This window comes from Corythoichthys intestinalis, chromosome 4 (assembly GCF_030265065.1).
Source record: "Corythoichthys intestinalis isolate RoL2023-P3 chromosome 4, ASM3026506v1, whole genome shotgun sequence".
NCBI classification, from domain to species: Eukaryota; Metazoa; Chordata; class Actinopteri; order Syngnathiformes; family Syngnathidae; genus Corythoichthys; species Corythoichthys intestinalis.
In genome coordinates this window covers 58061020-58326622 of record NC_080398.1, presented here as the reverse complement: position 1 = coordinate 58326622, position 265603 = coordinate 58061020, and the positions used below count along the sequence as shown (strand labels likewise).

The 265603-nt window shown below is 39.6% G+C and overlaps 7 protein-coding genes and 1 long non-coding RNA gene across 12 annotated transcripts; 4 read left to right on the top strand and 4 right to left on the bottom strand.

The window, feature by feature from the left end:
• Positions 1-7706: 7706 nt before the first annotated feature.
• Positions 7707-29438, top strand: LOC130915383 (dysbindin-A-like). Of its 2 annotated transcripts, none has more exons than XM_057835363.1 (11): positions 7707-7895; positions 10975-11037; positions 14598-14648; positions 14718-14778; positions 15550-15682; positions 17805-17937; positions 18212-18234; positions 18336-18482; positions 19745-19870; positions 23758-24013; positions 28960-29438. In XM_057835363.1, exons 1-11 carry the CDS (start codon positions 7840-7842, stop codon positions 29162-29164), a joined length of 1254 nt encoding a protein of 417 aa, XP_057691346.1. In that variant the 5' UTR covers positions 7707-7839; the 3' UTR covers positions 29165-29438. The 2 variants fall into 2 exon arrangements, with proteins under 2 accessions (XP_057691346.1, XP_057691347.1); XM_057835364.1 differs by lacking the exon at positions 28960-29438 and adding an exon at positions 27259-28039.
• A 5740-nt stretch (positions 29439-35178) lies between these two features.
• On the bottom strand, positions 35179-118930 carry LOC130915403 (IgGFc-binding protein-like). The gene is made up of 36 exons (XM_057835392.1): positions 118915-118930; positions 108046-108096; positions 107813-107967; positions 105151-105809; positions 103621-104054; positions 103308-103471; positions 101298-101474; positions 97114-97339; positions 95560-95805; positions 95349-95450; positions 94026-94173; positions 85206-85326; positions 84733-85062; positions 83552-83723; positions 81875-81972; positions 77270-77400; positions 77027-77196; positions 76460-76674; positions 72358-72552; positions 72101-72283; positions 71589-72022; positions 68010-68128; positions 66334-66530; positions 65536-65674; positions 60707-60889; positions 57842-57987; positions 56418-56764; positions 56079-56302; positions 53340-53481; positions 47415-47751; positions 47199-47315; positions 47037-47138; positions 43880-44075; positions 39914-40177; positions 35755-35897; positions 35179-35674 (listed from the first exon to the last, which is right to left on the bottom strand). The coding sequence occupies exons 2-36, from the start codon at positions 108092-108094 to the stop codon at positions 35420-35422; spliced, it is 7320 nt and encodes a 2439-aa protein (XP_057691375.1). The 5' UTR covers positions 108095-108096; positions 118915-118930; the 3' UTR covers positions 35179-35419.
• A 13340-nt stretch (positions 118931-132270) lies between these two features.
• Positions 132271-141191, bottom strand: kiaa1143 (KIAA1143 ortholog). The gene is made up of 3 exons (XM_057833233.1): positions 140995-141191; positions 140499-140649; positions 132271-133606 (listed from the first exon to the last, which is right to left on the bottom strand). The coding sequence occupies exons 1-3, from the start codon at positions 141106-141108 to the stop codon at positions 133395-133397; spliced, it is 477 nt and encodes a 158-aa protein (XP_057689216.1). The 5' UTR covers positions 141109-141191; the 3' UTR covers positions 132271-133394.
• Positions 141192-141526: 335 nt separating this feature from the next.
• LOC130914634 (transmembrane protein 42-like) lies at positions 141527-145316 on the top strand. The gene is made up of 3 exons (XM_057834011.1): positions 141527-141730; positions 141953-142099; positions 142796-145316. Exons 1-3 carry the CDS (start codon positions 141566-141568, stop codon positions 142937-142939), a joined length of 456 nt encoding a protein of 151 aa, XP_057689994.1. The 5' UTR covers positions 141527-141565; the 3' UTR covers positions 142940-145316.
• On the bottom strand, positions 144628-199277 carry LOC130914632 (palmitoyltransferase ZDHHC3-like). 2 transcript variants are annotated; one of them, XM_057834009.1, is made up of 7 exons: positions 199075-199277; positions 189922-190328; positions 182194-182318; positions 178803-178899; positions 178587-178668; positions 176477-176607; positions 144628-149712 (listed from the first exon to the last, which is right to left on the bottom strand). In XM_057834009.1, the coding sequence occupies exons 2-7, from the start codon at positions 190255-190257 to the stop codon at positions 149506-149508; spliced, it is 978 nt and encodes a 325-aa protein (XP_057689992.1). In that variant the 5' UTR covers positions 190258-190328; positions 199075-199277; the 3' UTR covers positions 144628-149505. The 2 variants fall into 2 exon arrangements, with proteins under 2 accessions (XP_057689992.1, XP_057689993.1); XM_057834010.1 differs by lacking the exon at positions 144628-149712 and adding an exon at positions 154517-160672.
• On the top strand, positions 147316-153389 carry LOC130914635 (uncharacterized). The gene is made up of 3 exons (XR_009062978.1): positions 147316-148003; positions 148303-149745; positions 151289-153389. It is a non-coding gene; the product is annotated as an uncharacterized LOC130914635 (long non-coding RNA).
• Positions 199278-199769: 492 nt separating the features above from the next.
• Positions 199770-224206, top strand: mc2r (melanocortin 2 receptor). 3 transcript variants are annotated; one of them, XM_057834338.1, is made up of 5 exons: positions 199770-200067; positions 218201-218307; positions 218387-218481; positions 218589-218983; positions 222792-224206. In XM_057834338.1, exons 4-5 carry the CDS (start codon positions 218634-218636, stop codon positions 223336-223338), a joined length of 897 nt encoding a protein of 298 aa, XP_057690321.1. In that variant the 5' UTR covers positions 199770-200067; positions 218201-218307; positions 218387-218481; positions 218589-218633; the 3' UTR covers positions 223339-224206. The 3 variants fall into 3 exon arrangements, with proteins under 3 accessions (XP_057690321.1, XP_057690320.1, XP_057690319.1); XM_057834337.1 differs by lacking the exon at positions 199770-200067 and adding exons at positions 213007-213175; positions 215005-215126 and having other exon boundaries at positions 218201-218481; XM_057834336.1 differs by lacking the exon at positions 199770-200067 and adding an exon at positions 213007-213175 and having other exon boundaries at positions 218201-218481.
• A 12911-nt stretch (positions 224207-237117) lies between these two features.
• Positions 237118-265215, bottom strand: mc5ra (melanocortin 5a receptor). Its single transcript, XM_057833139.1, has 4 exons — positions 265072-265215; positions 264613-264719; positions 249239-249427; positions 237118-237688 (listed from the first exon to the last, which is right to left on the bottom strand). The coding sequence occupies exons 1-4, from the start codon at positions 265213-265215 to the stop codon at positions 237118-237120; spliced, it is 1011 nt and encodes a 336-aa protein (XP_057689122.1).
• Positions 265216-265603: the final 388 nt, after the last annotated feature.

Genomic DNA, 265603 nt, shown 5'->3' with positions numbered 1-265603 from the left:
GCAATCAACTGATTGCACTTACAACACACCTGATTGGTGAAAAGGTGTCCTCTTGATGGGTTGCAGCAAAAACCCGCACCCACAGCGGCCCTTTGTGGAATAGTTTGCCCACCCCTGGACTGTAAGCCATTGCTTCTCTATCATTTTCTGTTATGCCCCCCCAACTCTCTTCCGCCACTGTAAATAGTATAATTTTTCTATAAAACTGTTAAAAGTACACCTCTGCATAACATTGTCTCCTTTTTAATATTACAGGGAAAAATATAGATCAACTTACAATAAAGTATAAATTAACATTGTTTTGTTTGTAACAGAAAAGACTTAAAGCACATCAATTTTCCTGAATTAAAAAAAAAGTCACATCTAAACTGTAAAAATACACTCAATGTACATTTTTTTACCCTTTAATACTGAAAAGTAAAATTTCATAAAATCAATAATTTTTGCTGTAGGCAGTATCAGCTCCTTTGCTATGGTGTAGGGCTATTTTGCACTGAACAACTTGCTATGCCACCTGATATGATGTGAACAGTGCTCGCTGGCTTACTGATGTAACACTGACAAAGCGGGACGATTGTTGGCAATATTCGGCATGTTTTCGCAGAAAAAAAAAATCAAGCGGCTTATTAATGTGATTGGGGTCCAATGTCTTTACCCGACGTCTAAATCGGGCTGTGCGCTGCAAACATTTTTAGACAAATTAAATAGACTGGTCTTTCCTCGTCTACCACCATATTAAAAGTCAAAGCCAAACGCTACATACGCTTTGTCATATTTCCTCGTCTTAGCTCTTCATATCTCCAGTGCACTTTTTTATGAGCTCTTGTTTGGTTACAAAATACTGCGCACTCTGAAAATGAGAGCGCAATTGCCACCCACTGAGTGGATGTGTAATTAGTTTATTCTTGTACAGCAAAAAAAGTATGTTTCCTGAGGTCACATGCGCCACCTCTGGCATCGCCGTGTGCCCCACTATTTGAGAAGTTCTGGTGTAAGCTTTGCTAAGTGCTTAGTTATGCCCCTGGTGTGTTATTTAAGTGTCACTATTAAAATTCTAAATCGACATTGAGCAGTGTATTTCTTCAGTAGTAGGTGGAGATTCGTAAATGTATTATTTTTTTCCCCAAACGTGCCCATAATCAATTTCGTTTTGAGCCAAAAAGCTCAAAGTGGAGCTCTGTGAGACTGCTTGACTGGTGCTAGCCAACCCATGGGGCTGCTCGACACGACCCTTTTGGGGCATTTACGTGTCCATTCGCATTGGTGAACATTTACCACAGACACACTCTCGTACGTGACCAACTAAAGATTCCTTCTGCATGTTGCCCTCGTTTTTAGTTTGATTTTTATTTGTCTTGGTCTGTCTTTGTCTCCGTTTTGCATTGACTAGGACTGTAAAGGCTGAATGATCGAGAGCGCTAGCTGTAGGCCGCTACACCATTTTACATCAACACATTGCGACATGAACAACAATGGCGACTTTTGTACGAATAAAGTTTTTAATATCATATTAAACTGTGAATTATTTTCAAAGATTGTATATAATAGATGAGTTCTTAATGTTAAAACGAAAACAAAAGAAACGACATGTCATTTTACTCTTGAGTTCCCTTTAGGGGCCATCCTCACTGGTATTGACACATCGGAGGTATGTTATTAAATACGTACAGTATTTAAAATCCAAACACATTGTTTTTTTCAACCAATGACTGTCGGATGCTCAGGGCATGGTGACCGGGCAGGTTGTCATAGTGAACGAGCCACACTCTCTCTCCCAAAACTTCTCACTCGCTTCTTTTCACACACTGAAACGCCGCAGGATCTCTTGGTAAACGTGCTCCTTGATTGTCTGGCACAAACTGAAAGTAAAAACTTGTAGGTAGGGTTAGAATTGTAATCTTTATTGACACCTGTCCTGGAATCTTTCTAATACACTCACATTGAGAACTTCCCTTCCATTCCTTACTTCTGTGTGGTATTGCAAGTCACTACGAAAGTATCCGTTACATGATGATGATGTGATGAAAAGATTAAGTAATTGTGAGCAACTATCTTGGGAAAGGCAGCTGGACTACCATCCTGTCTATATAACAGGCTTTTTATTGTCGTACACAATTTCCCTATCCGTTCAGTGGACAACTGTTGTGACGTGTTCATGAATAAAACTGGTCTTTGGAATTTTGTCCTTGCACTCATTGTGGTTTTGTTTTTGTGTGTGTGTGACAATCAATACAAGAACAGTATAAAGTACAAGCAATCTTTCTAAAGGTACGTGAGTTTCACATGCACGATCGCAGAACCCTTTGTAATTACTAATTAGATAATGAAGCAAATTTTCAAATTCAAATGAGGTATATAATTTATTGGCACACAAAATGACTTATAAAAACTATGCAGGAAAAAAAGTATTTGCTCAAAGGAAAATTTCATGTCATTGTCATTGTCGTTGATTGCCGTCAATGGCAACCAGAGTTAAGTTATGTGAGGTCACGAGATTTATAAAACCAAAAAGGGTCACACGAAGTGTATTTGGATCTTTATATCTTATATGTATCTTTCTTCTTTTTCAATTTATTACAAATTGTCTTAATCTTAAAAAAAAAAAAAAAAGTAAATAGAATTCGATTTTTTTATATATATAGAACTCATGAATTTTTTTTAATTGCATTTTTATTATTTTTTACTTATTACTATTTAAATACATTTTCCCAAAAAAGATCCTTCAAATAATTCATTTTATTTAAAATTATTTGTATTGTTTTTTTTAATTGCCTATTTCGAAATACTTATGTGCAACACTAATACACGTACTACTACTGCAACTAACGATTATTTCTTATGATCAATTAATCGGATAAATGTCACTTTTTTCAGTTACCTTCACAATTTAACTTGAGGTTATTTTAGGCATGTTATAAGAAACAATGCAGACAAAATTAAGGATTATTTCTTTCAAAAAAAATAACTGTAGCCTACAACTGTACTGTTTAGGTACATAAAACTCGTTAACATTTTAAATAAAGGTTCTGAGTATAGCACAAAAAGACTTCCACAGTACATAAATAAAACAAAAGTCCTGTTTATTCAAAAAAAAAAAAAAAAAAAAAAAGTGCTGTTGATTGACATTTTTTATTTTGTGGGCAAAGTGCTGATATTAATTGTGTCAATGACTCAAACTAAACAAAATCGAATAAGGAAGAGGCAGACTGTTATATATCAGTTTTCTTTATCAAACAGTTGCTTATAAGTAAAATCGAATTTCAAAGCACTCGCTCTTGTATGACAACTTAGTTTGAATGGGAGCTTGTGTTGAAAGGAGACTGAGCTGTCATATGACTGGGTTTATGTGTGTGGTTTCTTTATAAAATGAAATGGGACAACTTTACTATCTAACAATAACTGAAATCCTAATACACTTCTCCAAAACACAATACAAACGGACACTTAAGACACTGATTAGCATAATCACTATCTTAGCGCTCCGTGCTAAGTAGTAACGTCTGATCAACAAAGAATACAATTCAATTTGCTTCATTTACTCACCTCTGATGGAAGCACACTGGATCTAAGTTATTGATTCAGCAACTCAACCTGAGTGTAGCAGACGAGCAGTGAACTCTCTCTCTCGCTGAAATCACTGGCGCGCGTGCAGCCTCAAATTACACACAACGATGCAAATGGGACTGCTCATAGCTGCCGGCAAAAATCTATTATTGCATTCGTTGGCAAGTAATTTATTAATAGATTTAATCGATTGGAATTGAATGGGGGCTGCAACATACCGTCCAGTTGGCCACATTTTTTGGGGGATATATTTTCATTTAAAAATGCATGATAAAATATAGCATATCCAGGATAATAAAATCATAATTATTTTTTCTGACTGTTAATTTATCATACCTGTCAAGTTGTACGGTTTCGGCGTAATTTTTGAGCACTGATTTTTAAATGTGTACGCTGTACATTCAAAATCTGTACGTGTTTCGTGCATGACGTTTTTTTTTCTCCGTTCGGATTTTGTCACTGTTCTGGCCACAAGACAATGTGCGTTACTATGAGTTACTACGTTGGTTGAATGACGCGAGAAAAGTCAGAGACACGGAGAGAGAAGTGTTTGTTGTGACGCTGGCGCAAACGTGATGCTAGGCTAGGTGGCTCCAATATTTCCTGACTGTAGCCGACAGCCTACAATCTACGCCTAGATATTACATGCATATAGAACTGGATGTGAAATGACAGACTCAGCGTCGTTAGTAAACAGCCGCCATTTTAAAGCAGTAGACTTCTTATTTAAAATACTCCTAAATTGGCAAAATCTTGACTTGACTCTATCTTTAAATGATGAAACAGTTTTCAAACTTTGACATGTCTAAAGTAGACAAAAGGGAACTAATGCAAAAACGGGAGCAAGTTTAACAACTTTAACAGTTGATTCACAACATTAAATGACTTCCAAACATAGCAAAGGTTACTATGTTTTGTTTTGTTTTGTTTTTTTCCAAAAAAGGTAACACCAGTTACTTTGCCAAGTAACTAATTACTCTTACATTCAGGTAACTGAGTTACTAACTCAATTACTTTTTGGGAGAAGTAATTTGTAACTGTAATTTTTAAAAGTAAGATTAACAACACTGGTCATAAAGATGAAGTCTGCAGAATGAAAAGTGACGAAAGTGGAGCTTTTATTCTGCCGATTTGTTGCCGAACACAATTTGCCTGCAACTATTGCTGATCACTTCTCAGAATTAGCGAAAGAAATGTTCCCTGACTCAAAGATTGCATCGGTAAGTTAATTTTATCAATTGCCCTTTTTAATTTATAACTGGACACACTAACAAACTATCTTCAAGTCAAACTGAATGGCGAGCTGAAGTGCAGCCATCAAAAGACATGATAGGAATTGCTAAAAGTGCTACGTACAATTATAACAAAAGTCACTGTTAAATTTTAGTAATCATGATGTAGCTGACGATATTGGTTGTTCTTTGATTGCACCAGGTTGTGTTTCTATAGGGAATGGGACGTACTACGTCATTGTTTGGACGCGCCTCCATGCTGGCAATATGATTCACTTCCGGGTCGGCAGACTCAATGCGGATTGTAACGTGTGGTCGTGCTAAACTAACTCTTTCGGTGTTTTAGAAAGAAATTATGGGTGTGTATTGTTGTGTTAGTGGGTGCAACAGCTTCTCCTACGACTAAAAAAAGGGCGAGGAAAACTGGACTCACTTTTCACCGTTTTCCTGCATGGAGGACCAAATATCAGATCACGAAGGCACGACTGATGGCTGGATTGCAGCGGTTCGTCGGAAAAGCATTTCTTATGATCATATTTCTGCTGGAATGAGAGTATTCCCCTCATCTCTACTCTTGTATGTTGAACGATTTATCCGTTTTGGTTTCAATACGGTTTTTTTTTTACTGTTGTGTAAATCTGCCTCGGTAGCAATGCTAACCTACTCCTCCTCCTCACCTACCTGTTGTGTTACTAGGAAAACCTGCATATGAAATGCTGACAACACATCCCGATTGGTCACCATATCTCTTCTTGGGTTATTCTGAGGTCAAGCGCACCACATCGGAGCGTTATGAGAGGTTGGAAAGGCGAAGAGTGCACGCTGAAACTTGTTTGCTCTGCTCTTACAGACACGATCCCAAGTGTTGTTGTGAAAAGTCAATAAAATATGAATACCAAAACATGACTTGAACAACTTCTTGACAAACTGTAACTGCTTGTTGTTTACTTCAGGTCTTCATAATAAAAAGGTGTAATAATTACAAAGTCAGGTGACTTAATTTTGTTATTCTATTTGGAATATGCATTGACAATTTTTGGACAGTGTTGTAGACAAGAACTGGGACTGATAAATTGCAATAGATTTATTTCAAGTAATGCAATTTCTCCAATACGATATTTGAATTGACAGTTTAAAATCTTTAAATTAGTGCAAACAAGGCCCACCCTCTGACGGTGGCAGCAAATATTATATAATTATAAGTAATACACAAATACAAGATCACAATAAACGTGTCTTTGTCAAAGCAGTTTAAAACACTATTTACTGGCCTTGGGTAAATTGCCAGACAGGATAAATATGTGCTTTAAAGTTCTTGCATTTCCATTTTAAGTATTGCAAGTACTAGTCAACACAGTATTTGAACTGACAGTTTAAAATCCTTTTAGTACAAAATGGCCCACACTCTGGCAGGGGGCAGCAAGTATTATAATACATAATACATTATAAAAAGCTATATACTATATAAATACAAGATCACAACAACACCTGTATTTTTCAAAGCAGTTAAAAAACATCCAGTGGCCTTAGGTAAATAAAGGTGTATAAATATGTACTTTACAGTTCTTGCATTTCTATTTTAGGTATTGCAACTTTTCCAACACTATTTGAATTGACAGTCTAAAGTCTCCGTAAGTGCAAATAAGAATATTATAATTTAAAAATAATAATAGAATATATAAATTCAACATTACAATGAAACGTGTCTTTGTCAAAGTGGTTTAAAAAAATAAAATAATAATAATATGTCACTGGCCATAGTTAAATAGCCAGGCAGAATGAATGTGCATTACAGTTCTTGCATTTTCACAAGTTAAAAGCCCGCAGTTCATCGACGAGAAGGGCAGACCCAGATGGCGTCTGCAGCAGGGGCTTGTTTGAGTCCGACACAGGACAAATGAAACCACTCCATTGAACAAATTTTCTTTGTCAAATGATCCAAGAAGAGAGATGGTGACCAATCGGGATGTGTTGTCAGCAGGTTTACCTAGGAACACAACAGGTAGGGGAGTCGTAGTAGGCGAGCATTGCTACCGAGGCAGATTTACACAACGGTGTAAAAAAAAGAAAAACGTATTGAAACCAAAAGTGGATAAATCGTTCAACTTACAAGAGTAGAGATGACAGGAACACACTCTCATTCCAGCAGAAATATGATCATAAGAAATGCTTTTCCGACGAACCGCTGCAATCCAGCCATCCGTCGTACCTTCGTGATCTGATATTTGGTCCTCCATGCAGGAAAACGGTGAAAAGTGAGTCCATTTTTCCTAACCCCTTTTTTTGTCGTAGGAGACGCTGTTGCACCCGGTAACGCAACAATAAACACCCATATTTTCTTTCTAAAACACCGAAAGAGTTAGCTTAGCACTACCACACGTTACAATCCGCATTGACTCTGCCGAACCGGAAGTAAATCATATTGCCAGCATGGAGGCGCGTCCAAACAGTGACGTAGTACGTCCCATTCCCTATATTACCAATAAATTTGTATTATTTTAAAAAATTGAGTTTAATTTTTGTTTCATAATGCACGCTATATACAACGTTGTAAGATTAGTCACCAATTTGTAAGGGCATACATCACTATTTGTAAGATTGCCAATGGCCTTGGGTTGACAGGTATGATTTATAGACTGAATTTGAATGAAACACACTGGGGAAAATTCCATAACTCCTTTTTACAGATGTAAATTAAATTTTAAAAATAGAATTTAGCAGTCTGCGCTCTTGAATTTTTCATTCATGGTAATTAATGATACACAAAAAAAGTTGAATGCGTTTTTGTCTAACTTTAGAGAAATCTTAATTTATTCACCCTTTATTCAGAGCGACTGATGGAGCATTTACAACAAGCCGTGAAATTGTTACACCAGGTGAGGGCAGTATTCGAATCCAGATGCCTTAAGATTTCCTCAAAAGAAGAAGAGTTAGGGAAGACGTGCTGCAGGCTCCACAACAAGAACCCTACATTACTGTTCGGGGAACCGAGTCCGTTTCAGAGGACAGCATCCTCACCGAGGATAAACCGCTTCGTGGAATCATGTTTGAGAACTTCAGAGAAAAACTTCACATGGTGCAGCAGGATTTAACAACAGGGTTCGTCTAATTTATGTTACATTTCCATTCTTTTCTGTTAAAGTTCCTTTTAATTTAAGGATATTTGATTAGATAACGCATGTATTATTGCAGACAATGTGAAAAACATTACATGAGGTAAGCGAAACAAAATAGGGTCGAAGCAGTCAGTCAAAGCCTTTATGTTGGTTTCCCAACCCTTTTTTCTAACATAAATTTTAACACTTAAACGAATAATTGGGTGCGTTCGCTATTATTTGCGTTTTGCTATAAGGACGCAAGTTACAGCTTATTGTCATTGACGTACAATTGCTGCTTATTGCTCTCAGCTGACAATCATGTGACGTATACCCAAGTAGGTTAAACAGTTAAGCCTGACATAGTTTGCTGGTGAATGCGAACCACTTATTGAACATGAAAGAAATCCAGTTGCCTTAGGTTGTTTTAAGTGGCATTATTGGTAAATGACGTTATAAAGCAGTGTAATATGTCAGGGAGAAAGGGTTTGGTTGCCACAAGGGTTGGTCGTCACGCTTGCTATACCTTTACCACCAGAGGGCGGTGCCACGCAAAATCAGTCTTGCATTTATCAAGTCTTTATTGTAAAGAATGTCTTACAGTATTGTCACAATACTTAAAATGTTTAACTCTGTATCAATGCTCAATAAAATACTAGATCCTTTTTGATTCTGAAAACATTTTTTTCATTAACATTGTAAATGGTAAATGGTGAATAACTTTAAAAATATATATATATAATATGGTCTTGGTCTAAGGAGGCTTACAGGCACTTATTAGGGGTGTAACAGTACACTGAAATTTAACTTTGGTTAAGTTTAGTTTCTTCGAGTGCTTCGTTCAGTTCATTTTCAGTACAAAAAAGGCCAGAAAAAAGACTCAATGCTTTTATTTTTAAAAAGTGTAAACAATAGAGCTATGAAAATTATTAATTGAGCTTCACTGTTGTCTTATTTCGCTTGACAAGAGCACTGAATTTGTGAAATTCAAACGACCCTAATACAGGTAGTCTCGGGTTACGAATGAGTTCCATTCCTACGCTGGCGACGTAACCACCCGAATTTCAGTGTAAATTGGAATTAACCCTTGAATCACCTCTAAATACCCCTTAAATCGCAAAATAACTATCCAAAAACATATATTATGTCATTGTACTGTCCTCGCCAAGATGGCGATCCCTCTCTCTCTCCGCGCCACTTCTTTGTTGGCGCAAATGTGTTCTTCTTCATGTGTACATGCTCTCTTACTCGCGTGCGGCAGTGCTACCTGCTCTATGCTTCCTTAGCCAAAATAATAGCATGCATAACAAAACAAAAGTCAACATTATAATCAAATAAACGTTTCACCAAAGGGCAGAACAGTCATATTTCCCCAAAACAGTAAAAAATAATACACTGTAAGGAAAAATAAGGAACTTTTTACGCGTCTAAAATCAAAAATGAAAAAACTGACTGGATACAAAATGGCAGACGAGACTCCAGCGTCATAAAGTTGAAATCTTGTAAGTCGGGTACATCATAACCCGGGGACTACCTGTATATTAAAGTATGCTATCAAATAATAAATATCACACAAGTGTAAACTACAAAGTATTCATTTGACGAGCAGAGCACAACTTGCAATATAACAATGAAGTTTGTAACGTTACATTACTGCTACGTAAACTAACTGAAACATGTAACAAATGCAGAATATAACTCAAGCGACGCGTCAATAGTTGGAACTGCAGTGATACCATAGCTATCGAAGTTGGCTCGTTTGTTTAGCAATGGGTTTGAACATTATGAACTTAAGACATCCTGTGATGACAGCTGAACAGAACTGAGATTAGTTACATCTAGTGCCGCAATGATTAATCGATTACTTCGGATAATTCAATTAGAAAAAAGCTTTGAATTAATTTTGCTGCTTCGAGTGTTCGTTTATTCAAAGTGGCGTTGCAATGGTTTGTTTTGAAAGTGTGTACATTTATTTTTATTCATTGGGTTAATATACTACCCTATAGCAGCAACAGTGAATATGACATATCTCACTTAAAATGGCTGAATCCAATTGCTCTCTGTTAAGACCAACATCAGGTTGTAAAGTTTTTGTTTGAGCCATTATGTTTTTTAATGCATTCTTAATTTATAGCTATAGTTAGCTGTTTTTTTGTGGGAATATGTTGGAATGATTTGTTAAGTTTAATTTTTTATACCATCTCAGGCTTAGCTCAGGTATTTTAATTTTTTATGTTCCTAATAGTGCTGCAACGATTAATCGATTAACTCGAGTATTCGATTAGAAAAATATTTGAATTAAATTTTGCTGCTTCGAGTATTCGTTTAATTAAAGTGGTATTCTAATGGTTTGTTTCGAAGGTGTTTGCATTTAGTTTTAGTGGATACACTGCCCTCTAGTCTGCCTCATTTCACGTGACTGAATCAATAGGTATTGTTCAGACGAACATAAGCTAAGTTTTTGTTTGAGCTAATGTTTTTTTAATGCATTCGTAAAGTAGTTTATGGGTATATTTAGCCATTTTTTGTAGGAATATGTGTCTGAACTATTTGTTAAGAACATTGTAAAAAAAATTTTTTTTAAAAACGTTAGCATTTTATAGCATTTAAGATAGCGGCCTTTTGCTTTGTAAGTTAGCTAGATGTTCTTTTGTTGTACACAGATCCTCATTCGTTTTTTTTTTTTTTTTGTACTGTTTGAGGCACAGCTCAGGTATTTCAATTTTTTATATTCCATATCCGATTACTCAAACTAACTAGTTCATCGATTAATCGACTACTAAAATAATCAATAGCTGCAGCCCTAGTTCCTAATCAGATTACTCACTAACTAGTTCATGGTTAATCAACTACTAAAATATTCGATAGCTGCAGCCCTAGTTACATTACAACTCCACTAGGGGGCGACCAACCAATTAAATACAAGCAAGCAGAGCATTTATATGCCAAATTTTTCTCGAGCATTGAAGTGTGAAATACTGGATCTGTAGACCGTTTTTTCTTCACTGGGAAGGAAATCACTATAATAAGTTTGTATAATTTGTTTTGTAAAATTCTTGATCATTCACTTTCCCTTCCAATAGCTTGAAAACACTTGGCGACAAATCAAAGGAATCCAAAAGTAGTAGCAGCAGGAGGAAATCCAGGTAAGTTCAATTTACTGTAAAAACTCTTTTCATACAACCTCTCTCTCTATATTTACACTTATACCTAAATGGAACTTTGTGTGTGTGTGTTCGTTCTCTGCAGACTCTGAAACGGCTGAAATTTTACACAGTTGTACTATATGTGCATGGGAGTGTTCTTAGATGGGTTTGGTCTGTGTAGGCCTCCATTTAGTGCAGAAAAATTAATTCAAAACTCCCAAAATTAGCAAAGAAAACGCCAATTTTCACTTCTTCACCTGCCATACTGCTTGATAAATCCATCCAGTATAGGTACATGAAAAAAAAAAAATCACAGGGAAGCCCCGATTTTGAGGTTTCTTATTTGATACAGTGGGGAGAACAAGTATTTGATACACTGCCGATTTTGCTGGTTTTCCCACTTGCAAAGCATGTAGAGGTCTGTAATTTGTATCATAAGTTCTCTTCAACTGTGAGGGACGGAATCTAAATACAAAAAAACAGAAAATCACGTTGTATGATTGTTGGGTCTAAACCTACTATTGTACTAAGAAATTAATAAAGGACCTGAGGGAGGGCGGAGAGAGAATCAGAACGGAGACAGAGATAAGGTTTTACGCTGACGTAAAGGTAGGAAAGTTGATGCGGAGCGAGTGGCTCACAACAAGCTTCTCTAACTTTCCCCCTGAGGAGCGCAGCCTTTTATTGAAAAGTGGGAAAGCATTCATTGCACATGCGTAAGTTTTGTTTTATCGAGAAATAGCTGTTATTGTATCATTTACTGAGAACAGAAACTAGAATGAAACATTATGGTGACGTTTACTTTAAACACAAACTTTACTCTTTTCATTGTGTAAACACTAAAGCACAAGTGAATAGACTGTTACATGACAAAACATAATCATAACACCTAGTTTTAAACACACATAATTGCATTAATTATTGTAAATACTGTTATTGTAAATACTGTTATTGTGCAAAAGCATTAAAGCACATCTTACAATGATTTTTAAATAATAAATTTGCATTTAATTGCATGAAATAAGTATTTGATACATCACAAAAATCGAACTTAATATTTGGTACAGAAACCTTTGTTTGCTATTACAGATACCAAACGTTTCCTGTAGTCCTTGACAAGGTTTGCACACACTGCAGCAGGGATTTTGGCCCACTCCTCCATGCAGATCTTCTCCAGAGCCTTCAGTTTTCAGGGCTGCTGCCGGGCAACACGGACTTTCAGCTCCCTCCATAGATTTTCTATCGGGTTCAGATCTAGTGACTGGCTAGGCCACTCCAGGACCTTAAGATGCTTCTTACGGAGCCACTCTTTAGTTGCCTTGGCTGTGTGCTTTGGGTCGTTGTCATGCTGGAAGACCCAGCCACGACCCATCTTCAGGGCTCTCACTGAAGGGAGGAGGTTGTCAGCCAAGATCTGGTGATACATAGCCGCATCCATCCTCCCCTACGGTGCAGTCGTCCTGTACCCTTGGTAGAGAAGCAGCCCCAAAAAATGATGTTTCCTCCTCCATGTTTCACGGTTGGGATGGTGTTCTTGGGGTTTTACTCATCCTTCTTTTTCCCTCCAAACACGAAAAGCCGAGTTTAGACCAAAAAGTTCAATTTTGGTCTCATCCGACCACATGGCCTTCTCCCATTGCTCCTCTGGATCATCCAGATGGTCAGTGGCAAACTTCAGACGTGTCTGGACATGCACTGGCTTTAGCAGCGGGACCTTGCGTGCACTGTAGGATTTTAATCCATGACGGCGTAATGTGTTTCCGATGGTTTTCTTCGAGACTGTGGTTCCAGCTCTCTTCAGGTCGTTGACCAGGTCCTGCCGTGTAGTTCTGGGCTGATCCCTCACCTTTCTCATGATCAGTGATGCCCCACGAGGTGAGATCTTGCATGGAGCCCCAGAACGAGGCAGATTGACCGTCAACTTGAACTTCTTCCATCTTCTAATAATCCCTCCAACAGTTGTTACCTTCTCACCAAGCTGCTTGCTTATTTTCCTGTAGCCCATCCAGCCTTGTGCAGGTCTATTATTTTATCCCTGATGTCCTTACACAGCTCTTTGGTCTTGGCCATTGTGGAGAGGTTGGAGTTTGTTTGTTTGAGCATGTGAACAGGTGTCTTTTATACAGGTAACAAGTTCAAACAGGTGCAGTTACTTCCGGTAATGAGCGGAGAACAGGAGGGGTTCTTTAAGAACTGAGAGCCGAAATATTTTCTAGTTTGTAATGTATCAAATACTTATTTCATGCAGTTAAATACAAATTTATTATTTAAAAATTATACAATGTGATTTTCTGGATTTTTGTATTAGATTCCGTCCCTCACAGTTGAAGAGAACTTATGATACAAATTACAGACCTCTACATGGCTTGCAAGTGGGAAAACCAGCAAAATCGGCAGTGTATCAAATACTTGTTCTCCCCACTGTATGAAAGAAAGTTCAGGACATGAAAGGCAAAAATACAGTATGGCTGGGACTTGCAGCTCCCTGAATTTACTGAACGTAACATACTTAAAGCTGCTCTGCCACTGGCTATATAGCCTAGCATTACTGGCATCCAATTGGCTAAGCCGGACCTCTACTGAAAGTGTATCCCAGCGTCTTCATCCGCTCCTCGTGTTCTGACAGGTTTACATGAGTATTATCTTTTTTTCATTTCTCAATTTATTTTTTTTTTTTTACATGATGCACAACAAATTTTATGTTTATTCATTTATTGTGCAATCATCTAATTATAACATGTATTTCTTGCATATTTTGATGCATTATAAAATATTTATGTCTGAATTGTGGAGGGCTTGGAACAGATTAGGGCAGGGGTCGGCAACCAAAAATGTTGAAAAAAAGCCTTATAAAAGCATTATAATGAAGGCAACACATGTTGTATGTGTCTATATTAGCCCACTATCAAAATGACATAGTTGGCTATAAATACATAAAGAGCATTCATAATTAAATGTTTATTTTCCATGCATGATGCAATACACTTTTTAAATCTATTTTTGCACTCCTCTTATTTTGTCCAGAAGTAATGCAATCGCACTTACTGGATACTCGGCTGCAAAAGTAGTATGCCTTCCCTGCAAATGTCTTTCCACATTACTCCTTTTGTGATTTGAAAACTTCTCGCTACAGAGCAAACATTCAGAAAATTGATTCGGCCCAAGAAATATTGAATCCTCTATTCCCCTCAGTTTTTTTTCCCCCTCTTTGGAATCCATGTCCCAACATATAGCCGCCGGTGTTGTTTGTTTACAACAGCCACCCTGCTGATAAAAACGTGCGTTGCACGCTTTGACGCAAATCTTCGTTGACAGAAATGTTGAAATGTTATATTATTCAACACATTTTTACAGCATTGGACAACGTTAAGATTGTGTAATGTTTGTCCTCCTACAGAAACCATCTTTTTTCCATTTTCAAACATTTTTGAAACTCTCCTGGGAGCCACTAGGGCAGCGCTAAAGAGCCGCGTGCGGCTCTAAAAACATGTGTTGCCGACCCCTGGATTTGGGCATTTACGTGGAAAACATGTCTATACTTATGGAATTTTCTTGCTCAGGTATGAAGAAAATCTTCATCATTGCAGTGCTGGACTCGACATCCTCAACAGGTACAGACAGGACAAACAGCTAGACTGCATTGTGTGGTTGTGCTAACGGTATAAAATGTGTTTTTGTAGCTATGAAGAGAGTTGGTTCCTGCTCCACAAAAAAACAAAAGACTGTGCTCAGGTAGCGGAGGTATGTTCCATTCTTGTATTTCTTCTACACAGATGACACAATATTCCCTTTTTAGGTCCCATTATGATGCAGTCAAAATGTGTTGAGTGAAGTGTTAAGTCTCATTACACCTTTGATACATACATTATGAAATCCTCGGTGAAGATTTTTGTCCTGAAGTGTTTTATTCTTCTCAGGACATGAAAACTATGTATTAATGGTCATGCCCATGACAGGTTGCTGAAATTCAAATACTGTTCCTTGTCTGAAAAAGCATTATATTCACTATAAAATCAAATTTCTGGAGAAATTGAAAGGCAGGCGATAAATTCCCATGGATTTTGGGTCAGTTCCTGTTCATATTGCGGCAATTCTGCTTTTCTTCTGTTCATTTCGTAGCATTTACGGGTCACTTCCTATTAATTTTAGGTCACTTGGTGTTGATAACCGGAGCAATTGTGCTTCACTTTCTTTTGACTTTGGGGCATTTCTGGTTCACTTCCTCCTGTTTTTGGAGTAATTCTGGGCCGCTTCCTGTTAACTATTTTTATGGCGGCCACAAATAGCTCTTAATGTGGGTCTGAGTTGAACATCTACATGAGTGGAGTGGTTGTTAAGACTGTTCTATTGGGAATGAATTGTTTTTTTGTAGAAAATGAGTTATTAGGGCACTGTGACTTTTGGGCTAATAAAAATACAAACATGCATCGTGTGAATTTTCACAAAATAAGTGCATATTGCAAACAGTGTTCCGCTCTGTCATAGCACTTACTTTCTTTCTGGCTTTGTCAGGCTGTCGACGGGGACGTGGTGATGCTGTCCGCGCACTGGGAGAAGAGACGATCAGCACTGACACAACTACAGGAACAACTACAAAGCTTGCCTGCTTTTATCAGTGAACTTGACGCCATCACTACCTCAATAGGTTTGTCTACACTATAAGAATCCATTTGAGCTTTTAGCCAGTGTTTATAATCCTGTCTTGCAGTCCACAAACTCCTACGCTCAAGTTGTCGTTGTAGTGCGCAGAAATATTTTTTGCCCCCAATGTTTGATTGTTATGTTAATAGGGGTGTGACAGTATATCGAAAAGGTGATATATTGCGATACTTTGTAGCTCAAAAGGTTATCTGTATGCTCCCACCAAGAATAGATACAGTGTATTGTTTTAAAAAGGCGCCACTGTTTTTTTTTTTTTTTTTTTTAAAGGAACCAACAGGTTGCCACCAAAATCTTCCATTAGAATATTGTCAACGTTAGCTCTCTGGCTGCCATTGACGACGCTAGACATCCAATTCATTTTGACTGGATTGGATGTCTAGCGTCGCCAATGGCACTGAAACCAGAGCATTCAGAGCTAGTCTTGTGGGCACTTACAAGTCACTTCCTGTTCATTTTGAGTCACTTCCTATTCATTTGGGGACATTCTTGAGTCACTTTCTTTTCAGTAACCCAAATCAACAGGAAGCGACCCGAAAAGGCCCGTGGAACGCTTGGAATTTGCCGCCACTGACACCCATAGACGTCCAATCCGCATAAAGTGGGAGGGATGGCAGCGGATGAACATTTGTTCACCCTCGCAGTTAAAATGGATTGGACATTGGGGTGTTTAAAAAATCGATTCTGAGATATATTACGTCACGCAATTCTCGCATCGATTAAAAAAAACTATCGATCTTGAAACGCGTGTTTTTTTTTTGGAAATAAACAATTCAGTGACCGCACTTTTATTCCCATCGAGTAGTTGGCAGCGCGCAGCAGCATTGCCTTGCAGTCTGTTGAAGTAACAACACCATTTGACTAATTCGAGTAGAGATTTGTGTACGTTGCCCACTTGTGGTTGGCCGAAATTACTGGGTTTGTGTTTACATGGATATAGCAGCCCAGCCTCGGTCAATGTAAACTGTAAAATTTAAGCTGCTGTTGGCTGTGTGCTTCGGACGGCACACTTTAGCAATGGCGGACCGGGTACTTCCAGTCGTTTTACTCGGATTAGTCATCTGAAATTTCTGCTCATTTTGGCTTTTACAGCAAAAACGGAGGCATGGCGTATTTCGAATCCTACATTTAACCAGGTTTGTACTAAAGCAAATTTGCATTAAAAAAAGAAAAATGTTCAAATGAGTGCCATATGTTGTTCAAACATAAAACAAAAAGCTTTTTACTTAAGTGCTGGATGAGGTTTCAGGAATAAATTGAATAAATGTACTTTCATACATACGCAGCGATTGAAGACTGAGACTGGCAGTGACACCCCCCCCCCCCCCCCACTGACTGAAAAATGTCACTGTCACTTTCCTACACATGTGATTTTTTTTTTTTTTTTTTAAATAAAGACTTGACTGGTAAAATGTTTTCTATAAAAGTTATAAAGGAATCAAACAAACAACAAAAATGAATTAAGAATCCTAAAAAGTATTTCATAATGGGTCAAAATTATTTTTCGAACAGATCATGTGACTAGCACCTTGAAGACTGTCCTTTTGCTTCGCTAAGCCAAAACTATACCAGAGGAAGCAAGATATTTGAAATTTCTTTGTGTCATGTTTTGCCTCCCCCATCCCACAAAGTCAAACTCTGCCTATACTTTTATGTCCGTTTTAATTTTTTTCTAAAGTGATATTCAAATATCGCGGTACTCGTCTTCAAGTGTAGTATCCGAATCGAATCGTGACCTACAAACCGTATTTCCAGATATGAGGCAATACACACCCATAATTGGACTTCTATTAGTGATAAACTCTTTAATTCACAGCACAAGGACGTGTTTTTTTAGCTGCATTGTAGAATATCATAGAATGATTTCCTCACTCGTGTATCAATAATTGTTGTATCGCCACATCGTGAGATAGTTTTTGTGAGCATCGTATCGTTGGGTAACCAGAGGTTCCCACACCTAGTTGTTAATGCAGAGTATTACAAGAGGGAAGTTGATGATGAGTTCACAGGGAAAATTTGCATGAATAGAAATTGTTGTTCTCTGCAAATTAGGATGTAAAGCTAATTTTGTGCATAGCGTCAGTCAAAGAATGTGTTTTCATGTTCAGCTCATCTGGAAGGTGACTTTGAGGAGATGGAGAGCAGGCTGGTCTACTTGGAAACATTGTGCTATCAGTGTGAACAGCAGACACTAAAGCAGCAACACATCGACCAACTAGAAATCTATAAGAAAAAAAAGAGGTGTGTTCTCCATGTCATTTATTCATATGCATATTGCTTTTTCCAGTCTTGATATAAAGTAGGCCTACTATACTTATGAGTAGATGTCAGTAGTTGATAGATGTCAACTCAATTTTTGAAATGCTTATGTATTTGAGTAAGTCTTCTGAGGGCTTTCATGCAAGTTTCAAAATGCCTCACTTAATAGTAAAAAAAAAATTGAAATCCACTCAACCTTTTTCACTTAACACAAGCCATGTTGATTAATGTAATGGGAACTAATTTGTCTTTACAGGAGAGAATTGGAGGCATTAGAAGGCAAGTAGATACTGGCGGTTCACAAAAAGTCTCTTAAATTGATTATGTACATTGGATTATGTTTATAATGTTGACAAAATGGGGTGTTTCCATGTTTGTAGTGGAGCTGAATGCCGAACATGCTCAGAAAGTTTCCAAGCTTGAACAGGCCAGGCAGCAGAAACTGAGGGAACGGCAAAAAGTCTTTGAAGAAGCCTTTAACCAAGACCTGGAAAAATACCGCTCAACTGGATATCTTCAGCACAGAGGTAAACGGGACAGTGAATTTATTGTACAACCCCTAGCAAAAAGTATGGAATTGCCAATCTCGGACGAGCACTCACCTTATCAAGAGTCAAGAATATGCATTGGACAAGGTGTCAAGAATGCAGTGGACAAGGTGATGATGCTGGAACGTTTAGTGCTGTTCCAGTGAGATTTACAAAGATGACTGCCTGAAGAAGACATCAAAATTCCCTCAGTACTTCATGATATGGGGCTGCATGTCAGGCAAAGGCACTGGGGAGATAGCTGTGGTTAAATCGTCAATAAATGCACAAGTTTACATTGAAATTTTAGACGGCTTTCTTATCCCTTCAATTGAAAATATGTTTGTCATTTACCAAGATGACAATGCATCATGCCACAGGGCTAAAGCTGTTAAAGCGTTCCTTATAGAAAGACTCATCCAGTCAATGTCATGGCCTGCAAATTGCCCAGATCTCAACCCTATTGAAAACCTGTGGTGGAAATGGGGGGAAAAATGGTCCACAGCAAGGCTCCGACCTGTAAGGATCATCTGGCAACTGCAATCAAAGAGAGTTGGCACCAAATTGATAAAGAATACTCATCAAATCCATGCCTCATAGACTGCAAGCTGTCATAAAAGCCAGAGGTGGTGCTGCTAAATACTAGAGATGTGTTTTGATTGTTATTTGTTTCTCCAGATTCCATATTTTTTTCCTCAGAATGGAGTAATTTCATATATATTTCCCTGCACTTGCTCTATAAAATTAACATTTACTGACCACCACAATGTTTTTTTTATACTCATTTCTTTCAGTGTTTCTGAATGCTAAAGAGTTGCAGTTTTGAACTAATTCATTAATTTTCAACCTTTTTATCCAAGTTTGTGATAAAATGTCTGGGTGAGTGCTCGTCAGAGACTGGTGATTCCATGCTTTTTGCTAGGGATTGTATATTTAGAACTGTAACTCGCAGGCCTATGCACAGTAGAGTAAATATGGCAGGATTAGAGAACAGTGAAGAATCTAATGTGATTTATGCAGTGGGGAATGTGAAGTGATTTATGGTCAAGAATGTGTTTTGCTTTAGTCAGGACTGAAAAGCTTCTTTATAGTTTACTTTGTTTTACTGTACATGAGCTTTTCTGTTAACCTTATCAAAAATCACTCCAGAATAACTTTTCTACCACATCGATGTGTATATATGTGCCTGAAATGTATTTGGTTTTACTTGAGTTTCGCTCAAATGTTTCATGTATGTTGTCTGTTTGTATACATGACTGAAGAACCGACAGACTCGGATGTGGTGGTTCTAGATCAAGTGACAATAACCAACCTCTCAGACCAGGAGGCTTTGGATGACTTTTTGAACTCTGCTGATGATTTAACCTCTGGTTCATCACTCACCTCAGGCAAGTCACTTACTCTGAACAACTAATAACAGTAATAGACCATGTCTCAAATGATGGCCTTTAAAATGTACTCTATTTTCTGGACTGTAAGTCGCACTTGTTTTTATAGCTTGGTTGGGCCTGCGACCAGTGTTAATAACGGCGTTAAAGTATAACAGTGTTTCTGACGGAGATTTTTTTCAGTAGTGAGTAATCACTTGGTCCATCTTTGCAACGTCGTTACAGTTACTAAGGATGTGAAGGGGCGCGTTACTACAATTTGGTGGAATGAAGCGCAAGTTGTCTGATTTTTCACACACATCACCTGCCTGCCTGGAGAGAGCAGAGTGGGGAGGGAAAGGGGTGATGACACTGTTGGAAATATGATGATGATTGGCTAGGTGGGCAAATCATGCCCTGCTTCACTGCATGCTCTGGCAAGCGCAACAAGACAGTGATAATGGCGAAGGGCCTGGGAATTTCGAAGGTAGAGTTCTGAAACCCGAATTAAATTTAACATTGTTACTTTACAGAATATTTGATAGTGTTCTGCTTGTTGTTCAGTAGGCCTAACATACAGAGTAATGAAAAAGTGAACCTTTTGGAATTTCTCACATTTCTGCAAAAAAATCACCATCAAATGTGATCTGATCTTTGTCAAAATCACACAGATGTAAAAACAGTGTCTGCTTTAACTAAAACCACCCAAACATTTATAGGTTTTCATATTTTAATGAGGATAGCAGGCAAACAATGACAGAAGAGGGAAAAATACGTGAACCCTATGCCTAAGGAGGCGTAAACGGCAAATGAAAACACTTTTTACCAAACAATTTAAGTGAGGTGTGTGCCCAATCAATCACTGATGAGTGGTTTAAAGCTGACTTGCCAACTATAAAATAAACACCTGGTAAGAATTTTCTTTATGAGAAGCATTGTCTGATGTGCATCATGGCTCGGTCAAAAAAGCTGTCTGAAGATCTGCGATCAAGGATTGTTAATTTGTATAAAGCTGGGAAAGGACACAAACCCATCCCTAAAAGTCTAGATATTCATCAATCAACAGTCAGAGAAGTTGCCTACAAATGGAGAGCGTTTGGCACTGTTGCTTCTCTCCCAAGGAGTGGTTGTCTACCAAAGATGACGCCAAGAGTTCAGCGCAGAATACTCAGAGGTAAAAAAAGAACCCTAGAGTGTCTGCTAAAGTCTCACAGAAACCACTGCCACAGTCCAATATCTCTATGCACACATCAACTATATGTAAAATTATGGCAAAGAATGGTGTTCATGGGAGGACTCCACAAAGGAAGCTGTCTTAAAAAAAAAAAAAAAAAAAAGGGGTTGGTCGTTTAATGTTGGCAAAAGGCACTTGGACACTCCACAGAAGTTATGGCAAAATATTTTGTGGACTGATGAAACCAAAGTTGAATTGTTTGAGAGTAACACACAATGTCATGTGTGGAGGAAAAAAGAACAGCTCACCAACATCAACACCTCATTCCCACCGTGAAGCATGGTAGAGGGAGCATCATGATTTGTGGCTGTTTTGCTGCCTCAGGGCCTGGACAACTTGCAATAATTAATGGAAGAATGAATTCAAAAGTTTATCAGGATGTTTTGCAGGAAAACCTGAAGCCATATGTCAGACAGTTGAAGCTAAAAAGAGGATAGATGCTGCAACAAGACAATGATCCAAAACACAAAAGTAAATCAACTTCAGAATGGTTTCAGAAGAACAAAATACACTTTCTGGAGTGGCCAAGTCAAAGTCCAGACTTGGACCCTATTGACATGCTGTGGCATGACCTAAAGACATCGATTCATACCAGACATCCCAGGAATCTCACTGAACTACAGCAGTTTTGTAGAGAAGAATGGGCCAAGATTAGTCCTGATCAATGTGCCAGACTGATCAGCAGCAACAGGAAGCATCTGGTTGAAGTTATTGCTGCCAAATGGGGGGCCTCTAAATATTAAATGTTATGGTTCACTTATTTGCGCCCCCCCCCCCCTCCCCCTTCTGTCATTATTTGCGTACTATCCTCATTGAAATATGAAAACCTATAAATGTTTGGGTGGTTATAGTTAAAGCAGACAGTTTTTTTCATCTGTGTGATTTTGACAAAGATCAGATCACATTTGATGGTAATTTTATGCAGAATGTGTGAAATTCCAAAAGGTTGAGATACTTTTTCATACCACTGTACACTTTACTATTATTACTTTAGCGTATAATGTTTGGTTTTGGTTTCTGCTCAATTATAAATAGCTCCCCCAAAATGCAACTTAGTCTGAAAAATATCATTATATTTAAGTATAAAGTTCCCTTGCAGCAAACATTTCATGGTTTTGAAGACTGTGCTTGTTTGCAGACTACATCAGTTGTTTACATATAATACAAACATTTATACACGTATAGGCAAAAAAATACATTGAACACATTTCCTAATACAATACCAAATACAGTGGGGAGAGAAAGTATTTGATACACTGCCAATGGGTTTTCCCATTGTGAGTGTATCAAATAGTTGTTCTCCCCACTGTACATAGTTCGTACTTGTATCAAGGCAAACTACAAAACATAGAGCCTGTATCTCTATTAAAGAAAAAACTTTATTTTGTGTTTCCCAAATACATTCTTTCCAAGGCAATTTTCCCATCGATAATTTTCTCTAATTTACTCTTACTCAAAATCCACATTGATAAATGATCTTGCATACTATGTAAACAACTATGTCTGTGGCTATATGCAATAAACCAATTAATCACATGGTAAATAAAAATGAGGGTTGTAATTTTCCCAGCTGTGATTTATCGCCGTGAGCGTGCCTGCGTACACTTGGCGCACATGCTTGTTGATTGCATATAAGACTCCGTTCCTTTCATAGATGTTTATTGGTCATCAACACGCCATAGAATTAAAGTTCAGACATGCAAAATAAGGAAATAACAGTTTGAAATGTTAGCATTGAGGCTAATGGAAAAAAGACAATGTACTAACCACTTTAGCATGCTACAAAACATTGGCAGTCTTCTCCAAAATGCGAACTTGCTGTCAAAAGATGACACTTCAAACATGAAAACTCGATGGTTTACAGCATTTGCAAACGATGCGTGAAGAAAAAAAAAATACATTCCTGACACCAATTGCATGACGAAAATTGAATTACTTTTACTGGGTGTTAAGCTACGGTTAGAAACTTAGCGAACGTTCTTCCGCTGCATATTTCAAAATAAATTGTGTCATGTTCAACATGTAAATAAAGATTTTTTGCGTTACTCTCGCATACTTCAGATTTTACACGAAGAATAGCTTTAAAATGACACCCGTTATGAAAAATCTACTTTGCAATGAATTATTTGGCTTCAAATTTGCTAACATGCGCACTTTGCAGGACAGGATAATTCATTTTGAATCAAATCAACTTTTGATGGGCACTAATTGGCAGAAAACAAAAATGGTGTTGGGTTTCTCACCTATTTCATATTCTGCACTAAGATAGCTTTCAAATGACACGTAATACTTTTTTTTTTTTTTTAATTTAAATATTTTTAATTTGTTTTCTTTATTGCAGTTGAATGGGTGATTTATTAGAAAGAATTGTCACTGCATTAGTGGTTAAAAAAAAAAGTTGATTTCTCTCACAAGAAAATTAGCTGTTTCAGTCCTGCAGTAACTCAATGAAATTGCGGCGCTGTCATAAATCGTCGTATTTGGAGCATGTTGTCATATAGTCGAGACAAGTTGCGAGTCAATTTTTATGTCAGATGTCGAAAAGATAGGATGTCAAGGTACCACTGTATTGTAAATACTGCCAATCCCTGCATACATACCATACATACATAGTACATTTATAACAGACCCATCTGGCAACAATATGTACAGCTGTACTTGTCATGCTAAACAGGTCCAGATCTGAAGTCGGGCTCTTGGGAATCCTTGAGCAGTCCACTGAGCCGAGTCCCGGACCTGGAAAACCATTCTTCAGACAAAGTTTCTGAACATGTCCAAGATGAAGACTGCCAGAGTGAGGACAGCGACGAGCCCGTGGTGCAATTAGACGAGGAGGACGTTCAGCTAGACATGACTTTAGTTGGCCTGCAGGATCTTGACAGAGTCCGGGCTTCTGATGACAGTGACTCGCCAGAGGACATACCGTGCGGGTAACTGAACAACCCTGCCCTTTGTATGTCTCAAGGGTTAAACACCATAACCTTTACTGCCCCCCCAACCCGCCAACTTGAACTTTATACAACATGCTTAGCCGACATAAGTTGTGTTTCTAGCCTAAAAACAATGCAATAGACAAATCAAAAATGCATCGAACGAGTGCATGTCATTTATTTATACGGATGTGTCTTTGGTTTCCCTGCAAAATAGATTTCTGTCACGGTTTCTTTCTAAAATGAAAGGTAAGCAAGGACAACACTTAAAGGCCTCTTATGCTTTAAAACAGTGGTCCCCAAACTTTTTTGCACCACGGACCTGAATAATGTGTGACAGAAAGTTACAGTAATTATAAAATGACGGGGCTAAAAACGAAAATTAAGTGCAGGGAAAATAACTCTCCACACACTGAATAGATCTTTTTTTAAAAGTGGCCTCTTCTAAAACTAAAACGGTAAATATCCTTGGTCGAAGGCATAATGAGTTCTTCTCCAGTCGTGAAAGGTTTCTTGGCTTTAGCAATGCGGTCGGCCATGAGGTATTATGTTGTCAGTAGTCAGTACTTTTCGCTTTTGTTGCCGCGTTTGCTAGCTTTTACCCACATATTATGCAGAATGGAGTTGGTTGTAAAGATCGACCAAGAAGAGTATTTCAGGACCGATACTGATTATTAGTTGTTCGAGGGGCCGATAAGATTTTTGGAGCCGATATTCATTTGCAGTTAAAGTGTAATTGAATAATGCAAACACTGAACTTCATTGAAATGCCTAAAATATGTTTATTAAATCGAAAAACAGAGAAAATAAAAGCTCCATAAGTCCCTCAATTTCCTAGACTCAGAAAGGTTCACTCATTCACTCCCAGCCATTTTCACCGGAGCAAGGCCCTTCGCTCCCAGTCGTTTTGCTGGATTTTGACTGATTTTGCAAGGTCCACAGAAAATTCTGTTCTATTTCTATATAAACAGGGAACCCACCAAAAGAAAGATTAGACTCTCTTCTTTCAGCAGGAAAAAAAGTAAGTTCATATCTTTTTCAATTCTTTAGAAATCAGCATTAGAAAATAGCTTAGTTTGAGCAATTTTCCAATTTCTGATGAAAAAAGAGAAGTTGAGCTTTTTGTGAAATCATACATTTTAAACATTGACTTTAACACCGCTATTTTTTGCTTCAGTTACATCCCAAACATCTGAATAATGTTTTGCTTTTGAATAATGTTTTCCTTTTACAAAATAACATAAACAAGACAAATAGAGCTTTTGATAGCAAAGTACCAATTTATTTACACATAACTAACTGAGAGATGACGTTGTTGTCGCCACAACAGCCGGGTAAACTTTTCCTTCATCGCCGCCCGTCTCTTAAATATGGATTTTTCTGAGTCTCTGTGGGGTCTGCTCGGCGAGCGGCACGGACTCAACAACATCGTCCGCTGCACTGGTGGTCCCGGTTGTTCTGCTCGGTCGTCCAGCGCCTGGTATCCTTCCGCCGGGGTGCCGGCCGTTCGTTGCCGTTGAATTGGGTTGCGGGTCTTACTAAATGCGCTACTGTCCTCCAATGGCCAGTTTCATTGCTTTAAAATGGATTTTCAGTTCTGTGCTTTAGATCTCAGTTGAATCAGAACCCAGAGATGTCTCTTATGAAAAAAGACGTATTTATAGGTCTTTGGGACACTGAAACAATTAAAAATAGAACGTATTTCTACGTTTTTGTGAGCAAATGAGTTAAATAAATAGCTCTGAAATTTTTCACAGAAAAGAAAGCCCTGATGACCTCATCTAAGTATCCATGAGCAAGATACTCAGCCCCACGTTGCTCTTGGTGCTGCATCACCAGTAAGTAGATGAGGATATAGTGTGAAGCACTTTGAGGGCCTTAAATAGTGGAACGTCTATATCCAAGTGTAACCTCATTTACCATTACCATTTAACCAATCAGAGGACAGGGTGAATACTAGTGCAGGAGACAGCAGGCAGGAGAGGGAGGAGCAGCAGAATTTTTTTCATTTTCGCTGGTTGGGTTTTAAAAAAAACAAAAAAAGGCCAATACCGATATACGTAAAATTTCCAAATATTGCTTTTCTCTAGCAGGTGGCCTTTTTCCCGTCAAAAAGATGTCACCGCACACAGCCAACAGCAGCTAACATGACTATTTACATTGACTGACGCTGGGCTGCTATAGGTGTGCAGACACCCCAGTAATGACGGTCAACCACTGGAGGAGACGTACGCAAATCTTTGCTCGGATTAGTCAGTAGAGTAGACAGGGATATTGAGGTTTCAAGAGGCACAGCCCAGATTGCGGTTTTAACAAATGATTTATTATTGACCGGTGGTTGGGGATCACTGCTTTAATGTTCTTAGTTAAAGAACCAAATATAACATTATGGACCTCTACGTCCTCAAAACCTAGTTTAATCTTTTTTTTTTGTTTTTTTTTTTTGTCTTCTTCCAATACATTGTTATGTCAGTTTCATCCATTTTTAGACGTGCACACTTTTGTATTGCGTTGACTGAATCGATACAATTTACATTTGCTTTGCTCCAGCTGGTTTGAGGTGGCTGACAATTTACAGAGACAATCCTTGTACTCATGTTCATTATAAATATATATGCAGTATTAACTATCTTTACAAAAGAGTATGGCTTGAGAATTTATGATTAAGTCAGTTATTCATTAAAGCAAACATTTTTTTTGAAGGAATCATGAACATATTAAAAACTATTTTCATTAAAACTACCTGGTGAAAAAGATTTTTGAAAAACATTCTATTTTGTACATGTATCCAACATGTTCAAACTCGGCCAATTATGGTAATTGTTTCAGGGGGAAAACTTGTTTATGCTCCGCAAAAGTATCCTGCATTTATAGCATTTTGGAAATTAACCTCTTCATATTTCGTAATCTGCTTTGCGTTTGTGTGTACGCTGACAATATTTTTGACTTTTGCAGCATGTAGACTAAATTAGCAGCAGTAGCAATATTACCACAGCTAGTATAGTGAGAAGTTGAAGTGCAACTTGTCAAATCAAATAAAAATGATTATTGGACACAATATTAAGACAATTTTAAATAATACTTAAATGTATTTATAACACTTCTCTACATCTAGAATTATGTACCACTGTAACACGTCCTCGGCTCTTTAGGAACATTAATGAATTATATTATTTAGAAACAAATGTTAAAATAATTAGAGAACACTATACTGACAGTGACTCTTCCGGCTATCCCCTTTTCAGACCCACTCCCTCATGACATGCGTTTTCACGTGGGTCGTGGGAAAGCTGGAACATCTACCATTTGACTTTGGACATCAGGCAGTGTACACCGTTTTAGTTGCAGGGCTCATAAGACAGCTACTCACAGTGGCAGACATTTTACCAGTTAAGCTAAACTTTGGATTTGTGGGAGAAAGCACAACAGAGAAAATGCTCACTCTTTTGGAGTTGTGAGGCAATTGTGAACCTTTGCCCTTAATTATGTTGAATCAATTATTGTGTTCAAAATACATATTGGATACAATTTACCAAAGACCCAAAGCACATTTTGGTCCTGGGTGCTTGTCATATATCAAGCTGGATAAATCTGTCTTCCAAACCTATTATATCTTTCTCCATATCTTGCATGTGTGATTATGGTTTGTTTGAGCACTGTGACCAAATTCTGGATGTTGAACTTTATTGAAGATTGTCCTGTATATTTCTACTTGACCTTATGCTGTTTTATTGGAAACTGTGGCAATTTTTTTCCAAGCACACTTTGTATGCCAACTGCTGGTAAGCCAGTATTTAAATAAATTAATCACAAATGTTGAATGGACGATTATTGCTGTCTTAAGTTATAACCTCTGTGAAGTTGTCCCCCCATCAGACACAAATGTATATAAAATGGTGTCAATCATTTGTACTTATTTGTGCTACTATCGTTTCTGATACAGGTAGTCCCCGGGTTACGAACAAGTTCCGTTCCTACGCTCTGCGACGTAACTGAAATTTCCACGGAAGTCTGACTCAACCCCTTTAAGTACCCCTAAATCTTAAAATATCCAAAAACAAAGATGTTGGAGCTAAGTCCTAGCTAGACAGCGAGCTAAGCTCCGAAATGTTGTCAGATGTCCGTGTGGTTTGCTGACTTAATTCAGCTGCTCATGACATCAACACTTGCAGAATGAAACTAAAATAATAATCAGTTTCACCTTCAATAACAGCAATTCAAATTTGCGTTAATAACTATAGTGGTATGAAAAAGTATCTGAACGCTTTGGAATTTCTCACATTTCTGCATGAAATCATCAAATGTGATTTGATCTTTGTCAAAATCACACAGATCAAAAAACATGTCTGCGATTTCCATGTTTTAATAAGGATAGTATGCAAATAATGACGGTGGGGGGAGAGATAAGTAAGTGAACCATCACATTTAATATTTTGTAACCCTCACACCCCTTTGGCAGCAATAACTTCAACCAGACACTTCCTGTAGCTGCAGATCAGTCTGGCACATCGTTCAGGACTAAATCTTGGCCCATTCTTCTCACAAAACTGCTGTAGTTCAGTCAGATTCCTAAGATGTCTGGCATGAATCGCTGTCCATCCTCTTTTTAGCTTAAACTGTCTGACAGGCGGCCTCAGGTTTTCCTTGAAAATATCCTGATAAACTTTTGAATTCATTCTTCCATTAATGATTGCAAGTTGTCCTGGCCCTGACAAAGCAAAACAGCCCCAAATCATGATGGTCCCTACACCATGCTTCACGGTGGGGACGAGGTGTTGATGTTGGCGAGCTGCTCCATTTTTTCCTCCACACGACCTTGTGTGTTACTCCCAAACAATTCAAGTTCGGTTTCATCATTCCATAAAATATTTTGCCAAAATGTCTGTGTAGTGTCCAAGTGCCTTTTTGTGAACATTAAACGAACGTTTTGTTTTTTTTTCTTTTAGACAGCAGTGGCTTCCTCCGTGGAGTCCTCTCATGAGCACCAATCTTGTCCATAGTTTCATATGTGTTGATATGTGCACAGAGATATTGGACTGTGCCAGTGATTTCTGCAAGTCTGTTAGCAGACAATGTAGGATTCATTTTTACCTCTCTGAGTATTCTCCACTGAACTCTTGGTGTCATCTTTGGTGGACGGCCACTCCTTGAGAGAGAAGCAACAATGCCAAACTCTTTCCATTTGCAGACAACTTCTCTGACTGTCGATTGATCATCATCATCGATATCCAAGCTTTTAGAGATGGTTTTGTGTCCTTTCCCAGCTTTATACAAATGAACAATCCTTGATCGCAGGTTTTTGACTGAGCCATGATGCACATCAGACAATGCTTCCCATCAAGACAATTCTTACCAGGTGTGTGTTTTATAGTGGGCAGGGCAGCTTTAAACCACTCATCAGTAATTGGGGACACACCTGACTTACAATGGAGCAAATAAGTATTTAGTCAAACACCAATTGTGCAAGTTCTCCTACTTGGAAAGATTAGAGAGGCCTGTAATTGTCAACATGGGTAAACCTCAACCAAGAGAGACAGAATGTGGAAAAAAATTGAAAATCACATTTTTGGATTTTTAAACAATTTATTTCCAAATTAAGAGTGGAAAATAAGTATTTGGTCACCTACAAACAAGATTTCGGCCTGTCAAAGAGGTCTAACTTCTTCTAACGAGGCTCCACTCGTTACCTGTATTAATGGCACCTGTTTTAACTCATTATCGGTATAAAAGACACCTGTCCGCAACCTCCGTCGGTTACACTCCAAACTCCACTATGGCCAAGACCAAAGAGCTGTCGAAGGACACCAGAGAAAATTGTAGACCTGCACCAGGCTGGGAAGACTGAATCTGCATTAGGTAAAACGCTTGGTGTAAAGAAATCAACTGTGGGAGCAATTGTTAGAAAATGGAAGACCTACAAGACCATTGATAATCTCCCTCGATCTGGGGCTCCATGCAAGATCGCACCCCGTGGCGTCAAACTGATAACAAGAACGGTAAGCAAAAATCCCAGAACCACACGGGGGGAACTAGTGAATGACCTACAGAGAGCTGGGACCACAGTAACAAAGGCTACTACCAGTAACACAATGTGCCGTCAGGGACTCAAATCCTGCACTGCCAGACGTGTCCCCTTGCTGAAGAAAGTACACATCCAGGCCCGTCTGCGGTTCGCTAGAGAGCATTTGGATGATCCAGAATAGGACTGGGAGAATGTGTTATGGTCAGATTGAAACCAAACTAGAACATTTTTGTAGAAACACAGGTTCTCGTGTTTGGAGGAGAAGGAATACTGAATTGCACCATACGTAAAGCATGGGGGTGGAAACCTCATGCTTTGGGGCTGTTTTTCTGCAAAGGGACCAGGACGACTGATCTGTGTAAAGGAAAGAATTAATGGGGCCATGTATCGAGAGATTTTGAGTGAAAATCTCCTTCCATCAGCAAGGGCATTGAAGATGAGACGTGGCTGGGTCTTTCAGTATGACAAGGATCCCAAACACACAGCCAGGGCAACAAAGGAGTGGCTTCGTAAGAAGCATTTCAAGGTCCTGGAGTGGCCTAGCCAGTCTCCAGATCTCAACCCCATCCAAAATCTGTGGAGGGCGTCACTGCAACATCACTGCTCTAAAGGAGATCTGCATGGAGGAATGTGCCAAAATACCAGCAACAGTGTATGAAAAGCTTGTGAAGTTACAGAAAACTTTTGTCCTCCGTTATTGCCAACAAAGGGGACATAACAAAGTATTGAGATGAACTTTTGGTATTGACTAAATACTTATTTTCCACCATGATTTGCAAATAAATTCTTAAAAAGTCAAACAATTTGATGTTCTGTTATTTTCCACATTCTGTCTCTCGTGGTTGAGGTTTACCTATGTTGACAATTACAGGCCTCTCTAATATTTTCAAGTGGGAGAACTTGCACAATTAGTGTTTCACTAAATTCTTATTTGTCCTACTGTAAATTGTTTGGTAAAAATTGGTTACAGTTTGTCTCCTTAGGCAGAAGGTTCACTTTCCCCTCCCCCCCTTCTGTCATTGTTTGCATACTGTGCTCATTAAAATATGGAAACATAAATGTCTGGGTGGTTTTAGTTAAAGCAAACACTGTTTTATCATCTGTCTGGTTTTGACAAAGATCAAATCACATTTTGATGGTGATTTTATGCAGAAATGTTCGAAATTCCTAAAAGTCGATACTTTTTCATACCACTGTAGCTGCTGATACAGCAATAAAATCCACACAAAGGATTAGCATCTATCAGTTAGCGTCCGCATATCATCAAAAACAATCACATAAACTCTCACCAAGTATTCGACCACAATTGAAAAAACACAAACGGTACAAAAGGTGTAATACACAGATGTTGCCTCTGTGGATGCTTCACAAGCAACAATTAATAAGCACGCAGACTGGCAGGTATAATGTTTGCCCTGTCTCGTGGGAGCAAATGTGCATTTCCTCGTTTGTGCGCAAATACGTTCATATGTACATGTGCTCTTATTCATGTGCCATTAGTACTACCTGCTTTACGCTTTCTGCACCAAGATAAAAGCATGCAAAAAAAAAAAAGACTGTGCTGTCGTAAAGTCGGGTACGTCGTAAACTGGGGACTACCTGTATTCTTGTTTTATAGGTCAATCTGAGGTCAACCAGCCCCCACTTTTATGAAAAATGGTGTCAATCGTTTATGATTCGTTTGTGCTGTAAAAAGTTTGTGCTATTGTTTTGGAGATTAATTTTGAGGACCGCAATGGTGCCATTCGTTTGTGGTGTTATCGTTTTATACAGTGCCTTGCAAAAGTATTCGGCCCCCTTGAATCTTGCATCCTTTCGCCACATTTCAGGCTTCAAACATAAAGATATGAAATTTAATTTTTTTTGTCAAGAATCAACAAGTGGGACACAATCGTGAAGAGAACAACATTTATTGGATAATTTAAACTTTTTTAACAAAAAACTGAAAAGTGGGGCGTGCAATATTATTCGGCCCCTTTACTTTCAGTGCAGCAAACTCACTCCAGAAGTTCAGTGAGGATCTCTGAATGATCCAATGTCCTAAATGACCGATGATGATAAATAGAATCCACCTGTGTGTAATCAAGTCTCCGTATAAATGCACCTGCTCTGTGATAGTCTCAGGGTTCTGTTTAAAGTGCAGAGAGCATTATGAAAACCAAGGAACACACCAGGCAGGTCCGAGATACTGTTGTGGAGAAGTATAAAGCCGGATTTGGATACAAAAAGATTTCCCAAGCTTTAAACATCTCAAGGAGCACTGTGCAAGCCATCATATTGAAATAGAAGGAGCATCAGACCACTGTAAATCTACCAAGACCCGGCCGTCCTTCCAAACTTTCTTCTCAAACAAGGAGAAAACTGATCAGAGATGCAGCCAAGAGGCCCATGATCACTCTGGATGAACTCCAGAGATCTACAGCTGAGGTGGGAGAGTGTGTCCATAGGACAACAATCAGTCGTACACTGCACAAATCTGGCCTTTATGGAAGAGTGGCAAGAAGAAAGCCATTTCTCAAAGATATCCATAAAAAGTCTCGTTTAAAGTTTGCCACAAGCCACCTGGGAGACACACCAAACATGTGGAAGAAGGTGCTCTGGTCAGATGAAACCAAAATTGAACTTTTTGGCCACAATGCAAAACGATATGTTTGGCGTAAAAGCAACACAGCTCATCACCCTGAACACACCATCCCCACTGTCAAACATGGTGGTGGCAGCATCATGGTTTGGGCCTGCTTTTCTTCAGCAGGGACAGGGAAGATGGTTAAAATTGACGGGAAGATGGATGCAGCCAAATACAGGAACATTCTGGAAGAAAACCTGTTGGTATCTGCACAAGACCTGAGACTGGGACGGAGATTATCTTCCAACAGGACAGGAATGATCCAAAACATAAAGCCAAATCCACAATGGAATGGTTCAAAAATAAACGTATCCAGGTGTTAGAATGGCCAAGTCAAAGTCCAGACCTGAATCCAATCGAGAATCTGGAAAGAGCTGAAGACTGCTGTTCACAAACACTCTCCATCCAACCTCACTGAGCTCGAGCTGTTTTGCAAGGAAGAATGGGCAAGAATGTCAGTCTCTCGATGTGCAAAACTGATAGAAACATACCCCAAGCGACTTGCAGCTGTAATTGGAGCAAAAAGATGGTGCTACAAAGTATTAACGCAAGGGGGCCAAATAATATTGCACGCCCCACTTTTCAGTTTTTTATTTGTTAAAAAAGTTTAAATTATCCAATAAATTTTGTTCCACTTCACAATTGTGTCCCACTTGTTGTTGATTCTTGACAAAAAATTAACATTTTATATCTTTGTTTGAAGCCTGAAATGTGGCGAAAGGTTGCAAGGTTCAAGGGGGCCGAATACTTTTGCAAGGCACTGTAGATCCTATTTTAAGATATTAATTTTGACGTCAATTGCAGCCTCACTGTCGCAGCTGATTGAGCGTACCAACTCTCTCCATAACAAGGGTGTCCCAACAACTAGCACAAAAGTAGCACAAATAAATGGCACCCATTTGGGTCCATTTTTGAGTATATGGAGGCAGGGGGCTGCGAGTCACGTCATCACTCGAAATAAATATCTCAAACCTAGGTAATCCACCTCGGCAACATAAACCACTTTTAGGTCTCAACCCAACAGTTGAGAAACACTGATTTATTGCATAACAGCAACATTAATATATCCCCATTTCTGTCCAGAGAAAGTAGAGCAGTTGAGTATTGGAAGAGAGAAGGACAGATGGAAGTTGATGAGCAGGAGCAGAGTGAATTGACTATCAACAAGGCTGGCAACGATGGCTGGGGAAAAAAAGGTCACTTTTTTGCAGAAACTTTTATTTTGGTTCAATTATATATACCGTATTGGCCCGAATGTAAGACGGCCCTGATTATAAGACGACCCCCTCTTTTTCAAGACTCAAGTTTGAAAAAACTTTTTGAACACCAAATGAATTTTTATACAGAAAATAATTACAGTACATCCGAAACATGATTATCACAATAAATTTGAGAGAAAAAGCATGTTTTTTTTACCTCATTCAAATCTTAAAATCGGAACATTTAAATATGTAATCTAAAGTGCAATCGCATTCGTAAATGAATGGCTTCTGGTTTTTGAAATGTAAATAAACCGATCAATTGTGATGTGATAAAACAACAAAATTGCAATAAGTGCATTAACCATGAATGTGAAGTCTAACTGTAACTGTAGTCTTGAAACAAATCTGAATAAGGAAAAACATTGCCATAAAATCATGCAAACTGGTAAAACTTGAGAGTAGCTGAGATCTGTCATCACAGAACATCGCTTCAATTATATCTGGCGCCATCTAGCGTCGTGAATGGGGAGAGTAGCTGAGATCTATCATGACAGAACATTGCTTCAATGATATCTGGCTCCATCTAGCGTTGTGAATGGGTATAATGTCTATACTGCGAATATAAGACGACCCCCTCTTTTTCAATCTTATTTCAATGCAAAAAACACCGTCTTATATTCGGGTCAATACGGTAGTTTAAAGCGCTATTTCTGGCTTTTTTATTAAAGGTACATGCTAAAAATGTTTTTGTTTGCTTGCCAGTGCCCCACTATTGTATGTGGTCTTGTGTGGACCCTGCTTTGTCTTGTTCTTTAAGGATTCTAGCCGAGGGCACCTAGCATCCACAGAGACTCGTTAAAACATATAAAAAATGGTTCCTCTTCATCACTTCTCTGGAGCAGTTGACTTAGAATTCTTCAGATCCTACTAAGATGTCGGTGCTACTTGGCTGCCCATATTGGTCGTATTTCCGAGCTGCTAATCCCTAGCCTTCACCAAGGGCAGGATGGTTAAGATTTAGGGAACGAAAGATAAATCACATGTCACAGTTTGCATTGGAGCCAAGAGACCCCATTTACACACATCATGGTACCAGAGCAAGTAGTGACGGGGGGGGGGGGGGGGGTTCTTGGCACGTTCTCAGAAGTGTACCTCAAGATCATTGGGTGTTTCAGGCATTACCACTAGACACCCTCAATCAAGGGAGGCCCATAGGCTTAATCAGGTCCTAGCTTTGTCCAGTAGCCAAAACGACGACAGTCCATTATTAGTGTAAGGAACGTGTATAGACGACTAGCACAAAATGTATGCTGTAGAAATAATTTATTAGTAATGAGACTGGCTGGATCAACAAAAGCAACCTGAATTGACTAGTTTTCACATTACAGTATATTTCCTTATAAAACTGGAAAAAACAGGATTAGTCACTTGGGGCTATGATGCAATAGCTAATAAGAAACAAATTCCCTAGATTAATTATTCACATAGCTGAGATTTTACAAGTAAGGAGTATAATTACGATTGAAAGCTCTTAATTCACCCAGCAGAAAGTGGCCTTACTGTTGGTCTTTGAAGAAGTTTGGTATGGGGCCCACTGGATGACTGACAGACAACTTTTTCATCTCATAGCAGCCCAAGGACCCATTTATAACTCCACATTTATGAGGTTTTTTACATAGCACTCGCTTACAGTACACCATTCCCTCATGACATCCGCATTGCTGATGGCAGTCAGGGTAGTATGCATCTCCTGACTCGATGTAGCGACCTCCCAAGAGGCACCCACATTCGTTCAGCGGCACGCAACGATCCTTTTAGAAAAGTCACAAATGTTAACAGTCAAAAGCACTGAATACAAATGCTATGAAACGTAATCACATATTTGACCTACCTGGTTCAAAAAGTATCCAGGGTTACAGACACAACCCTCACTGGGTGGATTTTTACACTCTACAGGCACCGATAGAGAACTGCAGCTGAGTGGGCAACCAGGAGCTGTGATGCTGTACATACTGTAGGCTGGACAATGCATCCCTGAAAAACACAAAAACATGCCACCCAGTGTTGTTTTTGGCAGCCCTTTTAATGTTTGTCCTAGTCGTAGTCATATTTTAGTCATTTCAAACTTCTTAATAGGACTATCAATCGAACGTTGGAGATATCATCTTGGGTGGGGTGGAAATTTGGCAATGATTACATGGTGCCACCAGCACACCACATCATCAGTTGCTTGCCTCAGACATCATTGGATGTTTCGGCCACTTACAACAAGACACCCTCTGCTGAGGAAGGCCCATCACAGGATGATCGGACCCAGGTGTGTGGCGTGCGGTGTCACCACAGTCATTTGGCATCCCGTGTAGCATCTTTACGTTTCAGCCACAACCAGTGACTGCTCCGTTCTGCTGTAGTGGCAAGTTCTTTGCCTTCCTTTGGGCATGCCCTCTGATCCCTACTTCTATCAGAAGCCCGTGGTGGACCTGGCTACAAAGCCTCTACAACCGACCTCCACTGGACACACCTTCACTTTCCAGTCACTCCTTTTTCCTTCATCTGCTATATCAGCATATCACAATCTCTTCCGTTCAAATGCTTCATCGATGGCATCTTCCCATGGGACGGTCAGTTCAATGATGAAGACACGCCGGGAAGACTTGGACCAGAGGGCTAGGTCCGGGCGCAGGTTAGTCGCTGCGTCAAAATGTATTCTTCTTCATCTAGTTTCAGTCGCCAGTTACTCAATGTTTTCGTCAGTAAAATTCCAAAGTTGTAGTCCAAAAAATAAATGTTTCCCACAGTTTCGAATGAACACAAACAGACGAGCACATACAGTATTGTAGCGTCTACCAATGACTAACGCCCTGTTACCCTCACCCCAATAATTATGAAGTGCTTTGAGAGGTTGGTTCTCCGGCTCATGAAGGACAGGACCCCCCCCCCCCCCACTCGACTCACCAGTTCGGATAAGGGGCGAACATCCACAGAGGACGCCATCACCATAGCTTTGCACACTGTGCTGAGTCACTTGGAACAGCAGCAGATCTATGCCAGGATGCTCTTTGTGGATTATACTGTAGTTCTGCATTTAACACAATCATCCCGGACATCCTGGCCCCCCCACCCTCTCACATGCTTCTGAATTAAGGATTTCTTGTCCAACAGACCCCACATGGTGAGACTTGGCCTGCACCATTCTTCCATCCGCATACTGAGCACCGGCTCACCACAGGGCTGTGTGCTGAGCCCCCTCTTGTACTGCCTCTATACCTACGACTGCAGTCCAATCTTCGGGTGTGACAAAATATCGAAATAGTGATATATCGTGATACTTTGTATCCCAAAAGGTTATCGATATGCTTCTGCCATGAATCGAGATATTGTTTTAAAAAGGTCTCAATGTCTAAAAAAAAATTAAAATCAACCAACAAGTCGCCGCCAAAATCTTCCACCACAATACTGTCTCAGTTAACTCTAGGGCTGGATTGATGGTGATCGACGCCCAAACTATTTAGACTGGGAAGGTTCGTTCATTCGAAACCAGAGCATTCACAGTCATTCTGTCTGATTTTCAGGGCATTTAAAGGTCACTTGCTGTTCATTTTAGGGCATTTACAGGTCACTTCCTGTTCTGTAACTCAAACGGAACAGATAGAGACCCATTAAAAACACCAAAATCAACAGGAAGTAACTGAAAATCAACAGGTAAATGACCTTAAACTGCCCAAAATTACCTCATTGCCTGGCATTGGCTGCCACTACCGGCCATAGACGTTCAATCCGTTTGAAGTAGGAGGGATGCTGTCACCCTCCCAGTTCAAATGGATTGGACGTCTACAAGTGATACTCATTCCAATTCACCGCAGAAGCTTTTTTTCTGTTTGTTAGTTGTTTGTGGAATATCCTAGAATGATTTCCTGACCAATGTATCGATAATCATTGTATCGCCATATCATCAGATCATCGTTATCGTGAGCTTTGTATTGCAAATCAAATCGTAACTTGAGGTACCAAGAGGTTCCCACTCCTAGTCCAATCCACAGGAGCAACACCATCATCAAGTTTGCTGATGACACCACAGTGATTGGACAGATCTCACCAGGAGATGAAGCAGCCTACTGAGAGGAAGTCCAAAAACTCTCAGCCTGGTGCTCAGACAACAACTTGGCCCTCAACACCACCAAAACCAAAGGGGTCATCATGGACTTCAGGAGGAACAGAGCCAATCTGCCACTCCTGTACATCAACGGCGAGTGTGTGGAGAGGGTACCCACCTTCAGGTTCCTGGGAGATCTCAGATGACCTCTCATGGACAGCAAACATAACAGTTATCAGCAGCGTCTGCACTTCTTGCGAGTCCTCAGGAAGAACAAGCTGGATAGGAAGCTGCTGCTGACCTTCTACCACTCATCCATTGAGAGCCTGCTAACATACTGTATTTCCACCTGGTGTGGTAGCTGCACTGCCGCAGACAGGGAGAGGCTTCAGAGGACAGTCATGGCAGCACAGAGGATCATTGGCTGTCCTCCCTTCCCTGATGGACATCTACTCCTCCCGGTCCCTCAGCAGAGCTCTAAACATCCTCAAGGACAGCTCAAATCCTGGTTCCCCCTCTGGGAGACACTATAGGAGTTTAAAAGCTAGAACAAACAGACTGAGGAACTTACTTTGCCAAAGCCATCTCTTCTCTGAACTGCCATATGTAACACCACATCATCCAATGTCCAATATCCATTCACATTCAATATTCCTTGTGCAATACTTACTCACGTGCTTATTAACGTGCAATATTCAACGTCTTTATTGTCAAACTGCTGCTACTTCACTTCTATTCACACATATTCTATGTGCAATACTTACTTACGTGCAACAGTAACGTGCAATGTTAAATGCCTTCACTGTCAAACTGCTGCTACTTCACTTCGATTATTTGCACTTATACTTATTTAAGAATTTATACTCTTATACTTTCAAGTCACTATGAGATTTTAACTTATCCTGCACTGTAAAGGGAGATGCTCCACAATTTCATTGTACAACTGTATAATGACAATAAAGGGCTATTCTATTCTATTCTATTCTATTCTATTCTATTCTATTCTATTCTATTCTATTCTATTCTATTCTACAAGCACAATGCCCACTTGGTGATAATACACACTCATCAGGGAAAGCAGTTATTTTTTATTAAACCCACGTAGAAGCCACAAACTATGTTAAAAAAAAAGTTGTCCGAGTGTTTAACACTGGGAATTGGGAAGTTATTTTTTTTCTTTTTTTTGGCTATGCTCATGGTCTCGTCAGAGCCATTTGGCAAACGCATTCCAAGGTGACCACCAACAATTAGCCTCCATTAGGCGACTATTAAGAGCATCTAATAAATGCAATTTCACCAAAGTATGGGATGAGTTTTAAGAGGATGCTCACCATTCTGAAGCCAATGCGAACGCAAATGCTACGCTTACGGGACAAATTACATTTAACATCTGAGGATCACTCAGCACAGACCTTTAAAGACTATAGCAGCATTGAATATTTGCTCTTGCCAAGATAACGGTGTTGTTTATGACAGCACTTGTAATTTTTGTCTTAGTCTTTTGGACAATAATACTTAGTCATATTTTAGTCATCTCAAAATGTGTCTTCGTCTAGTTTTTGTTAACGAAACCTCAAGACTAGATAAAGATAAACCAGGCCTTTAGCCAATGACTCATCTTGTTTCGCTGTAGTGGAACAATGTACATTCAACTTGGGAGAAGTGGCGCAGTCTGCACTGTGTAAAAGACTGTTAAGCTACGCGAATGAATGAAAAGCAAGCCCCATCGAAACCAGTGCTAAGCTAATTCTGAATAAAAGATGAGTGTGTTGGAGCGCATATTTACAGTAGTTAATGACATGTACACAGAACAGTATACATTTGATCACTTATTTTTTTACTTTGGGCGGAAGCTGAGATTCCCTAGCAGTCTTAGAGCACTTTTACTAAACAATTTCAGATGAAATTGTAATTTATGTTAAATGTATGTATGTATAAAATGTATGTTATTACTTACAGCAGCGTTGCCTGTTTCTCCATGACCTCACACAGCCTCCCTTCACCTGACACTCTTCGACGTAGGCACTGATGATGTCACAGGCGGCTTCCTGTTTGCCATTAGTAAGTATCATGTCATAGATACAGTCTTCACGGTATTGCTTGGAATCCACTCGATCTATACAGTCAGCCAGAGGCCCGTCTTTTTCCGTTATGATGTCACAGATTGACGTAAAGCTTGGAGGTTTTATGCCAGGGGGGAGGGGCTGGGCACAGTCCTTACCTGCACGCAGAAGCACATTGCCATCAATCTGATTTTAATATTTCATGAAATAATTCAAAAACATATGTATGCATATGGTGGAAAACACTCAGGTGACGAAGTTCCGCTCTGACACCCCCAATTTGGCCAACTTTCAAAATTGTCCGATATGAATGTGTGATACGTCATTGGAAAGCTTAAAATCTAAATTTTCTGGGGGAAGAAAAATTTTGAACAGGGAAACCTGATCTGGAGGTGAGAGCATGAAAGAGCAGAATTAAAGACACCATGACTTTAACGAGATATTATCGCGTACTTACCTTCTTTCAATCCAAAAACTCCATGTAGCGTGTATGACCGAGTGTGTAGACACAGCTGTGAATGGCCAATGCCGGATTTTTGGGAGATTTTATGGGGGTAAAGATGATAATATAACAAGTGCCCGATGCCGAAATCGCAGACATCAAGGAGTGGTCGAGATGTTCTTTTTCGTATATTTACCCTTTTAATCATTTCTTTTCTATCTTTCTTTGATTGGATCGAATGTTTATCATCTAACATTTCGGAGAAAATGCGACAGTAACAAAAAAAAAATAGTTATGAGGTAGATATCCGTGACTTTTTAACAGACACCATTTTTTTCATTGTGATGTCATTTGTTTAAAAGTTTAAAATATGCGAGTGAATAATTTTTTCTTTATTTCGTTAAGTCGTTATTTTATTTATTTATTTTTTTTACGAAATATGAGACATCAATTAATGATTCTAAGCTAAAAATGACATAATATAATTACCTTTGTTTTATGGCTGGCGTTTGCGCAATGTCTAAACAGGGGTTTCCAGGGTAAAACGAACAAATTAAAAATAGTTTGGGGGCTCAATGCGCTATGAATCTGCTATGGCAGCATATAGATATATTATTCTATCAAACACAACAGTTGTTTTGGCTTAAAATACAGCAGTTTCTTTTAAAGAGGATTGCAAGAGCAGAAACTGCTTTTTTAGTCTTGTCTGTGTTTTCCCCCATATATATTTGTAAATGAACAGGATAAATATTATAGTTACTGAAATAAAAAGGTGTCGTGTTAATATGTGTTGTCAGGTTCATTTTAATTATTTACAGCTTGTGCGCACAAATATCCTTCCTATCCAGTAGATTAAAAAAAAAAAAATCTTGTACAAGTACAGTAGCTCCTCTTCAATACAAGTTATAGTACAGTAGCACTAAAATGATCAGTGTTCAATGACATGCAAACTGCTGGTTGGTAAGTGAATAAACAGTAATAACAGTCAAGCATGTCGAAATTTAACTTGCAATCAGATGGAATTACCAAATGTTACCATGAATAATTAAGATTAAGCTTGAAGGGTTTCAAGTTTTACGTTGTTCCTCTGAAATTTTTTAACTAGGTTTGCTAGATTCCTCTAGAACTGCTAGGACTGTCTTGGAGTGGTTCTATTTTCTATTATTTCTATTTTCAAATTTTAATATCTAGTTGCCGAGTCACTTCATCACTAGTCACCCGGTGTCGCCTTTCCCCCCTCCCCTCTGGGGAGGGGCTATTTTTCAGCTGCAGCCTTCCTGACTATCCGGACCACTGCCTGGATGGACGCCCTCGTTGCCCCCCCGTCTCATCTGGCTAGATGGACCTCTTCTTGTTCCCTTACTCTATTGCATCTTTACAAACTGTAACTCTGTCTGCTAATTCTCATTAGCAGTCCTGGTGCATCCTGTCTATCTGTCCTGTGAGTGGACCTCTCCTGACTGTGGTACTCCCCAAGGTTTCTCATTTCTCCCGAGGAGTTTTGGAGTTTTTCCTTGCCAACATGGAGGGTCGAAGGATGGGGGATGCCCAGGACTTGACCTTTATTAATTTCATCTCTATTTATTTCATCTGCTGTTTCTAACTGTGTATCACATTGCCTCTGCAAAGCCCTTTGAGACAACCTTGTTGTGATATAGGGCTATACAAATAAAATTGAATTGAATTGAATTGGTTTACATGAAACAACACCAACTTTATCATGTGCACTGTAGCAGAAAGAACCTTGTTTAATAAGTGAAAAAATATAGATTTTTTTTCCTGATATGTAATAGTGGAGAAAAATGTAAGTAAAAGCCAAAATTCCCAGATGTAGATGAAATAGCAGTGGGTAGACATTTTTAAATGCCAGTACCCCAGAATGTTGTGCCTACTCGTCCCATATTAGCTACCCACTATGCTAAACGCAACTATATAAGAAACAAGCTTTAAAAACACAAAAAATGAAGCAGGATTCATTTGAGTCTCAGACTGAGAAAGACAGTGACAGACTCAACAGGTGCAGTAACTATAAAAGTTTTTTTTTTTAAAGATACTTTATTGTTTAAAGTGTATCAGCATTAATGTGCTGTTCAAGTGTTCGTGTATCTGAGGTCACTTATGTCAAACTATGGCTGCGATTGTAAGCGGTGTTATTTTTAGTTTACACAGTATTTGCTCCATTATCAGAGGTCTAAGAAAGGCGCTTGCATTTGTCTCTCCCCATAAATGTGGTCTGCAGAGCCATGTACAGGGGTTGGACAAAATAATGGAAACACCTTAAAGGGATCCTCGGATTTAAAGACTTGTAGGCTCTAATATGCCACAATTGCTCTCTTTTACAAAAATATGTTATTAGAAACACATATATTATTGCCATTGATTTAAAATTGTATAATATTTAGTACATGTTTGACCTACAGAGGGCTCCATGTTTTACGCGCACAATGCACGCTGGGGGTGATGACTCGGTTGGTCTGGACTGGGAGAAAAGCTGTGCTAGCTAGCAAGCGAAGCTAGTATGACCACTGGCATGATTTTGCCACATTCTGCTGCTGGTCAGATTATTTCGCTACATAGATGTGGGATGAGTTCCCAATTTTGTACCTGCATCAAATTCCAGCTCATCAGCAGTGTCTTTAAACCGATCCTAAGCGGCTTGTATTGACTTGCTGCCATTTGACAGTTGTCAGTGGCATCATTGCCGTGTTTTTTTCCATTTGTCTGCCTCTCACTGCGGTTTTCCCTGTTTTCTTTTTTTATTGATCCCGACTTACTGTGACGGACCCTTTTTGTGTCTCTCTTTTTGCGACCGAGTTTTTTGTGTGTGCGTTCAATAAACCCTTTTACGCAATCCCAATGTTCTTGTTGTATGCTTGGTGTCTGAAGTGAGTGGCATTTTTTAAATTCCGTGGTCAAGCCAGCGCATTTTCTTTTCAGTTACATTTTCTTTTCAGGTTTTACCGCACAGGCAATGCATGTGGGTTTTGATTGCTTTCTAAGGAAAATCATGACCCTAACGTCATGTGGAAGTATAGTCCTGTGGTTTACGTACATGTCAGTCGCATGAGAAATGCGTGTTCGAATCCCACTGGGGACTTTCATTGAATTGTTTTTGCTGCTCATTTTGTGAACTACCGACAGTGCTGTCCTGCTCATCACTTTTCCGCTCGGGTTCAAACTGGAAGGGCAGAACCAACAACATGATTGAAACCATCGTTAAAATCTACTAGTTGACATATTGGCCAAATTTGGTGTAAAAACAAAGGGGTCGAGCATTCTTGAAAATGACACAGATGCCAAATATAAAATATGACACAATTTTCAGTTATGTTGAGAAATGTGCTTTGATACAATAAATAAATAAATAAATAAATACATACAGCACAGAATAGAGTGCAAATATTCATAGATATCTTACAGTCTTTGGAGCAACCTGGCCGGTCAGCCACCCATTGGTTCAATCCAAACTCATTGGCATTAGAAGCTGGTGTCCCATTGGGCAGCGTCAAGTCATCGGCAGGATTGCCATTGAAGTTTCCACAAAGACCACACACGGTACCTTGATAACTAGTCGCCAATTCCACTGTGACTGCACTCACAAAGTCAAACGAAACCTAGGCATGAAGCAAGGAAATATTTTAGGGAAGAAATATTGAGCTATTTTATCCTCACAGTAACAATATTAGATTTGTATTATGCTTGTAATTTAAAAGAAATGTCAGCAGCAGCATTTTGTAGGTGTAGTATGTAGTACTTTGATATGATTCATTTTATTTATAGGTCAAATGAGTTGGCACTAGGGGTGGGAACTAGGGATGTGCACGCCTAGTCGTTTAATCATTTAACAGCTTACTCATACTTAAAAGGTTCATATTTTACTAGTCGATTAAACGCAGCATCATGCCGGCATCAACAAGCACAACATTCAGTCGACGGTTAATGAAGGGTTAAAAAATAGCACACCATAGTTTAAGAAGCAGAATAGATACACAATGCCATCTTATCACAGAAGCCCAACGTGTGCGTCACGAGCAAGATTGACGCACCAACTATCGCAATCAGTTCTCCTGGCCACAATAAGGACAAAGAGTAGCGCGCATTGTCCTAAAACAAGTAGAGCCAGCCCAGAAAACAAAGCTGATAGCGGGCGCTTGGGACGTCAGGACCAGCGGTCGGTCGCTGTGGCAACCACGTCCCATCCACGGACAACCTAACTGCCCAAAACCAGCCACAGAGCGATGGTCCCGAAACAACACTCAGCCACACCTTCGGCCCGGCCTACCCCACCACGGACTTAAAAAACACTGGACACTCAGATAACACAGATTTGCTGCTCGGAAACATGTTCTATGTAGCCTTGTTTTGGATCCAGAATTGTCCCTCCGTCGTCTGTTTTTTTGCCTTGTTTTTTGACCGTTGTCGACGAATAAATAGTCATCCTGCTTTCGGTGAGTCTTCTTCAAAATTTTGGAACATGGAGTCAGTACAAAGGGTTAACATAAGAGGTGAACGCGCGGAATATCCGCCCTCCCGGTTGGCACACGGAAGCGTTAAGCAGTGGAGCACCACTTCGTTCAGCTGTTGCCGTTTTCCGTGCGGCTTGGCCGGGGGGGTGAATTCCAACACGCGATATGCAATGAGTCCATTTATCGCACGGTAAATAAAAAATGAGGGCGGTAATTTTCACGGCTGCGTTTTATCGCTACGTGCATGCGTGCTTCCATACATTTGTGCATGCGTGTTGACGGCATATGAGACTCCAGTTCCTTTCACAGATATTTATTTGTCATCAACATGACGTAGAATTAAAATTTTGACACACAAAATACGGAAACACATCTATACTAAACACTGTAAAGGTTAGCATTGGTACATTGAGGCTCATGGGCGGAAAAAAGACAACCTACTCTAGCCTGCTATAAAACATTGGCAGTCTTCTCCAAAATGCAAACTTGCGGTTAAAAGGTGACACTTCAAACATTAAAAATCACTGTTTAACAGCATTTGCAAACGAAAATATGAAGAAAAAAGAATCTATTACTGACACCACATGCAATGACGAAAGGTGCTTTTATGAGGCGTGTAAAGCTTACGGTTAACAGTTTAGCAAACATTTAAAAAATAAAAGCACGCTGTGTTCGTTATATAAATAACGATTTTTGGAGTTAATCCCAAATACTTCAGAAATCAGATTCTACACTAAGGATAGCTTTAAAATGACTCCCTTTATGAAAAATCTGATTGACAATTATTATAATACCATTATACATTGTAGTATAATATAAAATTATGCTAGATTTTTTTTTTTTTTTAAAGAAATGTATTGAATCATTTTGGAAAGGCGAAGTCAGTGCTCTGAATCTGTTTACATTCCATTCTTTTGCACTAGTAATTGCTATCAGCATTTGACCTCATTGTTTGTTTGTGATTTATTATTATTTACGTGTTTATTTGTAAATTGAAAATTGAAGTTGAAAAATTTCATTTCTAAATTACCGAAATTTCCCATATATAACGCGCACTTTTTTTCCCCCAAAATCAACTTGTAAAAGCATGGTGCGCATTATAAACGGGTACATGAATGGAGACAGAAAACCGATTTTTTTTTAATTGACAAGGTCACGTTGTGTTGAAGAAACGTATGCGGCGACCCGTTGCTGACAATTACGGTACGTGACGTCACCATTTTGTTTCGGTAATACTTCACTCTAATTGGCCGAATGATTTCGTCTGTGTTAAATTGTGCTTTTTCACTCTTCATAAAGCACAGAATTTAGTTTCTTGAACTCATTTGAGTCAACGTTTATTGCAGCTCTGCAACTCGGACCATAACAAACGTAAGCACACAGACTTCCTGTGTCCGTCAACTATATCTGTCCCTCGGGAAACTCAAACCCAAATAACAATAGTTTCTATTGTTAATATCGTGTCGACAGCGATAAGCTCTTACGGATTTCCGACTTACGTTCTCACTTTCATTTTACCGTATCAATCAATGGAAGAAACATTTATTCATCATGATGAAACGAGCAAGTTATACAGCAGCCTTAAAAAGAAAAGTCACATCTGTTTTGTTTTCTCCTAGATTTTGGTAAGTTGGAGAAGTTGTCAAATCATATTATTACCAGATTACATTTCTGTATCTGTACACGAGCTCTGTTTTCTTGTATTCTTCTATTTATTGGTGCTAAAATTAGGATGGCGTTATAAACGGGTACAATAATTTTCCCTAGATTTTACAAGTAAATTTTGGGTTCGCATTATACACGGGTGCGCCTTATATTCGGGAAATTACGGTAGTAAAAAAAAGAAAATTAGATCAGTCGACTAATCATAAAAATAGTGGGCTGACAAATCGGGAGAAAATTAGTTGTTTGGGACAGCCCTAAATTGGATATGAGCTAACGTATACACTATTCAAATGGAAATATTTTGGTAACGACCTGTTGTCTCTCCCCATATCGATACCTGTTTAGGGTACAGAGTATCACGAAGTATCACCTAGTTTTCGATATATTGTCCCACCCCTAGTTGGCACTGTAACTACTGTAACTGCTTTAGAAGGTGTTTCATACCTTTAAAAAGGTAGTTTCGAGGACAGCCAGTCTGTACCTGCGATAAACCTTAACCAGCGATTCCTCGGATGTGAATGGTAGAGTATTTTTCATATTGTCCACCTGCAGACAAGAATACATAAATAACATACGTTTGTGTGTGTGAGTGTGTGTGTTTCTTACCAGTACTTTATGTGGGTAGTCCACTGAGAATGTGTATGTGTTTCCAAAGACTTTTACAGTTACCACCTTGGCATAGGAAACTCTTTTGTTCCCACGGTTGTTATTTTCCAGGTTTATCTACATTTCACCAAACATATAGAAACAGAATAGGGCAAAAACAGAGTGAAAAGGTTTGGGGGAAAAAAACGTTTTGCAAAACCAATTAAAATACAGTACCTCAAAGTGTTGAAGACCTTCAGCGTTTTTACACACTTTGGCCAGTCGGTAGACACAGTTGCCTTGGAAATCGAACTTTAATCCATCAAACGTGTAGAAGTGAGGATCTCCCCGGGCAGAGCAAGTCTTAAAGCTGATTGGATAACAGTCTTGGACTCCTTCTACAACTTTGCACTGTTCTCCGGTTCGACACCCCTTCGGCTTACAATGTACTGTTTGTGTCGCAGCATCACACACACATTGTTCTTTACACTTGGAGTCAGCCCAGAACACCTCATCCGGTAGATAATAATGGCCATCATGGTTACAGCCACAGCCCTTCTCCTTTTCAACACACCTGACAAAAATTTGAACGGATATCAGAAGACATTCATAGTGCCAGAGTTACAGTGGGGTAAATAAGTATTTAGTCGTCCACTACTTAAGCAAGTTCTCCCACTTGAAAATATTAGAGAGGCCTGTAATTGTCAACATGGATAAACCTCAACCATGAGAGACAGAATGTGGAAAACCCCCCAGAAAATCACATTGTTTGATTTTTAAAGAATTTATTTGCAAATCATGGTGGAAAATAAGTATTTTGTCAATACCAATAGTTCATCTCAATACTTTGTTATGTACCATTTGTTGGCAATAACAGAGGTCAAACGTTTTCTGTAACTCTTCACAAGCTTTTCACACACTGTTGCTGGTATTTTGGCCCATTCCTCCATGCAGATCTCCTCTAGAGCAGTGATGTTTTGGGGCTGTCGTTGGGCAACACGGACTTTCAACTGGCGTGGCGTCAAAATTATAACAAGAACGGGGAGCAAAAATCCCAGAACCACACAGGGGGAACCTACAGAATGACCTACAGAGAGGTGGGACCACAGTAACAAAGGCTACTATCAGTAACACAATGCGCCGCCAGGGACTCAAATCCTGCACTGCCAGACGTGTCCCCCTGCTGAAGAAAGTACAGGTCCGTCTGCGGTTCGCTATAGAGCATATAAGTATAACACCATTTACCATTTGGATGATCCAGAAGAGGACTGGGAGAATGTGTTATGGTCAGATGAAACCAAAATAGAACTTTTTGGTAGAAACACAGGTCCTCGTGTTTGGAGGAAAAAGAATACTGAATTGCACCATACCCACTGTGAAGCATGGGGGTTGAAGCATCGTGCTTTGGGGCTGTTTTTCTACAAAGGGACCAGGACGACGGATCTGTGTAAAGGAAAGAATGAATGGGGCCACATATCGAGAGATTTTGAGTGAAAATCTCATTCCATCAGCAAGGGGATTGAAGATGAGACGTGGCTGGGTCTTTCAGCATGACAATGATCCCAAACACAGCCAGGGTAACGAAGGAGTAGCTTCATAAGAAGCATTTTAAGGTCCTGGAGTGGCCTTGCCAGTCTCCAGATCTCAACCCCATAGAAAATCTGTGGAGGGAGTTAAAAGTCCGTGTTGCCCAACGACAGCCCCAAAACATCACTGCTCTAAAGGAGATCAGCATGGAGGAATGGGCCAAAATACCAGTAACAGTGTGTAAAAAGCTTGTGAAGAGTTACACAAAACGTTTGGCCTCCGTTATTGCCAACAAAGGGTACATAACAAAGTATTGAGATGAACTTTTGGTATTGACCAAATATTTATTTTCCACCATGATTTGCAAATAAATTATTTAAAAATCAAACAATGTGATTTTCTGTTTTTTTTTTTTCACATTGTGTCTCTCATGGTTGAGGTTTACCCATGTTGACAATTACAGGCATCTCTAATATTTTCAAGTGGGAGAATTTGCACAATTAGTGGTTGACTAAATACTTATTTGCCCCACTGTATGTACAGACTGGCTCCCACTTTTACAGAGGTGGGTAGAACAGCCAAAATGTCTACACAATTAAGGGTAGCGTTACTTCATAGTAATATTACTTGTTGGAATCAAAATAAAATTGCGTCTGATTTTGATTATTTTTCTATATATACATGAGCAGAATTATTATTAATATGAACATGGATATCATGATAACACTTTGATTTAAAATTTACTCGATATTCTATTAATCAGCATTAATTACATGATCACATTTTTAGTAGACGTCCACTCAGCAGAACGTACCAGTCAGTCACATGCACGCTGTCTGACAAAACGTTGTCCACTTGATATGATTTTATATTTTACTCAGAATAAACTCTTAAAGGGAACCTCGGACTTAAAGACTTGTACGCTCTACTAAACCACAATTGTTCTCTTTTACTAAAATATGTTATTAGAAACACATAAAATACTGCCATTGATTTAAAAATCTATATTTAGTCATGTTTTGACCTATGGAGGGTGCCATTTTTTATGTATGCGCAATGGACGCTCGGGGTGATGACGTAGTTTGTCACTGTCACTAGACGAATACTAGCGGTGTACTGCAATTTCTTCTACGCGGCGAGACGTCCAACACATGCGCACATTGGTTAAAAGCGGCGAGTACTTACTATTTGTTTTTATTGAGTCTTATTTCCTTTTCATTGCCTCAAAATACTTTTTTGCATGCGTTTCCCTCTCATACCTTTGCGCATTGTGTTTTCTTGTGGTAGTTTTAAAGTGCCTGTGACAGCATAAAAAAAATCTTAAATAGCATTATTAAGTGAAATAAGAATTATATTTTGGGACGATTTGATTAAATACAACAATTTGGCAAAGCCCAGATGATGAGAAATTAGTATTTTAATCTGCCGTTTAGAGCCGCCTGTCATTATAGCCCTCTAGCGTCCCCAGCTGGATGATGACGTCGGCAGGGTGACAATTTCATCTGAATTAGAATTCAGCCCATTGAGGGGGAAGATTCAGAACGAGGAAAATACGACAGTGAGCAGCAAAATGTCATGATTGTACGCGACAGGCACGCGAATAGGACCGAGGGGGTGGAAGTGACCATGACAAGCCACTGGTTGTCGACTGAGTGGCCTTCTCGGTGGACAAAGAGCATAGTCACCCACAAAATGCAAGCCACCTCCTTATTAAAGCATGTGCCATGATCCTAGTATTTGACATAATATAAAACACGTAGCTTACACACCTCACAATAATCCCACAGTTGTGGGACTTGTTTTGGTCATTATACACGGTAAAAAGGAACTTTCTGAAACCCAAAAAGGCTCACACACCTCTCCCTGGTGCAGCAACAAAAGCCTGCAGCACACTGGGCTGGCGTGATGTGAAAAATAAAACAAAATAATCTGCAAAAAAGCTGAATCTGCAGTCGTTCTGCATACTGTATTATTGGCTGTATAGTGAAGATGTTTATATTAAAAAAATTGAATAAATATATCGATAACTTCCACTCACATCCAAGCGGTCCATTTCATTCAGGAGCATAAAATACCGCGTGAAATACGAAATAAACATGCTTTCTGCTGTCATAGGCATTATAAAACAGATTGTTGATCTGTTGACCACATTAGTCATGTAGAGTAGAGTAACATGACATGAAGAGTAACCACCGTTATTTGATATTGCTACGTTTAAGTATTTTCTTAAGGCATCTTTAGTATGTTCTGTCTGTATGCATCTGAACAAAACAAGCTGAAATCGCACGGTAGTGCTTTGGGTGTCAAATTCAGCTCTTATAAGACGTTTCGCCGGTGCAGCACATTTTGGCAGGATACCTGTTTTGTCATACTCTCGTCTCGTCTCATCCTGTCTTTCCTGTTCATTTTGCTTTTGCTGCTCATTTTGTGAAATAACTACAGTGCTGTCATGCTCTTTCATGTTTCCTTCAAATTGAAAGGCTTGAACAGATGACATGTTTATGTCGCTGGAGTCACTGCCCTGCAACATCAACAACAATGGCGACCTACTACTTAAAACTAATTTTACAAATCGTTCAAAAAACGAAAACATCAAGAGGCGTTTTCATATCAAGTTATTTTAATTCATAATAACGTTTATCTTTTAACAACTACAAGTCTTTCTATCCGTGGATCTCTTTCAGGGTTTAACTTCTGTCAGGGTCTGGGACTTATCACTCAGAGTCGAGGTACAATATATCGTTAAGCTCAGCAAACAGGTCACAACGCCTACAGACGGGACAGGGGAGAACAGGAACTGGGATAACGCCGACGTCTCCACAAGACCAGCAAGAGACATCACTTCATCTGTGACTGGAAATAGAATGCTAATGTTTTCACGCACTAGCTGGGGGACTTTACTGATACTTCAGCAATCACGGGCACTCTCGGGGTAAGAGAACTATCGGCCAGAAGTCTGTACTTGTCATTTACAATATCTCTGGAATCAATACACTCGGATCAAATTACTGCATCAGGTCTGTGAGTCTATTTTTTAAAATCTAGTATTTAATTAGTAACTACTCCCGCTGTCGGTAATTTCAAGTATTCTGTGAATGAATTCTCTAGTAATGAGTAGACTGCTTACAATGTAGTAAGGCACTTCTATATAAATTGGTATCGTTTTCTGTACTCTAACCTACTGCATGACATTATTAGGCCCAAAATATACAGAAAACTCAACGAAGTCCGACTAGAAAAATCTACACAAATGAGACATCATCCATCCAAAGAGCATGAGTCCCCTCTAGTGGAGAAAATATATCCTACTAGGAAATTAAAACCTTCATATCGCCAGGTTTTCCATGGTATATTGGTGCCAAATACAGTGAGGAAAATAAGTATTTAAACACCCTGCAATTTCTCAAGTTCTCCCTTTTCGAAATGATGGGCGGGTTTGAAATGTTCATGGTAGGTGCTTGTCCACTGTGAGAGACAATTTAAAGAAAAAAAATAAAGAAATCACAGTATATGATTTTATAACAATTTATTTGCGTTATACTGCTGCAAATAAGTATTTGAACACTTGTCATTTAGCTAGAATTGTTACCCTCAAAGACCTGTTAGTCCAACGAATAATTGAAATGGAGGTGGACTTTTTGAGTCTGACTTTTTGACCTGTTTGAAGCAGGTAGCTGCATATCAGCACCTGTCCACCCCATACAATCAGGAAGACTCCAATTCCTATTATGGTCAAGACCAAAGAGCTGTCCAAAGACACCAGAGACATAATTGTAGAACTAATTAAATCAGCACATGTCCAGGCCCATTTTAACTTTGCCAATGACCATTTGGAAGAGCCAGAGTAGTCATTGGAGAAAGTCATGCAGTCATATGAGATCAGAATTGAACTTTTTGGTCCTAATTCCACTCATAGTGTTTGGTGGAAGAAGAATGATGAGTACCATTTTAAAAACACAATCCCTACTGTGAAGCATAAGGGTGGTAGCATCATGCTTTGGGGGTATTTTTCTGCAGGAGAGGATGACCAGGGCCATGTATTGTGAGATTTCAGGGAATAACCCCCTTCCCTCAAGTTAGAGCATTAAAAATTGGTCTTCTAACATGACAAAGACAATGACTTTTTAGATTGCTTCTCACAGTGTAGAAGCACCTACTAAGAAAATTTCAAACCCGCCCATCATTCCTAAATTTTAGTATTTAAACTGTGGAGGGCCGCACAATTTGTATTTTCAACGACGAAAACAATTTGGAAGACTATTTGAATCCTTTGATCAAGTAACTGAAGTTTGATTCTGCTGAATTATGGTCACTTCCTGTAAATATTGAGACAATGCAGGCTGATTTGCTATTGATTTTGTGTCACTTCTTATCGATTATGATAGGTTACATCCTATTGCTTTTGGATTACTTTTTGTCAAGTCGCCGTTTTAAGTCGAGTGTGTCATTGGAAATAAACCATTTTTTCGTTGAGTTTAGGGAGGAACTTGCAACTTTTTGGCTCATGAAATTGCAACGGAACATTGGAGGAGATTGGTGCCAAAGTCACAATCAAAATTAGTGTAAACATTTAAAATTATTTGATGTTTATCAAATGGAGATTTAAAAACAAAACAGGACAATTTTATCATTCACCCATTTCGGCTGAGGACATATCCCTGGTCACAGAAACAGCCCTCTGCGCACGCTTTGTGGCACACATCAGGCAGACCACCACAGCTGGCTGTACAGGCTGGCCCACACACCTCATAATGGCTGTTGGCTGGACATTCCATAGCTTAGGTAGGAAAGATGTGCAAAGACACATGTTAATGCTTTTTTCTGATTCCGTCATTTCTCTATACGTGTATTTTTCAGTAGTGGATGAATATATACGTATATATATGAATATACTGTATATTTAATCCTTATGTTGTCCTCGGCTTAAAACGACCCGCCACTGTGTTTTGTTTCTGTAAGTATTTACACATATTGTGGCGAAGGACAAGATGTTGGTTCAAGCAATATGAAATTTGGTGTTTAAAATTAAATTGCTTGAATTGGGGTTTAGTGAAGACGGGTCAATTTAAACTAGAGGACAAAGAATATACAGTGGTACCTCGACATACGATCGCTTCGACACACAATCTTTTCAACATTCGATGTAAAATTTGACTCGTCATTTGTTTTTACCTCCGACGACATGCTCAAAATATGGCAATCTATGACAGCGCGGCAGTTTCTTTGTTTTCCTGCAACAGCATATTTTTTTGTGAGAGAAATCAACATGGGTTCAACAAAGTTAGTGCAGGTGGTGAATAAAGGTAAAAGGTAGGGCTTACCATTGAAATTAAGATAGATGATAGAAAACGATGAGCGTGGGATGCGCATCCGTGAACTGGCTAAACATTACGGGCATAGATGAGCTATGATCTCGGCGGTCCTCCTCCGTTCGCCAGTTTTTATAAATTAAGGTGACATTTATTATTATTGTAACATTGCCATAGAAATCGCCAGCTTCCTTAGGTTTTTGATCATTTATTTCAGAACTTGTAAAACACAACATGCCTATCGTCTGTCGCAGCTGATCAAGTGAAGTGAAAATAAAAAGTCCTCCCTCACTCTGACATCTCAACCACGCGGTGCTTTCAGGTACACCATCAAAAAATACATCTGCCACATTAGAACCCGATTAGTCACATTATTACGGGTATTTATTACTATAATATTATTATTCCGATTTGTATTCATAATTTATTTGTTTTGCTATGTGTAATTGCTATTTGCAATAGTACCAGCAGTATTTATGAAGGATTTAGTGTAGGTTTTTGGGCTGTCGAACAAATTCATGAAATTATAATGTATTCTTATGTGAAAATCCTGCTCGACATACGACCATTTCAACTTACAAACAAGGTCCTGGAACGAATTAATTTCATATGTAGAGGTAACACTGTATACAGAAAACGAGGGCAACAGGAGGGTTAGTATACATACATACATACATAGTAAAGTAAAGTACCACTTTATATTTGTACTCAAGTAAAGTACAAATAAGCAACAGATACTGTAGATACTTACGTACAGATACTTCAGTACAGTTCAGTACATTCCACCACTGGTATTTTTCCAATGCAAGAGAAATTTTATTCAATTAATTCTCTATTCATATTTAAAATACTGTAATCCTCAGGGTAAAATAACTCCCCACGAAAGATGATTATTACCAGAGACTCCAAGATCAAAATCTAAGAAAGAATCCTATATGATCCTATTGTTTGGCCATGAGTTTGGACATAAAAAATGTGACATGAAAAATATGTCCCACTTAAAAATGAATATTTTTTGAGCATGTAAACATGTGAGCCACACGGAAACATTTATGTTGATGTGGATACTGGGAAAGTCTTCACCTCTTTCATGGGAAACAGAATAATTGTTTCCTGAGTTCGCCATTCAAAAATCCCAAACTTACAGTGCTGGCCAAAAGTACTGGCACCCCTGCAATTCTGTCAGATAATGCTCAATTTTTCCCAGAAAATGATTGCAATTACAAATGCTTTGGTAGTAATATCTTCATTGATTTTGCTTGCAATGAAAAAACATCAAAGGGAATGGGAAAAAAAAATCATTATAACTTTACACAAAACTCCAAAAATGGACCGGACAAAAGTATTGGCAGTCTTTGAAAAATCATGTGATGCTTCTCTAATTTGTGTAATTAACAGCACCGGTTACTTACCTGTGGCACATAATAGGTGGTGGCAATAACTAAATCACACTTGCAGCCAATTACAATGGATTAAAGTTGACTCAACCTCTGTCCTGTGTCCTTGTGTGTACCACATTGAGCATGTATAAAAGAAAGAAGACCAAAGAACTGTCCGAGGACTTGAGAAGCAAAATAGTGAGGATGTATTGGCAATCTCAAGGCTACAATTGCATTTCCAAAGACCTGAATGTTCCTGTGTCTATTGTGGGCAGTGTCATCAATAAGTGTAAAGCCCATGGCACTGTGGCTAACCTCCCTAGATGTGGACGAAAAAGAAAAATTGACAAGAGATTTCAACAAAAGATTGTGCCGATGGTGGATAAAGAACCTTGACTAACATCCAAGCAAGTTCAAGTTATATCCATAATATATATAATATAAAATATATAATATATAATATATAATATCCATTTATGGTGTATTTTTCTTGAATTTAAAACCACAAAGTACTTTTGTCGGCCTTAAGATCAAAGTTTTCAATCCAGTCCTGAATTTGGCATCACGAATTTAACTAATGCTGTCTTCAGTTGTTTGGTGTCTACTTTGATTTTTGACTCCTTTTGTCCCACTCTTGTACACCAGTATTAGAAACATACTGTACACATAAGTAAAAAATATCTCACTGCAATTGGCCTGTTGTCTCCATGGTAGAACAAGGGCACCAGCTTCCTGGCACTCAGCAAGGTAATCGCTCAAGGACTCGCACAATACTTCGCGTCGTCCTGCATTGACACAGACATCGTACAAGCAGTCTGACTCAGCCACCTTGACTGGGACACTACCATGGCATTTAGAGAACGGTCCCATTTTATTGCTCAGGATCCCACAGTATTCCGGACCAGCGTATCTGAAGTATGAATAAAGAGACATTTGTTCTAAAAAAAGCCAATCGATTTCCTTGTTATATTTAAAACCAACTTACAGCAAATCGACAATATCTGCAGTTATTAGCTTTATATTACCGTGTGCGGTCCTCTTCCGAACATTGAGGGCACAACCCATCGCAGTAATGGTAACAGAATAAGTCTCCATCAGGAACGCTCCACGTTCCTGCCCACTCTGTTACATTGACCGCAGTCTTGCCTCCAGGAGTCGTCATCTCATCACCCTTCTTGCCGTTGTAGTTGCCACAGAGCCCTACCACATTGCCATAATAGCTGCTGCTAAGGGAAACCATGACCAGTGTAGCCCAATCAAAGGTGACAGTGACTCCGATATCGCTCTGGAGGATTCCTCTTACTCCAGACTCTGTGATTGAAATGCTCTCTCCTTCTAGGAAGACCGGAAGACCAGTCTTGATGCCATCCACCTGAAGAGGGACAATTGAGAGAAATGTGGTACTTAATTTATGACAATGGGGAAAGTCTGATACTATTGGATGACGATACACATGAAAATGTGAACATAACTACTTTCAATCTTATTTGTTCTCCTCTAAACTCAAGAACTAAATTCAAACTACGCCTTCAAGCAGGACTGAATGGGCCCTTGCCATGGACTATGATTTTTGCAGATGACGTTGTGATCTGTCGTGAGAGCAGGGAAGAGGTGGAGGAGAAACAAAGGGTGTGGATGTCTGCCTTGGAAAGGAGAAGAATGATGGTTAGCAGTGGCAAAATGCAGGATCTGTGTGTAAATGAGAGGGACCTGAGCTGAAGAGTGAGGCAACAGGGGAAAGAGACCAAATAGGTGGAGGAGTTAAAGTATTTAGGCTCAACAATCCAGAGCAATGTGGAAAAGAAGTAAAGAAGCGTGTCAGGGCAGGCTGGAAAGGGTGGAGAAAAGTGTCAGGTGTGATGTGTGATAGAAGGGTTTCAGCTAAAATGAAAGGTTTATAAAACTGCGGTGAGATCAGCGATGTTGTATGGTTGTGGGACAGCCCCACTGAGGAAAAGACACGCGGCAGAGCTGGAGGTGGCAGAGATGAAGAGGTTCTCTTCTGTAGTGACCAGGATGGATAGAATAAGGAATGAACATATCAGAGGGACAGCGCATGTTAGAGGATTTGGAGATAAAGTCAGAGTGGCCAGACTGAGATGGTTTGGGCATGTTCAGAGGAGAGATGGTTAGTATATTGGCAAAAGGATGCTGGATTTCCATATACCAGGCAGGAGGTCTAGAAGACGACTTAAGAGGAGGTTTATGGATGTAGTTAAGAGTACGTGAAGCTAGTTGGTGTAAAAGCAGAGGATGCAGAAGTCAGGGTAAGATGGAGACAACTGATTCGCTGTGGCGACCCCTGAAGGGAAAAGCCGAAAGGAAAAGAAGAAGATACTTGATCAATGCACTGTATGGGATTTAAAAAAATATATTGTTTGAACTCACAGGGGGTTCTCATAAAACACTTTGAGAAGTGCTTACCTAGTGTATAGTATATGATACCCACCAATACAAAGCCTCTTTTATCTCTTGGAATGAAGATGGTATGGCCCAGCATTTCCACAGTGGCTGAACGCACAAAAGAGCCTTCAGAGTTCCCACGGAGCTCATTTTTGGTTGTTACAGTTACCTCTGGCAAGGAGGAATCCTCACCTGGGGAGGTTAAAATTATGGGTTCAATATTAACATGCATCTCATAGATCAATTATCTCAGAGTTGTGATCAGTTTGGTCAGGTCAAGGCAACACACCGACAGACAACACCCTTATTATGTGCATCCCAGTGGAATGAATGAATGAATGAATGAATGAATGAATGAATGAATGAATGAATGAATCCATCCATCCATCCATCCATCCATCCATCCATCCATCCTCTACTGCTTAGTCCAGGGTCGGGTCGCAGAGGCAGCAGCTTTAGCAGGGAAGCTTAGACTTCCCTCTCCCCAACCACTTCAACCAGCGCCTCCAGCGGGGTCCCAAGGTGTTCCCATGCCAGCCGAGAGACATAGTGTCTCCAGTGTGTTCTGGGTCATCCCCAGGGCCTTCCGCCGGTGGGACATACCCGGAACACCTCTCCAGGGAGGTGTCCAGGAGGCATCCGAACCAGATGCCCGAGTCACCTCAACTGGATTCTCTTAACACGGAGCAGCTTCTCACTCTATCTCTAAGGGAGAGCCGGACACCCTGCAGAGACAGCTTAATTCGGCCACTTGTATCCAGAATCTTGTCCTTTCGGTAATGACCCACAGCTCGTGACGATAGGTGAGGGTAGTGAAGGAGGCACCGTCTAGCTGTTTGCATTACTCTAACACAGGGGTTCCCAACCTATTCCACTAAGGCACACTGTGGGTGCAGGATTTCATTCTTACCAAACAAGATGACAACACTTTTTCCCCAATCTGGTGTTTTACAAGTGCAATCAGTTGATTGCAGTCAGGTGTGGCTTGTTTTAGCAGAAGCCTCATTGGTTCAACTGTCTCTGCTGGATCGGCTGGAACAAAAACCAGGACCCACAGTGTGCCTTGAGGACTGGGTTGAAAACCCCTGCTCTAACACACTTAATATAATTAATCAGGGAATAGTATTGTTTCTGGTATTTACTTTTTGACTATTTGTATTACTCTAACACACCCAATATAAAATAAATAGCACTTATACCATAGTTTAAGGAAAACAAGCATAATATAGGGCATAAAAGATACAGTACACAATGCCTTCTTATCACGGAAGCCCAACATGTGCGTCATGAGCAAGATTGACGCACCAACTCTTGCAATCAGTTCTCCCGGGCAGTCCAGAACAAATGGCGGGACGCTCTGTCCCAACACTTGGAGCACCAGAGAACGCCCAATAGCCAACTGATAACACGACTGACAAGTCTCCAAGAGCCCCTTTGACGCTGCGGTGGCAAAATCCAAAACCGTCGTTGCCCGGACAACAGTAACTCCCGAATCCTCCTGTCCAATCCACAAACAGACAACTATCCCAAACACACCTTTCTTCTTGCCCATGGCCAGCCCTGCGAGACCCTTCAAAAGACTGAATGTTTAACTAAGCATTGTCATTTTTTCTCGGGAAACTTTTGTTGACTTCTGATACGGTGACCTTGGTACGAGTTTGCCTCCTCGCTTGAGTCTGTTTCGCCTTTCTGTTTGATCGCTGTCGATCCGAACAAATTGTCAACTTGTTCTCGGTGAGCCTTCTTTAAACCTTTCAAAATGGAGTCAGTACAAAGGGTTAAAACTAAGGTGAACGCGCAGAGTTTGGCCCTTCTGGCCGGATTGCCAGGGTCTCGCCGGCCCAGATCTTTGGAGCTGCGCCAGCGCGGGTTGGCGGTTTGGTTGGCGTGATCCTGGCAGTCTGGCTAAAAGGTCAGATTCCTTCAGTAGAAACGCAGATTGACTGGTAAATCGAGAGCTTTGCCTTTTGGCTCAGCTTCGTCTTCACCACTACGGACCGGTGCAGAGTCCACATCACTCCAAAAGCTGCACCGATCCCACATAATTTTTCATTGTACTAGTACAATATAACTGATGTTGGAAAATGGCCGTGCTACTGTGTGCTAGGTGTTGTCTATAAGTACATTGCTACTAGAGTTGTGACAATCAAAAACAAATTGAATTTTTTGAACGGCTACCTATTATAATGGATCAGAGTAGAGTCATGTTGGTTGGGAGTTGTTCTTCCACTAAATGAGACGTAGAGTGTATTGGGGGCTTACTCCATATGCATTGCAACCTAGAGTCTTACTACTAATTTATCCTATTGTCAGAGGCGGAGGGGCTGGCAATGTGGCTGGACCTAGGTGTTAAGGGGTCTTGGGTGGGCGAGGGGCAAAAAAACATGTATGATGATGTGTGGGACTGTAGTTTAGGCAGGTTTACATATCACAGCTGACATCTAACTCAATTCAATTATCATTCATTCATTCATTCATTGTCGTCGCGAGGGTGCTGGAGCTTAAACGCTGTTGTTTTTTTCTCATTGTATGCCATTGAAAGCGACAGACATCCAAGTCATTTAAACCAGGAGTGGCTGTGAATGCTCATCCTTCATTGCCATTGACAGAATTAGACGTCCAATCCATTTTGACTGTGAGCAAACAAACTTTTTTTTTCGCACCTCCCAGTCAAAATGGATTGAACGTCAAGGGTCATCAATGATAGCCAAGGAGTTAAATGATTGCTCTGTGAGGGTTTAAAAAAAAAACAAAAATCAAAATCATGCATTTACGCATGAAATGGTACATCTTCATTTTAATTGTATAGCACATAGAGGTTTATGGCTATGCTGCATAATGAAAATGAACCAAACACTTATGGTTGGAAGCTTTATCCTAGAAAATCTGATGAACTGATTTACTGACAAACCTGTGGTATTAACAAGAACATAAGTGCAGGTTCCTTGGAAAGAGTAACTCCAGCCATCAAACGTAGTGTAGTGTGGGTCGCCAAAAGCCCAGCAGAGAACATTGGTATCAGGCACGCACACTCCTTCACCTTCTGATACTTCGCAATGCTCTTTTGCCCTGCACTTAAAATCAGCACATGGGTCTGGAAATAAGCAAATGTCAACACATCAGTGAAGATACATAATATGGTTTAGTCATTATTTCATGACACTTAGGGAGAGGTGGGTAGAGTAGCAAGTGTTTTATTCAAGTGAGAATAGCGTTACTTCATAAAATGATTACTCAAGTAAAAGTAATCGCCCCAAAAATTTACTCAAGTACAAGTAAATAAGTATTCAGTCAAAAGAATACCCAATTAATGAGTAACTGGTTACAATGTCTGATTTTCTTTTTAAACAATGGTATGTGTTTTGGGGCAGCAGCTATCGATTTTTTTTAGCAGTTGATTAATCTATCAACTAGTTAATTCGAATAATCCAGTAATCGGATTAGGAACATTAAATGCGTTGCAGAATAAATTTTAGGGATGTGAAACAAAGACTTGTTAAGATTGCACTTTCAAAATAAAATTCCCGAGTGTTTCTTCAAACTATGCAGAATTGCACTTTCATTTGACAATAAATTCAAATACCTGAGCTTAGCCTCAAAGGATATAAAAAAATAAACAAATGGGGATCTAACTACAACAAAAGGGCAACTTGCATAGCAAAAGTGAGCTATCTTAAAAATGCTTTTTATTTTTATTTTTATTTTTTACTATGCTTTCAACAGATCGTTACAACACAACTCAACAAAAAACAGTTAAATATTAGGGCTGTCAAAATTATCGCATTAACGGGCGGTAATTAATTTTTTTAATTAATCACGTTAAAATATTTGACGCAATTAACGCACAGGCCCCGCTCAAACAGATTAAAATGACAGTACAATGTCATGTCAGCTAGTTACTTGTTTTTTGGTGTTTGGCGCCCTCTGCTGGCGCTTGGGTCAAACTGATTTTATGGGTTAGTACCATGAGTGAGCATGGTGTAATTATTGACATTAACAATGGCGAGCTACTCGTTTATTTTTTTGATTGAAAATTTTACAAATTTTAATCAAACGAAAACATTAAGAGGGGGTTTTAATATAAAATTTCTATAACTTGTACTAACATTTATCTTTTAGAACTACAAGTCTTTCTATCCATGGATCGCTTTAAGAGAATGTTAATAATGTTAATGCCATCTTGTTGATTTTATTGTTATAATAAACAAATACAGTACTTATGTACCGTATGTTGAATGTATATATCCGTCTTGTGTCGTATCTTTCCATTCCAACAGTAATTTACAGAAAAATATGGCATATTTTATACATCGTTTGAATTGCGATGAATTACGATGAATTAATTTTTAAGCTGTAATTAACTCGAAATTTTTAATCGTTTGACAGCCCTACAAAATATACTTATAAAGTAAATTGAGAATGCATTAAAAAGCATATTAGCTCAAACAAAAACTTACCTTATGTTGGTTTTAACAGGGAGCAGCAGGTTTTAGCCAAGTTATATCATTTATGTCATATTCACGGCCATATCAATAAAACTAAACGCAAGCACTTTCAAAACTAACCATTACAACACCACTCTAACTAAATAAATACTTGAAGCAGCAAAAATTGATTCGAAGCTTTTTTCTAATCGAATTACTCGAGTTAATCGATTAATCGTTGCAGCACAATTTTTTTTTTTTTTAATTAGCACAACATTATCTATTGTTGTTAGACCATACAAATACAAAAATATTACTGAATTCAGACTAGAAAAATATACAGAAAAGGATGACCCGTCCAAAGCCCTACAGTACAAAAAAACACTTCCAACTGTGGATTTAAAACTGGGAGAGAGGTTAAAATCCACGCTTTCGTGTTATGTTGACGGCAGTCCTCTATGTCAAATAGTATTTGTTTTTTGTTTTTTTTACAGTGCTTTAAAGATGCTACGTGAATGAACAGTGATCACAGGACTTCCGACTTGCAAGCTTGTGTGTGGTATTGTGATTGTATTGTATTGTACGTCTGATTGGTATAATCTAGTCATGTGATAATTGTTGCAACGTCTCATTGGTGAAACTGGTAGAGCAAGTGTGGGCATCTCTGGCAAATCTAATATGTGGAGTAAAGAGGAAAAATGTAATGATTAGTGTAGCCCAAAGTAGTGGAGTAAGAGTACCGGTTCTATTTCACAAATCTCAAGTAAGAGTAAAAGGTATAGTGTTGTAAAACTACAGTGGTATGAAAAAGTATATGAACCTTTTGGAATTTCTCGCATTTCGGCATAAAATCACCATCAAATGTGATCTGATCTTTGTCAAAATCACACAGATGGAAAAATTGCTTTAACTAAAACCACCCAAACATTTATAGGTTTTCATATTTTAATGAGGATGGTATGCAAACATTGAAAGAAGGGGGGAAAATAAGTAAGTGAACCAGCCCGTTTAATATTTTGTGCCCCCCCTTTGGCAGGAATAATTTCAACCAGACGCTTCCTTTAGCTGCAGATCAGTCTTGGCCCATTCTTCTGGGATGGCTGGTATGAATTGCTGTCTTTAGGTCATGCCACAGCATCTCAATGGGGTTCAAGTCTGGACTTTGACATGACCACTCCAGAACATGTATTTTGTTCTTCTGAAACCATTCTGAAGTTGATTTACTTCTGTGTTTTGGATTATTCTCTTGTTGCAGCATCCATCCTCTTTTTACTTCAACTGTCTGACAGACAGCCTCAGGTTTTCCTGCAAAACATCCTGCTAAACTTTCGAATTAATTCTTCCATTAATGATTTCAAGTTGTCCCGGCCCTGAGGCAGCAAAACAGCCCCAAATCATGATGCTCCCTCCACCATGCTTTACGGTGGGGGTGAGATATTGATGTTGGGGAGCTGTTCCATTTTTCCTCCACACATGACGTTGTGTGTTACTCCCAACTAAACTTAACTTTGGTTTCATTAGTCCACAAAATATTTTGCCAAAACTTCTGTGGAGTGTCCAAGCTCCTTTTTGTGAACATTAAACGTGCAGCGATGTTTTTTTTAGACAGCAGTGGCTTCCTCCGTGGAGTCCTCCCATGAACAGCATTCTTGGCCATAGCTTTACATATAGATGATGTGTGCACAGAGAAATTGGACTGTGCCAATGATTTCCGTAAGTATTTAGCAGACACCCTAGGGTTCTTTTTTCACCTTTCTGAGTATTCTGCGCTGAACTCTTCGGATCATCTTTGGTGGACGGCCACTCCTTGGGAGAGAAGCAACAGTGCTGAACTCTCTCCATTTGTGGACAACTTCGCTGACTGTCCATTGATGAACATCCAGACTTTTAGGCTAGGTTCATACTACAGGTCTTAATGCATAAATCTGATTTTTGGTCATATGTGTTTTTTTGGCGTGCCCGTTCAGACTGCCTTTGTCCACTGAGACCATTCAAGTATTACACATGCGCACTAATTCGCAGTCCGACACGCGCTGAGCAAGAGGACCCGCATACGCAGAAGCATCAAAACAAATGACCACACATGCTGGCTGTCATCCGTCATTCCAGGGATATCATATTTTGCATTTTAAAAAGAGGACACAAATAACAGACATAAATGATCCCAGTTTAGGCTTATATTCAAAGTATATGGATCGATAGCATGAACGCACTGTCCGTGCATGTTACACACACATACGGGCAGTTTACCCCGACTCTCGGCCGTGTAAGCAATGTTGAAATATTGCTTATATGGAGCAGACAGAAAACCGATCATTCTCAGGCTTATCTTCAACCCATTTAAATTTTTTTATGACTGTTGTCAAGTCCGACCCATCCTAAAAAGCCGTGTTCAAGGCAAGCTAGGCGCTAATAACGCCCAGCTGCAACGCTACCGTAGGATCTCTCTCGCTTTTTGATGACGTAATTGCTGCATGAATTCCGATTTGAGAGACTGGACAGTACAGACCGCCGCGACAGTCTGGAAAAATTTGGCCCAGATTGGATTTGAACCATATACGAAAGTGACCCAGATCGGATTTGAAATGGTCCAGTTCTATGCGACTTGTCACGTTCAGACCGTCAAGTTAATTCCTCACTCGAGTCGGAAAAACACGAAAAAATCGGATTCTTGCATTAAGACCTGTAGTATGAACGTAGCCTATGAGATGGTTTTGTATCCTTTCCCAGCTTTATAAAATTCAATAATCCTTGATCGCAGGTCTTCAGACAGCTCTTTTGACCGAGCCATGATGCACATCAGACAATGCATCAAGACAATTCTTACCAGGTGTGTGTTTTATACTGGTCTGGGCAGCTTTAAACCACTTATCAGTGATTGGGCACACACCTGACTTAAACTGTTTGGTAAAAATTGGTTTCAATTGCTCTTTAAGTCTCCTTAGGCAGAGGGTTCACTAACATATTTTTCCTCCTGTCATTGTTTGCATGCTATCGTCATTAAAATATGAAAACCTATAAATGTTAGGGTGATTTTGACAAAGACCAGATCACATTTGATGGTGATTTTAAGCAGAAATGTGAGAAATTCCAAAAGGTTCAGATACTTTTTCATACCACTGTACACTTAGAAGTACATTTCCGCCTAAAGTTACTCAAGTAAATGTCACAAAGTAAATGTTAGCTACCCACCTCTGGTTATAAGTATGATCAGTGGACAACATTTTGAGATATACGTATATGAGTCACCATTTTATAAAGTGTGAACATTTTTCAAGTAGTGTAGATCTAATGTTTCAGTTGCCTGACCACTAACCTGTGGAGACACAGCCCATTATTCCATTCTTGGTAGTGCATTCTTCCCCTGCCTTGCAATTTGTGGGCTTACAGATAAACTGCCCAGAGTGGCACTCGCAGAGCTCAGAACAGTCTTCCTTGAACACAGATGTACCTGACTGTAAAATGAGGGAAGGGTGTTAATGGCAAGTGCGGGGAAAAAAATGTAGATTACACATAATAATAATTCCAATATTTCATGACAGGATGTTGCATGTTGACTCAGTATTTTTGTCTTGTTATGTGCTTACACGCATGTCTCTTTGTTAAGTCTTCATAATGTCATTCTGGCGGAATCTTAAAGTGAAGGAATGCACTCGTGTTTTTATGTCCTATGTGTATATTAGTGAATGCTATTTGAGGAAATGAACATTTACCTGTGAAAAATGACCCTTTTTGGTTGTTTAAGTTATTTAACCTTCATTCCAAATGGCTTCTTAACTTCTACACCACTTGTGTCAAACTCAAGGCCTGGGAGCCTGATCCGGCTTGCTACATCATTTTGTGTGGGTTATGATTTTTTTTAACCCTTACAGGGGATTCATTGAACTCACTAGCTGCCATTGAAAGTGCTAGATGTCAAATTTATTTTGACAGGTAAGGGTTATTTGCCCTTCTCTGTCAAAATGGATTGGACGGCTAGCACTGTCAATGGCACTGAAACAGAGCATTGGAGATCATAACATTCTGGCTCTGTTTCTATCTTATGTTTGGATAACAACAGTTAGAAATGTGTCTAGCGTTAAGGGAGAGGATGCGATTTAGAGCTAACAATGACCTTATAATAATATCCATCCACTACGCAGCCACATTTCTCCACAGGCACACAACGGTCACCATCTGACACCAGTCCATCGTCACACTGGCAGCCCTCTTGGCACATTGGGCAAGGATCTGACCTCTCCAGAGAGGCACAGGTGGACGAACAGGAGGAAGAGCACAGCTCGTAATGGCTTCCTGATGGGCATGTCAGAGCTACAATGATAGATTAGGAGATTTTCATTTGCGTTATAGCTACTGGTATAATAACATGTCAGAAATAATAATCAAACATTTGGGAAGATAGAAGAACACTTTTATAAAATGCATGTTTAGGGAAATCAAACTTGCAACAACAAAAAACTATGAATCTATGAATTCTGAATTCAAAGCACTTCTATTGTACTGACGAAAATAATATAAATAAATAAAAATATAAACAAACTCAGATAAAAAGCTTGACAAAAATAATGAATTAGTTCAAAAGTGCAACTCTAGCATTCAGAAACACTAAAACAAATGAATATAAAACATTGTGGTGGTCAGTAAATGTTACTTTTATAGAGCATGTGTAGGGAAATATACTGTATATGGAATCACTCCACTCTGAGGAAAAAAAAAAATGGAATCATGAGAAACGAAGAAATAACATTTAAAACACATCTCTAGTATTTAGTAGCACCACCTCTGGCTTTTATTATAGCTTGCAGTCTCTGAGGCATGGACTTGATGACTACTCTTCATCAATTTGGTGCCAACTCTCTTTGATTGCAGTTGCCAGATCATCCTTGCTGGTCGGAGCCTTGCTGTGGACCATTTTTTTCTATTTCCACCACGGGTTTTCAATAGGGTTGGGATCTGGGCTATTTGCAGGCCACGACATCGACTGGATGAGTCTTTCTCCAAGGAATGCTTTAACAGTTTTAACTCTGTGGCATGATGCATTGTCATCTTAGAAAATGACAAACATATTTTCAATTGAAGGGATAAGAAAGCTGTCTAAAATTTCAATGTAAACTTGTGCATTTATTGAAGATTTAACCACAGCTATCTCTCCCCAGTGCCTTTGCCTGACATGCAGCCCCATATCATGAAGGACTGAGGGAATTTTGATGTTTTCTTCAGGCAATCATCTTTGTAAATCTCACTGGAACAGCACCACACCAAAGTTCCAGCATCATCACCTTGTCAAGAGTCAAGAATCTGCATTGGACAAGAGCCAAATTGGACAAGTTTGTGCCAAATTGATGAAGAATACTCATCAAGTCCATGCTCCAGAGACTGCAAGCTGTCATAAAAGCCAGAGGTGGTGCTACTAAATACTAGAGATGTGTTTTGATTGTTATTTCTCTGTTTGTTTCTCATGATTCCATATTTTTTCCTCAGAATAGAGTGATTCCATATATATTTCCCTGCACTTGCTCTATAAAAGTAACATTTACTGACCACCACAATGTTTTTTATTCATTTCCTTTAGTGTTTCTGAATGCTACAGAGTTGCACTTTTGAACTAATTCATTATTTTTTCAAGCTTTTTATCTGAGTTTATTCTACAAGATAAAATGTCTGAGTGAGTGCTCGTCTGAGACTGGTGATTCCATACTTTTTGCTAGGGGTTGCAGACTGAAACCAGAGTTGAAATTAAACATACACATGTAGTACCAATAATATTTCAATAGTTCACTTTAGACTCACGACAGAAGGCGTCACTCCTCCATTTGCTAATCTGGATGCCAGCTAGTTGGCAGGCGAGGACATAATTTTGAATGTGACGACACAGAACCTCCTGGTCTTTTTCTTCTGAGGACATTTCCCTTGAAATAAAAAGGTGTTTTTGATGTTTAGCGATAATATTTGAAGAAAAGCATGAATATAATAAACACTGAATAAATATATCAAATAAACACTGATTGGGGGGGTTTCAACCCTTTCACTTGCGATGGTATAAGTGTTAAAGTGAAGGCCCGTGGACCAAATCTGGCCCGCCACATCATTTTGTGTGGCTCATGCTGTGGCACAGGGGCCAAGAAGGGGCCACATGCAACCCTCAGGGGCCAAGTGTCGCTGCCATCTTTGTTCAGTGTTTGTTTTGGTCACCAAGGCAATACGCAGATTACCCTGCATGTGGCGGTAAATAACATCTTTGCTTGACACTGTCAAGCAGAGATGAACCAGTAAAGTTTGTAACAATTGGTATTTACCAGACTGTGTAAGGATACAAAACATGCAACAATAATTTTAATTGCTTTTTTGAAAAGCCGTTATAAACACAAACAGCAGCATTAATATCTAGCATACTCTTGAATGGGCCTAAACAATATTAGAAAAAATTAACATTGCGATATAGTACGAGGGGCATTCAAAAAGTAATGCACTCAAGTGCATTGCTCGTACAGGATTTTACCAATTTTGTTTGTATTTGGCACAAACATGATAGGACACACCTTTTTGGGATTGTTATATGTGTTTTACGTATTTTCAGATTTTTTAAGCTTAAACAAGCTTCCAAAATGGCTGCCCCTCTTGAAGCTCGTCAGAGGTGGATGGGCGACCACTGCGGGGCTTATCAGCTATGCTGGCTTTACCCACCTCTTCGTGGTCTTCAGTACTATTTTTAAATCACTGTACCCATCTTTTTACATTACTATAATCTATGGTATCATCCTTGTCGACATTTTCCAGCCGGTTGTGAATCCTCAGAGGGGTTTCTCCCTCTGCAACAAGGAATTTGATTATAGCTCTTTGTTTCTGATGAGCTTCAAGAGGGGCAGCCATTTTGGAAGCCAGTTTAAGCTTTAAAAATCTGAAAATAAGTAAACACACATAAACATCGCAAAAAGGTGTGTCCTATCATGTTTGTGCCAAATATAAACAAGATTGGTAAAATCCTGTACTAGCAATGCACTTGAGTGCATTACTTTTTGAATGCCCTCGTATATTGCCAAGGCTCCACTCTTACTTTTGCCATTGGTTGCCTTAATCTTCGAGTTAGCTGCGGTTTAATAAGTTGATGGAGTTGATTTCAACAAATTGCGCGCAGTTTGTAAGGCATTTGTTAGTTTCAGGGCTCCGGAGTGGCTAAGCTAGCACGAGTCAATGGGGCCAATTTAGCATGCCAGCAAAAAAACGATACAGATCTACGAACAGATCCAACAAAGTCAAATAAATTCAAAATGCAGACCATTGTTCTAAAACACCCATGCTGCCAAAACATTGTCACAAAAAAGCTGACGGTATTCATTTCATTCTGCAGAGCCCCTTTCACACACACCGAAATACCGTGAAAATCGCGGAATTTAAACAGGTAGCCCTTATGTGTCAAAACAATTTCCCGGGTCGACTGACACGGAGATTACGTGGACATTTCACGGGTAGTGTCTTAGTATAATGTCCGGGACTTTCCCGGGAAGCAGTGTGCGTAAAAGCAGCCGTTAAATTCCCGGGGTCACAGAACGATGGCTGACGATGTAAATATAATGGCTGGCCGACCGTCACTTCCTCTTTTTTCGCAGTAAGACGAAAACCGGTAAAACAAACATCGCAATTATCAATATAGCAAGCTGGAAATGGCTAAGTTAAACTGAAAACATAACGAATTTAAATTACTACGAGATCATAGCGCCGAGGAAGAGAGTCCATCGTCCATTTTTGGAAATGTGTGGTTTATTTTGTTGCCGATGTCAGGGTCCGCTACTGCAGAAACAAGGTTGTACTTCAAAGCAGAGAACAACGGAGGGAAGCGTTCAAGGGTTTATTCAATGCAAACAAAAATACACGCGATCATGGAAAAGGGGGAATAACTCAATGGGCCTGTGACATTAGGTCGACGGGGATAAATAATACTAACCTAAGCGGTAGGCAGAGAGCCGATAAGACAACATAACAAATACAGTACACTCAAATACCAGCACAACCTGCGCTTAAATACAGTCTTGATGAGCTTAAATTGGCTGCAGTTACGATGTCAGGAACGTTCACTCTAGAAAAAAACATGATTTGACCTACATTGTGACAGCCGATGCGGACCAAAATGTCCGGGTTATAAAATCGCGCCAGCAGCCCTCCCCGCACAGAGATTGCCAGTGAGCAACACGGGACAAGTCTGTGAAAGTGTCCAACCCGCGTCATTCTCGGGACATCCATACATGCGTGAAAGCAATAACGCGAGTAAATCCCGCGTCACTTTACACGGGAATTTTGCTGGATATGTGTATGAAAAGGCTCAGGACAATTTTTTTAGATGCTATCTCGAAGATTAAGCCTGATGTCAAAAATTCTGAACTCCCCCTCTATGTAAGGTGCACCAGCACAAAATGGAGGCGCACCCACATTTCTAAATTGCATCACCTGTAATGGCATACTTTCAGTCACTCTCCATAACATTCATATATTTCATTCACTCATCTTCTGAACTGTTTATCCGATTGAGGTTTATCCTGTTGAGAGTCGCGGGGGTGCTGGAGTCTATCACAGCTAACTCCAGGCAGAAGGCGCGGTACACCCTAAAGTGGTTGCCAGCCAGTCTCAGGGCACATATAAACACACAACCATTCACACACACCTTAAACCCACGTAGGCACAGGAAAAACATGCAAACTCCACAAAGGAAGGCCAGAGATTGAACCCACATTCCCAGAACTGTAAGGTAAACATGCTATTCACTGTCTCACCGTGCCACCTTCATAATGTGTATTATTTTTAAACAAGAATAACATACAAAAATGCTTGTCTTTATTAAATGCTTCATTGAGTGAGTCCACTCAAATTCATTCACGTTTTGACGCTCGTGCTAAGAACAGCTTCTGGACAACGAAGATTGACTAAAGAGCCTTTCCTCGCTAGATTAAAGCAACAAACCTGTCAATAACCTGTCGATAACTTTAAGTACACCACACGCCAGCTGCACTGGTGACCCAAAAAAAAGCAGCAGGAGGGAGGGTGAGGTGCTGTACGAGCATGAAGCAGAAAAATTAAAAACCCGATCTTTTTCACCCAATTCTGATCCCCTGAAAAATTGCGTGATCGGCCCGATTTCCAATCACGTGATCGGATCGGGACATCCCTTGTTTTAACACTTGAAACTGGTCTTGGTCTCGAAAGGGGTGCAACGTAAATATGAAAATAAGCAAGGAGTGACATCTGCTAAATCAAAGAAACACCATTTTAAGTGTTCAATCTAATAATTGTTTTTCAATTTTATCTATGTAGTCTCGATGAGTTGTTGTTTTGAGCACAACACAGACTGAAAATCAAAAGTTAAAATGATTTCCTGACCTGACACAGGCATCAAAATTGGGTACTGGCGACACTGTTACGTGGCATCCTGCAAACGGCCCGTGCTCATCTCTGATGACATCACAAGCCTTTTCGCCTTCGGGGGTCGTTTGCCCATCGGGGTCAGGACAGGAAGAACTTCCACAGCCCGTCTCACAGGTGACATCATCCTTTTCTACTACCAGAGCTGAGAGATTTGCCAGCTTTCCTCCCTCTGATGCTGGGTCATCCGACAACTTGCAATTGTAGTTGCCACAGAGACCGAAAGGTAAGCCTTTATAGGTGGATGGGATTTGCAATCTGATGCCAGCTTTGGTGTCATAGGTTAGCTTTAGACCAAAGTCAGTTTCAATGATGATGTTGATGCCATTCTGATATGCTTGAATCTGTCCATCTGCCAGTGATGCAGGTAGTGAGACTCTGATTCCATCAACCTGACTCAGACAAACACACAGGTGATGTGACAATATGTGACTGTAGCACCTTGTCCGGCATGTTTTGTGAAATCATACCTCGATCTCCCAAACAATCCCCGTCTCCATAGTGATCTCCACATTGTACACTTGCATCTCCACACTACGAGTGACATAGCCATCTTTTCTGTTCTGCTCAACCAACACAGAATAAGATGCCACATGTTCGCCTTCTCCCACCTCTGACAAGATGAACAAGCAATTTCCCAACAGAGGATATGCCTATAAAACAAAATTTAGAAACATCAGTTTTAGAATAGTGTGCAGCGACTCTTTGAGAGGAAGAGACTTCTTACCTTCCCATCAAAAGAGTGGACCGATCTGACTCCGTGAACGGAACAAGAAGCCACACTTTTGGGAGAACAAGAGGCCACGCCGTCTGTCACAACACACTTCTCATGATGCGAACAACGGAATTCAGGATTACATTCCACTTGTCTGTTGTCTCCACAAACACACTGAGTGTTACACGACTCTCCGAGATAAAAAACCTAAGAACGACAGTTGAAAGAAACATGGGCAACAATACAATGTTGTATCAGCTCCCGTATATACTCGCGTTTAGGTCGCTCAGGCAGATAGGTAAAAAAGTATGTATTTTAGCTTGACACTCGATCGCACCACAATATTGGACATTTTGGGGCCAATTTTTGATACCAATATGATACCAATATTTAAAGATCACACTCCTCAGCCTGCCTGGTAAAGTCTATTCAGGGGTGCTTGTTTTTGTCCTGGCCAAGGAACAGTGGACCAGCTATACACCATCGGCAGGGTCCTCGAGGGTGCATGCAGGTTCGCCCAACCAGTCTACATGTGTTTTGTGGATTTGGAGAAGGCGTTTGACCGTGTCCCGTGGGGAGTTGTGTGGCGGGTGCTTTGGGAGTACGGGGTATCAAGCCCCTTGATAAGGGCTGTTCGGCCCCTGTATGACCAGTGTCAGAGTTTGGTCCGCATTTCCGGCGGTAAGTCGGATTCGTTCCCGGTGAGGGTTTGACTTTGTCAAGGTTGCACTTTGTCAACGATTCTGTTCGAAATTCCTAGGCGCAATCGAAGTGTTGAGGGGTTCGGTTTGGTGGCCTCAGCATTGCATCTCTGCTTTTTGTAGAAGATGTGGTGCTGTTGGCTTCATTAAGCCGTGATCTCCAACTCTCACTGAGTGGTTCGCAGCCGAACGTGAAGCAGTTAGAATGAAGCTCAGCACCTCCAAGTCAGAGACCATGTCTTCAGTAGGAAAAGGGTGGCGGGCCCTCTCCGGGTTGCGGATGACATCGGGCCCCAAGTGGACGAGTTCAAGTTTTTTTGGGTCTTGTTAACGAGTAAGGGCAGGAGGTAGCGGGAGATCGACAGGCGGATTGGTAGCCTGAACTCCAGACTCATCGCTGTTCCACCTATAGACCCTACTCACATGACGTCACAACCACGCCCCCGCGCCATATTGTCCGTCAACCCGTCGTTGTTGATGCATTACCGCTCCGTAAATTCCTCCTATTATGGCGTGTTTTCTGCTCGTTAACATTAATAATCAAAATGGTGAAGGCGTGTGTGGCGGTCGGTTGCAATAACAGAGAAGATAGACGGAGAGACTTGAGGTTCTATCGTATTCCGAGAGACCCGGAGAGGAGAGCGAGATGGACTGCTGCCATTCGACGAGAAAACTGGGCTCCAAACGATTACCACAGATTATGTAGCAGTCATTTTATATCTGGTAAGATGCATTTAATATATATTTAGAGGGTTTTGGGCTGACAACCACAATTAAGATCATTGCTTGGCTAATCGCCGACAACATACCGTTTCAAATTCAAGATGCTTATTTCTTCCACCATCTTTATTTTTTGAATAATATTTAGCTGGTAACAAGTGAAATAAGCTGGCCTCGTCTACGGATCATCGGTTAAACAGGGATGTCCAAACTTTTTGCAAAGGGGGCCAGATTTGGTGTGGTAAAAATGTTACCTGGGCTGATTTACGTAGAACAATACATTTAAAGAAATCTTAGCAAGCCCTTCTGTGTGTCACATTTGCTTTGTTATTATTTTTTTTAATTCATAATTTCAACAATCTCGCCTTTGTGGTGTTCTCTTTCGACCCTCGGGCTCTTGCGAAATACTGCTGCTGGGAAATTAAATTAACTTCAAGTTGCTATAATTTCTCGCTGCGTATCTTCCCTGTAATGTCGTAGGCTACATGTCAGCGTGTCTTGTTCGGTAATATTATCGCGTCACATCGAACTCTTTAAAAACAGCGACTGTCTCTTTGCAAATTAGGCAGACACAGTTGTTGCATGTTTTATTGAAGAAATAGTCCAATATCCACTTATCCTTGAAGTGTTGGCCATCGCAGTCAACTTTTTTTTTTTTTTATTGATTGTCGCCATTTTAGAAAATTGGGTCACACGGGGTAATGTTGCTTAGAGTGCTGCTCTTAAAGTTTTTCAAACTTTCGTGAGAATAGGCTGATTTTGTGTGGACAAGATAGTTGTAGATATCAGGGTAGCAGATGTCAGGCAGAGAGGGCGAAGACAGCGGGTCGAAAAATATCGATTTAGGCATCAAATATGGATCTGGTGAATGGATTGACTGAAGCTTTTCCACATAACGCCTTTTATGCAACGCATCCAATGAGTTTACAATGTCTGAAAGCACCGGGGCTTCCATGAATTGCTCTATGAACTGAACGACTAATTGAAACCATTGAGAATAGGGCTAAACAGAGACGGACAATATGACGGCCGGATACAGCGACACGTCATTCTGTGACGTTGGTGAGTAGGGTCTATAGAGTCTGGGACCCCGCTCCTTATTGGCCTCTCGAGCACGAACAAAATCGTCCGTGTAATCAAATTTGTTTATTTGCGTGACGTGTTCTTAATGAGCAACGTAATTTTTGCGCGTAGGAAGTCGTCTCCACAACAACATGGATGGCGAACGGGAGAGCCGAGAATATGTTCCTATCTGCCATAAATTCAGTTTTTCATGACCAAAACACATTGAGTCGCTAAAACCAACAGTCTGTCTCGCGCTAGCCATGTTGAATAAACTTTTCCGTTCTCCGCTCTCCTCGTATGTTTACGTCCTCGAGCTAGAGTTTCTTGTCACTTTACCAAACGTCCGCCCGTCGCTGATTGGTCCACTCCGCTGTCTGTTTGCTGTGGCTTGCTCCACCCTGGGAATTTGATCCATGGAACAGTCGCCACACTCTATAGCTGGAACAGGGATGAGTCTGGAGTTCCAGGCTAGTGGATTGGTGTAGCGTCTGCAGTGATGTGGACTCTGCACTGGTCCATTGTGGTGAAGAAGGAGCTGAGCCAAAAGGCGAAGCTAACGATTTACCAGTTGATCTACATTCCTACCATCACCTATGGTCACGAGCTGTGGGTCATGACCAAAAGAACAAGATCCCGTAATCAAGCGGCCAAATTGAGTTTCCTCCGGAGGGTGTCCGGGCTGTCTCTCAGAGATAGGATGAAAAGGTCGGTCATCCGGGAGGGACTCATGGTCGAGCTGCTACTCCTCCACATTGAGCTGAGCACAGCTGAGGTGGCTCGGGCATCTGGTTCGGATGCTTCCTGGACACCTCCTTGGAGAGATGTTCAGGTCATGTCCCACCGGCAGAAGGCCCCGGAGACAACCCAGGACACTTGGAGAAACTATGTCTCATGGCTGCCATGGGATCCCGCCTGGAGTGGCTTGGTATAGGGAAATCTGGGCTTCCCTGATAAAGCTGCTGCCCCCACAACCCGACCTAAGATTAAGCGGTAGATAATGGATGGTTGGAAGACTTTTTTTCCCCAATACTTGACTGTATTTTTATTTAGTAACAACTTACATATATAGTAACAACTATAAGTACGCTACATAAAGAATACCAATGTGGTAAATTTAATAAGTTACTAGTTTTTGTTTCTTAACAGTCTTAACGCTGTCCCATTATCATGGGTGTTCCGGCATTGGTAATGTTCAGAAATTTTTTTGCACTCTCTGAGAGCACCCTCTTGAGGTTGCTTGATGACATTGTTGTGAAAGCCAAGATGGCGTAGACAGTTGCAGATTCAGCTGTGATGTTTGTCTTTATTCCTTCCTTGGGTAAGTTTTGTTCATAAGTACTGTTTGTCTGAATTACAGTGCATATTTTTGTTGTTGTATGAGATGTTGTATTTTTATATCAGAAACTTGTAGATTATTTTGAGCGTAACATGTCCGTATATGTAGCGTACGTAGCTAATGCTAAGTTGTATGCTTTTTTTTTTTTAGTTTTATGAGAGTCAAAATTTGGCAGTTTGGATCATATTGACTATAGGTCACACCCGCATTTTTGGGTGAAAATTTTGGTAAAAAAATTGCAACCTATAAGCGAGTATATTCGGTAATTTCAAAGTCGTTAGAGTTGCCCTACCTCCCCGTGTTTATAATACTGTCCTTCATACTGACAGCCACACTCTGTTAGAGGAACACACTTGTCATGGCTGAGCATGAATCCATCGTCACACACACAACCCTCAGTGCAGGGGGCGCTCTCATCACATCCTTCAGGGGGTGTTAGACCACTGCAAGTAAACTGGCAAGTCGGGGCACATACTTCATAGTGACTGTTTTGACCACAGGTTGGAGCTAGGAGAGAGACAGTAAAATCGTAGGAATTACTCAAACATTCTAACCAGCAGAATTCTTAGTAACTATCTGGAAATATTAGACATATAGAATTGGGTAGAGTAGCCAAACATTTTACTCACATAAGAGTAGTGTTATTTCAAAATAGTAAAAGCAAAATTTGGCATCCAGAAAATTTACTCAAGTACAAGTAAAAAAATATTCGGTTTAAAGTTGGGTAACATTACAGCCTAAACTCATAACATTACGATTTTTTTTCTTGTAATATTGTGATTTCAAGCAAATCTGCTCGGAACTGATACCCTCAACCAATGAAGAAATAAGCCTTTTTTTGTGTGAGTGCAGGCCATACGGCAAAAGTCCTCCCTTCTCCAAGTCTCCACAGTGGCTCCTGCTTCCTGGCAAGAAGTACTGAAAGTTGAAACACTGCTGCATAGGGCTGAGGCGTGGCCTTTGTACATGCACAAATCAAACAAGCAGTCTTTGAGGAAGCCAGAGTGATCAAGTTTCTTGTGACACTCGCTGTACAGACAGAGGGAAAAACAGCATTCAAGTTGTACTTTCAGAATTGTACTGCTGTTTAAGAAGCATTTACCTGAAAGGACCAGATTTGTCAGAGATTATACCACAGTATTGCCTCTGCTGGTAACGTAGTAGCAGTGCAGGCTCACACTCAGGACATTTATTACCAGGACAGTCACTAGTGCAGCCGAGGTCTCCCCCAGCCTGCATGTAAAAGAAAGACTTATCAGAAGAAAAATTAGAAACTATTTGTAGAAATATTGAACGATAAATATCTTTTCTTTGTCGTGCTTTCAATTGTATACAGGTTGAAAAGGTGTGTGAACTGTGTGTGACATGAGTTGGGGTAGTTTTGTGTGATTTTTCGTTTTCGTTAGTTGAGAAAAAGACTCTGAGAAGCCGCTCGGTTCGGGTTAGCACGTCGGCTGAAATCGTTACCTTGCCGACGTCATCATCCAGCTGGGTACGCTAGAGCAGTGTTTTTCAACCGGTGTGCCGCGGCACACTAGTGTGCGGTGAGAGCTCGTCAGCTGTGCCGCGAGAAATTATCTAATGTCGCATTTATATATGGTGGAAAACACTCAGGTGACTTGAAGTTCCGCTCTGAGACCCTCAATTTAACCAACTTTCAAAACTGTCCGATATGCATGTGTGATACATCATTGGAAAGTTTAAAATCTCAATTTTCTGGGGGAAGAAACATTTTGAACAGGAGGGGATTTAAAAAAAAAAAAAAAAGTTTTTTAAACAGCAAAACCCTATCTGGAGGTGAGAGCACGCGAGAACAGAATTAAAGACGCCATGACTTTAACGAGATATTATCGCGTACTTACCTTGTTTCGATCCAAAAACTCCATGTAGCATGTATCACTGAGTGTCAAGACACAGCTGTGAATGGCCACAGCTGGATTTTGGGGGGATTTTATGGGTGAAACATGGTAATATAACAAGGGTCGTGATGCAGAAATCGCAGACATCAATGAGTGGTCGAGATGTTCTTTTTCATATAGTTACCCTTTTAAACGTTTTTTTTTTTTTTTCAAATTTTCTTTGTTTGGATCGATTATTTATCATCTAACATGCGATAATGCGAAAGTAACAAAAAACATACAATTAAGCGATAGTTATGAGGTAGATATCAGTGACTTTTTTACAGACGCCATTTTTTTCCATTGTGACATATTTTGTTCAAAATTTTATAATTTGTGAGAAAATAATTTTTTAAAGTCGCTTTTTTTTTTTAAAAAAAAAAGCGTGAGGCATCAATTAATGATTCCAAGCTAAAAACGACAGACATTTTGAATAATAAATATAATGAATTACCTTCGTTTTATGGCTGTGTTGAAACAAAAGCGGTTGCGCGACATCTGTAAACGGGGGTTTTCAAGGTAAAACGGACAAATTAAAAATAGGTGGGGGGCTTAATGCACCCTGAATCTGCTATGACAGCATATAGACATACAGTGGGGAGGACAAGTATTTGATACACTGCCGATTTTGCTGGTTTTCCCACTTGCAAGCCATGTAGAGGTCTGTAATTTGTATCATAAATTCTCTTCAACTGTGAGGGACGGAATCTAATACAAAAATCCAGAAAATCACATTGTATAGTTTTCAAATAATAAATTTGTATTTAACTGCATGAAATAAGTATTTGATACATTACCAACCACTAAATATTTCGGCTCTTAGTTCTTTTTTAAGAACCCCTCCTGTTCTCCACTCATTACCGGAAGTAACTGCACCTGTTTCAACTTGTTACCTGTATAAAAGACACCATTTCACATGCTCAAACAAACAAACTCCAACCTCTCCACTATGGCCATGACCAAAGAGCTGTGTAAGGACATCAGGGATAAAATAATTGACCTGCACAAGGCTGGGATGGGCTGCAGGAAAATAAGCAAGCAGCTTGGTCAGAAGGTAACAACTGTTGGAGCGATTATTAGAAAATGGAAGAAGTTCAAGTTGACGGTCAATCTGCCTCGTTCTGGGGCTCCATGCAAGATCTCACCTCGTGGGGCATCACTGATCATGAGGAAGGTGAGGGATCAGCAGGACCTGGTCAATGACCTGAAGAGAGCTGGAACCACAGTCTCGAAGAAAACCATCGAAAACACATTACGCCGTCATGGATTAAAATCCTACAGCGCACGCAAGGTCCCGCTGCTGAAGCCAGTGCATGTCCAGACACGTCTGAAGTTTGCCACTGACCATCTGGATGATCCAGAAGAGCAATGGGATAAGGTCATGTGGTCGGATGAGACCAAAATTGAACTTTTTGGTCTAAACTTGGCTCGTCGTGTTTGGAGGAAAAAGAAGGATGAGTGCAACCCCAAGATCACCATCCCAACCGTGAAACATGGAGGAGGAAACATTTTTTGGGGCTGCTTCTCTGCCAAGGGTACAGGACGACTGCACCGTATTGAGGGGAGGATGGATGGGGCTATGTATCGCCAGATCTTGGCTGACAACCTCCTTCCTTCAGTGAGAGCCCTGAAGATGGGTCGTGGCTGGGTCTTCCAGCATGACAACGGCCCAAAGCACACAGCCAAGGCAACTAAAGAGTAGCTCCGTAAGAAGCATCTTAAGGTCCTGGAGTGGCCTAGCCAGTCACCAGATCTGAACCCGATAGAAAATCTATGGAGGGAGCTAAAAGTCCGTGTTCCCCGGCAGCAGCCCCGAAACCTGAAGGCTCTGGAGAAGATTTGCATGGAGGATTGGGCCAAAATCCCTGCTGCAGTGTGTGCAAACCTTGTCAAGGACTACAGGACACGTTTGGTATCTGGAATAGCAAACAAAGGTTTCTGTACCAAATATTAAGTTCGATTTTAGTGATGTATCAAATACTTATTTCATGCAATTAAATGCAAATGTATTATTTAAAAATCATACAACGTGATTTTCTGGTCTTTTGTATTAGATTCTGTCCCTCACAGTTGAAGAGAACTTATGATACAAATTACAGACCTCTACATGCTTTGCAAGTGGGAAAACCAGCAAAATCAGCAGTGTATCAAATACTTGTTCTCCCCTATTGTTCTATCAAACACAACAGTTGTTTCCGCTTAAAATACAGCAGTTTCTTTGTTTATTATTTTCCGTTGTTGCCACAATAAAGTGGGAAAGTCATCACCGACTCCTCTCCTTTCTATTTCCCCATTGGGGGCTATTACAATATTTTTTTATGTCTTCGGGCGGAGTTGCAGTAGGAAGGAAGGAAGGAAGGAGTAGGTAGAAAGTTCTCGGTCGTGTGCAGATGATTGAAGTTTGCTCGTGTCGCGTTCAAAAACTGCTCGGATGTTTAGCCATCAAAGACCTTGCTGTCTGCGACAATGTGGACCCCCAACATGTCTACTGCACATTATTTAGTTAGACTCATCATGTGTCGATATACTCAAAAGTGTCCTTTCTATTTTATCCATATGCGATGACCGTCAATCCTCCCCCTGTGTTATATTACAACACATTGTTGAGAACAGCAAGTTGGCTAATGGCTAAATATCCGAGCAGTTCTTGAACGTTACACGAGCAGCACAGCGCCATGGTGACAAGCAATTTTAAACGTCATCGCCAAACAAAACACCCGTCGCTTCAAAACAAGTCGATGGACTATTTTGTTTGCCTTCGTGAAAACACAGAGAAACAGGCAACTTTTTTTAGTAATATAAAAACTAAGAAGAAAAATGAGAAAGCCCTCAAAGCCAGTTACCTTGTTGCTAAATACAAAAAGTCCGACACCGTAACAGAGACATTAATACTACCTGCCTACAAAGCCATTGTCTGCGAGATGCTAGGCCCTGATGTGGTTTAAGACATTGCTCAAGTTCCCCTGTCTGATAATTCTGAGCTTTTTCAAGCCTAACTGCTATGAAGAATAAATTAATAAATAAAAACAAAGGCTGAGAGCTGTTAGAGAATAAGGATATCGACTTTGTGTTCATCTAAACAGGTTCAAGTTTCACACTGAGTAAGTATACATACTGAGAAATTATTTTATAATTGAATATACTGTACAGAAAATAATTTTGGAAGATTTTTGGTTTGTGGTATGCCGCGAGATTTTTTCTAATGTAAAAACGTGCCGTGAGTCAAAAAAGGTTGAAAAACACTGCGCTAGAGTGCTATAATGACAGGCGGGGCTAAACGCCAGATTAAAGACTAATTTCTCATCAAATGCGCTTTGCCAAATTGTTGTATATAGTCCGGTCATCTCAAAATATGGTTTTACAGTAATTCACATAATAATGCTAATTAAGATTTTTGTCATGTTGTCACAGGCACTTTAATATACATACTACAGAGTTTCAGTTGCTTGTCTATTTTAAGTGATTATATTTGAATGAGAGGGTTTGTGGTTGTTCTTCCTTAAGTGTGTCTGACAGTATAAAAATTACCTTAAATTATCTGGCAATGTTGACTGGAAAATCCAAAGTAATATAATACATAAAAAGAAGGGCGATACAGTATACAAATACTTTAATAATTTAATTCAACTATAATAGCTAATTCACTCCTAAGGACCACTGTTCCTTGTGCGAAATGTAAATTGTGTGTACGCGCATTTCTTTTGTTTTGTTGTTTTTCTTTTCAAATTAAATGTACATTTCTCAAACTATAACCAATGTTTGAGGAAACTCATTTTTGATATAAGGTGTAAGGTCCTTCTAATACTCACTTTCCAGCTATGGCCGAATTCATTAATATGTTTAGCCTGCGTGCCATCAGGTTGCAGCAAATCATCACCAGGGTTCCCATTGTAATTTCCACATAATCCTGATAAGAGAGCAGACAATTAAATAACTAATCAGCCATTTATAACCGTTTGTGTTCTTTGACATTTTTTGCAGAGAAAAACTGATAATAAATGATAAAAGTATTTAGCTTTTATTGTAAAAAGATCATTTCACAGCATACAAATGCCCACAACAGCTGGGCTGACAAGCTTCAGCACCACTGAGCTAAACTATCTTCAAGTCCATCTGTCACAGGTAACTCCTGCTTGATGAGTATTCTTGTTTTTGGATTATGCTGTAAAGGCAGCTAATTATCGGTTCTCTATCCTATTCTGTGAATGGTGGATTAAGGTAACAAGATTTGACAACTCTTCAACTGTACCAGTGGAATGTAGAATTTTACAAGACTTTGTCTGGCTAGAATTCTAAAGGGCCTGTTACCCTGGATTCCAGAATCCTTAAATACATTTCCCACCATAAGATCAGTGTTTGGGATTGGAACCGTGAACATCCGCACCTTGTGTCACCTGAAGGTAGGCACCGTCTAACTGTTTGTATTTCTCTAACACACCCAATACACACCCCTAACACACCCAAAATAGAATAAATAGCACTTTAACCATAGTTTATGGAAAAGAATCAGAATATAGGGCATAAAAGATAAACGACGCCTTCTTATCACGGAAGCCCAACATGTGTGTCATGAGCAAGATTGACGCACCAACTCTCACGATCAGTTCTCCCGGCGGGACGCTCTGTCCCAACACAAGGAGCACCGGAAAACCCCTATATTCAACTGATAACACAACTGACAAGACTCCCAGAGCCCCTTTGACGCTGAGGTGGCTAAATCCACAACTTTCATTGCCCGGACAACCATAACTCCCGAATCCTCCTGTCCAATCCACAAACAGACAATAATCCCAAACACACCCTTCTTCCTGCCCACGGCCCGCCCTGCGAGAGCCTTCAAAAGACTGAGTGTTTAACTAAGCGTTGTAATTTTTTCGGGAACCTTTTGTTGACTTCTGATATGGTGACTTTCGAACGAGTTTGCCTCCTCGCCTGAGTTGGTGTCTGTTTCGCTGTCGACCCGAATAAATTGTCAACCTGTTCTCGGTGAAACTTCTTTAAACCTTTCAAAATGGAGTCAGTACAAAGGGTTAAGACTAAGGTGAACACGCAGAGTTTGGCCTTCTGGCCGGGTCATGCCGGTTTGGGCCGTTGGAGCTACACCAGCGAGGGTCCGGCGGTTCGGCTGGCGCGATCCTGGGGTCTGGCTAGAAGGTTAGATTCCTTCACGCCGTTAAATAGAAGAGAAGAATAATGTACCAAGCCAACAACAAAAAAGTAGGGTACATGGCCCCTACAAATAATAATCTGGGGGCAGCCCCCTGACCCACACCCTCCCAAGCTCCACTCTGGCCAAACAATAATAATGAAACATGTTGGAGCGTCATTATATTAATGTAATAAAGTTAAATCATGAAAAAACGCACATGGGCTATTTCAAGAATTTACACAAACATTCCATTGTCATAATGTGGTTAAAAAAACAAAATCCGTGTGCAAAAAGAGTCAAATTCAGCTTCAAAGGGAAGCTGATTCAAGGTTCTTACCAGATGTGGTAGAGGAGTACGAACTGGGAAGGGTCAAGCTAACATGGCTATTCCAGTTGAATTTGAGAGTCAAACCAAAGTTTGTTTTCACAATGCCAAAGTAACCTTGACGGAAGATAGAAAGCTTGCCATCCTCTGTGGTGTATGGTAAATTGATGGACCGGCTGTTGACCTGCATGTCGAATAAGATGAGATCATAACATTACTGTAAATGTATTTTTAACTAGACAGGTAATGATTCTAGAATATTTATTAGGGCTGTCAAAATTATCGCGTTAACGGGCGGTCATTAATTCTTTTAATTAATCACGTTAAAATATTTGACGCAATTAATGCACATGCCCAGCTCAAACAGATTAAAATGACAGCACAGTGCAATGTCCACTTGTTACTTGTGTTTTTTGGAGTTTTGTCGCCCTCTGCTGGCGCTTGGGTGCGACTGATTTTATGGGCTTCAGCACCCATGAGCATTGTGTAATTATTGACATTAACAATGGCGGGCTACTAGTTTATTTTTTGACTGAAAATTTTACAAATTTTATTAAAACAAAAACATTAAGAGGGGTTTTAATATAAAATTTCTATAACTTGTATGAACATTTATCTTTTAAGAACTACAAGTCTTTCTATCCATGGATCGCTTTAACAGAATGTTAATAATGTTAATGCCATCTTGTTGATTTATTGTTATGATAAACAAATACAGTACTTATGTACCGTATGTTGAATATATACTGTATATCCATCTTGTGTCTTATCTTTCCATTCCAACAATAATTTACAGAAAAATATGGCTTATATTATAGATGGTTTGACTTGCAATTAATTACGATTAATTAATTTTTAAGCTGTAATTAACTCGATTAAAAATTTTAATTGTTTGACAGCCCTAATTATTTATTTATTTATTATCATTTTTTATTTATGTATTTATTTATTTATTATTATTAAATAATATTGTTTGTATTTATACTTATTACATTGTTTCCTGCTCTAGGCAGCTGTGGCTCCAACAGTAGCTTACCACCATTTAGTGTGGAGTGAAAGAATAATGCAATGTAAAGTGTTTTTGAGTGTCCTGAAAAGCACTATATAAATCCAGTGCAGTATTAGAATAAATATTATTAATTATACTCCACTTTCATGGAGAAGTGACAAATACATGTAATGATCAGACTTACCAGTATTTCCCCCTTGTTGGCACGACTCATGCTGACTGTATAGCCAAGTACCGTAAGGGAAACAGACTTGGTATACGACACTCGCTTATTACGTCCTCTGTTCTCATTTTGGACGAGAACCTTGAAAGGTACCAGGCAATGTTTTGAGTCCTCTTTGTGTTGAGCCAAAACATAAGTACAAGTGCCCTGGAAATCAAACCGGCGATTGTCAAAGCTTCTGTAGTGGGGGTCTCCGGAAGCCTGGCATGTGGCATAAGAAACTGGGTAGCAATCTCTTATGCCCCCTTTCAAGGCACAGTGCTCATTCTTCTTGCAGGTAACCGATTTGCACTTCAGCAGCAAGAAACAAAACAGAACAAGGATTACATTAAAAAACAAGATACACAATAACAAAATTCCATCATGTCTTAACATTTTTTAAATCATAAAGTCTTTCGCTATATTTCAACATTCAGTACCAGAAACAGCAGTACCTTGGCTTTGCCATTTTGGCATTGACACTTGGTAGTACAAGTGTTATCTGCCCAGAAAGTGACGTCTGCTGGATAATATTTGCCCTGGTGCTGGCATCCACAGCGAGACTGAGGAATACACCTTAAGGAAACACAAAGAAACAATGAGTATTACCATTTCTGTTACCTTGCCTGGTAACTTGAAGTCGTTCCATGATCAAGCTTTAAAAAATGTATTTGCTGGCAAAGGTAGGCAGAGTAACCAAAAGTGTAGCGTTACTTCAAAATAACAATACTCAAGTATTCACTGAAAAGAATACTCAAGTAATGAGTAACCGCTTACAATGTCAGATTTTTTTTTTTTTTTAAACATTTTTTTTTTCAGTACAACGTCATCTATATGAACTGTTAATAATATACTGTGCAGTTTCTGACAAAAGCCTTTTTTTAAAGTCAAATAAACAGTACCTTATTGTACCCCACAGTATCTTATTTTTTACTTTACTTTATTAATATGACGTGTTCTGTCTTCACTAAACGTAGTTTAGGAAGTTGTTCAGCTTAACGGACAGCAAACAAGGCAATTGTGCTTTTTGAAGCATTTTAGTTCCCTCAGTATGTACTGTATGTACACAAAAACAAAACAAAACTGCACACATTTTGACAATAAAGCACTTAACACAAAACGATTGGTGTTCAAACGTCCATCGAGTCTGATCAATATGTAAATTAAGGAGATTAATTTAGTCCAATTTGCCAAACAAAAGTCTGTTAGCTTAAATGCTACGAAAGCTAACGTATTTACAATTCTCATAGCAAATTGCTCACACGTAACTCAACAAAATGTAGCTTTAAACTTAATTACAAATACATACACAAACATATATTGGCTGAAACAACTTACAGTCTTTTGTGGGCCAAACAAGAGCGCAGCTATCCTTTATCCATGTCAGACGTCTAAGTACAAGGCGACAGTCCAGGCAGACCCAATGCCGCCATCAGAGGGCAGAGTATCCTCCATCATTAAAAAAAAAATACAATACCTTTGGACTTTTGGATAGTTATTTTGAAATTTTACTTAAAGTGTTCATTCCAATTTACGCGGAAATCCAGGCTGTGTCGATAGCGCAGGAACGGAACTCGTTCGTAACCCAGAGACTACCTGTATATAACTTTATTTCTAATCATGTCATTCTTACAATAAAAGGTTAATTCTAATGTTAAGGGCCTTCACATTAAAAACTGGGTGCATAATGACACCGTCAAAAAGTTGCATGACGTTCAGAGCTTGGTAAAGTCCATAACAGCTGATTTTGCAAGGACAAAAGTCTTGTGGCATACAAAAATAAAGTATCATTTCTATCATACATTATTTTGAAAACACAAATATGCTACAACAAGATAAGAACATAAAGTCAAGGTGTCTTGGAGAAAAATAATAATTTCGTGTGTGACTCCCATGAGTTTGGAGGACTGCATCCATGCGTCTTGGCAATGACTCAAATAACTTATGAAGTTGTTTGGAATGGCAAAGAAAGCAGTCCTTCAGGACTCCCAGACAACATTAAGATTCTTTGGTTTTAGCTTCAAAGCCTCCTCTTTCATTTTACCACAGACATGCTCAATAGTGTTCATGTCTGATGATTGAGATGACCAGTCCTGGAGCGCCTTAACCTTCTTCGCCTTCGGGAACTTTGATGTAGAGGCTGACGTTTGAGAGGCAGCACCATCATGCTGAAGAATTTGCCTTGTCTTGTGGTTTAGAATGTAATGGGCAGCAAGAATTTCTTGATACTACAAACTGTTGATGTTGCTGTCCAATCTGCAGATCTCTCGCACACCCACCCTCTGCCAAGGCCCACAAATAGACTTCACTGTCAGTTTACGGGAAACTCCACAGGGGGCCTATTTTCAAAACCTTAAATTCAAATCTTTTCAAAACCAAAGCCGCTAGTGACATAAAACTAAAACAAAAAACAGCCAACAAAAAGTTTAAAGTCGTTCCCTAATAAAATCCAGATAAATTATTTTTATATAGGTATAACAAAACTTAAAATGGCTATAAAATTCTGAGATTTTATGCTAGATGCACAGAAATCACCAAAATGCAGAGATAATCGCCTATATTTTCAGGATCAATAGCAATATTTAACATATCATATACGTTTCTGGCCAAAGTAGCGCCTTTCTTTTGTTTTTGTTTTTAACAGCTAATAACATCACTCAATTTTTACATCTGAAACTTGATACTTGAGGAAAGCATACAGAATAATCTTGATTTTACTCAACAAGAGCAAAACTTGCGTCTTTCTATATACAATCACAACTTATTTAGGTTGAATTCCGCTATTGTGTTGAGATACAAAATCCAAGATGGCAGCCGTCACAAAAACAAAACAAAACGCTTTTTAAGTTGAAATGCTTGTAAATAAATGCTTAAATCTCGGAATTTCTATAGATATTAAGGTAAAACAGTCTAGATCAGGGGTCCCCAAACTACGGCCCACGGGCCGGATGCGGCCCGCCACCACATTTGGTCCGGTCCCCTGAACACGACCAGAGAGCATTTTGATTTTTTTTTTTTCCCCAATAGTGTTATTTATTTCCTGGATTTTTTTTCTGTGAAGAACCCAGAGAGGGTTATTTGGTTATTATCTATTTAATTAATAGTGTTATTATTATATTAATTATATTATATTATATTATATTATTATTTTTATTTTATTTACTTTTGTTCCGTGAAGAATCCAGAAAGGGTTATTTGTTTGTGGCTTTCTGAAAAACAATACATTTTTACATTTACGCCGGTAACACACTAGAAACGTCAACGACGCGTCAACGATCCCGCCGCGATAACGCACCAGTGACGCTCGGCGTCAATTTCCATAGGACGCGTTTCACGAGCAGCGTGTCTGTGGAGCGTCTCGATTAGTTCACGCGAGGATTGCAAGATCGCGCGAGAATAGCGGGTATTTAAAGGTAATAAAACAACAACACTTTGCTTTTCAGACCGCGCGTATTGGCCAGCTTTGTTTTTGAAAGAAAGAAGAAAAGAGAAGTCATGTGCTAAAGCAAAAAGCAATCCCAATGACAAAGATTTTAACATGTCCCCCTACGGGGAGCCGTGGCGCAATGTCTGTAGGAGCTGTCTAGTCAGCTGATAGTGAAGTTTATGGCCCACATCTTGCAGAAACGATGGACAGTGGAAAAGTGGCAGAAAGTTGATTTTTCTGATGAATACACCGCAAATACTGCAGAAGACCTGTTGGAACCTGCATGGACCCAAGATTCACCCAGTAAACATTCAAGTTTGGTGTAGGAAAAATCACGGGTGGGGTTACATCCAGTATGGGGGTGTGCGAGAGATCTGCAGAGTGGGCAGCAACATCAACAGCCTAATCTATCAAGAAATTCTTGCTGCCCATTACATTTCAAACGACACACACACCCTCCTGGACTGGCCAGCCCAGTCATCAGACATGAACATTATTGACCATGTCTGGGGAAAGATAAAGGAGGACCTTTTATATATGAAACCAAAGAATCTTGATGAACTCGTCTTGCAATACTTTCCGTGCCGTTCCAAACGACTTCATCAATACGTTATTTGAGTCATTGCCAAGACGCATAGATGCAGTCTTCCAAGCTCATGGGAGTCAAACACAATATTAGTTTTTTTCCCCCAAGACACCTCGACTTTATGTTCTGATCTTATTGTAGCATATTAGTGTTTTCAAAATAATTTATGGTAGAAATTATACTTTATTTTTGTATGCGACAAAACTTTTGTCCTTGCAAAAACAAATGTCATGGGCTTCACCAAACAGTGAACATCAGACCACATTTTCACGGTTTCATTTTGCCCCCGGTTATTAATATGAAGGACCTCGAATTTAAAATTAACCTTTTGTTGTAAGAATGAAATACAATTATATGCCATTTTAAGTAGAGGTGGGAATCTTTGGGCACCCAACGATTTGATTACGATTCAGAGGCGACGATTCTATTCAAACTCGATTATTGATCCCCACCCCCCCTTGCTTTTAATGTTTCGTACATCAGTTCCAAAATTGTTCAAAAATCCTCTCAGGCTAAACCAAACTACTACTATTTCAGTATCAAGTTAACAGTTCAAAACAGTAGATAAAATAATCAAGGACCCATTCTATATCAGCAGCTTTAAACTACATTCAATTAATTAAATGCTCTAAATCAACCGTTAAAGTTGTTAAAATTGCTCCCGTTATTCCATAATTTCCCTCCTGTCTACTTTAAACATGTGAAAGTTGTAAAACTGTTTGTTTTAAAGAGATTAAAGTCAAGATTTTGCTGATTTAGGAGTATTTTGGATAAAAAGCTAATTAGGTTAGCTACAGCGGAGCCTTCCAGAGAAGTCTACTGCTTTAAGATGGCGGCTGTTTACTGACGCCGGCAAAACTGTCATTTCACATCTCGTTCTTTGTACATGTTCTAACACCGCTGTCATCTGTCATTTGGCATTTAGTTCTATATACTGTATATGTGGTATCCCGTAGCATTATGCGTCCGTATGTTTGTAGCAACTAGCAACTGGGCGTTGTATGTAGTGGCTGTCGGCCGCAGTCAGGCATTATAGTTTTTTTTTTTTTTTAAATCTGGCGGCATAAATTGAACATGATATTTACTCTTGTTCCATTCCTCATTGCATCCTGAAGACCGCGCTGACTGTGTTTTAGTTCAACTTTAATTGGCATATTTCAATAATCGGAATTTGGATGTTTGTGAATCGTTCTCGAATCTTCCACGCCCGAATCGCGACTAATCTAAGAGTCAGAAATTTCGCACGCCTCTAATTTTAAGTCACTGTCTTTATACGACAAGACTTTTGTCAGGGACTGTACTATAACCGATTACATGACCATATTAGGCCAAAAAAATACACAAAAATCATCATCAGATTCCGACTAGAAAATACTACAAAATTGAAACATCTACCGTCCGAAGACCAGGAGTGCCCTCTAGCGGAGAAAACATACTTCCTACCATCAGAGGTGGGTAAAGTAGCAAAAAATTTTACTCAAGTAAGAGTAGCGTTACTTCAAAATAATATTACTCAAGTAAAATAAAAGTAGTTGTCCAAAAAATTTACTCAAGTACATGTAAAAAAAGTATTCAGTGAAAAGAATACTCAAGTAATGAGTAACATTGTGAGGAACTGCTTATGTTTGTTGGATTTTTTTTTAATAGGGGCATTATTTTTCTGAGCAAAGTTATCCTATTGTTATAATGATACTGTACAATAACCCATTACAAAACCACATTAGGCCAAAGAAATAAAAATAAAATAATATAAAATCATTGAATTCCGATGACAGAAAAAAATTACATAGATGATGCATTATTCCTCCAAAGAGCATTAGTGATCTCTGGTGGGGAAAATAGTTCCTAGTTTGAATAGTGAAGAGTTCCTTTATAATTATTATTTTGAAATTAAAAGGATAATATCTCCAGTTTTCCGTGTTCAATCGGTGCCAAATAAAAATTGGGTGAGAGGCTAAAATCCGCACTTTCGAGTCATGTTAAGGGCAGCGCTCTATATCAAATACTTCATTTGTTACAGTTTTGAAGACACCACATGATTGAACAGGCCAGTGTGAAGATAGAATGGCAAGCTTGCGTCTGATTGGTGTAATGGAGTCATGTGATTAGTAGAGCTACTTGCTACTCCTACAGCTGCTACAGCTACTTGGCATCGTTGGCAAAAAAAAAAAAAAAAAATCCAATATGTAGAATAAAGAGGAAAAATGTAACGACTCTTGTGTAGCCCAAAGTAACGGAGTAAGAGTAGTGTTTTTTCTTCACAAATCTACTCAAATAAAAAGTATAGCTTAGTAAAACTAGTCTTAGAAGTAAATTTTTTTTCAAAAGTTACTTAAGTAAATGTAACGGAGTACATGTAATGCGTTACTACCCACCTCTGCCTACCATGAAATTAAAACGATATCGTCGGTTATCCGTGGTCTGTTGGTGCCAAATAAAAACTGGGAGAGAGGTTGATATCCGTGCTTTTGAGTAATGTTAACGGCAGCGCTCTATATGAAATAGTTTAATATTTACGGTGCTTTAAAGACGCCACTTGATTGAACAGCCAGTCGTGAACGTAGGACTTCTGACTGCAACGTTGTGCATGGTCATGTGACTGCACTGTTGCGTCTAATTGGTACAATGGAGTCATGTGATTATTGTTGTGACGTCTCATTGATGAAACTGGTGGAGCCACTGAGGCACTACTTTCTAGCAAAAATAAAGTCTAAAAGTTTATGTAGAATAAAGAGGAATAATGTGAAGCCTGATGTAGCAAAGTGAGAGTGGCGTTTCTTCTTTATATGTTAAATCAAATCAAAGTAAAAGTATGATGTGACTAAGAAATAAATTTGTCTCAAAAAGTTACTCAAGTAAATGTAACGGCGTAAATGTAACTCATCACTACCCAATTCTGTTTACTTGTATATCAAATCATTCCGAAGTCAAGATACCAATCTATAACTTTCAGTGTTGTTAATGTTATTTTAAAAAGGAATTAATTACAGTTACAAATGACTTCTCCCAATAAGTAATTGAGTTAGTAACTCAGTTACCTGAATGTAACAGTAATTAGTTACTTGGCATGTTTTTTTTTTTTATTTCATTCACCCCCCAAAAAACAAAACAAAAAACTATAGTAACCTTTGCTATGTTTGGAAGTTATGTAATGTTGTGAATCAACCATTAAAGTTGTTAAATTTGCTCCCATGATTGCATTAGTTTCCTTCTGTCTACTGTCGACATGTGAAAGTTTTAAAACGATTTCATCATTTAACTCATTTGCTCCAGAAACCTATAAATACGTTCTATTTTTAATTGTTTCAGTGTCCCAAAAATGTATTTATACGTCTTTTACGTTTTTTTTTTTTTTTTTTTTTACAAGAGACATCGCTAGGTTCTGATGCAACTTTGCCCCAAAGCACAATGCTGAAAATCCATTTTAAAGCAATAAAACTGGCCACTGGAGGGGAGTAGCACATTTGGTAAGACCCGCAACCCGATTCAACGGAACGAACGGCCAGGCTGCATGGCCGGGGCGCCGGCGTAAGACGACCGAATGGACGACCAGGACTCCAGGGGCGGGAAGTCCGAGCAAGACAACCGGGAGGATGTCCGGGACGCCAGGCAACGAACGACCAAGTGCGATGACCAGGAGGACGTCCAGGATGCCAGGCGGCGGACGACCGAGCAGAACAACTGGGAGGACGCCTGGGATGCCAGGCGCAGGACGACCGAGCAGAACGACCGGTACCACCAGTGCAGCGGACGATGCCGTTGAGTCCGTTTTTGTCGAAGGAAAACATTATTCAGATGTTTGGGATGTCACAAAAGCCAAAAATAGCTGTGTTAAAGTCTAAGTTATGTTTGAAATGTATGCTTTTACAAAAAGCTCAATTTCTCAGTTTTTTAATCAGAAATTGGAAAATTGCTCACACCAAGCTATTTTCTAATGCTGATTTGTAAAGAATTGAAAAAGAGAGAAAACAGTCTAATCTTTCTTTTGGTGGGTTCCATGTTAATATAGCAATCGAACAGAATTTTCTGTGGGCCTTGCAAAATCAGTCAAAATCGGGTAAAATGGCCGGGACCGAAGAGGGCTGCACCTGTGAAAATGGCTGGGAGCGAATGAGTTAAAGATGGATTCAAGTCAAGATTTTGCCGATTTAGGAGTATTTTGGATAAAAAGTTACCTTGGTTCGCTAGGAAGGTTCTCTACAACAGAGCATTCCTGAGAAGTCTACTGCTTTAAGGTGGCGGCTGTTTACTAATGCCGGCGAGTCGATCATTTGGCATCTAGATCTATACATGTGCTAACGCTGCTGTGTCTGTCATTTCGCATTTAGTTCTATATACATGTGATATTTACCGTAGCATCATGTGGGCGTAGTTTGTAGGCTATCGGCTACTATGGAGGTAGATTTGTGTCTTTATTATTCTATAAAACAAAAAGTTGCTTCAAACAAATATTTTCAAAAGAAAAATTTCAATCATAGAAAAACAGTTTTTGACTGCGAAAAAAATATTTGAAACTCAAAAATTTGCAATTGTACACTTAATTTTACATTGAAAATGTTTTCTTTTGATTGAAGGATTGAAGCAATCCTTTTTGTGTTTGGGCCAACGCGATGCTAGGTGGCTCCAATAATACCTGACTGTACCTATGGAGGTAGATTTGTGTCTTTATTATTCAATCAACAAAAACATTTACTTGAATTTAAAAAAAAAAAAAAAAAAAATGCATTCGAAAACTATTTTTTGTGATCAATTTTTGGGGGGATTGAAGTCGTTTTTTTTTATCGAAACAACTTTTTTGATTGAAGTAATGTTGTTTTGCGTTTGGGCCACATTTAGGCTAGGACATTTGTGTCGTCATTATAAAAAAATCAAAAGACACAAATCTACCTCCATAGCTACAGTCAGGAATTATTTGAGCCACCTAGCATCGCGTTTGCAATGGCGTCACAACTCCCTTCCCTCCTCCCCACTCACGCTCTGTTCTCTCGTCTCCGTGAGGTCCTGTCTCTCACAGACTTTTCTCGCGTCATTCAACCAACGCAGTAATGCATAGTAACACACGACTTTACATCCTCAGTAACGGTAACGGCGTTGCCAAAATGAGAAAAGTAATTCGATTACTCACTATTGAAAAAAATAACACTGTTAGTAACTCTATTATACTCTAACGCCGTTATTAACAACACTGATAACTTTACTGAATGGGATTGACGATGTGAAGGCTTTGATGCCTCAGGAGTCTGCACAGTATTCTGATTCTACCTGTCTCCACTGAGCACGAGTCCTGCATCACACTGGCACCCCTCCACACAGGGCGCAGCACACTGCTTTTCACTGTCTGTGGTTCCACAAGAAGCAGGGCATGCTGAACCGCATGCCTCATAATGGCTCCCTGCAGGACATGGAAGAGCTGCGAAGGGAGGAATGCACATCATTGAAAAGAAAAGGTTTAGAGCTTTTTCAATCAAAATGGGAAAAAAAACCTTCACAAGACATACAAATTGAAGTTCAACCATCTATTCCTAAACAGATGCATAGTACAAGGGGTGAAAGTGGGCCGGAAAGGTCCGGAACACCGTTCCGATATGAAATTCTGAGGCAGAGCGGTGCTTTGATCCTGAAAATTAGACCGCAACTGTCAAACCTCCATGTTAAAAAAGAAAAAAAACTGCCAGGCTGCGACACACGCATCTCCAAGAAGAAAACAAGAGAGATAGTTCGTTGCTCCTTGTCTTTCAGTTGTCCAGCAGTAGGTTCAAGTCGTGTTAATTGGAAAAAGTTCCTAGTGTCCGTCTATCAGAGGTGAGCACACGAACCCTCTTGTACTGTTTAGCTTTTATTATTTTCTTCGCCTTTGTTAAAACACAGAGAAACGGGCAACTTTTTTGAGAAAAGCTACAAAGGTAAATGAGAAAGCCCCCAAAGCCAGTTATCTTGTTGCTGAACTTGTTGCTAAATCCAAAGTCCCACACTGTGGCAGAGACCATAATACTACCTGCCTGCAAAGCTATTGTCAGCAAGCTGCTCGGCTCTGATGTGATTAAAGACATTGCTAAAGTCCTCCTGTCTGATAATTCTGAACTTTTCAAGCCTAACTGCTATGAAAAATAAAAACAGAGACTGAGAGCTGTTGATGAAGATTCTTGCCAGGATATCAGCTTTGGGTTCATCTAAACAGGTTTCACACTGAGTAAGTATAAATATTGAGAAACTATTTTATAAATAAATATACTGTACAGAAAGTAATTTTGGAACATTTTTGGGTTTGTGGTGTGCCGTGAGATTTTTTCGAAATTTATAAACGTGCCGTGACTCAGAAAAGGTTGAAAAACACTGCCCTAATGTATGTGTAAAACCTGTTGTGTCTTATTGTGTGTTATAGGTATAACTGCTAAAAGTAGTTTTCTTTGCATTTCTGTGGTTTTCGGAGGTTTAAAAGAGAGACAGAAAAAAAAATATATATATATATATATATTCTGGCTCCGTGGAGACGTTCATGTCAGGGAGTTACGGCACAAAATTCTAGCCACTTTCACCCCTAGATAGTATTCAGACTTTAATGTTCAACTTCACTCAATGACTTACGGCATTTAGTGACCATTCTCCACTCGGGATTGACCTTCACTCTCTCTGATAGACAAGCATCACTGTAGCTCTTCAGGTTATCACAGAGAAGCTGTCTTGCACCTGAAAGGCCACAAAAATATAATTTAGATGCATGTGCATAGACATGAAATCAAATGAAAAGTGCTGTCTCATTTTTTAAAAAAACCCAATTGTCATTTTTTTTGCTTACCCTTATTGATACAGACATCATAGACACAGTTGTCAAGATAAAAAGAGGGGTTGACCACTTTGTGGCAGAATGAAAATGGTCCATCTGCCTGTGTTATTATCCCACATTGTTTGGGGCGGCGGAAGTGGGCTTGCTTGTCTGGTGAACATGTGGGACAGCGTCCACCACAATTATCATGACAGAACAGATCTGGATCTTTTATTTTCCACTGCTGGATCATCGTCAATACAGCCGAAAGGGAAGACCCTATAAATTTGAAATCACAGACAAGTTGTTTTGCTGAAAAATGGTTAAATAATCTCATGTAACATAAAGCTTTTTGAATAATCTGTCATTTAGCACAGTAATCCCCAAACTATGGCCTGCGGGCCGGTTACGGCCCGTCTCTACATTTGGTCCGGCCCCCTAAACAAAAATTATTATTTTTTTGGTCCAATAGTGTTATTTATTTCCTGGCTTTTTTTCTGCAAAGAACCCAGAGAGGGTTATTTGGTTATTATCTATTTAATTAATAGTGTTATTATTATATTATATTATATTATATTATATTATATTATATTATATTATTTATTTTTGTTCCGTGAAGAATCCAGAAAGGGTTATTTGATTGTGGCTTTCTGGAAAAACAATACATTTTTATGGCCCCTCATCAGAGAAGAGAAAAGTTATGTGGCCATCACAGGAAAAAATTTGGGGACCCCTGATTTAGAAATTCTGGTCAATTAAAAGTACCGTATTGGCCCAAATATAAGACGTTTTTTTTTGCATTGAAATAACACTGAAAAACAGGGGGTCGTCTTATTATACCCTTTATATACATTATACCCATTCATGACGCTAGATGGCGGGCGCCAGATATCATTGAAGCAGTGTTCTGTCATGACAAGTCTCAGCTACTCTCCCCATTTACGACGCTAGATGGCGCCAGATATCATTGAAGCGATGTTCGGTCATGACAGATCTCAGCTACTCTTTTTAGTTTAACCAGTTTGCATTATTTTATTGCAATGTTTTTCCTTATTCAGATTTGTTTCAAGACGACAGTTACAGTTAGACTTCACTTTGATTGTTAATGCAGTTGTTGCAATTTTGTTGTTTTGTCACAATAGATTGGTTTATTTACATTTCAAAAACCAGAAGCCACCCATTTACGAATGTGAAAATGGGTGGCTTTACTTACCATTGCAGCACATTGACATTGAACTGGCACCCAAATCAGGCTATGCCATTGACGGATATGCACGTCCAAATTTCCCCAAAAATGCCACATGCCAAAATCCATTTTTCCACATACCAAAAAAAAAAAGCCACATGCCAGAAGCCATTTTGCCACATACCAAACACCACATTTTGTCCTCACTGTCTCCCCAAAACCTTATGAATTTTACAGACGAAAACATTATGAGTAACTGTCGACTAACACTACACTTAATTTGAGATTTCGCCGACAAAAACTAGACGAAGACGAACACATTTATGAAATGACTAAAATATGACTGAGACAAATAACGCAGAGTTGTTAGTTGCCACCATTCTTGTGACAAAGGTGCTTACCTCTTGGCTCAGGCAGATCATCTGTTTTGTCTCCATTGTAGTTTCCACAGAGACCTCCTACATGTTTATAATATGAGGATGGTACTGTGATGTAAAGCCTCATGTTCCAGTCATACTTCACAGTCAGACCGAAGTCAGTTGTGAGGACAGCATAGATCCCACTGCGCCTCACAGTGATCTGCCCGTCTAATAAGTTTACTGGTAAGTACTGAAGTTCACCATTTACCTGAAAATAATCATGAAAACATGGATAGATGGATAGACGGACGGACGGACGGACAGATAGATAGATAGAGTCATATGAAAAAATTAGGACACCCAATGGAAGCCTGTGTTCTCTAACATATTTGGTCAAATGGATATTTAATATCAATTCTAACAACCTTGAGAGATTCAAGTAATAGAACTATACAAATTAAAGTGAAAAAAGATTTTCATAACCTTCGTAAAGTGTAATTTTAAATGCACTTTCTGTTGAGGAATAAATTAGGAAACCCCACATTTGATCCCGCTTAAAATGGCTAAAATCACTCACAGGTGTATCACATCAGGTGCACATGATTAGAACATCATTACCCAGTGTTTTGAAGGAGGCGTGCCTTATTTAAACCTCACATTTAGTTTGGTGTGCCCTTGACTGTTGAAGTGAGAGAAAATACCTTGGTGAGATCAAAGAAGCTGTCTGAGGCCTTCAGAAAGAAGATTGTAGACGCTTATGAGTCTGGTAAGGGATTTCAAAAGATCTCAAAAGAATATAAAATCAGACATTCCACTGTCCGGAAAATAGTCTACAAGTGGAGGACATTCAAAACAACTGCCAGAATACCCAGGTCTGGCTGTCCAAGCAAGTTCACCCCGGGAGCAGATCGCAAGATGCTAAAAGAAGTCTCCAAAAACCCCAAAATGTCATCACCGGACCTACAGCAGGCTCTTGCAACTGTTGATGTGAAGGTGTATTAATTTCATTTCATTTCATTCGTTTATTTCAGGCCATTGCAACTACATGCCTGAAAAGGAGTGGGAAGAAGAAAACTTATTTAATCCCACCCCTATTCTCGTCTACTTAAGAACAAAAAATTCTTGCTACTTCCTTCCAAAAATGTAGGCCAACAAAAAATCAGTCCAAACAGTTTTGCACATGTACATTTTTGTAACAAATTTTGTCCCTTGTGATGAAGTTACCACAGGTAACACCCAAACCAAAAACAATTTCATACCAACTTGGTAAATGAAAGTAAAACCATACCAACAATGGTAAAGGCCACACACACAGGACAACAAATTATAAATAGCAACAATAACTATACGTCACGGACAATATACTAGCAATGGTAAGAAACAACCAGCACTCATACCAAGACAATTTATTGATGTAAGACCTTATATCAGTATACTGTGACCAGACCATAAGTTTGTACAACCTTTTAAATCTGTAGATAGTTTAGCATTGCTTGTGTTGCATTCCCAGATTATTCCAAAATTTCACTCCACACACAGACACACAAAAACTTTTACGAGTTGTTAGAATTTTTGGTATTAAGAAGTCTCCATATCCTCTTAAGTTATGACTTATCTCTTTCATTGTAAAAAAGTTTTGCAATTTAATTGGTAATACTTTGTTGAATGCTTTATAGAGGATTATTGATGTGTTATACTTTACAAGATCGTTAAATTTTAGCGGCTTTGATTGAATAAACAAATTATGTGTGTGCTCCAAAAACGCGACCTTATGGAAGATCCGCACGGCCCGTTTCTGTAAGGTGACTAAAGGATTTATCGTGCTCTGATAAGTGTTTCCCTAGACTTCAACACAATATGAGAAGTATGGGAGAACCAGAGAGCAGTATAAAGTGTGGAGTACGTTCTCATTAAGGAACTGTTTAACTTTATTTATAATTGAGAGACTCTTGGAAATTTTTGTTTTTATATGTCTGATGTGGGGTTTCCATGTCAGTTTACTGTCAATTGTGACACCCAAAAATGTATTCACATCTAGGTTTTCAATGTGGATACCATCAATAATTACATGCAAATCAAGATTAGTTTTAAAGCTACCAAACATCATAGCTTTGGTTTTACTTAAATTTAATGATAATTTATTTATATCCATCCATTTTTTCATTTTAATTAGCTCCTTGTTCATTACCTTTACCAACTCATTATAATTATTACTACTATAGAATACATTGGTGTCATCTGCAAAAAGAATACGTTTTAGAGATTGAGATTCATTAAAAATATCATTTATATATAGATTAAACAGTTTTGGCCCCAACACTGACCCTTGAGGAACACCACAAGCAATACCAAGTTGTTTTGATGTATACTGTCCCATTTTGACATACTGCACCCTTTTGCTTAAATAATCTTTTAACCAATTCCCTGCAACCCCACGAATTCCATATTTTTCCAGTTTATGAATCAGAATTTGGTGATTGATTGTATCAAATGCTTTTTTTTAGATCACAAAAATACCAATTGCATATTTTTTCTTATCTAACGCATTAGTGATTTCTTCAGTTGCTTCAATCATAGCCATTGAGGTTGTTCTTCCAGTTCTAAAACCATACTGGCCTTCATTTATTATTTTATGTTTCTCCAGAAATTTTTCTAGTCGAGAATTAAAAAGTTTTTCAAGAATTTTAGAAAACTGGGGCAACTGAGAAATTGGTCTGTAATTGTTAAAACTATATTTATCGCCACTTTTAAATAGTGGTATTATTTTTGCAATTTTCATTTCTTCAGGAAAACACCCAGATTGAAATGATTAATTGAAGATATAAGTTGATGGTTTTGCAATGTTAAAGATGACTCCCTTAACCAATGTCATGTCAAGGTCATGGCAATCGCTTACTTTAGGTAGAGTGAGTGTGGATTTGGTTCAATTCTTACACATCCTTCGCCACCTCCATGGTCCGTGTATGCCTCTACAATCAGAAAGAGACTTCATAAGTTTAACCTTCATGGGACGTGTGCATGGAGGAAACCTTTGCTCTCTAAGAAGAACATGAAGGCCAGACTGAAGTTTGCCTGAGTGAATGTAGACAAAGACCAGGATTTCTGGAATAATGTTCTTTGGGCAGATTAATCTAAAATCGAATTATTTGGACATCAGAACAGAAGACACATTTGGTGTAAACCCAATACAGCATTCCAGGAAATAACCTCATACCAACTGTGAAGCATGAAGGTGGAAGTGTCATGGTTTGGGGATGCTTTGCTGCAGCAGGACCTGGCCAGCTCACATCATAGAATCCACCATGAATTCTATCGTGTATCAGAGTGTGCTTGAGGAACATGTGAGATTATCTGTGAAAAAATTAAAGCGAAACTGGACCCTGCAACATGACAATGACCCAAAACATACCAGTAAATCCACCAAGGACTGGCTGAAAAGGAGGAAATGGAGAGTCCTGGAATGGCCAAGTCTTAATCTCATTGAGATGCTGTGGGGTGACTTGAAACGGGCTGTACATGCAAGAAACCCCTCAAACATCTCACAGCTGAAAGTATTCTGAGTTGAGGAGTGGAGCAAACTTTCTTCAGACCAATGTCAAATACTGGTAGATGGCTACAAAAAGCGTCTCAGAGAAGTTATTTCAGCCAAAGGGGGTAAGACTAGCTATTAGGAGGTAGGGTGTCATAACTTTTTCCTCGGTTAGAATATGCATTTTTGTTGATATATTTGGTTTAATGAGTAAAACAGTGTTAATTTTTGTTGTTTACCTGCAATTAAATCACTTTTTCCCCAGAGATTAAGAAAAAGATGATCAGACATTGAACATTTCTTCATATAGAACTGAATATTTCATGGGGTGTCCTAATTTTTTCACATGACTGTATATTATACACATGAAAAGGCATTTATTGTATCTTCTGCTTTGAGACAACTGGTATCATTTAATCATGTCATGTTTCGTCGAATATGTGATACTAAAGCATCAGAGGAGGGTAAAATTAGACAGGAGCACTCCATTTCTGCTGCAATTAGAATACATGCATTTTTTTTTTTTAATCTTTGGATTTGACCTTATTCTAATGAAAAAAGGTAGCTATACTATAGTTGAAATGACATATTTATTGAATATCCTTTTATTGGATTTGACAAACTCCAGTACAGATATTAGTTTTATTTTGTAGTGATGGTTTTATATTTGATTGTATTTATTAAGGCAGTGTATTACCTGAACTTTGTTTCTGTGTCTGTCAATGATAATAGTCTGCTTGTGGACTGTGATGGTTACTGTCCTCACAAAGGAGACCCGACGGTTACCTCGGTGGTCATTTTTGGTGGTCACAGTGAAAGGCAAAAGGCCAGGCACCTTCTTGGCAACTGTTGCCATAATGTAAGTGCAGGAACCCTAGAAGAAATATCAGCCACACTTAAATTAATTCGACCGTTGTTATTGGAATCCCCACAAAGGGTTTTTAAGAGCTAATGTTGAGAGGGACAAACATACCCAATACAACCCCTAGCTAAAAGTACGGAATCACCGGTATCGGACGAGCACTCACTCAGACATTTTATTATGTAGAACAAACTCAGATAAAAAGCTTGAAAAAATAATTAATTAGTTCAAAAGTGCAACTCCTTAGCATTCAGAAACATTAAAAGAAATTAATAAAAAACATTGTGGTTGTGAGTAAATGTTACTTTTATAGAGCAAGTGCAAGGAAGAAATATAGAATCACTCCATTCTGAAGAAAAAAATATATACAATCACTCCATTTTGAATAGAAAATACAGACACACCCGGTCAATTTCCTTTCCTTAATTTGGCCCCTGCCTCAGATTAGATCTCGTTAGTCAGCAGTTAAAAACAGTGCAGTTATCACACCTTGGAGGGCTGCTGGACCAAGTGGATTCACAAGAATTGTGGCTCCAACAAGAGAGAAGTCTCTTAAGACCAAGGAGAGGATTATCAATCTTCTTGAAGAAGGTAACACTACACGTATGGTTGCCAAAGTTGTGGGCTGTTCACAGTCAGCTGTATCAAAAACCTGGACCAAGTACAAACAGCATGGCAAGGTTGTTAAAGTTAAGCGTACTGGTAGACCAAGGAAGACATACAAACGTCATGACAAACAACTAAAGGCCATATGTCTTGAAAACAGAAGATGTACAACAAGACAAATGAAGAAATGGGAGTCAAGGTATGTGACAGAATTGTGCAAAATCACCTAAAGGAAATTGGATTTTCATACAGGAAAGCTAAAAGGAAATCATCATTGACACAAACAGAAAAGGACAAGACTGTAATGGGCTAAGGATAGGCAATCGTGGACTGTGAATGACTGGATGAAGGTTATTTCCAGTGATGAGTCAAGAATCTGCATTGGACAAGGAGATGATGCTGGAACTTTTGTTTGGTGCCGTTCTAGTGAGATTTACAAAGATGACTGCCTGAAGAAAACATCAAAATTCCCTCAGACCTTGATGATATGGGGCTGCGTATCAGGCAAAGGCACTGGGGAAATGGCTGTGGTTTAATCTTCAATAAATGCACACGTTCACATTGAAATTTTAGACAGCTTTCTTATCCCTTCAATTGAAAATATGTCATTTTCCAAGATGACAGTGCATCATGCCACAGAGCTAAAACTGTCAAAGAATTCATTGGAGAAAGACTTATCCAGCCAATGTCATGGCCTGCAAATAGCCCAGATCTCAACCCTATTGAAAACCTGTGGTGGAAATTGAAAAAAAAAAAAAGGTCCACAGCAAGGCTCCGACCTGCAAGGATGATCTGGCAACTGCAATCAAAGAGAGTTCGCACCAAATTGATGAAGAATACTGTTTGTCACTCATCAAGTCCATGCCTGAGAGACTGCAAGCTGTCATAAAAGCCAGAGGTAGTGCAACTAAATACTAAAGATGTGTTTTGTTATTTCTTTCTTTGTTTCTCGTCATTCCATATATTTTTCCTCAGAATGGAGTGATTCTATATTTATTTCCCTGCCCTTGCTCAATAAAAGTAACATTTACTGACAACCACAATGTATTCATTTCTTTTAGTGTTTCTGAATGCTAAAGAGGTACACTTTTGAACTAATTCATTATTTTTTTCAAGCTTTTTATCCGAGTTTGTTCTACATAATAAAATGTCTGAGTGAGTGCTCCTCCGAGACTGGTGATTCCATACTTTTTGCTAGATGTCGTATATTCTAGCAGTCAACTGCTGATGTAAGTTTACCTGGAAATCATAACGTCGCCCATCAAATGTCAAGTAGTGGGGGTCACCGAGAGCATGACACGTTGCAGTGGACGTGTGCACACATCTTCCGGCCACACAGTGTTCCTTTTCTCGGCATTTGACATCATCACAGGGATCTTTCGGTGGTGGAGGGTAAGAGGTCCCTGAAAGATAGACAAAGCTTAAGCTACAGCACATAAAAAGCCTATACAAAACCACTGGATATATTGGGATTTTATATATTTTGGGTTTGCCTTTGCATGAATCTGTTTTTGTTTGTGATTGGGAAACGTGAATCAATTTGCCTGTCTACCTGCAGAGCAAATGCCAGCAGTTCCATAACCATGCCGATTTTGGCCTCCATAGACGTAGACAGCCATACGTGCGTCACCTTCCACTGTCACATGACTCTGCTTTGTGCCCACCGCAACATTAGACCACACCCACTGTTTATCTGAATTAAAGCTATTCCAATGAGGGGACAAGCACCGTCCTTTCAGACACACTTTGACACTGGACGAGCCCTCCTTCTCTGACAAAATGGCCACAGTGCTGGCGAGCCCATCCACTGTCTCAACAGCCCAATCAGTGGATAGCTTGCAGGTGGGGGTCACTGTCATCAAAAATGGGTCATGTGGTTTATTGTTGCTAAGGAGGAGCACCATAACTTTCTTGTTGCTTTTGACAACCAGAGGATGTTTGTTGATTAGTTTCTGGCGGATGACAAATCCAGCTGTCTTCAGTATCCTGTTGGTGTACAAGACACACACTTTTAAAATGAAGAGGTATTTTCACAGTAAGAAAAGAACATACACAAAATTCATCTGTTTGTTGCCAATCCACTGTAAATAAATTGGATTTGAAGTATGTCTTTTTCAAAACTGTTGTTGCAATTCCTAAGTCTTCAATTGCGACAAACAACTAGCAGCCCTCTGGCTATATATGAACTTCTGCCAAATTCATCCTGCCCCCTTATATCAGTGATCCCCAACCACCGGGTCTGGTACCGGTCCGTGGCGCATTTGCTTCCGGGCCGCAGAGAAATAATAAATAATTTGTTAACGACCACAATCTGGCCTGTGCCTGTTGACTAATCCGAGTACAGATTTGTGTACGTCCCTCTCTAGTGGTTGGCCACCATTACTGGGGTGTTTGAACACCTGTAGCAGCCCAGCGTCAGTCAATGTAAACAGTAACGTTAGCTGCTGTTGACTGTGTGCTGCAGGTGGCTTTTTTACGGAGAAAAGGCCACCTCCTAAGCCAGAAGAGGAGCCTTGAACCAAGTCCATTCTGCATAATATGTGGCTAAAAACTAGCAAGCGAGGCAACAAAAGCAAATGCACTGAGAGCATCATACCTCATGGCGAACCGTATTGCTAGAGATAGACCGATTATCGGCCGGGCTGATTATCAATATTTGGGAATTTGACGTATATCAGGATCGGCCTTCTTTTTAAATTCGACTGGCCGATATGAAAAAATCAATGTAAAACTGGGTTATTTGCGCACAAATTTTGAGTGGCTTATGAAATGACACTTTAAAAAGCTTGTTAGCTTAGCTATATCAGTTTTGAATTAAAAAAAAATTCCTTTATTATCTAATTCTGAAGGGTTTGGTGATTGCACATATGAAACCCGTTGGTTAGGAACCACTGGTCTAACAGTTTGAAATTTGCCGGCTTTCATAGCCATCTCCTTCTGTAAACTCTGATGTAAATGACGGAAGAAGGGTTCTTTTGGTAGAAAAAGCAGGGTTTGTCTGATAAAAATGTATTTTTGGCTGCTTTGGTATACATAGCATAATCTAAATGACATTAAAAAAAATGGCAAAATGTAACTCAACTGTTTGTTTGGTGAACGATGACCCTTGTGCAGTGTCAACTCAGTGTTGTCTTCAGCCGCTACAATCACGGCCCAGTTTGTGGCCCTGGAGCTTCCCGTCCTGGGCACCATGTAGCTCTTACCCAGATTGGTCACAGGAGGAAGCTGTTCATAGATATGTTCACATCCCGAACCCATGGCTAGACACTGGTGACCCGCTAGAACAGCCACAGGCAATTTGGATTGAATGAGGCCCGTCCAAGACTTGCGACTACGCACGAGATAGGATGCATAAGGTGCAAGGGTAAAGGTCACTGGCTTCCCACTTTCCCAACTTCCCTGACCTCGTAGCAACACTTTACTACTAGGTAAAATGGTGATGTGATTCAAGCTGTTGCCATTAACAATAGCCACGAGCTTGTCCATACAACTTGCACCTCCCTGTGGTGTGAACACTACATATTCTGTACCGAGTGCTGCTATTGGAGGCACCACGGTTCCGTCTCCTGTCCTTTGGCGTCGGTTGAAAGAAACCACTGAGATTTCTGCACTCGATGAAATACGAACTGCTGACTTTTCAGTAATAAAGTGCTTCTGCAATTCTGCTCCGACAGGCAGACTAACCCAGCGGCTTTCACCAGCAGAGAGGGTCAGCTTCATGGAGAAGTCCACAGAAGCCACCTGAAAGTTAACATACATTGTTAAACTTTGCGAAAGATGGAGGCTTAAGGCTTAAGTGACTGTCAAATTATACCTACTTATTTAAACCAAAGAGCAAAACTATCATGTTGGTCAACAGACATTTAAAATGTCACACATACACACAGGATCACACAGCCTCCCTGGTAAAGTCTATTCAGGGGCGCTTGAGAGGAGCGTCCTTCAGGAAGTCGAATCTCAGATTCAGGAGGAGCAGTGTGGTTTTCGACCTGGCTTCGGAACAGTGGACCATCTCTACACCGTCAGCAGGGTCCTTGACGATGCATGGGAGCTCGGCCAACCGCTCAACATGTGTTTTGGAGAAGGCGTTCGACTGTGTCCCCTCGTGTGGAGGGTGCTTTGGGAGTACGGGGTACCGAGCCCTCTGGTAAGGGCTGTTCGGTCTCTGTACAGCCTTTGGCAGAGTTTGGTTCACATTGCCGGCAGTAAGTCGGATTCGTTTATAGTGAGGGTTGGAGGGTTGCCCTTTGTCACCGATTCCGTTCATAACTTTTATGGACAGAATTTCTTAGGGCAGCCGAAACGTTGAGTGGGTCCGGTGTGGTGGCCTCAGCATTGCATCTCTGCTTTTTGCAGATGATGTGGTGCTGTTGGCTTCATCAAGTCGTGATCTCCAACTCTCACTGGAGCGGTTCACAAGCGAGTGTGAAGCAATTGGGATGAAGATTAGCACCTCCAAATCCAAGACTATGGTCCTCAGTCTGAAAAGGGTGGTGTGGCCTCTTCAGGTCAAGGATGAGATTCTGCCCCAAGTGGAGGAGTTCAAGTACAGTATCTTGGGGTCTTGTTAAAGAGTGCGGGTGAGAGGGAGCTGGAGAACGACAGGCGGATTGGTGCAGCATCTGCAGTGCTGAGGACTCTGTACCGGTCCGTTGTGATGAAGAAGGAGCTGAGCCAAAAGGCTAAGCTCTCAGTCTGCCAGTAGATCTACGTTCCTACCCACACCTATGGTCACGAGCTGTGGGTCGTGACCGAAAAAACAAGATCTCTGATACACGCGGCCAAAATGAGTTTCCTCTGCAGGCTGTCCGGGCTGTCCCTTAGATATAGGGTGAGAAGCTCGGTCATCCGGGAGGGACTCAGGGTCGAGCCGCTACTCCTCCACATTGAGAGAAGCCAGCTGAATTGGCTTGGGCATCTGTAGACTGATGTGCTTTTCTTTTTGTAAACATTATTTTTTTTTGGGAAGAGATAGGAATATTATTTTTGTTGTGCTTTCACGAAACGATACTTATGTTTGTTGTGAAGGAGTTGCTGAAGCTTATGCCAATAAACGGCACGGTCCAAAGAACGCCTGTGTCCATTCGCCTTTACTGTATAACATATATCTGTACTTTTCTTACCCAAAATACAACAAGAGACACATAATTGCCACTAAAAGAAAGAAAACTTACCGAAATATGTGTGGAGCACAAATAGCAATTTGCATTACATTGTGAATACAGCATAAACGTCTCACAACTACTAATTCTCCCACGTTTAGAAGAAATAACATGAGTATGGAACGGCGCTGCCCCCAAGCGGCCGGTGGCATTCTCTTCACTCTTAATGTCCATAAATGGCCTCATTGTAATCTGTTTGAGGCAATATGCGAGCGGGTCATTCAGTGTATGCGTTAATTGCGTCAAATATTTTAACGTGATTAATTTTTAAAAAATTAATTAACGCCCGGTAACGCTATAATTTTGACAGCCCTAATTTAAAGTTAAGAAATGTATAAACCTGAACCAGACTAAAGTGCTCTACATTATAAACAAGACTGTTAATTCAATTATTCTAAATATCACAAATGAATAACACCTTCTCACTTAGACTTTTGGGGTCAAAACTGAGTGAATTGAATACGATTGGTTGCTTACTTGTCCGCATCCAATAATACTTTATTCACATACAGCTTTAACAAAACACTGACTGAATCAAGCTATAAGATATATCAACAAGCACGATTGCGAGGTGTTTCTTACCTGAATATGAACATTGGCGGAAGAGCCCATAGCTGTGAGAACCAGTTGAAGGTTATGATCATTTCCAGAGAAGAGTCTCTGCCAGAAGCCACCGTTCTTGTAGTTAGGAAGAAATGTCGTGATGAACTCCTTTCCTGTCGAACAACCGTGACATACTGGAAAGGCACATGAGCATTATTATAATTGGGTTTTTATGACAACCATTGATTTTACTTGCGGCCCCTTATTAATACCTGACATCAGTGTAGCCACAGCCAAACAAAAGAGAAAATTCATTTCCATGGCTGAGAAATGAAAAACGGAAATTGTCAACATGTAAACAACAAGAACGACTTTTAATACATATAAGTAACATATTTTGCTAAAAAAAAATGTAAATAGGCCTATCTTTTAGAATGTTGTTAAGCTAAGGCAATGAATAATGTCTATTAATTGGGGGACATATGACATTTGAAATATTAAATAACCTGGGAATAATCACAGACCCAATCCCAACCTCAATCGCTCATGTGGCCCTCTTCAAATTCACGAACAGGTGCGTTATAAAGGTTGCACACATTATGACGCTTGAGCACAATGATGCCTTGCATGCAAGTAGAGCCCTGAATGCTTGTGTAAAATGTCAATAATTTACTTAATAGGGGTCTATTAATTCTAATATCCTGGATAATACCGGTAATTGCTTGCTGATCGTGATGCAGTTTTTCATACAGTAGTCCGACTGGTGAGTAACTGAAGTAAATATAATAAAGCTTTTAAAAAATAAAACAACTTATCTTTAGGAATGCTGATATATCGCTTACCGCCAACTAGCTGCTGTTGAATGATGAAAGTGCTGTACAGGTTGGCATCGTGTTTATCATTAATACTCGAGGGCAACTTTTCAGTATGCTAGAATTGTCCTCACCAACTTTTAAGCTTATTTGCATTATATAATGACTTCAATTCTATAGGTAATTCAGATAGTCTGCCCATATATTGACCCTACCATTATTAAGTGTTTTATTTTCATTATGTTCAGACTTACATTTATACTTTTTCACTTGCTGAATGTGCTGGTTCATTTCCCCCCCTCAAATGCACATTCAATTGGCTGATGACTAGATCCCCCCAGTCCGCCTCCACACACGCACAATCACACAACCCCGACAGAAATACATGTCAACATGACGCCTCCTATGCCCCATTTGAAGAGGAGGGGTATTACAAGTTTTTTTTTTTTTTTTTTTTTTCGGCCAGCAGCTGCAGCAACAGCCACTGTAAATAATGTAAAAAGACATCAATGTTGTGCAGGTGGGGAACACACCACTAATTTTGCTACTAAAAGTGTGACCTGCATCAGAGTCAGCATAACATTAAACTGTGTGAATTTCCTAGCCTGCAAAACTCGAGTAGGAAGCTAATTAGAGAGAAATGTCCTCCTGTACGTATGTTTTCTACTGTTGACGTTAATTAAACTGTGAGAAATGTAGTGAACTCTGCTGGAAACTATAGAATAGGGCTGGGCGATATGGCCCTAAGCACTTATCGTGTTAAATTGAGCAGATTTACCTCGATAACTATAAATGACAATAAATTCGCCCAAGCGGACTACATCATTTTAAAATCCAATAAAATGCATGAAACAGAAATTAACTTTTTCTCAATGATTTATTTATACACTTTCAAATTAACATGTTCAACAATTATACATACACAAAGAAGCATTTAGGCAAAAAGATTTAAAACGGCTAAACAATGTCAGTTAAACTGGATGGAAAAAAACTTATTTGGTGCAAATACTGCAAAGGTTGCCAACTGAAAAGGCCTATCAGGCCTTTTAAGGCACTTATGGCAGTTAGTCTTTTTCGAGGTAATGTCACTTGTAAACAACTAATAATAAATAAGTGATAATCTGGCCAGAACAACAAAACAAACACAATTTACAACAATCAACAACACTTCCATGTGAAAGGTAGAAAATGCTTGGTAATTATTTTACAAACATAGTAAATATTCCAAAAATTGTGCAAAAGTGTCATTGTAATGACAGCAAGAGGGGCTCTAATAGTGCTCTTCAAACAGAGGACCAAGTATCAGGTTACTCAATACAGTGGTTACATCAATTCAAGTTCTTACTGAGAAACACCAGCATATTAACCGTTTCTGGTTTCAGGCAGGATCGGAAGCATGTTACAATTAAGCTATACTGCTCTAACTCATCTTCTATCAATGAAACATTTAAGATTTTAATACGGCAGTAATGACACAGACTAAAGTAAGCACATACAGAAAAATAGCTGTATCCATAAAACGGTCAATCATGTTGGATTATAATTCAGACTACACTGTTGGATTATACTGTATGTTGAATTTTAAACGGATTATTTGTAAATTTTACTATCATACAAACCCAAGCAAAAAGCATGGAATCACCAGTCTCGGACGACCGCCCACTCAGACATTTTATCATGTAGAACAAACTCAGATAAAAAGCTTGTAAAATAATGAATTAGTTCAAAAGTGCAACTCTTTAGCATTCAGAAACACCAAAATAAATGAATAAAAACATTGTGGTGGTCAGTAATGTTACTTTTATAGAGCAAGTGCAGGGAAATATATATGGAATCATTCCATTATGAGGGAAAAAATATGGAATCATGAGAAATAACAAGAAGAAATGCCAATCAAAACACATCTCTAGTATTTAGTAGCACCACCTCTGGCTTTTATGACAGCTTGCAATGTCTGAGGCATGGACTTGATGAGTATTCTTCATCAATTTGATGCCAACTCTCTTTGATTGCAGTTGCCAGATCATCCTTGCAGGTTGGAGCTTTGCTGTGGACCATTTTTTCCCCAATTTCCACCACAGGTTATCAATAGGGTTGAGATCTGGGCTATTCACAGGCCATGACATTGACTGCATGAGTCTTTCGCCAAGGAATGCTTTAACCCTTGAGAGTCGAAGGACGCGCCGGCGCGTCCTCAGCGCACGTCGTCTTTGAAGCGCCCTCACGTTTTAATTACGTCACCCACATGCCGTTGGTTGGTCTCGTTTTAAAGTGCGGAAGTTGCGGTTTACTCTCGTTATTATTTGAAGTCAATCGACCAACTAGAACGTGAGATATTGTCATTTAAGTTTTATAGTTTTATTGTCCTCTCAAAAAAACATTAAAACGCTGCATGGATCATTTGTTTATGTCTATATTTCCATCATTTCTAGTCCTTTTTCAAAACGGAAGCTCCATGAAAAAAACACAAATCAAACGAACCCTTTCGAAGTCACAGTGGAAGCACAAAATGCGTTTTTTTAAATTTTTTTTTTTTTTATAAATATAACTGCGGTGCGAGGTTCAACCGAACGAGAGGGAGGAGGAGTGTTCTGAAGCAGCGAGGTGGCGAGCGACGGCCAGTTGGATACTGCTGGATCGAGCAGCGACTTTGTGTGACTTTGACAATGAACGGAAAACTAAATTTAGCGCAAGCAATTGTGCTTCTGATCAACTTGAGGAAGAGGATGGTCCAAATTCGTCATCATCGTCTTCTTCGGAAGAGTCCTCGAGTGAAGATAGTGACGGATTTGAACACGTGGGTGACGCCATCGACGAGCAGAGGTAAACCAACTCACTCTTTTTTTTCATGCTGAAAACGTTTCTTTTGAAAGTTTCTTTTGATATTGCAAGACAAAGTTAATTTTGATGCAATATAAGTGTGTGTTTGTGTATATAATAATAAAATGTGCATATCAGATCAAAGTCGTACGTGCACTGTGGGTATCCCAGGCAGGAATTTATAATTTGTGGTGTTCTTCTTTCTATATGAAGATTAGGGATGTAGCACATATTCAGCTATGGTATTCTTTCTATTGTCATACATATAGATTTCCATTATTATTTATTGCTGTATATATTTTTATTTTATACTTTATTATTTTCATAAATACTGACTTATTTTCATGTACATTTATAGTGACAATGAAAGCAAAGTGAAATGAAAATGGAAGGGTGGAAAGAGGACCGACACCCCATGGAAGTGTGAGCTGTGTGATGTAGCCGTGTCTAATTCCAGGACGAAACTGCTTTTCGGAGTGGCATGACTGAAAAAAATTTAACTTGTTTATTGTAAATATTTTTGAAAATGCTTTTTTCCCCCCAATGTTATATATATATATTTTTTCCACATCAATCTTCTCAATTTGTGTATATAAATGTGTGTTCAAGAAGCTTGATTGTGTGTACATAGTTTTCATCAGGTGATTGGCCGCAATACCTAAACTCATAAAGAGATGGCCTCTAAACACTTTTTGTGTTAGATGGTATATATTTTTTCACTGTTCTTCACTGTTAGGTCTGCTGTATATAACCTGTTTTGACTGGAGCATGTATAAAGGCAAAAAACGCCTATGGCTATACCTGTTGTTTATGTTGAATTGTCAAATATAAGACTATTTATTCTAAATTTTTTTGGTTGAATGTTCATCCTAACATGTTGAATAAATATTACAAAGTTTCAAAACGGTTCGTTACGCATGTTTGGTTGTCAATTGGACATCAATATTAAAAATTTTGACAAAACGATTTTGGAATTTTTGGTCTTTTTGGGCCCAAAATGATGATTTATAATTGATCAGTGAAGGAAACAACAATTTGGACATGAAGTTCAAGGTGTCACAAAAAAAGGGACCAAACCAGGCCATCGTAAACAATTCTTTCTTTGAAATATAAAGGCAACTTCAAAGGCATGCAAAATCAGACAAAATAGGCCCAGACCTTAAAGGGTTAACAGTTTTAGTACTGTGGCATGATGCATTGTCATCTTGGAAAATGACAAACATATTTTCAGTTGAAGGGATAAGAAAGGTGTCTCACTGGAACAGCACCAAACAAAAGTTCCAGCATCATCACCTTGTCCAATGCAGATTTTTGAAAAGAGACTCTTGACAAGAGTGAGATTTACAAAGATGACTGCCTGAAGAAGACATCAAAATTTCCTCAGTCCTTGATGATGTGGGGCTGCATGTCAGGCAAAGGCAAATGGGAGATGGCTGTGGTTAAATCTTCAATAAATGCACACGTTTACATTGAAATTTTAGATAGCTTAATGTCTGAGTGAGTGCTCGTCCTAGACTGGTGATTCCATACTTTTTGCTAGGGGTTGGAGAAGCCATCAGGGAAGTCAGAGAGACACACACAGATATAAAATAGGGTGACTTGAACAGCATACGACAGGAGAAAAAAAGTCTTAAATAGCTTTATTATGTGAATTAGAATCATATTTTGAGACGATTTGACTATATACAACAATTTAGCAAAGCGCAGATGACGAGAAATTCGTTTTTTAATCTGCCGGTTAGCCACGCTTACCATTATAGGGCTCAAGCGTCCCCAACAGGTGGATGACGTCAGCGGGAGACTGGGCTTATCGGTTTTACTATACAGCCCATTGAGGGGGAATTATTCAGAACGAGGAAAACGCAACGAAGAGAGCCGCAAAATGTCATTGTTTCAGTCTCTCTACTCCAATATTTTTACAGGATATTCTTTTTATCCAAGTATTTTTCCCAAATAGCTATATAAATGGCTTGAGAAGGACCAGTTAGCCCGTCGAGGGGGAACTATTCACAACGAGGAAAACGCGACGAAGTGATCCACAAAATGTCATTGTTTCTGTCTCTTTACTTCAATATTTTTACAGGATATTCTTTTTATCCAAGTATTTTCCCCAATTGCTAAATAAATGGCATGGTCATGACAAATAAGTCTTGTGCTACATGGAATATGAAATTATAAAAATGCACTTATTCAGGACGACATGGCAAAATTACTCCATAATGGTCAAAACTGTCGACTTTACCTTTACTGTCGCACTTCCTGAACAATATTTTATGACACCAAAATCGGGCATATGTCATTTCCCTTCCCCGGCTTCGGAGAATGTAAACAAACCAAGAGGCGTGACAGCTAGCCGACATGCTAACCCGAACCGAGTGATGTTTCAAATCTTCGAAGCGGAAAATCACACATAACTTGCCCGGATTATTTGACATGACAATTGGGTTGTCGATTGTCTACGCGGATCGGCAAACCGCCCGGCGGAGAGCAATCTACAGCTCGTTCCCCGGAGGAGGGCAGTTGCAGTTGTTGTGCAGCTAACGTGCAGCTAATGTGCATGAGGAGAGCTTTTTACATGCCTATCAATGATCAAACGTAGTGTAAGTAGTCCTTTATTTAAAGAAAGTTTGTAGTGTTTACTTTGTAATCGCTGTATTCGTATTTGACATAATACAAAACAAGATGTTTACTCACTTCCTCGTAAGTCCAATGGTCCCACATTAGTAGGGCTTGTTTTGGCCAATATCCACGGTGAATGGGAACCTTTTGAAACTCCAAAAAGGCGCACACGCCTCTCCCTCATACAGCAAGATTTTTCTGCAGCCGTTTGACTGGCGTGATGCGAAAAATAAACATATTAATCCGAAAAATCAGCTGAATCCTTAGTCCTCATACACAACAGTAGGCTGTATAGTGAAGAGGAGTCCTTCTCCCGTACACGTCACAGCGCCCTCCTCCTCAATGCAAGACTGAAGCCGGAAGTCACTCATTTTCATGGCGCGGGATTAAAAAAACTAAATAAATATAGCGATCGCTTCCACACACATCCAAGCGGTCCATATCATTCAGTAGCATAAAATACCGCGTGTATTATGAAATAAACATGCTTTTTCGTGTCACATGCACTTTAACAATTGCCAGGTGCAGTCTGTGCCCAAAGCACTGCTCATGCATCCACTCATTTAGTTCAGCTGCTTTGACAATGTTAGAGCCGCTGTCAGTGGTGATGGTGACCAAATTCTCCTTCTTCAGGTCCCAAGCAGAGAGTCTTAGTTTGAGGGCCTAAGCTATCATTTCACCCGTGTGGTCGTTGGGCAAATAGGCCATTTCCAGCACCCGGGGCAAACTGATGTAGGGCTCTGTCGATCAAGTGGACCACTGGTCCGACGTAGCAGCGAAGAATTTAACATATCGGTGTTCAGCCAAAACTTTCTCCCTCTCCGTATTCTACATCTTCGAGATGACGGTTTTGGAAAAGTACTTTCTAGATGGGATGTTGTCTGCTACGTGCATCAAGCGTTTGAACCCCAGTTGTTCCACTGTTGCTATCGGTGCCATGTCTCTGGCAATGTGGTACGCTATGGCATAGGTTATTTCTAACCACCTTTTAGTAGTACTATGCTGGGCTGCAGCTGTTTGGAAGTGGCACGGGCAATAACGTTTCTCACATTGTCGCCCTGATTCTTCGCCAGTTTAACTGCTTCGAACTCCGTATTGTGGTTGTGCTCTAGGTGGTGGAACAGGTTCGAAGTGTTTTCCGGCACAGTTTGCACTGCGTGTGCTTTTGATCCATGTTGTCCTTCTGGTATCCACAATACCTCCATACAACTGACGTTGGTATTTTTTTTTTTTTTTTGCACCCACGCGTTGAGAAATGCTATATTGTGGCTTGGCTACTGGTAGCCGTTTTACTTTTCTGGGCCTCCATCACATTTGAGGTAGTGTTAGCATTCTGGATGGCAACGTGCTTCTGTTTGTAGTTTCTGATAGCCACATTAGGTTAATTCACACATGAGCACAGTGGCTGGAGCTCCTTAAAGGGGAGGAGCTTTAGCCTAACAACACACATGGTCAAAGTGGGGAGAAGAGAGTATATTTTCTTGTTTTATTAAATTACCAAATTTACTGACATGGTCAAAATTGTGTCGGTCATCACGAAGAATTTTGATAACGGTAAATTTTCGATATACCGCCCGGCTCTACTATGGAACCAGAAAAACATGAGGAAGAAGCTGTCTAGAGAGAAAAGTCCCAGTCTGTGGTTTACAGGAAAGTGTTCACAGTCTAAAAAAAACACATGCTGCTCCTTTTTTTTCTTGTAAACCAGTGTTTTTCAACCGGTGTGCCGAGGCACAGAAATGACCCAGTATCGCATTTTTTTTTTTTTTTTTACATCGTTGGGCGGAGTTGCAGTAGGAAGGAAGGAGTAGGTAGAAGGTTCTCTGTCGTGTGCAGATGACCGAGGTATCGCTCGTGTTGCGTTAAAAAACTGCTCAGATTTCTAGTCGTCAGCCACCTTGCTGTCCGCGACAAAGTGGAACCCAGCACGTCTACTGTACAGTATTTTTCGGACTATACGTCGCACCAGCCAAAAAATGCGCAATGAAAAGGAAAAAAACATATATAAGTCACACCGGAGGATAAGTCGCATTTTTTGGGGGGAAATTTATTTGATAGAATGCAGCACCAAGAACAGACATGTCATCTTGAAAGGCAACTTAAAATACAATAGAGAACAACAGGCTGAATAGGTGAGCGGTATGCTAACATTACATGACGCTAGAAGTGACGCTAGAAGAAGATCGGGCCTAAGAAATCCAGCCTGCACAGCGCCTTCTCAGTTTTATCCAAATTATTTATTTTATTTAACATCCATACATGGTTTTAGTATAAATATATGAATATATATTTATCAAAAAAAAAAAAGTTAGCAAGAGAGAAGTCGGCCCGACCCGACCGTAAATAATCACACATAAGTCGCTCCAGGGTATAAAACGCACACTCTGCCAAGCTATGAAAAAAACTGCGACTTATAGTCCGAAAAATACGGTGCATCATTTGATTAGACTTGTCAAGTGTCGATATACACAAAAGTGTCCTTTCTAATTTCTCCATATGTGACGACCGTCAATCCTCCCCCTGTGTTTTATTCCAACACATTGTCAAGGACAGCAAGGTGGCTGATGGCTAGCATGTCATTGTATATTACTTTCCTGCTTATTATTTATCTTGAGCCATGTTTTTGTTGTAAAGCACTTTGAGGGCCGTTCGGGTTTTTTAAAGGGCTATATAAATACATTTGATTGATTGATTGAAATCTGAGCAGTTTTTGAACACAACACGAGCAGACAGCTCCATGGTGCAAAGCAAGCTTAACCATCATCTCCAAAAGAAACAAAAGCTTCAAACTATGGACTATTTTGTTCGCCTTTGAGAGAAACAGGCAACTTTTTTTTAGAAGAACTACAGAGGTAAATGAGAAAGCCTTCAAAACCAGTTAGCTTGTTGCTGAACTTGTTGCTAAATCCAATAGGTCCCACACTGTGGCAGGGACATTAATCCTACCTGTCTGCAAAGTCATTGCCAGCGAGATGCTCGGCCCTGATGTGGTTGATGACATTGCTAAAGTCCTCCTGTCTGATAATTCTGAGCTTGTCAAGCCTAACTGCTATAAAAAACAGAGACTGAGAGCTGTTGAAGAAGATTCCTGCCAGGATATCGGCTTTGTATTAATCTAAACAGACTTAAGTTTCACACTGAGTAAGTATAAATACTGAGAAATTATTTTATAATTAAATATACTGTACAGACAGTAATTTTCGAAATTTTTGGCTCGTGGAATGCCGCGAGATTTTTTTTTTTATGTAAAAACGTGCCGTGAGTCAGAAAAGGTTGAAAAACACTGTTGTAAACGACCTGGTTTAGAAGCAAAGAAGGCTATGCATATTGTGGCTTTACCTTTTTGAAACCAAATACCTATTAGTGCATTTATTCATTAATTAAGATGTAGTCATTTATTTTCTACATTTTATTTAAAAATATTTTTATTTGTAGCCTATGCATTTTTTTAGATTAATCATAATCGAGGCCAAAATTTTAATTAATCCCTTTTTAGGTCCCCCCCCCCCCCCATCTGACTTAAGAGATGAAAATAAGGTAGAAAAAGATGAAAGAGACAACCAATTAAAGCAATGTCTTTCTCTTGTGGTGCACGACAATGTAGGCTAACATGCCCTCCTAGACCACCTGAGAGCCCCGCAGAGAGTGGATGCATTTAAAAAAGGACTAAAAACTTACCTTTTTCAAAAAGCTTACTCTAGCTAATTTTTTTAAACTATCTTATTTTTATCTGATTTGTATCTGATTTTATCTGTGTTTCTGTTTGTTTTTAATCTTTTTAGTATTATTTTTTTCATGGTAACGTGCACTTTGATATTTGTTTTTCAAATGTAAAGTGCGATAAAAATAAAATTATTATTATTATTATTATAACATGTAAAAATACACACAAAAAACAACCAGAGAAAATTTCCTTTGTATGAAGCAAGGGGGAAGAAAAATAACTTCCTCCCATGAAAATAAAAACTTTTTTCCATTTTTACATAGGAAACACATCAGCATATTCGTGAGAAATATAGCGTTGACCCCCGTTCACCTAATCTGATTGGTCCCCAGCAAAAAAGTGTACATGCAGGTTATGCTGGTATAGTGTCCCTACCAATGTTGAGACCAAACCTACGCCCTTGCTAATAGTATTTTCATAGGATGCTTCCTAATGTACCCATATATTTCATATTGGAATATATCTGCAGGGACCATAATTATTAAATAACACACAAAATAATACTGTTTTTTTAGGTATAACTTCATATAATGACAGTAACAACCACTACAACAACAAAATAATAACCGTAAATAAGTCATTTGTGTGCTAATACCATAGGTACTTGGTACAAGTGTGTACAGGTAAGCTAAGCTTTTTCAGTGCGTAGAAAATGCATCATTGCATCAAATGAGCCATAATTTGTTGTTAAAAAAAGTGTGTTTTTATAAAACAAATGTAAAATTATTTATAAAATAAATGATTTTACATTTCCCACCAGCATTTACTAAAAAAAAAAAATGCATCGAACATTTGTTGATAATTTGGAAACAAGCAATCTAGCACATAGTTCTACTCTATTTTCTATGAGAAAAAATAAAACACTATTGCACTTAATGACATTAGGATAGAAATCAATTATACATGTTTCTTTTTTTAAATGCAATAATCCAGTTTAGACAACTGACTGGCTCCGTTTGAACTGGCTCAACCAAACAATAAGCTGTCTGACACTATGATCTGACATGGTAAGAGCGATCTTCAAATGTTAAACATTCAGTTTTGGAAAAACACCTCTTCTACAATATGTTTGAATAGAGAATAATAGGAATACTATGGTATGTTCAGAAATTGAAATCTTAAGATAAATATCACCGTAATTAGGAAAAGATGCAAAATTACTCTACCTGAAAGTGGCCATGTATTGGGTATCAGGAGAAGTAGAGGAGGGACATTTATACAAGAGACATCCCGAAAAAAAAAATACAGATGTGTAAACATAAATCGATATGCTGTCATGGCTGGATGAAAAGTACATAGAATAATACGATGTCATTATTGCACTGTGGTAAGGGATAAAACAAAAAGGTGGAGTTCATTCAAAATCACTTCCGAGGAAAAGTCATGCAGTCACCATGAACTTGATGACCACAATCCCTACATTACATGTAAGGGTAAACAATTAGAAAAAACACAACTGGGAGAATCAGGACAAATTGACGATGTGATGGGAGTTTACATCCTGTAAGTAAAGGCAAGCAAAACGACATAGACTCACAACTGAGCGGTCTAATATACTCAGTTTATTTAACTATTATTTAATCAGTCAAGTTTGGCTGGCAGTAATACCCTTCCAAATAATGGAAGGTTGTCAATCATACCCTTGTCACATCGATTTTTAACCATTCATGCCCACAAACGTTAACTCAACACATACATTTAAAAGAACTACAACGCTGTATTCCAGGTGCAGTATTAGGGATAATTCAGTATTTACGTGTGAAAGTTAAAAAATTTAAACTGGTAAGTTTGTAAGTTTGAGGTTCCTCCATGCAACAGGCATATGACGTATGACCATAAGCGGAGTTTAGGGGGGGGGGGGGGGGGGGTTAAGGGGCCAGGCCCCCCCCGGTGGCCGAAAAGTGTCATTGTATGTAATTGACTTTCCTATATATGATTTTAAAATTAAGAGTTTTCCAGTGAAATATTGTCTATAAAAGTTGTAAAGCAATAAAACAACAAGAATGAATGAACAAAAAAAGATATTTTTATAGTGGGTCAAAGTTATTTTTCGAACAGGTATGTGACTAGCACCTTAGACGGTCATTTGCTTTGCTTTGCCATAACCACCCGAGGACCGAAAAGGCAAGGTGGATATACGTAATGTTTTTTTCAAACCTAAGCTTTCAACAAGCGACAACACCTACTGAGCAACAACCAAGGATTGAAAATGTGGACCATGAAACGCTAGAGACCTCCATGCCGTATTCAATGGATGAAAAGTATAGCTGTCCTAAGCAGCCTGATTTAGAATTCCCCTCAACAATGATGGGAAACAAACAAACAAAACAAAAAAACACTCATTTTCCAAGTAATATTTTTATAGATATTGTTGCATAGACTTCATAGTATTTTGACGGGACACGGGGCGCTGACACTGCGCCATGCCTTTGGGTAGGGGGCCTGCCCACACCTAGCATAAAGAAGAGTTATTCTCAAACACACACACGCAGTGATCTAACGCTGGATTTAGGTTGAAAAGGTACGAAAGCTGTACCGTATACAAACAGGAAGGATTGTCTCAGGAGTGATTTGTTCGAGGATTCAAGGTAATTATTATATTTTTCGTACCATGCATGCATTTTGAAACGTTGTGAAAGAAATCAATGGGAGAACCGCTATGGCAGTTGCGTCCTAATTCGCGATATTTACATAAAATAAATGCTAACTGCCCGTTTTTTGCTTTTACCCAAGAATCGAGACTGTTTTACATCCATATCTATTAAGAATTCAGGAATGTAAGCATTTATTCACAAGAATTTTTTATTGTCAAAGGTTTTGTTGTGATAAGGCGGTGCCACATTGGCTAAGAGACTAGCATCACATTCGACATATTTACGTAAAATAAATGCTAACTGCTCGGTTTTTTGCTTTTAACCAAGAATAGAGACTGTTTTACGTTCGCAGCTATATAAAATTAATGGAATTAAAGCATTTATCCAAAAGAATTTACAACGTAAAAAAGCTCCTTATCTGTGTTTCCACTCGGTCAGCTTTGACAGAGACAGGCCCCCTATGAATCGGCCCCGCGTCCCGTCAATATATTATGAAGTCCACGATTCTTGTAAGTTACTTTGATTGTTGACACTGCATTTCGGGGTCATCAATATGTTGTGCCCCCGCTGCCCCAAAAGTCAAACTCCGCCTATGAGTATGACAACACAACACTTACCCCGACCTAATGAAAAGGGTGCATTAAGTAGAACAATTGCAGAATAGCCTTTGAATAAGAAATATTCAGTCAAAAACAAACAACAACAAGGTTTAAATCTCAAGATAAGTAATATTTTTGGACCTTTTTTTCCCCGGTAATATGCAGTGGATGACAATATACTGATTTCTATTGTAAAGCAACATAATCATAGACTTCATAATGTATTGACGGGACACGGGGCCGATTCATTGGGGGCCTATCTCCGTCAAAGCTGACTGTGGAAACACAGACAAAGAGCTTTTTCTGTTGAAATTTCTTGTGAATAAATGCTTAAATCCCTGAAATCTTTATAGATATTGACGTAAAACAGTCTCGATTCTTGGTTAAAAGCAGAAAAAAAAAAAAAAAAACGTGCAGGTAGCATTTATTTTACGTAAATGTTGCGAACAATGAGGCTAGTCAGTAAGGAAATTAGCGGCCACCATATGTAAACGAGCTTTTTCTGTTGAAAATTCTTTTGAATAAATGCTCAAATCCCTGAATTCTTTATAGATGTGGACATAAACCAGCCTCGAATCTTGCTTAAAAGCCCAAAAAACGTGCAGGGAGCACTTATTTTACGTAAATATAGCGAAGTATAATGCCAATGCTGCGGCGGCTAATTTCAACGTTTCAAAATGCATGCATGGTACCAAAAATATAATAATTACCTTGAACCCTCGAACAAATCACTCCTGAGACAATCCTTCCTTTTTGTATGCAGAACAGCTTTCGTACTTTTTCAACCTAAATCCGGCGTTAGATCGCTGCATGTGATCGACTGCTACTAAATGAAGCGGAGTGTTGGACGGCCCCTTCGGGAAGGCGTGACGCAATGAATGGGGAATGTGTCACGTCAATACATTATGAAGTCTATGACATGACATAAAAGGGTCTAAACCGCATCGCTTAACTTGCTTTACACTAATGAAACTCAACTAATTCGGAAAGAGTTGAAGATTGCGGGTTGGTAAAGCCAGCAGAAATAGTCTGGAAAAAAATGGTGATGCAATACTGAGGTGACCAAGTAGGACTAAAGCAACAGCTCGTCTGGGACCAGAGATTCTGCCTCTAAAGGTTTTGAGCAGAATCAGCGACAAATTGGTGGAGTCCAACCCTCTTTGGTAACATCTACCAAACCCTAATCAACTCACGGAGGGCCACAGTCAAACACCTTTAGGGTGTAGAGCTGAGAAGCACCTTGCTCTTCCTGAGAGTTTCAAATTCCCAATAGACCCTTCACTCTCCAAAAGAGAACCTAATGTAATCACATACTGTGCTTGTAATTGCAACATACACTTCGATCCCGCTTGTTCAACATAACCACAACCCTGCCAAGAGGTACAGTCTTGATGTTGCAGAGAAAATGTCAACCAAGACAGCCCCTCAACATCCAAAGGACTTTGGACCTCCAGAATTCATCCATGCACCCATGGTTCCATGCCACAGTGAAGCTATTTAACCACCTCTGAAACTTTAACCATAAACACAGGAGAGTACATCGTCCTCCAATGGACTCACAACTGGAATGAGAACAGTTGTCAATGGGACTAGAGTTGAGGTCAGACAAATATCCCTTATGTGCACTGACCATGCATTGGTCAAATGCATAGCCTAACCCAGGGGTAGGCAACTCGCGGCTCCTTGAACTCTCTGATCCATCTCAGTTTTAGATTAAATAAATGAAAATTTGATTAAAATTTATTCTGATGCTTACGAGATTTAACAAAGAAGTTCAACTTTCCATTATAGTAGGCAGATCAAGTCAGGCTCAGTGTGAAAGGAACACTCATGAATTAATCAACTATGTAAAGCCACGATTGCCCCTCGGAAGATGTGCCCACAAGTAGGCATGTGCCGGTATGTGATTCTTACGGTATGGTAACCTTACGCCAAAATATCACGGTTTCACGATATTGCAATTACAACTCTAAAATGTGTGACTTTGAGATATCTGGGTTAAAAAATAAAATCCATTAAACAAGATTTCTATTTTTCAAAACTTGGAAAATAAGTATAATGTTAATTTGAAATAAAAAAAGAATAATTATAACAGAAATACTCCCCCCAAAAATTAATTAATTAAAAATTTAAAAACATTCAAATAAATGCAGTCCTTTAGGGGAGCCAAAACCCACAGCCATAGCTCAACATTATTCCCGTCAGAACAAAAATAATTGTTTTCCATAAAAAGCATGTGTGTATGACTCGTATCATGTTTACATTATACACACACTCCCTTTCTTTACACAGACAGTTGCCAGAGAGACAAAAACACCACGTTTTACCACCGCCAGACACACTAAACACGCTGGAGTTAACACTTGTAGCTGTTGGGAAATATTCATGACAGTGTTTCCTAACCTTTAATTTTGTATAAATGAAAAATCATATTGGAGGTATTACCTCATTGGCAGCCACCCTCCGCAAACATGTTTTACAGGCCTCATCCGTCTGTGACTTTTCTGTAGTTGAAGTATTCACATATCAGCGATTTTGTTTTTTTTGATGGGGGGAAAAAGTTCAGGAGTTTCTCCCCCTCTAGCCATCATGTTGCACAGCTGACTCACTAACACTGAGCAGCAACCGGTAGGGGAGGTTTGAGCCTTGCAGCTGCAAGTGAAGGATTTCTACCTGCATTTTTGAGACGTAAAAAATAGTATATACTTTAGGGACGGCATGACAGAGAATTTTTTGCGGTTTTGAAACCGTGTCATTTTCATACCAAGGTATACAATAGAAAGCAGTAATTGGCACATGTCTATCCACAAGTCTTTGAGCCATTCACGGGCAAAATGGCCAAAATGTGACGACGCCCAGTCCCAATGGCTATCATCGCATATCAGACATTTTTTTTTTTTAATATAGATTCATCATTTTGAGAGTGTCACTCACTACCTGCGTCCAGTGGCTTCGCACTAACGGTTTAGGGAGTTGCCTCCATAATACTTAGGTATCAACCACCTTAAGACCACACCTTTGAGGATAAACAGTTGGATTTCCACATCAAGGCCTTGGCTATTGCTTTCCTAACATAAACTGATGAAATATCGAAGACAACCAAAAAAGTATTTTTGCAAACCATTTAATGTCATGAGAATCCAAAGATTTAGATAACTAAGAAGATGCCAAAATTGGCATACAGACCATCATGCAATTAATTTTAGCAGTTACCCTTCATACCGACAAGGCTACACTATCATATTATGTACAGTATATTTGAACAAGGCTGTATAGAAAAGCACAATATGGCCTATTGTGGCATATTGAATATGCACACATGAAAAGTATGTAATTTCAGAGAACGATTCTGTTCATTCAGAAGTACTAGGAAAATAATGGCAGTAAACTAAACTTTTAATCCCCCAGTGATACATACAAATATTTTATTAAAACTTAAGCACTATCGACAATGTAAAATGAATGAGAATAAAGCAACACTGTACAGGGTATTGCAATAAAACCAAACAGACTGCGTTCTCAACGTGGCAGTTGCAATGAAGCTACTTATAACAATATGTACTAAAGGTGGCGATGGGTGAGCCCAATTTTAGTGTACACAAGGATAGTCGTTCTGCTTTAACACACAGCTAAAAACAACATTTTGTAACGTATGTTTATATATCATGACAGTAGAACAGTATTATGATAACCATTAAAAACTCAAACTACAGTATTATACTGTATGCATCTATTATTTTTTATTTTAAAACTTACTCAGAATAGGGACAACTAGCAAGTCGGAAACAGTTGTTGCACTGTACGACATCGTCTTGCGTTGCAGAGCTCGGAACACCAGATCAATAACTTTTCCCTTCACGTTCTCCATTCTGTTTTCAATGTACGATTCTGCAACAATCTCAAGCTGTTGTCATTTTGAAATCATTTTTCCCATCCAGAAGCGTAGCAAGGGTCCCCGAGGCGCCAGGCAACAAGCAACATGGGGCCCTTCGAGCGTGTGCAAGTAAGGGGGACAGTTGGACTTGGAGCAATAGCATATTCAATAAAAGTATAATAACGCCTCGGTCTCATAGAGCGCTTTTTTTTTTAAAGTGCCCAGCTTCTACTACATTACGACAGAAAACTACAGTAACATAGTACACCCACCGCTGTCTTGCTTCCTTTTCTCCTCTTCTGCTTTTTTTTTTTTCTTTCGTCACTTCTAAAAGGATAGCTTTTCTTGATTTTGGATATACGTCAGTTAACTCATTCACTCCCAGCCATTTTCACCGGTGCAACCCCCTTCGCTCCCGGCTGTTTTACTGGATTTTGACTGATTTTGCAAGCCCCACAGAAAATTTTGTTCTATTGCTATATAAACATGGGACCCACCAAAAGAAAGATTAGACTCTCTTCTTTCAGCAGTCAAAAAAGTTAGTTCATATCTTTTTCCATTCTTTAGAAATCAGCATTAAAAAATAGCTTAGTTTGAGCAATTTTCCAATTTCAGATGAAAAAACTGATAAATTGAGCTTTTTGTGAAAGCATACATTTCAAACATAACTTTAACACAGCTATTTTTTTGCTTTAGTTACATCCCAAACATCTGAATAATGTTTTCCTTTTACAAAATAACAAAAACAACAAGACAAATAGAGCTTTTGACATCAAAGTACCAATTTATTTACACATAACTAACTGAGAGATGACGCTGTTGTGGCCGCGCCAGCCGGGTAAACATTTCCCTCATCGCCGCCTGTCTCATAAAGATGGATGGTTGTCCAGCGCCTGGCATCCCGGGCATCCTCTAGGTTGTTCTCCATTCGGTCGTCTTCCGCCGTCACCCCGGCTAGTCATTGCCGTTGAATCGGGTTGCGGGTCTTACCAAATGCGCTACTGCCCTCCAGTGGCCAGTTTTATTGCTTTAAAATGGATTTTCAGCTTTGTGGTTTGGAGCTAAATTGAATCAGAACCCAGAGATGTGTCTTGTAAAAAAAAAAAAAAAATTTTTAAATGTAAAGACGTATAAACGCCTTTGAGACACTGAAACAATTAAAAATAGAATGTATTTATACGTTTTTGGGAGAAAATGAGTTAAAAAAAAAAAAAGCCAAATCGCCGCTCACTCTCACTCTGAGTCACGTGTGTGTGGAGGAGGGGTGTAGAGCGAGTGAAGGGGTCCCTTCAGGGAACGCAGACACAAGGCTTTCACTGGCACTGTCGCACTTGTCGCTGCGACAGTGCAGTAAAGCTGCGTGTGCTGAATCTGTTGGCCCTCTGGGTGCTCTAGGCAATTGCCTGGTTTGCCTAATGGGATGCGATACCTCTGTTCCCACCAAATTTCCTTATGAATAAACAGAAATACACTGTACTGCTGCTTGACCTCAACATTTTTTAATCCGGACATGCCAGCTACTGCACCTCGCATGCTGGCAGCTGCTGTACAACCATAACAGAACATGTATAACACTGGTCTACAATCAAAAGTAGTGAGACTAAATTTGAGTCACTACAAAAGGACAATGAGGTCAAAAGTATTAATTGGCTATAGTTTTAAAGATACACTAAGTGACCAAAATGTTCAAATGCAAACAATTCAGGCAAAAATGGTAATTAATTGAAATAGTTTTCTGTGTAAACATATCCACCTATAAAATTGTCTACTATTTCAGAATATAATCGTGTAGGCAAGAGCTTTGACATAATACAGTATGCGGTTTTCAATGTATTGCATAAATTGTGGTGTTTTGGAATTGGACAAAATGCATTAATGTAGACACATTTCATTAGCGGTTGCACACACTGATGTATCCATCGCATGTCAATTGTAGCAACTTGTAAAACTAATATTCTATAACTACTCCAATGTAACTTTGTAATCAAACTAACATTAACCCTTAAATACCTGCAAAATGAAGCAATTATCAGAGAATCCCCAAATTTGAAAAATATTATCCAAATGAAATCTTTTTATCAGATTTGTAAAAAGAAAAGTCAAAATGAATATGTGAAATAAGCGCTGTAATATCCATGACCCTTGCTAAATCCTGTTTTTTCCCCCCTCATGGAACCTGACAGAAAATGCTTAAAGCACATCAATTTGCCTAAATTAAAAAAAAGTCAACTCCAAACCTTAAAAACACTCAAAGGTACATTTTTTTTGACCATTTGATACTGAAAAATAAAAAAGTCAATAAATAATACCAAATTCAAATTTATTAGCAACATTAACTCATGAGGACAATATGCCAAACAATCGAAAAAATAAAAATTAATAGAACAAAAAGGACAGTGTCATTGGACAGAGGGACAGTTTTTATTGTTGCTGCAGGCAGTATAAGCTCCTTTGCTACGGTTTTGCACTGAGCAACTTGGTATGCCACCTTATATGATGCGAACAGTGCTCGCTGGTAACCTGATGTAACACTGACAAAGCGGAACGATTGTTGACAATATTCAGCACGTTTTCGCAGGAAAAAAAAAATCAAGCGGCTTATCAGTGTGATTGCACTCTAATGTAATGAAGTGACGTCTTAACTGATTTGGCTTGCTGCTGTTCCCTGCAAACATTTTTAGGAACATTAAAAAGACTGGTCTTTCCCTGCCTCCCAGTGTCTTAAAAGTCAAAGCCAAAAGCTATACAGTGATCCCTCTTCTAAATGGGGACCAGAACCCGCCGCGATAAATGAAAAACCACAACCCCCCAAAAAAGTGTTCAATGTATTGGAAACAGATACATATAAGAAATGTTTTTTCACTCCCCCCACCTAAAGTATAATAAAAAAACAAAAACTTCTATATACTGTATATGTTTTAATAAATGGTTTTTAATCATTTCAAATGTAATAACTATGATAAGTTTTAAACACTGTCCCACCTAATTAATCTTAAACAAGAATAAAGTAGAAAAATACTTATATTTATTAAATGCTTCATTGAGTCCACTCAAATCCGCTCAAGCTACTCACTCACACACAATGAGTTGCCACAGCAACAGTTTGACAAGTTAAACGATGATTGACACATGCGGCGCTTTGAAGTTTGCATCTCTGGCAAGATCAAACATCTGTCAATCATCGTTAACTTTAATCAGGCATGCAAACTGGTTAGGGGTGAAAAAGGTGACAAAGTATCATGGACACACGGCATGCATGGAAAAGTGCATTTCATAGTGCAACCAGAGACATCTCGAATTAAACACAGTACATAATAATTTAACATACAAGTCTAAATCTCTCATCCTGAAATCAAAACATATAAGACACATTAAGTAGCAAATTATACAAAATCTAAATTACAAAATATACAGTATGTCCCATTTCCCTTAAGCAGAGAACAGCTGTACAGCATAAAATATGAATTTACAGGTACAGTATAAATTCCATTTACTTAACTTATGTGTTAGATAGGATAGACAGAATAAAAAAGTCTTCAAAAGCATTAACAGTAGTGATCATAACTATTAGTCCCATGGTCCTTAACTTCCATTGATAAGGCATCATACTTGATAAAAAGAAGTACACCTGTAGGCTGTTTTATGAACGGGGGTGTGTACGAACAGCTCGGGAATGGGGGTACTTTGAAATGCGACCTGTAGCGGAGCTCTCCAGTTTGATAAACTCTCGATGGCTAAACAAATGAAACGACCTTCACAAGTTAAAACTCTTCCCTTTCTGTAATTATCGGAAAGTATAGAGTGGCCTCAAATAACTCGTTGCCAAAAATAACTGGTGACCATTCAGAACTTTACTAACAAAGCCCTGAACATGACTTGTATGGAAGGCACTAGTTCATCACTCTAGTTACCTCACTGCTCATGATTTATTTTTTATCGTTAACAAGCGCTTCACAAAGGGGCCTTAAATAACTCGTCACAACGCCAACTGGCGACAATTCAGATCCCAACTGACGTTCGCTAACTTTACTAGCAAAGCCCTGTGTGAAAGGCGCTGGTTAGCCCCTCCGCAGTTAGAGCTACATCGAGTAACTGCGTTCTACGAGGCGGTGAAATATTGAGGACTATCTGAAGTCAGTTATCAAGAAATTAAGCGAATACTTGTGTTATAGACACCATTACAAGCGCAGGAATTGAGCGAACGACACGATTGAATGATTTATGAAGACTATTATAGGCCATCACTCAAACTTTTTGCTTGAAGAAGTTAACAATTTTTGACATTATTCCCTTATTTTACTGCAATTTCCAACGGGTCCGGGTGAGAAGCTGGGATGGAGAGGGGTTCGGCCTCCTCATTGCTGATTGGTGACAACTGCGCTCCCGTCTCTCACTAATTGTCAGTCATTTATGTCACGAGAAGAGAGCGGCGGTGATAGTCGGACTAGAGTCAGGCATGAAAATGGGTCAGGGGTTAAAAAGGTGAGAAGGGTGTGGAGGAAATATGTTCCAGTACACTGTATTGTACACCCCAACAAAATATTGAGCTCTGTCGACCCACACTGTGTTTCAGCAGGGCCATGCAGAGACCGGTGGAGGGGTGGGTGCTCGTAGATCAAAAGGGGCACATGAACAAGTATTTAATACACCTTAAAACAACATAACTTCAATTTTAACCAGCTTTAGATAATAATTGGCTGCGACTGTGACATACTTTAATTGGGAGGGGGCAACAGTGAATAGAAATCAAAACTGTCATCAACACTTTATGGCTGTGACTCAGTCAGTCTGCCTCTTTTCTTCCTTCAACCTCTGCATCAAAACTTCCTTCCTCAACTTGTTCATCTGAGAACAAACCACATCATATGATCACTGAGCCACCAACAGCACAGTTTTCTTAAAACTATTATTTCATTATTATCCATACTTAACAACTCTAGCACCTAATGATTAATAAAGCAATGACATAAAAATCTTATAGAAATTAACATTGTAATTGTGTTTATAATTGGATTTAATACCCGACTATCCTTGCAAACTTGTTCTTACCAGGTCTGCTATTCACCCAGCTGATGAGGTATTCACTGCCTTTAGCAGCCTCATCTAACTCCTTTTTTTATCCCTCAATCTCCCTTCCCTACGACGCATGTCTATGTAATGAAATATAAATATTTAAAAAAACAAACAGACTCCCCGGTGGCTTTTAGTTTGAAAGCTTTCTTAATTTCTTTCTCACTCAATAACGATGGAGTTAGATTTGTGTTTTTATTATCCAATCAAAAAACAAAGTTACTTCTATCAAAAACAAAGTTGCTTCAATCAAAATACAGTATATACTTTTAATCCCAAAAAGTAGCTTCAATAAAAAAAAAAAGTTTTTGATTGCAATAATAAATTTGAGACAAAAAAAGCATTTGAAAACTATTTTTCTTGATTGAAACAAATTTTTCCATTTAAGTAATGTTTTGCGTTTGGGCCACATTTTGGCTAGGACATTTGTGTCTTTATTATTCAATCAAATAAGTTGCTTCAAACAAAAAAAAATATATAAAAAGAAAAACTTTGCACATGTGCCAATCACCGTTTACCAAAGCCTGAGAGGGTTTGAGTAGACTCACTATGAAGCTTTTAATAAAGCCAAGCATTTTCTAACTGCTTTATTCTTGTTTAAAAATAATTCGGTGGGGCAGTAACATGTTTAAAACTTATCATAATTCTTACATTTTGAAGTGCTTGAAAGCCATTTATAAATGATACTTTGGTGAAAAAAGTGAAAAAACATGTCTTATATATATGTATCTTTTTTCCAATGTAAAATCTGAATAAATGCATTGAACACGCACAAAAAAATGTGGGGGGGGATGGGGGGTTGGGGCGCTACTTCGCCGTTTTCACTTATTGCGGCGGGTTCTGGTCCCCATTAACCGCGAAAAACGAGGGATCCCTGTATTTCTGAAAAGCTTTAAGAAGCAGGACTCATTCCCACCACTCGTCGGGTCGCTGTTGTGCCGACACCGGCCGTCAGCTCAAATCCAAGCCGAAAATAACGCGTCTCCGGCGGACGACGGGAGCGATGTGAGGCGCCCCCTCCATCCGAGAGAATGCCGCTTAATTTGACTCAACAGTGTGTTTCTTCGTTTATATTACCGCTAAATACACAAGCTTGACGCCAATTTAACGGGAGCTATTTTTTTTCATGGGAGATTTGGCTAGCTCTGGCAGTGTTCAACGCAAGCTGCAACGAATGGCAGTAACTTTTTTATATAGCAAAGCGTGAAAACGATTGAAACTATTACTCACCAAATTCAATCTGCTGGCAAATACAGGCAGGTGTGTATGCTGCGCTCTGGTGTGCCCCGATGTGGATAAGGCCTGCTTTTTGTTTTCGCTGCTTTGCAATGCAACCGAAGGCTCTCCGAGCACTCCATGTACACGCGTAAAAGGAGTGCGCGTGTTTGGAATAATGGAACGCAGCTTGGGCCGATGATTGGTTCTCGTCAGCGAAGCATCTAGAAGGATTTGCTGTGTTCTTAAGTGCTCAGTTTACGTACTAAGTTAATCACATGATGATAATAATAATAATTAAATAAAACCTCCCGACTCCCCCCCCCCCCAAAAAGAATTTCTCCTCGGATCTACGCAATTCACTTAGGTCGCCCTTTTTGACTTCAAAACGGTGAATTTCGCCGAAAGGTGAGAGATTTTCATGCCTGTAAGAGTGTAGTTTTGAGCATGGACTATGGTTTTGAAATTAACGGTTTCACTCGCTCGTTGACAGCCCCCCGCCCCATTTTTTTCTCCTCGGATCTACGTGATTCAGAAGAATGATCCATTTTGATTTCAAAACGGCGAAACTTCGCCGAAAGGTGACAAGTTTGCATGCCTGTTAATAAGTAACTCCTAACTAGTAACAGACGGAGGGAGAGTGAGACTACACGATCGGCTCGGGACAGCTCATGTTTTTGTTTTTTTTTGTTTTACTGAAAAGAAAAAAAAAATCTGCGATGGACTGAGCGCGAAGTAGCAAGGGATCACTGTATACGTTTTGTCATATTTCGTCTTAGCTCTTCGCGTCTCCATCGGTGTTTTTCTGTGTGCTCATTCGATTAAAAAACACTGCGCACACTGAAAATGAGAGCGCCACTGCCACTCACTGAGGGAATGTGCAATTACACTTTATCCTAGTAAGGCAAAAAAGTATGTTCCCGAGGCCACATGCGCCACACCCGGCATCGCTCTGCGCGCCCCTATATTTTAAGTAGTAGTAGTAGTGCTTTATCTAACCAGCACTAAAATTTTCAAATCCATGTAACCACAGCAAGTATGATTTAGTCTTTTATCTTTTTTTTTTTTTTTTTTAAAAATAAATCTCTGAAGCAGATATTTTCCAAAATTCTGTACATCAGTGTAAGTGACAGGTTGGTAAAAGGCTTAAAATTAATAAAAAGACCAAACAATAGTTGACATTTTTAATGTTTACATGATGCATAAAAATGAAATCATACATAAAAATATACACTTGCATTAAAACTAATGCACTGATAAGCTTCCCTTTGAAGCCAGAAAATATTCTTACATTTAATACATTAAATGTATTAAGATTCCACCACAGTGACATTTTACTATGACAATACAACAAATATATAACTACTATACTGTGGGAAAAAGTTCATTTCTTTCTATAGTAAATAAACTTTTCCATGATATTCTAATTTTGTTTACAAGGGGTTGTCCATGCAGGAACAAACTTAGGGAAAAAATTCTAAAAGTTTTACATAAACATAAAAAAGTAACACTACATCAATACAGATGATCGGATTAAAATGAGTAACAAGGCATAAACTGATTTCAAACATGACGACCGAGTACAAATATTGCTGGTAACTCTTTCATACAGGTCTCCAGACTGCTCCTAAATGGGGGCATTCCACCCCTAAAATTTGACACAACGCAAGTAGATTTTTCATCTAATTGCACCTGTGCAAGTAGGACTTTTGCAGATTAAATTTTTTTATTATTAGTCTTTTTTTTTGTTGTTGAGCTAATAAAATCCTAATCTACACTAAAGCCTAACTTTTGGCGGCAAAGCACAAATAAGTTAAGGCATTGCATTTATCAGCAATCTAGTAAAAATGAGGGGAAATGAAAATATTGACAGGTTATTCCAGCTCATGGAAAGGTAAATTCAAGACTTCTTAATGTTGTTTGAGACTGGACTGAAACTTTGCATACTGTTGCTTTTTTAGTCATGTCCCGGGAATCATGCCGTGAGGGATCTTAAACTGTGTAGTAAAAATGTCTCGTAAAATTCTTTAGTCTGGAGCCCTGTCATACAGTTATATTCTCTAAGATTTTACAATTAGTTTTGAACAGGAACTGTCTTACACAATGGAGTGACAATTACAGAGAATTAAAAAAATATATAGTTTAAAAGGTTGGCTTAAACACAAAAAAATACAAGTAGTTTGCCACCATGAATTTAAAAACAAAAAAAAGTCCCCTTATGCTCTCCTTTACACAGAACACACTCATTTTTAATTTATTTTGATATGATTAATTAAGCAAAACTGAGTATAGTACTAGTCTTCCTCTTCTTCCTCATCACCACCAAATGACAATAGGCTGCTATTTTTCACCTTTTTCCCAGGATTCACATCCTTCTTCTCTTCTTTCTCGACTACATTTCGTGGCTTCTTGCTGGAGCTGGCAGTTATGCCTTGAAATTTATCAGTGGAGGAGCGCTTTGCTGGTTTCTTGAAGATGATTTTACCATCAGCGGGCGCCTCGTCACCTGTGAGGAATAAAGAAGTCTGAGTCATAACGGCAAATCTTTCGAAATCATCCATCAGAATTCAAAGCAGTTTACCGTAGAATGCATAAAAATTAGTCAACTTTTCTGGAATTCAACATATCGCAATCACCAAGTTCTTACAGTAAAAATGTTTCTCAAAAGAAGCACAAAAAGGTCACAACTGTCCATCATGCATCATAATATGGAAAATGTAGAAGACTTATGTTGCACATTATCGACATTACAGTGACCAAAACACTTTATGAAGGGTCAGCTACTCGTAAAAGGGATTTTCTCAATAACTAAAAAACAAAACAAAAATATTGATCATAACCCGAAAATTGACGGTCGGAATATTGTGTACAGTGTTATGAAAAATTATCCGAACCTTTTGGAATTCCTCACATTTTTGCATAAAATCCCCACCAAATGTGATCTGATCTTTGTCAAAATCACACAGATGAAAAATCTGTCTTAATGAGGATTGTATCCAAACAATGATAGAAGGGGGGAAATAAGTAAATGAACCATCACATTTAATATTTTGTGCCCCCCCCCCCTCCCCCTTAAAAGCAATTAACTTCAACCAGACGTTTCTTGTAGCTGCAGATCAGTCTGGCACACCGATCAACACTAAACTTGCCCTATTCTTCTCTACAAAACTGTTGTAGTTCAGTCAGATTTCTGGGATGTCTAGCATGAATCGCTGTGTTTAGGTCATGCCACAGCATCTCAATGGGGTTCAAGTCTGGACTGTGACTTGGCCACTCCAGAATGTGTATTTGTTCTTCTGAAACCATTCTGAAGTTGAATATTTCTGTGTTTTGGATCATTGTCTTGTTGCAGCATCAGTCCTCTTTTTACAGACGGCCTAAGGTTTTCCTGCAAAACATCCTGATAAACTTTTGAAGTCATTCTGCCATAAATGACTGCAAGTCGTCCAGGCCCTGAGGCAGCAAAACAGCCCTAAATCACGATACTCCCTCCACCATGCTTCACGGTGGGAATGAGGTGTTTATGTTGGTGAGCAGTTCTAATTTTCCCTCCACACATGACATTGTGTGTTACTCCCAAACAACTTCAACTTTGGTTTCATCAGTCCCAAAAAAATTTTGCCAAAACTTCTGTGGCGTGCCCAAGTGCCTTTTTACGAACATTAAACGAGCAACATTTTTTTTTTTTTTTAAAAAGACAGCAGTGGCTTCCTCCATGGAGTCCTCTCATGAACTCCATTCTTGGCCATAGTTATACATAATGGATGTGTGCACAGAGATATTGGACTGTGCCAGTGATTTCTGAAAGTCTTTAGAGGACATTCTAGGACTCTTTTTTACCTCTCTGTGTATTCTGTGCTGAACTCTTGGCGTCATCTTATGTGGATGGCCACTCCTTGGGAGAGAAGCAACAGTACCAAACTCTCTCCATTTGTAGACAACTTCTCTGTCCACTGATGAACATCCAGACTTTTAGAGATGGTTTTGTATTTTTTCCCAGCTTTATACAAATCAACAATCCTTGATTGCAGGTCTTCAGAAAGCTCTTTTGACAGAGCCATAATGCAAGGCAAGGCAAGGCAAGGCAAATTTATTTATATAGCACAATTCAACACAAGGCAATTCAAAGTGCTTTACATCACATGAAAACCATAAAAATCACATTTAAATCAACACAACGTAAAAACCAAGACAAAAGATCGCATTTAATCACAGAATAAAAATAAATAAATAAAAATAAAACAAAAATAGAAATAAAGCAAAAACTACTACTACTAATAATGATTGAAATCAGCAATGGAGATAAGCACAAGAGGAATAGAAGGCAGGTAGATTGAAATATATAGACAGTTATGGATATGCAGTGCTAAACAAAAGCGTTTTTAGCCCTGATTTAAAGGAGCTAACAGTTTGAGCATACTTCAGACGTTCGGGTAACTTGTTCCAGAGGTGAGGAGCATAATAACTAAATGCTGCCTCACCCTGCTTGGTTCTTGTTCTTGGAACATGCAGAAGACCCGTTCCAGACGACCTTAGGGGTCTAGATGTCTCATAGGAATCTATCAAGTCAAGCATGTATTTTGGTCCAAGGCCATTAAGTGTTTTGTAGACGAGCAGTAGTATTTTATAGTCTATCCTTTGACTCACTGGAAGCCAGTGTAGCGATTTCAAAACCGGTGTAATGTGGTCCAGCTTCCTTGTATTTGTGAGGACTCTGGCTGCAGCATTCTGTACTAGCTGCAGCTTCCTGACTGATTTTTTATCAAGACCTGTAAATATACCGTTGCAGTAGTCCAATCTGCTGAAAACGAATGCATGCATAAGTTTTTCCATGTCTTGTTGAGTCAGAAGCCCCTTAATTCTGGTTATATTTTTTAGGTGGTAATAAGCGGATTTAGTGACGGACTTTAGATGGCTATCAAATTTTAGGTCTGAGTCAATAATTACGCCAAGGTTTCTGACTTGATTTGTAGCTGTAAGTGACATTGTGCTAAGTTGGCTGCTTATCTTTGACCTTTCCTTTTTTGGCCCAAAAATGATCACCTCTGTTTTCTCCACATTTAACTGGAGAAAATTCTGGCACATCCATTCATTGATTTGATGAATGCATTTACTCAGGGAGACTAAGGGACTATAATCATGTGGGGACACAGAAATGTACAGTTGTGTGTCATCTGCATAGGCGTGATAGGAGATGTCATACTGTTCCATTATCTGAGCTAACGGAAGCATATAGATGTTAAATAAGAGCAGTCCAAGAATTGACCCTTGAGGGACTCCACAAGTGAATTTGGTTCGTTCTGACTGATAATTTCCGATTGACACAAAGAAATCCCTATCATGTAAATAGGATGTGAACCACTGAAGAATAGTGTCAGTAAGCCCTACCCACTGTTCCAATCTGCTGAGTAGTATGTTGTGATCAACCGTGTCAAATGCGGCGCTGAGATCCAATAGTAGCAGAACAGATGATTTGCCTGCATTGGTATTCCGACGAATATCATTTAGGACTTTGATAAGCACAGTCTCGGTGCTGTGTTGTGGCCGAAATCCAGACTGAAATGAGTTAAAAAGATTGTTTTGGATCATAAAAGTCTGGATCTGTTCAAACACAACCCTTTCGATAATTTTCCCCAGGAATGTCAGATTTGATATTGGCCTGTAATTACTAATGGTTGAGGCATCCAGATTAGGTTTTTTTAGGAGAGGTTTTATTACTGCAGTTTTTAAAGTCTGAGGAAACTCTCCTGTTTGGAGGGAAGTATTTATAATCTGAAGTATGTCTGGGGCTATGCAATGAAAAACAGTTTTGAAAAAGTTTGAAGGAAGGATGTCAAGGCAGCATGTTGTGGGCTTTAATTTCGACACAATTTCTGTTAAAGTGGCATAGTCCAAGAGGCTAAACTGTCTAAGATTGACGTGGGGGACATGTTGGGAGGCATTTAGTGTAACATTTGTTAATCCGGAGTTGCACACAGTCTGTCTAATCTTTAGTACTTTGTGTGTAAAGAATGCTGCGAAATTATTACAGGACACCTCAGATGCCAATTCTTGAGGTATTGATGCTTGTGGGTTTGTCAGTTTGTCAACAACAGAAAATAGTGTGCGAGTATTGTTGGTGTTTCTACTAATGATCTCTGAAAAATATGATTGTCTAGCATTTTTCAGTTCCTGGTTGTATTTGCGAAGACTCTCTTTGTAGATATCATAAAAAACTAGGAGTTTGTTTTTTCGCCATCTCTGTTCTGCTCGTCTACAAACTTGCTTTTGTTTTATAGCTAGTATGGCATTTCTCCAGGGTGACCTCTTCTTTCTTGACAAAGTTTTTGTCTTAATCGGGGCAATAGTGTCCATTACAGTCATCACACCGGAAATGAAACTATTTACAAGTTCTTCCACTGGAGCTATTGTAGGGGTTAATAATGAGGCATAGGCCTGTGTGAATAACGAACATGTGTTATCACTTATGTAACGCTTCCTAATAAACTCTGTTTCCCTTTTCAGAGGATGGACAGGGGTGGTCATTTTAAACATAATGCAGTAGTGATCAGACAGAGCAACATCATTCACTGTGACCTCAGAGATGTTAAGACCTTTGGATATTATTAAGTCCAGTATGTGCCCTCTGTTATGTGTTGGAACTGTGACATGCTGAGATAAACCAAATGTATCCAAAATATTTAAAAGCTCTCTAGCACATCCTTCTTCAGGATTATCAACATGAATGTTAAAGTCACCCACTAAAACAACACAATCAAAGTCCATGCACACGGAAGACAGTATTTTGGTAAACTCATCAAAAAACATTGTGTTATACTTCGGTGGTCTGTAAATTGTTACCAAGGCAGCTCTGCAAGGGCTTTTTAGCTGAATGACAATATACTCAAAGGAATCAAACTGACCACATGAAATATTCGTGCATTGAAAACTGTCCCTGATCAGACTGGCAACCCCACCTCCTTTCTTATGGGTTCTTGGCACACTAAAGAAATTGAAGTTTGCGGGGGTTGCCTCGATCAGAACTGTCGAACTCTTATCTTGATCTAACCAAGTTTCTGTTAGGAACAACATGTCAAGGTTATGTTTGCTGATAAAATCATTAATTAAGAAAGATTTGCCAGCTAAAGATCTAATATTTAGCAGAGCCAATTGGAGATGCCAGACTGGATTCACTGGTGAGTTTTGGGAATGACATACTACGGTTAACAGGTTGGCAGAGTTGATTGAACGTTTTTTATTTCTCACCAGTCTAGCCCTTTTTTTGTTGTTTATCACCACTGGGATTGTTGAGCATACATACTGTACTCCATAAGGCCCCGGCTTTGCACATCAGACAATGCTTCTCATCAAGACAATTCTTACCAGGTGTGTGTTTTATAGTGGGCAGGGCAGCTTTAAACCACTCATCAGTGATTGGGCACACACCTGACTTAAATTGTTTGGTAAAAATGAGTTTCAATTAGGCCTGAACGATATATCGTTTAAACATCGCCATCGCGATGTGCGCATGTGCAATAGTCCCATCGCAAGGACGTGCGATAGTTTTTTAATTTCATTTTTTTTAATCCACAAACGTTTGTTTTGAGGAAGGAGAGGGGAAAAAAAGCGCACAGCTTCTCTTTCTCTCCAGCAAGTCATCGGCTCCTCCCCCTCCCCCTGCAACAGCGGAGTGGAGGGAGGAGGGGCCGAACAGCAGAGCGGAGGGAGGAGGGCCCGTTCTCAAAGTGAAAGCAAGCAATCAACACGTTGGAGGAGCAAGGAAGACTGTATCCAAAAGGAGTTTTGGAAGTATTTTGGCAAGAACAAGACTATAAGGGACAAAAAACAGCCCTGTCGACAGTGCCTCGCCATGGTTGCCTCAACAAGAAGTAATCTGTCAAACATGTGGGACCATTTAAAACGCAGGTATCTATGCATTCCTGCTACGAGCTCCCCATCAGAGGCTTTTTAGCACAGGTGGGAACATTGTTACGTGCCAACGTTCTTGTCTCAAGCCTGCTATAGTGGATAAACTAATAGTCTTGGCCAAAAACCTATGAGACCCAGTTGAGAATTGCTGAGCAAGGAAGGTGGACGATATGCAGACAAATACATAACACAGCTGAAGGAATGTCTTTTCTTCTTTTTATTCATGTGACAGCTATCAGGAAGGCAGGAAATTTGGGAGTTAAAATGGTTGTTATTCATCACAGTTATTTGCAGTTATTCAGTTCAATTATTTACAAGTTCAATTGAGTTTGTTTCTTTTATATTTAAATTTATTGTAAACCGTATTTTTCAAATAACTATATATAGTACAGCTGCACATAAAGTTTTGATACTTAATATTTTTGTTGAAATATTTTTACAACTTTGTTGCCGTTTTGCAGTTTTATATTGTTATATTTTGTGTAAACAACTCAGGGGACTAATGCACTTGCACTTTTATTAGTCAGATTTAATATTTAAGTTCAAATATGTTGACAACTTTGTTGTTTAACTGAGGTTTTTATGTATTGTTATAGTTTGTGAACTCTTTTGTCATATTTAATATTTTTGTTCAAATATGTTGACAACTTTGTTGTTTTACTGAGGTTTTTATTTATTGTTATAGTTTGTGAACAACTCTTTTATTTGTCATATTTAATATTTTTGTTCAAATATGTTGACAACTTTGTTGTTATTTTACAGAAGTTTTTATTTATTGTTATATTTTGTCAAAAACTTAGGGGACTAATGCACCTGCTCTTTTATTTATCATTTAATGTATTTGCTGCTGTTGAAGTGTAAAATATTGTATTCAATAAATGATCTATTTTGTGCAGACATGACTTCCTGGATACCTTCATACAGAAATCTTCATCATTCACAAATTAAACGGTATTATATGAATACACTGTGGTCACGGTGTGTTATGTAAAGTATTTCCAAACAGCTATTCAAGTCATTTAGTGAAAATTTCTTTAAAAAAGATAGATCTTTTTTTTTTTAATATCGCAATATAATATCGCAATATATTGCAAACCTAAAAAAAATCGCAACAATAGTTTTTTCCAATATCGTTCAGGCCTAGTTTCAATTGCTCTTTAAGTGTCCTTAGGCAGAAGGTCCACTTACTTTTTCCCCCCGCCTTCTGTCATTGTTTGCATGCTATCCTCATTAAAATATGATAACTTTTTTTCCTGCCTTCTGTCACTGTTTGCATGCTATCCGAATTAAAATATGACACCTATAAATGTTTGGGTGGTTTTAGTTAAAGCAGACACTGTTTATACATCTGTGTGATTTTGACAAAGATCAGACCACATTTGATAGTGATTTTATGCAGAAATGTGAGAAATTCCAAAAGGTTCAGATACTTTTTCATACCGGTGTATGATCTACCCGCGTTTCTAAAAGTATTAGTTAAAAATCTTTACTTTTCTCTTGTTTGCCTTTAGATTTTGATTCTTCCTTGAGATCTTTCACTTCCTCTGAAGTCAGGTCTCCGTCTTGAAGGACAACAACTTGAGGTAATTCATCCTCTCGATCACTTCCACTGTCATCGTCCAGTGATGGCATCTCCTGCCGCTGCATGGATGATAAAAACAAATGAAATAATAACTAGTGCTGCGTCACCAGTAGGTGAATGGCGAGATAGTGTAAAGCGCTTTGAGCGCCTTGAAAGGTGGAAAAGCGCTATATAAGTATAACACCAACACCAACAATGTACATAACTACTATGAAATAATTGAAGTCTGTCAGAACCACCTTGATTGTGAAGGTGTTCAATGGCTTCCTCCTCGTGACCAAAATGGACGAATAATTACATTTAAATATTTATTAGCAGGTTGGTTTCTATTACATATGTGTGTTTCAATGTTTCAAATGATTAAACATTTTCGTGACTGCTACCTCGCAGTGTGTACAACAAACCTTAGTGTCAACAGTCGGGCCTTCTTTGTAGCCAACATCAGTTTTAAACTTCGTGAGAAAGGAGGGCTCCGCTGGTTTCACCCAGGAAACACCACTGCCTTTGCTCTTATTCATCACGGCAAACTAAAAGACAATTAAAGCTGGCAAATCAGGTAAAATTTTGGTAAACCGCAAACAGGCGCAAATAAATACGTCATTAAAATGCGCCCACCATATCACATGACCATTGGGGGCTTCTGCGATTGGTAGAAGTGCGGCGAAGCATGTATAAAGTTTGAGAGGACGTGATCCAGATAACGTACAATTCCTCCAAAATAATACACTGGAATGTCAACTTTTATTCTATATTCGTCGATGTAATTGTTCAAAGATTAATTTATTCATATGAAATATACAAATATATTTAATTAAAAAAACCCAACAAACCACATTATTCTTTATTGTGTCACATTTACGCACAAGCTGCTTTTGTTTTGAAAATCATGTATTGGTTTATAATTTTTTGACTCTAACAAATATTCTAATACTGTGAATGACAGAAGGCAACTAAGGCGCTCCACCTGACTCAGGGATGATATCTGGTTCTTTTTACGCATTTCTTGCTGGTTGTTTGGGTGCTGCCGCCTCTTTATCGGCGAAACTCACCCTTGGCGCAGACTACCTGATGGAAATATGCCAAGCTACAGTAAGCGGCACATCCGGAGCGCAACACGATGGACCTACTGTTTGTTCTTGGGTAAGAATTCAAACTTCAAACAAAACTCTTGTGGATGTGTTCTACTCTGACTCATTGATGCCTCTTTTCACGTGGGGAGAACTGCAACCTTCCAAGAATAATGAAAAACAACAGTAGAAAATCTTGCTTGAGGATGCTTCCTGATCATCATGTACTTGTTGGTGAAATTGTTTCACTTTTGCTGCTGTCATACGTAATGACATTTAATGGAAATGTTTGCAGCTGCATATCCCTCTGCGGTTGATGTGCATGGGCTTGATGTTCCTCTGCAACGCTGTCATGTGGACCTTCTTCTCCAAAGCTCTTCGCTACAGCTCTTCTTCAGCCATGGCCACTGCGACCACGAGCGCGGGCAACTTTATCTTTTCAGTAAGTCGTCCTAAACACTACACTGCTGGCCAAACGCACCCTTGCAATTCTGTCAAATAATGCTCAATTTCTCCCAGAAAATTTTTAGTTGAAATCTCTCGTCATTTTTTCCCCCCGTCCACATCTAGGGAGGTTAGCCACAGTGCCATGGGCTTTACACTTATTGATGACACTGCACACAGTAGACACAGGAACACGAACTCACAATTCTGCTTCTCAAGTCCTCAGACAGTTCTTTGGTCTTCTTTCTTTTCTCCATGCTCAATGTGGTACGCACAAAGACACAGGACAGAGTTTGAGTCAACTTTAATCCATTTTAACTGGCTGCAAGTGTGAGTTATACCATCACCTGTTATGTGCCAAAGGTAAGTAACAGGTGCTGTTAATTACACAAATTAGAGAAGCATCACATGATTTTTCAAAGGGTGCCAATACTTTTGTCCGGCTCATTTTTTGGAATTTTGTGTAAAATAATTATTTTATTTTTTTTCCCCCCCATTCTCTTTTGTGTTTTTTAATTGCAAGCAAGCTAAATGAAGATATTACTACCAAAGTATTTGTAATTGTAATCATTTTCTGGGAAAAATTGAGCAATAGCTGACAGAATTGCAGGGGTGCCAATACTTTTGACCAGCAGTGTATGTGGATGTGAGATGTAAAAGTGCATTCTGACATCACTCTTATGTATGCATTTAGGCCATACTGGGGAAGCTCATTTTTGGAGAGAGTCAAGCAGGTCTGTACTGGTTGGGAATCTTTCTGACGCTGTGTGGGATGGTGGTGCTTCATGGATCCAGGCCAAAGGAGGACCTGCCACAGGAAGAGGGCAAAACCGACTAGTATTGTCTTATAATATTATTTTTTATTGTTAATCATTGTGTGTAAATACGAATTATTTACCAAAGATTTTAGACTTAAATTGATGTGGAAGGAGTGTTTACTGTATGTACCGATCGAATCGGGCCATTTTTCAGACGATCGGGATTGAGTGAAAAGAATCTGGTTTGTATTTAAAAAAATATACTGTATTTATGTTTTTCTGCTTCATGCTCGTACAGCGCCACAGCCTCTCACCCTCCCTCCTGCTAAGTAGTGCGGCTAAACTTTCCAGCTTGCGCTTGGTACTTAAAGTTAACGATGACTGACAGGTTTGTAGCTTTGATCTTGCCAGAGAAGCTTGGTAGCTCTACGATCAAATCCACAAATCTGTCATTTTTTGTTAAACTTGCATGTGTGCTGTGGTAACACATTGAGTAACTGAGAGGCTTTTCTCTGCAGCGTGAGAGTCCAAATGTGACGTTACTCACTCAATGAAGCATTTAATAAAGACAAGCATTTTTCTGTTATTCTTGTTAAAAAATCATTCACATTCTGAAGGTGGCACGGTGGGACAGTAACATGTTTGGAACTTTTGTTCGGTATTGGATCGAGACTCAGTATCTGCAGGTTCTCAAAATAAGGTGACTGACTCTGGTACAAAAATATGCGATCGGGACATCCCCAAATTAAGTATTAGAATTATGAGACTGAAGAACGACAAGAGAGATATGGATTAAAAGCCATATCCCGATATATTTAGGCTGAATATCAATATGCGACCTATATCCTGATATCTTCCTTGCTATGAGAGAGCAAATGGTTAGTCCAAGTCATAGCCAAATATGACATTACCATTTTTATTGAAAACGGCTATTTTAGTAAAGTGATTTAGTGCTGCACCGGTTAATCGATCAACTTAAGTAATTCGATTACAAAAAAAGATTTGAATTAAATTTTGCTGCTTCGAGTATTCGTTTAAAGTGCCGTTTAAATGGTTTGTTTTGAAAGTGTTGCATTTAGTTTTATTGATTCGGGTGGATACACTTTGCCTGGCATGGCCAGACTGTTCTCCCTGTATTTTTTTCAAACACTGTGAGAACAGCCTGGGACCCACCTCATTAATGGCCTCACGAGCCGAACGAAGTCCGTGCAATCAGATTTGATTATTTCCGTGACGTGTTCTTAACAAGCAAGGTCACTCTTGCGCGTCGGAAGTCGTCACCACAAAAACACAGGAGGCGAAAGGGAGAGCTGAGAATATGTTCCAATCCACGGTAAAATCAGTTTTAAATGACCAAAAACACATTGACACAAGTTATTGACATCAGTCTGACTCGCGCTAGCCATGTTAAATAAACGTCTCTGTTCTCCACTTGTGCCGCGCTAGAGTTGTCGCTTTACCAACGTCACGTCTGCCCGTCGCTGATGTGTCCAATCCGCTTGTCTGTTTGCTGTGGTTTGCTCCGCCATGGGAATTTGATCCACGGGAAGGTCGCCAGAATCAATCGCTCGAATAGCGGTGAATCTGGAGTTCCAGGCTAGGATACACTGCCTTCTAGTTGCAACAGTGAATATAACATTCAATTCACATGGCTGAATCCAGCTACTACCTGTTAAGAGCAACATAAGCAAAGTTTTGTTTTGAGCTAACGTTTTTTTTAATGCATTTGTAATCTAAGTTATAGGTATATTTCACCATTTTTTGTGGGAATATGTATTAAACCATTTGTTAAGAGCATTGAAAAAAAAAAAAAATTACCATTTTACAGCATTTAAGCTAGCGGACATTTGCTACTTAAGTTAGCCAATTGTTCTTGTTCTTTTTTTGAAAATATTTTTTATACTGTTTGAGGCTCAGCTCAGGTATTTTCATTTTTTATGTTCCTTATCCGAACATAAAAAATAATCGATAGCTGCAGCCCTAAAGTGATTAAATGAAAACAGAAATACTATGTAATAACAGGAGTGCCTTATTTGAAAATTAAAGCATTGTAATGTGCACATTTAAACTATATGTACGACAATCTGATTTCATATCACATTAAAAAATATCATTTTTATACCAAATCATTATCCCTTGTTTAAAGTTATAAACTTGCCATTCTTTTAGATCTATTATTCCCTGGTGTAAAAGTACGCAAATCATTTAGTTTCATTCTGGTTTTAGTGTGATTGCAGGATTTACAAAGTTAATGATTAACATCTTTATTGTAACATTAAAAGTTTGGGTCATTATACGTTCTTGTGTTGCTATAAATACTTTTCAACTGAGAGTTAAGTGCTTAGTAACGTAGCTGGAACTACAGAAAACATGCTATAAGGGCTGTTCTAATATGTATATACTTGTGCGAAACTATTGAATATTGAACAGAGTAAAAGATCTGTGGAATAAAATGTTTTTAACCAATCCCTTGATTTTTTTTTTTTTTTAATTAAAAAATGAAACCCACAACAATCACATACAATTGAATTCCAGAACCCGTTTAATGAGTTAAGAGTTGTCATTCTGCAACCTCAACTTATAGGAAGAACACAGAGAGGCACACATAAGACACAAATAGGGTTAAACATATGACAAAACATTTTAGCACACATCAGGAAAGATAAGGCACAATGGTTAAGATAAGAGGAGATACAATGTGCTTCGGAGTATCGGTGCTACAGTTGGTGTTCATCTCAGGCTGCTTTGTCACGCACTTCAATAAGGCCAACTGGCAGTAGTGGACGGAACCCGCCACAGTAACTCCCTTCAAGTGTATATGGGAAATCCTTGAAAATAAACTACTTCGGAATGGGCACAATCCTTTGAACTGAGGTTGACTTTGGAAAATCGCCAAATACCGTATCATTGTGCAAAGAATCGATATTGTATCAAAAATTGTGTTACACTAACTTTGCTGCTGCATTTGCATAATTTCAAAGACTACATTGCATTTTAATATTGACACTTAATTTGTAAATTAAACCGGTTTGCTACTTATGTCTATTTACATTCTTGTATTTACACTTAGAAATGCATTTCTTTGACATAAATATAGTACATTCATTCAAAAATATCCAAAACAAAACGCTGTATTTATGTGGTTCAGTCAAGACAATGAACATGATCACACTTTTTCAGTGAGTTTATATTAATTATTGAATTTTGGTGTTTTGTCTACAAAAATACAAAGACAAAAAATAATAATTTTCTTGCACAAACCATTTACAACAATACAGAAGGTAATTTACAAGTGTGAAAAATGAAGCAGCAAGTTAGTATAACGAAACATTTGAGTTTCCAATAACTTCACAGGTTCTTTGTTATTAAAAGACTTAATAGCATCAGTTATTTACAACAAAGCAATATTAGTATTGGTGCGCCAAGGACCCATGAGGTGGTTTGAGGAACGTAATTTAAGACAAAAGTAGTGCTTTGTTACCCTCTTATGGCATATGTGCTCACGTAGGTTTGCTGTACTGATGAAAACTTTGGTCACAACTGTATAAGTACTGCATACAGTACTTTGCCCTGAATGGAACTGTAAACATGCATCGAGTCTAGGGGTGTCCAAGTTATTCCACAAAGGGCCGCAGTGGGTGCACTTCTTCATTACAACTGATCAAGAGGGCACATATTCACAAATCTGTTGTCTTATGTAGCTATATTTATTCCCACATAATTGTTCATTTTACCCTGGTCTATTCATTTCCATATTTGTGTTACTCACTACGTGTTTGGAAGAAGTGGGAGCTTTTCTTCTAAGGTTATTGTAAGCCAATAACAACATACAGCAACTGCCTTGTAACTTTCCACTGTTTTGTGAGCCACTTAGGGGCGAGACACATTGGAGGCGACTGTGTGATGAAGTCAGTGAAAGGTGGCGGAGGAAGTGTCATGATTTGGGGCATTTTTTTTCTGCATTCGGCCTCTCATACAGCTACATGGCAGAATGAATGCAATTGTTCATCAGAGCCTCCTTGAGCTGTCACGATGACATCGATTCAGAAAAAATTAAGTTGTTTATAATTTGTTCTATTATTTTGATCTCCAGTGTACAGGGGTTGGACAAAATAATGGAAACACCTAAAATTTTGACATTATAATCATTGAACATAATTGTTAAAGAATGGCATGAGGAACATTCTAATGAAGTTAAGCATCTCGTATGGCCGGCACAATCCCCAGACCTCAACATTATTGAGCATTTATGGTCAGTTTTAGAGATTCAATTAAGACATCAATTTCCACCGCCATTGTCTCTAAAAGAGGTAGAGGGTATTCTAACTAAAGAATGGCTTAAAATTCCTTTGGAAACAATTCACAAGTTGAATGACTCAACACCTCGGGGAATAGCGTACCGCATGAATGCTATTTTTAGACCGGACGTCGCCATCTTAACCTGGAAGTGGGTCAAGATAGTCACGCCCTCGCATACAATTAATGTTATTACTGCTTGTTTTCTGCCAGTAATCTTTCAGAAATGAAAATGCCGAGTAAACACTGCTGCTATGGAACTTGAAGAAACGACTCTAGACATTACGACATATGAAGGGTGTTTTCTTCTTTTCCCGAAGCCAAAAACTCAGAGGAAAAAAATGTGAAGAATGGATCAACTTGTGCGGACGGCAAAAGACAAGTTTAATGCCAGCAAGGTGAAGCCATTCACCTTCATATGCAGTAAACATTTTGTTGGGGGCCATGGTCCCACAGAGGACGAAGAGGTAAGCCATTTTGATATTTTTACTTATTTTTTAGGGTGGCGTTTTGCCGCGCTGCTTCTGACTGACAAAGCAGAAAAAAATTAAAATGGTATCTGTCTGCCACTGTTGTGCCGTTACCACTGTTAAAAATGTTAAAATGACTTTTACTTTACATGTGAATTGTCTTGTTTTGTATTGTGTTACTGTCACTTTAAATGAAGACAGGTTGTAGTACCAGAAATGGCCTCTGACTTGCCATGTGACCACAAAGTCAGGAAGTTAAGTGTCATGTGACCAGAAAAAGTCAGGAAGTATAACAAGCATGGCAGCAGGACTTGTTATTGTCTCCTCTGTCAATCTAGTTGAATCTGCAACCATCTTATGCTTTTGATAGCATCGTCGGTACGTATTTGATTTCTAAGATGTCATTTTGCATATATAGATCATTATTTGTGGTAAATTTAGTTATTGTGGAATATTATGTTTGAATTTATTTTGTCATTGTGCCTGATGGTTGTAGCGTTCGAATTAGCCAGTTAAAGAGAATAAATACAAGTGATAATAATTAACAAAGACAATTAATAGTATAAATACATGTTTAAATAGCAGTTAAAAAGCAGGTTGGTTTATTTCATTCACAAATTCAGTGCATTTACATTGTATGGGAAAAAGATATTCATTTCATTTATTGTGTGTTTCAGTTTTACTCTTTACACGATGTCAATAAACCTGTGGACAATGGACAGCTGTCTTCAGAGTCGTGATGTCACTAAAGAGTTATCTAACTGCCGAGTAGTATCCAGCGTTCATATACCGAGGGCAGTACAACTGTCGTTACCTTTTCTGTTTAAAAAAAAAAAAAAAACTTGTGTGTAAATAAATTATATAATTAAGATTTGTTACTGAAAAAATTAAAAAGTTAAAAAATTAAAAGTATTCATTGGCTGTCACTGAGTAGCATTTGCGATCGCTACACAAAAATAGCAATGTAAATTGCCCCCAAGAACGGACAGAGACGTAAGACAACCAGAGGATATAATATATAGGAAAGACAGGGCATATGGTGGTAAAGGATAGATTGTTGAAACAAGAGAATATCACTGTCAGTGGCATAAGGCAATGCACACAATAAAAAGGTGTTGATAAAAGCTACCTCTGGATCAGGTCGGCTCTTTTTCCCGTCTTTTTCAGCCCTCGACACTCAAGCCATCTCTTTAACTGAACATTTGTATGTTCTTCCACATCTTTACCAATGAATTTGGCACCAGGGACATAATTTTCGGACAGAATTGGTAGGTTTAGCTCAGTTCGTAAACTATTTCCATGCATTTACTATTAGGGACAAATGGGAGGTTTACCTGCCTAGCAACAATTGCTAACATCATGACTTTTAATGAGCAAAAGTGACGCTTTGCTTGCAGTACGCCATTGAGGCTGTACTTGCCACAAAAGGTGCACCTACACCATATTAAATTAGTTTTTGTTGATTTTTAAAAAGAGGTTTCCATTATTTTTGTCCAACCACTTGTCTGTGTGTGTACATTGTATGTATATTATATATTTTTTTTAAGGTGGCACGGCTGGATACAGATATTCAAGGTGAGGCATTTCTCAAGTGTAATTAAAATATATAAATATATATATTCCCTTTGCTAGTTTCAGATAGTCAAACTGATTTAATATTTCACAAAAGACACCCGAAAGGAGTATGAAACGTATTTGTATAAACTTTGGTTGTCAGATAATAAATACGCCCCAAAACATATAAAATCAGAAAAGGGCCAAATCTTTTTTCAATACGCTGTAGATGAAGGTATAAAATGTATAGTATATTTAATAGGACTTTCAGAATTGTGTTAGAAAAAAAAGATGGTACCCCTGCATCTAGCTGTCTGTAGACAGTCTTAGTTGAGTGGGATCTCTATGATGTCCTCCTCAATGATTTCTCCCTGCACAGTGGGGACGAGCTCGCTGGGGGTCTTCTTGCAGCTCATCCCTGAGAAGGGGCTGCACCAGGTTAGGGAAAACGGACCGCCGAAAGCCATCTTCATGGCCTCCCAGCATGGCGCCTTCTCCCACTTGCCCGTCTCTCCTTTCAAGCGTTCGATGCCCTGCAGAAGACAGCGTTAAGGATTTCAGCAAAGGTTGATGTATATTTACTGTTAATCATTGCACGAATGGGACTCAGTGTATGACACAGTGGTGGTCTTTGGGTTATGGAGATGGAAAGCGTATTTATAGAATATTAACTCTTAATACAATACTCGTTTTAGGCAGTTTATATTAATTCTATTATTACATCTTAACACATATTGAAAGTAAATTACATGACTGGAGTTCATATCCTGGAGATGCTACTAGAATCATTGTTTAAACAAGCCTGCAGTTCTGAGCCACTTGGTGGCGCTTAAGAAAAACCAAGGGGATAATTGCCCGTTTGAGGGATAAACTTTTCATTGTGGGAGAGTATTGTATTAAAAGATGACATGACTTTTTTCGAAACATGCCCAGGATTCACTGAAACTATCATCATGCACAGAGAAAAGGGGGGAAAAACAATAATGACGGAAGCAAAGACATCTCTGACTAGTGTATTGTACTGTGGTGTTTTATTTGAATGTTTAATTAAGACCAACATGCATGCTTAAGATGTATGCATGTGAGACAGAGCAGCTTACCTCTGACACCATAAAGAGATATCTGCTCCAGAGAGCGTCATTTAACACTCAAGGCAAATGCATAAGTGTGGAGAGAACATTGAAGGGAAGGTGGTGCACATACAGTTGAAAACACAAGTTTCAATAAAATATGTAAAATCACGCAAAACCTTTCCTCTTTCAAATCAGTTAAGACCAAAAGTATTTGTATTTGTTAAATGTCCGGAATGCTAAATCTAGGTAACGCCATGACTATGGAAAATCAAAGGAAATCATATTATAATTCACTGAAGTCTGTTTATATTCGGAGACTATGAATTGCACTGTCATCAAACTTGCTAGGAGGGTGCATCTTGGCCAGAGGAACAACAAGTCTAAATGTTTTAATTGATTCATTCACAAATGGCCGTAAAATCAGTGAAAATGTTTAACTCCATTTGACAAAAATAATTGTTTCTATCTCAACCACCAGGCCTCGCCATTCCCACAGGGACCAACCGGTCCCCGTTAATTGAAACAGACAAATGCTAATTGATTTAAAGGTGCGATGAAATGCTACAAGTGACTTTAAAATTATTACGGACCTTATTTTTGCCACAAAAAAGGCTTAATAATGAAAATAGATACTAATTAGTCTTCCTATCTCAACTCCCTTTGCCCCTCCCACTAAAAATATCTCCAAACAGAAGATGTCACGCCCAGAATCAGCTGCAAATTTTTGTAGTATGCTAGTACGCTATCAATAGGCTTTCTATTCTTTTGCCATGTGACCGTTCTTTCATTCTGTCCATTAGGTCAACATGTACTAGCTAGCACAGCACTAGAAAGCAAGGAATGATCATCAAATGTTGATCAAGTATTTCCTTACTGTACATAAGTACATTTTTGTGTATCGGTACTTTACTTGAGTACAAATACTAAGTGGTACCTTTTACTTCACTACATTTTAGAGCACGTATCTGTACTTTTTACTCCACTACTTTTCAAATTGTCGCCTGGTTTAAACTTTACTTTTGTTCTTCTCTTATAGATAGTTTCGTTGTCATGCCTCCAGTGCAACCAAGAAGCCCTGTGCAACTATACCATTATTGAGCACTAGAGGGAGCAACACGAGTACAAGCAAGATTAGGCGAGTGAACAAGATATTGACCAATAAAAAAAACAACAACAGTGAGAGCAGCTCGCTTTCAAATGCACACTCTTGTACAGTAGGTGGGGGTAGGCATGTGCCGGTATGAGATTCTGACAGTATGATAACTTCAAGCAAAAATATCACGGTTTCACGGTATTGCAAATACAGCTCTAAAATATATCTTTTTTCTTTTTTTTTATTTTTCCATTGAACAGGATTTTTAAAAACAACATATTCGCAAATTGGAATATAAGTATAATGTTAAGCTAAAAAAAAAAATATATATATATATATATATATTCTAAATAAAATTAAATTGGCATTCTAATTATCCATGTTGTCTCCCTTGTCAACAAGCTTACATTACAGTAGGTTTTACCACTGCTAAACGAAGTACATACGCTGGAGTTAACTCTCGTAGCATGTGGGAAACGTTCATGACAGCGTTTACTAACCTTTAATTTTGTATAAATGCGAAATCATATGGGAGATATTGCCTTCTCTGGTAGCCACCACCCGCAAAAGTGTTTTACATGTCGGTTGGCCGGCTTAAGCCGCGGCTGTCTGTAATTTTCCTGAACCTGAAGTATTCCCATACCAGCGACTTCGTTTTCTTCAAAAGGGAACAATTTCAGGTGTTTCATGTCCTCCAGCCAACATGCAACACAACTGATTCACTGACACTGAGCAACAACTTGAGGTGGAGGGGGAGCTCAGCATTTTTGATACGCAAAAAATAGCTAATACCGTAGGGACGGTATGACGGAAAATTTTAGCAGTTTTGAAACCTTGACACTTTCATACCACGGTATCCCTTGAAACCGGCAACAGGCACATGTCTAGGTGTGGGTATGCACCTCATAGTTGCTTGCAATCCACCATTAAGAAAAGTTTTGGATTTTTTTTTTAGCTTGTTAAACTTCTAATTACAGCGCAGTCAATTTTATTACTTTTTTCCATTCTGCAAGGTTATATATTTATATTTAAAATATAATATATATATATATCACATTTTTTTGCATCGGAAGAAAATACTTTTTACTTGTAAATTTTAAAGCAAATCCTTTTGAACTTTTACTTGAGAAAATGTTTTGTTAGATACTTGTACTTTCGCTGAAGTATTTTTTGCCCCTGTATCTGTACATTTACTTAATTTAATAATTAAATAAAAATAGATAAAAAATAAAAATTGAGTACTTCATCCACTTCTGGTTGTGATGTCACACCCAGGATTCTGGAAAAAAGTGGGCATCTCTGATGCATTGTTTTGGATGGAATAACTATAAAATGGTAACACGCGGATTCAATTTGAGTGCCAAATTTGTTTTCTACATGTAAAATTACATTATTGCAGTCATTTGTTGACATGGTCACCATTTCTTAGGATCTGTAAACAACTTCATATTTTGGAGTAGCAATTGCCAGAGAAAGAAATGTCCTCTAATTTATCAATGTCCGTAAGCCATCAGACTAACGATGCTGTATGCATTTTGCAGGGGATAAGTGACCCTCCTGCCGTGAACTGTGTCAGTGCTTTTCAGATACATGTTATTTATTTTACAGGCCTCTGGGCGATAAAGAATATTGTGCGTTTCCACACTGTTGTGGTCAAAGAGGCGGGGCTGAGCACACAGCGAGGGTGGGTACTCTAGTAATCTTTGATTTATTGATTCCCTTGGTGATGTCTGACAGAAATAAAAAAACAAAAAACAAAAAAACTCTTTGATTATTGTTAAGTTTTTAGGAAAAAAAGGAAAGCTTGCGAACCGGAGACCCAGTACTGACAGCACCATGCTGTGGGGGGACTGGTGCATTTCTCAAAATAGATGGCTTCAAGAGGAAAGAATATTATGTGGAAAGATTTAAACAAGTCATAATTACTTTTCTAATCTTTGTAATGCCGTTACCGTTACTCAGGATATAAAGGCGTGCATTACTATGCGTTAGTACGTTGGTTGAATGACGTGAGAAATGTCTGCGAGACACGGAGAGAGCAGAGTTGGAGAGGGTAGGAGGGGAAGGGGGTTGTGACGCTGTTACAAATGCAATGCTAGGTGGCTCGGAGCGTTAGCATAGCATTCGCGTTCTCGTTAGCATTAGCTTTTAGCCTGGTGAGTGTCATGTTAAACGCTCGGGAAACTTTTCACATACAGTTCATGGCGTTCAGGTGGGTACAATTAACTGAAAACAATGGACTGTATTCCTGTTCAGTGTGCATTATCTTCAAGTGGGCGTTGTCCTTAGATGTTACAATATAATAATTCGTTTTTGTTTTTTATTACCAAAAATAGTCACTTGCCCTAAACTTTTCTTGAATGACGTATCCATAAACCGTGTGCGATTTTTATTTTATTTTTTTAATCAAAACGACTAGAGCAAAGATAGAAGAGGGAAGAGATTCAAGCCTCACCTGCATATTGAAAAATAAATCAACATATATTCGGTGGGTGACACACAAGTCACGGTTCAGTACAACAGGAAAAAGGTTTTTTTTCTCACAGAATTTGAAAGTTAAAGTTTGTATACCATTACACTCTTATATAGCTGAAATTTTGAAAATGTAAAAAGGGTGCCCTATGTTTTTTTTGGAATGAAAAACAGTTCAATCAGTTACTATAAACATATTTGATGTGAAGGACGTTATAGAATGGATCATGTAATAACTAGGGCTGTCAAACGATTAAAATTTTTAATCGAGTTAATTACAGCTTAAAAATTAATTAATCGTAATTAATCGCAATTCAAACCGTCTATAAAATATGCCATATTTTTCTGTAAATTATAAATATATTCTGTAAAATAAATTGTTGGAATGGAAAGGTAAGACACAAGATGGATATATACATTCAACATACGGTACATAAGGACTGTAGTGGGCATTTCACTCTACTGTCACTATGCTGTCCTCACTCCGAAGCGTCTATTTTTCCAAAGCTAGACAGCTAGTGAACGACGCCTTAATAATTCTTCTTCCTTTTTCATCTGATTTATTAATAAAATGGCCTCAAACCATTGTCCTCTTTAGACCGTCGTAAAACTACATAATAAAAGTACACAAGCATTGCATTAGCAACAACGTTAGCTTAGCACGCTATACAGGTTCACTAAATATAAACAAAAAGTGTCTCATACAAAAAATATAACGCGATAATTTTGACAGCCCTAGTAATAACGTGTAGAATATGAAAAGTAACGTCAGTTAATTTGCCAAGTAACTAATTACTCTTACATTGAGGTAACTGAGTTACTAACTCTATTACTTTTTGGGAGAAGTAATTTGTAACTGTAACTAATTACTTTTTTAAAGTAAGATTAACAACACTGCCCATAGCATACTGTAGTTACAACAACTGCTTAAGGCTAACAAGCTCAATGTTTTGCTTGGCCACAAAGCTTTAATTTCAATCCTTAAAGTTTTCGCGGCATTTTTGAAAAGTTAAGTGTGAGTAAGGTGGCCCCTAAAACCAAGCTGGGTTTTACCATTTCTGTAATAAGAAATGGACCCAAATTCCTGACATCTACAGTAAAAATCTTGTGGAAGGACATTCAACATACATTTTCAAATTTTTGTGGAAGAATAGAACAAAAATATTTTGATAATCCTAATTGACATGAGTAAGAAAGGTTTAGATGGATTTCATGTCAGACAGTGAGAACATTTATACAGAGGTACCTCTACTTACGAAATTGGTTCTGGAAGTAGTTTCGTAATTTGAAAATTTTGTAAGTAGGGACTCGTTTTTCATGTAAATGCCCAAATCCGTTCCAAGCCGCCTAAAATTTAGACATAAATCTAATCTAATGCATAAAAATGTATCAAAACAAATGCATCTTACGATTATTGCACAAGAAACATAAAATCAGAGTTGTGCATAATGTAAAAAACAAGAATAAAGAATAAAAGTAAATATACTAATGCAAAGCCGTCGTAACATGAGGGGCGAATGAAAAGGATGCTGCAATACACATACAGTAGAAGTCCCTCTTAGCCATCTGGATGCCAATAATGCTATGCAATAGCCAATGGCAGAGCAACTATAATAAGTATGTTAAGTTCAGTAAACTCTGGGAGATGCAAGTACCATCCATACTATATTTTTGCCTTTCGTATCCTGAAATTTCTTTAGTAACAAAAGGCAATATTTTCCCGTTGAGTAGTCTCTTAACCTGAAAAGTCTGTATGTACAGATATTTGTAAGTAGAGGTACCACTGCATAGTGAACGAAGACCTCTAGTTTTAACTGTAACAATTGTATTGAATAAGCAGGAAAATCAGGCACAGGAACTAATCCTAAAAGTGGCGAAAAAGTATTGGGAGAATCAAAAAAGTGGAGGAAAAAAAAATGATAGGCACCCTTTGAGGAGAAGCATGTTATAAAGAAATAACTTCTGCATTGCAAATGATTAGTTTATTCCCTGCCTGTGTGTTGAAATTACTTAAGGATGTTTAACAATGAAATTCCTACATTATCAGCAACAGCTGTTTTCTATTGTAGCTTTTGTCAATATCATGCCTTCACACGCTTTCAGATCTACAATACAAAGTAAAGATAGAATAAATGAATAATTAAAGCAAAATTTACAACAGAGCTTGAAATCTGTGTTACCAAAGTCGTGTTTTAATTGTGCAAAGGAGGTTATACCTTTACCTGTTTGTTTCAATGCATATTTGTTACAACCAAACCAACCAAAAAAAAAAAACAAAAAAAACGAGTGAGCAGATTTTCTTATTTTGACTAATTGAGATAAAATCTGGATCGCGATCATGAATATGTTTGAATCGTGCTTTGATCAAATATTGTTATCTCTACAGTATCTTTCATGGAAAACCTTCTATCAGGTTTTTCCCACGTTTCAATGAATAATCTGGATCAAAATCTCTACCCAATGATAATCAATTTGTCTGTGGGTCATTCTGAAGCCTCACATTAAATTGAATCGTGTCTGTTCACAACACGATTGAGTTAAACTGGTAAAAGACAACAACAGGCAAAACCATATCCTCCTTTCCCTTCAAATGTGATCATCACAATGAAGATGTACCCAGCTTCCTGAAATGCCAGTTGGTATTTATACACTGCTAGCCAAAAGTATTGGCACCCCTGCAATTCTGTCAGATAATGCTCAATTTCTCCCAGAAAATGATTGCAATTACAAATGCTTTGGTAGTAATATCTTCATTTATTTTGCTTGCTGTGAAGCAACAAAAAAGAACGGGGAAAAAAAAAGAATCCTCATTTTACACAAAACTCCAAAAATGGGCCGGACAAAAGTATTGGCACCCTTTGAAAAATCATGTGATGCTTCTCTAATTTGTGCAATTAACAGCACCTGTTACTTAAGGCCGAGTAATGCTTCCACGTCAGACCTGCGCCGTCAAGGAAGACCCGACTAACGACCCTCCGCCGTAGCCTCTTGTTCCTTCCCAATTTTTCTGACTTCGCGTCGCGTCAACGCATGTGACGTGGTGGAACTGGACTGTGATTGGTCCGCTCAGACTGTTGTTTCTGGTTCAGCGCAAAATCACCGCCATTGTCAATCATTATTTTGTTACACGCAAAAATGGACGAAGCCGACAAGAGTATCAACGAAGAGCAAGTACGACAACTTCTACAATGTCTCGTCAAGCCATTATGAAGATTGCCAAATGGCAAGCAATCTGTGGGAGGAGATTGCTGAAAATACAGGGCTGGCGATTGAATACAAAAAAATGGAAGACCCACCGAAACAAGTTATGTGTGTGTTCGGAATCGAATGGCCACCCGAAGGGGTGACCCAGTCAGCTTTTTATCCCTTTATGTCGTATTTTTAGTTGGTCCACTTCATCATTTATTGTGTACATATGTTTGCTGTGAGTCTGTGACTTATTTACGTGACACACTTCAACTATATGAAGAATAAAGCTATATGAAGAATAAAGCACAGGTTTGGTGTCAAGAGTTGTTTTGATGTTTAATTTTCCACTAGACAGTTCACACACTTGATACATCACTGATTGAGAGTGCCTCGGTGCTTTTTATGATAACCTTAAAATCAAGCCTCCCAACGCAGTTTGGGAAGTTCCATAGCCGCCAGAAATCTGCTATGGCTTCCCACTGGCTGGTTGTAGGACACGGCAAAAAAAATCGGGCTGGAGGGCAATCCACAATTCTTTGCAGACCACGGACAAAAACGCTGGACACAGTGCTCGACGCCAGTTTGAAGCAAGCCGCCACAGCTTGCTGGCTTCCACCCGAGTCTAGAATTCGTAATGTGACTGCATCAAGCCATCAAAAGTCCAACAGACCGCCTCCGAAACAGTCTTTTGCGTCGCCTGTGCCTCAACATTTGTATGATCAACATTTGTTGTTCAATGTTGATGAGCTGAAGTTCCAATTCAAACGTTTTATCTCCGTTAGCTTTTTAGCATAGCAGTGTAACCGGAAGAAAACTAGAAGTCGTCAAGAGTCCCCCCATAAAACCTACAAACACAACGCCATACCCCTCTAGTGGCTTGGCGGGGAATTACAGAGCAATGCCGCAGAACTATCGAATGCTCATTCACGACGTAGTCGCTTCGCCGTCACTGCAACGCATTAGCATAATTCAGGCTCTACCTGTAGCACATAAGAGTGGTGGCAATAACTAAATCACACTTGCAGCCAGTTAAAATGGATTAAAGTTGACTCAACCTCCGTCTTGTGTCATTGTGTGTACCACATTGAGCATGGACAAAAAAAAGAAGACCTTTCTGAGGACTTGAGAAGCAAAATTGTGAAGAAGCATGGGCAATCTCAAGGCTACAAGTCCATCTCCAAAGACCTGAATGTTCCTGTGTCTACCATGTGGTGTCATCAATAAGTGTAAAGCCCACGGCGCTGTGGCTAACCTCCCTAGATGTGGATGGAAAAGAAAAATTGACGAGAAATTTCAGCGAAAGATTGTGCGGATGGTGGATAATGAACCTCAACTAACATCCAAACAGGTTCAAGCTGTCCTGCAGTCTGATGGTACAACAGTGTCAACTCCTACTATCCGTTGGCGTCTGAATGAAAAGGGACTCTATGGTAGGATACCCAGGAAGACCCCACTTCTGACCCAGAGACATAAAAAAGCCAGGCTGGAGTTTGCCAAAACTTAACTGAGAAAGACAAAAACATTTTGGAAAAATGTTTTCTGGTCAGATGAGACACAAGTAGACCTTTTTGGGAAAAGGCATCAACATAGAGTTCACAGGAAAAAACACAAGGCCTTCAAAGAAAACACGGTCCCCACAGTCAAACATGGCGGAGGTGTCCTGATGTTTTGGGGTTGCTTTGATGCCTCTGGCACTGGACTGCTTGACCGTGCTCATGGCATTATGAAGTCTGACGACTACCAACAAATTTAGGTTATAATGTAGGGTCCCAGTGTGACGTAGCTGGGTATCCCTCAAATGGTCATGGGTCTTCCAGCAGGACAATGACCCAAAACACACTTCAAAAAGCACAAGAAAATTGTTTGAGAGAAAACACTGAAAACTTCTAAAGTCGCTAGCAATGAGTCCAGACCTGAACCCTATGGAACACCTGTGAAGAGATCTGAAGATGGCAGTTTGGAGAAGGCACCCTTCAAATCTCAGTGACCTGGAGCAGTTGGCCAAAGATGAATGGTCTAGAATTCCAGCAGAGCATTGTAGGAAACTCATTGATGGATACCAGAAGCGATTGTTTGCAGTTATTTTGCTTAAAGGTTTTGCTACCAGGTATTAGGCTGAGGGTGCCAATATTATTGTCCGGCCCATTTTTGGAGTTTTTGGTAAAAAAAAAAAACAATGATTTTTTTCATTCTCTTTTGTGTTTTTTCATTGCAAGCAAAAATAAATTAAGATATTACAACAAAAGCATTTGTAATTGCAATCTTTTTCTCTGAGAAATTGAGCATTATCTGACAGAATTGCAGGGGTGCCAATACTTTTGGCCAGCAGTGTACCACAATCGGGGAATGTTACACTGTTCAACTTTTTTAACATAAAAGCTGACCAGTCAGGGTGTAAGTATATGCTTTTGAAGAATTTAGGGTGAACTGTGAAAAATACAAGTGAACCAAACATGTAATTCAAAAGACACTGAGTGCTTTGACTCAAAACAGAGCACTGAACAAGTGAACACCATCAAAGTGTGTGAGGTCGAGTCTTTAAAGGCATTGGAATGGCAGAAAAACCATAGAAATAGTCCACTCAATGTCCTTCATAAAAAGCAGAAAAATCATAGATATACTTAATTTAAAAGTCCTCTCACAAGAGAAACACAATTGAGTTTGAAAGCAGAGCAGTTGTATTTCTAGCATGCACATACATGGGATTGGTGGGGAAGTTGAGCCTGCCTTGACACGTGCACATATTCTTTTAGAAAATTAGCTTTTATCTTCCGGATTCAGCCAAGTGAAGCTATCTCACTTCCCCTCTGAGCATAACCAGAGTAAATCAGAATTGTCACAGTTCGACACGCGGGTGAAATTCAGTTCCAGTAATACAATAAATAGAATTCACTTGTAACCCACCAATGGCAGCTTTGCTGAGCAAATGTCACGCAACAATCGTTGTTTTGCGCTTACACAACTGTGCAAGTTACAAAACCGCTCTTATATTCGTTATTCATTTTTTAATAAACCTAGGTCTTTTTTGCCAAAATTGTGATTTTGAAATATTTTAACTTCATCAAACCATAAGTGTTCACTCACTGTGAATATATTCAGTTTAATTAATCTGTGCAGCGTAATCAAGTCAGGTTACTCATTTCACTCTTTGGATTTGTCCTGCCACAAGCGGTTTTGCCTTCTCCTCGAGCATGTCAAAAACCGATGAGTAACTAGTTGACATCGAACTAGCGAACGAGTCGACAAACCGATTAGTGTATACAACCTCTCCTTAATTTTACGATGGGCTTGCTATATGGTTTCCAGGTAACGGGGATAATCAGGGTGCCTTTGAAGAGAAGCAACTTCTCAGAAAATTAACAGATTTGTCAGTGTTTGCAAATTCACAAATGAACAGTGTTTGAAGGCAAGCATGGAGTAAGCCCGCAGAGCACATGTGATGGTGTCCATAACCACTAGTGCTTAGTGGGGCTCACGTTGGCCTGATCTTCCCTTCTTCTTCCCTTTTCACACCACATATTGGTATGTTTCAGCCTTCCCGTGGTCAGGAGTGGAGAAAGGGCTAAACCAAAGTAAGGAGAAAGGGTGTCCGAACACTGCCCTCAAGTTCATCCACTTAGTTTTTTTAGCCCATCTTCTCTCTTCCTTTTTCAACTGCTCTATGCCCTAAAAACAAAAAAAATAACCATACTTCAGTTGGTGTGTTTTGTGTCCCGGTGCGTAATTTCAAGGTATAATTAAAAATATGATGGCTTTCTTTACAATTACAAGGGATAACCAAGTGATGTGTTACAGTAAAACCTAAAAAACTCGCAATCTGATTCGATTAATTATGTCAAAATCGCAGTTAGGAAGAATGTTTGGATGGGAAAAACATTGGATCCTTAAAGTCAGATTAAATTAGGGTTCTTGAGGTGAACAAACAGAAATGTTACCTGAAAGATTTGAAGACGATACATGCAAATATGTTGGCAAGAACATGGAATATGTACCTAGCGCCCCACCCACCTCCTCTGCCTATAGCGTTATATGCGGGCAACAATGGATTTTGAACACACCTCCAGCTCTTCCTCAATTTCTCGATTCCTGCGCTCGTCGTTTTTTTTCTCTGCGCACTCACCACTTCAGCACATGCTACTAACGTGTCACGAAGCCAACCAATCAAAGAGCTGGCGGAAGTACACTGTGTTACCAATCTGCACTTTTTGGTAATTGCCGTGCTTTCAACTCCGCGCTGTAGTATGGAGTGGACTGGCGATTAACGTGGCTCGTTGTCATCGATTCGTCCGGTGCTTACTTTGGAGAGGTGGCGATGTGTGTAAAAACACAGTGACGCGTTGGATGGCGTTTTGCTGGAGAATTTTATGAACAAAACAAAAACCACCCTTTCTGTCGCCCAGACGCCCACATCTTCTATGCTTAACTAGTAAGCCGGTCATATTGGAGGGGACAGCGGCCCCTAGGGGATGCCCGTAACAACTGGTTGGCTGGTTACTTCCGCTAGCTCTGTTTGTGCATTATGCCTCGAGAGCGTTGTGTGTCGCACAACAAGTGTCAAACGCCACTACGAGACCAAATATGAAAATTCAAGGAAAACAGGGCCAGGGATCACATTATGGTAGGCGTGTTTTATATTTGTAATATAAAATCTAAAATTGTGCATAGAATTCACTGTTTAAGTTGCTAGTGAAAAAGACAAAATGTAAGAGTCGACTGTTCTGACTTTGAAGGTTAAAACAGCCCGCGCTGTACTGTGAGACACCTGCACTGAGAATCACACCTGTTCCCCTTTTCTTGCGGGGGTGTGTGGGTGTGGGTGTGTGTGATATGTTTACATAGTATGATGCTGCTGTACAGCTGTTATTACTGTTGCACTTATTTTCAAGTTTTGATATTTTCTACAATATAATTTTTTTTTTAGTTAATTGATAAGGAAGAATGGTAGTTATAAGAATTCAATGTATGTCCATGTATTTTTCTTTGGAGTAAAATTACAGCTCTGAAGGATATAAGAATTCGGATGTGTGTCATTAATCTTGTTGTGGCACAACGATTGACAAAAAAATTTGAAAGTGGCACTCCACACCAAAAAAGGTTGCTGACCCTGCTCTACCGTGTACAGTACACATAGCAGTAGTGATGTACTAAGTACCTCGGCATTAAAAGTAGTTCGGTACAAGCTTTTTTTGGTACCGGTATTTTAAAGTCCCACTCTCTTTTTTTTATGTGAATGGAATGATTGAATCTCGTTAAAATGTATTTAAAAATGAATATTAAAGACAAACGAAGATCCATGACTATTGAAATTGTGTATACATTTTTTATGGCAGATTTACTCAGCAGAATGATGTTACGTGAAGTATGGAAACTAACAGGCAATTTGCAGCCATATTGAAAACATTGCGTTTCTAGTTAATTACCATCAAGACGTGTTGATTTTATCATGTAATGAATCGGAACACGAAGTAGAAAGGTGGTTCGAAGAGGAATAAATTCTTGAAGCAGATGCATTTGTTTTATAAGCAACTCCAGAGTGTGTGTGTTGAAGCAATTTCAAGTACAAAGCACTTATTAACCATTATTTTGGTACAAAACAGGTAAAATGCTTACAAAAATAAAAAGGGTCCAGCTGCGGCCCGCAATACTCGCCAACCGCGCCCGCTGCCCCTGCTTTCAACAACCAATCAGATCAAGCGTTCGTCATCCTCCAACCGCGTTCCCTGCTTTCAATGACCCTAAACCTTAACCTAACCCCTACCCCTTTTTTGTGTCATGGACAAACCATCTCTAAAAGTCTGGATGTTCATCAGTCGACAGTCAGAGATGTTTTCTACAAATGGAGAGAGTTTGGGATTGTTGCTTCTCTTCCACCAAACATGAAGCCAAGAGTTCAGCGCAGAATACTCAAAGAGGTAAAAACAAACCCTAGAGTGTCTGCTAAAGACTTACACATATCACTGCCACAGTTCAATATCTCTGTGCAAGCATCAACTGTATGTAAAACTATGGCCAAGAATGGTGTTCATGGGAGGACTCCACAGAGGAAGCCACTGCTGTTTAAAAAAACCCCATTTTTGCTAGTTTAATTTTCACAAAAAGGCACTCATACACTTCACAAAAGCTTTGGCAAAATATTTTGTGGACTGATGAAACCAAAAGTTGAATTGTTTGGGAGTAACACACAACGTCATGTGTGGAGGTAAAATGGAACAGCTCACCAATATCAACAGCTCATCCCCACCGTGAAGCATGGTGAGGGAGGATCATGATTTGGGGCTGTTTTTCTGCCCCAGGGCCTGGACAACTTGCAATCATTAATGTAAGAATTAAAGAGAATTATAATACTAAGGGGCTGTGAGATATCAATAGAACCGTTATGTGGCAAGATAATATTAATAAAGTTAACAAAAAAACAAATCACATTCATGAGCAATTATCAAAAATAGATAAAAAATTATGAACATTTCCGAAAGTATTCCGGAAACAGCCGAATGGGGCTTTAACGTCAGAGCCAGGAAACAAAAGGTTGAGGCAGGTGCCATCGTTGTTTATCGACGAGAGAGTTGCGTTCGTGTTTTATCAAAAAATCGCTAAAATGGTTCAAACCTGTCATGCTATGTGGTGTACAAATAGCCATTTGTCGCAATGTAGTACCCATGAGTTCCCGAACACGAGAAAAAGAGCTGGACTACGCAGACAATGAGTGAAGTTCGTTCGTGCAAAGAGAGCTAATTTTGCAGACCCAGCCTCCGGCACGGTTTTGTGTGGTGCGCATTTTACACCTGAAAGCTATTCAAACTATGGACAAATGAAATCAGGTTTTGCTAAGAAATTGCTGCTGAAAGCAGATGCGGTGCCCACCATACACGTGCAGCCACCTAAATATCCCGAGATATCAAGAAAGAGGACGATGACTGGCACTGATGAGACCACCCCACCACCCCAGGCTAAGCAAAGGAGGGGAGCAGCCAAGCTCGAAATGGCGAGAGTGAGTACTCTTTTACAATATAAAACATATCACGCATTGGATATATGACTGGACACATGTATAAATTATCGCTCGTACAATATATACAACAAATCCTCTAATCCCATTCATATTTGTGTCTGTTGGCAGAGCGAAAACCTATGATAGCAGAATAAATGATAATTATTCTATACATTATTTTGCGGTCACGGTGTATCAGCTTCACAAAAAGAAATGCAAAACAAACCATTCGGTTTTTCCCACACATTCTGTTGGCGGTGTTTCATCAGTGTGATTGCTCTCCTCAATGATCGTTTCCTTAGGCTGCATTGGCTTTCGTTTGGGCTCAAATTGATAACCCAAGACACCAAAGAAAGGTTCATAACTCCCCTCATCACCATTACAAGAAAGTTCGTTACGTCGGATTTGTCGCTGCAACTACAAATAAAATTGTCCGCTATCACCGCCGCCATTCAGTACTAAGCACTGTGTTTCCTCGTTGTGACGTCACGCACACAATATGCTAGATTTCCGGGATCTTGGGCGCCGGTCGTTTTAGCTTGACTACTATTCTCATTAAAATATGAAAACCTAAAAATGCTTGGGTGATTTTAGTTAAAGTAGACATTGTTTTTTCATCTGTAGGATTTTGACAAAGATCAGATCACATTTGATGGTTATTTTTTGCAGAAATCTGAGAAATTCCAAAAGGTTCAGATACTTTTTCATACCACTGTAATACTAATCCTGTGCGAATCAACTAATGGACTGTATAAAAGAACCCGACATTCCCTTGGTTATGTCACCTATTAAATTTACCCGTCTCTATTTGCTTCCCAATTTTCCCTGTTCAGGACAGCGCCATAACAGTGCGATGTGTTCCGTACACATACAGTGGGGCAAATAAGTATTTCGTCAACCACCAATTGTGCAAATTCTCCTACTTGAAAAGATTAGAGAGGCCGGTAATTGTCAACATGGGTAAATCTCAACTATGTGAGACAGAATGTGGAAAAAAAAAACTGAAAATCACATTGTTTGATTTTTAAAGAATTTATTTCCAAATTAGAGTGGAAAATAAGTATTTGCTCACCAACAAACAGGCAAGATTTCTGGTTGTTAAAGAGGTTTAACTTCATCTAACGAGGCTCCACTCGTTACCTGTATTAATGGCACCTGTTTTAACTCATTATCAGTATAAAAGACACCTGTCCACAATCTCAGTCAGTCACACTCCAAACTCCACTATGGCCAAAACCAAAGGGCTGTCGAAGGACACCAGAGACAAAATTGTAGATCTGCACCAGAAAATGGAAGACATACAAGACCACTGATAATCTCCCTCGAACTGGGGCTCCATGCAAGATCTCACCCAGTGGCGTCAAAATGATAACAAGAACGGTGAGCAAAAATCCCAGAACCACACAGGGGGGCCTAGTAAATGACCCACAGAGAGCTGGGACCACAGTAACAAAGGCTACTATCGCTAACACAATGCGCCTCCAGGGACTCAAATCCTGCACTGCCAGACGTGTCCCCCTGCTGAAGAAAGTACACGTCCAGGCCCGTCTGTGGTTCGCTAGAGAGCATTTGGATGATCCAGAAGAGGACTGGGAGAATGTGTTATGGTCAGATGAAACCAAAATAGAACTTTTTGGTAGAAACACATGTTCTCGTGTTTGGAGGAGAAAGAATACTGAATTGCATCTGAAGAACACCATACCCACTGTGAAGCATGGGGGTGGAAACATCATGCTTTGTTTTTCTGCAAAGGGACCAGGACGGCTGATCTGTGTAAAGGAAAGAATGTATGGGGCAATGTATCGAGAGATTTTGAGTGAAAATGTCCTTCCATCAGCAAGGGCATTGAAGATGAGACGTGGCTGGGTCTTTCAGCATGACAATGATCCCGAACACATAGCCAGGGCAAAAAAGGAGTGGCTTCTTAAAAAACATTTCAAGGTCCTGGAGTAGCCTAGCCAGTCTCCAGATCTCAACCCCATAGAAAATCTGTGGAGGGAGTTGAAAGTCCGTGTTGCCCAACAACAGCCCCAAAAACATCACTGCTCTAGAGGAGATCTGCATGGAGAAATGGGCCAAAATACCAGCAACAGCGTGTGAAAAGCTTGTGAAGAGTTACAGAAAACGTTTAGCCTCCATTATTGCCAACAAAGGGTACATAACAAAGTATTGAGTTGAACTTTTGGTATTGACCAAATACTCATTTTCCACCATGATTTGCAAATAATTTCTTTAAAAATCAAACAATGTGATTTTCTGTTTTGTTTTTTGTCCACATTCTGTCTCATGGTTGAGGTTTACCCATATTGACAATTACAGGCCTCTGTAATATTTTCAAGTGGGAGAACTTGCACAATTAGTGGTTGACTAAATACTTTTTTGCCCCACTGTATGTAAAGCCACTATATAGTGTAGTCTTTGGGTGCTGCGCAAGACATCTAAATGTGCACATTGTTTTCAATCGATGGCTGGTGTAGGAAGCCAACAAATCTCGGCAGCTTAAAGTTTTGACCAATCGTGTGTATCTGATAAGATTAAAAACGTATCACCCATGTTTAAGACAAACTGTGTGCATGCATGCTAAAATCTCTGATTTGTAGTCACAAGAATAGCGTTGTGCAAGCAAAGATACTGCCAATTTAAACAGAAGCATATAATAATATGGCAAGGCAAACCTAAAAACCAGATTGCCAAAAATTTTCCTACACAGCCATTATGTTGTAATTAACATTGGGGGAACTGTTGATCCTCTACTCTACCTATCTTGGCTTCTGAGAGACACTGCCACTCTGAGAAGCTCATTTTGTACTCAGTCAGCTTCACAATGGACCTCATTAGTGGAAAATGGTCGTGCAGCTGTTCAGTACATATGCAATTGACTTTATCAGCCTCTTATTGCTACTTGTCCCAACTTTTTTGCAATTTGTTAACACAATGAAATTTAAAATCAACAGTTTCAGCATTTGTCAGCATTTCAAATGAGAACATGTTCTAAATGTCCTAATCTGGTAAAATAAAGAATTAAAATAAACTTTCCAACTACTTAGCAAAATAAAGAAATCCAAGAACCCTTTTAAGAGCTCTTAGTACATTCAACTGAAAAGGAAGGCTGCAACAACTAATCAATTAAATTGTAAAAATAGTTAAATAAATTTGTTTCCCACGAATTTGACTATTGGTTTTTGCGGGCACCCAATTGCGGGTATATGCCATGTCCACGGTTATGTGAGTAAATGAAGCTAAATGTATTGTTTATATTCTCTGGTGATTTGATGTTTTTACTTGGCACAGAGTGCTAAGCTAGTTAGCAAATATGCTAATCAGTGTCTCAGTGTCTCTTTGTATTGTGTTTTAGTGAAGCATATTAGCAATTGAGTTATTGTTGGCTAGTACCGTATTTTTCGGACTATAAGTCAGTTTTTTTTCATATAGTTTGGCTAGGGGTGCAACTTATACTCTGGCGCGTCTTATGTGTGAAATTATTAACACATCATTATATCATTTCACGTGACATTTTGTGTTTTGGAGTGACACTGATGGTTTGGTAAACTTGTTGCAAGTTCTTTATGCTATAGTTATCTGAATAACTCTTAATAGCTATGTTACGTTAACATACCGGCCACGTTCGCATTTCGTTGTTGATGCGTCGTGTAACATTATCATACTGTACACTTATTCAGCATGTTGTTCTCTATTGTATTTTTATTTTAAATTGCCTTAAAATATGACATATCTGTTCTATGTGTTGGATTTTATCAAGTAAATTTCCCCCCAAAAATGCGACTTATATTCCGGTGCGATTTATATGTTTTTTTTCCTCTTCGTTGGGCATTTTATGGCTGGTGCGACTTATACTCAGGTGCGACTTATAGTCCGAAAAATACGGTAGTCTCATTTTTCTAAATAAAGAAACCACACACAAACCATTAATATAACAGCTTAGAGCAGACATGTCCAAAGTGCGGCCCGTGGTCAAATTTCATCCGGCCCCCAGCCTCTGTCATAAAATCAACACACGCACTTTATAAAATAATCAGCAGTACTGCTACCAGCATATGAAGTAGTTTACACACTAAATGCTGCTCCTCATTTATCCACTAAAAGGCAGCAGCACTCTAAGCAACATTACCCCGTGTGACCCTTTACTTCCAATTTTCTAAAATGGCGACAATCAACAAAAAAAAGTTGACTGTGACGGCCAACGCTTCAAGGATTAGCGGAAATTGTACTATTTCTTTATAAAAATACGCAACACCTGTGTCTGCCTCATTTGCAAAGAGACAGTCGCTGTTTATAAAAAGTTCAATGTGAGGCGATATTACCGAACAAGACACGCTGACATGTACGACAAGATTACAGGGAAGACACGCAGCAAGAAATTGAAGCAACTTGAAGCTAGTTAAATTTCACAGCAGTATTTTGCAAGAGCTCGTGAGTCGAAAGACAGCGCCACAAAGGCTAGTTGCGAGATTGTTGAAATTATTAATAAAAAAAAAAAAAAAAAAAAAAAAAAAGAAAATTTGACACACAGGATGGGTTGCTAAAATTTGCTTAAATATATTCTTCTTTGTAAAAGACGTCAGCCAAGGTCGGCCCCCCACATTTTTACCAGACCAAATCCGGCCCCCTTTGCAAAACGTTTGGACACCCCTGGCTTAGTCTTCTTTCAACAAAAATCCCATTCAAACTGTAAATGGACATACAACAGAGTAGACTCTGAAATTGGATTTGAATTGGATTTATAAAATAAATGAGTCACTGACAATTTTGTCAGCACTGCCTACAGGGAAAAAATGTCAATGCCTTTTTTTATTTGAATGAACAGGACTTTGTCTGATTTGCGTACTGAAGAATTCATTTAAAGTTTTATACTCTAAATCTTTAATTCCACACTTTAACATGTTTAATATACTTAAAACAGAGCTGTACTGTTAAGTCAGGAAGCTGTAATAAAACATTATTTTTGAAGGAAATAAGTCCTCCATTTTTTCTTCATTGTTAGTTAACACAACCTCAAGTTAAATTGTGAAGGTAATTTTCATCGATTAGTTGATTACGAAAATAATTGTTAGTTGCAGCCCTACTGCACAGGAAGACACATTTGTATAGGCTAGATTTTACAATAAAATAATTTAATCATCGGTACAGTAAAACAAGGCTTTTCTTTGGGTAAACTACAGCTGATATGCTGCTATCGTCCTTTTTATCCTTTGGTTACTAGGGGTGTGAACCTCTTTGTACCTCACGATACAATACGATTTGCGATACAAACCTCATGATAACAATCTCACGATATCGCAATACAATGATTATTGATACATTGGTCAGTAAATCATTCCAGGATATTCTACAAAACAACTAATAAACAGAAAAACAAGCTATTTTCATCCTTCTGCTGTAAGTTTATCTCTAGTAGACGTCCAATCCATTTGAACTGGGAAGGTGGCAGCAAATAAACCCCTCCCACTTCAAACGGGCCCCTCCCACATCTATTGCCATCAGTGGCAGCCAGGCAACTAGGTAATTTTGGGACATATCAGGCCATTGCATGTTGATTTTCAGTCACTTCCTGTTGATGTTGGGGCATTTTATGGAGCCCTTCCAGTTGATTTTGGGTTACAGAACAGGAAGTGACCCTGGAATGAATAGGCAGTGACTCCAACTTAACAGTGAAGTGACCTGTAAATGCTCCAAAATGAACAGAAAGTGATCTGTAAATGGCCCGAAAATCGGAAAGAGTGAATGTGAATGCTCTGGTTTCGAATGAACGAACAATATTTCGCCCTTCCCAGTCCTAATGGATTGAGCGTCGAGCGCCGTCAGTGGCTGCTATAGAGTTAACTGAGACACAATTATTGTGGAAGATTTTGGTAACAACTTGTTTGCTCCCTTTTTTCTTTTTAAAACCATTGACACCTTTTTGACACAATATCTCGATTCTTGGCATAAGCGTATCGATAACCTTTTGGAATGTAAAGTATCACGATATATACCATTTCGATATTTTGTACCACCCCTATTGGTTACTAGGTGCCCCCGCACAGTGTCCTCTGATAAAATGGTAAATGGTGTTATACTTATATAGCGCTTTTCCACCTTTCAAGATAGTCATGTCACGATAGCACCGCTACTTACACAAAGTACCATGTTTATTTAATGATGTATTTTGTTATCTTTAAAAAACAAAACCCTTTCTAGGATTAATTTCCCTGCACCGGAGGTTGTCCCCTGGACTCAGTACAGAGAACCAACTTTCAGACATCTCCTCATCTGATAATTCTTTCAATTCTTGCCAAAATAAACAAAAATATGTTTTTTACTCTACAACACTCCCGGAAAACGCAAGAGGAAGTACTGTAAACAGTACAGTACTGTAACATGTTTGGAACTTTTGTTCCAATAAAGAAAAAACAATTTTTTCCCACCCCGCATCGGATCGGGACTCGGTATCGTCAAATTCTCAGAATCAGGTGACTCGGGTGCAAAAACGTGATTGGGACATCAGTATTTAATAGATTTTAACAAAACATTTCAAATATTCAAAGATATACATGATATTCCAAATATTTCCTTTAGAATACATTTTTATACTTTTTGGTTGTTTGGAAGAATGGGTACCGTAATTATTTTAATTTTTTTTCTCCAAATGCGACCATTTAAGGGCAGTCAGAAGTCAAACGCACAGTTGGCTCTACCCAGCTTGCTGTCGAATCCTTCCTGGCTAATCGATATGATATTTTTTCAGGCGCCATTAAATTGAGGTTTAACTGTGTTTTTCACATCCCTCTATGGTTACACAAATTTTGATTATTTCCTTGAACCTACATATAATACACACAAATGATTTTTTGGCCAATAAATATATATACAAGAATCTAAATAAATACATATAAGATAATGTAATTTTCTGCTCAAATTAATCATAAAATAGCAATCTTATACTGGCCCATGTCTACAATGATACAATTCAAGGGGTTCGAAAAAAGATGTGCCCAACGAAGAAAAGTGTGAGATTTTTAATTAACCAGCTTGTCATCAATTAAAAAGAAAAGAGTCAATGATCATTATGCATGGCATCACAAGGCCCCATCCCATGATGCAAGAATGACTATCTGTCACCATAGACAACAGCAAATATTGTGTTACTTTTTTGGTTTGTATCTGGCATAGGCATTTGGTTCCGTTAATCATTCCATTATACTTGAAAGAAAAAGGAATATTGGCTTCCCTGAGAATATGTGTCTTTTGGTTTAACAGTCACTGCTCTGGGCACAAGCAGCCAGTGTGTCCTACACGGCTCTAAGGGTGTCAACAATAATCGATGCGGCGATGCATCCCGATGCGGGGCAGGGACGATTCGATCCGATGCGGGCAACACGCTGAATCGATTCAGCGCATTTTAAAATATATAAGTACGTTCAAAAATCTTCCCTGCGCAATTCCGGTGATGCAATGGATTTGGTTTCCCCATTTGTAATGTTATTCTCATGTTTACCTGTAGAGAGAGCTACTTTACATTCAAAGCAAGCCTGTAGAGGTTAGATCGGGCCTAAAAAATTCCAGCCCAACCCGACACGGCCCGTTGGTATTGAAGCCCGACCGTCCAGATCAATTAACTATAGATTTGCATGCCCGAGCCGAGTGATGCGGAAAAAAAAAACGCAGCAGCAGCAGCAATTTATTTTCATTTCTTCAAGTTTTCTTACTGTTTAAATAGTCTACATATTTTTATAAGAGTTATAAAAGCCTTCACACAACGAAATAACGCTGGGAAAGTTTAATATAAAAAAAACACGGTTTTGCAGACACACAGAAGAGAAGATTCGAAAGGATCACATTTGCCTTTGTGTGCATAAATAAAAGTGTCTTTCCTAACAAATTCTCAGTTGGCAGACAAAAAATGCAAGTTTACTCAATATTTAAGTAGTCTACATATTTTTATGAAATTTATAGAAGCATTTATACAACGAAATAACGCTGGGAAAGTTTGATTAAAAAAAAAAAAAAAACGGTTTTACAGACACACAGAGGAGAAGATTCAAAAGGATCACATTTGCCTTTGTGTGCGTAAATAAAAGTGTCTTTCGTAACGAATTCTCAGTTGGCAGGAAAAAAACGCAAGTTTACTCAATATTTAAATAGTCTACATATATTTATGAGAATTATAAAAGCATTCACACAACGAAATAACGGGAGAAGAAAAAGAGGGCTGCGCCACAGCCCTCTGCGCATTTTTTTTTTTTTTTTAAATACTTTATTAGTCCAGCGCGGCGGCCCGACCTGACCCACCGAAACGTGAATGCTTAACATTTCGGGTCGGGTCGGGTTCGGGCACAAGATCTAACCTCTATGCAGGGGGGACGAGGAACCCAAATCCGCTTCCATACCGGAGTAACGTCACAGACAAGCGCAGTTGTAATCGAGAGAGCAGAGAGATAGGACATAACATAACAATTGCTGAAACGGAGAAAGAGGGAGCGAGAAATATTATAGATATAAGATTGGCTAGGCCTACATTTTACTTTTGTTCTACATTGCAATTTAGTTGATGTTTTGTTTGCAACTGAACTGATCCCTGGATTGATATTGCGATAAAGATGCTGCTGCACTACAATATTTTCTTTGTCGTTTTCTTTAATATTTACTTGAATATTTTTATTGATGGGTCGTTGTGACTAAAATACAGTGACTGTTATTACTGATTTTGCACAGGAGTTCAGATGTTGCACTGTGTGAAAGGCTGCTACTGTGTGTAAAAAAAAAAAAAAAAAAAAAGAGAAAGCCCTGGTCTCATTATAAGCACTAATTAAATGCTGTGATCTGATTTTTTTTTTTTTTAAAGATATATATGAAAGTATACTATTTTCATTTGACTTCGACCAGGAGTGACACAAGAGCCAATAAAAAGTTGTTTAATGTCTGTCCGCTTGTGTTGGCTCATGATTCACAAAAAATATGCTTTGCTTTAGAATTTTAATGCATCCCAGGCTTTAATGCATCGCAATACATTGCCGAATCGAACCGAATCGAATCGTGACCCTCTGAATCGAATCGAATCGAATCGTGGCCTTCCGAATCGTAATCGAATCGAATCGTGAGGGCGGTGTCGATGCACACCTCTACACGGCTCTATATGTTGTTCAACATTTTTCAGTATTCACCTCAAAAAAATAATATGCTACTGGTTTCGACGGACTGGTTTCACATTTGTCTCTATGAAACATATGTATAGTAAATATAACCTGCCAATTGCAATGATATTTGGTAGGTACAGTGAGGAGCAGTATTTGCACCGCTTGTAATTTTGCAAGTTGACCCACTTAGAAAATAGTAGGGGTCTGACATTTCAATCATAGATGGATTTCAACTCATAGAGACATAATCTTAAAAAAATCCAGAAATTAAATTGTATGATTGTATGACCTTCGTTAATATTGTTCTAATAATTTTATAAATTATTTATTGACCTCTTTTGCATATGCACTAATTATTTTAAATAAAACAAGAAATGGAATCATACATGTGCGATGAGCTCATAATACTATAAATATAACCTAACTAGTTGAATATTACCCTAAATTATTTCCTTGTAACAACAAAATCCGTGTCAGCTCTTCTCCATTCGGCAGCTGTAATATTTCTAATTTCGCCTCACTTTGGTCACTCAGGTGGCCGGCGTATCAATCTACACTCCATGTTAACACAGGCTGCACAGATTGTTAGAATTTTGTCAACGAACGATCAACGAAGTGAAAAGAACAAACATACAATATTTTAGGTTAGCGAGCCACATCCTGTAGCTGGTCAAAACATTTCACTTCCAACCATACATATAGGCGCTTCCAGGAGTTCACACAACCGCACACAGCACAGAAAGTCGTGGAGCCCCATCTACGTCGTGCTGAATCCAATTTTAGGGATTTTGTGGGTTCTTCTGGTTTGATTTTGCAGTTTTAACTTTGTCTACACACTCCTAACTTCAACCGCACTTCATGTTGTTCTGTCTAAACCGGAAGTCTGTAGCAGAAGATGTCAAAGATGGCGCCACCAATGTTTCGCTCAGGAAACTTGTCAATACCAAAGGTACACACACTGTATATTTAAAAAATATAGCATACATTCATAACTTCCTTTTTATTGGGTTAGCAAGATCCTTTTATAAGTGCCTGTCATAATGATTACTGGAGGGCATACAATTGGAAAAGTTAACACAGAGGTAACTGTTTTATAGCAGTCGACTGTTTGGAGCTTGCTCCAATTCTTAAATGTATCTGCTCCCTCTATGTATCCTAAACGCACATCATTTGTATACATTTTGGCAAGAGATACCGCTAGCTATTTTACCCACTGATACTTATGAAATTACAAATGTTTCATGTAGGTTTTGTTGTTGTAAAATACAACTTTATGCTGCATTTGAGTGCTTTGTGGCGGGACGAGATTCTCGCTTGCTTAAAACTGAGACATTTAGGCTAGGTTCATACCGCAGGTCATAATGCACGAATCAGATTGTTTCATGTTTTTCCCACTCGAGTCAGGCATTAACTTGATGGTCTGATCAGGACAGGTCGCATAAAAGTGGACCATTTCAAATCTGATCTAGGTCACAATTACGTCAGCAAAGAGCGAGAGAGACAGGGCACTACATTAGCGACGGAGCTGTGCATTAGCGTTAGCGCCTTGCTTGTATGTAGCTTTAGGGAAAAAGCGAGCTTAACAACAGTCATTAAAAAATGGAGGGGAGGGGGGCTAAGCCTGAGAATCCTCGATTTTCTTTCTGTGCTCCAAATCAGCAATATTTGAAGATTGCTTACACGGCCGAAAGTCGGGGCAAACTGTCCGTATATGTTTGCATCATGCACGTACAGTGCGTGCATGTTATTAATCCATATAAACTTTGAATATAAGACTAAACGGGGATTATTATGTCTGTTATTTGTGTCCTCTTTTCAGAACTCAAAATATGGTCACCCTAGCCTAGAATGACGTTGAGCCCGCATTTGTTTTAATGCTCCTGCGCATGCGGGTCAGTTTGCCCAGTACATCTCGCACTGTGAATTAGTGCACATGCATGATATTTGAATGCGCTCAATGGACAAATGCAGAATGGGCATGCCAAAAAACATACGACAAAAAAATCTGAATTGTGCATTAAGACCTTTCTTATGCACCTAGCCTTATTTGCACGACAGTTGACTCTCATAGGACTTAAGTGGGTTTGTACTAAGCCTGAACGATACATCGCTTAAACATCGCCATCGCGAGCACGTGCGATAGTTTTTTGTTTTTTTTTAATCCACATACGCCCTGCTTTCTGCTCTGCGCAGAGCCTCACACACTCTTTGAACCTCACAGTCACTGCAGCACTTGCTTATTAAAGTTAACGATGCTGGTATCTTTGATCTTGCCAAAGGAGCGGACATCACAGCACAGAAGCTGTCAATCATCGTTTAACTGGGTAAACATTTTCTGCAAGGAAGCTGCTTTGGAATGAATGTGTGTGCGTGTGGAGACGTTTGAGACATAAATTAAATGCCAGAAGTGATCATGAGGAGTTTGTAATTTCTACATGTCCACCACGAGTCTCAGCTAAGATAAACAGAAGTATTTAATAAAGCCAAGCATTTTTCTACTACAGTACTATATTCTTGTTCAAAAATGATTTGGTTGGACAGTTATGTTTAAAACTGATCATAATTATTACATTTGAAGTGCTTAAAACCATTTATTAATATGTATATACATTTTTTAAAATCATACTTTGGGGAAAAAGTGAGAAAAAAACATGCCTGATATGTATCTCTTTCCAATGCAAAATCTGAATAAATACATTGAGCACACACACAAAAAAATAAAAATTTGGGGGGCGGGGTACGCAACTTCGCAGTTTTTCACTTATTGCGGCGGGTTCTGGTCCCCATTAACCATGAAAAACGAGGGATCACTGTACACTGGTCATTGTGAGTCATCCAAAGTCTTTCCAAACAGCTATTCAAGTCATCTAGTGAAAATTTCTTAAAAAAAAAAAATAAAAAAAATAAATAAATAAAATAAAATAAAATTTTAATATCGCAATATAATATCGCAAACCCCCCCAAAAAATCGCAGCAATAGTTTTTTCCAATATCGTTCAGGCCAATCGATAAGTGAGCAGATATTTGAATTAATTTTTTTTCTCAATGTAAAAAACTGCCGCCAAATTCAAATCTACTTAATTTGCGAGCGGTTAGCCTTTCAAGTGCTTTTGCAACCCATCAACCAGCCACGAACATATTAATGTTAAACCAAGTGACAAGGCTCATTTTGACTCAATAGGGAAAATGGATTTCAATGATTTTTAAATCTCAAGGTGTAGGGATCAGGTTTGCTTTGGTGGTGAAAGGGCAAAATTTCAAGCTGTAAAGAGAAATGCTTGTTGTCAAGCCAGATGCAGCAAAGGAAAGAAGGAAGGAGGATTACCGGTAACAAAAAGGGTTACTTACAGTTTCATCAGTACAGATGGAATTGACTTGGGTACCAAACATCACAGAGGTGAAGATGAGGAAGAGGAGACCCTCAAAGCACAGGAGTATGAGGAGGATGACTGTTGCTGGTGGAGAGAAGGAACTGCACTCTGGGAAATGAGGACATGAAGGAAGAAAAGGACAAGGGCAAAGAAGAGGCTCATATGAGGTTCTACTAAACTCTAGGATGATGTGCTAGGGCATCAATTCCAGACCTACATGTATTAGAGAAGATCCACAACCAGCTATGTTAGGGAAGCACTAACCAGTACAACAGGACTACATACTACAGTATGGGAAAAACATGATTAACTAATTTGCTGTTATTGACAGAGGTCAATCCCTTTTACTAGCAAGGTTGGCAGTGAATGATCACGTTTCAGTACCACTGATGGCAGAAGACATCCAATAAATTTCAACTAGGAGGACTGACCGTGAATTATCACTGCTAGACCTCCAAATTTTAATGGATTGGATGTCCAACGCCATTAATGGCAGCCAATGAGTTAAGCCATTCGAAATGAATACAAATTTTCCCCAACTGTGAAAAATATACACAAATGGGACAACTTTGAAGTACATACCAAACACAAGAGTGCTATCTACTATCAGTCTTTATGCTGTGGCCGACAAGTTGGAACTATTAAGAAATATCACCTTTCTATTCGATTAAAAATGTAGGGTTCAGAAAAAAAACCTGGTCTATCATTTGCCAGCATTGAAGTAATGATTAGTCTAGCTAGCTAGCCTGCTGCAACTGCAGATTCACAGGCTGACTGCATCGACATGGTTGAAGCTAGTTTGAAAGTGAGAAAGACTTGAGGACATCATCAAAACAAAGATGTTTGCAATTTTTTTCCCCCTTTATGGTTTCTAGGTCTCTCTCTGTAAAATTCAAGATGATGCAAGTATTCTTTTTTTAATAAAGAAAACATCTAAGGCTGGTGAAGTAAGTATGTAAAAGGAAATGTCTTACCAAAAGAACTACACACCATTGGTAGAGCATGCTCCATGCTTTGGATAAGATCTGTAAAATGGGCTTCAGCCATAGTACTATAGCACATTATGAGCTGTGCAAAATAAATTCGGTTTCACACAAAAAATTCCGAAAGATTTCCACTAGAAACCTCAGAAATTTTAGCTTCCAGCAGAGCTGAGCGCATACATAAAAAGATGCCCTGAAAATCTGACAGACTAATTTTAATTTTCATAGATGAGTAGCATGATATACCATGCACATACCAGGGGTTTGAATCTCCAAATTCATGACGATACGATATTTGCCGGTATTACAAAGTCAGTCATTTGATTTGATTCAAGGGCCACTCCTTTTCTTTGAGGTAGTCTGAAACATTAAAAAATGCTTAAAACAGGTCACCACATTTACAAAGAGGACAAAATAAAATCCTCTTTATCTTGCCTTCTAAGCTTTCAGTGGACAAAGTCCTCTTAAAAATCCCCTCAATAACGCGATATGTTCAAGCCTAAGGTAATACAGCAGTTTTGTTGTTTTAACACGCTGTGGTAATATCTCCTCTTTTAATCAAAATAAAGTTTAAAAAAAACACCACTAGTCTTAAACGGTTGCTCTGTAAAGAGATCAAGTATTGGATGGAGACCTTCTGGGCGGTAAAGTCCTCTGAGTGCTGATTGAAAATGGCTAATAGGCTCTAACATAGCATCCTCTTGTTGTGGCAAACAGTGGATATCCAATTTTATAAGGGAATGACTTTGAATTTTTCGATGCCGCTGCTCATGAAGAATCATATACGGCTAAGGTAAGGTGCCTGTTTTGGTTTTAGGTCGGTAGCAGCTTTGGTTTTGAAAATATTTGAATTTTAAGTTTTTGAAAATAGGCCCCCTACGGAACGGCCCTGCGCCCCGTGCCATGTCAATATATTAAGAATTCCACGATCAAATCATTAATGTATTTGAAATACAACAGTATCACCACATTCTTAAATTGTTCCAAGCATTAGATAAACATTTTTCTTTCAAATTTAACTTCTAGGATTCAATCCTAATGCTCCATATGACTGTGAAACCACCCCTAATGTAAATATTCACCAGAGACAAAGCACGTACTTACTTGTCCAATCATCTTCAAAGCAGTAGAGAAAATGGAAAACCACCATGAATAATGCGTGAAGAGAGACAAGCGCAATGTACATCTGAAAACGAGAATCAAGTAACTGAAATACATCACAAAATGTATCATACACTGTAGAATACTACATCATTGAAGAAGGAAAAGAAGCAACTTATTAAAAAACATGAATGTGATTTGGCATTGTAGTAAACTTACAGTAAAGAGCACAAAGTACTTTTGATTGTTCTCTCCAACACAGTTGTTGACCCAGGGGCAATGGTGGTCCATCTTACGTATGCAGCGTTTGCAAACACTAGGGAAGTGGGATAGAAATGTAAGGAAGAAACATTTCAACAGTGCTCATTTCAGATATGGTAGCAGTGACGTGCTTATTATTTCATAACTAAGCAAATACTTGTACATCCTCTGCAAAAATCAAGTTGGATACTGAAATGACTTCAGAAAAAAGCAGCTGCTAACGATTATTTTAAAAACAGTTTAAACTGACAGTTTTTTCCAATTACCGTATTGGCCCGAATATAAGACGGTGTTTTTTGCATTGAAATAAGATTGAAAAAGAGGGTGTCGTCTTATATTCGCGGTCTAGACATTATACCCATTCACGACGCTAGATGACGCCAGATATCATTGAAACGATGTTCTGTTATGACAGATCTCAGCTACTCTCCCCATTCACGATGTCAGGGTCCGCGAACGCGGAAACAAGGTTGGACTCACAACAGACACAAAAGGACTGAGGGAAGCGTACAAGGGTTTATTAAATACAAAACAAAAACACACGCGATCGCGGTAAAAGGGAATAACAAAAGGGGTCCGTGACAAATAGGTCGACGGGGATCAAACACGCGAAAACCTAGCGGAGGGCAGAGAGCCAAAAAGACAAACAAAAATACACTCAATACCTGCACGAGGTAGAGGATCACTTAACTAAGACGTCCGACAAACTCGAAGGCAATTACAAAGCGACTCGAAAGCAGTACGTGTTAATGGCGACCAGCAAGGGAAATATCTCGGCGTCCTTCCAGTGGATCGCCTACGTCTTTATACTGTTGTTGATGAGCAGTGATTAGCTGCAGGTGCGACGTCGGGAACGCCCCACAGCTGGCTCTGCAACAACTCAAAATCTGACCAGGAGCAGAACATGACACACGACGCTAGATGGCCCCAGATATCATTGAAGCGATGTTCTGTCATGACAGATCTCAGCTAGTAGTTCAACCAGTTTGCATTATCTTATTGCAATGTTTTTCCTTATTCAGATTTGTCTGAAGACTACAGTTACAGTTAGACTTCACTTTGATAGTTAATGCAGTTATTGTAATTTTGTTGTTTTATCACAATAGATTGGTTTTTTTACATTTCAAAAACCAGAAACCATTCATTTACGAATGTGATTGCACTTTAGTTTACAAATTTAAATGTTCAGATATTATGATTTGAATGAGGGTTGCCCCACTGTCTCTCAAATACAGTGGGGCAAATAAGTATTTAGTCAACCACTAATTGTGCAAGTTCTCCCACTTGAAAATATTAGCGAGGCCTGTAATTGTCAACATGGTTAAACCTCAACCATGAGAGACAGAATGTGGAAAAAAAACCCAGAAAATCACATTGTTTGATTTTTAAAGAATCTATTTGTAAATCATGGTGGGAAAAAAGTATTTGGTCAATACCAAAAGTTCATCTCAATACTTTGCTATGTACCCTTTGTTGGCAATAACGGAGGCCAAATGTTTTCTGTAACTCTTCAAAAGCTTTTCACACACTGTCGCTGGTATTTCGGCCCATTCCTCCATGTAGATTGTAACGCGTGGCAGGGCAGGATGAGTGCATAAAAGGTAAAAAAGGGAGTAGACGTCCACTTATGCACTTTTAATAGACAAAAATAAATAAATCCAGCTCAACCACTCGTCACTTGGGAGTACAACGGACCACGCACACATGGTCACACTTGACTCCCCAAAAAGTAGGTAGCAACTGAAGAAGAAAGTGAACATACAACATAAAGAGGCGCCACCGTGTGGTGGATGTCCTAAGGAACAAAGAGGATCACAGAAGTGACCGTTACAAGATCACCTCTAGAGCAGTGATGTTTTCCAGTGATGTCGCCCTGGTCCCTTTGCAGAAAAACAGCCCCAAAGCATGATGTTTATACCCCCATGCTTCACAGTGGGTATGGTGTTCTTCGTCAGTATTCTTTCTCCTCCAAACACGAGAACCTGTGTTTCTACCAAAAAGTTCTATTTTGGTTTCATCTGACCATAACACATTCTCCCAGTCCTCTTCTGGATCATCCAAATGCTCTCTAGCGAACCGCAGACGGGCCTGGATGTGTACTGGCTTCAGCAGGGGGACACGTGTGGCAGTGCAGGATTTGAGTCCCTGGCGGCGCATTGTGTTGCTGACAGTAGCCTTTGTTACTGAGGTCCCAACTCTCTGTAGGTCATTCACTAGGTCCCCCCGTGTGGTTCTGGGATTTTTGCTCACCGTTCTTGTTATCATTTTGACGCCACTGGGTGAAATCTTGCATGGAGCCCCAGATCGAGGGAGATTATCAGTGGTCTTGTATGTCTTCCATATTCTAATAATTGTTCCCAAAGTTGATTTCTTTACACCAAGCGTTTTACCTATTGCAGATTCAGTCTTCCCAGCCTAGTGCAGGTCTACAATTTTGTTTCTGGTGTCCTTCGACAGCTCTTGGTGTTGGCCATAGTGGAGCTTGGAGTGTGACTGACTGAGGTTGTGGACAGGTGTCTTTTATACCGATAATGAGTTAAAACAGGTGCCATTAATACAGGTAACGAGTGGAGCCTCGTTAGATGAAGTTAGACCTCTTTGACAGCCAGAAATCTTGCTTGTTTGTAGGTGACCAAATATTTATTTTCCACTCTAATTCGGAAATAAATTCTTTAAAAATCAAACAATGTGATTTTCTGTTTTTTTCCACATTCTGTCTCACATAGTTGGTTGAGGTTTACCCATGTTGACAATTACAGGCCTCTTTAATCTTTTCAAGTAGGAGAACTTGCACAATTGGTGGTTGACTAAATACTTATTTGCCCCACTGTATATTATTATAATTATTTGTTTCAGATGTACTGTAATTATTTTCTGTATAAACATTAAATTGGTGTTCAAAAAGTCGTTTTTCAAACTTGTCTTGAAAAAGAGGGGGTCGTCTTATAATCTGGGCCGTGTTATATTCGGGCCAGTACGGTAATCGGAGCCTTTGGTAGAAATAATAATAATTTCCATTCTTCCTCAAAATCAGTTCACTATTTGAAGCCGGCAGAGCAGAACATGCACAAACAAATTGATTCTGTTTAAGATACTGTTTGTAGTTCCTAACGTCAGACAATTTGAGAATCAAATTTTCAGTATAAAAGCATGTTTTCAAATGTCTTATTTTGGTTAACCAAAGATAATCAGTTAAAATTTCATGCAGGATGACAGAAACATTCAGGATGTTTCCTGTTAAGATGTTGACGATCAGAGGTTTTGGACAATTTTAGATCATAGCTGCACCTCAACCTAAACATGTATTGTAATGTACAGTATCTAACTTGAGCCTGTGAAAATCTTTTACCTGCAGTGGTGTGCTCGGTCAGGCTTAATGCTACAGCACTTGGGACATTTGTAGACCACCTGTCCTGGTTTCAGCTGAAGGCTTTCAATATATTCCTTGGTCGCATTGCCTTTCGGCACTGCCCCCTGTAAAAACCATTGAAGATACTTTAAAGACCATTCTACAAAAAGTGCCTCACACACCTCTTATATCGATATTGAATAAGCGAAACTACTAATCAGTTTGAATCCAGAATCCATCTCACTGAAAGCTTTGTCATTTGAAGTTCGTTAGTCCAACTATGGTGACCTCTTTTCAGGGAGACGCAAACTCTCAGCTACGAAATGAACAGTCATCTATCATCTGTCACTATTTGGTGCAGGCAGGCAATGTTTTCTGTAGTGGTCGCTGTTGCTTGCTGTCCAGACCTCAGGTCATCTTCAGTGCTCTCTAACACTATTGAATAAACTGCCGAACCTTTTCACTGTCGCAAAAGATGGAGCATTTTCCCTTCTGTTCATCCCATATCACCATTAATCTGTGTTGGAGTTTAATCTTTCGAAGTCAGTTACTTGATACTCCACTTTTCCACAACAGCTGATTTCAAAGTCCTGTCTCAGCAACAAAAAAACCTTGCATTTCAAAAATGCTGTTGCAGTTAGCCGTCATACGCATGCAATGAATGCAAATTTCAAGGACTTGCATTAATACTTCATAGTTAGGCTCAGGACATTTTATACGACCCTTGTATGTCTGTGACATGCTTTTGTCAAAATGCCCAAAGGATATATATATATTAGGGCTGTCAAAATTATCGCATTAACGGGCGTTAATTTTTTAAATTAATCCCGTTAAAATATTTGACGCAATTAACGCATGCAATGAATGACCCGCTCGCATATTGCCTCAAACAGATTACAATGAGGCCGTTTATGGACATTAAGAGTGAAGAGAATGCCACCGGCCGCTTGGGGGCAGCGCCGTTCCATACTCATGTTATTTCTTCTAAACGTGGGAGAATTAGTAGATGTGAGACGTTTATGCTGTATTCACAATGCAATGCAAATTGCTATTTGTGCTCCACACATATTTCGGTAGGTTTTCTTTCTTTTAGTGGCAATTATGTGTGTCTTGTTGTATTTTGGGTAAGATATGTACAGATACAGTATATGTCATACAGTAAAGGCGAGTGGACACAGGCGTTCTTTGGACCGCGCCGTTTATTGGCATAAGCTTCGGCAACTCCTTCACAACAAACATAAGTATCGTTTAGTGAAAGCACAACAAAAATAATATTCCTATCTCTCAAAAAAAAAAAAATGTTCACAAAAAGAAAAGCACTTCAGTCTATAGTAATGAGGCCCTATTCTGACACACAGTTAAATTACAATGCAAAATGAACTGGCATTCCATATCAAAATAGCTATGCAAAATACACGTAAAATTTTTATTATTGTTATTTTTATTCTTCTTATTATTATATTAACTATTTCTGATTGAAAATTTTACAAATTTTATTAAAACGAAAACATGAAGAGGGGTTTTAATAAAAAATTGCTATAACTTGTAACTATAACATTTATCGTTTAAGAACTACAAGTCTTTCTATCCGTGGATCACTTTAACAGAAAGAATGTTAATAATGCCATTTGTGGATTTATTGTTACAATAAACAAATACAGTACTGATGTACAGTATGTTATATATATATATATATATACATATATATATATATTCGTCGTGTGTCTTATCTTTTCCATTCCAACAATAATTTACATAAAAATATGGCATATTTTAGAGATGGTTTGAATTGCGATTAATTGCGATTAATTCATTTTTAAGCTGTAATTAACTCGATTAAAAATTTTAATCGTTTGAAAGCCCTTATATATATATACACACACACACACACACACACACACACACACACACACACACACACACACACACACACACACACACACACATATATACATATTAGAGCTGAAACGAGTACTCCAGCAACTCGAGTTTAAAAACTGATCCGAGTAATTTTATTCACCTCGAGTAATCGTTTGACAGCTCTCAGCATCACGTTTTGCTCGGACTACTTTTAATGGGGGACAACGCGCTGTCACGTGCGGAGAGGAAGAAGGGAAAGAAAAAAAAAACTTACTGCAGCCGACAGCCGCCACAAACGACGCCGACGTTGCTAAATACTAGCCCGCACAATGCTACGTTGGTAACAGGTAGCGTCTGATGCGTCTCATAGAGATCACATGTATGGTAACTAGATGCGAAATGACAGACTCGGCCGCGTCTGGGCAGCGTTAGTAAACAGCTGCCATCTTAAAGCAGTAGAGCGCTAAGCACTAATAAAGAGCGCGAAGTGCTAATAAATAAGATTAACGTTAACTGTCGCTACTAGCTCACGTAACGTTAGCCCTGCGGAGTGCTAGGTTTCAATTAATTATGACCACTGTCGATGCGTGGCTAATGTGTCTTACATACAGGCTTTAACATAACATAGCATTGTGGAGTGATGAGGGTGTAAAATAAAAACTTAATCATGCTAACTATCAATTTTAGCTCAGTAGTCATTGCTGGATAAAACACCAAGTAGCACTGGTCCCTAATGTGCTCCAATACAGCCTGTATCATACATTTATTTTGAACACTGCAAAAACTCAAAATCCTATCAGGACTTACAGTTTAGACTAACTTAAAACTTACCTAGAACTTAAATATGGCTTGACACAAAGAGAAATTCAATTGAAACACGTGGGAAAAAAATCCTAACTTTTAAGTGATGTGTGTTATCAAGCGTAACGGCATTTTTAGGTAAGATATATTTTTTTTTAATAAGATCTAAAAGTTTTTTGAGTGAAAGCAGTGAATTAGTCTTTTTTAAAAATTCTAGTTAATCTGAGATGCAATTGTTGGCTGTTTTCAACAATATACATCGAAAATAAAGACATAGATTGACTGAAAATGGTTCAAGATTAGATGAAATGTCTTGTTTTCTCATGTATATTTATAATTGCTCTTCACCTAAAAATATTACTCGATTAATCGATAGAATTTTCAGTCGATTACTCGATTACTAAAATATTCGATAGCTGCAGCCCTAATACATACATATATGTATATATATATATATATACATTTATATATACATATGTACATACCGTTCAAAAGTTTGGGGTCACCCAGACAATTTTGTGTTTTGCATGAAAAGTCACATTTTTATATATCAAATGAGTTGCAAAATAAATAGAAAGTATACTTATGACATTGAGAAGGTTGGAAATATTGATTTCTTTTTGAAAAAAAAATATTTTTATCCTTCAAAAACTTTGCTTTCATCAAAGAAGGCTCCATTTGCAGAAACTAAAGCATTGCTGACCTTTGGCATTCTAGCTGTTAATTTGTTGAGGTATTCTGGAAAAATTTCACCCCACGCTTCCAGAAGCCCCTCCCACAAGTTGGATTGGCTTGATGGGCACTTCTTGTGTACCATACGGTCCAGCTGCTCCCACAACAGCTCAATGGGGTTGAGATCTGGTGACTGCGTTGACTACTCCATTACAGACAGAATACCGGCTGCCTGCTTTTTCCCTAAATAGTTCTTGCATAATTTGAAGGTGTGCATTGGGTCATTGTCCTGTTGTAGGATGAAATTGGATCCAATCAAGCGCTGTCCACAGGGTATGGCATGGCGTTGCAAAATGGAGTGATAGCCTTCCTTATTCAAAGTCCCTTTGACCTTGTACAAATCCCCTACTTTACCAGCACCAAAGCAACCCCAGACTATAACATTACCTCCACCATGCTTGACAGATGGCATCAGGCACTCTTCCAGCATCTTTTCAGTTGTTCAGAGTCTCAAAAATGTTCTTCTGTGTGAAACAAAATGTTCTTCTGTGTGATCCAAACACCTCAAACTTCAATTCATCCCTTCCATAACACTTTTTCCAATATTCCTTTGTCCAATGTTTGTGTTCTTTTGCCCATATTAATCTCTTCCTTTTGTTGGCCAGTCTCAGATATGGCTTTTTCGTTGCCACTCTGCCCTGAAGGTCAGCATCTTGGACTTGCCTTTTCACTGTAGATGTTGACACTGGTGTTTTGCGGGTACTATTTAACGAAGCTGCAAGTTGAGGACCTGTATGGCGTCTCTTTCTCAAACTAGCGAGTCTAATGTACTTGTCCTCTTGCTCGGTTGTGCAGCGGGGCCTCCCACTTCTCTTTCTACTCTGGTTAGAGCGTTTGTACTGTTCTCTGAAGGGAGTAGTACACACCATTGTAGGAGATCTTCATTTTCTTGGCAATTTCTCTCATGGAATAGCCTTCATTTCTTAGAACAAGAATAGACTGTTGAGTTTCACATGAAAGTTCTCTTTTTCTGGCCATTCTGAAAGTTTATTCACACACACAAATGTGATGTTCCAGATACTCGACTAGCTTAAAGGAAGGTCAGTTTTCTAGCTTCTTTAACCACCTAAACTGTTTTCAGCTGTGCTAAAATAATTGCACAAGGGTTTTCTAATCCTCCATTAGCCTTCTCACGCAATTAGCAAACACAATGTACTTTTAGAACATTGGAGTGCTGGTTGCTGGAAATGGGCCTCTATACACCTATGTAGATATTGCATTGAAAACAAAGACATTTGCAGCTAAAATAGTCATTTACCACGTTAACAATGTATGGGGTGTATTTCTGATTAGTTTAATGTTATCTTCATTGAAAAAAAAAAAGTGTTTTTCCTTCAAAAATAAGGAAATTTCTAAGCGACCCCAAACTTTTGAACAGTAGTGTGTATATATATTAAGATTCTTTTTAGTAAAGATGCACCGATACCGATACTAGTATCGGCAGGGGGCGCCGATCCGGCCCAAAATGGTGGTATCGGTATCGGCGAGTACCAACAAAGACGGCGCTGATACCATTTACCGGTCCATTATTATAACATTTGACCGCAGCCTTTTTTCTTTCTCCTGGCGCTCACTACACTTTGTCTCTGTGTTGTGTGATGACACGTGAACACCAAACAGCTATCACTATTGGCCTGCTCCAGACCAATGAGAACGGGCCAATAGCCACTTCTGACCAATGACATGGCCGACATGGCGACATGGCCGACATGGCGGCGGTCGGGAAATATTTCAAAATAGAAATCCCGTCAATTAAAATCAATGGCTGCGTGCAAGATTTGCGGCCTGAAAGTTTCGAGATGTGGAGTTAAATCGGCCAGTTTCAATACCTCGAACCTTATAAAACATGTGAAGATGAAACGTGAACGAACACGAGTTTGAGCCTGCAAGAGCAGGACTGCTATCCAGAGGAAGGGCGCTGGACAGGTGCAACAATCTCTGGTCAGTTCACTACGTCTACTTTACTTTTATTGTCTTTTACTGAGAGAAATGCTGCAGTAATTTGGGAACTGTTTCCAAAGTAGGGTTGCCACCTTTCAGAAATAGAAATAAGGGACCCACCCCCTCCCGAAAAAATGAGGCTAATAGAGAGACGGGATGCTGTGGTCAATTATTATTACTTATAATTGTGAGCGTCCGCAAATGCGAAAACACGGTTGGACCTCGAAGCGGACAACAAGCGGGGGATAAGTAAAAGGGTTTAATGATTGCAAACAAAAAATAACACGTGATCGCGGGATAGTAGAAATAACAAAAGGAGTCCGTGACAGCAGGTCGATGGAGCTCAATACTAAAAACTCGAAGATTAACTAAGACGATAGGCAGCGAGCCAAAAAGCCAAAATAAAAACACTCAAATATCTGCACAGGGTAGAGGTTACAAACGAGTGCAGCACACTAACAGAAAAAACCCAATGCAGGGGCATAACAAGCAAATGTAGCGAGACTATAGTGCAAGATGTCAAATGGCGATCAGCAAAGCAAATATCTCGGCAGCCTTCTCTGAGCTCACCCGTGCTTAAATGCTGCGTTGATGAGCCCGCATTGGATTCAGGTGCGACGTCAGGAACGCCCCCACTAACAGCCCAGCAACAAAACACAATCTAACCAGCAGCAGAATGTGACAATAATTTCATTAAAGTTGCACTGTTTGGCCTTTGAGAGGTTTAAAAAAAGTTTACTCAGTTCATTCAGAGTTTATTATTATGAACTTATTTTTACTTTCTTACTGTTGGGCTAGTATTATACTTTGTACTCGTCTTTTTCCTATTTTGCAAAGGTAGGCAACAGCCTGACAAAGCCTTGATAGCAATGATTTCACATCCAATTATGTAGCTCTTTGGGAAGGAAAAAAAAAAAAAGTATACATACATATATATATATATATATATATATATATATATAATCGGGGTGGTGTCCGTATGGTATCGGCCGATACTGCACAGCCAGGTATCGGTATCGGGGCCCAAAAATGGTATCGGTGCAACACTACTTTTTAGTATCCTCAGTATTAAGAATGCTGGGTCCCATTCCATGAAAACGAGCTACTGCTCATCCTGTCTCTACTCTAGGCTACATTATGCTAGCATCAATTATGAATTTCATTCATGATGCTGAGGGGGCAAGACTACGCTGCGCTTATTACTGGGCATTACTAATTTTACTAACGATGTATCAGGTGTACTTTTGCTGCAGGTAGAGCTGGATGTACCCAACTGAATTCATGACTGCCCAAAATGTTTTTGCATCACATTACATTATCAACTGTATTATCCCTCTTGAACACGAAACGAACAGAAACGCACTGAAAAATCCTAGACTGGGATCAGACAGCACAAGTATACTGTATGTACTCTATTGTATGTAGCTTCTTTTTCAAAACATTCCAAATTGTTGTAGTGACTATGCCCAATGTTTGTGCAATAGCTGTGATTTATTTTCCCTCTTCTCTGTTTTATAAATGGTTTGCTTTTCTCTCATAGACGGCTCGCTGGTCTTTACATTTGCTTAACAGAAGATGCAGTTTTCACAGGTGAACCCCAAAGAAAAAAACAGGAACTAATTAATATCTCTGTGATCCATCTAAAAGGCAACACATGGACTACTAAACAACACCCATCAGACACATGTTCCAATACTTTTGCTCACTTGAAAGGTGGCTGGGTTCAAAGTAAAGGTAATCTTTCCTGGGGTTGTTTAAAACATCTTGATGTAACAACCACAAAATGGAAGGTGGAATTCTGAACTTCAATGACATATCGATCTTTTTATATACAGTATATATGTATATATGTCAAAGGGAGGTGGCTGTTTTGGTTTTATGTCGCTAGCGGATTTGGTTTTGAAAATATTTGAATTTTAAGATTTGAAAATAGGCCCCCAACGGATCGGGCCCGAGCCCCGTCAACTGATAGTGGAGTCTACAGTATGTGTAAACAATATTGTGGGGTTGCGAAAGTATGTAAATACCCAAAACGTGTACTTACAAGGCAATATTAATGACCATGAATGTCCCTGACCAAATGCTAGCAGGGTAATGTGATTAACTAAGAAACAGGTTCCACAGGCAAGATCGGTTTTGTTTTTAGTGATTGACCAATCACTGATCCCCAAAATTCATGAGAAATTGGCCTCAATCAATTAGCGAACCATTCGATCAGTGCACCTTTAGTATCAATCATTTTAAAGATCATCAGTCAATCATTTTAGTAGCACCTGGTTATTAGCTAGGGCATGATATCTATAATTATCTGTGGCTGGGGCCAGTAGCCACAAAAAATAAGAAATGACAAAATGTTGAAAGCATACAATTAAAGCATTTTAGTAAGACACTTACTGGATCAGTGCACATGGCTCGGATGTGTGAGGCAAGGGCTAGAAAGGCCAGAACATTGAACAGAGACCCGTTGACAATGCTGTATGTCAGATTTTTGGAGGGCAGCAGCATTACAAACAGCACCACAAACTCGGCATAAAAAACCAGCAGCCATGTGATGATAGCGCAAATGATGCCACAGGCGTCCTTGATGAACCACATAGCAGAAGCAGATGTTGAAGTGATGACGTCCTTGGAGATGGGGATACGATGCTCTGCCTTTAAGTATCTGTTTCCTGTCCATGTTTGCCCACGGTTCTGCTCCATGTCCCTGCATCTGTGCACTGGGCTCTTCATGCTTCATGTAGGCTAAAAACCTTGCTGCTGTTCCCACTCCACCTTTCTGCTCCAGTCCTGCTCACCACATGCTGGAAAGAAGCAAGAGGATCAAAACTTCTGGCATTTATTTAAAACGTAATTGTTTGGTTTGAATGTGGGTTTCAGGCATTGTCCAACAAAAATAACTGTAGTTGAACATATTCAAGGTATACTCAAGTAGTAGAGAACATTACAGGTAAAAAGATATGCATGTGTCCTGGACAAAAAAGTGTAATTGGCAAAAAGAAAAATATGTTTGCTTTGATTAATGGCTATGTTAGTTTTTCCAATGACCTCTAATTCCTTTACCATTCAACTGATGTAAATACCTTAAATTAAAGGTCAAAGTCTGCACATCTTGTTGTATTTAAAAGTTATTGTGGTGAGGTCAGAGCTAGAGTGGACCAGACTGTACTTCACAATACAACAGCAATCCCACTAACACAGGGGTCCCCAAACTTTTTCTTGTGAGGGCCACATAACTTTTCCCTTCTCTGATGAGGGGCCGGGGTCAGTTTGTAACAGAAAAAGTGTGACGATTGCAGGAGTGCCTAAATGTAAAAAATTATTGTTTTTCAGAAAGTCACAGTCAAATAACCCTTTCTGGATTCTTCACTAAAGTAAATAAAATAATAATAATATAATAATAACACTATTAATTAAATAGATAATAACCAAATAACTCTCTGAGTTCCTCACATAAAAAGGCCAGGAAACAAATAACACTATTGAGTAAAAAAAAAAAAAAAATTCAAAATGCTCTCTGGTTTTGTTCAGAGGGACGGACCAAATGTGGAGGCGGGCCGTAGTTTGGGGATCCATGCACTAACAGGTTGCCTCGCCAAAACAAATGCTCCCCCTTTTTGAGATACAATATAACACTGGACAGGGCCCCCAACAAAATTATTATTTTTAAACCTGCTCTGTTAAGCTGCTTACATTACAGAGAATGGTACATCTGAATGTCTTTAAAGGCTGAGAAAGTTGAATGTGCTAGAAGGATAGTTAGCCCCTAAACTCAAATTTTGGCGGCAGCGTGTGAAGCAGATTTTCAGTTTAAAAATTATAAGAATAATGATTAAAAAAAAAAAAAAATATATATATATATATATATATGTATATGTATATATATTAGGGTTGTTCCGATCATGTTTTTTTGCTCCCGATCCGATCCCGATCGTTTTAGTTTGAGTATCTGCCGATCCCGATATTTCCCGATCCGATTGCTTTTTTTTGCTCCCGATTCAATTCTAATCATTCCCGATAATTTTTCTCGATCATATACATTTTGGCACTGCATTAAGAAAAAAATGAATAAAACTCGGACGAATATATACATTCAACATACAGTACATAAGTACTGTATTTGTTTATTATGACAATAAATCCTCAAGATGGCATTTACATTATTAACATTCTTTCTGTGAGAGGGATCCACGGATAGAAAGACTTGTAATTCTTAAAGGAAAAATCTTACTTTGTGTATTGTGACTAAATATTTCCATCTAGTGTATTTGTTGAGCTTTCAGTAAATGATACTGTAGCCATTTAACTGTTCTGCCCAAATGCATGATGGGAAGTGCAACCATGACTGTGCGTAGTGGCACCGATTGATATATCTTCTCTGCGTTGGGAGATAACATAGGGTGTTAAGAAAAACATCAACTACTACCTTTCTTCCCCACGTTGCTTCCCATGATATTTCTAATTGTTGAGAGAGGGAATGTAAGGCTTTTGCCATTTAAAAAAAAAGGCTCCAAAGACTGACAAAATTCACTCTACTTATTTTACGCTGCCTTTTAGCTCTATATATAGGTAAAACGGCGCCATTATAGATTGAACGCGACAATGCGTGAGTGGGTCGTGCAGCGCATGCGTTAATTGCGTTAAATATTTTAACGTGATTAATAAAAAAGAAATCAATTACCGCCGTTAACGCGATAAATTTGATAGCCCTACTTTAAGCCAAAACTAATGACTCTGGATGAGTGTAAGACATTTTGTCTGTAACATTAAATACAATTAGAAAACGATTTAATTAAAAAACATATATAAATTAAAAAAAGGCATGTCCAATATTTTTTTGCCGATTCCGATACTTTGAAAATGACGTGATCCGATCGGAACATCTTTAATATATTTATATATATATATACATCAGAGGTTGCGCTAAACTTTTTCATTGTCTGTCATTTTGACTGACAGGGTCATAAAAATCCGGTCATAATCTATTTTTACCCGTCACTTAAATTTTTAAAATGACTATCTTTATGCAGTCACTATATGTATATACACAATAATACAATAATACTTTATAATATAAATTAACTAACATTAGTGCATTCATGGATTACAGTAAGCAGGCCAGTACTGTTTCCATATATATTTTTGTTATATTATGTATATACAGTATATATATATATATATCCCCCCAAGTGGGACCTTCCATGATCCTAATACATTTAATAATAATAAAATATTATATAATTCCATTACATATATATATATATATATATATATATTTTTTTTAAATTTATTATTATTATTAAATAAAAATGCACGTTGATACGACGCAAATAAAGGCAACTTCCAATTTTTTAAAAAATCGTTAGAAAGTTGTATGGACTTACAATACGCTAGCTTGTTGTTTCCTGTTGTTTTCCGAAATACACCTGCGCGACGGCGCGTCAAGTGTTCGTTCATAGCCGACGTGCTACCGTGGTATGCAAGCTCAGCTTAGCAAAAAGAGTACACACAGTGGTGGCACCCCCCATATTTTCCTTGAAATAATTTCAGGCTCTGGCTAGTCTGGTCCGCTTTTTTGGCTTTATGCCGCTTTCACCGTGTTACCAATTCTGCCCTTCTTGGTAATTGGCGGCGTTTTCAACTGCTCGCTGCAGTGAGGAGTGAACCGGCGATTCACTTGATTCGTTGTCATCCTTCACTGCATCCGTCCCTCTTTTTTCACCTCTTTTATCAACACCATCGTCGTTTTGAGGCTTTTTGAAGAAACTTCGGACACTCAGTTGCCTTGACATTTTTCCGAGTAAGGCCAACGACGTCATGCATTAAGAGAGACAATAGCTAATTAATATGCTCACTCGCCACCCTGTGGTCTGGGGTGTTAATTGCAACCTGTCAAAATGACAGATGGACTTCAGTTTTTTCCGTCACCGTTGTAAAAAAACGGTCAATGACGGAAAATATTTGGTTAACGCGACCCCTGATATATATATATATATATATATATATATATATATATATATAAACTTATGTGTCAGATTTTAAGTGTAAAATTCAAGAATTTGGGGGCATTCCGAAACTTTGCAATTAGCACTGCTAACTGCTTAAACACTAATAATAACCCATAAGATGCATGGAGTATGCAGGGGTAGACAATAAGGGAAATCAATATATTAGAGATGTGACACAGTTCAGCCAGTGGAGTGCCGTCATCCCACACAGATTTTGAGTGCACTGGTCACGTGACATGACCAGGCAGTTTTTGCGCTAAAATGATATCTCTAACTTTTATTATTTGTTTAACAAACTGACGTGTGTAGGAGAGGTGTGAATCTTGGGGCATCTCACGATTCGATTACGATTCAGAGGCTACGATTCAATTATAAATCGATTATTGGTGCACCCCCCCCCCCAGCTATTAGCTGCTTTCAATGTTTTGTACATTAGTTACAAAAATAGTACAATCCTCTCAGGCTTAAATAAACTACTATTTCAGTATCAAGTGAGCAGTTCAAAAGAGTAAATAAAATACTCAAGTCACATTCTGTATCAGCAGCTTTAAACTACATTCAATTACTTTAATGTTAGGAATCAACCGTTGAAGTTGTTAAAATTGCTCCAGTTATTTCATAATTTCCCTTCTGTCTACTTTCGACATGTGAAAGTTTTAAAAACTGTTTCATCCTTTAAAGATGGATTCAAGTCAAGATTTTGCCGATTTAGGAGTATTTTCCTAAAAAGTTAATTAGGTTCGCTCGGAAGATTCACTACAACAGAGCCTTCCTGAGAAGTCTATTGCTTTAAGATGGCGGCTGTTTACCAACTCTGGCGAGTTCGTCATTTCGCATCTAGTTCTATATACGTGTGACATCTACCCAGAGGTTGCGCTAGACTTTTTCGTTGTCTGTCATTTTGACTGACAGGGTCATAAAGATCCGGTCATAATCTATTTTTACCCATCACTTAAATTTTTAAAATGATAATATTGACATATTCAATAGCAGTGTTGGTCAAAAGTGGTGCGTTACTTACTCAACTCTGAATAAATTGAAGAAACTACCAGCCATGTTGTGTCTACTCTCTGCTATGTTGATTTGTCATCCAAGACTCGGGGTGTGTTCAGGTTTGAGAATAGCGCACGTACTTCTGACTCCAAGCTGTTTGTCCCTGCTCATTCAATTAGGCTACATTCGTACTACAGGTCTTAATGCACAAATCCGATTTTTTGGTCATATCCGTTTTTTTTGGGCGTGCCCGTTCAGACTGCCTTTGTCCATTGAGACCATTCAAGTATTACGCATGGGCTCTAATTCGCAGTCCGACATGCGCCGGTGCGCAGAAGCATCAAAACAAATGACAAGTCATCCGTCATTCCAGGGCTATCATATTTTGCTTTTCAAAAGGAGGACACAAATAAACCCCGTTTAGGCTTATATGCACAGTTTATATGGATCGATAGCATGCTCGCACTGTCCGTGCATGTCACACACACATACGGGCAGTTTGCCCCGACTCTCCAAGACGGGCTGCAGCCAGACCCCTCTCCCGACTCTTGGCCGTGTAGGAAATGTTGAAATATAGCTCACATAGAGCAGAGAGAAAACCAATCACTCTCATGCTTATCCTCAACCCATTATTATTTTTTTATGACTGTTGTCAAGCCCGCCCCTTCCCCAAAAGCCGTGTTCACTGCAAGCTAGGCGCTAATAACGCACAACTGAAATCGGATTTGGGACACTGGACGGTACAGACCGCCGCGACAGTCTGGAAAAATGTGGCCCAGATCGGATTTGAACCACATAAAAAAATGACCCAGATCGGATTTGAAATGGTCCATTTCTATGAGACTTGTCCCGTTCAGACCGTCAAGTTAATGCCTGACTCGAGTCGGAAAAACACGAAAAAATTGGATTCGTGCATTAAGACCTGTAGAATGAATGTAGCCTTAGACAATGCTCTCCAAAGCTTCCTAACGTTTCCGTGTTTGCTACACCTGAATGCTAGTTCGGACATTTTTCCGAGTAAGGCCAGCGACGTCATGCATCAAGAGAGACAATAGCTTACTAATATGCTCACTCGCCATCCTGTGGTCTGGGGTGTGAATTGCAACCTGTCAAAATGACGGATGGACTTCAGTTTTTTCCGTCACCGTTTTAAAAAACCGGTCAACGACGGAAAATATTCGGTTAACGCGACCCCTGCATCTACCGTAGCATTATGTGGGTGAGGTTTGTAGCAACTGGGCGTTGTTTGTAGTGGCTGTTGGCGGTTTTTTTATCTAGCGGTATGAGTTGTGGAATGTGGATGTCTACTCTCTGTCCGTTCCTCATTGCGTCCCGAAGACCGCGCTGACTGTGTTTTAGTTCAGCTTTACTTAGCATATTTAAATAATCGGAATATGGATGCTTGTGAATCGTTCTCGAATCTTCAGCGGCCGAATTGCGAATAATCCAAGAATCGGAAATTTCACACACCTTTATTAGTGTGGAGTCAGCATTCACCCGTTTTCAACAATACGGCGTGCATCAAACCGGAACACTAATGACTAGAGGTGTGCAAAGTTCCCAATTTTTAGATTATTCGCGATTCGGCCGTGGAAGATTCGAGAACGATTCACAAACATCCAAATTCCGATTATTGAAATATGCCAAGTAAACCGGAAGTACAACACACTTAGCGCGCCGCGCAGTCAATGAGGAACGGAGCGAGAGTAGCTAAACATCATGCTTTTCATTACCCGGCCCCTCGGGTAATGCCAATGCTCAACTCACAGCTCTAGCTCAACTCATGCCACGAGATAAAAAAAAACACAACAACATACCTGACTGCTGCCGAAAAGCTGCTACAAAGTACATCCACATAACGTTACGGTAGATATCATTTATATAAGACTAGATGCAATATAGACTCGGTAGCGTTAGCAGCACACCTACAAAAGCTAGATGCGGGCGTTAGTAAACGGCCGCCATCTTAAAGCAGTACACTTCCCCGCAAGGCTGTTGTAGCAAACCTTCCAAGCAAACCTAATTAACTTTTTATCTAAAATACTCCTAAATCGGTAAAATATTGACTTGAATCTATCTTTAAAATAGTTTTAAAACTTTCACATGTCGAAAGTACACAAAAGGGAAATTATGGAATAACGGGAGCAATTTTAACAACTTTAACGGTTGATTCACAACATTAAATGAATTGAATGTAGTTTAAAGCTGCTGATACAGAATGGGGACTGGAGTTTTTTATTTACTGTTATTTTTGTATATTTGTTTACTGTTATATGTTAACTTGATACTGAAATAGTAGTTTGGTTTAGCCTGAGAGTATTTTTGAACAATTTTGGAACTAATGTACAAAACATTTTTAAAAAATTTAAAAAATTAAAAAAAAAAAAAAAAAAAAAAAAAAAAAAAAGGAGGGGGGGTGCATAAATTAATCGTTTTATAATCGAATCAGAGCCTCTAAATCGTAATCGTAATCGAATCGTTAGGTGCCCAAAGATTCCCAGCTCTACTAATGACCTAACAAGAAATATGAATGAACCCAAATTGACTACACTAACCACTCACACATATTTTAATGTTTTCTGGAAACAAACACAGATTTTTTTTATTGGGAGCTCCAGGGGGAGGCGGGCCCGGGGGAGAGCCCCGTGCCTGGGCGAAGCTTTCGTGTCTTCAATTTACAACCCTCTGGAAGTCTCCCCCAGCTGGGTTGCTGTGGCAACAATTTAGAACTCAAAGAGATAACTAAAGCAAACATGGCTAACGATTTTCAAGCTAACCCGTAGTAATGATGGTTATTTTCTCCGCAGTCACGTGGATGAATTATCATGTTATGTTCATACCAAAGGTTTAACACTCGTTAACTTTCTCAAATTTACTTGTCTAAATACGTGGGCAATGATTTGCACACCTCACAGTAATCCTCATTTTTTGTCTCATCATAGCTTAGCCAATTCCAGCGGTCTCGCCACTGGGGCTGAAACTTTCCCTCCCTTTTCTTTTCATATTGGATTTTGCGTTCCCTCAACTCCTCCGGTGACTTTCTCTTTCTTGAGTGGTCTTTTTCCCTGATGCTTGGCCAGGTGCTGGGGGATTCGGAAACATGTTGTCTTGTAGTATAACGTTAGGTGGGTTCTGAGATACTGACAATCAATCAGCTGCAGTAATCAGGTTGTGTGCGTTTACATAGGAGCGAGCGAGTGAACGATGTGTGTTTACGCCCCACGGAGAGCAACGGCTGCTGTATAGTCTTTAAAGGTTGTCTTTTATTGGGATAGCGTAACGTCATGAAAACACGGAACCACTGGGAATGAATGTGAAGTAAGATTTTTTTTCTTTTTTAATCGGCACATTATTTTTACTTGCCCCACCGTGCCAGTGGTGGGAGCATTCTGGTGGCCCTGGCAGTTTTAGAAGAACGTCCGGGCCACCGGGCCCTTTATATTGCAGGGTTTCCCCTATATATCCCCTATCCCCCATATTCCCCTACAGGAGATTGTGGCGCACCACCACACCCAAATAAAAGCCGCCACGCCTTGCAAATGAGATTTTTTTTAAGGTCGTTTCAAACTAGTGGCAACCGAGTGTGAAGAGTATGTGGCGCCCTAAGAGACGATCGGACTGGGGAGCTGTGATGCACGGGTAAGCGAGTAGGAAGAATGAGAGACCAGGCGAGATAGCGAGAGATAGCGGTCGAATGTCGCGGCAGCCCGGTGTTATTTTTTTAATTCTTTATTATTGGTACTACAATAAAATAGATAAGCCAATACAGACTCCTCTCCTTCTTCCCCATATCCGGGGCATTACAGTAGTTTGGATCGGACTTTTCGGCGAAAGTGAGCGGTGGACTGCCGTCTTGGATGGTAGGCCAAGTTTGAATGAATTTGCGCTGAGAGCGCGGCCAAAATAGAGCCTTGCTTTATTTTCAGAGCGCCGCCGCGCTATCGTCAAAAACGCAGAGGGGCAGGCATACTTATATCTGTGCTATCAGGCTGTCTCGGCAGAGAACTCTTTTTAGACGAGTTAAAATGTCCCCCTTGTGAAATTTTATTGCGTGAAACACCAAGTAAACCACTTTTTTTTAAATTACAGAAAACTTTTTTTAAAGTGAAGCGTTTCCCACGATGAATGGTTTTACAGATCCTCGTAAATGTCAGTTCTATGCACATTCCACACTAGTTCATAACACAAGCATCTCTGGTTAGGCAGGACTTGACCAAAACCCACTTTTTATGAGAGATCTTGTGCCCATCTGCAACGTTTTAACAAATGAACACGAATCCGAATAATACTGCATGGTCACCTAACACCCGATACCACATTTCACACAAATAAGGCCAAATTTGACGATGGAACATATTTTGAATAATTTATAGTTGTGTCATTTCCAGTGTGCTAATAGAAGTGTTGCTTTTTCATAGCTAACACAACTTGCCAACAGCGGGTTTCTCGTTGTTATGTTGATAAAAGACGCTCTTATTTCATATTTGATACAACAAAATAATGGACGTTTTTAGCCTAGCTGCTAACATTAACGAGCGAGTGTACTTACATATTACTTCTCTATTTTGTGTCTGTCGTGATGGCTTCAGGTGACAAGCGACGGACGCCCGGAAACATCTGACTGCTCTCATATTACATTAGCTCATTTGTGTATTTTTGTCTTTTTTTTTTCAAAAAATTAAGCATCGTTTGCACCACTGTTGGTTATACCGGAAGCTTAGCCGTCTCGGTAGTCGGTTCGGTTGTACTTCTTCTTCGTTGGTGTGCAGTAACTGCGAGAGGAAGCCAGTTCAACCACATTTTACCGCCCCAATTGAATTGGAGTGTAAACATGACGTGCTTTTTATGATTAGGATTGGGAATCTCCGGCATGAAGCCGATTCGATATGTATCTAGATCAGTGCTTCTCAATTATTTTCTGTTACGCCCCCCCAAGCAAGACGTAAATGTTTCGCGCACCCCCAAACTCTCTGCCGCCACTGTAAATAGTATTATTTGTCTATAAAATTACTATTATAAATACGCATCTGTCTAACATTGTGTCCTTTTTTTCTAAAAAAGAAAAGTAACATAGATCAACTTATAATAAAGTATAACTTTATTAACATTGTTTTGTTTGTAACAGAGAAGACTTGACGTGCATCAATTTGCCTGAATTAAAAAAAAAAAAAGTCACATTCACACCATTTGATTAGGCTCGAGCGTATGACGTGGCACTCGCGAGGTTTCTGCCGCTATCGCCATTGTGGAAGCGAGAAACATAAACTGAGGCATTTCAACACAGGTCGCTCTTTAAAAATGGTTGGAAATTATTGTGCGGTAAAGAATTGCAACAACCGATCGAATAGAAAGGAGAATGTACAGCTCGACGGAACACCATTGAGTTTCTTCCGGATCCCTACATGGAGAAAAGGCGAGGGAAAGCTCATATCTGAACTTACCAAACGTCGAAGAATGGCATGGGTGGCCTCGATCAGAAGGAAGGGCATAACGTTTGATTCTCCAGTTACACACTGAGTTTGCTCTATGCACGTCCACTCCGGTAAGTTAATTTCGTTTGTTTACGCAAATTTCAGTAACTTTACGCCCTAAGTCGCCCTGTTGTTAGCTATTGCTACAGCTAAACAACTAGCATGCATACATGTGCATTGTCTTGATAAGACATCATTCCTGTCGTTGCTAAATGAAAAAGCTGTAATATTTTGACGTGAGAGAGTGGCAAAGAATTTGTACACAGGCTACATTTTATGCAGCAAAAGATTTGTACATCCGTGGTCACAGACTAATGTAAACACACATTGCCTACCTTTGCTAGAAAGATGGTGTTGCCGTTTGCTATGGCCATAAAGTGAAGATCCTGCACCCATCCGCATCAAAACTGTTCGTAGCTTTGTAGCGATTTGTATTTTCGGAATTGCTGATGAGTGTAGTAACATATACCAAACACTAAATACAGCGTGATGTCCATTTCGCGTAGTGGTGGAAGCTTGTCAACATCTTTATTCCATTTGTGTTCGGCTTGCTCGTGAGGGTCAACATTGTTCACATCCTTAAAATTGCTCACATATCTGTCCTTTGCCGTGGTAACAAGTTTGTCTCTGTTTCGAACTGGCAAGTTTTCCTTACATTTTTCCATCTTTGGCACTCGTAGTTGAATTGTATTTGCCGTTAAGTTTAAATGTCCCGTGATGCAGACGTGCTTCCGCAATGGATGCGTTGTCGCAAATCTCGCACGATCCCGTGCTGCTGTGACGTAAACGCTCGAGCCTAATACAGAAAAATAAAATGTAATAAAATCCGTAAATAATAACAAATTAAAATTCATTAGAAACATTCACTCATGAGGACAATATGCCAAAAAATATGACCGAAAAAACAAAAATGAATAAAGGAAAAAAAGAGTGTCCTTGGACAGAGGGACAGTTTTTATTTTTGCTGCTCACACTCAGTATTACCTCCTTTGAAATGGTGTGGAGTCATTTTGCAATGAGCATGCTAACAATGCTCACTGGTTTACTGATATAACACTGACAAAGCAGGACGATTGATGGCAATATTCGGCACGTTTTCGCTGAAAAACAATCAAGCGGCTTATCAATGAGATTGGGGTCGAATGTCTTTAAGTGGCGTCTTAATTGATTTGGCTTCTGGCAGTCCGCTATAATTATTTTTAGACACAGTAAACAGTGGTCTTTCCTCATCACCTATTGTATTAAAAGTCAAAGCTAAAAGACAAACGGCACGAAAAAAGCGCATTCTCGGCGGCTGAGGTAGAACCGTAGGTGAGGGCGGTCGTCGTGACAATCCCAAGCCGAAAATAGCACTTCTCGGGCGGCGACGTGAGAACCGGACAAGACAGTGGGTCGCTGCGTGAGTGAGTCCGGTTGGAAAACGGCGGCGGCGCACTGCTCTTCATATCTGTTTTCTGTGTGCTGAGTGCTCTTCCTTAGTTCAAAAATACTGCACGCACTCTGAAAATGAGAGCGCCACTGCCACCCACTGAGTGGATGTGCAAGTACACTTTATTCCAGTCCGGCAAAAAAAAGAAAAAAGCATGTTCCCCGAGGACACATGCGCCCCCCTGGCATCGCTCTGCGCCCCCCCCAGGGGGGCGCGCCCCACTATTTGAGAAGTACTGATCTAGATACACAGGTTACGATTCGATTAAAAAACGATACATTTTTTGGCCAAGCGATTTGATACGGTTCGATACAGAGTGAAAACGATACGATAGTAAACATTTGTTGTGTGTGTTCGTACCGTATTTTAAAAATATAAAAAAGACCACATTTTTAATAGCAAAATTGAACAACAAAATTTCATACCAATGTTGTTTTATTTTTTTATGAGAAAAAAAATAAGGCTTACTATATGACCGTCATTTTGTTGGATGGGATTGATAATACTATAAAACTCCAGTGACAGACAACAATAAAGTGCAGTAATTTAATTACTGTATTTCCTGGTGTTTTGAACACAATAGGTAAGTAATTTAAGTGCAAACTTTCAACGAAAACATCTTACAAGCAAAAAATATTATATGCAGCAGCTCTTGAAAAAAATTAAACCTGTTAGTGTTATCATAAATAAATAATAAATTATGCTTTACCACTGGTATAACTGGGGGAATAAAAACATGGCATTTTAGACAGACAGGTCTATAATCATTACTTTAACCTTATACACAGCAAAGTCATTCACTTATGCCTGTGCTTCCACATTTTTTTTATTCATCATCACTGTCTATATCTCTTTTGAAGGGCAGACTTTTCTTGAGGAAGGTCAACTGATCCACATGTGCATGTTTAAGTAGACTGCGTTTCGTGGAAACAATATCTCCAGCAGATCGTGCTGCCCTTTCCACCATTGTAGTGGGTTATTTTTCAGGGTTAAAAACTCACGATCTCTGTACCGCTTCACACTTCACACTAGCTCTGTCCCATGCGAACAGATCTGGCTGCCTTCGTCACTTCAAAGTCCGACTTTTGTTTTCCTGGGTGCGTTGAAAATCAATCGCTGCACGTCGCTGGCATGGTGCGCAAACTGTCCATTGTTTTAGGATGTTGCTTCGTTGCCACTACTAGTTTCGGTTTGGGTTGTGAAGAAAACATTTCGGAGCGTGCGTTACAGTGGTTTTGTTAGCTCTCGCGTTGTTATGACACGTCCGTGACGATCGGGTAATGACGGCGACTACTAGCGGTTCTGCTGAAATGAATGGGAAGTTGAGGCAACCACGACGGCAGTCACAATCTAAGTGCACTGTGTGGTGAATGACACAAGCGCAGCATGTGAGGTAAAAGCTAAATGATTATCATATTAAGCAATGGATTGAACTAGGCATTAGAAGCCGATTCTTGTGTTCGCGATAGCCGAATTCTATCTCTGCTATCGGTTCATTGAATATTTAATGGCTAATTACTGTCAAATGGTAACTTTACTATCGATACAGCTGGATCTCTCACCTGTAAAACCAAAAATACGGTCGTATCGGTTTATCGTTCTCAAGCTTACTTATGATGATCCAACTCTTGAACGATACAGTATTATCATAAAAAAAAAAAAAAAAAAAAAAAAAAACAATACCAGAATAAAGTACAACTACAGTTACACTACTAAATAAAACTAAATAATAATAATAAAATGAATAAATATTAATAAATAAATAAATAACCTACAATTAATAGGCAGTTGGACAAAAATTTAGAAGGCATATTTTTCACAAATTTTTTGCTTGAATTCTACAACACTCACGGACACAATGATGTCCCTTTTAATTTCATTTAAAAATTACATGGGGTAAAGTGAACTGATATTTGGTCCACTGACACAATGATAAAGCCCATTACTTTTGTGATTCAAATAAGGTTGAGCAATAGTGTATTTTGTATGGTTCAAGCAAAGGCGGCGATTGAGGGGCAAATGAGGGGCAGAATTCATTCATTATTCCATTAATGATTGCAAGTTGTCCAGATCCTGAGGCAGCAAAACAGCCCCAAATCACGATGCTCCCTCCACCATGCTTCATGGTGGGGCTGAGGTGTTAATGTTGGTAAGCTGCTCCATTTTTCCTCCACACATGACATTGTGTGTTACTCCCAAACAATTCAACTCCAGTTTCATCGGTCCACAAAACGTCTGAGAAGTGTCCAAGTGCCTTTTTGGGAACATTAAACGAGCAACAATGTTTTTTTTTTTAAAGACAGCAATGGTTTTCTCCATGGAGTCCTCCCGTGTACACCATTCTTGGCCATAGTTTTACATATAGTGTGTGCAGAGATATTGGACTGTGCCAGTGATTTCTCTCAGTCTTTAACAGACACTCTTGGGTTCTTTTTTACCTCTTTGAGTATTCTGCGCTGAGGTCTTGGCATCATATTTGGTGGACGGCCACTCCTTGGGAGAGAAGTAACAGTGCCAAACCCTCTCCATTTGTAGACAACCTCTCTGACTGTTGATTGATGAACATCCAGACTTTTGGTTTGTATCTTTCCCAGCTTGATACAACTCAACAATCCTTGATCGCAGGTCTTCAGACAGCTCTTTTGACTGAGCCATGATACACATCAGACAATGCTTCTCATCAAGATATTTCTTACCAGGTGTGTGTTTTATAGTGGACAGGGCAGCTTTAAACCACTCATCAGTGATTGGGCACGCACCTGACTTTTTTTTTTTTGGTAGAAACTGATTTCAATTGCTCTTTAAGTCTTCTTAGGCAGATGGTTCACTTACTTATTTTATCCCCTTCCTTATTGTTTGCATGCTATCCTCATTGAAATATGAAAACCTATAAATGTTTGAGTGGTTTTACTTAAAGCAGACACTATTTTTACATCTTTGTGATTTTGACAATAATCAGATCACATTTGATGGTGATTTTAAGCAGAGAAATGTGAGAAATTCCTTTTCAGATACTTTTTCCTCCCACTGTACACCTAAGGAGACAGGATGGATATTTAGAATTTCTTTAAACCCAAGTTTCAAAAACTTCAACAACAACTGAGCTTGAAGAGAGGAACAGTGTCAAACTGTGTATGTACATATATATATATATACACGAGGGGTATTAAAAAAGTAATGCACCCAACTTTATTATGTACAAACAAATTATAATAGCAACATGTATTATACATCAAAAGAAAGGTACAAGTGTGAGGATTACATTTTTACTTCTCCACATAGTCTCCACCTCTCTCAAGAGCTACAGTCCACCTATGAACGAGGGCATGTATACCAGTGTTGTAGAACTCAGCCGGTTGATCTCTCAGTCAATTCTTGACAGTTTTCACTTCGTCGTCATTGCCATATTGGTTGCCCCGGAGTCCTTCTTTCATTGGACAAAAGAGGTGGTAGTCTGACGGTGCCAAATCAGGAGAATATGGTGGATGTGGTATGACAGTTCATCCAAATGAAGTGATGACCTCCATGGTCCTGATGCTTGTGTGAGGACGTGCATTGTCATGCTGGAGGAGCACATTTGCCATGTCCAAGTTGGGCCGAACACATCGAATTCTTGCTTTGAGCTTCCCAAGAGTGTCAATGTATACCTCAGGGTTAATGGTGTCCCCATTCGGCAAAAAATCCACAAGGATTACACCTTGAGAATCCCAAAAAACGGTGTATTTATATATATATATATATATACATACATATATACACACAGACGTCACGCAACCGCCTTTGTTTCAACCCAGCCATAAAACGAAGGTAATTAATTATATTTATTATTCAAAATGTCTGTCATTTTTAGCTTAGAATCATTAATTGATGTGTAATATTTTGTTTAAAAAAAAAAAAAGAATGACTTAAAAAAAATATTCATTTAAAACTTTTAAATAAATTACGTCACAATGAAAAAAATGGTGTCTGTAAAAAAGTCACGGATATCTACCTCATAACTATCGCTTAATTGTATTTTTTTGTTACTGTCACATTTTCTCCGATATGATAGATGATAAATAATCAATCCAAATGAAAGAAAATGGGAAAAACAAAATTCAAAAGGGTAAATATATAAAAAAGAAAATCTCGACCACTCCTTGATGTCTGCGATTTCTGCATTGCTACCCTTGTTATATTATCATGTTTCACCAATAAAATCCCCCCAAATCCGGCAGCATGTATCACTCAGCGGGGGGAGGGGTGGGTGGATGCAGGCGCGCTGGGGGTCGTCTGGGGCGGGGGTTAATCGGGGCCCTGGCGTTTCCCCCGTTCTGGCGGATGGGGCGGCGCCTGCAGTGGCCTGCCTCTTAATACATGCACTCCTCACTTTGTGGGGGTTGGTAGTGCGTCCCCTCTTCCCATCCCTGAAGGCCAGTTGATGGGGGTGCGGGTGGCCCGAGGGACCACCCTGGATCCCCAGGGGGGTGACGATGACCCCTTTGCTGGGCTACGGGAGGAGGCATGGCCCCCCATGATGTCCCCCTGGTTGGCTGGGGGGGGCTGTGGCCCTGGGGTGGCGCCTGTGCGGCGTCTACGTTAGTCTGCGGGGCTATCGCATGTTTAATGGGATTCGCGCATGACTGGATGTGATTGGGTGCACTTGGGTGGGGGACCTTGGTGCCGTGATTAGCGGTGGGGCGGCGTAGGGTGGGTTGCCACCGGGCTCACACTCACAAGGGATTCACATGATTACTGGGTTCTATATCACAGGGCTAATTTGTGTACACTCCACCCCTCCCAATCACTTCTCTTCTTGACCCCCCCCCCCCCCCCCCTTTCTTTCCCTGGTTAACAGGCCCCCCACATGGTGTCAACCGGAAATACATCTAGCATAACACCAACATATTCATAGTGAAGGCATTTAATGTATTTCTTGCTGTTGTTTGTATTTCTTCTGTCTCTCTCTCTTTCTTTTCTTCTGTTCCTCCTTAACCCCTTCCTGTTCGCCTCTTTGTCTGAATGAATGAGATATGTTGAATGATCACAATGGGAATAGGTCATTCTCCAATGTGAAACATTAAAACTGTTCGGACTAACCGAACACTCAGACTTCCATTGTCCGTGTCAAACAGCTGAACAGGAAAGGTTAAAAAAAATTAAAAAAAATAAAATAAAAGCTGAAAAGTTACCCAGTGTTGCTTTAACCTCAGTGTCCTTGAAATTTGCTTCCTGAAAAGCAGGCAGGCATGGACCTAAGATAATGTGCCTCAAAGATTTTGTCTCGACCTTCCGATGCACACCCTTTTTGTTATTCCAAATGTGAATGAGAAGGCTGATGCCAGCCAATATGTTAACCCTTTAAGTGACTCACAAGAACATTACTAGCAGCTGTATGTACAGTGGGGCAAATAAGTATTTAGTCAACCAGTAATTGTGCAAATTCTCCCACTTGAAAATATTAGAGAGACCTGTAATTGTCAACATGGGTAAACCTCAACCATGAGATACAGAATGTGGAAATAAAACAGAAAATCACATTGTTTGACTTTTAAAGAATTTATTTGCAAATCATGGTGGAAAATAAGTATTTGGTCAATACCAAAAGTTCATCTCAATACTTTGTCATGTACCCTTTGTTGGCAATAACGTAGGCCAAACGTTTTCTGTAACTCTTTACAAACTTTTCACACACTGTTGCTGGTATTTTGGCCCATTCCTCCATGCACATCTCCTCTTGAGCAGTGATGTTTTGGGGCTGTCGTTGGGCAACACGGAATTTCAACTCCCTCCACAGATTTTCTATGGGGTTGAGATCTGGAGATTGGCTAGGCCACTCCAGGACCTTGAAATGCTTCTTACGAAGCCACTCCTTTGTTGCCATGGCTGTGTGTTTGGGATCATTGTCATGCTGAAAGACCCAGCTACGTCTCATCTTCAATGCCCTTGCTGATGGAAGGAGATTTTCACTCAAAATCTCTCGATACATGGCCCCATTCATTCTTTCCTTTACACAGATCAGTCGCCCTGGTCCCTTTACAGAAAAACAGCCCCAAAGCTTGATGTTTCCACCCCCATGCTTCACAGTGGGTATGGCGTTTCGGATGCAATTCAGTATTCTTTCTCCTCCAAACACAAGAACCTGTGTTTCTACCAAAAAGTTCTATTTTGGTTTCATCTGACCATAAAACATTCTTCCAGTTCTCTTCTGGATCATCCAAATGCTCTCTAGCAAACCGCAGACAGGCCTGGACGTGTCGTGGCTTCAGCAGGGGGACACGTCTGGCAGTGCAGGATTTGAGTCCCTGGCGGCGCATTGTGTTACTGATAGTAGCCTTTGTTACTGTGGTCCCAGCTCTCTGTAGGTCATTCACTAAGTCCCCCCATGTGGTTCTGGGATTTTTGCTCACCGTTCTTGTTATCATTTAGACGCCACGGGGTAAGATCTTGCATGGAGCCCCAGATCGAGGGAGATTATCAGTGGTCTTGTATAGTGATGTGCCCTACTATGCCGAGGCACGGATGCGTGTGCCGAGTAAACCGGTAAAAAAATCTGCAAAGCGCGCATCGAGGCATGTGTTGATTACGCTTGTGGCCACGCCCGAAGCCTCGGAAGGCACGTTGATACGTCCGAAGCCTCACGAGGCGGGCTTCCTACGTCATCGCCAACACATAGTTTCGCCGGTGATTCGAAATGAAATGGCGCACCGAGACAACAATGAGCTGACAGGTGACAATGACACACCCAACTCGCATCTTCAAACGTAAATTCAATCGGATTCGTTTTGGAATGGACGCACTGTCCAACATCGAAAAAGAAGAGAACATCCCCTGTCTGGAATCATTTTGAGCAGTTCTCTCCTAAAAAAGGTACAAATTATAATAACCAGTGTGAATATATATTGTAAATTATTGTGACAACACAGTGTATCCCTCGTTTTAATGTCTTTCTTCTACTTGCTGATTTTTCAAAAGGTGAAGTGCAAACTTTGTTCAAAAGCAGGAGAAATCCTATCTAAAAAAAAAATTAAACCGTTTAAAGCCAAAAACTTTGGAAATTAGGAAAGTTTTCCTCAATAAAATTTAATGAAAGGTGTGTCTTGTTCCTTGTTTATATGTCAGTGTCTAAAATAAAGCAATCATTCTTTCAAGTACAGCCTTGATCTTGTGCTCGGGTCGGGCCCAAAATGTCATTTATTTACGTTCGGGTCGGGTCGGGTCGGGCCGGGTCGGATGACTTCTCTCGCTAACTTTTTTTTAGAATAAATGTATATTTGTATATGGATGTTAAACTAAGGAATACTTGTTATAAAATAAATAAATTGGATAAAACAGAGAAAGGGCGCTGTGGTAATCCCAAACATGAGCCGCAGTAGAGCCAGTGCATTGTTTGCGCACATGAAGGCTCTGGGGCTCTCCGCGAGTCTGCAACTCTGCATCCTGATATTTCTTTTTCGAATCTCGATATGGATATGATATTAGTCAAACATCTTTGTTATCATTTGTTTCGAGGGCCGCACCTCTTCGTGCAAAGCAGGACTTCGTGGTGTTCTTTAAAATGTTCTTATTTTGTTTCAGTGCTCCTTAAGGCAGGTTGATCTTTTGTTTGTTCTGATGCGAGTCATTAAAATAAAGAATGTTATTTAAAAGTATTTTAGTTTGTTTTTGTATATGCTGCTGTTCCTCTCCTTTTAGAGAGGTGCGTCCATGAGAGCACAATATCCCACACAGAAATATATTTAACAAACCTATCCAGCGTTATTTCGTTGTGTACATGCATTTATTATGATCATAAAAATATGTAGACTATTAAACATTAAGAAAAATTGCATTCTTTTCTGCCAACTTGAAGAAATTAAAATAAATGTCTGTTGCTGCATTTTGCCAAGGAAATGACGCATGAACTATCCACCTGACAGAACAAACACACAAATATGAAAGATATAAATATTTATTGAATATGCATTTTACAGTCTTGTTCAGCTGGGAGAATTTGTTACAAAAGAGGCTTTAATTTGTTATCATTATGCACATAGGTGTTGTCACGAATGTGATTACACAAAATGCAACCATTTTCCATGTAGTGCTCTGTCCAGGTCTGACTGACGCATTGCATCCCTGCATTTCCTCCTTCTGGGTCCTCACAAATAAAAAATAAAATTCTGGCTTTTTTTCGGGCTCGGGGATACACATAAAAAAATACAATTTCGGGTTTTTTCGGGCTCGGACCTGAAAGTTAAGTTAATTGCTCGGGCCGGGTCTGGCTGGATTTCTTAGGCCCAATCTAGGCAGTACTTTCAAGTAACACACGCACATTCATTCACATAACAACTCCCTGCCCTTTTGACCCCATCAAATCCAGGGTATCATTTTAATCACTCTGTCTGTCGTGACATTTATTTTCCAAATGAAGGCGCAATAGAACAAATAAAGCCTCATGATGCTTCGGCCCAAGAGCGAACCAGTTTGATGGAAAGCCTCATTGGTTCATGATGCTTCAGTTTGCCATCACTGGTCTTGTATGTCTTCCATTTTCTAATAATTGCTCCCACAGTTGATTTCTTTACACCAAGTGTTTTACCTATTGCAGATTCAGTCTTCCCAGCCTGGTGCAGGTCTACAATTTTGTCTCTGGTGTCCATCGACAGCTCTTTGGTCCTGGCTATAGTAGAGTTTGGAGTGTGACTGACTGAGTTTGTGAACAGGTGTCTTTTATGCCGATTATGAGTTAAAACAGGTGCCATTAATACAGGTAACGAGTGGAGCCTCGTTAGAAGAAGTTAGACCTCTTTGAAAGCCGGAAATCTTGTTGTTTGTAGGTGACCAAATACTGTTTTCCCCACTCTAATTTGGAAATAAATTCTTTAAAAATCAAACAATGTGATTTTCTGTTTTTTTTTCTACATTCTGTCTCTCATGGTTGAGGTTTACGCATGTTGACAATTACAGGCCTCTCTAATCTTTTCAAGTAGGAGAACTGCACAATTGTTGGTTGACTAAATACTTATTTGTCCCACTACTGTATGTTATCTGCTTACACCAAATAGTAAGGGCATTGATAAAATGTCTGCTCGCACTAAGGACGGCCGCTTCCTGGAAATACTGGCGTTTTGCAACACACTTAAATGTCATAAAAATAAGATATTGTGTTTTCTCATTTCAATAAACAAGATTCATTCCCCTGGGATACAAATGATAAAGGTGTTATCTGTAACTTTAACTTTCTGAGTACATGCCTCTCTTTAAAAAGAGATACTGTTTATTCTTGAATGGAATCTATTATGATCAGTACAACTTGTCACAAAAGAAAACAAAATATGACAGTCAAATCAGGGATGCATCAGGGATTACAAATGTGAAGGAATCATTGTAATCATCACTGTACAGCATCCTCTGTTTTTAATAAAAGACTATTTTATCGTGTTCTAAGCAAAAAATGGTGATGTGTAGGTGCTCTTTAGTTTCTCTTTGCTTGTGTTCATGAATTTTAGGGTTAGGGTAAATTGATGTCATCATCAGTCCATTCATTTTTCGTCCTTCTCATTCTGTTTAAGACCTATAGACACACAGCAATCTGCCTCATAGTCAAGAAATTCTGAGTTCTAACTCAGAACTTCCCGTGTGTGGCTTTGTCTAACAAACATGTATAGTCTCAAAGTTACTTCTGGTGTGAATAGCTTCCCTTGTATGTGCCTTGTGCGTTGCTAAAAACCCAAAGTCATCTGGCATACGCAAAGGTTTATTTATACAGTCAAGGCTTTTAATGTAAACACATACAGTAAAAGAAGAAAACAAACAAACTCGAACGTGTTGCAGCCTTGGTCAGGTAGGGTTCCAAGGCTACAACAACAGTTGTGTACGTCCATTATGTAAAACAAATTCACTCCCTCACTTAGCATTCATCCTTTGCCTGAAATATACTGTACAGTCAATGACAAGTCTTTTCTGATAGCACCTTTGAAGCTGTGTTTTCCAATGACTGTTGGAAAACTGTGAATCAAGGTAGGCTTTTAAAGCAATACTTACCATTCAATTGAAGTTTTCCTTTCACATTTTAGTTTCAAGACTTGATTTAAATGCTAATGTTACAAATATAACTGATGATTGAGAACAATTTTATTTTACACAATTTGAAATCAAATCTAATTTAATTAAACTTTCAATTTGACTTGAAAAAAAATATTTTGATCCATATATTGCAATATAATTATAGTGGATGATGATGATGATGATGAATGAAACTGTTTTTTTGTGACTTGAGTCACAGTCAAGTTTTTGCAGGATAAATCATTGTGGTTTTCAACTTTATGGTGTTGTGTGACTACAGTACTTTTTATAGAAGTATTTTTCATTATTAAATGGTTTTCACACTCTGGGTGCTTCTCTGGTCGATGTTTATATAGTGCTGTTTCTAATTAGCAAACATAGTAAACTTATGTTCTTTGCAGTATCCCAATTTTTTTTTTTTTAAACTTCAGGCATACAAGCAAAGCAATATTACCACCTACTGATTGGTCTGAATAGTTGAGATAATAAATCTTGATACATAATAATAATAAATAATCTGTGTTCGTGTGGTCTGTGGACTACTATTTTGATGAGCAATGAATCATTTAGAGACCTTATTTGAATTCAAATCGTCCAAATCCTCAATTTCAATAGGAAGTTGTAACATTTTTCTTTCTTTCAAGGGTGTAGGTTTGCATAGGGGATGTAGGGACAAAACACTACCAATGTTTCAGGATACTTAAATTGTCCTCACCAACTTTGAAGAAACCTTATTTGCATTATATAATGAGTTCAGATATAGGTAAATTAGATTGTCTTCCCATATGTTGTAAGGATAGAATCGACCCTACCATTATTTAGCAAATTTTTTTCATGATGTTCAGACTTACATTTACCCATTTTCACTTGCTGAACGTGTCGGTCCATTTTCCCCCCTCAAATGCACTTTTTATTGGCTGATGACTTGCACTTATTTCAAATGCATTTTTTCCCCACATTATTTCTTTATAATATTTTTATTTGCAGCCCATGCAGAGATTCTTTTTCAGGTAATCATAGATTATTGACAGTCGAGGTAAAAAGCTTTCTTTTTTTTTTTGCTGCATTTAGCTGTGCTTTTGGACAAAAGCATTCGCGTTTTACCTGAAAGAAGGCTACATTTTAATTTATTTATTTTTTTTCCATCCCCTTATAAAGAAGTTTTTTTCAGTTATATTTCTTATTGAGACGGATAATGTTGAGTGGTCTTAAGACAAATGTTTATTTTTTGCATTCCTGGATATTTAAGAGATGATTAACAAGTGTGTGTTTAATATAATTTAAGTTATGTTCAAATATTGCAATTTAAAGTGCCTGTGACACGAAAAAGCATGTTTATTTCATAATACACGCGGTATTTTATGCTCCTGAATGATATGGACCGCTTGGATGTGTGTGGAAGCGATCGCTATATTTATTTAGTTTTTTGAATCCCGCGCCAGGAAAATGAGTGACTTCCGGCTTCGGTCTTGCATTGAGGAGGAGGGTGCTGTGACGTGTACAGTAGAAGACGTCCTCTTCACGCTACAGTGTACTGTTGTGTATGAGGACGAAGGATTCAGCTGATTTTGCGGATTAATACGTTTATTTTTCGCATCACGCCAGCCAAACGGCTGCAGAAAAATCATTCTGTATGAGGGAGAGGCGTATGCGCCTTTTTGGAGTTTCAAAAGGTTCCCATTCACCGTGGATATTTACTGTGGGACCATTGGACTTACGAGGAAGTGAGTAAACATCTTGTTTTGTATTATGTCAAATACGAATACAGCGATTACAAAGTAAACACTACAAACTTCCTTTAAATGAAGGACTACTTACGTTTGATCATTGATAGGCATGTAAAAAGCTCTCCTAATGCATTAGCAGCAGCACGTGAGCTGCGTTAGCTCCAGCCACCCTCCTCCGGGGAACGAACTGTAAATTGCTCTCCGCCGGGCGGTTTGCCGATCCGCTAAGACATTCGACAACCGGGTCGTCATGTCAAATAATCCAGGATAGCTTTGTGTGATTTTCCGCTTTGAAGACTTTGAAACATCACTCGGTTCGGGTTAGCATGTCGGCTAGCTGTCACTCCTTCTGGTTTGTTTACATTCTCCGAAGCCGGGGAAGGGAAATGACATATGTCCGATTTAGGTGTCATAAAATATCGTTCGGGAGGTGCGACAGTAAAGGTGAAGTCGACAGTTTTGACCATTATGTAGTAATTTGCCATGTCGTCTTGAATAAATGGATTTTTATTATTTCATATTCCATTTAGCACAAGATTGTTATTTGTCTTGACCATGCCATTTATTTAGCAATTGGGGAAAATACTTGGATAAAAAGAATATCCTGTAAAAATATGGAAGTAAAGAGACAGAAACAATGACATTTTGCCGCTCTCTTCGTCGCGTTTTCCTCATTTTGAATAGTTCCCCCTCGACGGGCTGACTGGTCCTTCTCAAGCCATTTATATAGCTATTGGGGAAAAATACTTGGATAAAAAGAATATCCTGTAAAAATATGGAAGTAAAGAGACAGAAACAATGACATTTTGCCGCTCTCTTTGTCGCGTTTTCCTCATTGTGAATAGTTCCCCCTCGACGGGGCTGACTGGTCCTTCTCAAGCCATTTATATAGCTATTGGGGAAAAATACTTGCATAAAAAGAATATCCTGTAAAAATATTGGAGTAGAGAGACTGAAACAATGACATTTTGCGGCTCTCTTCGTCGCGTTTTCCTCGTTCTGAACAATTCCCCCTCAATGGGCTGAATAGTAAAACCGATGAGCCCAGTCTACCGCTGACGTCATCCACCTGTTGGGGACGCTAAAGCCCTATAATGGTAGGCGTGGCTAACCGGCAGATTAAAAGACTAATTTCTCGTCATCTGCGCTTTGCTAAATTGTTGTATATAGTCGAATCGTCTCAAAATATGATTCTAATTCACATAATAATGCCATTTAAGACTTTTTTTCTGGTGTCATATGCTCTTTAAGTTTGCTACTAAGACTCAAGCATTTTGGAAATTTTCAAAATGTTTCTGTAATAGTTTTTGAAAACAAATGTTTGTATTGAATGGTGTATAACCTTAACTAATACACATGAAAGTTAGTACATGTCAATACAGATTTAGGCTACGTCTACACTAGAACAGATAATTTTCTCCAGGGTATTTTGCCGACGGTTTTTATACCTGTCCACACTTACGTCAATGCCAGCGTGGTTTACTTCTGAACTGGAAACTCGTTACTCGCCAGCGGCAAATTTCGAAGTTACTACACCTTCTGCATAAGCGGATTTTGCAGGGGGGCCAGGGCCCCCCTTGGTGACAGAAAAGTGTCATTGCATGTAATTGACTTTCCTATATATGATTTTAAAATTAAGAATTTTTCGGTAAAAATATTATCTATAAAAGTTGTAAAGCAATAAAACAAACAGCAAAAATGAATGAAATGAACAAAATAAAAATTATAACTGGTCAAAATTATTTTTCAAACAGATCATGTGACGATTGTAATGATATGAGCAGATCGTATCTGCATGTTCGATTAGTAATGTCTGCTCGTCACAGCACACGGAGGTCAGAGATACGCGAGCTCGAGACCGCTGATAAACAGCCCGCCAATGGACAGTTAATGCTGATGATGCCTCTCAGCTGTTCTCTAACTAAAGAACTGTCAGTCACACCTTTCAGTAAGTTGTCTTATACAAGAAACCCACAAAGTAACAAAACTAGCACCTTAGACGGTCTTGCTTTGCTTAGCTAAAACCACCTGACGAATGAAGAGGCAAGATGGATATAGCCAACGTAATTTTTTCAAACCTAAGCTTTCAAAAGCGACAACAACTACTGAGCAAGAACCAAGGATTGAAAATGTGGACCATAAAAAGCCAGAGAGCACCGCCAAAATGGTGAGCGGAGTTTCAATTTGCCCCACTAAAGACGCTAGTTGTACAACACATTTTGCACCCTTATAAAATTCTGCTCCCACAGCTGTGGTGGGGGTGAATAAGCCCTCGGTCACATTCAATTGGAATCTCAATGTTATCCACGGGTGCTAAGTAAACAAGTAACATCGTAAACATACATGTTCCACACGAATATGGCGTAAATTGATGCTTAATTACATGGCGAAGACATAAACAGGGATAGAGCGGCATGCAGTTGTCATGTACAGCCAACATGGCAGAATGTGTCTGAGAACTTTTCTACATGTCAGTCCATGATCAAACGTAAGTAAATATTCCTTTATTTAAAGAACACTTGTAGTGTTTACTTTGTAACCGCTGTATTTGCGGCCATTTATAATACACAGATGCAATTTCTGATGGGGTGCAAAATTTGACAGTACACCTGTTGACACCGGCGGGCGTAGCATATTCAATGGATGACGATCTTGGGGAAAAGTATAGCTGTCTTAAGCAGCCTGATTTAGAATCCCCTCAAAAATGATGGGAAACAAAAAAAAAAAAAAAACACTAATTTTAATGTATTATTATATTATTCTTGGAAGTTAATTTTATTGCTGAAACTGTGTTTCGGGTCGTACATCAACATTTTGTGCCCCCCCTACCCCAAAAGTCAAACTCCACCTATGCTTCTGGACCAGTGGTCGGGAACATTTTAGACAGAGAGAGCCAAATCCCAACATTTGTTAAAATGTGATTCCACGAGAGCCATACAGTGTGTGTCTATGTGTATGTATGAATAAAAACACACTGTATATTCTATGTTCTTTTGCCAGCTTGTCCGAGTCCGTTTTGTAAGCACTGTTTCTTCTGTGAACACATTTGAATGCATTACACGGAAGGCAAAGGGAGGTCACGCTCTTCTTTTATGAGCAGTCACCGAGTTGCGATTGAAATAAATCTTGAGAAAACGACAAGGAAAGTTGTTACTTGGGTTGTTACAATCGTTGCGTAGTTGTGCATTCACCACAAGGAAAATAACAAATAGAAACATGGTGTGGAGCCGGTATATTACCTGGAAATGGAAACCACAATCGGGGACGACCAGGGGGACGTGTACGTAACAGTGGCTGAGACAGGCAGAGCCTCTATGGGTGGTCGTTTCGTGAGTCTCGCTCAATTTGACAGTCCAAAAAGTCCCGAAAGTGTGCCTGTGCGACTTGGAGTACCATGCGGTTCCCTTTGGAGGTTTAATTTTCCCCCATGCATTTTTTTATATACTCCAGTTCACTCAGTATCGAGTCGGGAGGGGCCGACTGATCTCTCCCATCTCCGCGCGACCCGATTTGAAGCATATTATTGCGACGCACATCTGAAGTGTACAAGATTAATGTGTGAATACACCATCAGCTCATTGTAGCTGGTTCATGTCAAGCAAGCTGGCGGGTTCAACATTTAAGATGACAGGTTGGCAGAGACCCATATGCGCTCATCAAAAGTGTCAGTTATGGCTCACGAGACATAGGTTCCCGATCCCTGTTCTAGACTGTCATTGTTTTGTGATCACTGTTTTTCTCATGAGAGTGAAGGAAGAGCACGCTTGGCTTTTACGAGCAATCACCGAGTTGTGATTGAAATGAATATTTGGAAAACAACGAAAGCCTGACATCGTCACTTGGGATGTTACAATCGATGCTCAGTTGCGCTTTCGCCACTTGGAAAATAACCAATGGAAGCATATTATGTGGTGCTGCGTATATTTCCTGGAAGCCACAACCAGGAGTGCTTGTGCATAACAGTGGCGATCCTGGAAGTGGCGACAGTTTTGACAGGCAGAAATGTCATGGAAAAAAACTGATCGCACACCTCTTTGACTGGGGGTACCATGCAGGTCACTTTTCGGGGTTTCATTTTCCTCTGCGCATTTTTATGAGTTGGGAGGTGCCAGCCCCGCAGCTGGCTGATGGGAAATAACAGTGGAGACAAGCTTCAAGAAAAATGTGTGGAAAAGAAAAGAGGAGCAGGAATGCCACGTCTTGATCGTCTGCCTCCATTGTTTACGATGCCGTCATGGCGACGGCATGATGTCACTTCCTTAGCATCCGATTGGTGTATAGAGATATTAGTCCATATTAAGCGGCGGGTAATATTACCCGCCGACATTTTCCGTCTAACAACTAATCAACTAATAGCCATACTAGTGTAGCTGACATGCCGTATAGTCCAACTAATTACACATTCAAGGCCATTATCCGTCCATGTGTAGACGTAGCCTTATTTTGTTTGATCATTTAGTCTATCAATTAACTCATTAAATCATATTTTTGACAAATGTAGGCCTGACCCCCGTTCACCCAGTTTGTAAATGTCCCAGCCCAAGCAAAATGTGTAGATGAAGGTTACGCTGATATATTGTCCCTACTAACGTTAAGACCAAACCTACGCCCTTGCCGTCATCCTCCATAAAAATAAACTGATTATGTTTGTACAATCAAAACTATACACTTGAAAACATGTGCTTTTAAAGTGACAACACAATGATCAGCATCTTTTTTATTTGTATTTTCTGACACGTTACGCAACAAACTAGTAACTCAAATGGAATAAACTTGTTTGAACATTTTTTGCAGTCACCATTGACACTTCAATTTAAAAAAACAAAAACAGATTAATTGATTCTTAAAACAATTTTTACTGCCAGCTCTAGAATAATTGTTTTTTTATCTGTTGCAACTGAATAGTCACCAGTCCAGAATCTATGCTGCCACTTCCTTAGCCAGCTGGGATAGAGTCCAATGGATGGGTGGATGGATATTTGGAAAGTGCACTCTGTTCTGAACACACTTATTTTTTTGCAGGTGACAGGAGAGGACAAATTTGGAAACGTCCAATGTCACACTTAAACAATCTCGGCAAATAAACCATCTGGCCAGAGAACACAGTCTTCATCAAAAATCACAGGACCGTAAGGAAAAGATTAGATGGAAGTCTTCTTGTGATAAGTGCCTCGTGGACAGAGACTGAGTCACCCATAATATTCATAGGTTCTCTGATGTTTCCTACGTTTTGAGTGGCTGCCATTTCCAGAGGAGGGTTTAAAGAGCCCAACCATCCTTAACTGCTCACCAGGCTAGAAACTGTAAAGAGATATTGGCAGCAAAACCTTCAACAAGGCTTTACTGTTTGTTGAAAGACTAACCAACCAAAAACACATTTTTTTTCTCTTTATCCCCTCTATCTTCACAGGACAAGAAAAATATTTGTTTATCTCAGACACTTTACAAAGAGCCCATGAACACCACAACAAACACATCAGACTGCCCAGAGTTGAGCGTTCCTCTCTATGTCTTCTTCACCATCGGGTTATTCAGTCTGATGGAGAATCTCTTAGTTGTGGTGGCCGTCATATATAACAGAAACCTCCACTCTCCCATGTACTTCTTCATGTGTAGCCTGGCAGGCTTCAACACCATAGCCAGCATCACCAAGACCTGTGAGAACATCCTACTTGTATTTGCGGATGTGGGACATCTGGAGAAAGAAGGTTCCTCTGAGACCAAGCTTGATGATGTGATAGACTCGTTGCTCTGTATGTCCTTTGTGGGTTCAATTTTCAGCTTCCTGGCCATTGCTGTGGACCGGTATGTACACTGATACCATGATATACACAAAAATTAAAATGATATTTTTTATTTCAACTTGACAGCTTAGGCCATATATGTGGCTATAGCAAATCCAATCCAATTGTATTTATATTAAACTTTTCATACAAATACAGTGGTATGAAAAAGTATCTGAACCTTTTGGAATTTCTCACATTTCTGCATAAAATCACCATCAAATGTGATCTGATCTTTGTCAAAATCACACAGATGTAAAACAGTGTCTAACTAAACCAACACAAACATTTATAGGGTTTTATATTTTAATGATTGTAGCATGCAAACAATGACAGAAGGGGGAAAATAAGTAAGTGAACCCTCTGCCAAAGGAGACTTAAAGAGCAATTGAAACCAAATTTTACCAAACATTTTAAGTCAGGTGTGAGCCCAGTCACTGATGAATGGTGTAAAAATGCCCTCCCCACTATAAAACATGCACTGGGTAAGAATTGTCTTGATGAGAAGCATTGTCTGATGTGCATCATGACTCGGTTAAAAGAGCTGTCTGAAGACCTGCGATTAATGATTGTTGATTTGTAAAGAGTTGTGAAAGGATACAAAACCATCTGTAAAAGTCTGGATGTTCATCAATCGACATTCAAAGAAGTTGTCTACAAATGGAGAGTTTGGCACTGTTGCTTCTCTCCCAAGGAGTGGCCATCCACGAAAGATGATGCCAAGAGTTCAGCGCAGAATACTCAGAGAGGTAAAAAAAGAACCCTAGAGTGTCTGCTAAAGACTTACAGAAATCGCTGGAACAGTCCAGTATCTCTGTGCACACATCAACTATATGTAAAACAATGGTCAAGAATGGTGTTCATGGGAGGACTCCATGAAGGAAGCCACTGCTCTCTAAAAATACCATTGTTGCTCGTTTAATGTTCGCAAAAAGGCACTTGGACACTCCCCAGAGGTTTTGGCAAAATATTTTGTACACTGTTGAAACCAAAGTTGAATTGTTTGCGAGTATCACACAATGTAAGGGAACAGCACACCAATATCAACACCTCATCCCCACCGTGAAGCATGGTGGAGGGAGCATCATGATTTCGGGCTCTTTTGCTGCCTCAGGGCCTGGACAACTTGCTATCATTAATGGAAGAATGAATTCAAGAGTTTATCAGGATGTTTTTCAGACAGTTAAACACTTACTTATTTTCCCCCCTTCTGTCATTGTGATATGCTGAAATGTGAGCAATTCCAAAACGTTTAGATCATTTTTCATACCACTGTATCTCAACACATTACCTAATGCTTTACAGATATAAACAAGGAAATGGAAATAACCAAGCCACGAAGTCCTCAAGTTATGAATTTCTGCGTAAGTCAGTTTCACCATTAAAGCGGAGGTTCAGAATTTTTAACATTAAGCTTAACCTGCGAGTTAGTGGGGCTTTGATTAGTCGGTGGAGTTATTTTCAACAAATGGCTAAGCTAGCGCGGCTAGCGCCTGTCACTGGGGTTTGCTAGCATGCCAATAAAAAAACTATATTAACAGAGCTAGCATAGTCATATAATTTCAAAATTCAGATCATTGTTTGAAATATCCATGCAGCCAAAACAATGTCACACTGCCGTAATTCATTTAATTCTTCCGGACTATTTTATAGATGCATATTGTGACCACAATTAGAGAGGAGAGCTTCGGCCACTCCTCATCATGATGCATTAGAGGAAGGTGGGAAGTCGGATTTATCCCACTCAGATGGTACCAGTTGCGACCTAGAAGCATTCCAAGCAAATAAAATCAGCAAGATGGCCGATTGTGACAAGTTGTTTTTTATTTTGGCCATCAAAAGAAATGTTGCCCTCCAGCAAACCTGCCTTCTTGTGAGTGATCAAATAGTTGAGGAAAAACGACGGCTAATGTAAATAGCACACACTGTAAACTGCCTTCTCTAGTTTTACTATTGATGGTCTGCTTTTCGACGGCCAGCGCCATTTTGCCGAGTGACGTCAGATTGAAGCTTCTCATGAAGTCGGCTTAGCATTAGCCTAATGCGCACACGAATGCTATGTTAACGCTAAGAGTTATATTAAGTGTGTAATGATCACTCATCACAGACCTTAAAAGCTAAATTGCATATTCTCTCTGAGATAAGAAAACAAATCTTACATGTATGCATGTGCCTGCATGGAGACTGGAGAAGACACACTGGTGAGTTGGGGATGGCGGTAAAGCACGTAACATGAGTGACCCAACCACACACTGCTACGATGCAGGCTAACTACAAATAAAAATGTCAAACATTGTGAACGAGTGAGGGAAACTAATGCGCATTTTCGTCTCGTTTTCTTCTCGTCAGACGAAAACTGGCATTCGTATTGTTATGTTTTAGTATCCCAAAAGCCGTTTTTAGCTGGTCTCGTCATCATCATGAAAAACAGAGTTCTTTGATGAAATATTTTCGTTATCATCATTGTTGACGAAAACAACACTGGTTCCAAAATGTCAGCACCTCGGAGTATGTCATCTTCTGTGTGATTAAACATTATTTTATCCATGATAATAGTTCTAGGAAAATAATGATTTATTCTCATTCTTGAGTAACCTTCTTTCACATGAAGGTCATTCATACTAAAAGATACCGTAATTTTTGGACTATAAGGCGCACCTAACTAAGCCGCCATCCACCAAATTTTACACGAAAACAACATTTGTTCATAGATAAGCCGCACCGGACTATAAGCCGCAGCTGTCCTCACTGTATTATGGGATATTTACACCAAAAGATATTAATCGGTAATAGATTATTTGACAGCGGCATCGGAAGACTGTCAGAAGATCAAATGAACCACTGTGAAGCTTTGAACAAATTAGCTGCAAAGCTTCATTGCTTAAAGAAGCTTCATTTGGCCATCACTGCTCCCCTGGGGGAGACAGTTAACCTCTCCTGCCACCTGCTGTCAACACTGTTGTCATCCAACAGATATAAATAACAATCAAAATTCATGTTCTGTGCTAATTATTTCTTCATCCACTGTTCCAGTTGTTTCATTATTGCTATTTATGGTATATGGTAGCACTTTATTTGACAATGGCGCGATAACACTGTCGAAAGGAAATCATAATAAGGACATGACACTGCCATGAGCCATAGACTTCATTATATAGAGACGGGACATAGGGCGCAAGGCCGATTTATAGGGGGCCTATCTTTGTCAAAGCTGACTGAGTGGAAACAGAGAAAGAGCTTTTTACGTTGAAAATTCTTGTGAATAAAAGCTTAAATCCCTGAATTCTTTATAGATATGAACGTAAAACAGTCTCGATTCTTGGTTCAAAGCAAAAAAAAAAAAAAAAACCTGCAGTGAGCATTTATTTTACGTAAATATTGCAAACTATGATGCCAGTCAGTAAGCAAATTAGCAGATGTTATTTAATGTCATCCGGCAAATTATCTCAATTTTGATGTAAAAGATCCAAGCTGAACATAAATGGAGTTCGTGCCATAATTTGGCAGTTGACACCTAATGACATCTGTGATAAGCATTCAGTAGTGCCCATGATACTATCTTGTCATTATTTTGATGGTCTTTGCCGCTGTCAAATAAAGTGTTATCAGTTTACCCAAATAAATCAACAAATAAGTCCTCACTGGATCCAAAATTAGGGAAAAAAATACTAGCTTATTGTCTAAAAATTACAGTGATTATTGCTTTAAATTTTTGAATGGGTCACTTACTTGTAGTAGAGTTTATATCAGGTATTAATTCAGTAGTTAAGTAATTGGTAGCAGTACTGCAGTAGAGGTGGTAAAATAACCATTTTTGCCTGTTGTTGCAGATTCGTCTCTATATTCCATGCGCTTAGATACCACAACATCATGACTATACGGCGCACAGGGACCAGTTTAGGCATCATCTGGACAACATGTGTGGTTTCAGCCATATTCCTAGTCAACTTCTTTCACTTCAAGTTCATCATGATCTGCTTTGTTGCCCTTTTTATCATCGCCTTTGTCACCACCTGCTTCCTCTATGCTCACATATTCATGTTGGCACGTATCCATGCTAAAAAAATTGGTACTCTTAACTCAGGTGGCGCAGAAAAATCTCATCAGAGGTCATTGGGTAGCAGTATGAGAGGAGCCCTAACACTCACTACCCTATTTGGGACGTTTGTTGTGTGTTGGGTACCTTTTATCCTCCATCTTGTCATCTTGACAGTGTGCCCGAAGAACCCCTATTGCGAATGTTTCAGATCACTCTTCCAGCTCCATGTAATTCTGCTTATGAGCCACGCCCTTATCGATCCCGCTATCTATGCCTTTCGCAGCACTGAGCTGAGGCACACGTTCAGGAAAATGTTTCTTTGTTTTAAAGAGATGTAGCCACAGATGATCCACAAATGTGTTTTATTTTAATTACTAGAGGAAAAATAACATGTTTTCAGTACTGAATTAAAGATACAATGACAAGGATAGGTAGAACAGGTTCTACAGTACAGTTAGATCTTATTGACATGTTTTCTGTCCATAATACATATTCTCACACTTCAACAATAATTTCTTTCATGAGCATTCAGGGTTCTCAACTTATGAAAATTGTTTAGAGTGAGACTATGAGTGTTGTTACTGTGTGTGTGGGTTTTCACAGTGTTTGTACAATAAAGGAGATAATACCTTTTCTCGTAGGCACCATCTAACTGTTTAGATTAACACGCTTAATATAATCAATCAGGGAATATAATCGTTTCTCGTATTTACTGTTCGACTGTTTGTATTACTATAACACACCCAATATAGAATAAATAGCATTTATACCATAGTTTAAGGAAAACAGGCAGAATATAGGGCATAAAAGATACACGACGCCCTCTTATCACGGAAGCCCAACGTGTGCGTCATGAGCAAGATTGACGCACCAACTCTTGCAATCAGTTCTCCCGGACACTCCAGAACAAATGACGGGACAGTCTGTCCCAACACAAGGAGCACCGGAGAACGCCCGATATCCAACTGATAACACGATTGACAAGACTCCAAGAGCCCCTTTGACGCTAAGGTGGAAAAATCCACAACCCTCATTGCCCGGACAACAGTAATTCCTGAATCCTCCTGTCCAATCCACAAATAGACAATAATCCCAAACACAACCTTCTCCCTGCCCATGGCACACCCCGCGAGAGCCTTCAAAAGACTGAATGTTCACCTAAGCGTTGTCATTTTTTCTCGGGAACCTTTTGTTGACTTCTGATATGGTGACCTTGGAAGGAGTTTTCCTCCTCGCCTGAGTCTGTTTCGCCTTTCTGTTTGATCCCCGAATAAATTGTCAACTTGTTCTCGGTAAGCCTTCTTTAAAATTTTCAGAATGGAGTCAGTACAAAGGGTTAAGACTAAGGTGAACACGTGGAGTTTACCCTTCTGGCCGGGTTGCCAGGGTCCCGCTGGCCTGGCTCGTTGGATCTGCGCCAGCGCGGGTCCCGCTGTTCAGCTGGCGCGATTCCGGCAGTCTGGCTAGAAGGTCAGAGTCCTTCAACAGTGCTTCCTCTCGGATGTTTTGCAGCAGTTCAGACAGAAATAAGTTTAAAAAAAATGAAAAAAATCTTTGTCCCTACCTATGTTGAGACCGAACCTACAACTTTGCTTCACCCTTATGTACTGATAGGCCACCTTCCCACGACCCTGAACAGAATAAGTGGTGTTGAAATGGATAGAAGGCTGTAAAGTTCATCAAAGTGTGAATGACGTATGCGAGGAGTTGTCAATCATTAACACTCAAAGAGCCACGCCGACCTAGCTTCACCAGAAAAGACCACATTCATATTTATACTTGAAATGATTGCATCAGTTCAACTATACCTATTCATACACAAACATAGAGTACAGTGGTACCTCGATATACGATTGCTTCAACGTATGATCTTTTCTACATCCAACGTAAAATTTGACTCGCCATATGTTTCTACATCCCACGACCCGCTTGAAATACTACGATTTATGACAGCGCCGCAGTTTCTTTTTTTTCCTGCAAGATGGACACACGGCAGATTCTCTTGTGAGGGAAACATAAGTTCCAACAATGTTAGTGCAGGTGTTGAAAAAAGGAAAAAGGTGACGCTTATCATTGAAATGAAGATAGAAATGATAGAAAAGTATGAGCGTGGCGTGCGCGTCCGTGAACTGGCTCGACAATACGGACGTAGAATGTCTACGATCTCGACGGTCCTCCTTCGACCTCCATTTCCCAGTCTTTATAGGTTAAGGTGACAATTATTATTGTGGTAACATCGCCAGAAAGTTGCAGGTTCATCAGGTTTTTAATCAGTTATTTTCGAACTTGTGCAATAAAACATGCCAACTGTCTGCTGCAAATAAACAAAGTGAAAGTAAAAAGTCGTCCCTCACTCTGTCAAGTCAGCCACACGGTGCGTTCAGGTACACCACGCAAAACACATCCACAACATTAGATCCCGATTCGTTACATTATTACAGGTATTATTATTATTACTATTATAAATCCTGCTCGACATACGACCATTTCAACTTACAAACAAGGTCCTGGAATGAATTAAATTGGTATGAAGAGGTACCACTGTATATATATTGAATATTTAATATTAAGTTTGTGAGTTTTTGTTTTTTTACTCGCAACTGCCATGTCTGTTCTAAAATGAAACTGCAGTCTGTGTTAAACTCATGCATGGCGTGCCTGCTTGAACGAGCACGAACACAAAGCAATGAGTGTTTGGCCCATCAGATCAGTACTAGAAATGTAAAAACAGCAAACGTGATTGTTTACTCTTAGTATCAAGTCTTCAGAGGTTTAGAAAAGTGTTTTTGCCAAGTGGAGACTTGGTTAAACAGCAAATGTCATAGTTTACTGTTAGTAAGAAGTCTTCACTGGTTTAGAAATGTGTTTTTGCTAAGTGGAGACTAAGTGAAACAGCACTGCTCCTGTTGCTGCTGGGACACTCGTGGATGTGCACAGGCATGTGTTCACCCAGACTGTTCGACCTGAACACTCTCGATTGAGGGGAAGAAAAAGGGCTTTTTGGGGCAGTCCATGTGAAAAAAGGTCAGGGCTCTGTGTGTAGTCATCAGAGCATTGATGGAGCATGGATGCAAGTACAACCCCTACCAAAAAGTATGGAATCACCAGTCTCGGACGAGCACTCACTCAGACATTTTGTTACGTAGAACAAACTCAGATAAAAATTTGCAAAAATAATGAATTAGTTCAAAAGTGCAACTCCTTGGTATTCGGAAACACTAAAAGATATGAACAAAAACATTGTGGTGGTCAGTAAATGTTACTTTTATCGAGCAAGTGCAGGGAAATAAATATAAAATCACTCCATTCTGAAGAAAAATATATGGAATCACTCCATTTTGAGTAGAAAACATAGACACACCCAGTCAATTTCCTTTCCTTAATTGGGCCCCTGCCTCAGATTAGATCTGCTCGTTAGTCAGCAGTTAAAAACAGTGCAGTTATCACACCATGGAGGGCTGCTGGACCAAGTGGATTCACAAGAATCATGGCTCCAATAAGACAGATGTCTCTTGAGACCAAGGAAAGGATTATCAAACTTCTTGAAGATGGTAACGCTACAGGTATGGTTGCCAAAGATGTCGGCTGTTCACACTCAGCTGTATCATAAATCTGGACCAGGTACAAATAGCATGGCAAGGTTGTTAAAGTTAAGCGTACTGGTAGACCGAGGAAGGCATCCAAACGTCATGACAAACAACTAAAATGTCTTCAAAACAGAAATGAACAAGACAAATGAAGAAGAAACGGGAGGAAGCTGGAGTCAAACTTTGTAACAGAACTGTGCAAAATCGCCTAAAGGAAATAGGATTTTAATACAGGAAAGCTAAAAGGAAACCATCATTGACACTTAAACAGAAAAGAACAAGACTGCAATGGGCTAAGGAGAGCCAATCATGGACTGTGAATGACTGGATAAAGGTTATTTTCAGTGATGAGTCAAGAATCTGCATTGGACAAGGTGATGATGCTGTAAGTTTTGTTTGGTGCCGTTCCAGTGAGATTTACAAAGATGACTGCCTGAAGAAAACATCAAAATTCCCTCAGTCCTTGATGATATGGGGCTGCATGTCAGGCAAAGGCACTGGGGAGATGGCTGGGGTTAAATTGTCAATAAATGCACAAGTTTACATTGAAATTTTAGATAGCTTTCTTATCCCTTCAATTGAAAATATGTTTGGGGATAATGATATCATTTTCCAAGATGACAATGCATCATGCCACAGAGCTAAAACTATTAAAGCATTCCTTTGAGAAAGACTCATCCAGTCAATGTCATGGCCTGCAAATAGCCCAGATCTCAACCCTATTGAAAACCTGTGGTGGAAATTGGAAAAGAAATGGTCCACAGCAAGGCTCCGACCTGCAAGGATGATCTGGCAACTGCAATCAAAGAGAGTTTGCACCAAATTCATGAAGAATACTCATCAAGTCCATGCCTCGGAGACTGCAAGCTGTCATAAAAGCCAGAGGTGGTGCTACTAAATACTACAGATGTGTTTTGATTGTTATTTCTTTGTTTGTCATGATTCAATTTCCTCTGAATGGAGTGATTCTATATTTATTTCTCCCCGCTTGCTCTTTTAAAGTAACATTTTCTGACCACCACAAGGTTCTTTATTAATTTCTTTTAGTGTTTTTGAATGCTAAAGAGTTGCACTTTTGAACTAATTTATTATTTTTTCAAGCTTTTTATCTGAGTTTGTTCTACATAGTAAAATGTATGAGTGAGTGTTCGTCCAAGACTGGTGATCCCATACTTTTTGCTAGAGGTTGTAGATAAGTATTTTAAATTTACACTGTAAATTCTATATACAGTAGTACCTTTAAACAAAGTTTCACCACCTTTTAGTAAGCAAAAGATGTGCTCACTTTTCACACACTTTTATTCATAAAACACTCACAACAGTCATGAATCCACCAACTATGTCAAGTCACGGTTGCCACTCGGAAGGTGTACCCACAAGTTTTTGCACCATTCAGAAGTGTAAATGCAACCAATTAGGAAGCAAGATCAACAGTAAAACCGACAGGTTAGGCAATAGTCCAACATATTTCTTCCATTCCCGAGGAAAACCAAAAACACAACCACAAGATAAACCATGACAGAAAATATAGTCAAGATGATCTGTTCCACATTCATGTGACCACAGCACAAATCAGTTTTATACTTATACAGAAAAAGCTCGTGATTTTGTCGTTGCATTTTAACCAGACAAATGAAAATAAAATCCATAGTTAACATGATCTATTTCTGCTATATAAAAATTTATATGGACCGTACCAATTATAAAATAGGCAATAAAAACTGAACTGAACTGAAATGCCTGGTTTGGTTTTGATTTTGCAAAACATATTTATCATATTTCCATACAGTATTGTTTCCTGTTATCCATTATTCACACAGATAAAATCACATACAATAACATACACTTTTTAAAATACAGTATTACATTTACATTTTTAGACATAACCATCAATCCAGGATGATTAGCGGTGTTTTAATGAAAAGGAAGGCTGCAATAGTAAAAAATTAAGTGGAATGTAAGTTTTTTTTTACCATTCAGATTAGAGGCAGAGCATGTTGAATTTATTCAAGACTAGATAGAGTACTAATTTTTAATGCATGCCAAGGAAGCCAAGGACGTTGCATTATTAACAATCAGATTCTGTAGTTTTTAAACCCTGGTAAATGCTTCACGTTTTAGTAATTGATTAAGATTCTGCAATACTGTTTCAGAATTTGGTAAGTCCACACTGAGGACCCAGCTACCAAATGTATTACCCGTGAAAATTCTAATTTTGGAAACACGGCACATTAAATTTCAGATTAAAACATAAAGATGAATTATATTTACTTGAAAAGGAACATTTGTATGGGCAATGTTTTAAAGCATTTATCTTCAATAACACTCGGGTTATTGTGGAATGTAATGTCGGCCGACATGCAACACATATGTTTTGAACCAATTTTATTATTGACATGAATGCAAAATTTGATTTGTACCGTATTTTCCGCACTATAAGGCGCACTGGCGTATAAGGCGCACCATCAATGAGTGGCCATAGACTTCATAATATATTGACGCGACACATTCCCCATTCACTGCCTCACGCCTTCCCGAACTGCGCTTTATTTATTAGCAGTCGGTGAAATGCAGCAATCTAACGCCGGATTTAGGTTGAAAAAGTACAAAAGCTGTACCGCGTACAAACAGGAAGGATTGTCTCAGGAGGGATTTGTTCGAGAATTCAAGGTAATTATTATATTTTTCGTACCATGCATGCATCTTGAAATGTTGTGAAAAAAAAAAATCAATGGGAGAAATTAGCCGCTACAGCAGGGATCCCCAAACTTTTTCCTGTGAGGGCCACATAACCCTTCTCTTCTCTGATGAGGGGCCGGGGTCAGTTTGTAACAGAAAAAGTGTGACGATTGCAGGAGTGCCTAAATGTAAAAATGTATTGTTTTTCAGAAAGCCACAATCAAATAACCCTTTCTGGATTCTTCACGGAACCAAAGTAAATAAAATAAAAATGATATAATATAATATAGTATAATATAATATAATATAATTAGGGCTGTCAAACGATTAAAATTTTTAAGCGAGTTAATCACAGCTTAAAAATTAATCGTAATTAATCGCAATTAAAACATCTCTAAAATATGCCTTATTTTTCTGTAAATTATTGTTGGAATGGAAAGATAAGACACAAGACGGATATATACATTCAACATACTGTACATAAGTACTGTATTTGTTTATTATAACAATAAATCAACAAGATGGCATTAACATTAATATTCTGTCAAAGCAATCCCTGGATAGAAAGACTTGTAGTTCTTAAAAGATAGATTTTAGTACAAATTGTAGAAATTTTATGTTAAAACCCCTCTTAATGTTTTCGTTTTAATAAAATTGGTAAAATTTTCAATCAAAAAAATTAACTAGTAGCTCACCATTGTTGATGTCAAGAATTACACAATGCTCATGGTGCATAAAATCAGTCGCACCCAAGCGCCAGCAGAGGGAGACAAAAAACACAAGTAACAAGTGGACATGACACTGCTGTCATTTTAATCTGTTTGAGCGGGGCATATGCGTTAATTGCGTCAAATATTTTAACGTGATTAATGAAAAAAATTAATTACCGCCCGTTAACGCGATAACTTTGACAGCCCTTAATATAATATAATATAATATAATATAATATAATATAATATAATATCATATAATATCATATAATATCATATAATATCATATAATATAATATAATATAATATAATATAATATAATATAATATAATCAAGGGTGCACATAATTTTTTTGCCCAGGTTCTCAGAGGAGGACCTGGAGATGTGACTTGGTCCTCATTGAGCTTGAGAGCCGACCCACCTGATGCGATAAATTTATGACAAGCTTTACTTAGAGCCAATTAACTTTGATTAATTATATTAACAGTTAATGCTTGATTAACATCAACTGGCACAACAAAATTGCCATTACGTTGAAGTGAAATGTAAAGAAATAAACATAAAAGCACCAATTCAAAATAAAGGGCATTATGCGGCTCCCACATTAACTCCAAGCCTTTTTAAAAGTGGGATGTCCTCCTCATAAGACCTCATTGAACGTGCATGTTTAGCTTTGTAAAATGCGAGCAAAAACACGTTTGTCAGTGCATGTCGCTGTTCATTACCTTTATTCCGCCGCATGTCCATAGGGCGAGTGGGTCCTGTTTGACATCGATAGTTTGCTTAATTGCCACATGCTCTCTGTTTTTTTCGTGCTTTTCAAAGTTTGGATGGCTGAAATTCTTTGACCCTACATAAAATGCGTTGCTCTAATCGGCGACATTGGGATTCTCACGGCACATTTTGTACCGCATTTCCGTGCGAGCATCATTCGCTTCTAGCCATGGTACCTCCTGTAGCCACTTTTCAGCAAAAGTCCTTTTTTTCGGTAGCTCCGGTGACGTCTCTGTCGTCTGTCTGTCTTTTGACGGGGGTGGGGGAACACGGAAGTAATTACTCAGTGTGGCCTGCCTCATCGACATTTTGAGAAGTTATTTTCTCGTGTCCGCCGCAAATAGAGTGGTCAGCCATCGGTACGCAAAAGCGTATGGAAGCCGTTGAGGGCCAGCGCATTTGTCTACGTCCAGTACGCATGTGCGGACCACTTATGTGCACCCCTGAAAATAATATAATATAATATAATATAATATAATATCATGTAATATAATATAATATAATAATACTGTATTAATTAAATAGATAATAACCAAATAACCATTGCTCAGTTCTTCACAGAAAAAAGCCAGGACATAAATAACTCTATTGAAAAAAAAAAAAAAAAAAAAATTTTTTTTTTTTTTACAATTTTTTTTTTTTTTTGTTCAGAGGGCCGGACCAAATGTGGCTGCGGGCCGTATCCGGCCCGCGGGCCGTAGTTTGGGGACCCCTGCGCTACAGTATTGGCATTATATTTCGCGATATTTACGTAAAATAACTGCTAACCACCTGTTTTTTTTTTTTTTTTTTTTTTTTATTTTAACCAAGAACAAAGACTGATTTACGTCCATATCTATAAAGAATTTAGGGATTTAAGCATTTATTCACAAGAATTTTCAACGAAAAAAGCTCTTTGTTTACATTAGCGGCCTCTAATTTACTTACTGACTGGCATCATAGTTCGCAATATTTATGTAAAATAAATGCTAGCTGCACATTTTTTTTTTTTTTTTTGCTTTTAACCAATAATCGAGCTGTTTTATGTCTATATAAAGAATTCAGGGATTTAAGCATTTATTCAGAAGAATTTTCAACGGAAAAAGCTATTTGTTTACATATGGCGGCTGCTAATTTGCTTACTGACTAGCATCATAGTTTGCAATATTACGTAAAATAAATGCTAACTGCACTTTTTTTTTTTGCTTTTAACCAAGAATCAAGACTGTTTTAATGTCTATATCTATAAAGAATTCAGGGATTTACGTATTTATTCACAAAAATTTTCAACGAAAAAAGCTCTTTGTTTACATATGGCGGCCACTAATTTCTTTACTGACTAGCCTCATAGTTCGCAATATTTATGTAAAAAAAAAAAGATAAATGCACGTTTTTTTCTTTTGCTTTTAACCAAAAATCAAGACTGTTTTACGTCAATATGTATCAATAATACAATGATTTATGCATTTATTCACAAGAATTTTCAACTGAAAAATCTCTTTGTCAGTGATATGGCGGCCACTAATTTCATGACTGACTAGCATCATAGTTTGCATTATTTACGTAAAATAAATGCTAACTGCACTTTTTTTGCTTTTAACCAAAAATCAAGACTGTTTTACGTCGATATGTATCAAGAATACAGGGATTTAAGCATTTATTCACAAGAATTTTCAACGAAAAAAGCTCTTTGTTTACATATGGCGGCCGCTCATTTGCCTACTGACTAGCATAATAGTTTGCAATATTTACGTAAAATAAATGCTAACTGAACGTTTTTTTTCTGCTTTCAAACAAGAATCGAGACTATTTTACATCCATATCTATAATGAATTCAGGGATTTAGGCATTTAATCACAATTTTTCTTAACGAAAAAGCTCTTTGTCTATGATTCCTCTCGGTCAGCTTTGACGGCCAAGCCAACAATGCAGGTCCCCTATTTATCAGCCCCGCGATCCGTCAGTATATTATGAAGTCTATGGAATGGCTTATTTTAAAACTTTTCTTATACAGTGGGGCAAATAAGTAACCAACCACTAATTGAGCAAGTTCTCCCACTTGAAAGTATTAGAGGCCTGTAATTGTCAACATGGTTAAACTTCAACCATGAGAGACAGAATTTGGAAAAAAAAAAAAAAAACAGAAAATCACATTGTTTGATTTTAAAATAATTCATTTGTAAATCATGGTGGAAAATAAGTATTTGGTCAATACCAAAAGTTCATCTCAATACTTTGTTATGTACCCTTTGTTGGCAATAACAGAGGCCAAACGTTTTCTGTAACTCTTCACAAGCTTTTCACACACTGTTGCTGGTATTGTGGCCCCATTCCTCCATGCAGTGATGTTTTGGGGCTGTTGTTGGGCAACGCGGACTTTCAACTTTCTCTGCAGATTTTCTATAGGGTTGAGATCTGGAGACTGGCTAGGCCACTACAGGACCTTGAAATGCTTCTTACGAAGCGACTTCTTTGTTGCCCTGGCTGTGTGTTTTGGATCATTGTCATGCTGAAAGACCCAGCAACATCTCATCTTCAATGCCCTTGCTGATGGAAGGAGATTTTCACTCAAAATCTCTCGATACATGGCCCCATTCATTCTTTCCTTTACACAGATCGGTCGTCCTGGTCCCTTTGCAGAAAAACAGCCCCAAAGCATGAGGTTTCCACCCCCATGCTTCACGGTGGGTATGGTGCAATTCAGTATTCTTTTTCCTCCAAACAAGAGAACCTGTGTTTTTACCAACAATTTCTATTTTGGTTTCATCTGACCATAGCAAATTCTCCCAGTCCTCTTCTGGATCATCCAAATGCTCTCTAGCGAACCACAGACGGGCCCGGACGTGTACCTTCTTCAGCAGGGGGGCACGTCTGACAATGCAGGATTTGAGTCTCTGGCGGCGCATTGTGTTACTGATAGTAGCCTTTCTTACTGTGGTCCCAGCTCTCTGTAGGTCATTCACTAGGTCCCCCCGTGTGGTTCTGGGATTTTTGCTCCCTGTTCTTGTTATCATTTGACGCCACAGGGTGAGGAGGGAGTTGAAAGTCCGTGTTGCCCAACGACAGCCCCAAAACATCACTGTTCTAGAGGAGGTCTACATGGAGGAATGTGCCAAAATACCAGCAACAGTGTGTGAAAAGCTTGTGAAGAGTTACAGAAAATGTTTGACCTCTGTTATTGCCGACAAAGGGTACATAACAAAGTATTGAGATGAACTTTTGGTATAGACCAAATACTTATTTTCCACCATGATTTGCAAATAAATTCTTCAAAAATCAAACAATGTGATTTTCTGTATTTTTTTCCACATTCTGTCTCTCATGGTTGAGGTTTACCCATGTTGACAATTACAGGCCTCTCTAATATTTTCAAGTGTGAGAACTTGCACAATTAGTGGTTGACTAAATACTTATTTGCCCCACTGTATAGGGCACACCGCATTATAAGGCGCAGTAGTAGTCGTAGCAGTGGTTGGGGTTGCGTTATACATCCACTAGATGGTGCTGCGATAAAGGGAATGTCATATTATTAACCAATATTGATCCATATATGTAAGACGCATCGGATTATAAGTCGCACTGTTTGCTTTTGAGAAATTTGAAGGCTGTTAGGTGCGCCCTTTAGTACGGAAAATACGGTAATTTAAATGTGCTTTGTGAAGAACATTTGTGTAAGAATATATAAATAGATTTTACCCTTTACTGATATTTAAACACACTTCTATTAACTGTTCATACAATGTTCTCATTCCTTACCAGATGAAATCTGTTACCTTTTACAGCAACATTCATGGTGGTTCTTTAACAGTGCTCTACTTTGTCTCAGTATTTATCCTTACCACTGTGAACATTGGGAACTAATTCAGTTAACATTCCAGTAGCTCTTTGGTAATTACAGTGCATTATACATGCATCTTGACTGTTTTTACTTCAGTGACTCTTCATAGTTAACATATTATTGAACGGTTTATTTCAATATCTGAAATACAGAAGTTAATATTTTTATTGAAGCATTCTATCTCCAAACCACGGATCAATCCCTGGGAAAGGAGATGTTTATTCTCAGTGCTGTAGTCAACACATGCACAGGTTATTGCATTTTTGCCCTCCTCCTTTGCGGATAAAGAATAAATAATAAGTACATTATGCAGCTTCTTTTTTAACAACAGCTGTTTTGCATACATTGAAATACGCTGCTATATTTCTATGAGACCATTTAAATGTTATTTCATACATGTGTAGATACAAACATTAATATACAGTACATCTTTACATTGTTTGTGTTCTATCCTTGGTTCAAGCTAAGTTGTTGTTTGACGCTTTTGAAAGCTTTGTTGTTTGTTTTATTGCTTTCTAATTTTTATAGATAACATTTTATCGGCTACCGGCTAGGTCGTTATTTTGAAGGGGAAGTTCAGAATTTTTACATTAGGTTTAATCTACAAGTTAGTTGACTCGCGCTAGCTTAGCCACTCCGGAGCCCTGAAACTAACAAATAAATAAAAAACTGCACGGAATTTGTTGAAATCAACTCCACCTACTAATTAAACCACCACTAACTCGAAGATTAAGCCTTATGTCAAAAATTCTGAACTACCCCTTTAAAGTGCATGTGACACCAAAAAGCATGTTTATTTCATATTTCACGCGGTGTTTTATCCTCCTGGATGAAATGGACCGCTTGGATGTGTGATTGTTGTATATATTCAATTTTTTAATCCCGCGCCATGAAAATGAATAACTTCCTGTTTTGAGGAGGATTGCGAATGTGACGTCACCGGGGTCAGCGTCTTACAGTACAGCATTGCTTTATAGCATGTAGATGGACTTCAGATTCAGCTGATTTTGCGGATTAATTTGTTCATTTTTCGCATCACGCCAGCCAAACGGCCGCAGAACAATGTTGTTGCACCGGGGAGAGGCGTGAGAGCCTTTTTGGGGTTTCAAAATGTTCCCGTTCACCGGCAGATATGGGCCAAAACAAGCCTTACTACTGTGGGACCATTGGACTTACGAGGAAGTGAGTAAACATCGGGTTTTGTATTATGTCAAATACTGGGATCATTTAAATACGGAGGTGGCTTGCATTTTGTGGCTGACATGCTCCTTGTCCACTCGGCCGACGACCGGCGGCTTGTCTTACATCCCCCCGCCGGGAGGTCACTATACTCGGCTTATTGCCCTCTTGGTGTGCCCAGTGTTCTGTCAAATTTTCCACCCGATCAGAAATTGCAACTTTGTGTTAAAAATGGCCGCGAATACAGCGATTACAAAGTAAACACTACAAACTCTCTTTAAATAAAGGACTATTTACTTACGTTGATCATGGATGGGCATGTAGAAAAGCTCGCCTAGGCTCAGACACATTCTGCCATGTTAGCTGCACAACAACTGCAGCCGCTTTTCTATGACTCTCTCGCTGTTTATGTCTTCTCCGAGTAGTAAAGCATTGTTTTGCCATATTTGTGTTGACCATGTGGCAGCTACGCGCTCCTCCGGCGTCGGCTGGTTTGTCCGGCAGTCATTGTCCAGCTGCTTCCCCTCAAACGAGCCCTCTGCCCTCAGCAGGGAACGGCGAGCTCTAACTTGCTCGCCGCCGGGCGGGTTGCTGATCGGCGAAGTCAATCCACAACGCCACTGCCGTGTGAAATGTCCGGGCTAGGTATGAGTAATTTTTCGCTTCGAAGACTTTGAAACATTACTCGGTTTGGGTTAGCATGTCGGCTAGCTGTCACGCCTCATGGGTTTTTTACATTCTCCGAAGCCGGGGCAGTGAAATGACAAAAGCCCGAGTAACTACGGTGGCATAAAATATCGTTCGGGAGGTGCGAAAGTAAAGGTGAGGTCGACAGTTTTGACCATTATGGAGTAATTTTGCCATGTCGTACTGAATAAATGCATTTTTATTATTTCATATTCCATTTAGCTCAAGACTTATTTGTCATGACCATACCATTTATTTGACTGAAACAATGACATTTTGCGGCTCTCTTCGTTGCATTTTCCTCATTCTGAATAATTCCCCTTCAATGGGCTGAATAGTAAAACAAATGCCGACGTCATCCTCCTGTTGGGGATGCTAGAGCCCTATAATGGTAGGCGTAGCTAACCGGCAGATTAAAAGACTAATATCTCGGCATCTGCGCTTTGCCAAATTGTTGTATATAATCGAATTGTCTCAAAATATGATTCTAATTTACATAATAATGCTATTTAAGACTTTTTTTTAATCCTGTTGTCTATCTTGTCAGCCACCGGGAGACATTGCCGCCCTAACCCCCCCAATCTCCACCTATGGTTTAATAAATTTCCCAAATTCACTATTAGACTGTTGTTGTTTCGATAAATTTCGAGTGTCATATTTAATTTCACTGTTTGCCTGTATCATTCAGCACTTATCAGTCAGAGCACATATGCTGGTGTAGAAATTCTTTAGGTTGAAACAACAGAAAATTTCCTTAAAGGTTTTCCTCATTTCCTGACTCCTGAAGGCATAGATCAGCGGGTCAATGACAGAATTGCACATGATGAGGATTAGATACACGTTAAAGCGCGACATGTAGCACACGCAGTAAACACTCTTTGGGCAGGATATCCTGATGATGAGATGGAGGAAGAAGGGAGCCCAGCAGACAATGAAGATCCCTAGGAGGATAGTGAGTGTGATGGCACCCTTCATGCTGGTCCGCTGATGGATGGTGTTGTAACCAGACAGTGCTGCAATGCGCTTGACGTGTGAGCGGGCCAGCATGAACATGTGGCTGTAAAGTGATGCCATAATAAGCAGCATGATGAAGAACATGGCCACCAGGCAGATGATCACAGAGGTGGTGTCGGAGTAGATGATAAAAATAATTCCACAGCTGGTGCAGAAGGTCCAGATTCCCCCGATGATGAAGCCAGCACGCCTCACTGTCATGATGTTATGGTATCTCAGTGCATAGAAGATAGTAATATACCTGCAGAAAACAAACATTCTGTTTAGGTTACCACTCATTTGTGAAGTGAGATAATGTATCTCTTATTGTATGTATTTAGTTTGTTCCCAGGGGTGAAAGTTCTTGCTGGAACTCCCTGACATAAATGTTGCCACACAGCCAGAATTTTATTTTGTAGTTTATTTTATTAGGGCCCGAGCACTAAGCGTGCGAGAGCCCTATTGTAATGCAAAGGATTTTTTTTTTTCTCGGCAAATGAAACTGGCCAATTTGGAGGCCTGAACATGCCCAAAAACCCACCAAAATTTGCACGTACATGTGGCTTTGCGTAAATTTTGATAATTTTGCATCGTTGCGAAAAGCGTAACAGAATGGCTCAGTGGCGCATCCTTAAATTTAAAAAAAAAAAGGCCTCTCCATTATGTTTTTTCGACGTAGAGCGATAAAATTTGGGGAGTCGATACCTTGTGCAAAACTGCTCCAAAAAGTCTCTTGCACCCATACTCCAAACCCAACAGGGAATCAGATATTTTTGATTGAATGTGAAATTTTTATCGATTTACAGGGTGCACATCTGAGACCTTGGTGCCTAGGGAATTAGTTGGATCCTCCTCAAAATTGGTGAGAATGTAATGAGACATATGAGATTTTAAGTTCTCAAAATGGTGAATTTTCATTCACGGGCCTGACCTGGGTGGGGTGCCAAAGTCAGCCATTTTTTTGGGCAAAACACCAAATTCAAAAAATGACTAATAACTCTCTGATACAATGTTCAATCTTTTTCATATCTGGCATGTATGAGAGGTATCCCAGCCTGAAGCCGACTGCATTGAAATATTATCCCTTCGGCCTGGCGCCTCCTAGTGGTATCTCTTTGTCAAGGAGAAAACTGGGACCCTCAAAGCACCCATAAGGGAACTAGAGGAGCACCTGAGAAAGACCTACTCGGACAAAGAGAGGCATGTGCCAATCAGCATTCAGGATGACATGCCACCAATCCAGCCACCTGAGCACCAGATGGAAACAAGGCCCCCTACATGGAGTGAAGTTGAGAGCACAGTGAAGCGGGCAAGAACAGCCTCAGCCCCTGGGCCCAACGGCATTCCATATAGGCTCTATAAGAACACGCCGAGTGTCTTGAAGTACCTCTGGAAGCTGATGAAAGTGGCATGGGAGAAAGGAAGCATTCCAAAGGCATGGCGAAGGGCAGGAGGGATCCTGATTCCTAAAGAGAAGAACTCCTCAACCATCGACCAATTCCGCCAGATCAGTCTTCTGAATGTGGAAGGAAAGATTTTCTTCAGTGTTGTGGCCCAGAGGCTCTCAGCATTCCTGCAGAAGAACAACTTTGTTGACACCTCAGTGCAGAAGGCAGGGATAAGTGGTTTCTCAGGATGTATGGAACATGCAAATGTCATCTGGCACCAAGTACAGACGGCCAAGAAGGAGAAGAAAGATCTGCATGTGGTTTTTTTAGATCTTGCCAATGCCTTCGGGTCGGTACCTCATGAGTTTTTGTGGACCGCGTTCAACTTCTTCCAAGTCCCAGAGGACATCACCAGGCTGGTCAAAGCCTACTTCCAGGACCTCCAGTTCTGTGTCACAACACAGGCTAGTACAACTGCCTGGCAGCACCTGGAGACAGGCATAATGGCGGGCTGCACCATCTCCCCACTGGCGTTTACCATGGCAATGGAGCTTATCATTCGCGCATCGCGATGGGTGGTTGGAGGGGAGCGTTTGAAGAGCGGGCTGCGCCTTCCTCCAATCAGGGCGTACATGGACGACATGACGACAATTACAACAACAAGCGCATGCACCAAGCGACTGCTGGATAAACTCCAAGGAAACATCAAATGGGCACGAATGGAGATAAAACCCAGCAAATCTCGCAGTATCTCCATTGTCAAAGGTCAGCTTGCAAATGAGAGGTTCCACGTCAACGGCGAGCCAATACCAACAGTTCTGGAGAAGCCAATCAAAAGCCTTGGCCGCTGGTATAGTGCAGAACTTAAAGACTCGAAGCAGGTGGAACAACTCAGGCAGGATACCATCACGGGCCTCAAGCAGATTAACAACACTGCTCTCCCGGGGAAATTAAAGCTGTGGTGCTTTCAGTTTGGACTGCTGCCCCGTCTTATGTGTCCAATCTCCGTCTATGAGGTCACCTTATCCCACGCCAATCGACTAGAGAGACTGGTGAATGCACAGGTGAGGAAGTAGCTTGGACTGCCAAAATGCCTTAGTAGCATTGGCCTGTATGGCAACGGAGCCCTCTCCCTACCAATCTCAAGCATGGTGGAGGAGTACAAATGTGCCAAAACAAGGCTGGAGATGACCCTCACAGAATCCCGAGATCCATTCGTCAGAGGTGCTGCTCCAACCCTAGCAACGGGGAGAAAATGGAAGCCATATGCAGCAGTCGCATTTGCAAAGACCGCCCTCAGACACCGGGATATAGTGGGGCACGTCCAACATGGCAGAGGGGGCCTTGGATTGGAAGCAGCAACACCCACATGGCAAAGGCTACTCCAACCGAACGGCGGCACATGGTAGTGGAGGAGGTGCGCCACCAGGAGGAAGCAGCTAGGTGTGCCAAAGCAGTCTCCCAAGCTCAGCAAGGCCGCTGGATGAAGTGGGAGGGTGTGGAGAGGAGGAAAATCACCTGGAACGAGCTGTGGAGCATGGAGTCTAACAGGTTGAGTTTCATCATAAGAGCCACCTATGATGTCCTGCCTTCTCCAACCAACCTTCATCTTTGGTATGGAGAGGACCCAGCATGTCACCAATGTGCAGCCTCAGCAACCCTCAAACACATCTTGGTGGGTTGCAAAGTCAGCCTGACCCAAGGAAGATACACCTGGCGCCACAACCAGGTCTTAAAGTGTTTGGCTGCCGAACTTGAGAACAAGAGGGTATCCACCAATGCCATGCCTCTAAACGCCCAGTTTACCGTCCCACAGAAAATGTTTGTCCGGGAAGGGGAGAAACGGCGGACCAAGTCATCTCCCCCGGAATCTGGCCCATTGAGCGCAGCCCGGGATTGGGAAATGCGAGTGGACCTCAACCAGAGGCTCACCTTTCCACCCGAAATTGCAGCAACCAATCTGCGACCAGACCTGGTCCTCTGGTCCAAATCCTGCCGGCATGTTTTCATCGTTGAGCTGACTGTCCCGTGGGAGGATGCCATTGATGAGGCATTCGAATGGAAGAGGCTGCGGTATGCCAACTTAGCAGCTGAAGCAGAGGGGCGGGGCTGGAACGTGATGGTGTGGCCAGTGGAGGTCGGCTGCAGAGGCTTTGTAGCAAGGTCCACCACAAGGCTCCTGAAGGAGGTGGGGATCAGAGGGCAGGCCCAACGGAAGGCAATCAAAGAACTTGCCACTGCAGCAGAGCGGAGCAGTCACTGGCTGTGGCTGAAACGCAGGGACGCAACATGGTCTGCCAAGTGAATGTGCGGTGCCACCGCTTGACAAGCACCCAGGTCTGATCAGCCTGTGGTGGGCCAACCCCAGCAGAGGGTGTATTGTGTTAAGTGGCCGAAACACCTGATGAAGCTGGGGCACACAACTGATGATGTGTCGAGCTGGTGGCACCGCTCGATCAGTGACTAAGTCCACCCCACCCAAGAGGACCTCAACTGCTGTGCTGATTAATTTACTTTGGGATCTATAACAACTAGTCCTATTAAGAGGTCTGATACAAAGTTCAATCTTTTTCATATCTGGCATGTATGAGAGGTATCCCAGCCTGAAGCCGACTGCATTGAAATATTATCCCTTCGGCCTGGCGCCTCCTAGTGGTATGAGGAAATGCCCTTTTTTACGAGACAGGCTCTTCCTCCAAGCGAAAAAAATCTATTGACCTTAAACCTGCATTACGGGAGCCTTAAGACATGTTTTCGGGTGCCTGATGAAAAATATTGAGGTTTTATTGAAGCGGAGGGTTCCAAACAGGAAAGTGAAAATGACTGTAGCCATTTTGTCTCACCACAAGATGTGAACAGTCATAACTTGGCAAATATACAAGATATCTGCACCAAACTTCCCATACTTCGTCAGAGTCTTACCCTGAAGAGTCCTGTAGTGGTCATTTGCATCAACTCTGTAGCACCAACTAGTGGCAGAAGAATTTGAGTCCTTTACATGCTCAAAAACGCACCAAAATTTGCACATATGCGCGACTTTGTGTGAATTTAGATAATTTTGCAACGTTGTGAAAAAACCATACCAAATTGCTCAGTGGTGCCCCCTTCAATTTTTCAAAAAGGCCTCTCCTATTAGGTTTTTTCAATATATAGCAATGAAATTCGGCCAGTCGATACGTTGTGCAAAACTGCTCCAAAAAGTCTCTTGCACCAATATTTCAAACCCAACGAAATTGGGTATTTTGGATTAAATGTGAATGTTTTATTTAAGGGGTGCACATTTGAGAACTTGGCGCCTAGGGAATTAGTTGGATCCTCCTCAAAATTGGCGAGGCTGTTCATGAGACATATGAAATCTTAAGTTGTCAAAATGGTGTGTTTTGATTCATGGACCTGACCTGGGCGGGGTGCCAAAGTCAGCCATTTTTTCGGCAAAACACCAAATTCAGAAAATGACTAATAACTCCTTCATACAATGTTCAATCTATTTCATATCTGGTGTGTATTTGAGGTATTTCACATTGAACACGACTGCATTGAAATATGACCAAATATGCCTGGCGCCCCCTAGTGGGAACAGGAGATACCCTTTTTTACGAGACCGGCTCCTCCTCCAAAGGAAAAAAAAATCTGTTGACCTCAAACCTGCATCAGGGGAGCCTTAAGACATGTTTTCAGGTGCCTGATGAAAAATGTTGAGGTTTCGTTGAAGCAGAGGGTCCAACAGGAAAGTGAAAATGACCGTCGCTATTTCGTCTCGCCACAAATTCTGAATAGTCATAGCTTGGCAGATATACAACATATCTGCGCCAAACCTCCCGTGTTTGGTGAGAGTCGTACCCTGAAGGGCCCTGTAGGGGTCATTTGCATCAACCCTACACCGCCAACTAGTGATAAAAGAAAGTCACTCATTTTACTGATACATGTCCAGTTCTTGTCAGGTCGGTCATTGTAGTAACAAGACCTTTTGTAAGACTGCAATTTTTAGACCGATGTCCACATGTCTCTGATTGTTGCCGTGACAACCCTTTGTTCACCAGTAAAAGCAAGTATATTTTTTTCAGGGACTCGAGCAGCTTATAGAGCCATGGAATTTGGCACACTTGGTCGAATTGGCCCAATTAGAAGATTCATTTTGGTTTTGAATAAGGGCATGGCTGCACAGCTCAGTAGCACCTACTTTTTTGTAGTACTTTCCCCAATTGGGTTTTTTTGTCTCCTAAGTGTGTAAATGTATTTCTAATCCTAAATTAAAGAGGCAAGTTTCGAGCATGTTAGCTTCTCATGAGTTGATTAGAGGTGGGCAATCTGTCACCACGCTGACCTGCGTGCCGTTCGAGTCGCGTGACTTCCGAGTTGCGCCTAGCTGCCTAGTTTGCATATTGCTCTTTTTTCCCACACAGATGCGTAGGTAGCAGAGATGGTTAGTAATGCGTTACATTTGATCTGTTACATTAACTTGAGTAATTTTTTGAGAACAATGTACTTCCTACTTAGTAGTTTTACCTTACAATACTTTTTACTTTTACTTCAGTAGATTTGTGAAGAAACACTACTCTTACTCCGCTACGTTAGGCTACACTAGTCGTTATATTTTTCCTCTATATTCTACATATTGATTATATTTATGCCTGAGATGCCAACAGTACCTCTACCAGTTTCACCACTAAGATGTCGCAACATAACTCCATTGTAACATTCAGGGCTAACAATGTTTTTTTTCTCCACGTGAGGGCACTCATGCTCTTTGGACGGGTAATGGCTCATAGTGGTCTGGTTTTAGTTTGATGATTTTTTTTCATCTTTTTGCCATAATACGATCATGTAATAGGCTCAGCCAGGGATCCCCAACCACCGGGCCGGGGACCAGTACAGGTCCGTAGCACATTTGTTACCGGGCCACAAAAAAAAAAAAAAAAAAAAAATTGTTAACGACTGCAATCTGGCCTGTGCCTCTTGACTAATCTGAGTAGAGATTTGCGTACATCGCCCTCGAGTGGTTGGCCGCCATTACTGGGGTGTTTGCACACCTATAGCAGCACAGCGTCAGTATGTAAACTGTAACATTAGCTGCTTTTGACTGTGTGCAGCAAAAAGGTCACCAGTTGAGCCAGAAGAGGAACCTACCACCAAGTCCATTGTGGCTACAGTGATGGCCAAAAGTATTGGCATCCCTACAATTCTGTCAGATAATGCTCAATTCCTCTAAGAAAATGATTGCAATTACAAATGCTTTGGGAGTAATATCTTCATTTATTTTGCTTGCCATGAAAAAACACAAAAGAGAATGAAAAAAGAAATTAAATTATTATCATTTTACACAAAACTCCATAAATGGGGCGGATAAATGTATTGGCACCCTCTGCCTAATACTAGGTTGCACAACCTTTAGACAAAATAACTGCGGTTCCGGTATCCATCAATGAGTTTCTTACAATGCTCTGCTGGAATTTTAGACCATTCTTCTTTGGCCAACTACTCCAGGTCTCTGAGATTTGAAGGGTTCTCCAAACTACCATTTTCAGATCTCAGATCTCTCCACAGGTGTTCTATGGAATTCAGGTCTGGACTCATTGCTGGCCACTTTAGAAGTCACCAGTGTTTTCTCTAAAACCATTTTCTAGTGCTTTTGAAGTGTGTTTTGGGTCATTGTCCTGCTGGAAGACCCATGACCTCTGAGGAAAACCCAGCTTTCTCACACTGGGCCCTACATAATGCTGCAAAATTTATTGGTAGTCTTCAGACTTCATAATGCCATGCACACGGTAAAGCAGTCCAGTGCTAGAGGCAGCAAAGCAACCCCAAAACATCAGGGAACCTCTGGCCTTTTTGATTGTGGGGACCGTGTTCTTTTCTTTGAACGCCTTGTTTTTTCCCCCCTGTAAACTCTATGTTGATGCCTTTTCCCAAAAAGCTCTACTTTTGTCTCATCAGACCAGAGAACATTCTTCCAAATCGTTTTTGGCTTTCTCAGATAAGTTTTGGCAAACTCCAGCCTGGCTTTTTTAGGTCAGAAGTGGGGTCTTCCTGGGTATCCTACCATAGAGTCCCTTTTCATTCAGACGCCAGCGGATACTACGGCTAGACACTGTTGTGCCCTCGGACTGCAGGGCAGCTTGAACTTGTTTGGATGTTAGTCGAGGATCTTTATCCACCATCAGCACTAGGGATGGGAATTGATAGGATTTTTACGATTCCGATTCCATTATCGATATTGCTTAACGATTCGATTCTTTATCGATTCTCTTATCGATTCTAATTTGGGGAAAAATAAGAACAAACGTTTTGATTGGCATCGAGTTTGTTTAATCCGAAGTCACAACCTTACAAACTCACAACGAGATCAAAAGAGGCCCAAAGCCTCAATGTTAACTGTGGCAATAAGTGGCAAATACACAAGAATGTGTAACATTTTGCTGAAACATTTATCTAATAGAAATAAAAAATATTGGTATATATTGGCAGATATGTTGTTTTTTTGCCTTTGGCAATATGTGTTAAAGCAGGGGTCCCCAAACTTTTTCCTGTGAGGGCAACATAACTTTTCCCTTCTCTGATGAGGGGCCGGGGTCAGTTTGTAACAGAAAAAGTGTGACGATTGCAGAAGTGCATAAATGTAAAAAATTATTGTTTTTCAGAAAGCCACAATCAAATAACCCTTTCTGGATTCTTCACGGAATGAAAGTATATAAAATAAAAATAATAACATAATATAATAATAATAATTAATAATAAAAACACTATTAATTATATAGATAATATCCAAATAACCCTCTCTGAATTCTTCAGGGAAAATGCCAGGAAATAAATAACACGATTGAAAAAAAAAAAAAAAAATCAAAATGGCCGGACCAAATGTGGAGGCGGGCCGTATTTGGGCCGCGGGCCCCAGTTTGTGGACTGATGGGTTAACGTGTATTATTTACCATTACATTGAAATGCATGCCTTTTAGTTTTTGTGGCGCTTACACGCTCAAGTGGGGGCGCCCTTGCGCTTCCTCACGCGAAGAAGAACGCGCTCACGTGAAGAAGAGCGCGCTTACACCCGAAGAAGAAATGCCGCATCCAAGCGAGTGAGCGAGTTAGTGAGACAGGGAAACACTTCTACGAGCCTGCGTTCTTTGTTAATGTTATTAACTACAGAGGCAACGCCTGTATGTATCATCTTTTGTGTTGTTGTGTTGTGTTTCCACTCGCGATCGGACACTTAAATCCAGTTGTGTAGTGGTTTGAACGATGTGCTAATGCTAGCGAACGAATGCTAACCATTTGTTATTACTGTTATTAGCAGCTAATCATCGTTGATTTACGTTGATGCAAACCTGTTTGTTATTGGGGACGAAATTGATTTGTTTCATTTCTATTCTTAGTTTCACTCTTCAAGTGATGGTTGAATAAAGTCAGCAAATTATACCAACGTCTTCTGCATCGTCATTTGGGAGTTTAGCTAGCTGTATAGTCAGGACTGAGCCTTAGCCTCTCTGTGAGGACAGCGCAGTTGTATTCCCTCCTGATGCAGTTATCTCCACCTTGCAACGACTGCAAGTCGCTTTGTTGTAATTTTTCCTCGTGAAGTGAAGACACACTTTCGAGCGTTTGAACCTACGTGCTGTCATTGTTATGTTTATGGCTGCAATGCTCATGCTTACCAGTCGTAACCTTTCATTTTTACACTCTTTCCTGGTGAAGTGTAGTCAAACTTTGGAGCGAGTGGTTCTTGGCGCCATGCTAGTTTGATGCGTCTGGACAACAAGACACGTCACGACGCAATACGCGTCTTTAGGAATCGTTAAAGGGATCGTTAAGGCTTTTTCATTGTGATGTCGAGGCCTCAAAACACTCGGAACCGGTTCCGAATTGGAATCGGATTTCGATTCCCATCCCTAATCAGCACATTCTTTCGTTGAAATCTCTCGTCAATTTTTCTTTTCCGTTCACATCTAGGGAGGTTAGCCACAGTGCCATGGGCTTTACACTTATTGATAACACTGCGCACGGTAGACACAGGAACATTCAGATCTTTGGAGATGTACTTTTAGCCTTGAGATTGCCCATGCTTCCTCACTATTTTGCTTCTCAAGTCCTCAGACAGTTCTTTGGTCTTCTTTCTTTTTTCCATGTTCAATGTGGTACACACATGGACAAAGCATAGAGGTTGAGTCAACTTTAATCCATTTTAACTGTCTGCAAGTGTGATTTAGTTATTGCCACCACCTGTTATGTTCCACAGGTAAGTAACAGGTGCTGTTAATTACACAAATTAGAGACGCATCACGTTTAAAAAAAAATTTTTTTTTAAATTTTTTAATTTTTTATCCGGCCCATTTTTGGAGTTTTGTGTAAAAATGATGATGATTTAATTTTTTTTGCCATTCTCTTTTGTGTTTTTTCATTTCAAGTAAAATAAATGAAGATCTTACTACCAAAGCATTTGTAACTGTAATCATTTTCTCGAAGGAATAGAGAATTATCTGACAGAATTGCAGGGGTGCCAATACTTTTGGCCAGCACTGTATAAGCTAGCAGGTTTGGGACAACTGGGCTAGTACAGTATAATGATAACACTTCATATAGATGAAGTTGTGCTGAGAAAAAAAGTATACCATCATTAAAAAAGTTACTCACAATGTTACTCATGACTTGAGTAACTTTTCAACAAATACGTTTTTAATTGTACTTAAGTAAATTTTTGCATGACTACGGATGACTACTTTTACTTGAGTAATATTATGCTCTCTAGAAGAAACGCTACTCTTACTTGAGAATTTTGGGCTACTCTACCCACCTCTAGTTTGGCTAGCAGATTATCTGTACCTGCATGTGGTTCGGAGGGCCCTGCTGTTTCTTTTTGCAGTGTCTCTGGCTACTCCACCCTCTGCTTTGAAGCTTTATTTGCATCAGCCTTTTCATCGTCCTGTTCAACTCTCTCCTTTCTCTTAAATATCTGATACATTTTCCATTGCATTATCCTGGTTTTATCACATTCATTTTCAAATGATTCAACAAGTTTAGTTACCTCTCTTGTTTTGTTTTTTTTCTTTTTTGCACACATGTGCATTACAACCAATCAGAGCTAACTATCCATGCTGCTCACGTGTCAGTCTATCAGCCAATTGAACGGACAACTAAGTCCAGGGTGGTTTGCTCATTGCTGCGCATGCAGATTCGTCAGATACACTGAGAGAGGTGGAGCCACTGGGGAGAACTGCGTGGAACAAATACACAATAAACATCAGTGGAAGACAAGCACTTTATTAGGCTTTTTGTTAGTACTTGTGTATGTAAATCTGACTTTAGTGGATTGTTTTCTTGGAGATGCGTGTGTGGCAACTAGCAGTTGTTTTTTGACATGGTGTTTGGACAGTTGTCATCATATTTTCAGGATCAAAATAACAATCCAGGCAGTTCCGGCCCCGAATGTTTTACTGGAACGGAGTTCCAGACCGTTCCAGCCCACTTCTCACCCCCCTCCTTTAGTTGATTTTTTAAAATTAATGTCACTTGCTGTCTACCGCTTTCCTGTGTATCTGACCAATCAGCTTCCCCTCTACCTCTCTTGTTCCTCATTGTTTCCTTACCGCTTTCTGATTATTTAACCTCCCTCTTTCGATTCAGTCCTTGTCAGTTCGATGTAGCTGAATGTTTCAGAAGTTTGTTCTTGCCTCGTCTTCTCCTGTTTGAATAAGTTCCTTTTCCTATTGTGATTTTGGATTAGCTAATTTTTTCCGTTTTGCATTGCTCGCCTTAGTTTTGTTTTAAGTTAAGTTTTCAATGCCTGCTCTTTCTGTTGTGTTGGGATTCCTTAACCCCACACCCAAGGAACATGACAATCTCGTTCACCAATATGCACAGCTGTTGGGAAAATTCATGAGCCATTTGGAATTTCATAAATATAATTTTAAAAATTTGGCATGTATTCTGCTCTGGTATTCAAACTCACAGGAATTCACGGTCTGCTTAAAGCAACCAACTGTTTTCATGTTTTTATTTAAATGACATGTTAGAGGAACACGCAGTACTTTTATCATGTACTGTATATAACAGAATCATAATTGATGATTTGAAAAAACACATAATTGAATTTTTATGATGTGTAATAGCGGAGAAAAAACGCAAATAAAAGCCAGCAGTTCCAGGAAGTGGTCACCCTTGGTGAAGGCAGACATTTTATCAATGCTGGTACTGTCTTACCCAATCAACTGCAAGTATCCCAGAATGCCCGCCCTATCTCGTGACTTCAATAATACCCATTGTCCCATGCACCTGTGTTTGACTCTATAACTGACGTCACAAAATGGCCATTTAAATTATGTGTTGTCTGTCCCTTTAATTTTCCCTTGGATTTTTTTTTCTTTCAATAAATTACAAATGAACAAATAAAAAAATATGTAAATAAGTCCAAAAATTTGTCAGATGGTGATTACCTGTCCGCAGCGATGGCCACTAAACTGCACATAGATGCAACGACAGAGATGCAGATCATGGAATCAAAAACGTTGTCCATATGTCGGATGAAGTGCTCCTCCACCACCAGTTGCCTATTGTTCAGCAGGTAAATGATGACACTTTCCCAGGCGTTGGACACACTTACTAACATGTCAGCCACTGCCAAACTGCAAAAAAAAACAAAAAAACAAGAGAATTTACAAAAAAAAAAAAATTATTGAATCATCATTTTTACTTCAGTAGTTTTTTAATTAATAAGCAGACAGCTGGAAAATAAATCAGGAGTCATAGCTAATTTTTCACATCCACCCCCCCAAAAGAAATCCAACTAATCCTATACAAAACTTTGACATTATTTATCTACAACTATAAATACTGTATTACAGTACTTCAAAATCCACAGCTAACTTCTAACTCATGCATCAAACACCTTTCAGGCTAGCATTGCAAAGACTGGATTCAATGTCATCTTACTAGGAATACAAAACTCCCAAAACTAGCAATTTCAATACAGAAATGATATACTGAGTTTTTATTACATTACTCATTTTTGTGCCTTATTTTTGCGTCGTCCTTCGTTATGCCAAATTGGCTAGCTTCAAGTCACTTCTAGGTTTTATTTGATTTACCATTTCAAATGTGTGTACGCGAATACAAAGAAATCAGCTATTTAGTAGGGTTTAAGGGATTAAAAAAAAAAAAAAAAAGTCAATACAGAAGCATGTTTGTGAGGTCACACACTGACGCTAGATAAGAAAGAATTGCACTCTAATTCATCCCAAAAGTATTCTATCGGGGTTATGGTTAGGGTCTGTCCTGGCCAGTCAAGTTCATCCACATCAGACTCTGGACTGGTGGACAGTAATGGGAAGCGGTTGGTCCACACTATGTCCACAAGTTCATTTGGTATGCTGAGGCATTCAGAGTTTATTCAACTGGAACTAAAACACAACGTTTAGCTACAACAAAGGCAACCCCACACTGTTAAAAATAAGAATGCTAAATTTAGGATGAAATACCAGGAAGCTGGGATTGCCAGAATTGTACCATTTAAAAAAAGTACTAAGTTTGTTATCAAATTAGCAACAATTTACTGTAAAAAGAATTACATTTTAACTACATTTTAAAGTCCATTCAGTTGTGTTGGAGAGGAGGGACCGTCAGGAAGTTGAATCTCGGATTCAGGAGGAGCAGTGTGGTTTTTGTCCCGGCCGTGGATCAGTGGACCAGCTCTGCACCCTCGGCAGGGTCCTCGAGGGTGCATGGGAGTTAGCCCAACCAGTCTACATGTGTTTTGTGGATCTGGAGAATCGTTCAACTGTGTGCCTCAGGAAGTCCTGTGAGGGGTGCTCCGGGACTACGGGGTACCGAGTCCCTTGGTAAGGGCTATTCGGTTCCTGTACAACCGGTGTCAGAGCTTGGTGCGCATTACCGGCAGTAAGTTGAATTTGTTCCCAGTGAGGGTTGGACTCCACCAAGGCTGCACTTTGTCACCGATTCTGTTCATAATTTCTATGGACCGAATTTCTAAGCGCAGCCGAAGCATTGACAGGGTCTGGTTTGGTGACCTCAGCATTGAATATCTGCATTTTGCAGATGATGTGGTGCTGCTGGCTTCATCAAGCCATGACCTCCAACTCTCACTGGAGCGGTTCGCAGCCGAGTGTGAAGTGGTTCGGATGAAGATCAGCACCTCCAAATCCGAGACCGTGGTCCTCGGTCGAAAAAGGGTGGAGTGCCCTCTCCGGGTTGGGGATGAGATCCTGCCCCAAGTGGAGGAGTTCAAGTATCTAGGGGTCGTGTTCACGAGTGAGGGAAGGAGGGAGCGGGAGATCGACAGGTGGATCAGTGCAACGTCTGTAGTAATGCGGACTCTGCACCGATCCATTGTGGTGAAGAAGGAGCTGAGCCGAAAGGCAAAGCTCTCGATTTACCAGTCGATCTACGTTCCTACCCTCACCTATGGTCACGAACTGTGGGTCGTGACCGAAAGAACAAGATCTCAGATACAAGTGGCCGAAATGAGTTTCCTCCGCAGGGTGTCCCTTAGAGATAGGCTGAGAAGCTCGGTCATCCGGGAGCAGCTACTCCTCTGGCATCTGGCTCGGAAGCCTCCTGGACGCCTCCTCTGAGAGGTGTTCCGGGCATGTCCCACTGGTGGGGGGCCCCGGGGATGACCCAGGACACGCTGGAGTGACTATGTCTTTCGGCTGGCCTGGGAACGCCTTGTGATCCCGTCGGATAAGCTGGTTGAAGTGGCTGGGGAGAGGGAAGTCTGGGCTTCCCTGTCAAAGCTGCTGCCCCCGCGACCTGACCTCAGAGCAAGCGGAAGATGATGAATGGACGGATGGACAAAGTTTGCTAACAAATTAACAACAATATACTGTAAAAAGAACTACATTTTAACTGTTGTTTTAAGGCATCTGACTGTAAAGAGAATGTATGGTAATCTGTCTGATAGTTGTGGTGACATCACTGAAATCCCTTTCTCATTCTTCCATGTCTGCAAACGGGGTTTGAATATGCACTGTCACAGTGACAGTCGAGCGTACTGACCACTGAGCCAAAAGCCCAGTCTAGCTTTAGCCGCCAGCGAGTTCTCAGGGATTAAGGTTTTTCTATCCTTCGACATGCACAGAAATTGTTCCAACCAGTCTTCAGTAGCTTAATAGTCAGACCACTTAACTACTGAAATGATGATGTAGGTTTGAGTCCTGATTGGCAATAGGGGAGCGAATGAGGAAAGGAGGGCAGGTTTAAAAAAGTACCATTCTCCTGAGAACTACCAAACCCAGGCTCATTCATTTGATTGCCAGACAGAGAAGCTTGATTTCTCAATTCAGAGAACAAGCTTTCACTGCTCCAGAGTCCAGTGGTGGCATGCTTTTAAATCACAGCACCTAACAATTTATATTGTACCAGGTGACGGATACTCGGATGCAGATGCTCAGCCATGGGAGCCCAAACTCTGCACATTGGTTTTGAGCTAATCTGGAAGCCACATGAGGTTGAGTGGTCTTTAGTTATCGTCTCGCCATAATGTTGGCTATATTTCGCACTACATTGGTATGTTTCCCTATTCTGTCACTTTTGATGGCCTTTAACTTCATGGCGTTTCGTTCCCAATTGCCCAAACTCTCCCACATTTTTGGAATATGATTGATGGTCAACTGTGAAATATTTAGGAGCAAGGCAATTCCACGAGTAGACTTACTGCGCGGGTGCATCCTCTCACATTTCCACACTGGGATTCATTGAACTCATGAGAGCAAATCATTCTTTGCACATATGTATGTAAAAATCAGCATTCCTGGGTACTGCATCTCTGCACCTATAAGCACTATGGATGATACCTTACTTCAGTTTTTGAGCATGGATACCAGCAGAAGTACAAAACACGAGAATAGAGCAGTAGTTCTTAACCTGGGTTCAATTGAACCCCATGTGTTTGGTGAGTAAGTCTATGGGGTTCAGTGAAGGTTAAGACACACAGGGCCCTATTTTCATACTCTGAGTAAAGGTCAAGTGTCGATTTAGACTAGGTTTTGAACTGGGTTGCCTCCAATTTACAAGCTTTATTCCATTTCTTTTAACTCCAAGCCCTCTATCTAATGCAGGGGTGTCAAACCTGTCCTCAAAGGGCCGCAGTGGGTGCGGGTTTTTGTTCAAACCCATCATGAAGGCAGCCTTTCACCAATGTGAGTGTAATCAGTTGACTACAGGCAGGTGCTGCTTGTTTTAGCAGAAACCTCATTGGTTGAACTGTCTCTGCTGGATCTGTTGGAACAAAGACCAAGACCCACTGCGGCCCTTTGAGGAATTGGTTTGACACCCCTGATCTAATGGTAGAAGAAAGTTGTTTGCTCAGTGGAAGGTTGACTCACACTTGGTATGAGTAAGTAATACAGACCTACAGGCAGTGTGCACTGCGCAGATAATAATTAACATCACATTTTACGGGATAAAAATAGTATGTGATGCAAGGATGCAACCATAAAATGAGAATGTACACATGATGAACAACCACGATGGGCGTATATCAAACTCCCATGTGATACATTAATGCTGTTCAGACCACTGGGACACTCAGATTCCTTTTCTCCGTGTCTAAGCAGCTGAACAGAATAGGTTAAAAGTAAAAAAAATAAAGAATTTAAAATAAAAGAATGTAGACATGAAATTTCATTTTACAACATGAAAAGTACCTGCAAACCACCAAATGTATTTGTAGTAAATTTGAATAAATTTCAACAGGAATGTGCTTGCTAACTTAGCTATATCGGTTTTGAATTTGAAGGGGGAAAAAAAGCCTCATTAATAAATTCCGAAGGGTCCGGTGAATGCACATGTGAAATTCGTGGGGTTTGGTACCTTTAGCAAGTTTAAGAACCACTGGTATAGAGGTTAAAAAACAGCAAGTTGATTTTTGAGGGTTCATACGATGCAAAGAGAGGATATTGTATTTGTATGTGTGCGTATTCTTCAACCAGCAGATTCAGAATTGTAACATACAGATTACAAGTGAAGTTGGGATTTACGTAGTTACAATAAAATGATACAATTTATGATAAACTTAAGTAACAGTAAACCACACAAAACTACCCTTATTATGTAATAATGTCACACTACTCAAGTTTGCACTGTAACTTCACTGTCATTGCACTGCTAATGCCACAACATTGTCACATGCAACTCACTAAGTAGTATGTTGTCAAAGATCTGTCTCAATCTGGGTAATACATAATTATGGCACGTGTGCTAATCATACAGTCGACAGTGCAAATTTTTTCTTCCCACCTGCTTTACAGGTTAGTGCCAGATAAACTGCCCATTTTTGTTCATTTTTACCGCTGTGTTGATGTTTGTTTGGTCTCCTATTCCCACGAATTGTGAATTTAAATGGTTCAACTTTACTCTTTACGTATCAGGCGGTTAACTGTGGTAAACTACTGTGGTCGTATGTGAATAGAGTGCCAGATAAACTGCCCATTCTTGTTCATTTTTACCGCTGTGTTGATGTTTGTTTGGTCGCCTATTCCCACGAATTGTGAATTTAAATGGTTCAACTTTACTCTTTACGTATCAGGCGGTTAAGTGTGGTCATAATGTCATGGCTCTCTTGAGTTTCCAGTTATTTCTACAACTCTGATTTTTCTCTGATAGAGTGATTGGAACAGATACTTCTTTGTCACAAAAAACATTCATGAACTTTGGTTCTTTTATGACTTTATTATGGGTGAACAGAAAAAAGTGATCAAATCTGCTGGGTCAAAAATATACATACAGCAGCGCTAATATTTGGTAACATGTCCCTTGGCCATTTTCACTTCAATTAGGCGCTTTTGGTAGCCATCCACAAGCTTCTGGCAAGCTTCTGGTTGATAGTGTTGTATAGGTCGCGAACGATTCGTTCTTTTTGAACGAATTGTTTGGGTGAACGAGACCGAACTAATCACCATCTGCACTGATTCGTTCTATGAAGTTGGTGCTTGTTCACTGCGTGGGAGGGCGTTGAGCAAGCGGCAGCGTCTTCTGACATCGCACACGACCAATCAGACGCCAGCCTCATCGCGGGCAGGGGAGGGACCGGAAACAGAATCAGGGCGTATGTCACTCACTTCCACGTGTGGCCAATGAGCAGCCAGCGTGCAAGCAGGGGGGCAAGACTGAGTTTTGTCACTTCCCGTTCAGTGACTCGGTCCTCCGGTTCCTGACCTAGCTTGCTGCTAACTTGACTTTCCAGTAATGACTATGCGGTGAACGAATCAAAAAATGAAAGGAAAGGACTTTGTCATATATTTGTTAACGTGGAGCCTATCAAATGCAGCTCAAAAAGACAAAAACACCACACAAATCTAGCGAGCATGGTTTAGTGTACTACTTTTCTCAACAGACTCGGGACTACCTATTACGACATACTATAAAATTTACAGTAATTTAAAACACGGGTAGCTACGAGGCAAGCAAAAGCTGAGCTGTGGTCGCGTGACGGCAATGAAGGGGGCAAAGAACTGTCACTATATGGAGGCTTCATGGCAGCGATATTTACCTCATATGTGCACAGAAAAAAAGAATATTTAGTATGATCACCATAATACTGATTTGCAATGAAACGGTATATATATATGTCCATTTTTTCCCAAGTGTTTTTTTTTTTTTTTTTCCGTGTCAGGTGTTGGTTGGTTTGACAAATTATGTCAATCTGTCCATCATGTGCTACTCAAGCGCCCCAAAACAACGCACATGGACACGGGAGATGTCGCAATATGTCTACATTTTTCTTAACAGACTAATGAGAGTAGAAAGGCGATATCGTAAAGAGCAAACAATTATTTCTCGTCAGCATTTGACGATCTGAGATGCGGGGACGACAGGGGAGCTGACCGGATTATTTTATTTATTAATACCAGTGCAAAAATTCAATACGATCACCATAATACTGATTTGCAATGAAACTGTATATACATGTCAATTTTTTCCGAGTGTTTTATTTATTTTTTTTTCGTGTCAGAGCGTGTCGGTTGGTTTGACAAATTATGTCAATCCGTCCATCATGCGCTACTCAAGCGCCCCAAAACAACGCACGAGGACACGGGAGATGTCGCAATATGTCTACATTTTTCTTAACAGACTAATGAGGGTAGAAAGGCGACATCGTAAAGAGCAAGCAATCATTTCTCGTCAGCATTTGACGATCTGAGATGCGGGGACGACAGGGGAGTTGACCGGATTATTTTATTTATTAATACCAGTGCAAAAATTCAATACGATCATCTTAATACTGATTTGCAATTAAACTGTCAAATATCAAAATGTAGTATTGTCTTTATTTCAGAGCAGCACATTCGACAACTAGCTATTTACACTTATAGTTTTAACAATAGTGACTAAAAATAATAGTGATGAGCATAAAAACAAAAATACAACAGAGTGAGAGGTAAATATGATGTGTTGGTCGTTCCATATTTAGAAATTAAACTTTCGATTTATTTTTATTTTCGTGACAGCAAGCATGCTGCGTTGGCTGGTAGCAGGCTAGCAGCAGCATTGTATATGTGATCAAGAACATGCTAAAGAAAGTCCGTGCGCCTCCGACCCCAAACCCCCACTCCCCCCACAAAAGGAAAATGTTTAACCGTGTCCTAAATTGAAATGCAAGCACGAGCCATGACTTTGAGCCCATAGAACTAGGACAGACGACGCGGAAGTTCTCCCTCGCTTTTGCAGCAGCGGGAGGGAGACGAGGCTGTCTTTGAAAGCAGAATGATATTGCCTGTCACTCATTACTGAAACTACGACGAGCGGTCAATGAGGAGCCTGTGTGCAAGAGAGAGGGACGGACCAAGAATTTCACTTCCCGTTCAGTTATACTGCGAAGCGGTCTTTGGTGATTCGTTCGGCAACATCACTTCCCGTTCACTAACCGAACGATTCATTTGGGCGGGGAGGGAGATGAGGGGGGCGAACGATTTGGTGAACGATTTGTTTGAACAAATCTTTTTACTGAACGATCCGGAATGGATTCGTTTACTCAAGTGAACGACAGATCCCGTCACTACTGGTTGAATCTTTGACCACTCCTCTTGACAGAATTGGTGCAGTTCAGTTAAATTTGATGGCTTTCTGACATGGACTTGTTTCTTCAGCATTGTCCACAAGTTCTCAATAGGGTTTAAGTCAGGACTTTGGGAAGGCCATTCGAAAACCTTAAATCTAGCCTGATTTAGCCATTCCATTACCACTTTTGATGTGTGTTTGGGGTCATTGTCCTGTTGGAACACCCAACTGCGCCCAAGACCCAATCTTCGGGCTAATGACTTTAGGTTATCTTAAAGAATTTGAAGGTAATCCTCCTTCTTCATTATCCCATTTACTCTCTGTAAAGTAGTGGTAGTGGTGTACTTGGGGTTAAAGGCCTCGCCTTTTTTCCTCCAAACATATTGCTGGGCATTGTGGCCAAACAGCTCGATTTTTGTTTCGTCTGACCACAGAACTTTCCTCCATAAGGTCTTATCTTTGTCCATGTGATCAGCAGCAAAATGCAGTCGAGCCTTAAGGTGCCGCTTTTGGAGCAAGGGCTTCCTTCTTGCACGGCAGCCTCTCAGTCCATGGAGATGCAAAACACGCCTGACTGTGGACACTGACACCTGTGATCCAGCTGCTTCTAATTCTTGGCAGATCTGCTTTTTGGTGATTCTCGGTTGAATCTTCACCCTCCTGACCAATTTTCTCTCAGCAGCAGGTGATAGCTTGCGTTTTCTTCCTGATCGTGGCAGTGACAAAACAGTGCCATGCACTTTATACTTACAAACAATTGTTTGCACTGTTGCTCTTGGGACCTGCAGCTGCTTTGAAATGGCTCCAAGTGACTTTCCTGACTTGTTCAAGTCAATGATTCGCTTTTTCAGATCCATGCTGAGCTCCTTTGACTTTCCCATTGTAGCATTTGTGGGCGTTTGCATCCAATGAGCCCTATTTAAATGGCCTCAGAGAAGTCAAAATTGCTAATTCGTGTTGCTGTATGTATATTTTTGACCCAGCAGATTTGATCACTTTTTCTGTTAACCCATAATGAAGTCATAAAAGAACCAAACTTCATGAATGTTTTTTGTGACAAAGAAGTATCTGTTCCAATCACTCTATCGGAGAAAAATCAGAGTTGTAGTAATAACTGGAAACTCAAGAGCGCCATGACATTATGTTCTTCACAAGTGTATGTAAACTTTTGACCACAACTGTAAATCACGTTTAGGTCACAACCTACCAGTTGAGAAACACTGATAAATTACATAACAATTACAGCAATATATCCCCATTTCAATCCAGAAAGAAAAGAGCAGCAGAGTGCAGGAAGAGATGAAAAGAAGATGGAAGTTGAAGAGCATGAGCAGTGGTGAATTGACGATCAACAAGGGGAGTCCCAATTTTTGGTGTTGAATAGTCACATTATCCAAACCACAAAAGTCAACGGGGGGGGGGGGGGGGGGGGGGTGATTGGAGTCGCATGCGTCTTAGGCTAAGCTAGTCTTAAGCCCATTACAGCCTCTGCCTCCTAACTGCTTGCTTGCTACCTTCCCGTGGTCCCCCCTGTTCATCACAGAATGCAAGCAAGTGACCGAGTGGACTGATGGTATATTCAGTCCCCCCCTGCTGCCTTGTAGGGTATGCCTTCCTAGGCAAAGGCTAAGAGAAGGAAAACTCTTAATTCAAATCCCTTGCTGCCTTGTAGGGTCTGCCTCTTTAGGCAAAGGCTAGGAGAAGGAAACTCCGAAATAAAACCCAACAAGACCCCAACGACGAAGCTACTTAGCAACGGCGGAAGAGGGCAACGCCTGTCGGGCAGGCGGCAAGGCGGATCTTCAGCAAACAAGAATCCGACAGTCCGATGCAACCAACATTGTGGAGGCTGCCTGTCTCATCTTTTTGAGCCGCAGTGGAAATAATGTGGGCCAAGTGTGTGTGCGTGGGAGTCGCGCAGCCACGACCACCTTAAACAACACTCCCAGCGAATGGCATTCTGTCGTTTTCACCACCTATTTCATCCTTCATTTTTCATTTCACCACCTTACCAAGTCCTGTGGCGACAGTATTGTGGGTAACGGAGGCAGGCTTGGAAAGCTGGAAGCCTCTAGCCCACAACTGCACACCGGCGGCGGGTCTAAGATGGTCGCTCTCTGATGACGGTGCCGTGACACCAGAGCTCGGCAGCTGGATCCGTGACTGGGCTGGCCTTTTGAGGACCACCGCAGCCCACCCCACATGGGGAGGCCCCTAGAAAAGGTGGGGTAAACATCGGACACGGCAAACTTGTCTGGCCAGCTAACCGCGGCTGGCGGACATCCCAACAACGCGGTCAAACTACTAAGAAGTACACGAAGAAATTTTTTACCCTTGGTAAGTGGAACATTCGCACCCTTCAGGACGTAGCAAACACTAACCGCCCTGAACGACGCACAGCACTAGTCTGTAAGGAGCTTGCCCGCTTCAAAATCGACGTAGCAGCCCTTAGTTAGACTAGACTACCCGAAGAGGGCAACATCAGGGAAACTGGATCAGGATACACCATCTTCTGGAAGGGAAAGGCACCAAAAGAGCCACGCATACATGGTGTAGGTTTTGCCATCCGTTCACAGTTAGTGCAACAACACAACCTCGCTCCAATTGCCATCAGCGAGCGCTTGATGACTGTCCGTATACCACTCCTCAAGGACAGGCATCTTACCCTGATCTCAGTATATGCCCCCACACTAACATCAAGTGACGAAGATAAAGCTGCCTTTTACAACCAACTAGACCACATCACCCAGACAGTGCCAGCCAATGATAAGCTCATTGTGCTGGGGGACTTTAATGCCAGAGTAGGCAACGACCATTGCCTGTGGAAAGGTATCATCGGCCACCACGGTATGGGGAAGTGCAATGCAAATGGCCAACTCTTACTCGGCTTATGTGCCGAACACAAACTCGTTGTGACAAACACTATGTTCAGACTACCGAACCGGCAAAAGACAACATGGAGACATCCGCGATCCAAACACTGGCACATATTGGACTATGTCCTGACCAGGGCAAGAGACAAAGCAGACATTTGCATTACTAGATCTATGCCCGGGGCGGACGACTGCTGGACAGATCACAGACTCCTACTTTCCCGATTTAATTTCAAAATTCGAAAACCAACCAGAAGGACACCTGACAGCAAGCCAAATTCCCGCTTTGACTGTGGTAAACTCCAAGATCCACTGTTGGCACAAGATTACAAAGCAGCTTGTGAAAGACATCTAGCAGAACCTGCAGTCGAGGCTACAGTAGACGATCGCTGGACCAGCCTTAGAGATGCCATAATCCGGGCAGCAACAGAAACCTTAGGATTCAGCAAGAGGAAACAGCGGGATTGGTTCGATGAGAATGACAGAACAATTTCTCTTCTCATTGAAGCCAAGCGTCAGGCACGACTAACACTAGAGAACCAACATACAGCTGAGAACAAACAAGCATACAAAGAAGCTGTAGCAGATTGCCAAAGGGGAATCAGGGACGCCTGGTGGCAAAGAAAAGCTGCAGAAACTCAAAACTACGCTGACCAGCGAGACCTGCGCCGCTTTTATGCAGCCACGAAAGAAATTTTTGGTCCCACACGATCATCAGTGGGTGGCCTAAAGGACACAGATGGGGCCACTCTCATAACCAACAGTGAGGGCATCCTGGCAAGATGGAAGTCCCATTTTGAGTACCTTCTCAACGATCAAGCTGATACCCCTAATGACCTCTTGAGAATGACCCCGCAGCACCCAGTCCAATACTGGATGTCAGTACCACCCTCAATCCAAGACTTCAACAACGCACTGAAACGAATGAAACCAGGTAAAGCCCCAGGACCTGACAATATCCCTTTGGAACTCCTCACTCAAAGTGGCCCTGAGTTGAGAAACCACCTTTTTCACCTGATTCTGAAAATATGGGAAACAAAGACCCTGCCAAATGACTTCCGCGATGCAAACATCATCACCATATTTAAAAAAGGTGACAGAGAGAACTGCAACAACTACCGTGGCATCTCTTTGTTAAGCATCGCTAGCAAGATCTTTGCCCGCATTCTCCTTGACCGCCTCCTCATCTTGGCAGAAGACGTCCTTCCAGAGTCCCAGTGCGGTTTTCGACCTTCCCGTGGGACAATAGATATGATCTTCTGTGCCCGGCAGTTACAAGAGAAGAGCCGTGAGCAACAACGACCACTGCTGCTCATCTTCTGGGACCTAAAAAAGGCCTTTGACAAAGTACCCCGCCCTGCAATGTGGGCAGTACTTGCACGGTATGGTTGTCCACCAGACTTTGTCGCCTTAGTCCGTGGCCTCCATGATGGAATGGTTGGCAGAGTATGCCACCAAAACTTTCTCTCTGGCCCATTCCCTATCAACAGTGGCCTTAAACAGGGGTGTGTACTAGCGCCAACATGTTTTTCATTGTACACAGCAGCCATGATGAACAAGATACCGCCAGACGCACCTACAATAAACTTGCATTTTCGCATGGATGGAGGAGTCTTCAATCTCGCCCGGCTTCGCGCAACTACTAAAACCACCGTCACAACAATACGAGAATTGCAGTATGCTGATGACAATGCCACCCCGTGCCAAGCTGCAGAAGATCTTCAATCGACAGCAAATGCATACAATACCGCATACGAACGTTTTGGCATGCAAGTTAACACTGACAAGACCAAAATAATGATTCAAAATCTACCTGGCCGGGCACTCCCAAACACAAATACCATAATTAATGGACATCTCCTAGAGGAAGTGGACCGATTTCCATACCTAGGCAGCATCCTTACTTCGATTCCCACATGTAAAAAGGATGTTGAAAACAGAATCAGGGCAGCCCACACTGCCTATGGGGAGCTCCGTAATCGGGTATTTAACAATCACGCACTAACAGTTTCTACAAAAATCATGGTCTTTAAGGCAATAGTCCTGTCTACTCTCTTGTATGCATGTGAAACGTGGACCCTCTACAGCAGTGACATTAAAAGCCTAGAGCGCTTCCAGCAGTACAAGCTCAGACAAATTTTAAAAATACCGTGGGAGAGTCACACCACCAACATAGATGTCCTAAAACGAGCCTCGGTGACCAGTGTTGAAGCCACTATTATCTACCACCGTCTCCGCTGGGCAGGCCACGTTCGGAGAATGGATTCTTCTCGACTCCCCAAAATAATGCTGTACGGCGAGCTCGCAAATGGCACTAGACCGCGAGGCGCCCCAAAGATGCGCTACAAAGACCAGCTCAAGCGCACCCTGGTACGCACTGACATCGACCCCTTGTCATGGGAGCAAACTGCCATGGACCGCAAAACATGGAGGGGAACTATTCACCAAGTCATTGATGCCTTCGAAAAAAAACAAACAGAAAATGAAGAGTCAAAACAGAGGAAAAGACAAGAGAGACAACAACAACCCCGTCCTCCACCGACCCTCCCTTGTACACAATGCCAGCGATTATTCCACCATAGACTAGGCCTCTCAAGTCATATGAGATATAAACACCCACCACGAAAATAGGTTGAAAAAGCGACTGAAACTAATAATCGGACACGAGTGTGAAGCCGACGATGATATGATTATTTATAGTTTAAAGCACTATTTCTGACTTTTTATGATAGATAAGTGCTATTTTTTTTTTTTTTTTCTCTCGCTCACTCGCAAGTGCCTCGCTGTGCCCTACAATTGTATTACATCTAGTGACGCCCCTAGTGGTAACGTTATGAGCGAGGCTTTAAAACAGGGGTGTCCAAACTTTTTGCAAAGGTGGCCGGATTTGGTGTGGTAAAAATATGGGGGGCCGACCTTGGCTGAGGTTCCTTTACATAAAACAACAATATATTTAAACTAGGGCTGTCAAAATTATCGCGTTAACGGGCGGTAATGAATTTTTTAAATTAATCACGTTAAAATATTTGACGCAATTAACGCACATGCCCCGCTCAAACAGATTAAAATGACAGCACAGTGTCATGTGCACTTGTTACTTGTGTTTTTTGGTGTTATGTCGCCCTCTGCTGGCTCTTGGGTGCGACTGATTTTATGGGTTTCAGCAACATTGCGTAATTATTGACATCAAGAATGGCGAGCTACTAGTTTATTTTTTGATTGAAAGTTTTACCAATTTTATTAAACGAAAACATTAAGAGGGGTTTTAATATAACATTTCTATAACTTGTACTAACATTTATTTTTTAAGAACTACAAGTCTTCCTATCCATGGATCGCTTTAACAGAATGTTCACAATGTTAATGCCATCTTGTTATAATAAACAAATACAGTACTTATGTACAGTATGTTGAATAGATATATCCGTCTTCTGTCTTATCTTTCCATTCCAACAAAAATTTATCGGAAAATATGGCATATTTTATAGATGGTTTGAATTGCGATTAATTATGAGTAATTAATTTTTAAGCTGTGATTAACTCGATTAAAAATTTAAATCGTTTGACAGCCCTAATTTAAACAAATTTTAGCAAGCCATTTTGTTTCACATTTGCTTTTTTATTATAATTTCAACAGTCGTAAGCATGTGTTTTGGATCATTTGAAACATGCATATCACATGCAGTTGAATATTCACTTTGCATTTTTTTCTTAAACAGGAGTAATTGTACTCTTGAGTGCAAATAACATTTGAAAAATGAAATATAACAACATGGCAGTTCAATGTTCACAGAACTTTTGATAGAATATTAGACAAATGAGAGAGTAACAACCATGCAAGGCTCATTTGAAATATGACATATCAGTAACTATAAACGTTGATTGAATTTTTAAAAGTTTATTCTGGAGTGAAAACTGATAACCTGTCTGAATTTATGACTGATATTGATCTTAACAAAAAAGATCAATTCAGCGACTTAGTGTAAATGACATAATACTATTTGTAAATGTCGAATGACTTTCCTCCATCAATGTGGCGTGTGATATTGATATCGGGACTCCAGCACAAAGGCCAGGTTTGGCTCAAAGGCAGTGGTATTGATGCGCAAGATATCTCGCAAGTGAGTGTCCGTTAGCCGTGTTCTTACACGGCTCTTAATTAAGTTCATAACTGAGAATGTCTTCTCACACAAATACGTCGACGCAAACAAGCTGAGCATTTTCTTGGCAAATGCTCGATTTTCTCGAAACCGGTTCTTATCCAGCTGTTGGTAAAAGTTGGCGAGAGAAAGCTGCTGGTGCCAGCTGCGGCTCTCAGCGTTCCTTCCCTGCAATCTTGTCGTAGATGTCATCGTGTCTCGTTTGGTAATGTCGCTTGACATTGAACTATTTAAAAACAGCCACTGTCTCCTGGCAAATGAGGCAGACAAAGTTGTTGCGGATTTCAGTGAAGAAATAGTCTAATTTCCACCTTTTTTTTGGGGGGGTGGGGTAAAACGTCACACGCAGTGATGTCACTCAGAGTGCTGCTGCCCTCTAGTAGGTAAATGAGGAACAGCATTTAGTGTAAGCTACTTCATATGCTGCTCAATTTATTAAGTCTATGTGCGGGTTGCGGGCCGGATCAAATTTGATCACGGGCCGCATTTGGCCCCCGGGCCGGACTTTGGACATTTCTGCTTTAAAATCTCATTTTACGCTGCACAAAGACAAGAAAAGCTTTCTATTCTATTCTATTCTATTCTATTCTATTCTATTCTATTCGATTCGATTCGATTCGATTCGATTCGATTCGATTCGATTCTGTATCTTCGTTACCTGTGTAATTACCCCCCCCACCCCCACCCCCACCCCGTTGTGTTCATAATAATATTACAGGTCAGAGTAACTTTAGATTTCACATTTAAAAGTTGTTCCCTTACCTGCAGACAAAAAAGTACATGGGTGAATGAAGGTTCTTGTTCTTTACTATTGCAGTAATAACCAGGATGTTCTCAAATAGGGAGATGACCCCCAGGGTCAGAAAGACCTGTGAGACAGAAAATTGGCGCATGCTGGTCTAAGAGAGTTTTCACAAAGTGGATTTTTGATTTATAATACTTTTACCTATATTAATGCATCTTGCATCCAGCCCATTTAAAAAATGCAATTTTTTTTCAACAGTTTTGTGACCATTTTTATTTTATTTTATTAGCTATTATGTGTAGCCGTTATCATTTCCTGGTAGAAGAGGAAACAGAAAAAAATCGTATTTAAATACACTCTATTGTTAGGAAGTAGACTATGTAAGTGGTTGGTTCTAAACTCAAATTTGTATGGACGTTTTTAAAATTACTTTAGGTTTTTAGAGGGAATATTAACAATATAAAATGAAAACTTACCTCTACAGCAATGTGGATTTGCTCACATGCTACTGGTTTACTTGTCCCAGCCTTGTCTGGCAGGCTGGAGTTGGAAAGGTAAGGCAAAGTCGAGTTACCCGTGAACATCTCCAGTTTGTAAGAGGACCCAAGAGACACGTTCATCCCTGGAGGAGCTCTGGTACAAAATCACTGTTGCTCAAGTCAGGATGGCATTTTATTGCTGGCTGTCAAAAACAAGACGTGAGTGTCATTTCAACTGCGATGTGAATTTGTACATTTTCTCTGCTGCAGACTGAAGTGAAACCATCTTATTTGAAGCTACCAACACAGATATAGAAGAGAAGAGATAGGCTGATATAATAACACAATTTACAGTCTACACAGATTGGACAGAAAGTGAATACGTGACTAGGAGCAAGTGGTGATGTAGTGCTAATATAACTGTGCATCTATGACAATTTACAGTACTCAGAGTAAGAGGCAGATGGCTGACTTGCTAAGTGCAAATGTCAGTTTGTGCATAGATATTGGATAGAGTGCAAAAATGCTA

Bases quoted from the DNA above. Each gene is read 5' to 3' on its own strand.
- LOC130914634 (XM_057834011.1), top strand. From the start codon at position 141,566: ATGATATCTGGTTCTTTTTACGCATTTCTTGCTGGTTGTTTGGGTGCT. The intron at 141,731-141,952 runs GTAAGAATTCAA...AAATGTTTGCAG, and splicing joins GACCTACTGTTTGTTCTTGG to CTGCATATCCCTCTGCGGTT. The intron at 142,100-142,795 runs GTAAGTCGTCCT...GTATGCATTTAG, and splicing joins CGGGCAACTTTATCTTTTCA to GCCATACTGGGGAAGCTCAT.
- LOC130915383 (XM_057835363.1), top strand. From the start codon at position 7,840: ATGTTTGAGAACTTCAGAGAAAAACTTCACATGGTGCAGCAGGATTTA. The intron at 17,938-18,211 runs GTGTGTTCTCCA...TTGTCTTTACAG, and splicing joins ATCTATAAGAAAAAAAAGAG to GAGAGAATTGGAGGCATTAG. The intron at 19,871-23,757 runs GCAAGTCACTTA...CATGCTAAACAG, and splicing joins TGGTTCATCACTCACCTCAG to GTCCAGATCTGAAGTCGGGC.
- kiaa1143 (XM_057833233.1), bottom strand. From the start codon at position 141,108: ATGAATAAGAGCAAAGGCAGTGGTGTTTCCTGGGTGAAACCAGCGGAG. The intron at 140,650-140,994 runs GTTTGTTGTACA...TCATCCATGCAG, and splicing joins GCCCGACTGTTGACACTAAG to CGGCAGGAGATGCCATCACT. The intron at 133,607-140,498 runs GTAAAGATTTTT...TATTCCTCACAG, and splicing joins TAAAGGCAAACAAGAGAAAA to GTGACGAGGCGCCCGCTGAT.
- LOC130915403 (XM_057835392.1), bottom strand. From the start codon at position 108,094: ATGGAAATGAATTTTCTCTTTTGTTTGGCTGTGGCTACACTGATGTCA. The intron at 68,129-71,588 runs GTCAGGAAATCA...TTTTATTTCAAG, and splicing joins AATTTTGATGCCTGTGTCAG to GGAAATGTCCTCAGAAGAAA. The intron at 40,178-43,879 runs GTAAGATATCTA...TTCTGCGTGCAG, and splicing joins GCCAGGTTGCTCCAAAGACT to GTAAGGACTGTGCCCAGCCC.
- mc5ra (XM_057833139.1), bottom strand. From the start codon at position 265,215: ATGAACGTGTCTCTTGGGTCCTCTTACAAACTGGAGATGTTCACGGGT. The intron at 264,720-265,071 runs GTAAGTTTTCAT...TCTGTCTCACAG, and splicing joins AAATCCACATTGCTGTAGAG to GTCTTTCTGACCCTGGGGGT. The intron at 237,689-249,238 runs GTAATCACCATC...TGTTTTCTGCAG, and splicing joins GTGGCCATCGCTGCGGACAG to GTATATTACTATCTTCTATG.
- mc2r (XM_057834338.1), top strand. From the start codon at position 218,634: ATGAACACCACAACAAACACATCAGACTGCCCAGAGTTGAGCGTTCCT. The intron at 218,984-222,791 runs GTATGTACACTG...CTGTTGTTGCAG, and splicing joins CTGGCCATTGCTGTGGACCG to ATTCGTCTCTATATTCCATG.
- LOC130914632 (XM_057834009.1), bottom strand. From the start codon at position 190,257: ATGAAGAGCCCAGTGCACAGATGCAGGGACATGGAGCAGAACCGTGGG. The intron at 178,900-182,193 runs GTAAAAGATTTT...CCACTTCCCTAG, and splicing joins GACCGAGCACACCACTGCAG to TGTTTGCAAACGCTGCATAC. The intron at 176,608-178,586 runs GTAAGTACGTGC...CTCATTTCCCAG, and splicing joins CTTTGAAGATGATTGGACAA to AGTGCAGTTCCTTCTCTCCA.